The sequence below is a fragment of the Delphinapterus leucas genome, chromosome 7, assembly GCF_059928025.1.
Source record: "Delphinapterus leucas isolate spDelLeu-1000000601 "Yukka" chromosome 7, BTC_Dleu_Yukka2, whole genome shotgun sequence".
Lineage (NCBI taxonomy): Eukaryota > Metazoa > Chordata > Mammalia > Artiodactyla > Monodontidae > Delphinapterus > Delphinapterus leucas.
The window spans coordinates 59743748-60022724 of NC_143135.1; the positions used below are offsets into that span (position 1 = coordinate 59743748).

General features: G+C 40.0%; 3 protein-coding genes across 7 annotated transcripts; 1 reads left to right on the forward strand and 2 right to left on the reverse strand.

Moving 5' to 3' along the window:
• Positions 1-27829: 27829 nt before the first annotated feature.
• Positions 27830-100375, reverse strand: PRCP (prolylcarboxypeptidase). 2 transcript variants are annotated; one of them, XM_030761246.2, is made up of 11 exons: positions 100305-100375; positions 98627-98815; positions 61486-61626; positions 58294-58395; positions 55038-55219; positions 54644-54801; positions 53776-53948; positions 38303-38467; positions 37177-37364; positions 28362-28578; positions 27830-28260 (listed from the first exon to the last, which is right to left on the reverse strand). In XM_030761246.2, exons 2-10 carry the CDS (start codon positions 98798-98800, stop codon positions 28362-28364), a joined length of 1500 nt encoding a protein of 499 aa, XP_030617106.1. In that variant the 5' UTR covers positions 98801-98815; positions 100305-100375; the 3' UTR covers positions 27830-28260. The 2 variants fall into 2 exon arrangements, with proteins under 2 accessions (XP_030617106.1, XP_089771484.1); XM_089915358.1 differs by having other exon boundaries at positions 27830-28578.
• A 127-nt stretch (positions 100376-100502) lies between these two features.
• On the forward strand, positions 100503-130811 carry DDIAS (DNA damage induced apoptosis suppressor). Of its 2 annotated transcripts, XM_089915357.1 has the most exons (7): positions 100503-106628; positions 107514-107560; positions 107896-108024; positions 114737-114898; positions 116379-116496; positions 117623-120258; positions 123548-130811. In XM_089915357.1, exons 3-6 carry the CDS (start codon positions 107912-107914, stop codon positions 120221-120223), a joined length of 2994 nt encoding a protein of 997 aa, XP_089771483.1. In that variant the 5' UTR covers positions 100503-106628; positions 107514-107560; positions 107896-107911; the 3' UTR covers positions 120224-120258; positions 123548-130811. The 2 variants fall into 2 exon arrangements, with proteins under 2 accessions (XP_089771483.1, XP_089771482.1); XM_089915356.1 differs by lacking the exon at positions 123548-130811 and having other exon boundaries at positions 117623-123541.
• A 6135-nt stretch (positions 130812-136946) lies between these two features.
• RAB30 (RAB30, member RAS oncogene family) lies at positions 136947-221209 on the reverse strand. Of its 3 annotated transcripts, XM_022593947.2 has the most exons (5): positions 220876-221209; positions 162709-162809; positions 159267-159350; positions 152938-153121; positions 136949-148166 (listed from the first exon to the last, which is right to left on the reverse strand). In XM_022593947.2, the coding sequence occupies exons 2-5, from the start codon at positions 162799-162801 to the stop codon at positions 147916-147918; spliced, it is 612 nt and encodes a 203-aa protein (XP_022449655.1). In that variant the 5' UTR covers positions 162802-162809; positions 220876-221209; the 3' UTR covers positions 136949-147915. The 3 variants fall into 3 exon arrangements, with proteins under 3 accessions (XP_089771497.1, XP_022449655.1, XP_089771496.1); XM_089915370.1 differs by lacking the exon at positions 220876-221209 and having other exon boundaries at positions 162709-163443; XM_089915371.1 differs by lacking the exons at positions 159267-159350; positions 220876-221209 and having other exon boundaries at positions 136947-148166; positions 162709-163457.
• Positions 221210-278977: the final 57768 nt, after the last annotated feature.

Here is a 278977-nt window from a genome sequence, read left to right on the forward strand (position 1 = left end):
CCCTTCTGTGGCAACCATCCCAGTGAGGAGAGAAGGGAAAACACACAATTAAAGGAAACAGAGCCAGCTTGGGCCAGACCCTCAGGGCTTCTGCTCCAGCAGTTGGGATTAGATCACACCCCCAATGGAGTGGTGATAGCCAGAGTAGAGGGGATGTCTCACCTTACAAAGGGCTCCAGCTCTAGCACTTCCATCTCTAGCCCCACCCCCTACCAAGGTGATAGCTGCCAGCACAACTTGAGGAAAGACGTGACTTGGGCCCACATCAAATCCAGCTCTCTCACCAAAGGCATTGGGCATATGCAGTCTGTATATGAATGCTCCCACGTAAGAACACCCCTTCAAGACCACAATAGGTAATTGTTTCACCTAAATTCATAGAAGCAGAGAAAGTTAGGCAAAATGAAAAGGCAGAGTAACTGCTGCTTTCAATTGAAAGAGCAAGAGGAGACCTTCAAGATGGTGGAGGAGTAAGACATGGAGATCACCTTCCTCCCCACAAATACATCAGAAATACATCTACGTGTGGAACAACTCCTACAGAACACCTACTTAACGCTGGCAGAAGACCTCAGACTTCCCAAAAGGCAAGAATATCCCCACGTGGTAGGGCAAAAGAAAAAAAGGAAAAACAGAGACAAAAGAATAGGGAAAGGACCCGCACCAGTGGGAGGGAGCTGTGAAGGAGGAAAGGTTTCCATACACTAGGAAGCCCCTTCACTGGCGGAGATGGGGGTTGGCAGGGGGAATCTTCAGAGCCATGGAGGAGAGCTCAGCAACAGGGGTACAGAGCGCCAAGCAGAGAGATTCCCGCACAGAGGATCGGTGCCAACCAGCACTCACAAGCCTGAAATGCTTGTCTGCTCACCCTCCAGGACAGGTGGTGGCTGGGAGCTGAGGCTCTAGCTTCGGAGGTCAGATCCCAGGGAGAGGACTGGAGTTGGCTGCGTGAACACAGCTTGAAGGGGGCTAGTGCTCCACAGCTAGCCAGGAGGGAGTCCAGGTAAAAGTCTGGAACTGCCTAAGAGGCAAGAGACCATTGTTTCGGGGTACGCGAGGAGAGGGGATTCAGAGCACCGCCTAAACGAGCTCCAGAGACGTGAGGGAGCTGCTGTTATCAGCACGGACACCAGAGACCGTCATGAGACGTTAAGGCTGCTGCTGCAGACACCAAGAAGCCTGTGTGCAAGCACAGGTCACTATCCACATCTCTCTCCCGGGAGCCTCTGCAGCCCACCACTGCCAAGGTCCCGTGATCCAGGGACAACACACAGCGCACCTCAGGTTATTGCAATTTCACGCTGGCCTCTGCAGTCACAGGCCCAACCCACATTCCATATCCCTCCCTCCCCCAGCTTGAGTGAGCCAGAGCCCCCTCATCAGCTGCTACTTTAACCCCCTCCTGTCTGGGCCGGAACAGACGCCCTCAGGCGACCTACACACAGAGGAGGGGCCAAATCCAAAGCTGAGCCTCAGAAGCTGTGCACACAAAGAAGAGAAAGGAAATTTTCTCCCAGCAGACTCAGGAGCAGCGGATTAAATCTCCACAATCAACTTGATGTACCCTGCCTCTCTGGAATACCTGAATAGACAATGAATTATCCCAAAATTGAGGTGGTGGAATTTGGAAGCAACTGTAGACTTGGGTTTTACTTTCTGCATCTAATTTGTTCTGGTTTTATGTGTATCTTACTTTAGTGTTTAGAGCTTATTATCATTGGCAGATTTATTTATTGATTGGGTTGCTCTCTTCCTTTATATATATATATATATATATATATATATATATATATATATATTTCTTTCCTTTTTCTATTTTGTGACTGTGTATGTGTATGCTTCTTTGTGTGACATTGTCTGTATAGCTTTGCTTTTACCATTTGTCCTAGGGTTCTGTCTGTATTTTTTTTGTATTTTAGTATAGTTTTTAGCACTTTTATCATTGGTGGATTTCTGTTTTTAGGTGAGGTTGCCCTCTTCTTTCTTTCTTTTTATTACTTTTTAATTTTTTTTATTTTTAATAACATTAATTTATTATTTTTTCTTTCTTTCTTTCTTTTCTTTCCTCCTTTCTCTTCTGAGCCGTGTGGCTGACAGGGTCTTGGTGCTCCGTCCGGGTGTCAGACCTGAGCCTCTGAGGTAGGAGAGCTGAGTTCAGGATACTGGTACACCAGAGACCTCCCGGCCTCACATAATATCAAACAGCAAAAGCTCTCCCAGAGATCTCCATCCCAATGCTAAGACCCAGACCCACTCAACGACCAGCAAGCTACAGTGATGGACCCCTATGCCAAACAACTAGCAAGTGAGGAACACTGCCCCACCCATTAGCAGAGAGGCTGCCTAAAATCATAAGGTCACAGACACTCCAAAACACACCACGGGACATGGTCCTGCCCACCAGAAAGACAAGATCCAGCCTCATCTACCAGAACACAGGCACCAATCTCCTCCACCAGGAAGCCCACACAACCCACTGAATCAACCTTACCCGCTGGGGGCAGACACCAAAAACAACGAGAACTACAAACCTGCAGCCTGCGAAAGGAGACCCCAAACACAGTAAGTTAAGCAAAATGAGAAGACAGAGAAATACACAGCAGATGAAGGAGCAAGGTAAAAACCCACCAGACCAAACAAATGAACAGGGAATATGCAGTCTACCTGAAAAAGAATTCAGAGAAATGATAGTAAAGAGGATCCAAATCTTGGAAATAGAATGGAGAGAATACAAGAAGCATTTAACAAGGAACTAGAAGAACTAAAGAGCAAACAAATAATGATGAACAACACAATAAATGAAACTAAAAATTCTCTAGAAGGAATCAATAGCAGAATAACTGAGGCAGAAGAACGGATAAGTGACTTGGAAGATAAAATAGTGGAAATAACTACCACAGAGAAGAATAAAGAAAAGAAGAATAAAAACAATTGAGGACAGTCTCAGAGACATCTGGGACAACATTAAACTCACCAACATTCAAATTATAGGGATCCCAGAAGAAGAAGAGGGGATATTCAAAAAATATTTGAAGAGATTACAGTAGAAAACTTCCCGAATATGGGAGAGGAAATAGTCAATCAAGTCCACGAAGAGCAGAGAGTCCCATACAGGATAAATCCAAGGAGAAAAACGCCAAGAGACATATTAATCAAACTATCAAAAATTAAATACAAAGTAAAAATATTAAAAGCAGCAAAGGAAAAGCAAGAAATAACATACAAGGGAATCCCCATAAGATTAACAGCTGATCTTTCAGCAACTCTGCAAGCCAGAGGAGAGTGGAAGGACATATTTAAAGTGATGAAGGAGAAAAACCTACAACTAAGATTACTCTGCCCAGCAAGGATCTCATTCAGATTCAATGGAGAAATGAAAACCTTTACAGACAAGCAAAAGCTAAGAGAATTCAACATCACAAAACCAGTTTTACAACAAATGCTAAAAGAACTTCTCTAGGCAGGAAACACAAGAGAAGGAAAAGACCTACAATAACAAACCCAAAACAATTAAGAAAACGATAATAGGAACATACATATCTATAACTACCTTAAAAGTAAATGGAATAAATGCTCCAACCAAAAGACACAGACTGGCTGAATGGATACAAAAACAAGACCTGTATATATGCTGCCTACAAGAGATCCACTTCAGACCTAGGGACACATACAGACAGAAAGTGAGAGGATAGGAAAAGATATTCCATGTAAATGGAAGTCAAAAGAAAGCTGGAGTAGCAATTCTCATATCAGACAAAATAGACTTTAAAATAAAGACTATTACAAGAAACAAAGAAGGACACTACATAATGATAAAGGGATCAATCCAAGAAGAAGATATAACAATTGTAAATATTTACGCACCCAAAATAGGAGCACCTCAATACATAAGGCAAATGCGAACAACCATAAAAGGGGAAACCAACAGTAACACAATAATACTAGGAGACTTTAACACCCCACTTTCACCAATGGACACATCATCCAAAATGAAAATGAATAAGGAAACACAAGCTTTAAATGATACATTAAACAAGATGGACTTAATTGATATTTATAGGACATTCCAACCAAAAACAACAAAATACACTTTTTTCTCAAGTGCTCATGGAACGTTCTCCAGGATACCTCATATCTTGGGTCACAAATCAAGCCTTGGTAAATTTAAGAAAACTGAAATCATATCAAGTACCTTTTCTGACCACAATGCTATGAGATTAGTCATCAATTACTGGGGAAAAAACTATAAAAAATACAAACACATGGAGGCTAAACAATACACTACTAAATAACCAAGAGATCACTGAAGAAATCAAAGAGGATATCAAAAAATACCTGCAAACAAATGACAATTAAAACACAACAACCGAAAACTTATGGGATGCAGCAAAAACAGTTCTAAGAGGGAAGTTTATAGCAATACAATCCTACCTCAAGAAACAATAAAAATCTCAAATAAACAACCTAACCTTACACTTAAAGCAATTAGAGAAAGAAGAAAAAAAAAAAACCACAGTTAGCAGAAGGAAAGAAATCATAAAGATTACATCAGAAATAAATGAAAAAGAAATGAAGGAAACAATAGCAAAGATCAATAAAAGTAAAAGCTGGTTCTTTGAGAAGATAAACAAAATAGATAAACCAATAGCCAGACTCATCAAGAAAAAAAGGGAGAAGACTGAAATCAATAAAATTAGAAATGAAAAAGGAGAATTAACAACTGACACTGCAGAAATACAAAGGATCATGAGAGATTACTACAAGCAACTATATGCCAATAAAATGGACAACCTGGAAGAAATGGACAAATTCTTAGAAAAGCACAACCTTCCAACACTGAACCAGGAAGATATAGAAAATATGAACAGACCAATCACAAGCACTGAATTGAAACTGTGATTAAAAATCTTCCAACAAACAAAAGCCCAGGACCAGATGGCTTCACAGGTGAATACCATCAAACATTTAGAGAAGAGCTAACACCGATCCTTCTAAAACTCTTCCAAAAAATTGCGGAGGAAGGAACACTCCCAAACTCATTGTATGAGGCCATCATCACCCTGATACCAAAACCAGACAAAGATACCACAAAAAAAGAAAATTACAGACCAATATCACTTATGAATATAGATGCAAATATCCTCAACAAAATACTAGCAAACAGAATCCAACAACACATTGAAAGGATCATACACCATGATCAAATGGGATTTATCCCAGGGAAGCAAGGATTCTTCAATATACACAAATCAATCAATGTGATACACCATATTAACAAATTGAAGAATAAAAACCATATGATCATCTCAATAGATGCAGAAAAAGCTTTTGACAAAATTCAACACCAATTTACGATAAAAACTCTCCAGAAAGTGAGCATAGAGGGAACCTACCTCAACATAATAAAGGCCATATATGACAAACCCACAGGTAACATCATACTCAACAGTGAAAAGCTGAAAGCATTTCTGCTAAGATCAAGAACAAGACAAGGATGTCCACTCTTGCCACTTTTATTCAAAATAATTTTGGAAGTCCTAGTCACAGCAGTCAGAGAAGAAAAAGAAATAAAAGGAATACAAATTGGAAAAGAAGAAGTAAAACTGTCACTGTTTGCAGACGACATGATACTTTACATAGAACATCCTAAAGACACCACCAGAAAACTACTAGAGCTCATCAATGAATTTGGTAAAGTTGCAGGATACAAAATTAGTGTACAGAAATCTGTTGTATTTCTATACACTAGCAATGAAAGATCAGAAAGAGGAATTAAGGAAACAACCCCATTGCAACAAAAAGAATAAAATACCTAGGAATAAACCTATCTAAGGAGGCAAAAGACCTGTACACCAAAAATTATAAGACACTGATGAAAGAAATTGAAGATGACACAAACAAATGGAAAGATATACCATGTTCTTGGATTGGAAGAGTCAATATTGTCAAAATGACTATACTATCCAAGGCAATTCTGTTTCAATGCAATCCCTATCAAATTATCAATGGCTTTTCACTGAACTAGAACAAATTTTTTTTTTTAATTTGTATGGAAAGACACTAAATAGCCAAAGCAACCTTGAGAAAGAAAAATGGAGCTGGAGGAATCAGGCTCCCTGACTTTAGACTATACTACAAAGCTACAGTCATCAAGACAGTATGGTACTGGCACAAAAACAGAAATATAGATCAATGGAACAGGATAGAAAGCCCAAAAATAAACCCACACACCTATGGTCAATTAATCTACAACAAAGGAGGCAAGAATACACAATGGAGAAAAGACAGTCTCTTCAATAAGTGGTGATGTGAAAACTGAACAGCTACATGTAAAAGAATGAAATTAGAAACTTCTCTAACACCATACACAAAAATAAACTCAAACTGGTTTAAAGACCTAAATGTAAGACCAGATACAATAATTCTCCTAAAGGAAAACATTGGCAGGACAGACTTTGACATAAATCACAGCAATATCTTTTTGGATTCGTCTTTCATCTCCTAGAGTAATGGAAATAAGAAAAAAATAAACAAATGGGACCTAATTAAACGTAAAAGCTTTTGCACAGCAAAGGAAACCATAAACAAAACAAAAAGACATGGGCTTCCCTGGTGGCGCAGTGGTTGAGAGTCCGCCTGCCAATGCAGGGGACACGGGTTTGTGCCCTGGTCCGGGAAGATCCCACATGCCGCGGAGCGGCTAGGCCCGTGAGCCATGGCCGCTGAGCCTGTGTGTCTGGAGCCTGTGCTCTGCAACGGGAGAGGCCACAACAGTGAGAGGCCCGCGTACCGCAAAAAAAAAAAGACAACCTAAAGAGTGGTAGAAAATATTTGCAAATGATGTGACCAACAAGGGGTTAATTTCCAAAATATACAAACAGCTCATACAGCTAAATAACAAAAAAACAAACAATCTAATCAAAAATTGGGCAGAAGATCTAAACAGACACTTCTTCAAAGAAGACATACAGATGGCCAAAAGGCACATGAAAAGATCCTCAACATTGCTAATTATTATAGAGAAATGCAAATCAAAACTACAATGAGGTATCACCTCACACCAGTCAGAATGGCTATCATCAAAAAGTCTACAATTAATAAATGCTGGAGAGGGTGTGGAGAAAAGGGAACCCTCCTACACTGTTGGTGGGAATGTAAATTGGCACAGCTACTATGGCGAACAGTATAGAGGTTCCTTAAAAAACTAGAAATAGAACTAACATATGACTCAGCAATCTCACTACTGCACATATACCCTGAGAAAACTATAATTCAAAAAGCCACATGCACCCCAATGTTCTTTGCAGCTCTATTTATGTAGCCAGGACATGGAAGCAAACTAAATGTCCATCAACAGAGGAATGGATAAAGAAGATGTGATATATATATATCAGATATATATCACAACAGTAATGGAATGTTTTCAGCCATAAAAAAGAATGAAATTCTGCCATTTATGGCAGCATGGATAGACCTAGTGAATATTATACTTGGTGAAATAATTCAGACAGAGAAAGATAAGTACTATATGATATCGCTTGTATGTGGAATCTAAAAAATAAAACAAAGGAATGCATACAGCAAAATAGAAACAGACTCACAGGTTTGAAAAACAAAGTAGTGGTTACTAGTGGGGAGAGGGGAGGAGGAAGGGGCAAGGTAGGGGTATGGGATCAAAAGATTCAAACTATAAGGTATAAAATAGATAAGGAACAAAGATATATTGTATAGCTCAGGGAATTATAGCTATTATCTTATAACAACTTTTAATGCAGTATAATCTGTAAAAATACTGAATCAATCTGCTGTACACCTGAATCTAATATAATATTATAAATCAGATATAATTCAATTTTTTTAAAAAGGAGAGAAATTGGGAAATTGGCTTAGAGTAGATCAACCTGCTGACATCTCACAGCCAGTGAATCCTTAGGCCCAGGGTAATTTGCATGCATCTTGGAATCCTTTGGGGAATGCTGATAAAAGGGGCTTCATTTATCCAGATATTTTAATAGGAATCTGGAGGCAACTGGAACTGCTGTCTTTTAGAGAATGTGCTCTTGTAGGCTGCTCTTGCTCTGGCCTTTTCCCCCTCCACCCCCTCCCCAACCCACTACCATTAGTACATTTTATAAGAAAAAGAATTGAGAGATTTCATTTCCATAGGACATAGAATTTGGAGAAATAACTTGAATCTCAATCAAGAACCACCTTCCACTTGCCCATCAAGATTGGGAAATCACGGCTCCAAACAGGAAGTGACTCTATACATCTTCTTTCCATAGTGAGCAGACCTCAAAACTTTTACCTTGGTTCCCACTTCAGTACTTTTTATACTGTTGGGGAAATATAACTAAAAGCAAAATCTCTTCCCAGTCCAGAAACCTTCACAAAGGCCAAAGAGAAAGAAAACAATTTCATTAAATTGTTTATTGAACAATTTAAAAGTTGAATAAGTATTAAACCAGAATATGATGCAAGAACAGGCAATCCACTGAGAGATTACAAAGACAGAAAGAAATCTCACCCTTTTATACAGCTGCTACAAGCTGAATCATTTCCTCTTCAAAATTTATATGTTGAAGTCCTAACTCCCAGAACCTTGGAATATGACTGTATTTGGAGATAGGACCTTTAAGGAGGTGATTAAAAGGAGGACCCTAATCCAATCTGACTAATGTCCTTATAAGAAGAGGAAATTTGGACACACAAAAAGCCACCAAGGGGACTTTCCTGGTATCACAGTGGTTGAGAATCCACCTGCCAATGCAGGGGACACAGGTTCAAGCCCTGGGTTGGGAAGATCCAACATGCCGCGGAGAAACTAAGTCCGTGCCCCACAACTACTGAGCCCACGCGCCACAACTACTGAAGCCCACACGCCTAGAGCCTGTGCTCCACAACAAGAGAAGCCACCGCAATGAGAAGCCTGCACACTGCAACAAAGAGTAGCCCCCGCTTTCCACAAATAGAGAAAAGCCCGGGCTTCCCTGGTGGCGTAGTGGTTGAGAGTCGCCTGCCGATGCAGGCGACACGGGTTCGTGCCCCGGTCCGGGAAGGTCCCACATGCCGCGGAGCAGCTGGGCCCGTGAGCCATGGCCGCTGAGCCTGCGCGTCCGCAACGGCAGAGGCCACAACAGTGAGAGGCCCGCGTGCCAAAAAAAAAAAAAAGAAAGAAAGAAAAGCCCGCAGGTGGCAATGAAGACTCAACACAGCCAAAAATAAAATAAAATTTTTAAAAATAAATAAATAAAATAAAAGCCACCGGGGTGTGTGTGCATAACAGAAAAACCATGTGAGGACACAGCAAGAAGGCAGCCATCTGCAAGCCAAGGAGAGGCCTCAGAAGAAACAAAACCTGCTGACACTTTGATCTTGGACTTTTAGCCTCCAGAACTGTGAGAAAATTAATTTCTGTCATTTAAGGTACCCAGTCTGTGGTATTTTGTTATGGCAGCCCTAACAAACCAAAGCAGATGCAATCCATTTCAAACATGTTCTCAAGCAAAACAAGAGCTAGTCCTCAGGTAAGAGGACTTGTCACATATAGTTTATCCTATATTCACCTGGTAACTGATGGGGCCATCTATGTCTGCTAATTGGTTTCATCCAAAAGAAAAATAAACTTCTCATATCTCTATGAAAGGATGAAGTTTTACAACTTGGAGCAGGTCACCCACTGAGGTTAGGCTCCTACCTTCTCCCAGAAACTGGGATATAGGTGTTCTGTCCCTCTTAATGGTTACCTTTCAAAGAGAAGTCTCCCAGGATGGATGGTGATGCAATTGTACAACAATGAGAATGTATCTAATGCCACTGAACCATTCACTTTAAAATGGCTAACATGTGGGCTTCCCTGGTGGTGCAGTGGTTGAGAGTCCGCCTGCCGATGCAGGGCACACGGGTTCGTGCCCCGGTCTGGTAAGATCCCACATGCCGCAGAGCGGCTGCGCCCGTGAGCCACGGCCGCTGAGCCTGCGCATCCAGAGCCTGTGCTCCGCAACGGGAGAGGCCACAACAGGCCCGTGTACCGCAAAAAAAAAAAAAAAGGCTAACGTGAAAATAATAATAAAAAAATAAAATAAAATGGCTAACATGGTAAATTTTATGTTATATATATTTCGCCACAATTTTAAAAAGAGAGATGGTTCCCAAGTCCTTGAAAGGCATTCCTGGGTTGTAAAACTGGCAAGATGCTTTTTAAAAGATTTATATACATCTCAAAGGGGTAGAGAAAGAATTTGTAAGTTTTCTTTTTAAAATGCTCTAAGGAAAAGGAGGGGAGAAGTCTCTTTTCTTATTCTCAACAGTGCCCTTACAACTTAAATTCTATTCCTTAATTTCATACTTAAGGAAACTGAGGTCCAGAATGATAAAAGAACTTGCCTGAGGTCACACTTGGTGAATTGCAAAGCCTGAACTTGAATTCAGATGTCCTGATACCTGGGCTAGTTCTCACTTCTGAGATACCTCCAGAGAGAGTAAAGCCCCTATACCTATACCTGGACAAGCAGCATCTTATCCTGAAGCTCACTGCCTGGCTGCTGTGCATATTAAGGATTCAATGTCCTTTGGCAATGTCTGTGTGGCTAGAGACAACACAACAACTCATCTCAGTTTAGGCCAAATACAAACCACCAAGAAGCCTCTCCGGGCCCTCACTCCCTGCTGCAAGGGAGTACCTGCTCACAGTGCTTAGGGAAGTGTCCCTGCCTTCCTTTCTAATCTGTCTTGACTTGGATAGATGGTATAAATTCTATACTCCCCCTCTGCTTCTAGGCCAAGGAGAACCCCTTTGAAGGCAGGGCTTTGAAGAAGCAAAGCTTTGAAGGGGTTAGGAGAGAAAATCCTGGTGCTTGGCCCAATGTGGTGCCATCTCCAAGAGGCTGGCTTATATTGTTCCAGGCACTAACAATAATAGCGACTACATTTCTACAGCACTTAACAGTTTCTAAAATCCTGTAAAACCTCCTTTATCATCACAATAACCTTCTGAGTAAAAATGGAAGGCTTTACACACATCCACTACCTACCTTCCCTTTCCCCTAATACACACACACACACACACACACACACACACACACCCCACCACCACCACCACCACCACCACACATACCACTTCACCCTCCTGTCAAAATATACACATACATCTTTTCCCTCCACACCCAACCTATTATTTTTTAGTTAAAAACCTTAAGGACATTCAGGAGTTTGACCAAGTTGCTGACACAGGAGGCTGCTGAACTCCCGTGCTCCCATGCACACTCCAAATATACAGCTATAGACAGAGCAGTTCCCTCTGAAATAAATACAGAAACTAGCTGAGAAACTCTTACACATCAGGCAAATGAGAAAACACCCATATCAAAACAGGTAGGAAGAACTGAGACACACTCACCATAGACTCTACTAGCAGCACAGCACCATGTAGTTGGGAAGGAATTCCCAACATCCAGCTTCTCCCTGAAATGCAACGGGTTTGGACCCACATTTTGTGATCTAACTTTTAACCTGAGGGATAGGCCCCCAGAACACCAGGCTCTGAAGGCCAGCAGGGCTTGCATCCACAAGTCCCATAGGACTGTAGCAAACAAAGACACAGTTCTTAATGGTTTCAGGAATACACCGCCCTGGTTACACACCTCAGGCCAAGCACAGAGGGAGCAGGTAAAAATGCTCATCTACCAGTTTCTTCCTGAAAGGGACTTAAATACATACTTTCCCAGAGGCTGCCTGAGGCGCCAGCTTCCAATCAGCCTGCATGTAGGTACTGAATGCATTCCTCCCCTTTGGCACACTGACAGGTCTTGACACGCCTACTACTAAATAGTCATTAAGAACAAAGAAGGCACTTTGGACAATCACAAAGGTTTGTGAGACAATTAAGAGCTAGGGCTGGGCTGAGCAATAAGGTTCATCTCCTACATGAGGCCACTCCATCAAGACTGGGAGAGTTGGCTCTTTTATCTAATTTACATAAACCAACACAAAGAGTCAAAGAAAATGAAGAAACAGAGATATATGTTCCAAACAAAGTTAAAAGATAAAACTCTAGAAACAGACCTTAATGAAACAGAGATAAGGGATTTACCTGATAAAGCATTTAAAATAATGGTCATAGTCTCTTCAGCAAGTGGTGTTGGGAAAGTTGGATGCTGCATGTAAATCAATGAAGTTAGAACATTCCCTCATACCCTACACAAAAATAAACTCAAAATGGCTTAAAGACTTAAATATAAGACATGACACAATAAAACTCCCAGAAGAGAACATAGGCAAAACACTCTCTGACACAAATCAAAGCAATGTTTTCTTAGGTCAGTCTCCCAAGGCAATAGAAATAAAAACAAAAATAAATAAATGGGACCTAATCAAACTTATAAACTTTTGCATAGCAAAGAAAACCATTAAAAAAAAACACACAACCTATGGACTGGGAGAAAATATTTGCAAATGATGTAACTAACAAGGGCTTAATTTTCAAAATATACAAACAGCTCATACAACTCAATAACAAACAAACAAAAAAAAAAACAATCAAAAAATGGGCAGAAGACCTTATTAGACATTTCTCCAAAGAAGACATACAGGGCTTCCCTGGTGGCGCAGTGGTTGAGAGTCCGCCTGCCGATGCAGGGGACACGGGTTCATGCCCCGGTCCGGGAGGATCCCACATGCCGCGGAGTGGCTGGGCCCGTGAGCCATGGTCGCTGAGCCTGCACGTCCGGAGCCTGTGCTCCGCAACGGGAGAGGTCACAATAGTGAGAGGCCCCGTACCGCAAAAAAAAAAAACTTGACTTAAAAGAAGACATACAGATGGCCAATAGGCACATGAAAAGATGCTCAACATTGCTAATTATTAGAGAAATGCAAATCAAAACTACAATGAGGTATCACTTCACACCAGTCAGAATGGCCATCATCAAAAAGTCTACAAACAATAAATGCTGGAGAGGGTGTGGAGAAAAGGGAACCCTCTTGCACTGTTGGTGGGAATGTAAACTGATACAGCCACTATGAAGAACAGTATGGAGGTTCCTTAAAAAAATAAAAATAGAGCTACCATATAACCCAGCAATCCCACTACTGGGCATATACCCTGAGAAAACCATAATTCATAAAGAGTCATGTACCACAATGTTCATTGCAGCTCTATTTACAATTGCCAGGACATCGAAGCAACCTAAGTGTCCATCGACAGATGAATGGATAGAGAAGATGTGGCACATATATAAAATGGAATATTAGCCATAAAAAGACACGAAATTGAGTTATTTGTAGTGAGGTGAATGGACCTAGAGACTGTCACACAGAGTGAAGTAAGTCAGAAAGAGAAAAACAAATACTGTATGCTAACACATATATATGGAATCTAAAAAAAAAAATGGTACGGATGAACCTAGGGGCAGGACAGGAATAAAGACGCAGACATAGAGAATGGACTTGAGAGGGCTTCCCTGGTGGCGCAGTGGTTGAGAGTCTGCCTGCCAATGCAGGGGACACGGGTTTGTGCCCTGGTCCGGGAAGATCCCACATGCCGCAGAGCGGCTAGGCCTGTGAGCCATGGCTGCTGAGCCTGTGCGTCCGGAGCCTGTTCTCCACAGTGGGAGAGGCCACAACAGTGAGAGGTCCGCGTACCGCAAAAAAAAAAAAAAAAAAAAGAAACAAATCAACAAAATGAAAAAGCAACCTATGAAATGGGAGAAAACATTTACAAACCATACATCTGATAAGCGGTTAATATTCAAAATATGCAAGAAACTTTTACAAATCAATAGCAAAAATACAAATAACCTGACTTTAAGACGAACAAAAGACCTGGATAGACATTTCTCCAAAGAAAAAAATATTTGAAGATCATAATAATGAGTTCAACTAAAACACAAGCCATAGGGACGTGATGCATGGCAACCTTTTTCGACAACAGTACCCCGCTAAAATTAAATCTTACAGAAAATATTTTGAATGACTTTTTGTTTTAATTCTCTTAAGGATGGTGCCATTTCTAGATGCAATGGAGAAAAGTTAATTCATTACACACAATAGATACTTTAAGCATTGGGGCATAATTCCTTCATTGAATACACAAAAAAGACTTGAATTGAGAGTCTGAGAAAGAGAGAAGGGTCAAGAAGGAAGCCTGGGCTTCAGGCGTGGCACCTGAGAAGCTGGGAGTTCTATTTACTGAACCTAGAAACACAGCACTCCACCCCCACCACTCTGGTTGTAGAGAGTTCTGCTGCAACTACGGTGATATTTCTTGTCCTTTCTGTGCAATCTTCTTGGATGTCCCACAAGCAGAATCACTCCTCATGTCCTGAAACCAACTTCTCATTTTTCATTCCCCTACATTCCCTCTCTACCCTCAGTTGGTTGGACTTTACCCTGGAGATGACAGAAAGTCAGTGTTTTGCAATCATCAGTTCAAGGGCAGGCCCTACGCAGATGTATCTGTGCAATCTCACAGTGCCTGCCACAGGGCAGGTGCTCCCTATATATTGAGTGAATAACTAGTTATGCATTTATGATGACTAAACCCTTTGGAACTTCCTAAGCAAGAAAGTGACTTAAGATTTGTCTTTAATTGGATTACTCTGGCTGCAGTGTGCAGAATCTCCTAGAGCAGGTCTTCTCAACCTCGGCACTACTGATATTTGAACTGATTAATTCTCTGCTGTGAGGGGCTGTCCTGTGCATGGTAGGATGTTTAGCATCCTACATCCCTGGCCTCTACCCACTAATTACCATTAACTCTCCTGTCCCCAGTTATGAAAGCAAAAATGTCTCTTCAGACATTGGCAATGTTCTCTAGGAAGCAAAATTGTCCCGGAATGAGAACCACTGCCCTGAAGGGAAAAGAAAATGAAAGATCAGTCAGGAGGCCATTCACCACATAATGTCATAGGAGGAAGAAGAGGGAGTACAGTCACATTGATTGAAAATGTCTACTATGTGCTGGGCACTTTGCATATATTATCATATTTTAAAGAGGGATATGGGATAAGAGAGCTCTACTCCCATACCAACTGCCCCCTAAAATCCCTGAGGTCAAGCTCCCAAATGATTAAACCCTAAAACAGACACCATCACTTTCCCTGGCCCCATATAAACGCGGTGGAGTCTAATTCCCACGCCATGTCAAAGAGAAGTTTTTGACATTACTCCATGGATATTAATTTAAGTTATTCTGGGGAGGCCTAAGAGTCACTTTCCAGTCAGATCCAAGGGGGGACAGGACAGAGGTTCTTTGCACAAGGTGTTCAGACTCCAGACCTTGAGTATCTTATTCCTTTGTCCAAGCCCTCAGCCACCCTTGGGGAGCCTCTCCCTGGGGACCACACAGCAGCTGGGCAAAGAGCTGAATGTTGGAGCCGACCAGTTTTCCTGGTGAGGTCCAGCTCAGAGGGCCCTGGAAGGTGCCTGTGCATTCACTCAGCAGCCTGGGGACTCGGTTTGCTCCCACCAACGCCCGCTGATTGCTGCTGGTATTAATAACATAAGCAGCAGGAGGCTTTGCACCAGAATCAGGGCTGTCTGGATAATTATCTAGTGGCCTAGGACCAGTCAGTAAATTACTCTGTGACCTGAGAATTCAGCAGGTTACCACCATCACTCAGGCCTGCTCACTTTATTGCTCTCCCCTCCTGCTGCACTGACATTTATTTGTCTCGTTTACATTCAGAGCATTGATTTCATGCCTTTTGTTTTCTGTCTTAGAGGTGAGAAGTAGTTTCTTTAGGAAGGCTGGTTCTCAGGTCAGTGGGATAGCTGTAGTGACACAGGGAGGGGGGAATACTGGAGTTTTTGTTTTCTGCAATCATTTAGTGTGCTCCCAGCACGTCAACACCTGCTCTCTGTGGTACTCCCAAACACATTTCTATCTTTTTTGTCAGAGTTGTGACACTCTCTAGTAAACTGCCTGTATATGTAAACTTGCATATTGGGGAAGGGGAGGTCAGAGAAGAAAACTCATATCACTCCCTCCTCACACACTACACTTCAGCTATACCAAATGGGAATGGTACATTCAAGTTAACTTTCCCAAATTACTTGGGGTATTTGCCTAAACTGTTCCCTTTATCTAGAGCACTCTTTGCCCTCTCCTGCATTGCACTCTTACTCATCTTTCAGGTCTTACCTTAGATGTCACTACCTGCACCCCCCCCACCCCGACCCAAGGAAGCTTTTCCTTGCCCATCCAGAACACAGTTACTCATGCCCCTTCTGGGCTGCCGTAGCATCCTATACCTTATTTTTATTACTAAATTCAGTTGGTTGCAATTACCTGTTTTCTTGTCTGTCCCATCTTTCAGACTGTGAGCTCAATGAGAACAAGAACCAGCTCGCATCTGTTCCAGGTCCCCATTTAAAGCGGCCAAAAAAATGTAATAAGTAGACGTAGGAAGATATACCTTAACTCTGTTTTCCAGGCAAACTCGTTTCCCAGCTTCAGCTCAGCCAAGACACTCACTTACATATCCAACACCACTCTTCAAAGAGAGCTGTCGTGAAGTTTGCCAGTGGGGAACCTACAGCTTCAGCTAAGGACTTTATTCCCATTCCCTGCAATTATCTACTTTATTTATCCCTCTTTTCAATTCACCAATTTCTATAAATGCACCTGAAGATAATCCTGTAACTATCATTTATTGTTCACTTTAACTCCATAATCCATCTGAAAAACACAGATATTCCTGGCTCAGCTGATTAAACTGCTCTGTAAACTTGATTAAGACATTTACACGCATTCAACCTTGATTTCCTCTTGCATAGAATGAGTCCACGATCTCTTAAGTGCCTTCCATCATGAAAGTTTTCTGATTCTAAAATTTGAAGTATATTTTGTGATTCTGCACCATAAAAGTGGCTACCGTTCCCACTTTCTGCAAAACTCTTCTTAAAAACTATTTATTATTATTTTTTTTTTTGGCTGCATTGCATGTGGGATCTTTCGTTGCGGCATGTGGGCTCAGTAGTTGCAGCATGAAGCCTCTCTAGTTGTGGCACTCAGGCTCCAGAGCATATGGGCTCTATAGTTGTGGCACACAGGCTCCCCAGATGTGGCACGCAGGGTCAGTAGTTGCAGCACACAGGCTTATTTGCCCTGCGGCATGTGGGATATTAGCTTCCTGACCAGGGATCGAACCAGCGTCCCCTGCATTGCAAGACGGATTCTTAACCACTGGACCACCAGGGAAGTCCTGTAAAACCCTTTTTAATAAACAAAATATGAATCAAGTAATTAATTAAAGTAAATAATTTACATACTTTTTCCACAAAGGTGCAGTGTGAAAGATCATAATCTGGCCCCAACTTACTCATCCAAACTGCCCACTCCATTATCATCACAAACTGCTTCTAACTCCTCTCTGCACAAATGCTTTTCTAGCCAATGTGCTCTCTTACCTATGCTATTCCATCTGCCTTTCTCCTCTATACACCTGGAAAACTTCTAATTCTGTTTTGAAACCCAGCCGTGGTTAACTCCTCAGGGAAGTCTTCCTTGATTTGAGATGCAGCATGGCACAATGAATAAGGGTTTAAACTGTAAAGTCAGACAGATTTGGCACTCTAATTGGGCCCACCACCTATGGTGGTGGAAAAGTGACTTAATTGAGCTGACCAAGCCTCAGCCTCCTCATCTGTGCAATGGGCATAATAGTTCCTACCTCATAGGGCTACAAGGATTGAATGAGGTAACCTAAGGAAGACATTTGACTCAGCTCCTGGCAAATAATAAGTATTGTATAACATTTAGCTATTATTATTGACTCCAGGTTAAAATTAATCACTTCTGATGCATACTTATCAAGCTGAATTTTACAGGCCTGTCTTCCCTACAAGATTATGACTTCCTTAAAGTTCAGAGACTTATTCATATCTGTATTCCCAGAACTGTGCCCAGCACATAGTAAGTAACGAATAAATGTTTTAAGTTAAATTGAATTATACATTTAGAAAAGAAAGGTATTCTTAAAAGAACAAGAATTTAAAATAATACTTTAAATAAAGTAAGGTAAAATAAAAAATAAAAGTGTACAACATGTTATCTGATCATGCTCTAGACTGGCTGTGACACTTTCACATTCATGTTCAGGTTTTCACTTTGGTTTTCACAGTGAATTTATGTGGCAGGTATTATTATCCTGAGTTCACAAATGAAAGAAAGGACTTTGATTTTGCTTCAAATTCACAGAGCAATTTGCAGAACCCAAACCTGTATCATTTTTCTCCCCTCTTATGCTTCTCTTGCCCACCCCCACCCCCCAAAAAGGAGCAGCTCAACCACTCTTAAAACTCAGGTGTAAGATTTTAAGCTTCCACAAGTGATCCCTCACCCAGCACCCAATGAAAGCAGGCACAAAGACAGGGCCCTTCTCCGAGATGCCATTCCCGCTGGTTACTGCGGCCCCTACTTCTTCGCACGCTGGAGGAGAAAACATGCATGGGCTGTACATTTTGCCCTCAGCATTCAGGAGACACTTGGTTTCTGCCAGTGCTTTGAGCTCCTCCAGGCTTTTCCTGTACTTTTGTGCAGCTGAGAAGGTGAAGCATAAGGGTATCAAAAGCTGCAAACAGTCCCTACCTCTGGAGACAGGCATTTACTAGAAGAAAGAACGGACCAATGGCTCCCCAGAGCATTGTTCAGCCACATTAGAGAAAGGATTAAGCAGATACATTCAGCTATTCTAACAGATTTTCTTTAAGCTTTGAATACGCCTCTCACCCTCACTCAGATAATCACATTAGTTTTGTCATTAAAAGCTCCCTTTTGTAGAAAGTACCTAAACCGCTTAAGCCACCCAGAGAGGTCGCATACATTATCAAACACCAAGACAAACAAAAGGGATTTTCTGTTCCACATCTCAGTTTTCCTTATTCCTCAAAAAATCTGGGAAATCAAGGTAGAAATTATTTTGCAAATGGATAGTGGCAGGACAGCAATTCTCACTCCTTCCTTCCCTGGGAAGTCCCTTAGCAATCAGAACTGGGAAGACTGAAAAACTTCTTTTGCGCTGGGGCCAGAAGAAAACAAAAGTTTAGCCAGGGATGAAGACAGCAGAGAAAGGAGGGGGGTAGAAAGAGTGTGCTTGCCTCTCTGCCACAGGAAATTGCATTTGGAACCAAGGAATGGTAGAAAAGCACAGGATTTGGGATCAGAACATGCCATTTACTAGATCTGTGGTTAGTGGTTGGGGGTGGAAGAGTTTCTTCATTTTTCTTGGCCTTATGGTCCTCCTTTATAAAATGGAGGTAGGTAATATCTGCCTTGCTTCCTGCACAGGGATGTTAAGGGGCTCAAAATGAGAAAAAGCAGGCAGCAGAGTTCATGTAAGCTATGATACAAGCATTACAGGGGAAGTTTCTTTTGGCTTTCTTTTTATAACCCCCAGGATGATAGGAGCTATGTCTATCTTTTTCACAATAACATGATGGGTGCCTAACCCTTGGTACATGATGAGTGCTTAAGATTTTTTTTTAAATAGTGCTTTTATTGCCTTTCTCATCAAGCTCCATCCTCCCTGCAAACTTCCATCCTTCAAGTCTCAGTTCAAATGTTACTTCTCCTTTACAGCCTTCCTCAAACTTTCAGGATGAATTCATCACTTCAGCTTTCATGCTCCCACAGCATTCTGAATGCAACCCAAATTCTTAGCCCAAAGTATTTAATCATCTGACATTGTGACCGTCTCTCCCCTTTAATAGTGAGCTTCTTGAAAACAATAGGGCTTTGCCTTTGAATTCTTACTACCTAACACTGTACGGCATAGAGTAGCCATTCAATAAACGTTTGAATGAACAAATGATAAATGAACAAACAATCCAACGAATTGCAGTTATTTGGCCCAGTGAAGAGAAATTCAAGGAGTAACTTAAGAATCAGACTTCAAAATAAAGGTTATTAAATTTTAGAGAAGATAATGTGTCTGTACTATACACTGTGCTATTGTTATTTTTAGAGTGTAAGACTATTGGATGAGCTGAATAAACCATCAGTTTTTCATCTCCTTTGCTGGGTAAAACTTGAGGAAAGGGCCTTAAATTATAATGGAGAAGATTTAGGTTAGACTAGAGTTTCTCAACACCAACATTATTGCCATTTGGGGCCAGACAATTCTTTGTTGTGAGAGGCTGTCCTTTGCACTGCAGGATGTCCACTAAATTAGATGCCAGTACAACCCACTCCCCCCCCCCACACACATACACATCGACTTGTGATGACCAATAACATCTCCAGACATTGCCAAATGTCCCTGGGTGGTAAAATTGACACCAGTTGAAAACCACTGGCTTAGACCTAAAGAATAAACTCCTGCAGGTGAGGGTTTTGTGGCATCAGAAAAGGAGACAAAACAGGTAGTGTAACTGACCATGAGTTCCTTAGAGATAAAGCAGATGATTTACTTTACTGCTTTATATTGTACCTTCCATTCTGAAGGTAGATGAATGAACTGACATCATGATAACATATGAAATGTCCCCTGTCGACCGTGAGATTTCTGAAACAAGAATAATCTGATAGCCTGTGTCAATGAAAAAGGAGGCCATTTATCAAATCATCTGGCTATTTCCACTGTACTGCACTAATTCAAGGGCATTTACTATACATCCTCAGTGTCACAGCACCTTACATATCACCTGAGCAAAAAGTTTCACTTGGAGTTTAATATCTTGGAGTTATTGATGGATGGTTTTCTGCACGCCTTTCTTTGGCTCTTTGCATCTAGATTTCAGGGGCTACAAAACAAAGAAAAGCAGTTAAAACCACTCTCCCAAAGCTAAGGAGGAAGTTTGTTAACAGATGCAAACATCACTGCATAGAAGCACCTGATTCCCTATCTCTGCTCTGTCTCCACATGGCTGGTGAGCTGCCACTGGTCCCATAGTTCATCTGTGAGCCAAGTAGTAGGGTAATAGTAGATACAAATGTCTGAGTAGATTCAGAAGCAGTTTTTCAAACTACTTCATTTGTGTTACAAAACATCATTCTTCCCCTTATTCAACTATCTACAATGACATTTAAACTGGCCAACGAACATCTATTCAGAAAAATTTTGACTGAGAGTGTTCCTCCAGACACTATAAAATCCATATATTTCTAGATTAAGTCAGATCAGCAAATACACACACACCCCAAATATATATACATACCAGTAGTATATTTCATTAGCTCATTACAGTTTAATCATTATACTTTGGTGTTATGACTTTCCTTTATACTGAAAGGTCATATAAGAATGAATACAGTGAAATTTAGCAATATGTATAGAGAAATTGAAAATCTTATTCATTACATTACATTTTTCCACTTTCTGAGGCTCTTTCAGGAAGTTCCTGCCTGGGACTCTCCAGGCTGACTGATCTTAAGTACAGTGTGAACTGTTTGACTTTGTTTTCCTCTTTGTAGATGGCTGATAAAAAGCTTAGAGCCAAATTTTCTTGGCCTCTATCATCAGAAAATGTCTAGAATTCCACGGCAGCATTTCCCAGTGTGTGCTTGGCAGAGCATTAGTTCTTAAATGTTGTTGAAAAAGGGGTTCGAGATCAAATAAGTTTGGGAAATGTCACATTCTTGTTGATTTCACAATGAACGTGGCATATCAAAGTTTTGAGAGATTCTGTAGTAAAGATAATCTGTTTAAATTTATTTTAACCATATTCAAACAGTTTGATCATGTACCTCTTTTTTATGTAACACCCACTTACATCTGGCCTTACTAGCATTCTGTGGAAACTGTTTGATAAATGCTGCTTTATGATTTGCATTCCTAGATAAATTTTACATCGCTATCCCTTTTAAATCTCTTCTGTCCCACTTATGCTGTGCTTACTGTATATCTTTAGATCACCTGAAATCCTTTCAGAACCAGGTGTGACAAAAATCTTAAAATAAATAATAAATAAACACGTGAGCTGTATGACCTTGGGCAAGTAACTTTCACATTCCAGGCCTGCGTTTCTTTTTAAGATGTTGGGGATAGGAATTTATTAATTTTATTTATTTATTTTTGCTGTTTTGGGTCTTCATTTCTGTGCGAGGGCTTTCTCTAGTTGTGGCAGGCGGGGGCCACTCTTCATCGCGGTGCGCGGGCCTCTCACTATCGCGGCCTCTCTTGTTGCAGAGCACAGGCTCCAGACGCGCAGGCTCAGTAGTTGTGGCTCACGGGCCCAGCCGCTCCGCGGCATGTGGGATCCCCCCAGACCAGGACTCGAACCCGTGTCCCCTGCATTAGCAGGCAGATTCTCAACCACTGCGCCACCAGGGAAGCCCGTGGGTTTCTTATTAAAGACATTAGCCATGTTAAACACACATGTAGCTAAATGATCCCAAGACTGCTTTTCAGCTCTGCAATTGTATGTGTCTCCACTATTAGGCAGCAAAATCTGTTAGAACCAGCCCTTTCCTTCACCCCCTTGCATTGAAAAGTGGCTCCAGAGAAATCTATCCACTTGAATGGCTATTTCTAGTCAGTGTTCTATTCCCACCTAACATCAAGGCAGAGTTATATTCAGCTCCCTTGATAAAAAGTGCCAGGCTGATGGAGTAGGAGAGGGAGGCTGGGGCATGAGTAGTTGAAGTGAGGGAAAATCAGTGGGTCCAAGTTTTAGAGGTTTTGAGTACTTGGAGACCCAGGGAAGCCCAGGGCAGGAAGTACTTTCCAAATTCCAGGGGAGCCCAGGGCAGGAGGTCATGTGAGCACATCAGAGCTGTGAAAGATCCTTGGCTATAGAGATGGACAGAAATCTTGGCCTTTCCACCCTGGAAAGTATCCATTAGTATAAATTTACCGAGGGCCTACTGAGACCAGCTGCCCAGCGCCATGCCATTACTAGATGCTGATTACTAGAAGAAGTAAGGCATAGTCCCTGCTCTCAGATAGGTAATCAAGTTGATCTGGGCTTTGAAGGATGCAAAGAAGTTTGCCAGTGAAAACACATTGGAGGGTAGTGATAAGAAGGGAATCACACAGAGAAGCAGTATTTTATTTTATTTATTTTTTAAAATAAATAAATTAATTTTTTATTTTATTTATTTTTGGCTGTGTTGGGTCTTCAGTGCTGTGCACGGGCTTTCTCTAGTTGTGGCGAGCGGGGGCTACTCTTCGTTGCAGTGCGTGGGTTTCTCATTGCAGTGGCTTCTCTTGTTGTGGAGCACAGGCTCTAGGCCTGCGGGCTTCAGCAGCTGTGGCACGCGGGCTTCAGTAGTTGTGGATTGCAGGCTCCAGGGCGCAAGCTCAGTAGTTGTGGCGCACAGGCTTGGTTGCTCCGCAGCATGTGGGATCTTCCCAGACCAGGGCTTGAACCTGTGTCCTCTGCATTGGCAGGCGGATTCTTAACCACTGCGCCACCAGGGAAGCCCAGGAACAGTATTTTAGAATAACAGAAATTTTTGTGTTTGAAGTGCAGGTTATTAGGAAAGTCAAAGGCAGCAGTAAGAACAGGAAATGAGTGCAGAGAGGTAGATCCCAATTTTAGCAAAGGCTGTACCAGGGATCAAGTGATGGGTTGGCTCAGTGGAGTCAAATGTACTACAGTTGTAGGAGAATTAGGATGTTTGGGGTCTTCTTAAGAATGTATTGTGGTAAGTACAGTATAGTAGCAGCTCCTGAAGTATATTTCCTGAACCCTAGTTCCTTGAGCTCACATCCCATGCTTTGATTACCATCTATTGACCATGGCTCTCCAGCCCAGAACGGGTTACAGATCTTTACATCCAACAGTCCTACTTGACAGCTAGCTCCACTTGGTTATTTCAAAAGTATACAAAACTCAGCATGACAAAACTGAACTCATAATCTTCCTGCCAAACCTGGTCACCCAGTGGGGCTTTCTTTCCAGTTTATGGCACCACCATCTACCCAAGCACACAAGTCAGAAATCATCAACCTTGACACCTCCTGCCCAACTCATATCTCATATAAAACTCATCACCAAATCCCACTGGCATTCCTTACCAAATCTCTCTCAAATTCATCCACTTCTCATTTCCACCTCTACCACCCTAGTCAAAGCTCTCTTTCTCTTACTTGGACAACTGCAACTGTGGCCTCCTATATTACATGCTTACCCCCTCCAATACACTCTCCAATTTATAGCCAGAGTGATCTTTTTAATGAAAATCTGTTCATGTCACTCCCCTGAATAAGGACAGTCGACGGTTTCTCATTCCTTATAAAGACTCCTTATCGTGGTCTACTTGAATGAGCTTCCTCCCTGCCCAGGTCTCCAGATTCATCTTATGTCACTTTCTCTGTGGTCATGTGGTCATCTGCTGTCCCACACAGAGGCCTTCTTTCAGTTCCTTGAGTATACTACACTCAGGGCTTTTGCGCATGCCGTTTTCTCCACTCCTCTTCTAGCATAGCCCCTATTTACCGTTTAGATAACCTAAAACATCACCTCTCAGAACAGCATTCTCTTGCTCCCACAGACCAGCTCAGACTATTCCCTGCTAAATTTCCTAATAACACCACTCTTCATAACACTTATAATTGCACCCTCTGTCTGTATAATTTGACATTTTGTGCCTTCCTCCCACTGGAATGTAAACCTTATTAGTAGAGACACTGTGTTTGCTTTTTCACCATTGTATCTTCCAGGTTCCAGAACAACATCTTATGCCTTGTAAATGCTCTGTAAGTAAGAGCATTTCTGTAAGCAAAAGTTGTATTCTTTTTTTTTTTTTTTTTTTTTTTGCGGTACGCAGGCCTCTCACTGTTGTGGCCTCTCCCGTTGCAGAGCACAGGCTCCGGACGCGCAGGCTCAGCGGCCATGGCTCATGGGCCCAGCCGCTCCGCGGCATGAGGGATCTTCCTGGACCGGGTCACGAACCCGTATCCCCTGCATCAGCAGGCGGACTGCCAACCACTGCGCGACCAGGGAAACCCAAAAGTTGTATTCTTGATCACCATTTCGGAAAGTCACACTGCATATTTACAGATTAAAAAAAAAAACTACTTAACTTTAACCCATCATTTTCCAACCTTGCTTAACTATGGATCTTTCTATTACATAAGTCACTGGCATTTTGTTGGACACCTATGTTCCAAGAAACACTGTTTGATAGATATACACTGAATTGCTTGAGATGCTCTTCCTCCACCCTCATCCTAAATAGTGTGTCTCTGAAGCCATGCGTTTATGATTTTATCCCTCCCTAACCATCTGAGAGTTGTGGGCTTGCGAGATGGTGCAGCCTCAGGGGCCTGAGGACACCATTCTGGGAAGTCGTCACAGGCCTTTTGTGAGCAGAGAAGAGGAAACTGATCTGCAGAGATGAAGCAGCCATGGGAAAGGAAGCGTTCGGCAGGGCTCCTCTACTCAAATGGGATCAGGTAGGACAACAGGAGTGAGGAGAACTGAAGGCACATGCCTTGTCTGAGGAAATTCAAATTCAGAATTCTCTTAACTAGTGGTGCTCAAGGTGTGATTCCCCAGCGTCATCTGTAAACTTGTTAAAAATGCAACTTCTCAGGATCCACCCCAAGACATATTATTACAAACTCTGGGATGGGGCTCAACAATCAATGTTTTAACAAGCCCCTCGGGTAATTCTGATGCACATGCACACTTTAGACTGCTAACCAAACTACAAATAAGAGAAGCAAATCGTATGCACTGGTTGACAACTGGTGACCTCTGCTGTAAGCGAGAGAAAGTAGCAGTCTTGACTTTTAATGACTTTCTAGACCCTAATTCCATTCTTTCACAATTCCTCGTTACCCAAGTCCCGTAGCTATTACTACATAGCTTCAATAAATTCCCTCTTTTGCTTAAGCTGGTTTAATGAGGTTTTGTTGCTTGAATTCAAACAAAGATTTAAGCTACACCAATAAAGTGAAAGCAACAAAACAACAACAACAAACAAACCTGGATGCAAAGCTGGGTTCTGCTAAAAATGAGCTGTGAGGCCTTAGACAAGTCCCTTCTCTGTGGGCCACAATGCCATCACCTATGAATGATGTGGTTGGACTGGATGACATCAGAGTTGCCTTCAGAACTCTCTAATACACTAGACTAGGCATTGGCTCCTCTGGATAATCTCTTGACTCTACAGATCCCTTAAGAAAGATCTCTAAATTTCTTTAGTTCTGCCCATTGACTCTAGGTAGTTAGAGTAACAAAGACACAGAATAAAAAACACTCCAACTCTCTGTGTCTCTCTTTCCTGGTCTTCAAAAGCATCATCTAATAATTAGAGGGATGCTTTAAATAAGGCTTATTTGATGCTTCAATTATTTTTCAATTTAAAATTAAATTTTAGCATATTATAATTAGGCCAACTTTAGTTAAGGTTGCTATCTGTCATGAAATGTACATAGAAAAAACATGTACATAAAAAAGTCATTTTTTGACAACTTTTCTCTTCACAAAAATGCAACTCATCCAAACAATCAATATTAAGTGAAGTGGCAAAGTATTTTAAAGATTTTAAGTAAAAAAGGTTTAGGGCTTCCCTGGTGGCGCAGTGGTTGAGAATCCGCCTGCTGATGCAGGGGACACGGGTTCGTGCCCGGTCCGGGAAGATACCACATGCCGTGGAGCGGCTAGGCCCGTGAGCCATGGCCGTTGAGCCTGCGCTGCGGAGCCTGTGCTCCGCAACAGGAGAGTCCACAACAGTGAGAGGCCCACATACCGAAAAAAAAAAAAAAAAAAAAAAAAAAAACAAGCAAGCAAAAAAAAGGTTTCAATGAAAATATCCTAAAATCAATATAGCCTAAAATAAATAGTAAGAATATTCTCCATTAAGCCCATAAACCCTGCATTATATAACTTCTTAGTTGACAAAGAATAAAAACTAGTATTGTCTTGACCCTTAAATTCCCACCCCAGCAGACTTTTCTCTGATGCTGAAATGAAAATAGTGACCAAATGCTTTGATGGACAACTTATCACAATGAGAAGTGAAGGCTTCCGAAACCAGACAAAGATTTTTCTGTATCTCCCAGGTGCCAGGGAAAGTAAGGGGAATATTTCAGTCTCCCACCCAAGAATGAACATTATATCTGCATTTTATAAAAAAAAAATAAGTGCTTTAGAAATACTCAAGCTCAAGATACAGTTTTTAAAAAGCAGAAAATGTTCCCAAGGCAGAGTGAAAAAAAAAAAACTGAGAGAAAATAAAAGGAAACAAGGGAAAAGAAATCTTTCAACAGAGTAGAAACTGTTAGTCTCTCTGTCCCTGAAAGGTTTTGATCCAACCCTATTTGTTATCCTAGAAAAGCTCTTCTGAAGAAAGGTCTCAGTGTAAGAACTGCTTGAAAGAAGCCAACCCCTTGGAAATAGGAACGGCTCAGCCATTTATTAATGTCAAATATGCTGCCTGCATGAATTAGTCAGCTTGTCTTTTGGAAGCCATACAGAAAAGTTCTTGTGCACCTGCCTCTTAGTGTCCTGACACTTCTGGCTTTAATGACAGCATAACAATCACCAGAAAATAAAATTAAAAAACCAAAATGCTGAACATAATTATATTTTACCTTCTGAATAGCTGATTCATCAGTTTTTAAAGGCTTCTTACTGAAGTATCATCAGTAACCACAGAATATAACCTGCTCAGATGTAAAAAGAAAAGGAAAACAGAGTCATTTTCCTAAACTGGCAAAACCTGACCAAACTACCACAAAACTGACCTCAGAAACAAAGAGAAATGGAGCAGAAAAAGGCCAGATTTCTTACTGGCAGTACCATGGTGGCAAATATCCCAGAACTAAGAAAAGCTGCCAAATAGAAGAGAGAAAATTAAAGGACTTTATAAAAACAGCCAAGCCCAGTGCACACAGCATTCCCAACAGCTGGAGTGAGCTTCAGAAGCAACACACAGGTATAAGGTCCAGCCCTATTCTTTATTTACAGCACAGTTCAAAGTCATTAAATCAAGCACAAAAGAAATGGTTCCCATTTCCTGGTTTGGCACTGGATATCCTTCCTACCAGCTGCAATTACATCATTTTTATCCATCTTCTGCTTTTCCTTTTGGGAAAGTAGAGGAGGGGCTAGTGACAAATGGGCCAAAGAGACTTCAACTTCGAAACCAATAAATCCCTGCTTTCAGAGAAACCAAGGAAGTGACTCGCCCCTCTTGTGAAAGGCAGTCAATACTCTGCTCTAGTTATCAAGGCCACTGATGGTGTGGGAAAGCTGTCATGAAGAGATTCTTCCTGGAGGTGGCACAAAGATGGCAAGGACTCAGGTCATTGGATGGCTGCTATCACCACCATCACGTTCTCTTCTATATCAACCTTCACCACACCGAATCTAATAAACAAGGGAAAGTAATTATGTACAGAAAACCAAAGTGAATGGAAGTGTGGGTGGAATTAACTTAAAAGAAGAAACTGAAAATGATCGAACGTTACTCAGTGCATCTTTCTCAGACTTGCATAGAAATCTTTGATCCACTGCTTCATGTGTCTCACTTCCAAGGAGCGGGCTAATAGCACAGTGACGGGATCAAAGGCATTGTTGGCTCGAAGATCTAGATGATGCGCTCCCTCTGGGATGACGATCGCAAGTAAGGTGTCTGTAATATCCTTAGTTACTCCACCTCCTGACCACGGGTCTATTTCACCATTGCTAAGTGAGGGAAAGAAAAAAAAAAAACAGATTATTAGTTTTTTATATCTACACAAATATAAGATAGGAGAAACCTACTATATGCATAACACCTAAAATTATAAGCTTATAACCTGGGGGATTTGATCTGAGGATTTAATCTGTCATATAGAAAGGTGCTTTATCCTGGAGTTTGACAATATTTCTGCAAGCAGGTACAGAAATAGGGCCAGAGAAGACTGAAGGTGATGCCCCATGAATCAACCTAGATTGTACTGGGACTTGGAATTTAGAAGACTGAATTCCAATCCTGGCTTCATCACTCAAAAGCTGTATGACCTTACACAAGTTACCTGACTCAGTCTCCTTATCTGTAAAGTAGAGTTAACAAGGCCTACCTCATAAGGTTGCTTCAAGGGTTAAATCAGATGCTACATGTGGATATGTTTAATAAGTGTCAGGCACATAGGAATCCTTCAATTAAAGCCAGTCTCCTTCTTTCCTAAGACCCAAATACCAAAGTGATAAAGAAAAATTTTCATATTTAAAAATGTTAATTATCTCTTGGCTCTTTAAAAAAACAAACCATTTTTTTAAAAAAATGTCCCTCTTAGTATAGTACTTTGGGAAATAGGGCAGTAGGACTGGAAAAATTGCTCTGAATCTAGAATCAGAACTTTTGGGCATTACTCAAGATACTCATTTTACATTAGCTTTAAAATTAAGGAAATGCTATTAGGTTATTAGTCCTGGCTGGTTCACACAACACATTTCAGAATGATATAAACAGGATCAGTTATTGAAACAGGATATTTAGTTTAGCTGAAAAAAAAGCCCATACAAACACAGACAGCATCCCTAATAATATTTGTTAACAGCTTTGTTGAGCTATAATTCATCTCCCACAAAAGGGACACTTATATCGTACAAATTCAATGGTTTTTAGTGTATTCAGAGATGTGTAACCATCATCACGATCAATTTTAGAACATTTTCATCACCCCCAAGAGAAACCTATACTCACTGGCAGTCAAATCCCCATTCCCCTCTACTACTTCCCCTCACTCTCAGCCCCAGGCAACCACTAATCTACTTTCTATCTCTATAGATTTGCCTATTTTGGACATCTCATATAAATGGAATTATATAATGGGTGTTTTCTGTGATTGGCTTCTTTCACTTTGACATATTTTCGTTTCATCCATGTTGTAGCACGTATCAGTACATTTTTCCTTTTTATTGCCAAAAATATTCTATTGTATATGGATATGCCACATTTATTTATCCATTCATCAGATGCACATTTGTGTTGTTTCCACTTTTTGGCTATTATGAATATTACTCCAATGAACATTTGTGTACAAGTTTTTACATGGATGAATATTTTCATTTCTTTTGGGTATATAACTAGGAACGGAATTTCTGGGATATATAATGACTTAACCTTTTGATGAACTGCCAAACTGTTTCCCAAAGTGACTGCTCTATTTTATACTCCCACAAACTACATCTGAGGGTTCTAAATTCTCTGTATCCTCACCAACATTTATTAAGTGTCTTTTTGATTATAGTCATCCTATGTGGGTGTGAAATGGAATCCCATTGTGGTCTTGATTTGCATTTCCCAAATGACTGATGGTATTGAGAATTTTTTTCATGTGCTGATTGGCCTTTTGTATATCTTTTTTGAAAAAAATGTCTACTCAGATCCTTGCTCAATTTTAAATTGAATTATCAATTAAATCATTTGATCCATTTTGAGTTAATTTTTTTGTATAGTATGAAATAGGGATCCAGCTTTATTCTTTTGCCTATGAATATCCAGTTTTCCCAGCATCATTTCTTAAAAAAACCTATTCTTTCCTCAATGAATTGTCTTAGCATTCTTGTCAAAAATCAATTAACCACACAGATAAGGGCTGACTTCTAGACTGTCAATTCTCTTCCACTGATCTATATGTCTATGCTTATGCCAGTATCACACTGTATTGATTCCGGTAGCTTTATACAAAGTTTGAAATCCGGAAGTATGAGTTCTTCAAATTTGTTCTTCCTTTTCAAGATTGATTTAGCTATTCTGGGTCCCTTGCATTTTTAGATGAATTTTAAGATCAGTTTGTCAATTTCTGACTGGTTTAAAGTTTACAAAGCCTTTCATATTTGACCTCACATTATATCAACCATGTGAGATAGGTTTAATTACAACTCTTAGAGATGAGAAAACTAATGCCTAGTGAAGTTAGAAGGCTTACTCAAATCAAGCCTCTGAGATACAAACTCAGATCTTGTAAGCCTATTCCAACGCTCATTTTATACTACACATTGCATTTCATGGACACATGATTGCTGTTGGAAATCAACAGCACATACCATCTTGGCTTGTGTGGTGCAGAGTAAGAAGAGCACAAACTTCGGGATCAGACACGCCTGGGTTCCAGTCCCAGGTCTGCCTCTCATCTTCCTAATCTCATGGAAGCTTAGATTCCTCAGGATATAACAGGGGCTGAAACAGCTGGATTTAAGTACCTGGCCCATGGTAGGTATTAGGTCACTTTTCCCTGTACAGCACCTCTTGGTATGTCTATCTATAAATCACTTGAAATCACTTACAGAACAGTTTAATGTGTGTTCTGACATTTGTTTAATGCACATTCTATTTTGCTGATATTGTTACAAAGCCTGAAATAACAAATCTTCAAGGTCATATTATCAGACATATGAAATTATTTCCATAATTTGCATAATCATTTAAGAAAAACCCTATCATCTATAAGTACGATCTATACACAAATGACTATCACATAGTATCTTTAGCCAGGACCTTTCCCCTAAACTTCAGGACCAATATTCAATTATATACTTGACATTTTTACATGGCAGTCTAACGAGACATCTCAAGCTTTCAAAACAGAGCTCTTTATACTCTCCAACTCCCAACCAGCCCTGCCACTATCTTCCCAACCTCTGTCAATGGCAACCTTATCTTTCCAGTTGCTGGGCCAAAAACTTGTTACTTTTTAATCTGTCTTTCATATCTAATCTGTCGACAAATCCTGTCAGCTATAAATTCAAATATACCCAGAATTTGAACTCTTCTCACCACCCCACTGCCACTGCTCTGGTCTAAGTCACCGTTATCTCTAGCCTGAAGAGCCTTTTTTTTTTTTTTTTTTTTTGCAGTACGTGGGCCTCTCACTGTTGTGGCCTCTCCCTTTGCGGAGCACAGGCTCCGGATGCGCAGGCTCAGCGGCCATGGCTCATGGGCCTAGTCGCCCCGCGGCATGTGGGATCTTCCCAGACCGGGGCACAAACCCGTGTCCCCTGCATCGGCAGGCGGACTCTCAACCACTGCGCCACCAGGGAAACCCAGCTGAAGAGCCTTTTAACTGATCTTCCTGCTTCTACTCTTGTCTCCCTGCAATCTAGTATCAAGACAGCAGCCAATTTGATGCTGTTAAAATCTGAATCAGATTCTGTCACTCCTCTGCTTAAAACACTCCAAGTTTTCCCATTTCCTTCAGAGTAAAAACCAAACATGCAGGACCTACAAGTCTCTAAATGATCTGGGCCCTTGCTGCCTCTCTGATTTCATCTCCTGCTACTCTCTCCCTCCTTAACTCCACTCCAGCCACACTGACTTTCTCACTGTACCTGGAGGAGAACATGCTGGGACATTTACCTCTCAAGGCCTTTGCCTCTGCTTACCTCTCTGCTTGAGTATTCTTAGCCCACCGAACTCGTGGCTAGCTAGCTCCTTCCTCCACATCACTATTCAAAAGTCACCCCTGGGCTTCCCTGGTGGCACAGTGGTTGGGAGTCCGCCTGCCGATGCAGGGGACATGGGTTCATGCCCCGGTCCGGGAGGATCCCACATGCCACGGAGCTGCTGGGCCCATGAGCCATGGCCACTGGGCCTGCGCGTCCGGAGCCTGTGCTCTGCCACGGTAGAGGCCACCGCAGTGAGAGGCCCGCATACCGCAAATAAAACCCAAAAAAACAAAAACACAAAAACAAAAGTCACCCCTTGGTGAGGTCTTCCTTAGTCACCTCATCTAAAACTTCAAACTTCTCCCCACCCCCACCAAGATTTCATAACCCTCTTCCCCTTATTTATTTTTTTTCCCTTAGCACTTATCTCCTTCTAACATGGTTATAAGTGCTATCTTGTTCATTATCCATCCCTCAAACTAGAACTCCCCAAGGGCAGGGCTTTTTGTCTGTTTTATTACTGTATCTTCAGCACCTGGCACACAGTAGGAGCCATACAAATATTTATCGAATGAATGAAAAAAGAATGTATGTAGTTATTTGTGGCCTTACATCAGATGCCCTACACAAAAGAGATCTATAAATACACACATGCAAGTTTAGGAACATGTAAATCACTTCAGTACTTTTCACATGGGAAAGCAGAGTTCACCTAAGTGATTCATATAAATATAGAGAGACTGACCTTCAGCTATGTGTAATACTGGCAAGAAACAATGAACTAAGTCAGCAGACCTAAGTTTTATACCCTAGTAAGCCACATGACTTTGGGTAAGTCACCTGACCCCTCTGAACCTCAATTCTCATGTGTATTACCAAAAATAATTTTTTTAAAGATAATGCCCCTCACTCACAGAGATATTGTGAGGCCCAAGTTGAATAATATATGTGGAAATAAGGTATAAACTATAAAACACATGAATGTGCAGCATTATTATAGTTATTATCATATTCTGTAAGCATAAGAAGTGTTAATACTTCTGAGAGGTAAATGAATAATGAAAAGGGATGCAATAGCATTTCTCACAGAAATTTGGTCAGAAAACGAATGCAATCAATTTTCTAGGTAAATGTACAAATTAAAAAAGAAATAAGCATTTAGGTATGTTAAATACATGTGTATCTGAAATACAAGTTTAAAACCCCTGTTCTACCCTCACCACACTTTTAACCACATTTTTCTTCTTAAAAAAATTAATTCAATTGCAACTTAACAACATCATTCTTGGGGAAAAAAAATCACTCCAAAAATGTACTTTTTTTGGCGGGTTTTGTTAAAAACAAGAGGAAAAACTCACATGCAAAATAGGAGCCTTAGTTTTCAACTATGAGATAAATTTTTAAAGTAAACTACACAAGGAGTTGGATTCTCTTAAGTGAACAAATGGCCTTTATCATTATTGCAATTTGACAGGACCAACCCAGATAGGAAACTCTCCATTATTTGCAAAACAAAAAAGCTATCCCAACAGCCACATAATAAGCAAACTGCATTTGATTTAAAAGGTCATCTGAATCAGCCTAGTGGCTTAGCAACAGTGTTTGGAGTTGCTGAGAGACCTAAGATGCACATGGACTTGAATTTCTTGGTTCTAGACATGTGAAAGCTAAACCAGTCACTGGGAAATTTACAGGAAAAAAAAATACTGGCTTTCATGAGAGAATCTAGATGCCTGGATAAAATTCCCAAGAGTGAGCCTCACTTAATTGCTGGCAACAATTAATTTGCCTGAGAAATGATGTTAAAGTAACCAGCTTCTCAGAGACTCCTTTTTGAATTTATATTTAAATAACTGAAAATGACCATTTGTAAGATAATTTCTTACCAACTGGAGTTGGGGAAAAAATAAATCCTTCTAACAAAACCACTGTGGAATAAGAAAATTGCTGAAATGGAACTATTAATAGCTACTATTAAATCCTCATTCATTCAACACATTTACTGAGTGCCTACTATGTGTCAGGTACTGACTGGGTACAGGTGACTTAACCATGAACAGACAAAACCTCTGCCCTCACAGTGCTCACTTCTATGATAATCTATCTCCTCCTCAAAGTAACTCTGGCAGGTAGTCATTATTTCTAACTCATAAAAATTGGCAATTTGCCTGAGGCCACGCAGCTAATTCAGGGTAGAAGCAGAATGGCACCCAGGTCTCCCTGACTTCAAAGCCCAAGCTCTTAACTGGCAAATCTCTAATCCAACCATTAAAAACAGACTGAATTTTCTAACTAGAAAAGCAGTCACAGTTGGATTTGTGTGAGGTGACTTGAGAGAAGCATGAACATAAAATACACTTTCCACATGGTTCCTTGGACATTTTCTTACTCATCAACCAGTAATGTTTTCTAGCTGATGGCCACTAAGTAGACAGAACAGACACACCTAAAGCTGCTCTTTTACTTTCAGAATATGCTTTCTTCAGAAAAGCAGTAGAATTTTGAATTTTTAAATAACTTAAGTTTTACATTGAATTCTTCACACCTAGCAGCATATGGGAAAAGATTTCTTTTTAAAAGTAGTCTTGCCACTGCACAAAGATAAACCAGCATTTTCATATAGTTCTGCCTTTAAACTTTCACATGCCTCTGAAGCCTTTCTGAGCTTTATATCATTCCTCATCCTTATCAAACATATTAGGCATTTACTCTGTGCCAGTCACTGTAGCAGGTGCTAAAGGCACAGAGATGATTAAGACAAAGTCTCTGTCTTTGAGAAGTTTACAGTCTCATGGGGCAGATAGAAACACAAACAGATAATTTCCACACAGGGCGCTAAGGGATAGTCACAGGCCTTAGTGGAGCTAAGTGTGTGGGGGAAACCTAACCTCCCTGGAGGTGTCAGGGAAGGTTTCTTGGAGGATGCCCAAGCCTTAGGAAAAAGAAAAAAGGGGAAGGAAAGGACATTCAGGGACAGATAAGTCCCCTGTTGGCTAGAAGGTAAAGTACAGGCTGAGAGTATACTTCCATTTATTCATTCAACGTACATTTTTTGAGCATATATATTTGCTAGGTCTGGGCCAAGTACTTCACTAGGTTAAATTTTTTAAGCATCACAACAACTCTGTGGGTGATTTTACAGAAGAGGAAACTGAGGGTCAAAGAGCTTAAGTAATTTAAGACAGCTCATTCTGCCTTTGCACAACTCTGTTAGGAAGTCCTTTCTTACACTGAGCTAGAAGTTTTTAACACTGAGCCATAATTTCCACCTACTGGCTTCAGTTCTACTCCTCAACCTTTTTTCACAAAATCCATCCTCTCCACCGATGATGACAATCATGATGATGATGATGATGACAACTGCTATTTTGATACCCTGAGGAAAACAGTATAAAGGGACAAATGGATCACTAAAATACTCATCTGTAATGGTTGAATCCAATAAAAAAGGATAATGTATTTGACGAAAACTCAGATATTAAAACCTTTATACAAGGATTTAAAGACTCCACTTTACAATTCAACTTGAACTTCAGCTTTGAGCTTACAGCATCAGCATGCTAGAGAAATCCATACAAATACTACTTGGAGGTAAGGTCCTAAAGAAAAACAAGAACATGACAAAGTACTTCCTCCTCTGAGGCAACAAGATGACCTTGGACACCCAAGGCTTATATGTAAGCCTTTTTCAGTCCTCTCAGTCCTTTCATGTTTTCCTGATTTCAAACATCCTAACTTGGCAGTTTCCTTAAATACCTTAAATATACTTATTTGCTCAACTGTCACTTCATAAGGTTAAGATGAAAAGTATAGTTTTGCAGACTCCTATTGAGGACAAGGAAAACAATTTCAGGAAATTAAAAAGAATCTTTAAGTTTTCCATATAGTGGGGGCAGGTACCCTACTGAGTGAGAAAATAGCATGAACCCAATAAGACAGAGGCTCTTTTGCAAAATGGGCAGTGCCACTGGCCTAAACCCAGAGAGTGATCCTTCAGTCAAAACAGCATTCCTCACTCCTAAAAGCTATTGGCCATGTCTAGAAGGTCAAATGTAACTCTGTTTAGAAGAGTTTGTAAAAGAATGACATTTACAATTTAAACAATAGGTCCAGTTTAAGGGATATGTACAGGTATCTCTCTACTATCTCCATATAGATTTGGGGAAATTTTTAATTAAATGGTTGCTATTTTAATAACTAACAACCTAATATTCAAGCCAAAACATGGAAATTTTGAAGTTGCAATCAGACACATAGAGTCTACTCAATTAACTCCAACGTGAACCAATACCAAATATGACACTACTAGTGCAGCAGTGTAACAGAAGAACAAACACGGGTTTTGTAGTCAGACACACCAAGGTTGCAAACTGACTTTATCACTTGGTAACTAAAACAAAGCTGGATGAGTTTTGGCAAGTGACTGCTCACAGTGACCTTCACTTTTCTCCTCAGTAAAAAAGGGACTATAAAAACTGCTTCCAAGGGTTGTTGTGAGAATTGAATTAAGTAATTTATTTAAAGTGCCTCATACAGTGCCTGGGACAGAACAGAGTGGGCACTTCAAAAGTGTTTGTTAAATATATATTAAACTTTTTTATTATCATTGATAACAATAGTAACACAAATTGAGAACAACAGATGATGCTTCACTTTGTGTTGGAGAGTATTTTTTTAATATTTTAACTTTGTTGCTGTTGTTTTTAAGCCTTTAAGCATACTGGTAATAGAGCAAAAATTCATATCACCTCTCAGCATCCTCTGTCTTTCAAGAAGTAGAAAAACATAATGGATAACACTGCTGTATTCTATATTGTTGTAACTGTGCAGCATTTTCCTGGTTCTCTTTTCTCAGCTATTCTAAAAATGTCTCCGTCAACCAAAGTTTTCTTTGGATCAGCAAAAATTCACCTGAAAATGATGTTCGTGTGCGAACTGATGTTTTTGCCTCCATACATAGTAGGGATCCAAGAGGGCCTTGGTTTCACACCCCACTGTTTAAAACAGTCATCAGAAAATTCCTTAAAGTTCCACGAGTGAGGTTCGAACATGTCATCAATACCATTAGAACAGAAGGGCATGACCATTTCTGTGCAGGTCTGAAAAAGCAAACCAGGAGAGATTCCAGTGAGAAGATGAGGCATAAAATGTTAAAGAAATTGACCAATGTCATACAGCTTGTAAGCAGTAAAGCCAGGGTTTGAACTCAAGGAGTCTGGCTTCAGAGCCCCTGTTCTTTATGCCATACCACCTCTCATTATTCCTGGAAAGGCTCAGCTGAGAAGTCACAGAAGTTGGGGCTATACATTCCTTCTTTGCAAACTGCTTCATTTCACATCTATTATCATATTTAATCCTCAAAACAACTCTGGAGGAAAGTATTACTATTATTATTACTAGTCTCATTGTACAGATGAAGGAATGAATGGAGGCTCAGACAGAATCACGTTAGACTCCCCCTTCTTTTCTGTGTCCATAAAATGCTACCTTTATAGGACTTACCAAGATCTATTGTAACATTAGTTTAGTTACCTATCATTTCCACCAAGCTATATTTGATGATTAGATCGTATCTCATTTACCTTTGTGTCTCTGGAGCCTAGAAAAGTGCCTGACTTGTGGTAAGTACTCAGAATATATTCTGTGATGATTAAATACCAAACTGAACTAGTATACATAGTATATATAAGACAGGTAAACAACGAGGTCCTACTCTATAGCACAGGGAACTATATTCAATATCCTGTGACAAACCATAATGGGAAAGAATATGAAAAAGAATATACATATGTATAACTGAGTCAATTTGCTGTACAGCAGAAATTAACACAACATTGTAAATCAACTTTACTTCAGTAAAATAAAAAAAAATTGGTATTTAATGAATGTATGAGTGAGGAAACTTATCCATAGTCTCAAAGTATAAGGTAACAGAACTCAGATTTGGATCCAGGTGATAAAATCTTGCAAATTCTCTGTTATAGCACAACCATATCAGTGAAAAGTAAGTTCCACTTGGGGAAATATACACACTTACCTGATAGCTCCAACCCAGGGCTCCCAGACTGCTGGTTGCTGTCTCTGATATATTCAGGCATCTCGCCTGGCCCGAATAATTGTAATATACATTCAGAGCTTGGAAAATATTCTGCAGCAGCCATGTATCAGATACATTGGGATTTTTCAAATACTGGCACACTACCTGTCATTTTAGAGAGATAAAAGGGAGAAGAGTCGAATATAAATATAAAATTACAGTTTAATAAAACAAAGAAGAAATATGAGTTTGATTTGATCATAAAACAATCTTAAGCATCTAACGGCATTGCCTGACAATTTCTATCTATTGCATATAACCACCTTCATAAATGAATAAACCTTTCAAATTACTCTCCAAACTACAGAAATAAACCAAAGTCATTTGCATGGTATGCAAAGTCCTCCCCACTTACCACTCTAGGTTTATCTTCTGCAGCCTTTGCTCCAGCCTAGCAAAACCATTCCCACCACACCAACTTCTTTCCCTCCTCACTGCCTTCGCTCACACTGAAATGCCCTTTTCCCACTCCACTATTGCCTGGCAAACACCAACTCATCTTCTTCAACGCAGCTCAAGTGTCACCTCCTCTATGAGGCCATTGTTGCCTATGCCCTCAAGTCAGGGAGAACTAAATCACTCCCTTCTTTGTGCCTCCTCATCCTGTGCTTATTTCTATCAGAGCTGATACCACACTCATTTGATTCCAGAATGTCTCCCTTGGTACTTAGCAAGGCATCTGGCAGCTAAATGTTTGCTGAATGAATGACTATATTTTTATGAAAATGCAAAATTTATGAAATTTCTTTTGGAAAAACTACACCAAGCTCCTACATCTGTAACATTATAAGAAGCATATCAGGCAGCTCCCCAGTTCAAAATACTCCTAACACTCGACTATAATCAGAGCTAAAAGTCACAGGTAATACTTGGGGTTGGGAGCGAAGGCAGGACTGACTAGTCAGGGACATGGGGAAATTTCAAGGTTATGAAAATATTTCTTATCTTCATTGGGATCTGGACTATACAACAAACAACACACAATTTGTATGTAAATTTTACCTCAAAAAATTTATAAACAAATATTGAACTCTAGATAGTGATGTTAAAGCTGAAGTATACAGTCTATATTTCATTTATTTCTGCTCTAATCTTTATTTCTTTCCTTCTACTGACTTGGAGCTTCACTTGTTCTTTTTCTAGTTCCTTGAGGTGTAAATTTAGATTGTTTATTAGAGACTTTTCTTGAGGTAGGCATTTATCACTATGAACTTCCCTCCCAGAAGTGCTTTTGCTGCATCCCATAAATTCTGGTATGTTACATTTCCATTTTCATTTGTCTCAAGGTAGTTTTTAAATTTCTCTTTTAATTTCTTCTTTGACCCACTGGTTGTTCAATAGCATGTTGCTTTGTCTCGAAATATTTGTGAATTTTCCAGTTTTCTTTGTGTAATTTATTTCTAGATTCATACCACTGTGGTTGGAAATGATGCTTCATATGATTTCAATCCTCTTAAATTTTCTAAGACTTGTTTGTGGCCTAACATTTGATCTATCTTAGAAAATGTTCTATGTGTACTTGAGAAGAATGTATATTCTGTTGCTCTGAGATAGAATGTTCTATAAATATCTGTTAAGTCCATCTAGTCTAACGTGCTGTTTAAAATCAATGTTTCCTTATTGATTTTCTGCCTGGATAATCTATCTATTGATGTTAGTGGGGTATTAAAGTCCCCTACTGTTCATGTACTGCTGTCTATTTCTCCCTTTAGGTCTGTTAATATCTGCTTTACATATTTAGGTTCTCCTATGTTGGGCACAAAGATATTTACAAATGTTATATATTCTTGTTGAATTGACTCCCTTATCATTATGTAACACACTTTTTTGTATATCATTATAGTCTTTATTTTAAAGTCTATTTTATCTAATATAAGTATAGCTACCCCAGCTTTCTTTTGGTTTCCATTTGCATGGAATATCATTTTCCATCCCTTCACTTTCAGTCTGTTTGTGTCCTTACATCTAAAGTGAGTCTCTTATAGGCAACATATTGATGGTCTTGGTTTTTTATTCATTCAACCACTCTATGTCTGTTGATTAGAGAATTCGGTCCATTTACATTTAAAGTAATTATTAATATATATGTGCTTATTGCCATTTTGTTCATTGTTTTCTGGCTGTTTATGTAGCTCCTCTAGCTCCTTTCTTTCTTTGTCTCTTGCTCTCTTCCTCTGTGGCTTGATGACTTTCTTTAGTGGTATGTTTATATTCCTCTCTCTTTATCTTTTGTATATTTACTATAAGTTTTTATTTTGTGGTTACCATGAGGCTTACATATAACAATTTCTATCGATAAAAGTCTATTTTAAGTTGATAACAACTTAAGTTTGATCCCACTGAAAAGCTCAACATTATTACTCCCCCATTTTATAATTCTGAAGTCACATTCTACATCTTTTTCTCTTGTATATCCTTAACAAGTTACTGTAATCATAGTTATTTTTACTACCTTTGATTTTTTTGGCCTTCACACTAGTTTTGTAAGTAATTAATCCACTACCTTTACTATATATTTGCCTTTCCAGTGAGATTTATTCTTTCATATGAGTTCTTGTTACTACTTAGTGCCCTTTCTTTTCAGTTTAAAGAAGTACCTTTTAACATTTCTTATAAGGCTGGTTTAATGGTGATGAACTCCTTTAGCTTTTGCTTGTCTGATAAACTCTATCTCTCCTTCACTTCTGAATGATAACTGCCAGGTAGAGTATTTTTAGTTGAAAGGCTTTTTCTTTCAGCACCTTACATACTGTGTCCTTCCCTTCTGGCCTGCAAAGTTTCTGCTAAAAAATCTGCTCATAGTCATGGGAGCTCCCTTGCCTGTAACAAATTGCTTTTTCTTGTTGCTTTTTAATATTTTCTCCTTGTATTTAACTTTTGACATTTTAATTATAATGTGTCTTGGTATGGGTCTGTTTGGATTCCTCTTATTTGGAACTCTCTGGGATTCCTGGATCTGGAAGATTAGGGAAGCTTTCACCTATTATTTCTTCAAATAAGATTTCTGCCCCTTTCTCTCTCTCTTCTCCTTCTGGGAACCCTATGATGTGAACGTTAGACCACCTGATGTAAATGTTAGTCTATAAGTCCCTTAAGCTATTTTCACTTTTTTTCATTCTGCTGCTCTGACTGGGTAAGTCCTACTGCCCTGTCTTTGTGTTGACTGATCCTGTCTTCTGTTTCATCTAATCTGCTGTTGAACCCCTCCAGTGTAATTTTTTTCAGTTATTGTATTCTTCAGCTTTGTGACTTCTATGTGGTACTTTTTTAATATTTTCCATCTCTTTGCTGAAATTCTGTGTTCATCCATTCTTGCTCCCCAGTTCGGTAAGCATCTTTATGACCACTACTTTGAACTCTTTATCAGGTAAATTAATATCTCTCTCATTAAGATTTTTTTCTGAGGTTTTATCTTGTTCTTTCATTTGGAACATATTCCTCTATTTCTTCATTTTGTTTGACTCTCTGTGTTAGTTTCTATATAATAGAAAAAACCACCTCTCCCAGTCACGAAGGAGTGGCCTCGTGTAGGAGATGAACCTTGTTGTTCAACCCTGCCTTAGCTCTTGGGTGTCTTTCAAACCTTTGTGCTTATCCAAACAGCCTATTACATTTTTAATAACTCCAAGTAGTTGAGGACATGCCAAAACCTGTCAGCATCCCAAAACGGAGGATCTTAGCCCTTTCATTCAGGATGACTAGAAGCCAGACCCTCAAGCACTAGCTTTTAAAAGTATGCAAATATATACAGTGCTGTGGGACTGCAAGCATAAGCCCTGTTGGCCACCAGAGTCAGGTGATCTGGAAGTGTCCACTGGGCAGTCACAAAAAACAGGGCTCCAGATGAGTGTATAAGCTCTTTTCTAGGTGATATCAGCAAGCTGAAGCAAGGCAGAGGGAAAGCACCAAGATGGCATCCATGGCCTACATCCCTTAAGAGCAGCTTTGCAGGCCACTAAATACGTGTTAAACCTGAAGCCTGCCCCTCAGGCAGAAGCTCCAAACAAGCAAAGAAGTCTCCTTCACAAAATGACTAGGGGGTGTACCTCAGTCTGCTGTCTATGCAGTGCCCTGAGGGTGGCAGCCTGACAAGAACCAGAGCTCCAATAGCACAGTCCCATGGGACTCAGGAATGTAAGACCCACCCACCCCAGCCACCAGAGCCAGGTGATCAAGGGGTGTCCCCTGGGTGGGAGCCACAAAAACTGGGGTGCCAGACATAAAAGCCAGGGCACCAGACACATGTAAAGCTCCCCTCCAGGAAACACTGCAGTCTGGAGCATGGCAATAGAAAAAAAATTAATAAAACTAAGACCTGGATTTTGAAAAATAAAATTAGCAAATCTTTAGCCAGAGTGACCAAGAAAAAAAGAGAGAGAACTCAAATAAATAAAATCAGAAATGAAAGAGGAGATACTACAGATACTACAGATCCTGTGTATTTCTGATACTGCAGAAATACAAAGGATCATAACAGAGTACTATAAACAATTATATGTCATCAAATTCAACAACCTAGAAGAAATGCATAAATTCCTAGAAACATGCAGCCTATCATGACTGAATCATGGGGGACTTCCCTGACAGTCCAGGGGTTAAGACTCCACACTTCCACTGCAGAGGATACAGGTTCAATCCCTGGTTGGGGAATTAGGATCTCACATGCTGTGCAGTACAGCCAAAAAAAAAAGACTGAATCCTGATGAAACAGAAAATCCAAACAGGCTGAATACTAGTAAGGAGATTGAATCAGGAAACAAAAACCTTCAAAAAAACAAGAGTCTAGGACCAGATGGTTTCACAGGTGAATTCTACCAACATTCAAGGAAGAATTAATATCAATCCTTCCTAAACTCTTCCAAAAAAATAGAAGAGGGAACACTTCCAAGTTCATTTTACAAGGCCAGAATTACCCTGATACCAAAACTACATAAGAATGCCACAAGAAAAGAAAATTACAGGCCAATATCCCTGATGACCATAGATGCAAAAATCCTCAACAAAATATTAGCAAACCGAATTCAATGATACACTAAAAGGATCATACACCGTGATCAAGTAGGATTTATCCAGGGAAGCAAGGATGGTTCAACATCAATAAATCAGTCAATGTGAACCACCATATTAACAAAATAAAGGATAAAAATTAAATGATCATCTTTTTTTTTAAATTTATTTATTCATTTATTTATCTTTGGCTGTGTTGGGTCTTCGTTTCTGTGCGAGGGCTTTCTCTAGTTGCGGCGAGCGGGGGCCACTCTTCATTGCGGTGCGCGGGCCTCTCACTATCGCGGCCTCTCGTTGCGGAGCACAGGCTCCAGACGCGCAGGCTCAGCGGCCATGGCTCACGGGCCTAGTTGCTCCGTGGCATGTGGGATCCTCCCAGACCAGGCCTCGAACCCGTGTCCCCTGCATTGGCAGGTGGATTCTCAACCACTGCGCCACCAGGGAAGCCCCAAATGATCATCTTAATAGATGCAAAAGAAGTATTTGACAAAATTCAACATCTATTTATGATTAAAAATAAAAACTCTCAACAAACTGGGTATAGAGGGGACATACTTCAACATAATAAAGGTTGTATATGACAAGCCCAGAGCAAACATCATACTCACAGTGAAAAGCTGAAAGCTTTTACTCTAAGATCAGGAACAAGACAAGGATGCCCACTCTTACCACTTTTATTCAACATACTATTGGAAGTCCTAGCCAGAGCAATTAGGTAAGAAAAAGAAATAAAAGGCATCTAAATCTGAAAGGAATAAGTAAAACTACCTCTATGTGCAGACGACATGATATTATATATAAAAAACCATAGAGGCTCCATCAAAAAACTGTTAGAGGAAATTCCCTGGCAGTCCAGTGGTTAGGACTCCACACTTGCACTGCAGGAGGCATGGGTTCGATCCCTGGTCAGGGAAATAAGATCCCACAAGCCGTGTGGTGTGGCCAAAAAAAAAACTGTTAGAAAATTAATGAATTTATTAAGAAAAATCAATGAATTCAGTAAACTTGCAAGAAACAAAACCAACATACAAAAATCTTCTGTGTTTCTATATACTAATAATGAACTATCAGAAAGAGAAATTAAGAAAACAATCCCATTTACAATTACATCAAAAAGAATAAAATAGGGCTTCCCTGGTGGTGCAGTGGTTGGGAGTCCGCCTGCCGATGCAGGGGACATGGGTTCGTGCCCCGGTCCAGGAGGATCCCACATGCCGCGAAGCGGCTGGGCCTGTGAGCCATGGCCGCTGAGCCTGCGCATCCAGAGCACTCCGCAGCGGAAGAGGCCACAGCAGTGAGAGGCCCGCGTACCACCAAAAAAACAAACAAACAAAAAAGAATAAAATACCTGGGAGGAGGTATTTTAGACATGAAAGACCTACATATTAAAAAATACAAGACATTGGGCTTTCCTGGTGGCGCAGTGGTTGAGAGTACACCTGCCGATTCAGGGGACACGGGTTCGTGCCCCGGTCCAGGAAGATCCCACATGCTGCGGAGTGGCTGGGCCCATGAGCCATGGCTGCTGAGCCTGCGCGTCCGGAGCCTGTGCTCCGCAACGGGAGAGGCCACAACAGTGAGAGGCCCATGTACCGCAAAAAAGAAAAAAAATACAAGACATTAATGAAAAAACTGAAGAAGACACAAATAAATGAAAATATATTTCATGCTCATGGATTGGAAGAATTAATATTGTTAAAATATCCATACACAAAGCAATATACAGATTCAATGCTATCCTTATCAAAATTCCAATGACATTTTTCACAGAAATAAAATTAAAAATTCTATAATTTGTGTGGAACCATAAAAGACCCCAAATGGCCAAAGCAATCTTGAGAAAGAACAATGGTAAAGGCATCACACTCTCTGATTTCAAACTATATTACAAACCTCTATTAATTAAAACAATATGGGGCTTCCCTGGTGGTGCAGTGGTTGAGAGTCCGCCTGCTGATGCAGGGGACACAGGTTCGTGCCCCGGTCTGGGAAGATCCCACATGCCACGGAGCGGCTGGGCCCGTGAGCCATGGCCACGGGGCCTGCACGTCCGGAGCCTGTGCTCCGCTACGGGAGGGGCCACAACAGTAAGAGCCCAGCGTACCGCAAACAAACAAACAAACAAACAAACAAACAAATAAACAATATGGTACTGGCATAAAAACAGACACGTAGATCAATGAAACAGAATAGAGAGACCAGAAATAAACCCATGCATATATGGTCAATTAACTTATGACAAACAAATCAAGAATATACAATGGGGGGCTTCCCTGGTGGCACAGTGGTTAAGAATCCGCCTGCCAATGCAGGGGACACAGGTTCGCGCCCTGGTCCGGGAAGACCCCACATGCCGCGGACCAACTAAGCCTGTGTGCCACAACTACTGAGCCTGCGCTCCAGAGCCTGTGAGTCACAACTCCTGAAGCAACAAAAGCCAAAATAAACAAGTGGGATTTCATCAAACTAAAAGCCTCCTGCATAGCAAAGGAAACCATCAACAAATGAAAAGGCCACCCACTGAATGGGAGAAAATATCTGCAAATCATATATCTGATAAAGGGCTAACATCCGAAATATATAAAGAACTCATACAACTCAACAACAACAACAAAAAATCCTATTAAAAATGGGCAGAAGATCTGAATAGACAGTTTTCCAAAGAAGACATACAGATGGCCAACAGGTATATGAAAAGATGCTCTACATCCTTAATCAAAAGGAAAATGCAAATCAAGAGTACAATGAGATATCACCTCACATCTATTAGAATGGCTATTATAAAAATGACAAGTGTTGGCAAGGATGTGAAGAAAAGGGAACCCTATGCACTGTTGGTAGGAATGTAAATTGGTACACCACTTTGAAAACAGTATGGAGGCTTCCTTAAAAACTTAAAACTAGAAATGCCATAAAATCTGGCAATTCCAATTCTGGGTATTTACCCAAGGAAAACAAAAACACTAATCCGAAAAGATATATGCATCTCCATGTTCATTGCAGCATTATTTACAATGGCCAAGATATGGAAACAACCTAAATGTTCATCAACGGATGAATGGATAAAGGAGATATGGTACATGTATACGATGGAATATTATTAAGCCATAAAAAAAGAGTGAAATCTTGCCATTTGTGACAACATGGGTAGACTTTAAGGGCATTATGCTAAGTGAAATCAGTCAGACAGAGAAAGGCAAATACTATATGATCTATCTCTCTTATATGTAGAATCCAAAAAAAAAAATTTTTTTTTTTTAATTTAAAAAACCATGCTGGGACTTCCCTCGTGGTGCAGTGCTTAAGAATCTGCCTGCCAATGCAGGGGGCATGGGTTTGATCCCTGGTCTGGGAAGATCCCACATGCCGCAGAGCAACTAAGCCTGTGCGTGAAAACTACTGAAGCCCATGCACCTAGAGCCCGTGCTCCGCAGCAAGAGATGCCACCGCAATGAGAAACTCGCGCACCACAACAAAGAGTAGCCCCCGCTCGCCGCAACCAGAGAAAGCCCCCGTGCAACAACGAAGACCCAACACAGCTAAAAATTAATTAATTAATTTATATGTAAAAAAAAGAAAGAAACAGAACTGAACTAAACTGAAAGCTGCAAAAACCTATCAAGCCTAAAGCAATAAGGAAATGCATGTTGAAGAGAAAAGGCAAAAGATTGTTTTGCTATTCTGACAACTCTCAATTATTCATGGTAAGTCAAAAATACCTAATTGCATAGCCCTTTTCTCAGAAAGTGTTCCTGAGAAATATGCCAATTAGAAATACTCAAGAATATATGGAAATCAAGAACCAATCATAGAATTTATTAAACTATCTAATGCCAACAGTTGATCAGCATTCTTTCCTGCATGTGGACACCCCCACTAGACTTAGCTCTTTCAAAATGCAGCACAAAACTACGGAGTAGATCCATGCAATGCAAAGAATAGCATTATGTTCAAGCACAGCATGGTAGGTGAGGCCGGGTGACAGTGCAAGCTGGGTAGGGGGAGAAGGGAGTGCTGATATGCAGCAGCAAGTGGCCTAATACTCTCGAAGAGAACAGTAACAAGTGAGTGTGACTCACATGCTGGCATCAGATCCCCTCTCAGAGCTAGAACACTGGGCCTCTGTCAGGCAAAGAAAAGGAGTCCCTATGAATAGCCATCTCTGCAAACAGCAGTTACTGTCACTCCCTAAGAGACACAAGCATGGCTGGGGACTGGCACCAGCTGACAATACTTGGGTTTTGGCAGCCCCACTTACACAGAGAGAACATCCTGGTCAGAAACTTGGCCTCTGCTGATAGAAATTCCATGTCCAGATTAAGGGCAATCCTGGGTCCACTGTCCTCTGTGAGGTCAGAGCACCCTTGGAGTACTGTGTCCAATTCTGAGCACCACACTCTAATAAGGACACTGACCAACATGAGGAAATTCAGAGGGGAACAATCAGGATGGGGAGTTGAGGAATAGTTGAAGAAACTCTATAATTGGTCATTTGAATCATCCCCAATCTTTTACTATTGCAAGTAAGGCTACAATAAATATCCTTGGGGCTAAATCTATCTATCTATCTATCTACCTACCTACCCTTGTTTTCCTGAGATAAATTCTTAGAGGAATTACTGGTTTGAAGGAAATAAACATTTTTAAGGCCTTTGTTACATCATGTCAAACTGCCTTATAGGAAGGAAGCACCAGTTGATAATTCTACCAGTATGATAGAGAGTAGGCCTGAAAAATATCACTTAAAATTTGTTTACAAATATTTGAAATAAGAGAATTTTGTTATTTTAGGTGTTTCTAAATTTCCTCTCTAACTCAAAGATTCTGTGAGTCTAAGCATCATCCTCTAGATAAAAGACACACTCTCTACATTTCTCTATGTACAGTTGACCCTTGAAAATCACAGGTTTGAACTGGGTGGGTCCATTTATACACGGATTTTTTTCAATAAATATATAGTCAGCCCTCCATATCCACAAGTTTGGCATCCATGGATGGACATTTCCACCTGAGGTTGATTAAATTCACGGATGGGAAACCCATGGATACAGAGGCCCACTGACTATACTACACCGTTATACATAAGGGACTTGAGCTTCCATGGATTCTGGTATACACAGGGGCTCCTGGAACCAATCCCCTGAGGATACCATGGATACTGAGGGAAGACTGTATTCCATTAAGAATTTTAGTAGCCAAGAGTAAATAAAGTTTTCCCCAAAATACTTAAATTATACTAGCAAAACCTCAGCACTATTCCCATGCTTATTTAAAGACTAGTAATTCAACAGGATATATTCATATACTTTTATTAAAGATCTATAAGATACACAAAATACGTAAATGTTAAGCCGAACCATGTGAAATTGCCATGTTTATAAGTCAAACACAAATATTGGCATTTTTGGTTCAACCTCATATAATACTTCAGCTTATGCCTGATAATTTGCAGGTATTACCCATCTGATGAGGGCAAGCACTTGGTCTGTTGATTATTTACTTAGGGACTGTGATCTAATCAGACAAGGAAAGATTCTCTGCCAACCACTTCCATCCGAAATACTCAGCACTGAGGTAGCCCCTGTACTGCACTTTCCATTTACTTTGTAGACACTAGCAAACAGTGTCTTCTAAACAATTTCTACAAAAGGCACAGCATTCTTACTTAGACTATAAATCTACTGATAAGGGGGCAGCTGGGGCTGGGTCTGCTAGTAAAACTATTGACTATTCCTTGAGGTCAGGTGCTTTCCCTACAATGACCTGGGGAGAAACATATAATAACCATCTGCATTTCACAGGGAAGGAAATAAGCTCAGAGAGATCTGCTACAGATACACAAATTTAAAACTGTGAATATAAGTTCTGAACCCAAACTTTGGCTACAAATTCCTGGTATACGAATGTCTCTTTGACATCATATAATAACAATTATATGCATATAACTAGCATCAACTTAGTGCTTACTATACACCAGGTCCTATTAAATCCTCATAATGACCCTAAGAAGCATTATAATTACTATTATCCCCATTTTGCAGTTGAGGAAGTTAAAGCACAGAGAGGTTAAGAAACTTCTCCAAAGTCAAACAGCCAGGAAGTAGCAGAACGGGGATTCAAATGCAGACCCACTCTGAAGCCTCCATTTGTAACCAGTACACTACACACACTCAACCTAGAAGTTATATAAGAGACAAATAACAACACGAACAGTACCTAAACATACCTGTAGCCTCATGCTTAATTTTTTAAACAAATTTTTTTTATTCTTAGATTCTATTTTTCTAAGTTTATTTGTTTTAGGTAGAAACTTAAGATAGAAGGGATTCTGTGGCAATATAAAATTATAAAACTTCTTATTATGCAATAGTGAAAAGGAAACTGTAAAAGAGTAGAGCAAAATGAGGTTCAGGAAATGGACAGACTTAATTCACTTTCTACTTCCTAGAACAAATGTGAACATTCAGGAAAAATGTAAAAAGAGCATAAGAGGTCCATTTTAATAATTCTGTGTTAAAGAGTGTAGAAATTATGGAGATAGTAGAACATTGTAATCTTAGTACCAAACTAATCAACTCTGTACCCAAATATTTAGGTTCTGCTCTTTGACCCATGTACACCAGAGAAAGTGAAGATAATGAATTGTTTAAAAGCTTTAAGTGTCCCTGTACCTATGAGGATAAGCATTTGAATAAGAGAGAAAAAGAAGGCAAAGAAAATGTTTTTAAAGAAGGAAAGAAGATAGGTTTAAAAAAAAAAAGACCCATCTCTTCTCAGAGAGTATGGTCCATCCACATTAGAGAAAGGATTAAGCAGATACATTCAGCTTTTCTAACAGATTTTCTTTCTCTAAGGCTTCAATACGCCTCTCACCCTCACTCAGATAATCACATTAGTTTTGTCATTAAAAGCTCCCTTTTCATAGAATGCACCTAAACCGCTTAAACCACCCAGAGAGGTCGCATACATTATCAAACACCAAGACAAACGGAAGAGATTTTCCATCTTATATCTTATTATTTCACTGTATCTATCTGCATGCTCAGGAGGCTAAGCCAAAAGATTTGGTGAGTTATCAGCTGAAAAATGATTCCAAAATAGACAAACTCTACAGTATCCTTTAGAACCGGTCATTAAGCTGAGAACTGAGAACTAGCAGTTTTTACGCTGACAGAGCAGTCAAATGACAGAGGGGTTTTCTATTTCCCTTTTCTCTTCTTCCTTGTGTTCTATCAGCCAAGTCCATGATTATTTCTGCATGAATGTTGCAGCTTCTGTTAACAGTAAACAAAAGCAAATGGACTCTGAGTGAGCATGGCTCAAAGATAAATTAGAAAGAATGATATTTGAGTTGACATGGAAAATGGCATTCAGTTGCTGCATGTGGATACTTCAGAACTGTACAAGGCCCAGGCAGAATTGGAAATCACCTGCTTTTTTTCATAACCCAACTATTACATATTATCTCACCATCCTAAGCCTGAGTTACAGGCTCAGAAAAGGATGACTGTTTGTCAGCCCTTTAAAAAGGAGGAAGTGTATCAGAGGGAGGAGGAGTCCTGGTTAAATGGAACTATCCAAGTGAAAGAGCAGTCCCCAACTGGGTAGTGTTCCAGGGATTAGGGGGTTGGGAGAACAGAGAGGGGGTCAAGAAAGGAGAAACAGAATGAACAGTGAAAGAAAGTGATCTGAAGCTAAGAGTTGGGAAGAGAGGCATGTAGTGGAAAAATTCTGAAATCAGATAGGATAAAATTAGAGATAGATGTAGGCAATGGAAGTTTCTCAAGCAAAAGTCAAAGAGAGATTACTTTCGGTGGGGTGCAGGCAGGAAACAGAATTATAAATATATCATAAGCAATCAAGAATTCCTTAGTATGTCAAAAGAAAGGATAAAGTTGGTAAAAAAAATATTAACTGGAGGAAATGACAAGAACAAGTCCTAGATAAAAGAAGTGAAAGGTGGGCTTCCCTGGTAGCGCAGTGGTTGAGAGTCCGCCTGCCGATGCAGGGTACATGGGTTCGTGCCCCAGTCCGGGAAGATCCCACATGCCGCGGAGTGGCTGGGCCCATGAGCCATGGCCGCTGAGTCTGCGTGTCCAGAGCCTGTGCTCCGCAATGCGAGAGGCCACAACAGTGAGAGGCCCACATACCACAAAAAAAAAAAAAAAAAAGTGAAAGGTGATTTTGAGGCAAAGACACACAAAGTTATCTTGCCTTAGAAATAAACTTTTAAAATATATATGTACACAAAAGATAAAAGAAAGATTGTGCTAAATCAAAAACAGATGACAAAATATTTGAGATATACTTCACTAATTTTGAGTGATTATTTAGGAGAGAGATAGGATAGAATATATATTTACGTTTAAGACTCAACAGCAAAATATCTCAAAAGGAACATTAAAGAAGCAGAGATAAAACCAGTTAGACTGTTCACTGTTCCAAATCATAAACAAATGAATATTAAAAAGCTGTATTCCTCTGGCATTTTTTCTAAGTCAGCGTGGCAAACTACAGGCCCCAGGCCAAAGACAGCCCACTGCCTGTTTTATAAATAAAGTATTGTTGGAACATAGTGTTCCTCATTCATTTAAATATTGTCTATGGTTACTTTCTGCTAGAACTACAGAGTTGAGTACCTGTGACAGAAACTACATGGCCCACAAAGCCTAAAATACTTACTATATAGTCCTTTACACATAAAGTTTGCCAACCCCTATTCTAAGTAATGAGGGAATTGCCCATATGTTTTTATCATCTGACAACTCAGTTCTCCAAGTGGGCATAAAGATGCAAATGTAATTCTCACGTTGTACACAGAGTTCAAAGTTAAATCTGATAGTTGTCACACTGTGGCCAGCAATCTACCCAAATCTTCAGTCAAGTCTTCTAGTTCAGTGCAATGTGGGAGAAGATCATAGCCTCTGAACAATGGTAGACTCGAGTTCAAATCCCACTTCCACTACCTCTTAGTTGAGCTTAAATATCCTCTACCACTACCTCTTAGTTGAGCTTAAATATCCTCTCCATAAAACTGGAATTATAACTCTTTTTTCCCCACAGTATTTTTGTGGGGATTAAATGAGATAGTATATATGAAAGTGCTTTGTAAATAGTAAAATAATACAGAAAGATAAGACATTATTAGCACATAGACATTTATGGAGACTAATCGGTTCGGATTTAGTTTTTTCTCATTATTTTGATCTAGGTTTTCTTACCATGAGAGAGATCTGCTCTTTAAAATAACTTTGTATTGTCAAAATTCAATTTAAGTCAATATGCATTTACCTCTGGCTTGCTGTGTGCAATATACTCACTGGTCATTCTACTTTTTAGATGAAGAAAAATATCTCTAATAGCAAATGATCTTGTTCCATTTAGGTTACAAAGTTTTAAACAAGGTGTGCATTTAATCATTCAAAGGGACAGTTAAATTAAAAGTGCTTTTGAAACCTGGTTCTTGTATTACCAATTCTATCTACATTCACAGCATTCATTCTAGCTGTAGAGTCTGCTGTATTCTCTAAATTTAATAACCGTCAAGTTGGCCAGCTTTTGTTTTTAAAACTAAGAGGAATGCTCTTTACAAAGGAATGCTTAAAAAGAACACATACAACAAAGAATTCTGGCATGAAAAGAACCTTAAAATTTATTGTGTCAAATGTCTTTAAATTTTCCAGAGTGTTTTCACATCCAATATTTTATTTGATCCTCAGCACATCCCTATTGAGAACATAGGTATTGTTATCCCATTGTGCAGAGGAAGACACGGAGGCCCAAGAAGAGAACAGACTTGCCCAAGATCACACAGCTGGTAAATGGTAGCTCTGAACAAGGAACCAGAGTCAGTGCTCTTTCCACTCTACCTTGCTGTGTGGGGATCATGCCTTTATGATATATGTAGCACTTAGAATGTGTTAGCAGTTGACTGAATCATAGCACTTTGACAGCAGCTGTGATTTATTAAGCACAGACCACGTATTATATAGCTCTATGTGTCTCACATATATAAACTGTGTATATGAAGTGCAGAGCACAGAATTTGGTACATAGTAATTATTCCATTAACAGCAACTATTGGTCTTATTTCTAAGAGTTGGTTCTTAGTTCTAAGAGTTGTAATTCATACAACTCTGTAATCTCTGTATTTTATCTCCATTATTCAAATGGGAAAACTGAGGTTCAGAAGAGCTAGGTAACATGTCCAAGTTTGAGGAACCAGAAAGTGACAAAAGCCAGGATTTGCCTAGGTTTGAAGTTTGACTAACTTCAGAGCCCCTTTGTCACTGGGACTTCCTCTGATGTTGAAAGTCAGAGAATGCACCAAAAAAAAAAAAAAAAAAAAAAGGAGAAAGAGAGAGAAGTATGTGATTAAAAGTGATGAAAGGACATTTTCCTATTACCTTGATAGGCCAAGCAGGCAAAGGCTGTAAAAAGTTGGACTCATAAGGATAGTCCACCATTGCCAGATTCACCCAGGTTTCAGAAATCCAGTCTTTCAAACGCTGAACATCCTGAGATTCTGTTAATGGAGTGCATAAGTGAAGGGCTTCAGAAAGCCAGTGCAAGCCAGTACCTGAGAATAGAATCAAATTGTTGGAATCTAATAAGCACTGCTCAACAGAAGGGCTTTACAGATCATTCATTCTTCACTTGGTATTTTAGAAAACTCAGTCTTCTATACAGTTTCTCCAAGAATGCTTTTTCAACATTGAACAAAATATTTTTAGAACTGGTTAATCTCATGATAGATAAGTTGCCTATCTTCATGAAGCTTACCAGAATTGGTATTCTGAATCATTCCCTTTTGTAAATAAACAAATGGAACATATAGAGCAATGAGAATGCATAAACTACAACTAAATAATACAAATGGATTTATCTGACAGTGCCGAGCAAAAGACAGCAGAGACAAAAAATATATACTATGTAATTCTGATTACTAAAAAATTCAAGAGCAAGCAAAATTAATCTATGGTTCTAGAATGCAGGATAGTGATTAGCCTGATAAATGCAGAGGTAGTATCTGAAAAGGGCTTGAGGAGATTTCTGACGGGATTTCTTGATCTGCATGCTCATTACACTATATATTCACCTTGCAAAAATTCACCAAGCTGTGTATTTTGATTTGTGTACTTTTCTATATGTTATACTTAAATACATATGTTATAATTAAATATATAAAAAGTTTACTTACAAAGTGGGAAGTGTTAAATTTTATACTTAAAAGGTAAAAAATCCCAAGATTCCTTTCTCTTAATTAAAGCTTACCCTTTTCTGTGAGTCGACTAATGGCATCCCAGGACCTGCGGATACTCTCTGAACAATTTGGGCCACTTTTCCTAAAATCTGTAGTTACAATCTTCATAAATACACCACAAGGTACCATATTCTCAAACTGCCAGATGGGGGCAGAGGATGCAAGAGCTCTAAATGGTAAGAAGTCCAAGGAAGGGGAAAAGAAAAAAATGTAACTCATCGAATTCAAGTTTTAAAATTGAAACTTATATTGAACAAAAATGGTGAGAAAAATAACAGCTGTTAATGAAATAGAAATTAGAAATCTCAGTACAACAGAATAGAACATGTTTTACCCAAAACAAATCCCTACGGTTGCCTTGACAATTATTAAGAAAGTGCTCACATCCAACGTAAGTGCATTTACCCAACCACCAAATGAGGATACTTCATCCTGAACCAGGCTGCAAGCATGCCACCGTAAGAGCCCCCTAGGGCAATGACAGGTTGATTTCTAGCTCCTGGGATTGTTCTTTTCAAGTATTTGATTAACGTTGCAAAATCAGCCAGAGCTTGTTCTGTTGTCAGAAAATTCAAGTGTCTGGAATCCTAAAGAAAAATAACAAAGAACATGGGTATAAATGTGCACATAATAGCAGCTTAGGCATAGCATAGATCCAGAAAAAAGCCAGATAAGCTTTTCTCCAAATAGAATTTCTAGGCAACTGAGTTAAAACGCCCAGTCAAAGCAATAGCAATGCTGATTTAAACTCATGAAAAAGTGACTTTAAGTTTGTGGGAAGAAGATTATGTATTTTGCATTCAAATGTAATTTCTATTAAATGCTATTTACCAAAGACCTTGTTGAGGTAGTAGAAACAGCAGAGACAAACTGTAAGTAACAGTTAACAACAAATGTGATAGAATACAATACTAATCTTAACAGACAACTACTCTATTCTAATTTTATTTCAAATCTTGAAACATTTACAATGGCTACCATATAGGCAAAGGTAAACTAAACCCTGTGGAAAACTGAAGTAAGAATCATCAGTAAAAATAAAACTCATCCTTCCTCATCAGAAAGATGATTATTATGTCTGATATACCAACAACTGGAACAAATCAGCCTGCCTGATGTGCAAGTATAAAATTGGAGTTAAAAAAAAAAAAAGAAAAACAGCAACCTATGGAACAACTATTTTCAGACATTGGAAAACAAGCAACACAAGACTTTGAGCCCTGAGAGAAGGATACTCCGCAAGTAAGTTCCACGATCATCTAGTTCTCTACCTAGGGAGAATTTCCTCATTGCAGTATAGGAAGGTGGAACTGAGAGTCCTGCTTAGCTGAGAAGGCTAATGAAGTGTCTCCTTTGAAAAGGTGAAAACTAATTCTTCTCCTTTTGAACTTGGGCTGGACTTAGTGACTTGGCTCTAACACGAATAGAATGTGGCAGAAGTGATATGTGACTTCCAATGTCAGGTCATAAAAAGCACTGCAGTTTCTACCTTGCTCTCTTGGATTGTCAACTTTGAGAAAAGGTAGCTGCCATGTCAAAAGGTCACTCAAGCAGGCCTTTGGAAAAACCCAAGAGGGGATACCCTGAAGCCTCTTACTAATACCCAGCATCAGTTTGTCACTCATGTGGATCTTCCATATGAGCAGAGAGGGTCCTCCAGCCTCACTCAAGTCTTCAGATGACTGAAGCACTAACTGACATCTTAAGCTCATGAGATCCCCTGAAACAGAACCACCTAGCTGAGCCACTCCTAATTCCTTACCCACAGGAACTGTAAGAAAATAAATGTTTTAAGCCACTAAGGTTTAAGGTAAACTGTTATGTAGCAATAGATGACTAACACACCTACATACCCATATCAGACTATCCTATTTGACCTTCATACTTTAGTCTCACCACTATGACTACTCCCATCACCTGGTATATTTTGGAACCAGCATTCCATCTTTCCTCTTTCCTACTCCTTTAACCTTCCCTCTTATCCAAGATGTATGCTTTCTGGCTTCTTACCTTCTCTCTCATTGTCTGTCACTATTCTTTACTTCCAGTTTTCATGGCACTATGTATAGCTGAGTGCAGTTTTTTTCCAATTCTCACAGTATATCTGTAATACTCCCCTATGCTACTGACAAATTCTGTGAGCACATGAAGGGAAGGAAGCATATCAAAGACAGCCCTTACCGCCATTTTGCTAGCAACGTATGAACCACAGGGACCTAGGAGAGGAGGTTATGTTTCTATCTGCAACAAGCTGACTACCTCCCAATGGTTTCAGGACCTGTCAACTCCCCTAATCAGATAATTATGCAAAATAATAAGCTAAAGGATAGAGTTTCCCATGTAGCCTAACAAATATCAGCAAATTGCTCTGCTTTTCATTTATAAAACAAGGACTATTTATTATTTATTTATTTATAACATGAGATAATAAAACCTCTGAAAATAAAAGTAAAAAGTCCTTTCAAAACAGGAAGCCTAGAAAATGATTAACCCCAATCATTTCTAACTCAGATTTCTCCAAAAGCATGGTATGTGTATAACGGTGGTATGCATGATGATCTTAGGTAGTGAGCAAACATTTTTAATGTAATACTTGTTTTATTTCAATGTAATTTAGAGAAAAATAGTACATAAAGCCTTACTAAGATAACACTAAGTTTGAAAAGTGAGTTGTGGGACTTTCCTGGCAGTCCAGTGGTTAAGACTTCTCCTTCCAATGCAGGGGGGGCAGGTTTGATCCCTGGTGGGGAGCTAAGATCCCACGTGCCTCGGGGCCACAAAACAAAAACATAAAACAGAAGCAATATTGTAACAAGTTCAATAAAGAATTTAAAAATGGTCCACATCAAAAAAAAAAAAAAAAAAAGGGGCTTTCCTGGTGGCGCAGTGGTTGAGAGTCTGCCTGCCGATGCAGGGGACACGGGTTCGTGCCCCGGTCCGGGAAGATCCCACATGCCGCAGAGCGGCTGGGCCCGTGAGCCATGGCAGCTGAGCCTGCGCGTCCGGGAGCCTGTGCTCCGCAACGGGAGAGGCCACAGGAGTGAGAGGCCCGCGTACCGCAAAAAAAAAAAAAAAAAAAAGTGAGTTATTTAAAGAAAAATAGTCAGTGAATAATAATACAGATGGCAAATTCATACAGCCAGAATCACAAGGGTAGTACATGAGTGACTCAGTTGAGGAAAAGGTGTCCTGGCTTATTAAGTGTAGATTTGTAGCTTTGGCTGAGGCCAAAGCTCCTTGTGAGAACAGAAAGGCCAGAAGGGAATCCAAGTGGCCAGTTGGCCTCACTGAATCACAGTGATGATTTGTCCTTATTTTATTGAAAAACACCTTACTAAGCAAACATTTGCACACTCATTACATTTTTTTCCAGTGGCAGACCCAATAATTTAAGTGTACAATTTATAAAGCGGATTATTTACCGACATTTTTTAAACACTGAAAAGTTCCCTCCAATCTCTGCAGCCATAGATTAAGATTTGCCTGGTGAAGGCTAGCCTCATCACACTGAATTAAAGGCTGATCATTATACATAAAAAGTAAAGATTAAATACAAATTACTGAAATTTCAGGCAGTTCAACTTAAAGCTATCATTTCTTTCTTACAGTGGGACATGTAATTAGAAAATGTTCTAAACTTAAAAGTAGAAAATACACTTACCTTGAAGGAGTTGGCACCAAAGGGTAGGGACTCTCCATAATATCGATGTTCAGCAAACACCAACATAGCTTTCAGTTCCTCAGCCACGTCCCACATGAACCCCTAGGAGGGATTTACAAATTCACAGGATAAAATCAGGTCGTGAAAAAAAGTCTGAATCTCTTTGCAACTCATGAAATGGACCAAAAAGAGTTCTCTGAGAAGCTGCACAATTCATATTTGTTCCACAGGTAAACAATATAATTGCTGTTTCACTGTTGCACATCAATCTCACACTGTATTAGAGTTAAACAATTAAAAATAAGCCCAAGTTGCTCAACTACCAGCCATTCCAACTCTCCTTATTCTGACACTCTAGCCTCAGAATCAATATTATGTCTAAAATAGCCTTCAAATTGCACTGTGTGCCAAAAAATCTAGGAAAGAGCTGCGGATAACTAAGTTATCTGTCTGCTCACAGATAACTTTTATTTATAACATGAAAGAGAACAGTACAAATAAACATATTGGACTCCCTTGGGTTTTAGGTTAATCTTATCTACATGAAGATAAATAGTAGCTAACCATAGCTAATATTAATTGAGTGCTTACAACTTGTCAGATACCCTTCTAAAAACTTTATATGTATTCACTTAATTATCACAACAATCTAAGAGATAGGCATTTTGATTATACCCATTTTACAGACAAGGACACTGAAGCACAAGAGTTTAAATAACCTGTGACAGTCACACAGCTAGAAAGTGGCAGAGCTAAGATTCAAGCACAGGCCATCTGGCTCCAGAACACAACCATCAAGTGCAGTAAGACCTCCTTATTTCCACACATAATGCTGGTCATTAATCAACCATTGCATTTTTTCCCTTACCTCAAATTGTGCCCTCAGAATCCTTCTTAACAAAGCATTCTAGGTGCCCAACCTCAATCGACTAGATTTAGCACAGATTAAAACTACCTGTCATTCCCTGTGCACATTTTTGCTTTTTAATGAGCTGTTGCTCCCAAACAAAGACTAAGAACCTCTAAGTTTTTTTTGTTTGTCTTGACCAATAAACGAACAATTAAAAGAGCTGTATGCACGTGAGGACAGAGAATTTAACCTGATATCTGTGATGGTTTCAATAACCCCCATTTTCTCTCTTAACACCTTGCTCATTCCCTGCCATGAATCTACAGATTCTGTAACACCAGCTCAAGATGCCCTCCTCTGCCTGCCCCCACTATGGCTTACTGATCACACCCTCCTCTCAACACCACTGTGCTAGGTATAGATCTCTATTACTTTGCTGCAATATTTGCTTACATGTGTGTCTGACCCTACCAGACTATGAGCTTCTTAAGGGTAAGGATCATCCATCAAAATAGCCAGAGGAGTTGACCTCAGGGTTTGAGAGGAAGCAACTGTATTGATTATTTACCTGCACCTATTTCAGGGTGTTTTATTTTTCAAAAGAGGTCCATGTAACATATTAATATTAAATAACATTATGTGTCAGCATTGTTCTAAGTTCCTAATTCTTATTTGCCCTCATAACAACTCAATTAACTAGACATTATTATAACCGTTTAATATATAAAAACTAAGGCACAGAATAAGAAACTTACTCAAAGTCACAAAGCATAGTGGCAAAACCAGAATTCACATCTTATCACTGGCTGACATCTTCACTCTTGACCACTATGCTATACTGCCTCTCAATAAATAAATGTCCAGAATATGTAAATATGCAACCCAAACATTTTAGTATGTAAAGGAAGGTGTGTCTAGGGCTGGGAAAGGGTCAAGATCTGTCCTTCTAGGATCTGTCTCTATCAGGTACCTGGAACTCTTCCTACCCTGAGTAGCTCTTCCTTTCTACCACTTCAGAGGTCAGAGATTCCCAGCAAGTCTTATTAAATTATGCTGCAGTGCCTGTCAGAGCAGTGGGGTCTGTGGAGGCAGGAACAGTTGCCTACCTATGATAAAGAACAGGAGCTGGGAAAATAACTGGATAGGAGAAGCTGCCCCGTGGCCTTGGCATAAAAGAGAAATCACATTAGAAAGAGAAAGGGACACAAGGCAGCCTCAGTTGTTTCACAGAATAACAGAGCAGGAATCTGATGGAAAGTAAGTCCTGATTTCATCTGTCACTCATCTAAGAGAGACAGATATCTAGGATCTCAGCTCTTAGGGAATTATTTTATTTTCAACTAACATATTTAGACTATTAGCATTCCTAAGGAAATAATCAGAAATGTGGAATGTGATAACACAGTATAATTGGGTTCATATCTTTGCTTTCAGTGCAGTTCAGTTCAACATTTACTAAGACCTCCTGAATACCAGGCACCATGCCAGACATTGGCAGTGGAGAAAATACGATTCAGTCCTCACTTTAAGGAAATTCACAGACTATCTTTTCGGTAGAAAGTTGCCATTTTCTAGTCTTAGCTCTGGAACATTAAAAAGGAAAATTTCTTCCTTCCATGTGTCCTCCTAAATTAAGTTTTGTTAACAGATTCAAGCATTACTATAAAAGATGACAGAATATATAGTCAGGGAAGCAAGATAACAGCTACACTTTTTTACCCTCACAAATATAAGAAAAATGGTAGAACAGGAAAGCTAAAATATAGCTACAGTTTTACCTTTGTCCATTCCTATTTGACAATCAAACTTGTATTATTTTTTCTTATTTGCACTGGCTTTGTTTAGATTTTATTAATTCATTCATTTAACAAATATTTATTGAGTACCTACTATATGCCTAGCACAGTCCTGGATCTGAGCATACAACACTGAATAAACAAAAATTCCTGCCCTTGTGTTCACGTTCTAGAGACCATAATAATAATAATAAACTATATGCCATAACATTCCCACTCCCATTTCCCTCATATCCTTGTTCAATCGTTAAATAAGCTGGGATTTTTTTTTTAATCTTTTAAAATTCAATTGTCCAAAAACAGTATTTCATTCTTTTCATGTGTAATTCTTTATGGCTGAACAGGCTTGTTGGATATCTGTATTTATTCTTTTGTGAACTGCCTATTCATGTACTTTTTCTGTTTTTCTATTATCTGTGAGTTTATCTTTTTGTTATTTTTTAAAGAACTTCACAATACAGAAATAGTCATATATACTGCAAAAGATTTTTTCCAGTTGATCATAAGAAGGAAATTGAGCCCAGAGTTTCACAAATCTGCACATACCGTATTATTGCAAAACCAGATAATGTCCCCTTCATTACCAGTGTAGAAAAGTATAGATCCACCATCTTCCTTCCAATGTTTATCAGCTATTAGGTACCGTTGTTTAAAAGTTTTATCAGTATGAAATCCAAAATGATCAACCTATGACAAAAAAGAAACAGACAAGACATATTTCAAAGGAAAGTAATTAAATATCAAACAAGTATTTATATTTATTCTTCCATTAAAATCAATCTATGCTACAAAAATCACAAAAAAATTTAAACTTCACTTGGTTTCATTAGTAGTAGTAATATTGATATTGTTATTTTGAAATTATTTTCTTTATATTTTAAGATAAAGCAATGTTATTGGTGGTCAAGATTTTCAGTGTAAGACAAAAGATACAATTATAAAATCAAGTAGCTACTTAAAAACAATAACGTTAAAATTGAATGAAACAGTAGAACCTATTAATTGGAACCTATTCATTTTTAAAATACAGACATTCCTTACTACCTGAATTTTCATTATTGAAACTTTTAATATCAAAATTCAAGGACTAAACAGACCACTGAAAAGGTCTATAAACATTGTCACCCCAATAACAATTAACATTCCAAGGGCCAGGATTTTGGTATCTAATACTATTTCCCACTAAAACGAATAGGGCTTGTTAGTGAAATGGCTGCCTGACATTTGGGACAAGAAAGCTACGAGATAAACCAATGCATCTTCCTATGCAAGGAAGCACTCAAAAATTAATGGAGTTATATCTAACAAATATAGGAGACAACTACAAAGGACTATCATTGGCTAAAGTTTTAATAAATTGAACCTAAAACAAATTGAACATAAGAATAATGATTGTAGTTGATTGAAACGTTCAATTCATGAAAATCCATTACTCCATAAGGATATCAAAAAAGAAAAAGCAAGAAAAATATTCATTCGCCACCATTTAAGTTATTTATTAAACCAACTCCTCACTTAGAAGTTGTAAATAAAAAAGTAAAGAACTCAACATTTAACCTGCCTTTCCAATAGAATTATATTTCAGGGTACCAAATAGTCCCAGTTGATGAAAAACAGCTCTGTTTTACCAAATGTCAGCTAATGCAGAAGGAATGACAGAATTAGAAAAATGATATTTGGCAAACCCTAGTGAAGTTACTGATTCAGGCAAGAATTACCAAATAGTGTTAAAAGCATTAGGAGAATGGATGACAAGAAAATGAACATTCATATTACTTCCAAAGTAATACCATAGAGAATACTGTCACAAGATCAGGCTGTCATCACCTTAACCTAGTAATCAAAGTCAGCATCACTAATAGTGGTGTGAACAGGAATTATGTATCTCCTCACATGGTACAACACAAAGCACATTTCACCTATGATGAATTCTTGCCAAAAATGTTCGACTTCTAGCTTAGTCCAGTCTTTAGATCTAATTTCCAGTTTCTGGGAAATACAAAGGGCAGGAAAACAAACTGAAGATACTCTGAAGAGGCAATCAGACAAATCCAAAGGTAAGACATTTTACAAGAAAAAGGCAAGGCAATATCCTGATAAAAGGACTGTTTTAGATTAAATAAATTTTAAGGAACATAATAATCAGATGCAATGCATGATTCCAGATGGTATCTTGGTTTGAACAAACAAGATATAAATGACAATTTAGGGACAACTGGGTTAATTTAAATATGGACTAGGTATTAGGTGAGACTAAGGACTTGTTAATTTTGTTAAGAGTGATCATATTGTTTTGGCTACATAAAAGAATGTTTTTCTTTTTCTACAGCTGTACATTGAAGGATTTAGAGAGAAAACGTCATGCAGTTTATAATTTACTTGAAAATACTTCAGCATAAAAAAGTAAAATGAATTTAAAGGAAAAAATATAATCTACACTGAGAGAAAAAAACACACTGGATACTGAGACTTTGTGAGATACAATATAAAACATGTCAGAATGACACAATTTTAAGCTTACATTGCACTTTAAATATATTTTTTGAGCTTTTTCACCCTTCTCTTAATAAACTCACCATTTAAAAAATACAATTATTAAACCCTATAATATGGTAAAGTTCATATACAACTATCTGAATTTAAAGAGTTACCCAACAGTACAGAGCCCACTGAGCCTTTAGGGTCATAGTGTTTGAATTCTTCAGTGCTTTGGAGGGACAGGAGTGAGAATGCAGGGTGCTCTGGGGCACACATAGGCTGATCCAGTACTGCTCCAGCCTTCCTGGGGCAGGAGCTGGTTCTGACCTAATCCAGATCTTGTAAGATTTCCCTTGGCCGTTCTAAAACAGATGGAACTTCCTGCACCCACTCCATCCACACACACACACACACACACACATACATGCATACTTCACATTCATACCAGAGGTCCCAAAATGCAAGTTTCTCAAAACTGCACCTAATGCACACTTCCCAATGTCCACGATCATCACCATATATAGTCCTAAAATACAAGCTGTTCTAATATAAAGACTATCTACCTTTCAGTAAAATAAGCAGTCTGTATGGAACAGGTATATAATAATGATGTCCATGTGCTAAAAAACCCCTCCCATGACATATGTTAACTCTCTCAATCACTTATTCAACAAGCATCTATTGAATGGGCCAAGTACTTGTTCTAGGCCAAGTAGTAAACTAAGCAACAGGATAAAGAGTTAGCTGAGCCACAGCTCCTTGATTTAACTTAAACTAATTCAATTATACCCACTAAGCCTAAAAGTAAAAAAGAGCAAGAGAAACAGGCAAACAGTGAAGGGAAGATAGACAAGTGATTCCACTTGCTTCCATTCAAATTAGTAGTGTTTCTCCACATGAGGTCCCTAGATATCAGTATCAGCTTCATCTGGGACTTGTTAAAAATGCAAATTCTCTGGCTGAATCCCAGGCCTACTGAATTAGAAACTGTGGGGAGTAGAACTCAGTAACTTGTGTTTTAACAAGCCCTCCAAGTAATTCTGATGTACAGCTAACATTCTGAGAACAATGAGTTAGCATAAGCCCCCAAATAAGACAAGAATCTGCTATTCCTTCTCTTGATCTAGGTTTCAGAATACTTCTAATATGTAAGCATCTCAGTATGCTGAATGAAACTCTGATGTTTAAAGATGTGAATTACCACCCAACATGGCCCCTAAATACAAGCCAACTGCATCATTTGAAGCTCAACAGGAAAAACCATCATCTGTTTCAACAAAGGAGGAAGGACTAGCTGTGTTGGACTTAAAGGAAGGAAGTACACAGCTCTCTAACAAGATGCCTTCTCCTGGTATTCTCAAAGATAATTCTGCCATAGTGATTTTCAACTTACCCACTGACTTTAGAGCCTAGCCTTGTAAAATGAGATATCACCGTTCCCTTTAAAAGCAGCCCACAAAGAAACCTATTTCAATAATACAGTCTAAAGGTTTCAAATTTGAAAACATGGGTATGTGTTTGTATATATCATGTTAAATGTATATGGTAAAAAAATTCTCGCCAGAGGAAGAGCCTGTATCTAGAATTACAAGAGCCACAAGAACTTTAGACAGAGAAAGCCAAACCTCCTTCTGTGGCTGCTCTCAGGGCACTCCTGCTCCTAGCAATCCCTAACTGTTTAGCTTGGCGAAAAGCGGGTGGAACTCTGGTATGACAGAAAGAAAGCAGGTTAGAAGTCAACAGATCTAAACTTGAATTCCTACTGTGGGGCCTCAGGCAAGTCACTTAACCTCTGTGAGCCCCGCTGTTGTCCTATATAAAATAAGGATAATAACACATAACTCAAAGGATTGCTGTGAAGATTAGAGAAAACATATCCAAAGTATTAGGTATAGTCCCTGGTATATAATACATGCTCAGTGAATGTTAGCTCTCCACTCCATCCCATCTGCACACCAGTCCTAAGCATGGAGTACTTAGATGGGGTAAATAAGGCAGACAGTGATGAAGCTCTTCACAGAATTATAGGACATACCCTTAGAATGTCAAAATCTCCTATCTCGAGTGCTTCACCTAAATATTAAACAGCTAGAAAGAGGTAGTGAAATATCATTTACAAAACATTAATTTGCAGAATTTTCTTGACTCTTCCTAATTATCAACGATATCAACTTCGGGCTACACAACTATAGATATTTTCCAATACCTAAGGACCCAGCATACTAGGTGCAGCATGCCCTCTGCTGTTGAGAACTGAGGCCTGCACGCCACTTACAGTCCTGTGCTCCTGAACAGAGATTTTATAAATCACAACATAGAAGGAGACAGGGACGTAGAAGCCATTTGATCTGCGTTGTTCAACTGAAGAAACCAGACTCAAAGAGGTCAAGTGCCTTGGTCAAGGTTACAAGTCAGAGGCAAACCTGGAATTTTTAATTGTTTTTTCAATTTGGTGTATTGAGATAACTAAAATAATTAATAGCACTGTAAAAGCCACACAGGCATGACCTCAAAAAGTAAAAACACCTCTAGTCACACACAGCAGTCCTTTCTAGAATGTGGTCCCAGAAATTCCAAGAGATGCTTCCCTTCTTCACCTTGTACAGGATAAAGAGATCCATGAGAATGGGTAGGCAAGAAGGAATAAAGAGAACAACATCCTTTAAATAGTTTATTGTGGCAAAAATAACTATTTGGACTTTAAAACTGCTCAAAAATAAAATTTACACCCAGAAAAACCTGTAAGAACATCACATCTATTAGAAACAGTTTTGGTGGCAACTTGGAGTGAGGGTTAACACAGAGCACCTGCTCGGTGTCTGGTACTGTGCTGGTGCTTTACACAAATCACCTCACCATCCTCCCCATTACCCTCTGGGGGCACGTTCATTATACCAGTCTTATATAATAAGGACACTGAAGCTCAGAGAGGTCAGATAACTTGTCCAAGGTAATATAACTAATAAATAAAAGTCAAATATAATTGTTTTTCATGTGCTTTATCCACTACCCAATCCTACCTCTGACAAAATCCAGCCTGCTTTTTTTCACTGTAACACACTATGGCAGATAGGGCTGGCTACAAACTTCAACCTTCAGCAGGGGACACTAGAGTATGTTCATTTGCAAAATGAAGTACATATCCCCAAATACATACTAATAGTTATACTGAAGCATATGGTCTTTTCACTGACCTGACTCCAGAATTGTTACTATATTGTTTTTAACTCATTTAATCAGGCTGCTGATAAAAAAAAAAAAAATCACATTGACTCTTAGTAGCTTTTAGTTTTAAGAAACTCAGTATACAGTTGGTTTCATTTACATACCCAGATATATGATAATAGTTAACTGAAATTTTACTAAACATATGAAAAGTATACTCAGAGATATACAAGACAAAAAAATAGACTCACACCTCCAATACATTAAAGCACCTTGAAAGAGGGCTCTCTGGTCTCCAATTCTAATCCAGAGATGTTAAAATGAAATAAGATGTTCTTTCTTCCATTTGATGTATGTACCCTGTATTAATTATGGAATTATGGCATTACATTCTATTAGAGTTCCTAAATGGAGACCGACATTGTTTCTGGGCAAGCTTGATCTCCCCTGAAGGGCTAGACACCTTCATGTTAGAAGGACACAATTTCTCAAAGAAGGAACCAAAACCTGAAAGGAAGGTGGGGTTTAGGCAGGATCTAGGTCTATAGTTGGAGAAAAGTCCTATGAGTGGAGTCCTACTAAGTTGTCCCTCACCCAGAAGTAGCCACAGAACTGGGTCAAGACGGGAGAGCAAGCCATATCTTATGAGTCAGATCATGGGTGACTAGGTTTATTTCTACTTTATTATGTCAGAACCTTTCAAGAATCTTTTGAACGTTCTACCTTTGTTCATCTGTACTACAAAGATACCAGGAAAGATTGGAGAGTAAATCTGACTTAAAAGAATTAAAAGGGAAACAGTATCCCTTGATGAGAGTGGTGGTGGTGATAAGGAAACGAATCACAAGTCTCTCCAAGAGGAAGGTGAGTCCAAGAAAAAGGAATGTCATTCCCTTCCCACAGGAATGCTCCCTTTATTGCCAAACTTAGCAGGTCTAGTTTCCATTTTAACAAGGAAGGTGGAAGTTTCCTCAGAGATAACCTTCAAGTGAAATCATCCTTCTATGTAATAAGATGCTGCATATCTTCACACATCTTTCTGTCCATATTAATAGAGAAAACTGTATTCCTTCCTTCTGTATATTATTTGTAACCTGCTCCTAGTCTCAAAAAAGAAACTCTTAGATATAAATTATTTACTTAAAGATAAAACAAACTGGGAAGGGAATAAAAAGATATGAGAGAGTCCACTGTGGAAAAAGTTTGGCTATCCAGCTTCCTACACCTACAAATGAATTGTTAGAAAGGCAAGAACACAATAGCTACCACAGTGCCCCTGTACAAGACAGACACTTTATAAATAATTATTAAATGAATGCAGTCCAAATCTTCCTAATGTGGTCCCCCACATTTCTGTGTAAAAGGTCCTCTTGTTAATGTTAAAGTTCTCAGACACTTTATATCATGTTATATCAAGCCAGTGCTTGAGAAAATATAAGAGAAGCTATTATAAATTCAATAGTGGTATAAATAAATATCACAACAGCATCTAAAAACAGTATATACTATTTTCAATAGTATATACTTGGTAGGAAAATGGATTCAACACAATTCTACAGTGTTCAGGAAGCCTCCTTTCCCCTGACCAAAGACTTTGGACCCCAAAACGAGAATCCCATTCTAAATTACTAAAATTCTATGACATCAAAATATTCTCTGCTCTACTAAAACAAAGGTGAAGATATCCTGCCCTTAAGAACACCTAAAACATTCCAGTAAATCAAGAAATAACATGTTTTGTCCAACAATAGTCAGGTGTTTCAGCAGAGGAAGATTCTGGCATCATCTGCTGGCTAAACAGCTCTGTGAGAGCACCACACGATCAATAACTTCCTGTGGCTTCAGGAAGCTCTGTACCACTAGAATTACCTGACCACATTTTAAGCTCTCAAATTAGAGATAAAGTGTCACTGCAATTATTAAATATCCAAATGTTAGTAAATGTTACATAGTCAGAGGGCGCTGTTGTATAAATATTGGATTGGCCAAAAAGTCCGTTCGGGTTTTTCCGTGTTATGGGAAAAACCCAAACGACTTTTTGGCCAATCCAATAGTAAAGCAGGAGAACCGTTAGGTTTTAAATATTAGATTCATATAATTTTAGGACAGTAAAGGAACTTAAATCTCAAGTCCAAACTCTTAAATGAAAAAACCTGAGATACAAAAATGTCAATTATTTTACATCTTTCTTTTTAAATAAAGATATATTCACATAGTTTAAAGTCAGGGTTCAAAATGCATGCTGTTAGAAGTCAGACTAGTGGTTACCCTTGCGGGGGAAAGTCACTCTAAAAGAGAATGAGAGGATTCTGGATTTAGGATGGTGCATTTTTCTATACCTATAAGATAATTAGCAAATAGATTTGTAAACACTTAAGATTTCCTTTAAGATACACGTATTATGTACATATGATGTTTATATTTCTATTTCACTATAGTCATATGTAAATTATATTATACTAAATCACATTTATATTAAATTTTTCTCCAGACTATTCTACAAAGCTACAGTAATCAAGACAGTATGGTACTGGCACAAAAACAGAAATATAGACCAATGGAACAGCATAGAAAGTGCAGAGATAAACCCAGACACATATGGTCACCTTATTTTTGATAAAGGAGGCAAGAATATATAACGGGGAAAAGACAGCCTCTTCAATAAGTGGTGCTGAGAAAAATGGACAGCTACATGTAAAAGAATGAAATTAGAACACTCCCTAACACCATACACAAAAATAAACTCAAAGTGGATTAAAGACCTAAATGTAAGGCCAGACACTATCAAACTCTTAGAGGAAAACATAGGCAGAACACTCTGTGACATAAATCACAGCAAGATCCTTTTTGACCCACCTCCTAGAGAAATGGAAATAAAAACAAAACTAAACAAATGGGACCTAATGAAACTTCAAAGCTTTTGCGCAGCAAAGAAAAACATAAGCAAGATGAAAAGACAACCCTCAGAATGGGAGAAAATATTTGCAAATGAAGCAACGGACAAAGGATTAATCTCCAAAATGTACAAGCAGCTCAATATCAAAAAAACAACCCAATCCCAAAATGGGCAGAAGACCTAAATAGACATTTCTCCAAAGAAGATTTACAGATTGCCAACAAACACATGAAAGGATGCTCAACATCACTAATCATTAGAGAAATGCAAAACAAAACTACAATGAGGTATCACCTCACACCAGTCAGAATGGCCATCATCAAAAAATCTACAAACAATAAATGCTGGAGAGGGTGTGGAGAAAAGGGAACCCTCTTGCACTGTTGGTGGGAATGTAAATTGATACAGCCACTATGGAGAACAGTATGGAGGTTCCTTAAAAAGCTAAAAATAGAGCTACCATATGACCCAGCAATCCCACTACTGGCCATATACCCTGAGAAACCATAATTCAAAAAGAGTCATATACCACAATGTTCATTGCAGCTCTATTTACAATAGCTAGGACATGGAAGCAACCTAAGTGTCCATTGACAGATGAATGGATAAAGAAGATGTGGCACATATATGCAATGGAATATTACTCAGAAACGAAATTGAGTTATTTGTAGTGAGATGGATGGACCTAAGAGTCTGTCATACAGAGTGAAGTAAATCAGAAAGAGAAAAATAAATACTGTATGCTAACACATATATGGAATCTAAAAAAAAAATGGTTCTGAAGAACATAGGGGCAGGACAGGAATAAAGACACAGACATAGAGAGTGGACTTGAGGATACAGGGAAGGGGAAGGGGAAGCTGAGACAAAGTGAGAAAGTGGCATGGATATATATACACTACCAAATGTAAAACAGATAGCTAGTGGGAAGCAGCCACATAGCACAGGGAGATCAGCTCGGCGCTTTGTGACCACCTAGAGGGGTGGGATAGGGAGGGTGGGAGGAAGACCCAAGAGGAAGGAGATATGGGGGTGTATGTATATGTATAGCTGATTCACTTTGTTATAAAGCAGAAACTAACACACCACTGTAAAGCAATTACACTCCAATAAAGATGTTTAAAAAAAATTTTTTTTCTTTCACTTAAAAATGTGTATTGAGTATTCATTAGTGACAGGCATTAGGAAAGAGAACGGAGTAAGATACAATTCAATCTCTCAAGTTTTGAATGTAAAAAAAGTGATGAGCATACTAATAAACAATCACAAGATGGTATGGTTTAAGTTCTATATACAAAGTGCTGTGGGAGCTTAGAAGTTAAGTTCCGACCTGAAGGAATCATGCAAGGCTTCACCAAAGAAGTGATATCTGAGGTGAACTCAGAAGAGTAACAAGAATTTTTCCAAGTACAGAAAAGAATGTCAAGCAAAGGGAGCATGAGGAACACTGCAGAACAAGCATATTCAGGAACTGTTGTTGTTTGTGGCAGAAGATATATAATTCATGAGGAGAAGGGATGGGAGATGAGATTAGATTCACCAGGCTGCCACCTGATGTACATAGGAAAATCTCCCTATAAAGAGAAACCTAACTGAAATCTGAGATTGCCTCTCTAAACCAACAGTGAATGAAATAGGTACGCTAGAAATAGAGCCTTAATGAGGCAGAGACTTTCATCTGTTGTGTCCACTGCTAAGTCCCCAGTGACTAGAATAATGTCTGGCACATGGTAGAAGATCAATGACCATACACAGAATAAATGCACGCATGCATACATCCTAGCTCTGCAGATGGTATTAAAACAAACCCAACACAGCTTCAGAGAACAGCATGACTCAAAGCAATGAGAATGGAAATCAAAGTTCCCACGATCAAGTTTGTGAGGATTCATTTATTGCATGGGTCTGTTACTGGCTTTGGAAGAGTTGCAGAATGCTGTAGTCAGATGTGCCTTTTGCCCAGTGACAAATCACGTGCCTGAGGAAGAACCCAAGCATAAAACCTAAACCCGACTCATAAGAGTTTAGCGTTATCCAGGCTGCTGAGGAACCAGGAACTGCATGCCCTCTGCTGGGAGGAGAAACAGGAAGATAAATACCTACAAATTAATATAGACAAAAGGCCAGCATCTAGGTGGAGGGGCAAGGGAAGGACTAATCAGCATTTTACTGAAGTATATAACCTAAAAGGTCAGGTATGACCTTGTGACAGGGTTATAGTCACAGTTTTTAGGGCTGTAAAGGACTTAAACCTGTGGCTCTCTGGCAGTGCACAGTTATTTAACCTGAATGACAGCTTCTTGTAAAATGTATATTATACTGGATCATTCAGCAGCATACTAGTGTTCAGTATGCCCAAATGTGCTGCAAAATGTCGATTTGAGCAATGTGTAAGATATGTTTTTCCACAAAGAGTTTTATGAAGAAGAAAGAAACATGGTAAAGGTATAATGCCCAAAGGCAAAAAGTGATTAGAGGGAATAGTTGAGACTATAGGTGAGAGGGGGATTAGTGATGCTGGGAGATTCTGAGGAGACAGGAGAAAATGGGGTCAAGACACAGATGGAGGGATTTGATTTGGACAGGAGGAACCCCTCCTCCTTTGGGAAACAGATGGGTACAGAAGGAACTACATCTCTAGGTGGAAAAGGAGAACACTGACGGGGTTCTGGCTAAAACGCCTCTCGTACAACAACTAAGTTTTTTAATCGTTGAAGTAGGGGGCAAGGCTATCTACTAAAAGAGAGTAAAAGGGCATAGTGTGGCAATGATTTGAAGATAGAGGTGAAAGTGCAGCATGGAAGAAGGAACTGATGCTCAGGCCTTCATAGGATCCCTGAGTTTAGAGACTAAATTTGCAGGTACAACAATCTACCTAGTTGTGGGTTTGCTTCAACAGACATCCACCACCCAGGATAGGAGTAGAGAAGTTTAATGGCTGGATAAAACTAGGATAGGAATTTCATAAAGAGGCTGTGACAGAGAACAGGAGGCAAGGGAGCTGAGGTCATCCCTGATGTCCATGTATCCCCAAAGCCATGAATACCCAAAGCCATGAATACCCAAAGCCATGAGGTCCTCTCCATCACAGGCAAATGCTGCTGAAATCTGCTTGCTGAATTGCAAGGGAATCTAAACTATGTTATATTTATTCCATTTTAAAAAGTGAAAAATCTTGCCAGAACTCATATACAGTAATCCCCCCCACATCCATGGTGGGTACATTCCAAGACCCCCAGCAGATGCCAGAAACTGTAGGTAGTGCTGAACCCTATACGGTCAGCAAACCCAATATAGTCAGCCCTCCATATTCTTACCCATATATTTGGCTGCAGAGCCTACAGATACAGAGAGTCAACTGTATTATGCCATTGTATGGTACGATATATAAGGGCCTTAAGCATCCGTGGATTTTGGTATCCGCGGAGGGGTCCTGGAACCAATTCCCTGTGGGTACAAAGGGAACATATTCTATGTTTTTTCCCATACTAACAGATGGGTAGCATATACAGCGTGGATACGCTAGACATAGGGATGATTCAGGTCCTGGCAGGACAGAGCAGAAGGCGTGAGATTTCATCACACTACTCAGAACAGCATACAATTTAAAACTTATGAATTGTTTATTTCTGGAATTTTCCATTTAATATATTTGGACCAAGGTTGACTGCAGGTAGCTGAAACTGTGGAAAGGAAAACCACAGATGAGGGGGACAAACTAATGTTTTTCTTCCTTTACGATGGAAGAGATGGAGGCTGGTATCTGGTAAAAGGTAAAATGATAAAGACCCCCACCCCCACCCCCAAAAAGGCAAAACCATACTTCTCAAGTACAGGATACAGACCTGTGTATGTATGTAATTTACAGTCCAATCGTCCGTATTCCCCCTCCTCTGAAGGGATGGTCCTCCTGCAGAGGGCTGTGATGACTTCCCAAATCTACTCTTCTCCAGCTGAGCAAAACCCCAGTTCTTACCCATATAACATGATTTCTAAAATCTTCACAACCCCATTCACAACCTAGTTCAATTATCTTCCCTTTCATGGACGGTGTGCCCAGAATTGAGCACAATGCATGAAATGTGGTCTAATGAAGTGCCTTGCTCACCAATGGCTAGAAATAAATAACTTGTGAGTATGTTTATAGATATAGATCCACTAATGCAGCCTACTTTAAATTGAGAGTCAGGGAAGGTGTACTGCGTTGAATAATGTCTCCCCCAACATTCATGTTCTTCCCGGAACCTCAGCAAGTGACTTTATCTGGAAATAAGGTCATTACAAATATGATTAATTAAGATGAGGTCATGTTGGAATAGGGTTAGCCCTTAGTCCAATATAACCGGTGTCCTTATAAGAAGAGAAGAAACACAGAGACAGATACAAAGAGAAGGCCATGTGAAGACACAGATATACAAAAGAAAGACAGCCACGTGATGACAGAAGACAACACTGGAATTATGCAACTGCAAGCCACTAAGGATTGCCAGCAACTACCAGAAGCTAGGAGAGAGATGGAACAGATTCTCCCTAGGAGGAACCAATCACACCGACACCTTGATTTTGAACTTCTGGCCTCCAAAACTGTTCGAAAATAAATTTCTGTTGTTTTAAGCCTCCGAGTTTGTGGTACTTTGTTACAACAGCCCTAAGAAACTAACATAGATGGCCTCTCTGTGGAGGTGGCACTGGGGGTAAAGCCTGAAGAAGCCAGCCAGGGGAAGAACTCTAGAAAGAAGGAACAGAAAATACAAAGGCTCAGAGACTTGGCATGTTGTAAAAACAGAAAGGAGACCACAGTGTCTGGAACATGGTGAACAAGGGGAAGCATTGTGGTATGGGATGAGGCTCAGGGCCAGGTAGGCCACAGTAGGGAGTTTAACACAAAGAGCAGTGAGAAAGCCTTAAAGAGCTGTAGGAGTTATTCTGATCCATGTTTTAAAGAGATCGCTCTGGCTGCTCTGTGGAGACTGGCCTGGAGAATGAGATGATAAAGAAAGGGAGAAGAGTAAACAAAAGGCTACTGAAAGGTCCAGGTAAGATATCATGGTAAGACTGAAAAATAAGCCAGGTTTCTTCAGTCACTATATATATAATATATATAACATACACCACTTTCTAAAATCATAATACACCCAGGAAAGATCACAATGAAAAAAGACCCAATGTATGACATCAGTAGTATTTGCATAACAGCAATCAACAAAAGGTAGTCTTTTGAATAGCTATAACCACCACTATTGTCCTTTAATAACTGATTCTGCACTGACCCTGACTCTGGGCATTCTAAATAGCAAGAGCCCCGCTAAAATGGTGAAAGAGTTCCAAGGCCATCAGGCTCCCAGTAGCATTTAATGGATGTGAACAAAGCAGATTTTACTTCTACCCTTTTCATCCAGAAACTATTTAAAGAAATTATACAACGTGAGAATGTAATTGTTCTCAAAGCTGATGGTCTCTGTTCCTCTCTGGTGTGACAAAAGACATCAGGGACCACAATCTTTACCTGGTTACCTCTTGACAGAGGTAACTGTCAAGTTACAAAAATGTCAATAAACTACATTTTTAAAAAGTAGTGTATACAAAGAAGATACTACTACACAATGCTAAAATGCATCTCTTCCTCCCCCACAAAGGACCTTCTGTGAATCATACTGTGAGAACTGCTGAAACAGAAAACTTACAGCATTCTCTCTTTAGAGATTGCTTTAAAGAAATAATTTTTATTACACTAATACATGACTTTAAAGGCTTTTAGCATTCCAAAAAATTAAACTTTACAAAATGCCCACATGAAGATCATACACAAAAGGAAGCATTGAAGAAAGTAGCAGCCTGAGCTTTTTCCTTCTGGGGAACTCCAACATCCAATTTTCAGTCCTGGTTTCACTATAAAATGGCCTCTAGAGACTCTTAATCATCATCTTAAAAATACACTCTATAGACTACTCATTGTTTTCAGCATTCATCCGGTCTGAATGATAAGGGCGCTGTAAGAAAGATAAAGGAAGGGAAAAGGATATCCTCAGCTGAAACCAAAAAGCTCAGAACAATGGCAGCAAGTTCAAACAGGACCAAGTTGCTCCTTGATTACTTTCAGGTGCTTTTGTCATTAGGCCACAGTCCTGCATAGCAACTGCCCAGAGCTAATACGATATATAGATAAATGACAGTCATTGTTTACAGTCATTCATTCATTTAACAAGTATTTCTTGAGTGCCTACCAGGGGTTAGTGCTAGAGATACAACAGTGAACAAGGTAGATATGGTCACTGCCCTCACACTGCTTATAGTCTAATGAAAGAAGCAGATAATAAACAAGCAAATACACAAATAAAGAAACACTTAGAGGGACTTCCCTGGTGGCTCAGTGGTTAAGAATCCACCTGCCAATGCAAGGGACTCGGGTTCAATCCCTGGTCCAGGAAGGTCCCACATGCCACAGAGCAACTAAGCCCAGGCGCCACAACTACTGAGCCTGCGCTCCAGAGCCCACGAGCCACAACTAGTGAGCCTGCAAGCCACAACTACTGAAGCCCACGTGCCACAACTACTGAAGCCTGTGCGTTCTAGGGCCTGCGTGCCGCAACCACTGAAGCCCGCACGCCTAGAGCCCGTGCTCTGCAACAAGAGAAGCCACTGCAATGAGAAACCCGTGCACCGCAACGAAGAGTAGCCCCTGCTTACCACAACTAGAGACAGCCTGTGTGCAGCAATGAAGACCCAACGCAGACAAAATAAGTAAACAAAATAAAATATAAAATAAAATAAATTTCAAAAAGAAGAAACACTTAGAAACTGTAATTGTGCAGGTTTGACTCTGACAGAGAATAACAGAGATAGACCTAATTTTAATAGGGTGATCAGAGAAGGGGTCTCAGAACAGACAATAGTTAATTAAGCCTTTAATCTCCACAGCCTTCTAGTTAGGTATGTCAACTGTGTGAAAAGGGGATTCTATTCAATGCCACTTCTTCCACAAAGCATTCCTTGGTCTTCCTGCCTTCTTTGTGCTTCCATGGTAATTTCAGCTCTATTATAGTGCTTTTCAAATGTAGCCTTTGCACTGTATTTACCTATTTACACATGTCGTACACCTGCTATACTATTATAAACCCTAGACTAAAGTAACCCTATATAATAAGATGCTAGAATCTATTGATCAAAACCATGTGTATTATTCCCACCTGCCCTGTGAATAATGTAAGGCCTGCACTAAGGGCTAAATGTACATTCTCTCATTTGTTCGTCACAGGAACCCTATGAAGTGAAGAAGCTGCATTTTTTCCACCGTGCCATACTGCCTCCCCTTTCTTGTTCATGTCTGAATCCCCACAGCACAAAGTACAATGGGCACAGGACTTGCTCCATCAATGACTGCTGAGTTGAACTGAGCAGAAAAAGTGAGAAGTGTGATGTGACACCAGGAGACCAAGTAACCCAGGCTGGACTTGGGCTATACCAGTTAACTCTACTCCGGGCCCTTGGGGCCACCAGTGAGGCTCTGTTAGCTTTCTTGGCTCACGAGCCCAGCCGCTCCACGGCACGCAGGATCCTCCCGGACCGGGGCACGAGCCCGCGTCCCCTGTACTGGCAGGCGGACTCTCAAACACTGCGCCACCAGGGAAAGCCCCCTCTGTTAGCTTTCTATCAGGTGTGTTAGCCTCAGGAAATGTGAAGAGATCCTAAAATTACCAAGTTAAAATCCTACTCAACTGTGAAAGAGTCGAAGAGTGGCAAACAGAGGTGACCATGATTAATATTGATTCTCCTTAGCAAGGACAAGGCCCTTTCATACCCCATCACTTCCTGAGTGCCTACTGCATGTGTCTGGCTATACTGGATACGATAAAAAGCACAGTCTTTGCTCTCAAAGAGGACACAGACTAGTGGAAACAAGTGAGTAAAGAAACTATTTCTACACAAGGGATGCACATTATGCACAGGATGCTTGTTATGGCAGCCAAGAGGAGACACAACCCAACTAACTGCTGGTAGAGGAGGCTAGAGAAGAGGCAAACTCAGAGAAGCTGACAATGCCTGTGCTGGGACCCTGACCACCTCTTTTCCAACCTCATCTTCTGCCACTTGCCCCTCTCATAATTCAGAAATCATTTGGATATAATATGCTTTCTCAAGTCTTCAAAATTCAGAAATCATCTGGATATAACATGCTTTTTCATATCATCTGGATATAATACGCTGCAAACAGATTTACCCCTGCCTGGAATGTCCTCCTCCCTCACGTCATTACAGAAAACTCCTACTTCACCCTCCATCCATCCAGGTGTTCACTCAAGCACTGTCCCCTCTGTAAAGCCTTCCAAGACAACCCTAGGCCCAGAGGAAAATGCTCCTTATCCAGTGGAAAAAGCCCTGCTTTGTAGTCTGGCAATCCTGAGTTGAAATGCTGATTGTACCACTTTCCAGTGAGGTAGATTCCAGCAAACAGTTTCACATCTATGAACCTCAGTTGCCTCATTTCTAAAAGGGGCTACTAATATCTTCCTGACAAGGTTGCCAGGATTCAAGTATGTATACGAATCCCTGACCACAGTAAAGGCTCAAAATTTATTGAATTATAGCAAATAACCCCTGAGGATTGATGGCCATCAATAATTTTATTTTTTGTATTTAAAAAAACACACAAAAGTACATTACAACCACATGGATAATTTTACAACATTTAACATGTGACCCTGGGGAACCTAAAAAGCAATTTGACAATGCATTTTCCCCAGGTATAATTCTGTCTTTACTAAGGCAGTAAAAATCATGTAAGATAGGGGCTTCCCTGGTGGCGCAGCGGTTGAGAGTCCGCTTGCCGATGCAAGGGACACAGGTTCATGCCCCAGTCTGGGAAGATTCCACATGCCGTGGAGCGGCTTGGCCCGTGAGCCATGGCCGCTGGAGCCTGTGCTCCGCAACGGGAGAGGCCACAACAGTGAGAGGCCCGTGAATCGCAAAAAAAAAAAAAAAAAAAAAAAAAGAAAAAGAAAAAATCATGCAAGATAGCCTTTCCATAAAGGATCTTCTACGAGAGAAAAGAGCTGCCAGAAAGTATATAACCAAGAAAAGCTTCGCCTCAAAGGCTCATTTCATTTAAAAAAGAAAGGAAGGAAGGGAGGAAAGAAAGGAAGGGAAGGAAAATATCAGTGGAAAAGAAACAGCACATTCTTAGGAAAATTATTCAGGGGTAAGAATTACAGTCTGTCAACGCTACTTACTATAGGATATCCCCTCCCTTGGGACTTCCCTGGAGGTCGAGTGGTTAAGACTCCACACTCCCAATGCAGGGGGCCCAGGTTTGATCCCTGGTCAGGGAACTAGATCCCACATGCTGCAACTAAGACCTGGCGCAGCCAAATACATAAATAAATAAATGTTAAAAAAAAAAAAAAAGAAAAAGAAAAAAAGAATATCCCCTTCCTTTAAAACTATAATTCAAGGGCTTCCCTGGTGGCACAGTGGTTGCGAGTCTGCCTGCCGATGTAGGGGACACGGGTTCGTGCCCCGGTCCGGGAAGATCTCACATTGCTGCAGAGCTGCTAGGCCCGTGAGCCGTGGCCGCTGAGCCTGCGCATCCGGAGCCTGTGCTCCGCAAAAAAAAAAAAAAAAAAACTATAATTCAAGAAGCCTACAATGAAAAGGTAATTACCACCACTTGTAAGTGATGGTGTTTTCATCTCATAGCATAGTACCTCTTAGAGTTCCCCATTTTAAAAAGTCTTTTTTGTTCATTCCCAAAATGGATGAGTATTAAACAAGAAATAAATCTTCTCCCTTACAGTATCCTGCTTTTGCTCCTTAGTATTTAGAAATACAACCCAAGTCAGGAAATCTCAATTACAAGCCCTGCTATTATGCAAGCACATAAACACTAAGGAAGAAAACAAGTAAAGAGGAAATGAATGTGTGTTATTCCCACCTGCCCCTGTGAAAGGAAAAACCCCTGAAAGGAATGATTTAACTACCAACGGAAAAATCTGTAAGACTACTGAGGGATACCCAAGTCCCCAAGTCCCTTCTTCCCCAAACAGAATCATCTCCCTACAGTAGGAATAGTTTTCACCATGCAGGTCTCTCTCCTCTGAACTCTCATCCTATATACCTCTCCTGCAATACTTTACACTCACCCTTAGTAAAGATTTTTGCTTCCAGGACTTAACCTCTCCATTACAGGAGAAAGATTCATCTTTGTAAGGTCCATCTAGTCTAGATTAGTGTTTTATAAAATGGAGGTTGTGATCCATTAGTGGGTTATAAACTCCATTTAGTGGGTCACAGTCAGCATTTCTCTTTAACAAAATTGCACATTATTCAGCAAGCTAGCTACAGAATCTATGTCTACCAAGAAATTTTAAAAATCTAATAGCCTGAATCATTATGCTCCTATGGGTGTATTCTAAGGCTTTCTACTTGAGGGATAGCTACCTATTAAATCACATTCCAAGATGTAATTATAATTCGGGCAACAAGAGCCATTTCACAAAGTAGAGCACAGTTAACAGTCAAATGAATGCTACAGACATTAAGTACCAGGGAAGCCCAGGGAAGGATAGCTCATGCTAGGCTAGGTCAGTTGGGGAACTGACCTGAGAAGTGAGGCTTAAGCAGGGCCCAGTAAGGTGTGGATTGGAAAAGAGGAGAAGAGAAAAAAACACAGTGCCAGCTGGCCTGGACGGAGGCCTAAAGAACAGAGGAACTCAAGAGGCTACTGTAGTAGTTTACTTTGGGCCTACACAAGGTAATAATTCTGGGAATGTAAAGGAAGGGGCAAAAACTAGGAAGGAATCATGGACAGTCTTCATGACTGATTGGATTTTTGGCATGAAGGTGAAGGTGAGGGAATCAAATGATTCTAAAGTTTCCTATTCTGGGTGACCGAGAGTAGTGCCATTAACAGTAATGTGAAAAAAATCAAAGGCGTTTTAGAAGGGAGTCTCATGCAAAATGTAATAAAACATTAATATTTGTTATAAAAGTTTATCTTATTCTGAACGCTTATACCTCTGAGTTGTACCTAGGTAGCCATATGAGGGATACTAAGCAATGTAAGTAGCATCCTATTCTTAAGGCACTCATTACCTGGAAGAACCAAGGCCTGACACTCAGCCAGTTCTTAAAATATTAAAACATTTCCATACCTGTTGGCAAATAATTACCTTAGCACCTTAAGTGACACCATCCCCTTCTCTGTGCCTAACTTCCCAGCTGCCCCAGTCCCTTCTCCACACCTACAGACCTAAAGAACTAACCTACAGCACTGCAAGAGGCCTCAGCTCTATGACCAGTTTCTGCTTTGATTGGGCAGTGTCTATGCCAAGTGCTGGTAGCACTAGGCAAAATACAATAAAAGCAAGTGTTAACAGCGTTCAGAAGATGGGAGTAACCACTTCAGCTTGGGCCAGTTATTCATTCAAACAGCTGTTGAGCGCATACACTGAAGATACACTGATGGATGTGGTCCCAGCACTCAGGCTGCTCACAGGCTAATGGGAACACAAATATATAAACAAATCATTGCAATCCAGAGTAGTAGCACAGAAGTATCTGTAGAGTGCAATGGGAGACACAAAGGGGATGAAGTCAATTACCCAGCCCATCGAAAAGAAGAAAAGCAGTCCCATAAAGTTTCACAGAGAAGGTGGTGCAAAACATGAGCAGCAAAGGATGAACAGGAGCGTGCCAAGCAGAGAAAGGAGAAAGACAAACCATTCCAAGCAGAGAGATATCAGCACTGTATAAACCACATCCCAGCATAGTGTGTACAAAACAATGAGGTGACCAATGTGTAATGCATGGCACAAAGTGTCAATAATAAATAACAAGTATTAGAGATTTTTTTCCTAGCACATTTATGTTTGTAAAGGTTGATCCTAAAATGTATTTCCATTGCCTAAGCCTACACTAGCTAAGCCAGGGATGGGGCAGTCAAGATATCCTGAGAGGCATGGATTCAGTCAGTTTGGAATTAAATGAAGTACATGGAATCTGCACGTCAACTAAAGTTGCCTGCACTTGTTAGATATGTGTAATCAAAGGTGAAGGAGGGACAGTAAATGAATTGGAGTATAAATTAGGAGCAAAAGACCAACAGAAGACCTCACTACTTTTCCAATTAACAAAAAAGGGCTTCCTAGAGGGAGACATTTTTTAACAGAAGGGAACATGCGAGTGTTAAAACAAGCCAGACACCTCGAAAATTGAAGTATTTAAAGAATAAAGCTTTGCAGGAAGACCAACAGGAAAAAGTGTACATATATATTTGCCTTGAGTGTGGAGTAGAGAAAGGTCACATGAAGAATAGACACTACAGACAAATGACTATAAATTCAAATTAATAAAAGGATTTGGCAATGTTATAGAATTTGACTGCAAAAAGCCTTTCTGGAAATCTTTAAAAACCATGATCCATATTTTTTGGAAAGTAACTCCCCTAGCATCTCAGCCAACATCCATTTCACCATGGTAACACTCACATTCTTCAGAGATGGACAAAGGACTGGAGGTATATAAGTAACAGCAATAGGCTCTTCTATACCTTGCCTAAGGTCAGATATTTGCATTTAATGTCTGCAATAAAACAGGACATAATACGCAGTGTCATTCCATCAGCTCAGTTCCACATATACAGAGCTTGGTGCTGTGGCCTCCCAGAACCACAGATGAGTGAAACCCAAGATTGTTGCCTTTGAGATCATGGAGAGATGCTCGGTAAATATGAATTCCCTTCTCTTTTAAAGTGTAGTCATTTTCTAGATATTTATATAGTCGAGACTATATAAAAAGGCAAACAAAAAGCCTGTTTTGGTCTGCACTGGCTGCACCAGTCATGGTCATTTAAAGCCAATTGTTCAAGAGAAAGGAAGCATCCGACGCCAAGGAGAAGGGAGTCATCACCACTGCTTTCCAAAATTGTTGTATGAGCGGCTCCCTCAAAGGAAGAGGCCATCAGTGCTCAGGAAGTGACAGAGGTTTCCGACAGTTTTAAAGCACAGTGTCTGCAGTGTGACCCATGGTTCAAACTGCATAAAAATAAAAATTAACTGACAAATGATAACAAGTACTTCCTCACTTTCCTATCTGATGAATCAGCCATTGTTTGGGTTGCAGTTCCTTGTTTAAATTAGGTTATTAAATCACAATGATGCTGGCCAAACATGCTAGTCATATGCTATCAGCAAAACTTATCAAAAATGCCAAAGTGTGTCAAGGCTTAAATACACACACACACAAAACACACACGTGCTTTTACACTAATAAAATCTAACCAGTACCAAGGGCATCTTTCAAACACTTTGTTTTTTGTTTTCCTCCTGAAAACCACACATGTTCTGTGATGTAGTGGAAAGAGATGGGAATTTGAAGACAGGTTTGAGTTTGAGTGCCAAATCTGCTATCTATTAGAGCTATCTGAACTTGAACAAGGTACTTCATGTCTTTGGGCTTGTTTTCTTATCTGTAAAATAAAAAAAAAAAAATAATGATACCTATCCCAGATGTGTCTTGTGATGATTAACTTGGATAATACATTCATGCAAGTGCCCAGCAAGGGCTGGCAGGAAGTGAGAGCTTGGTGTATTAATATATTTTGCAGTGTATTATTAGCATGCACCTCCCAAGTCTGAAACCACTTCCAAAAACACACACGAACATACACAATTTATATTATGTGTTTAATATTGCCACTTAGAAGGAAGAAATTAACATATGAAACCTTAGCAATTTGTTCTGAGTGTTCACTTAAAAAGCCATAACCTTGCAAAGTAAAATTTTAAATAAAATTTTTTTCATCTCTCTTAGGTAATGACTTGGTGACAGTGAGAGCATCTCACACACCAAATATGTTGTGGTCTAGTATGGGATATGCTTTTGCTTTTGACTTTCTGCCCAGTTACCAGTAACCAGTGCTAGGACAGTGCAATATATTTTTGGTACACATTCATTGCTGTATAAATTATGTAGCTCTGAGGAAAGGTACATACTGCAGCAATGAAACACGGTGGCTTTGGATATCTTATTTATAAAGAAATTTAAAATAATCTGTGATATCCCCTTCATCACTTCATATGCTGAAGATTATAAATCCACATCTCAAGGAACTACTTATTTCCTCTTAGGCGGCAAAACAATGGTTCAAATAGCCGGCCTTCTCATAAAACTGGTTAAAGAGATTAGCTTAAATTTTCAGTCTAATATCCTTTAAAACAATAACACTTTATTAAATAAACAGGAGCCTAGTAATATTATTCTAAACAGCGTGTTTAAAGATGAGACCAATATCCAGACTTCTAAAGAAAACAAAATACATGGGTAGAGTTAACTAGACTTGACTCCCTAACCCAGGGACTGGGAGACTTGCAAAAACAGAGTGCCAAACAGTGACCGCTGTCCTTTGGAATTACTGGGTAGGAGGGGGAACATGCAAGGCCCTCTGCAAGTGGAGTGGAAGATGAAGATATGGCAGGGACTAGTCCATGCAGCATAGATTAGGGACTTTTATATGAATTCTTATTAACTTATTCCAAGCCAAATTTTGTACATGGACTGCTGGGAAAGCTTAAAATGGAGGATTCGCTAATGTATTTATGGTAAACTGTATTAAGCACCAAGCTTAAGGGGACAAAGTTCCACAGTAGTGACCTCATTACTTTATTCCCCATGGAGAGTGCCTTTTTGTGATCATCAATGGAGGTCTCTTAACATCCTTTACTCTAGAATGTACAGAGCCACCCAAAAATATTTCATAGTACATTTTGTCTCAGGTGTCATAGTCCCCTTCTGCTACTAACGTAGTTCCCATTCATTTTTTTAAATTAACTTTTATTGGCGTAGAGTTGACTTACAACGTTGTGTTAGTTTCTGCTGTACAGCAAAGTAAATCAGTTATACATACACATATATCCACTCTTTTTAAAATTCTTTTCCCATGTAGGTCATTACAGAGTATTGAGAAGAGTTCCCTGTGCTATACAGTAGGTCCTTATTAGTTATCTATTTTATATATAGTAGTTATATATGTCGATCCCAATCTTCCAATTTATCCCCCCTCTTCCCCCCCAGTAACCATAAGTTTTTTTTCTACATCTGTGACTCTATTTCTGTTTTGTAAATAGGTTCATTTGTAACATTTTTTTTAGATTCCACATATAAGCAATATCATACGGTATTTGTTTTTCTCTCTCTGACTTACTTCACTCAGTATGACAATCTCTAGGTCCATCCATCTTGCTGCAAATGACATTATTTCATTCTTTTTTATGGTTGAGTAATATTCCATTGTATATATATATACCACATATTTAACCATTCCTCTGTCGATGGACATTTAGGGTGCTTCCATATCTGGCCATTGTAAATAGTGCTGCAATGAACACTGGGGTGCATGTATCTTTTTGAATTATGATTTTCTTTGTGTATACGCCTAGGAATGGGAATGCAGGATCATATGGTAGTTAGAGCTACCATATAATCCTATAATCCCATTCATTTAAATTCTTCTTTCCATAACAGAAAACCAAAGCCAGAAGAAAGCTCTGTATTGTTAAAAACTCTGTTATGTTTCTTTTTACTCTCCGAAATCACCCAACTTGCTGTTAAAAAGAGAATTGAAACTCCTCTTATTCCTCAACTTTATTAATGTGTAATCTGGATTTCCTTAATATAATATGACTTCCACAACTATCTCTAAATCAGACCATAAATTATGAAATCTTCTATCTATTCCAGAAATACAGCTATTACAGAGGCAACATGGAGTATGGGTTCTGATGACACCAAAGCTCAGTTTAAATCCTGGTGTTATCATTTATCAGCTATGTGATCATGAATAAAATTACTTCATCTCTGAGCCCTCTATTCCTCTGTCAAAGAGATGTAGTACTTTCATGCAGGGTTTAAGATAATTATATGAAGAGCACATATGCAGTACCTGTCACAAGGTGAACATGTCATACTATGGTGAACAGAGCAGTGCTCTGCCCCAGCACCAACTCAACACCAAGTTATGTTCTTAAAGTCAATGAAAGCTTCAAAGAAGGAATACCCACACCATGAGTGTGTAAGTGGAAATAGTGACAACACTGACTTCACAGTGTTGATCGCCCACCTCCTGCCTCATCATCTGTGCCCCCTGTCCCAGTCTTACTGACCTCCTTTCAATTCCTCCTACTCTTTCCTAAATTAGTATCTTGTACATGATACATCCTCTACCTGGACAGAAATCTCCATCACCTCCCTTCTCCTTGCCAACTCCTACTCAGCTTCTTGTCTCTGCTTTAACACCATTACTGACCAGAGGAAGCCCTAATACGCAAGGCTTAGGACTGTACCGTAGATTCCGCAGCAAACTACTTCCTTAAAACACACATCACACTTGTAATTACTTGTCACTATCTTCTTTCCCACTAAACTGTAAGCTTCATGATGTACGTTTTTGTTTTTCCCTTATCCCTAGCTATTGACACAGTATATGGCACATAGGGAGAGTTCAATAAATATTTGTTGAATGAATATATAACTGTGCTGCTTTACTCTATAAATGTTAGCTATCATAACTTCTGTAATAGTTATACTTTCATACATATAAATTGTATCATATAACCAAACTGCAGGGCTGCTCTGGGAAAAGTTCCTAAAGAAATCTGACTTTAATAAATCTGCCTTATCCTAACCCCACGTGGGCAGTCCTCATAATACAAGCAGCAAGAAAGAGATCATGAGCCTGACAGAGACAGGGCAGCTGCTTCTCTCCAGTCACAGCACCGAAGGGCAACTTGGAACTAACTGACTCATACACAATAGACAGCAAGGATTTACAAATACGCATAGTTAATTAGCCTCTGTTTACAAATGAAAAGCCAAAACCATAAAAAGTACTCCCTTTACTTTAGCGCTCTAATAAACAAAGGCAGTACACAGCCACCACAGAAGCAGCTTTTAAGGAGATATTGTTCCTGATACATTCATTCTTCACCCTTCCCCTAGCCCACATCCTCACACAAAGCAGAAAAAACAGGGGCTGCGGCACTCCCTCCCACGACTCCTTCTATGTAGATACTTTGGGAGAAGGGTCAGTACAGACAACCAGCTTCCAGATCATCCAAATAAGAGGATGAGAACAAGTAAGACTGTTTTTATTTGCCTGGCTTCCTACCTTCTTCCCCCAAAGCCTTTTAGACAGTTGAGAATCAAGTTTCCACACTCTTTCCTACCCTATACATACACACCCCTTCCTTACCGCAATGTGCAGAGAAGCAGAAAAAGGGAAGGGGGAAGATATAGATTCAAAAAACATTTGTGCAGATGACACTAAGTAAAAGAGTGTGCTGTATGCTGTGGAGGGGTATGGATCCTTCAAGACAGGCTTCCTGCTTTAAAAGGGGAACAAAAGGTTTTAACACAAGGCTAGAGTAAGACACATGCCATGAGAGAAGTACAAAGAAAGATCTGACCAATCACACACTTTCTGGGCGATTAAGAAATGGCTCCTGGAGGAGGCAGTGTCTGAGATGGGGCTTAAAAAATGCAAGGGGTTGATAAAGGAGGGAAGGGCCAGAGGAGAGGCATTCCAGGCAAAGGGACAATGTGGGTTAAAACATAGAAACAGGAAAGAAATGGGCATGTGTGGAGAACAGATTAGCAAACTGGAAAGGTGGGTTGGAGCCAAAGGGTGGAAGGCCTCAAACATACAGGATTTTGTTCTTAATAAAGCAAACAATCAGGAATCATTGCAGGTCCTGAGCAGAAGAGTGGTTTGATTGGAGGGGAGGTGATTAATGTGGCCCATGGGAACTGCAGTGGAGGGGGAACTGTAGGTTGCAAGGAAGGCCAGTTAAGAGACTCTTCCAGTCCAAGAAGGCAGTAATAGAAGCTGCAACAAAGCATGACGGCCATACAAGTGAAAATAACAGATATACTCTGAGAATGGAATCAACCTAACTTGTTGTTACAAAGAATATGGGAGAAAGAAGAGCCAAAAATACCTGACGTTTCAAGCTTTAGGGACTTTATACTTTCTGCTCCCTCTCTGATCCAGTGTCCCTTCCTCAGGGAAACCTTCCTGAGATAAGCCTTTCCCATTCGCTGTACCCCATATTTACACATACATATCACCTTGCTTATTTCCTTCAAGGCAATCATCACAATCTATAATTATCTTATTTATTTAATGTTTATTTGCTTACTATCTACTTCCTAACCAGAAAATAAGCTCCACACGAGCAGTCCAACTATTGTCTCAAGAACCATGCCTGGCATATATGTAGTCCTCAGTAATTTTTTTTAAATGATAATAGTGCCACCAGGAGAAAGTCATCACTTAACCAGATAAGTCTGGTTTTGAGTTAGAACTACAGATCCAAGTAGAAATATAAGGAGGCGATGAGGTAGTAATTAAAACGCAGTTGGTGCCTCAGTTTCTCCATCTATAAATTGGGGATAGCAGTACCGAGACCTCGTGAGGTCACTGTGAGAATTAATTAGCTAATATATGTAAAGTGTTTAGAACACTGCCTTGTACATATTAAGAGCCCAATAAATATTTTCTATTATTACTATTATGATTATTCTTAGAGAAATATGTCAAAAGTGAGACAGAGACAGATCGATCTACAATTATGGATTTGGGAATGATCTGCAAAGCAGCCACGAGAGGAACCATGGGCTCCTATCTGTGAAAAGTACAGATAGGAGGGGTTGGAGACTTAGGGAAAATATATGCCTTGGTTCTACTTAGGTGGCCTGAATTCCTCCCCGTCTCTTTGAAACATGTACAATTCCTCTGGAAACCTTTCTTCTTTCCTGTCACCCTCTTCTCCCCTTCCTTTCAGTAAAACCTTAGGTTGAAATGGGGTTATAAAGGGCCATTGTTCTTTTTTTCCTCTATCTCCACTCAAATGAGTTCTTCATCCTTGTTTCAGCTGTGTATGGAAGATAAGGATGTAAAATATTCAAGGAAAAAATGGCAAAGCAGCCATAGCCAGGCAACGAAAGAGAAACAAGAGTAGTCTGAGCGTTTACCCAGAGATGTGGTGCTGGGTAGTGCAGTCTGGAGTCCTGAGGCCCAGGTTCTGACACTGCCACATACTGCCTGTGTGAGCCAGGACAGGGCGACTGCTTTTTTTTTTTTTTAATAATACTCTTTTTAAATGGATTATAAAACAATGCAGATTCATCACAGATAATGTGAAAAAAACAGAAAAGTATAAAGAATAAAATGAAACATCACACATCTTTCCACCATTGTTACTATTTTAGTATATTTTCTTCTACTCTTTCTCTGTGCAGCTATAAACATATTGTTAAACATATCTGACCCTCTCAATTGGTAGTTGATTTTTCTCTCAAACCTCTCCCACCACTGGGTCTGGAGGTGGGATAGGTATTTCCATTGTTCCTAATTCTTCCTCCATCTTCCCCAATTCACTACCTTTAAATATTATGTCATCAAACTATAACACCCCACTACCCTTCTCACTACAATCATCTACTGACCCCTGGTTCACTTCCCTTCATGCCTTGAAGATTTTAGCTCCTTGTTCACTGTCGCTCCAACATAACTCCATTGAAAACTCTTAGTGATGGGCTTCCCTGGTGGTGCAGTGGTTGAGAATCTGCCTGCCAATGCAGGAGACACGGGTTCGAGCCCTGGTCTGGGAAGATCCCACATGCCGCGGAGCAACTGGGCCCGTGAGCCACAACTACCGAGCCTGCATGTCTGGAGCCTGTGCTCCGCAATTAGAGAGGCCGCGATAGTGGGAGGCCCACGCACTGCGATGAAGAGTAGCCCCTGCTTGCCACAACTAGAGAAGGCCCTCGCACAGAAATGAAGACCCAACACAGCCAAAAATAAATAAATAAATACTTACTAAAAAAAAAAAAAAAAAACTCTTAGTGACTTCAGTATCTTGGCCCTTTAGTTCCTTTTGCTCCTCTCCTCCAAGGACCTTGTCCTTCACCTACCTTGGTCACTAACCCATGGTCAAACCCTAGACCTTGTCACTCCCAGTAACTGTAATCCTGCCACACCCTCAATTTTAAGCATTCTACTTCCTCTATCTTTCCAGCTCATTCCCTCTTCTACTATGATTCTCCAAATCCTTCAACCTCACATTATCCACCTTTTCACTGTCCCTCACCCCATCCTCACTCACCTCCCTACTTGGCTTAAATTCTGTGGTCCATAACTCCTTTGCATACACCCCTCAGCTTCCATGTCTCTCTCTCATTTTGTTTTACTCATTTGGCAAAAGGGCAAAATCCTAGTTGAAAAGAATTCTCCACCAACCCCACACCCATACCCAAGAAACTGAATGTAGCTATAGAAACATACAGCCATGTCATGTGGTCTTACTAACTTGCATGAGACTTCACAACTGCCCTGCAGTCAAACTCTATTTCCCTAGTTCATTTGCCTTCCTTCTCTACTAGAAGAGTATGTACATTCTCTCTCCTCCTCACTGTCCTCATCCCCTACTACCCTCTCCCTTAGGCACATCCCTCCAGCCATACTGGCCTCCTTGCAGTTTTTCCCATCAGGCACACACCTACCTCATGATTTTTGTACTTGCTCTTCCCAATGCTTTTAATGCTCTTTCCCCACTGCCTAGAATAGTGCCTAGCACATAGTAGGCACTTAAAAAAAAACTGAGTAAATGAATCTGGAAATACATTGTACATTCAGTTTTCCATTTTGTTTTTTTCACATCATTAATTCATGACTATTTCTCCACATCATCAGATATACTTCAAGACCATCATTTTTAACAGGTAATAATATTCCATTTAATGGATACACCACAAATCACTTACAATGATATATTTACAGTGAAAAACCAGTAGATTTACAAGTAGGATATTTTGGATGTTTCCTTCTTTGATCTTTTTGAACCTTGGTAGTTTCACATCTAAAAATGAGGATGATATCTACCTCACAGGATTGTTGTAAAGACTGAATGTGGAATATAAATAGATACAGAGATGTCAGTTTTGTTACTACTGCTTACAACATAGAGGCATCATGGTGTCAACTGAATGAAAGGTCATAGATCTTGGAAGCAACAGATTAAAATATAACTCACAATATTGTCCCTTAATAGCTTGATCGAGACATTTAGCCTATATGAACCTCAATGAAGCCATCTATTTTTAAAAGTGATTGTAATAATTAACCGGTATGTAAAAGATTTTAGCATAATATCTGGCCCAGATTAGATAATCAATAAATTTCATTGTTCACTGCTCATAAACAATAACTAGGACTTTTCTTAAATTGTGAACTAGAAGAAAAAAGATTTTTATATATTCCCCAATAAAATATATATTATCAATGCAGAATTTTCCTGTTTTGATGGACAATTATCTAATACCTATAAAGCACAAGATTTTTGGATAAATCTATATATTGTTTCTTTTATTAAAAAAAAAAAGCAAAACAATTTTTTTTTTTTTTTTTGCAGTACGCAGGCCTCTCACTGCTGTGGCCTCTCCCGTTGCGGAGCACAGGCTCCGGACGCACAGGCTCAGCTACCATGGCTCACGGGCCCAGCTGCTCCATGGCATGTGGGATCTTCCCGGACCGGGGCACGAACCCGTGTCCCCTGACTCTCAACTACTGCACCACCAGGGAAGCCCCAAAACAATTATTTTTAATTACTGAATGACAATATGAATAAATTAATTCCCTTTTTTATTATGTGCTTCAATGTGTACATATATGTGTATATGTACATATATATGATGATGGTAAGCTGAGCAAGAAAATACTAAGTAGACCAGCCTCACTTTAGGGTTATTTTTTGAAGCAATCTGTGAGCTGCAGCCATATATTGGGTTGGCCAAAATGTTCGTTCGGGTTTTTCCGTAACATCAAATAAATGCCAAGACATTACAAATTTATTAGTGCTTTTTCATATTTTTCAGATACAACTTAAGTATGTGCTATTGGAATGGTCAAAAAATGTAATGTGAAGTCCTCCAGGATGTAATCATCTCTGCCTCCCCAGGACCTAGCCTGGTGCTTGGAATATAAAAGGAATTAGATAAACATTGAGTAGGTGGATGGGTAGGTGAGTAAGTGACTGATTAAGTATGGCAGTCTTTAGTGCCTTCTCTCCTTCTAGGCACTCCAGAGTCAATACTTTTTGTCTCCCCACCCTGTGGTTAGAGAAAGCAATGTAACCTGTTCTGGCCAATGACTTATGAAAGGAAGTGACCTATCATTTCCAGGCTGGAGCATTGACATGCTAGCAGAATCCTTCTATGTTCTTTCTCCATGGCTACATTGATCATGAAGGCATAAATTGAGAGGAAGCCTCTATCAGACCCTCAGTCTCTAAGTGAATGTAATGAGCAGAACCCTCTGCTCACCTGAATGGAAATACACTGTGAGCCACAAATTTCTGTTGGGTTAAATCACTGAAATTTTGGAGTTTTGTTACTGCAGCACAACCTAGCCTATCCTGCTTAGTACAACAAGCAGGGTAATAACATTCATTTTAGAACTCATGAGTTTATTTTTAGAAAAACAAAATGGTACAGATAAGTGGTTTACCTTGAACATGTAACTTAACCTCTCTGTATGACAGTTCTCTCACCTATAAAGCTGGACAATAATAGCATCTACCTTGTAGGATGGCTATAGGGATTAAATAAGTGAATGTCTATTAAGTATTTAGCACAGTATCTAGGGCATATAAATATTTCAATAAATGGTAGCAAATTATTATTATTATTAATGCATTAGACACTTATGCACTGCATATTTCAATTTACTCTCCCCCCCTTACTCCATATTCATTTTAATTTATAGTCAACTTTTTCTATTCAAAAAATCTTTATTAAGAAATACTATGTAGAGGGTACCATGCAAGGCACTGGGAAGGAAAACAAATAACACATATCATCAGTTATTCTTCTTACCTCTGATTCTTCTTTCTTCTCCAATCCACCTTCAACCAAGCAAACTTTAAAATCATAAACATAAATACAATGTTCTATGTTATAAATATGGTGTCAGTGGGAGAGCTAATTTTTAATTTAAAAAACATTTCACATGATTTGAGTCTGTATCTTATTCAAAGTTGACATGGAAAAATTGTTTAGGTCTGATTTACCAAAGGCAATTAATGGGTAGGGCAAAAAATAGAACTTGTGCTCACATCTCCACAGCTCCTGATATAATGCCCTATAGACAGGAGGCAGTTGTGAACAGAATTACAGATGCATCAGAGATCAGCAGATCTAATCTTCTTATCTTACATATTAGTACACTGAGATCTAGAGCAAAGCAATTTGCCCAAGGTATCAATATTAACACAAGTTAGTGGCAGGGCTGACACTAGCACTCAAATTTTGAAAATGTGTTTTATGTGGCTAAAGCACAAAGTCCCTGTATGCTGATGGATACAAACATGACAGTACAAAATCTAAAATTTTTGCTGAAATTACATTTTAGCATTAACTGATAAAATATTCAAAACTCTTCTATCAGAAAGACAAGTTAGATTTAGTATTATTATCAAGAAGAGAAGGTATTTGCAAAAACCTAAAAGGATACATTTATTATCATATATTTTCCCCTCCACAATTTACCAAAACTCAAAATAGCATAGAAAAAAAATAGAAATAGCTTCAGATGACTTTCTTTATATATCAGTCTTATGTGAAAGAAAATGATTTCAAGTGAGGAAAAAAATTAATTTCTATGCCTTATTTACAAGTGTACTATATTATATCCCACTGGTAAAAAGACACATATGTACTACTTATGTAACAGAAAAGAATTCACAAAGATTTTCATATTTTCAAGAATAATTATTTTAGGTATGACAAGGAATGACTTAAACATTTTATTCTGAGTGGAGAGGAGGTAAGTTAAAAGCCATATTAAGAAACTGCAAGATAAAATAAAAATAACATTTACCATTTATTGAGTGTTTACCAAGTGATCTAAACTGTGCCTGATAAGCACTTTACACATATCAGCTCATTTCACAAGAAGTCTGTGAGATGAGTAGTATAATTATCCCTATTTGGCTGATTATAAGAATGGAGGCTCAGAGTAACTTGTCTGAAGTTACTCAGGTAGTGTTAGAAACAGAATTCATTCTCAAACCTGTATGGTATTCAAGCTCTATCAGGTTCTTAACCCTCCATAATTTTGATCACAGTCAATTCATCATATCTAAGCGGTGGACTACAATGACCCCTTCTGACAATGATTCTGTGAGCAAAAACAGAAATCAGTTCAGAATTCACATAATATTTGTGACGGTATGTTCCAGGCCTCAGGGGAAGGCCATCAACAGATGAACCAGTAAGAAAAAGAGAAGAAGGGAAAAATGAAAAGAGGAAGAGGAGGAGAAAAAGCAATAGGCCCTTCCAAGAGGCCTGACACAGCTCCGTTTTACTAGACATCAGGGCCACCATGACAAGAAAGGGAAACCCAGAAAAGGAATTGAAAGTAGAACTGTAAGGGACATACATAAATCAAAATAGCTTAGTCCACTGTGATGGTCTCACAGTAGATAAGGAAGGAGCTGTGGGAAGGCCCTGCAGGAGTCAGCAGCCATGAGTTCAATGCTGGGCCAAGATGCAGAGCTCTCACATAAACACTGTTCAGTAGTTAAATAAGAATAGTTGAGTGTAGATGACTGACCACCAGGTTTCTAGAAGAGACATTACCACAACTGTCAGCATCTGGATCAACCTGAAAGGTATAGCACTACGGAAAGTGTGGTTTTAAGAGAGAGCAGGGGAGGAACCAGCATTTACTCTATTAAGTTCCTTAATTTCCTAATGTTCCAGGCACTATGCCTGAACTACCATATTTAACCCTCACAACAACCTTGGTAGATGTAATGGTGAATTTTACATGTCAACTCAGCTGAGCCATGGTGCCCAGAATAGTCAAACATTCTAGATGTTTCTGTGAAGATGTTTTTTGGATGGGATTAACATTTAAATCAGTGGACTTCGAGTATAGCAGCTTCACCCTTCATAACGTGGGTGGGTCTCATCCAGTCAGGTGAAGGCCCAAATAGTAAAAAAGACTGGGGCTTCCCTGGTGGCACAGTGGTTGAGAGTCTGCCTGCCGATGCAGGGGACACGGGTTTGTGCCCCGGTCCGGGAAGATCCCACATGCCACAGAGCGGCTGGGCCTGTGAGCCATGGCCGCTGAGCCTGTGTGTCCAGAGCCTGCGCGTCCAGAGCCTGTGCTCTGCAACGGGAGAGGCCACAAAAGTGAGAGGCCCGCGTATGGCCAAAAAAAAAAGACTGACCTCTCCTGAGCAAGGACTTATGCAAGTTGACTGCCTTTGGATTCAAACTGCAACTCTTCCCTGGGTCTCCAGCCCATTGGCCAACCCTGCAGATTTTGGACTTACAAGGCTCCACAATCATATGAACCAAGTTCTTAAAATTAATCAATCTCTCCCTGCGGAGAAAGATATACATAAACACACACACACACACACACACACACACACACACACACACACGGACACATCCTATTGATTCTGTTTCTCTAGAGAACCCTGACTAATTCAGTAAACACTGATTTCTATTTTCACCAGTGAGGAAAATGACAGCCTGAAAGGACCCATTCTCCTTCCTCACTACATCACATAGTAAAATGCCCTCAGGATTCACATTCCAGTCAGAGGGGCTCGGGTGGGAGTAGGAGGGTAATGAAGAGCAGGGAAACCTCATAACCACAAGCCATGCATCCCAAGGAGCCTTTTACAACACTGGCATCACACATGTACCCAGAGCCTTGATGTGCCCGAGTGATGTGCTATCCTTTGTCTGGTCTCCTGATTCAGTTATTTTGGATAAAAGAAATCAAATATTCCTACTAAATCAACAACATTTGAAGACGCTGAAAGAAAAGGAAATATAATTGGTAAAGAACAGAATTAAAAGATAAAAAGAAAAATAAATAAAAAATGATTTGTGTCAATTAAATAATGGTAGACTTTGCTTTGTTTGGGTTTTCATTGGATAGTCATCCATTCACTCCCTCAACAAATATTTATTTTGTACTTTATATTTGTATGGGCTCTTCTGGGTACTGGACAGTGCTATCTAGCTGAGGAGACACATACAAAATAGTACATGTGAAAAAAGACCAACTGAAGTCAAGAAAGTTGACATTTCAGCTGGGATAGAGGTATGAGTTTAACTAGCGGAGAAGAGGGATGGTATTCCAGACACAATTTCTGACACAGTCAACTTCAATTCTATGTTCTATGTTGCTAAAATATACATGTACAGGGAAGGCGCGGGGAGGCGGGGGCCTATGGCAGGATATGAAGCTGAAAGACCAGCTGGGGTTATGAAATGAGGAACAATACCAAGGACTTGGCCCTTCATTCTGCAAGTAATCAGAGTTATGAAGGAGGGCTCAGCTTTTTTACCAAGACCATTCATGGAGCTTATGTGCATATAAGGACAGCTGGGAATCGCTTGGTCAGCTGGACAGATATAACCACAGATAAATAAAATTATTATAATGTTTGATGAAAATTAAACCTTGAATAAAAACTAAACCTTAGGGGCTTCCCTGGTGGCGCAGGGGTTGAGAGTCCGCCTGCCAATGCAGGGGACACGGGTTCATGCCCCGGGCCGGGAAGTTCCCACATGCCGCGGAGCGGCTGGGCCCGTGAGCCATGGCCGTTGAGCCTGCGCGTCCGGAGCCTGTGCTCCACAACGGGAGAGGCCACAACAGTGAGAGGCCTGCATACCACAAAAAAAAATAAAAATAAAAATAAAAAAACTAAACCTTAGTTACAATAATAATTGTTTATTATTAAAAGGCATAAAAGTATTTCATGTGCTCTAACTAAAAAAATTAAAGTTGAGTTTACACATACTTTTCAGTCCCAACTAAAAACCTATGGTCCAGAAAAGTTGGCAATTACTATAAAACCATTATTATAAACAAATACATATGTGAAAGTTTTTCTTAAAAAAATGAAATAAAACTCAATTGGAGTTGATGTAAAGAAAATTATCATGGTAATAAAACATTTGTAGAATCTGTGTCCTAAAATATGAACTAAATATAAGCCAGAGGGCAAAACATGGCTAAGGCCAGATCTTATAAATCACCAAAAATGGAAAAAGAACTGGCCTCAACTTATATATCTAAAGAGTGAAGTGGTCAAGAAAGGAATCCACAATGAAGGAATATAAATTAGGACCTAAGAGATCATTCAGTCTCTTCTACCCTTTCATTCCCTACCCCACTTTTCTGCTGATAGTTCTCTCTCATCATTCCTGAAAGGATTGTAGAGATCTTCATTCCAATAGTTCCCCTTCAGTTTCACTTTAATTATGGAACTCTGCAATATCCCAGTATATAAAACAGATAAAAACATAAAGTTCAGGCTGAAAGAGGTCAGGGAGAGAGGGAGTTCTGGGGTACCCTAACTTGGATTCCACTTGGGCCTTCCCCATCCGTTTGAGACAGCTCCATAAAGAGCCCTTAATTTTCCTCAGTAAAATGTGAAACACACTGGTCCTTGTCCAGATCTCTCAATTTACAAATGAGGAAACTGTAGCCTAGAGAGTTGCCTAAGAAAAAGACCCCTGTTTCCTAGTACTCCTGCTAAAACTAGAATGCTTTCTCTTCCTCATAATCTCTAAATTTCTGGGTTAAAAACAATTTCTTACAAATTATTCTATAAGTTCACACCATCCCTCTATCTCAAACTCCTATTCAGAATTCATAGGTCAGTAACCATGAGTTTACTAAGTGCCTACTTGAGGCCAGATACTCTGCTAGGGACATGTGATCTGCTCTCATTTAACCATCACCAAATCCTCTGGAGATCTAGAAATTGGGCACAGAGAAGTACTTGAAACTTCCCAAGGTCACAGAGGTAGTAGATTGGAATCCTGGTCTATTTGACTCCTAAAGCCAAACCTCAGACTCTTGCAGTTCTAATCCCAACCTTTCCCAAATCTTTGCCTATCTTTTCACAGGCTCCCAGAAATACAGAACTGTAAGGGATCCTGTCATTTCACACAGGATGTACTTCTTCATCCAGGCTTCTCAGGGAATACCTACCTCATGCTTCAGCCAAGCACAAAGGCATTATGCCTACCTTAAACCCCTAAACTCAGGCTTCAGAACTATAGAGATGCTCACCCCCACCCCCCCTCCCCAAATCTTGAGAAAATCCTACAACTTCTTTTACAAGCGTGAGCTACATATATGTTCAGTTTCACGGAAAATAGGGAAGGTTAAAAACTCTTAATAAAAGGGCTACACGGGGCTTCCCTGGTGGCGCAGTGGTTGAGAATCCGCCTGCCAACGCAGGGGAGACGGGTTCGAGCCCTGGTCCGGGAAGATCCCACATGCCGCAAAGCAACTAAGCCCGTGTGCCACAACTACTGAGCCTGCGCTCTAGAGCCCGCAAGCCACAACTACTGAGCCCGCGAGCCACAACTACTGAGCCCACGTGCCACACCTACTGAAGCCCGCGCACCTAGAGCCCATGCTCCACAACAAGAGAAGCCACCGAAATGAGACGCCCGCGCACCACAACAAAGAGTAGCCCCTGCTCGTCATCACTAGAGAGAGCCCGCATGCAGCAACGAAGACTCAGTGCAGCCAAAAATAAAATAATTAAGTATTTTTAAAAAATAAAAAAATTTAAAAAGGTCTACAAAATCAACTCTGAGCTGAACATGAGACAACAGGCTGGTAATTTAGGTTGAATAAATATTTGATATTATCTAATAAGATATTGGAAGTTTGAATTTAGGGGCTGCTTTGGGACAAAGGATGACTGTCACCTTGAAGTAGGTGCCAGAGTTGGGATTAAATAATTTGAATTTGGCGGGAGGCCAATGGAGTTTTCATTAGGGCAGGCTCTGGGAGCAGAAGGCGTTAAAGTCACTGCTGTGGCCAATCACAGAAGAGAGTGTAGAGCCAGGACTGATAATAAATCATTGGTAATGGGAGGACAGAATTTAAACAGACTGGGGACCTGGGGGCACCATCTGTAAAGTGTAAGCCAAAGTTCGGACAAGTCCTAGGCATTAGGGGTCCGAAATTTCGGGTGAGCTCTGGTGCCTGGGAACCACGAAGCCAGTCCTCGCCACCCGCTCCGCCACCCCAAACCCCTTCCCCCTTACCTTCTGTTGGATGTAGTGAATCGAGTACTTCATGGCAACAGCGGGACGGGATCTGAAGCTGGTTGACAAGTGCAGGCTGCTGAGGGCCCTCAGGGCCGGCGGTACGGGTGTAGCGGCCCCAGGAGTCAGGAAAGCCAGGAGCAGGAGCAGGAGCAGGAGGGAGCGACGCCCCATGGCTCAGGCTGGCTGCTGCAGGGAGGGTAAAAAGGAGACTGGCAGATGCGCGCAGCCCGAGCCGGGCCCGCCGGCAGCTCCGCCCGCGGCAGACAAGCTCCTCCTCCCCGGGGGAAACCCAAAGCCACACCCCGCCCCTCAGCAACTCCGCGCAAACCCGGGTCGCCCAAGCCATACCGACCCCGTCCCCGTCCCAGAAGGTGCCGCCAGATTTTACTTCTCTCTTGTACCATCCCCTTTAGAGTCCACCTTTATTCCGGTCGCACTCTAATTCCATCGCCACAGCCTTGTCCTCCACAAAGTCCATATAATAGTAATAATATCGATAATAGTATAGCCAACTAAAAATTGGTACTTGCCATCAGCCTCTACAAGGATTAAGTCACTAGCCACTGCAGCCTTGACCTTCAACACACCCTAAAGGGAGTTCAGAGTGATCAGGAATGAGGCACTCTGTGCTCTGGGAAAAACTGGCAGGACAGGCCTTTCAGATATAGTTTCAGGAGGTTTTATGAGCCCAAATTCTTGCATCTTCTCATATCTAGAAAAGCACTAAGATCATCAATGGTGACATCTGCTCCTTGTGACTAGCAGGAGCCTCTGCCAAAATGTGTGCTTGACTGTGCATACCCCCTTTCACTAAAATCATATGTAACACTGACCTTCCCCCCTACCTCTTTGGAGCAGCTCCGCAGAGCTATCTGAGATGCTGTCTCTCGGGCTCTAGTCCTCATTTTGTCCCCAATAAAAGTTAACTCACAACTCTCACTGTGTGCTTTTTCTTTTTTTCCCAGTGGGCAGTACCATGACAATTTATTGATGGTTCACTACAGCACTAGGCTTAGTGGCACACCATCTCATCTAACTCAACCATCCCACCTATTTTGTGGGTCCTGTATGATTGCTATTCCCATTTATAGCTGAGGAAACTGAGGCTCGAGAGGTGCTGGGACTTGCACTAGGTCACTCAGGAGGCGGTGGAGAACTGGCTTCGCAGACCGCTGGGTGTGGCTCCTTTGCACCCCACCTCCATGATGTCAGCCTAACCACCTCCTATGGTACTCTGTCGGTGGGTCACCCCAAACCTCCGTGTAGCCCACACAGGCCATCCCTCACCGACAACAGAGGTCGCCCGGGAATCCCACTAGATCCCGGGCCCTTCTTCCACGTTACGCCTCCTTTCTTCTTCCCGCAACCCGCAACCGCTTCAAGCCCCGCCTTCCCCTCCCCCCGCCCCCCGGCAGTGCCATCCCCAGCCGGCAGAGGCCCCTTTTGTCTTCGCGGCTCCCCCAGCACCCACGTCCGCTTCTCCTTCCAGTCAGCCCGCTGAACCCCGGTCCAAGGGGTGCTCCCGCCCACCCCCACCCCTTCCTGGGGTCCCTACGCCCAGCTGGCTCAACACTACCCGAAAACCAACTTTACAGACTGTACTACTGCTCCCCCAGTCGGTAAAGAACCTTCGTCAAACCCTGTCTGACAAAAACGGTCATCCGCAAAGGCTCACAGGCTGTTGTGCTAAATCTCCACCATCGGCGGCTCCTTCTTCTGATTGGCTGTGAGGAAGGACGGCCAAAGCGTCACTTCCGGCGGAAGGAAGCGCGGGAGATTCGATTGGAGGGCGCTCGTTTACCGCTGAGTCTTGCGGGTCTGCGTCACTGTGCTTCGCCCGGGCAAGGATCCCCGTCCTGTGCCTCAGGTGAGGAGCTGGGAGAGGAGGTTCTCGGGGAGCAAGGGCCGGAGACTCCTAACGAGACCCTTAACGTCGTTCTGAGTGGGACTCAGTGCATTCTATGTTGTTTTTTCAGGAGTCAGTCTCTTCTAGAAAAGGGCGGTTATGAGCGTAAAAGAGTAAGAAGGTCAATTATTTTAATTTGAGACAGTGCTGTCGCAGTCTCAGCTAGCTTTTGTATGTGCCATCAGGTGGACACGGGTGAGCGTCTGGAACCGGACATACAGGGAGGAAAAGGTGCTACTTGCGACTTTTGAGGTGCTCGGAGATAAGTAGGCAGTTGGCTTTTCCAAACTGCTTTGACGACCCAGAGGGAAAGTGCTTAACTGAGCAGTGTGCTCAAACCACAAACTTGAAAGTTTACTTTTGTTTTTTAAATTTTATTCAAGTATAGTTGATTTACAATGTTGTGTTGATTTCTTCTGTACAGCACAGTGACTCAGTTATACGCATATATTCTTTTTCATGTTCTTTTCCATTATGGATTATCACAAGATATTGAATATCGTTCCCTGTGCTGTACAGTAGGACCTTGTTGTTTATCCATTCTATATATAATAGTTTGCCTCTGCTAATCCCAAACTCGCAATCCTTTTCTCCCCTATTCCCCCTCCCCCTTGGGAAACTTGAAAGTTTTCTAGGTGCCTTTCTTATCTCTCACACCCAGCCAGTCATATTAGCCTCTTGAATATCTCAGATCCATACACTTCTCGCCACTTTTACTGTCATTACTTTGGTTCAGCACGACTACTACATAACTATGCCAGTAGCCTCCCAGCTGGTTCCCCTTCTTTCAATCTTGTTACATTTCAATCCAGACACCACCTTGGAGGCTGATAAAGCACAAATCTGATCTGGGCATGCCCCATTAAAAACCTTTCCTTCAGCCCCTCCTATTTGCCCTCAGGTTTAAGTCTAAACTTAACATGGTTCACAGGGCCCTTGTTGTCTTTCTGAGTTCCTCAAATGCACCATTATCCCTCACCTCCAGACCTCTTCTAAATCCCATCACCAACACAGCTAATTCTTACTCATTCCTTAGGTCTCAGTTTATGAAGGCTTCTAAGTTAAGAAGCCTTTCCTAACCCTGCAAGATTGGGTCACAAAGCACCCAGTAGTTAGTTGCTCATTCTACAGATAGTTTTTAAATGCCTCCCTTCTCTGTTCCAAGAACTGCTAGGTACTAGGATTACAATGGTGACCAAGATGTGAGATTCCTGTTCTTTCTTTTTATTTTATTTTATTTTTATTTATTTATTTTTGGTTGCATTGGGCCTTCGTTGCTGCGCGCAGGCTTTCTCCAGTTGTGGGGAGTGGGGGCTACTCTTCGTTGCAGTGCACGGCCTTACTGCGGTGGCTTCTCTTGTTGTGGAGCACAGGCTCTAGGTGCGCGGGCTCAGTAGTTGTGGCGCACGGGCTTAGTTGCTCCGCAGCATGTGGAATCTTCCCGGACCAGGGATCGAACCCATGTCGCCTGCATTGGGAGGCGGATTTTTAACCACTATGCCACCAGGGAAGTCCGAGATTCCTGTTCTAATGGAACTGAAACCTTTTATGGGTGGACTTAAGAAGAGTAAAGTGGAATTTGTTTGATTTAGGTTGGTCTGAGAAGGCCTCTCTGAGGAGTTGACAGTTAAATTGAGGCCTAAAAGACAGCCATGCAACAGAAGAAAGGAAGAACATCCCAGAGTGAATAGGTTATGCCAAGACCTTAAAGCAGGAAAGAGCTTGGCATCTTAGTGTTCAAGAACCTAAAAAAAGACCAGTGTGGCTGGATCATGTTCAGAAAGAACAGTTTTATGAGATGAGTCTGGAGAAATCGTCAGGGACCAGTTCACACAGTTAGGATTCTAATACAGCAGCATAAGCAGGAGATGATGGTGGTTTGGATTAAGCTGGTGGTAGAATATATTAGGGGAAGAGTGAATGACGGTTCTTATTTATTTATTTATTTATTTATTTATTTTGCTGCGTTGGGTCTTCGTTGCTTCGCGTGGGCTTTCTCTAGTTGCGGCGAGCAGGGGCTACTCTTTGTTGCGGTGCGCGGGCTTCTCATTGCAGTGGCTTCTCTTGTTGAGGAGCATGGACCCAAGAACATGCGGGCCTCAGTAGTTGTGGCACGTGGGCTCAGCAGTTGCGGCACACGGGCTCTAGAGTGCAGGCTCAGTAGTTGTGGCGCACGGGCTTAGTTGCTCTGCGGCATGTGGGATCTTCCCGGGCCAGGGCTCAAACCCGTGTCCCCTGCATTGGCAGGCGGATTCCTAACCACTGTGCCACCAGGGAAGTCCCAGAATGATGGTTTTTAGATGCGGAAATAGACTCAAGGGTATTAAAAAAGACTGATGAATGTGATGTGGGACTTGAGGGAAAGAAAGGAATGAAAGATGACTTGACTTCTGGGTATCTGGCTTGAATTACTGGTTGGAGAGTACTGCCATTTACTGAGATGGAGAAAATTACTATTAAAGAGGTTTGAAAGGAAACTAAGAATTCAGATTTTTTTTTTTTAGCCTATTAAGCCCTGAGATGACTATGAGATATCCAAATACATTTGGCTGTCAGATAAGCAGTTGAGATATGGAAGTCTGGAACTTACACATAATTGTGTACCTTTGTGTCACTTCGTTGGTAGTTCTACATTGTCTGTCTTAGCCAATAGATTATAAATTCTTTGAACACTGAGCCTGTTTTTTCTATCTGTAACCCTGTTCCCTTCCCCATCCCTAGAATAGTACTTTACCTATCATAAATGCAGTGGACAAACTGTGCATTATACTCACTAAGATTTTCCTGGCTAATGTTTTTAAAATATTTTTCACCAGTATTTCTCCAAATAAAAGAGGTTTTGTCTGGTTTTTGCTTATTTAATTTTCTTATCTCCTGCCTGCCTCTCCCCTTTCCAGATTTTTCATGTTAACGTCAGAAAATCATTTCTCAGGGACTTGTTATGACTGCCTTTAGAAAATTAGACAAAGTATGTACCCTTCGAGGAGACCATTAGTTAGTTTTAATAAAGCAACTGAGAATACCCACCCTTTCCATAGCTGAGGACTCTGTCCTGTAAAATGTGAAACGGGAAATCTGAGAGCAACAAAGTGACAAAGATTTTCTTGCAAAGCAAGAACAGTTTGGGAAGGAATGAAGAAAGGGAGAAGAGTTAGTCATATCTCCTTTTCTGTATGCCATTAGAAGGGGGAGTAGTTTTTTAAAGGAGTGATTTCATCCTTTGGTCACAGTCTTGAAACAAATACAAATAGTTTGTGTGAAGCTTGAGCAAACAATGTAATGGACTAGAAAGACTGGTGAGCTACTCATCAGAAGGCATGAATTCCAGACCTGACGCTACCTGCTTCTTGACCTTTAAGTAGTTATTTAATTTCTCTGAATGGATCAGATAATCGTATAAGAGAGAGAACTGTAAAGCATTCAGAAGAATTTATGAGCCCAACCAGGTTATAAACTTCATTAAAATAGAATCCACATCTTACACTTCTCTTCACCACCCTCCCCATAGGCTAATTCACATTAAATACTTAATTAAATTTTTTCTCCATGATCTAACACTTAAGAAGAATTATTCTAGATTCTCTGGTCTAGCCCAATTATTTTGGATTTTCTAATCTAGTCCAAAGGAGGAAAAAACTGTATCAGTGTGTGTGCATATATGAGCGTGATTTTTTATAGGCTATTAAGGTACCTTCTAAAAACTTGGTAATGAGGGAATTAAGCTGAAAAGCCTTAATAGTAGTTTTCACGTGTAGGCAACATAAGCCTTATTTGGAAACTTGTGAGACGTGCAAATTCTCAGGCCCTCATTCCAGACTTAATGAAATCAGACTCTGACATTGGGGCCCATAAATCTGTGGTTTATCAGTCCCTCCAGGTCATTTTGATGCACACTAAAGTTTGAGAACCCAAAGCATCTCTAGTGTGAAAAGCGTGCATCACCTGTGTTAGCATGATTCCATTAAATATTTGCTTCACCTAATGCCCCTTCTTCAAGTAACTTTGTTTATAATTTAGCTTAATATGTTTTTTTTTTAACATCTAGTTTTATCCAAAAGAAGATATGGGCTTAAGATGAGTTCTTTCCTTGTGACAGTAATTTTTTGTGATAAATTAGTAAAGCATCTTGGATTATAGTTCATCTCCCATGGCTAGAAACAGAGAAAGCAAGTAGTCCAGAGTGTTCCATGTTAAATTAAAAATGCACTATAATATGGCCATCTGGACCCAGCATATTTTCATAAGCATAAGTCTATCAGAGTCTTCAGTCCTGGACATTGACTTGAGCAATCTCTGGCCGTCAAAACAAAAGCCAACTGAGGTCCTAATTAATTCCCTAACATTTATACTTTTCTCCCTCTCTCTCCATCTCATTCTCCTGTTTCTACTTCTATATGTGAGAGATTAAGAGGACCCAAGGTTTTTATTATATTTATTGATTTTTCTAATTTAAAAAGTAATACATTTATAAAATATTTAAATAAGAAATATTTAGAAAATATTTAAAATGGAAATAAAAATCACCTTTAATCTGACAACTCTGAGAGAAAGTACTTTTTAAAAGAAGGTTATCTGTGTGCCTAACTATTCCCTTTCTCCCCATCCCCGCCAAGCTAAGACTAGATCAGTCCCCTTGTTGTATTTTCTCATGGTATTCTGTACTTTTTCTTTATAGAATTTTCCACTATTTCAGTTTTTTGGTGTGATTATTGGTCACTATAAGTCTAGTGACCAGGTAGGGACCTTGTATATTTTGTCCATCTCTTATATTATTCCCATCACCTGGTATTTATCAGCTGCACTATAAATGATTGATAAATAAGTAAATATATTGGACTTATTAAATTGGAATATGGTTTGTTGACTGTGATGGAACTGAAAGCAATGTAATGCAATATCACCATCCTTCCCAATAAAATCAAGAAGAAAGATAAATTGCAATAGATACCACATATGGAATTGTTCCTAAGTCTGTGATCATGTTTTCCTAACTTTAGTATTTGCTCATTCCTGATGCTTCATTCAGTTATCCATCAAACATTAATTCAACATACTTTAAGTCAGGCAGTAGAGAGAGAGGCAAAACTAGATGACAAGAATCATAAGGAAATACTATGAAAATAACAAAAGGAATAACTAATAGTGACTGTCTAAAAGGATCTTACTGCATTTTTTTCACCAGCCAATGAATGGAAAGTCTTTTTGCCATTTGCTGGAATTTACCAAGTGAAACGCAAATAGTAAAAATACTTCAATGACCTTTTTCATTTCAGTTCTCAAATTTATTTATTTCTCCACTAGAGGGCAATAAACTCTTAAATAATGACAATTTAACCTTCCTTCCTTTAAAAATAACAGCAGTTAGTGCTTGCACAATTAATTTAGAAATTAATTCGCAAATATTTCTGCTTATATATGTTTTTCATTTATTGGTGACATGATAGACCAGGTCTCCATGAAACTTTAAGATTAATGGGGGTAGAACCAACAAAAACAAGTAAGCATGTATCATCTGATATATAATTTTCGTGATTGCATATATCACGAGCACGATTAGTACCATGAAGGAGTAAAATGGGTGATATCATAGAAACTAAGAGGAAGGAAGTATTTACCTGAGATGAAATGGGGCTCTCTAAGGGGTAACATTAAAGATTGAAGGATGAGAATGAGCCAGCTATTTGAAGTACTGAGGGAAGAGCATTTTAGACAAAGAGAAAGGTAAGCACAGAAGCCTAAGAAAGATTATTTGGTGTGTTTGAGGAGCAGAAAGAAGGCTAGCATGGCTTGAAGTGCAGTGATTAAGGGGGCGAGTGGTACAAGGTGAGGTCAAGGAGGTGGGGCTAGATGAGCTAGGGCCTGACAGGCATTGTGAGGAATTGAGGCTTCATTCTAAACTGCAAGATTTTAATCAGGTAAAAGACGACATTTTCAGGAGGGAGTTTTGCCCTGTTTTATCTCTCCTAGCTCATAGGCAGGTGTACCACCTTGTTACATCCTACCCCAAACTGGATTTTAGAGGAAGTGTAGAGGGAGGATGCCTTTGCTGACATACATTCCATCATTTGTTGCATTGGCAAGAAGGAACTTGAGGTAAGTAGCACTAAAAATAGCAGTGTTCTCTGGCCTTTTCTTTCTGCCTTTTCCTTGTATCCTGTATCACCTCCTCTACCTTGTCCTTAGAGATTGCCATGTAGCCTAACGTGACAGCCAAATCTAGGAAGACATATCTGCTTTTGGTAGAACCTTATTAGTCATGTATACCTAAGGGTTCAAAAACAAGGATAACAACAAGAATTAAGCAGAGTTAGATTTTTTTTCTATGCCCACTTTAATAACATAGATTGGTGATTTATGTAAATCCATTTATCTATAATCTTTGTACGTTTCCATCTTACTGCCTTAGGTGGCAAGATTTTATTTTCACAGGAATATTTTGATTGGTAGACAGGATTAGTAACATTTTAAGATACCCATTCCATAATCACATTTCTAAATTTGTGATCATCCTCAGGAGGAGCTATACCTAAAAGATTCTTTTATGATTTTGAAACTGATGACTTACACTTTGTCAAAATTTGCTGATGCCAGCCTCAGAAACAGTTTCACCCATTTGCAGAAATTGAAAGTTTTTGTCGTGTGTTTACAAATTTATTGGTATAGCTTTATCTTGAACAAGTACAGAGATTTTTATTTCAGAGCATTTATATTATGCTATAAATAAGCTAATCAATTTAAAAATTTTTGATAAACCAACATTTGAGTTTTTAAAAGGAAAGCATAAAAGAGGCAAACTGCTATTTTATTGTTTTACTTCTCTGACGTGTTTTATACAAGGCTCATAAAGCACTTTGAACTCTCATTTGACCATGCAACATTTTAATTTTTCTATCTGTACACTCTAACTTGTCTTTTTTTCCTCTTCAAGCTGTGTAGAAATGTACATACTGAAATCTAATGAAGTGATTTTTTTTCCAGCTGAAAAGAACTATTTCCCACCAGTTTCGTTTCTTTTAAACATTCCTGTAAGTTCATTTAAGTTCCTTTCTATTAATAGTGGAAACAAGTTCTATATAGCTCTTCTTATAAAGATGTTGAAAGAAATTAAATGATACCTTTCTTGAATTACTGGGGTGGAGCATTTATTCAAAAACAGAATATTTGCTTGAACTACTCTGTTTTAAATCTTATTTTCTTAATTAAACAGAAAAAGAAAATTAGTTTTCCAATACACTAACATTTACTACAAAAAAAAAATCTATTGACTTTGCAGTGAAGTTTAAGTGATTTTCCTAAGAAATGAATTACACACATGCAATTAAAGATTTGCCATTCATCCCATGGTTATTTTGTTTTGTAGACCACAGTGAGGACACATGAATAGAAGAAGAAAATTTCTTCTTGCCTCAGTTCTTGCTCTCCAGAATTCTAGTTTTATATATCCTTCATGTCAAAAGTGCTTCTCTCGGATACTCCTGGTCTCCAAAAGGTAAAAATAAAGCCTGAAAGTGTGAGAAAGAAAATGCAAGTGTACACTGTAGATTTCCTATGGCTCAAAGGCAAGTAAGGATTATATTTGTATCAGGACTTAAGATTCTCTTAGATTGGTTCTTCTGTAAATCCTGGAATAGAATTGGCTGGTAATCCTCTATTACTAGAGGGATGTTTCAGATTATCTCCAAGTCTTTACTAAGTACCTGCTTCAGAGAAGAAAACTAATTTCTCAGAGAGGAAGTCACGAGCCTGATGCAAAAACTTAGTACACTTCTGGGATATCCCTGGAAATAGTGTAGGGGTTTTTTGTTTGTTCATTGTTTGCTTATTTTTGCATAATCTCCAGATTATTTTTTAATAAATGAATAAACTCCCTGAGAACAGGGACTTTGTTATTGTAATCTCTGTATCCTTCAGCACCTGTGCTTGCCACATAATACTTTATTATGGTGCCCAGATTCAGGCCAACTAGACCTGAGAGCCTAGGATTCTTCTCTGATCTTTATAGAGTACAGGTGAGAGGTTAGGGTTGGAGTTCCTTAAGAATACATTCTCTCTTCCTAGGGGTGAGAATAAGAATATCTAGTAAGTACCTAGTAGTAGGTAAGTAGAGTAGTAGGCCAGCAATATGCTTAACTAGTCTTTTTTGTCTAGTTAGCATTGTATGGGGAGGAATTGACAGTTCCAACCCACACCTGGACTCTAAGTCATCCTTCCAGTAGTTTTCACTATTTATTAAGCTATTCTTTCAAGTACTCATTTGTAAACTGAGAGAAAGAACCTATTTGTGTTATTCATCATTAAATCCTCAGCATTCAGCCTATGGTTTAGTTCATAGAAAATACACAATAAATGTTAAATGAATGAATAAATGACAATGTGATAGTGTCAGGTTGTCTTCGATCTAGACTTAGCTTCACTCATTTTCAGGTTCCTACCTATTTTCTGAAAAAACTAAAACCCAGGGACTGTTTTCCTTTAGGACCTATTCTTAGAAGCAGTGTGGTAAAATGGAACGATTTCAAGCTTCGGAAAACACAACAGCGTTGTAGATAGGCTCTGACACTTGATAGTTGTATGATCTTGGGCAAGTATACTTTACCTATTGCATTATATCCTGGTGATTAAAAAGCACAGTTCTCTGGAGCCAGACTGCCTGGGTTCAACTCTCAACCCTGCCACTTAAAGCTGTGTAGCCTTGGGCAAGTCACTTAAATTATCTGGATCTCAAAATGGGGAAACTAATAATATCTGCTTCATAGGATTGTTGTGAATTAATGCTTCAAACATTGTGTGATACATAATTAGTAATATATAAATGTGAAACATTTTTAAAACTGAGTTTTTTTCCCCCAAGTCATTTCTTTTAAAGATAATCTATAACAACCATTTAGGTTGAACAATACTGCCATTTTTACCTCTTTAGACTGGTAATAACAATAGATAACATTAATGAATGTTTACTATATGCTACACATGGTACTAGGAACTTTGTAAGCATTATATCTTTTAATACAACAGCCCTGTGAGGCGATGCTACTGTTAATGCCAACTTTCAAAGGAGAAAATTAAAGCTTAGAAAAGTAAAATAACTTGCCCCAAATCACAAAGCCAGATAGTTAGTGGCAGAAACATATTCAAGCCTAAACAGTCTGACTGCTATCTAGATCCATAATTACTATATTACCTCTAAATTAGCAGTGAAATTTGTATCCAGAATGATACCTCCCCCTCTCTTTCCCAGAGTTTAAGATGACCCCAGAAAACTGAGCTCTAATTGGACCATTTAGTCACATAAAATCCGCAGCACTTTGTCCTTGCCTGTGGAAATGTAGTACACAAAAATATAGCCTCTCCTCTACAGATATTACATTAACAGTGCTACACAAAGTCTATTCCCATAATTTCCAGTGCTTATCTTTTCTACTGTTATCTCTGCTTTCCTTTTTTCTTACCTGGAGTCAGTTGTAAGCCAGCACAGGAAACAGAAATTCCTCACTGCTGCAGCACAGCAAGTTTATGACAGAGGAATTCCACACTGTAGCCTTTACAGAAGATTTTAGAGACAGTGAAGAGCAAAAAGCCTGCTCCCTAAAAGTTTTTCATTGAACCCCAAATCCTTAGTGACAACCACCATAATACGTTTTGTGTTTATGGGATTAACTTTTTTCTCTTATTAACCTCCAAGATTAGAGCAGTGGTGGTTTTCAAATTACTGTTCTGCAGAGCCTTAGGGTTCTATGCTTCTAGAAGGAGATAGGATTAGAGAAGTAATAGTGGATTGTGCTGACTAGTAGGTAGGGCTTTAGGGCCCCACTTTAGTTTCAACAACAGCTCCATTCTCAGCCTTGAATTAGGGTTCCAAATTAGATTTCTTTTCAAAAAAGATTCCATGACATAGATAAAGATACAGATAAAGAAATAAAAATGTAAAAACTATATGTACAGTTGACCCTTGAACAACACGGGGCGCCAACCCTCTACACAGTATAACTTATAGTTGGCCCTCCATATGTGCAGTTCCTCCATTTATGCAGGTCCTCCATACCTGTGGTTCCTCCATATGCACAGTTCCACATCCAAGAATTCAACCAACCACAGAATATATAGTACTATATAGTATTTACTCTTGAAAAGATCCATGTATAAGTGAACCTGTTGCAGTTCAGACCTGTGTTGTTCAAGGGTCAGCTGTATAAAAGTTATATCATATTCATATATATGTGAATATGTATATATACATATGTACACATTTGTATATGTGAATATGGTAATCTCATATGAAGGAACAAACATATATATATATATATATATATATGATTTTATATATATATGGGGGAGGTGTATGTACTCCCAAAAATTATGAGCAAGAAAGGGGACTCATTTGTCCATATAAGCAATCCGGCCAGCCCAAACATGTAAATTGCCCTTCTGATTCACTTAACGGGACCCATTATCCCTTTGGTCTAGAAATCTGTCTCTGCACTAAGAACTTTCTTTTCCTATGTTATTTTTTAATATTTTTCATTACCTTTACCTGTGAAATATGTAAAATATTGTGTGTTATGGTTATGTGTGCAGTTTTCTGGGAGAGAAGAGAGTCCATTGCTTTCATCAGATTTTCAAAGGGTTACTAATCTCATCAATTTTTCTACTTTGGGGCTAAATATAAGTACACTAACCTAGAAAAATGAATGAAAGAATGTTTTAACTGGTATCAAACAAAAAAGGTAGCAAATACAAGTATTATTTTAGATAGATCCTTTCAGAGGCTTCTTGGGGTCAAAACTTTTCATAATAATTCTAAGGCATAATTTGCCTTTTCACTCTTATTCTCGTAAAAGTGCATAGTGGAATTTTCCAGAGGCTCCATGACATGTGATATCACAGCAGAGTGAGCAGAGAAGGAGGTATGAGAATCCAGCTGTCTATTAAGACAGACATTAAACAGGTTTGCAAAATATAAAGCAATGCTACTCTCTTCTCACTGATTTATTTTGGAACACATAGTTATTTTTTGTAAAAATATGTTCTTTTTGTTTATGCAATGGATCTATTTTTTAAGGTATTAATAAATATTTTTTAGAATTCTCACTTTCATTTAACTTCTCATTTTCAATTGGAAATATAGATAGATATTACCCACATAAGCAAAAGCTCTTTGGTATTCTCAATAATTTTTAGGAGTATAAAGGGTCCCTGAGACCAAATATGTTTGAAAACTGCTATTCCATAACAAATGACATTTTGGAAATAGGGGTGCCTCTAGAAGTTAAATCAGAGGACTGTGATTTCAATGTGTTGTCTCTACCCTTGCTTCTCAAAATGTGGTCTGAGGAACGGCTGCATCAGCATCACCTGGGAGCTTGTTAGAAATGCAGAATCTTGGGCCTTGTCCCAGACTTCGTGAATCAGGATCTTCATTTTAAGAAGATCCCTAGGTGATTGGTATGCATACTGAAGTTTGAAAAGCTGTGATCTGTATTACTCCATACTAACATTTATTTCAATTCAGACTTATTCCCAAAAGGATTAAAGGAAACTACATAAATATCTTCATTTTATATATAACATAAAAGTATAAATAATTTAGTGTATATATGCATTAATGCTAATAATGCATTAATACTAGTCTTTCTTAGGCTATCACTGATACTCTGTATTTGTAAGATAGTTCATTATTAACCATACTGTTCTTATAGTTATACAAGAAAGAACTCCAGGCAAGGAATCCAAAGCCTTGGATTTGGTCATAAAAATCACTAACTTTGTCACATTGGGCAAAAATTCACCCCAATTTCCCAGTTTGTGAATGGGAATAAATGCCTTGTTTATGTATCAGAAGGAAATAATGTATGTTGAAAACATTTGTAAACTGTAAAACACTGATGCACATTAATTGTAAGATTTGCTAAGAATTTTACATTAGATCTGAATGCGTTATTAGTACATAATTTTTAAAGAAGTTCTAATATATATTTAAAACACTTAATTCATTTCACTAGAGCTTGGTGCTAATGAGGTTTTATGCCCCGGTAAGTCGATTACCTTCACTTCCTCCTATGGCCAGACTACAACACAAACTCCAGCCAATTTGGTTAAGATTATATGAATGGATTGGCACAGAGCCATCATCAGTGTGGAAAAACAAATTAATAATTAGCACAGATGTAATGATGATGAATCAGTAACTTCTTTTTTTAATTTATTTATTGTTTTTATTTATTTATTTATTTGGCTGCGTTGGGTCTTCATTGCTGCGCACGGGCTTTCTCTAGTTGCAGCAAGCAGGGGCTACACGGGCTTCTCATTGTGGTGGCTTCTCGTTGCGGAGCACAGACTCTAGGCACACAGGCTTCAGTAGTTGTGGCATGCGGGCTCAGTGGTTGTGGTTTGCAGGCTCTAGAGCACAGGCTAAGCAGTCGTGGCTCACGGGCTTAGTTGCTCCGCGGCATGTGGGATCTTCCCGGACCAGGGCTCGAACCCGTGTCCCTGCATTGGCAGGCGGATTCTTAACCACTGCACCACCAGGGGAGCCCCAGTAACTTCTTATATGAAGGATTAACCTTTGTTCAAAAGAGTCACCTTGTGAGCCATGGAATTCAGGCTCCCCCTAGTGGCTGTATGGCAGCAATCAAATTTATACAACTGTCTCTAACATTTTCTATTCACATTTTTAAGCCAGATCATTAGCGACATGAAGAAAAAACAGTTCTAGGATTAACCAGTACCATAAGATGTTTTAAGGGGTCAACTTGTTAAATTAAGAATGTGAAAAATGGATAGCAGAGTTCTAAGATATTGCAAACAACTAGAAAAGAGGGGAAGCATAAGTAGAAGTGACGGTAACCATCACAATATTTAATATAATTATGAGGAAGAAGCAGACTAAACACATTAATTTGACAAGATCTGTACTAGATTCTTTCTTTACTTTCTTTTCTTATACTTTGTCTCATTTTATCCTTCTTCAACCCTGGATTTCACAGATGAGGAAATCTAAATTTAAGGGATTTAGTATTTATCCCAAGACCAGACAGCTAGTACATAACAGTAGTGTTATACTCGACACACAGCAGTTTTGTTTTGTTTTTTCATAAATTTATTTATTTATTTATTTTTTTGGCTGTGTTGGGTCTTCATTGCTGTGCGTGGGCTTTTCTCTAGTTGTGGCGAGCGGGGGCTACTCTTCGTTGCAGTGCACGGGCTTCTCACTGCGGTGGCTTCTCTTGTTGCAGAGCACAGCCTCTAGGCCTGCGGGCTTCAGTAGCTGTGGCTCGCGGGCTCTAGAGCACAGGCTCAGTAGTTGTGGCACATGGGCTTAGTTGCTCCGCGGTAGAGGGATCTTCCCAGACCAGGTGTCGAACCCGTGTCCCCTGCATTGGCAGGCGGATTCTTAACCACCGTGCCACCAGGGAAGCCCATACACAGTAATTTTTGATAAGAAAGTCTTTGGCAAAAAAAAAAAAAAAGTGTTTGATAGAATTCAAACTTGAAAAAAGAAAATCAACTAATGTCTAAACATGACCTAGGCCATCTTCACTATTAAATATGAACCACCACCCCACCCCCAAAAAAAAGAATGCCTTTGGCCATAATTGCATAATTGCCTTACAAACAAGTTAAACAAGATGTTTTGTACCTAGTTTTTGTAATCTAATAAATTCTCAGCATATTTCAATGAACTAAATTAAAGAAAGTAAAGTTATTCTTATAATAGTGAGAAAAATATGACTAGGTACTTTGTGTATAAATATTTATTAAATGTTTCGAGATTATTCATTGTCCTTTTAACAGAAGATAGACTCAGGTCTTCTGTTGGTGTGGTGCTCGCTTCATTATATCTAGTTTGCCCCCACCCCCAACCTCAGACTATAATATGCCTCATTTGTTAATGATGATTTAGCTACCCAGTAACAACCCACGAGCCACCCTCCCTCCCCACACCCCTCTCTCTCCCCACACACGCACACACAGTTTTCCTTCAATTTCTATCAATTTGGTGCTACTTAATTTAAATCAGTAAAGTAACTGTTATGAATAGAGAAAATTCAAAAGAGGTTGATCTGAAATCGTTTAACAAGGATGTAACTTGTACATTTTGTACATAAAATATTATTTTTAATCTTTACTTTTCCAGATTTGTTTTACAGCATATTAAAAAAATTAAGTGAACGTCTCTATGCTTTTTTCCTCCACTTTTCCAGGTCTAATTGTCCAAAATGTGGCTCTACTGGTGAAGCTGAAAATGCCAGTTACAGATATAAGCTTGCCTTAAAAGTTGCAGAATCAAACAAATTATTTGGTATTACTGTATTTGGAAGCTGCTTAGATGCATTTTTTGGTCTTACAGCCACTGGTTTGCACAGGTAAGAATATTTAAAGCATTCTTTTTCCTAGCTACTACTTTAGTACATCAATAGAATTTGAAGACATGTGGGGTTTTGTTGGTTTTTTTGTTTTATTTATTTTTGGCTGTGCAGGGTCTTTGTTGCTGCTCGGACTTTCTCTAGTTGTGGTGAGCGGGGGCTACTCTTCGTGGCAGCATGCGGGCTTCTCACTGTGGTGGCTTCTCTCTTGTTACAGAGCACAGGCTCTAGGCGCACGGGATTCAGTAGTTGTGGCGCGCGGGCTTCAGTGGCTCGCGGGCTCTAGAGCGCAGGCTCAATGGTTGTGGCGCACGGGCTTAGTTGCTCCGCGGTAGAGGGATCTTCCCGGACCAGGTCTCGAACCCGTGTCCCCTGCATTGGCAGGCGGATTCTTAACCACTGCGCCACCAGGGAAGCCCCTGAAGATATGTGTTTTTAGGGTAATATGCATTTAGTAAAAACAGATGATCACTCGACCTCAGATCATCAGTTCATTTAAAAGATAATCAAGTGAGAATTAGAAAGATGTTTATTTACTTAATACCTATTGTGATGATGTTAAACCATGCTCCAACCAAACTGTAATTAGACTGTTAAATTACAAAACTCTAATCGAAGTTAGAGAAATATATAATAAGAAAGTAGGGCTTCCCTGGTGGCGCAGTGGTTGGGAGTCCGCCTGCTGATGCAGGGGGCGCGGGTTCGTGCCCCGGTCTGGGAGGATCCCACGTGCCGCGGAGCGGCTGGGCCTGTGCGTCCGGAGCCTGTGCTCCGCGATGGGAGAAGCCACAGTGGTGAGAGGCCCGCGTACTGCAAAAAAGAAAAAAGAAAAAAAGAAAGTAAAATTGTTTCAAACTGAAGGATTTTTCAAATCAAGTGGCTAAGGTCTCTTGAGGTGGAAGAAGCTATTTGAAGGAATATTTGCATATCAGAAATTGAATTTTGTCATTTATTTCATTTGCATTGCAAGTTCATCTATATAGCTTGACCTGTTAAGATGTTCTGAGAATGTAAGGATATATGTAAGCAACTGAAGCTTTTTCTCCCCTTCAGTCTTCTGCCCTCCTCGCCTAATACTTAACAGAGGAAATCTCTGTTCATCTCCTTATAGTTGAGAGCAAAGTGATTTGAAGAAAGGGAAGGCCAAGTGACCACAGCCAGGATTGCCAGCGACGAGGAAAGACTTCCCCCTCTGCTTTGAGAGAAGGGTTAAAGATCCCAGTGACACTTTTAGAATAATTGCTGGGCCTGATTACTAGGCAGGCATCTACTTTATTCACACTTGATCAGTTGTTTTTGTCTTTCTAGGCTATAAGAACCTAGAGGGAACAAAATGCGTAGCTCTTAAAGTCCCTTTTTCCCCCCCTATATGTAACTCAAAAGCTTCATGCTGTATTTTCAAACTAATTGTGTCTTCTTTGTGGAGAGTTAAAATTTCAAAGCTTATCTCTTCCCATTTTTTATTTTCTTTCCAATCAAGGTACATTCAAGATCGTAATGAAATTCCAGAAACACTGGACAGTGATGCAACTCAGACCCTATTAACTAAAGCAGTTGAAACTTGCTTTGTTGGACAAAGCTTTATTTTTGGAGTGACGGTAATTGAGACTAGCTTTCTTTTTATTATTATGCTAACATTTCCATTGTAATGAAATGATTTTAATTTTCTAAATAGTTTTTAGGAGTCGTAAGTGTGAGAGCCTGTGGAAGCACTTTAAGCTTTGTAAAAATAGGCTATAGGTGATCTGTTAAAATACCATGTATGACAACTTCCTCTTTCAAAAGTTAGAAGAGCCCCATTCAAATGCATTCAGAACTTAAAAAATCTAAATTTATTATAAATTCACAAGTGTTAGATATTTTGTTTTGATATTTGGTATTTACTGTACCCTCTAAATTCAGTTCAGGTTCTGTAGTAAAACTTTCGTCAACTCTAGCTTTTTAATCTTATCTATAAAAGGAGAAAGAGGGAACTAGCCTTGAAGGCAAAGTAACTGAGTGTTGATAACTGTAAGAATAGGTTAGGAAGGATCATCTTAAATAATTATAAAAGTGACTATAGAAAAAGTCCAGAGAATGTGCTGACTGAAGGAGTAATCGTTTTCTGTCTCTTGTATGCTAAAGGGAACAAATCAGTATTTTGCCTACACTGCAGTCAGGGTTTTAAAAAGCGGAATACAGCACTTCACAGCTGAACAGTGAGAAAACCCAAAGGGAAGATGAAACCAGAAGCTACAGAGGTTTTCTTTCTTAAAATCTCAGATGGCTCTTTTTCTTCTTCTTTTTTTTTTTAAAGTGAGAACATTCCTTTAAACACTGAAAGCTTATGGAAGCTAATGAGAAATATAATAGTAGTTACCATTTATTGAGCAACTACTATTTGCTAAGCACTATACTTTTTTGTGTGTTATTGCTAATACAGTAATCCTGCATTTTTATCCTTATTTTATAAATGAGAAAACTAAGGCTCCTAATAACTTATCCAAAGTCCCAACACTAGGAAATTTTAGAACCAAAATTTAAAGACAAGTCTCTTTACTCCAAGGTTTACTTCCCCATAATTGCAATTCCTCTAGCGTTAAACCCTATAACGCTAGAGGAATTGAAATTACAGGGGTGGGGGTTATAGTTGCATCTGTTTTTAACCTTTTAAATCCCTGTTTCACATTTGAGTCAAAGGAAGAAAATATTATTCTGATTTAAATTCATTTACTTCTTTCACAGAATTTTGAAAGCCAATATCGACAAGGTTCAGGTTCCAGTAACCTCTTAGAGCAGTGCTCAGACCACAAGAGAGAAGTTAAAGCGCTAGTAGCTTGCCAGATTGTTCTACCAGACCCAGGTGTCGTAGGCTTCACTGTCATTGACTATTTCCATCGGCTTTTGCAGCTTTCTGATATCAGGAAACTTCACTGTGGCTCCCAGGCACCTAATAGCCACCTACTTGCTTTAGAAAATTCAAATAGCGATGTCAGCAGCATATGTGGCCCTGACAGCAGTTCTTGTCGTTTTGAGTCCCATGGCGGCGATGATTTTTCAGGATTCTGGCAGCTATCACTTGAACTCACTTCCGTTGTTTCACAACTAACAGATGATGATGATTTTTCAGCTTCAGAACAAAGCGAGGCCATTGATACTCTTCACCAGAACAGAATGTGCATCTCCTCTGCAGAGGCCACTGGTTCCAATAGCTGCCACGATACCATTCAGGGTTTATGGAGCCCTGTTTCTTATATGGATCAAAAGAGTGCAGCACAAAAGCTGGGTGAAGAACTTGGCTTACAAGCTAATCAGCCAAGTGCGGTTCATAGCAATCATCATGAAATTGGAGTTCCTGGTTCTAATTTATTCCCTTTGAAAGTGCAAGAGCCCCTTGAGCCAAGTAATACAAAATCCTTCCACAGTGCAGTGGAAGTTAAAAATATATATTCCCAGCATGAGCTAACATGTCACCAGTATCATGATGTAGATACCCCCGCTAGCTTTCAGGAGAGATCTGTGTGTTGTCCACCTTCATCACTCAGACTTGAAGAGATAGCTGGGGGTTCTCAGGACTGTGACCCTGAGATCTGGGCTGACCTTCCACTCTCTGAAAGCCTAAACAAATTTCTGGCAGCTATCGAAAGTGAGATTGCTATAACCCAGACAGATGGCAGTAGCAGGAAATGTCATCTAGATAGTGACGTCAGTAAATTACATGCAGACCACAGCAGGTTATCCGTGACTCCACAGAGAACTACTAGATGCTTGCATGCACCACCTATAGGCTTAAGATCACCACAAGCAACAGTCAAAGCAAACTCCAGCAAAAATAACTTCCTTTCCAACTGTGAAGCAAATCCAAGTCCTAGCGTTCATAAGGAGTCACAACCAGAGAACACAGCAGAGACTATCTCTATAAGTAGTAGTGAAAGAGGCATTTCTGAAAATCTTCTACCAAATGTTTATCTGTCAGTTCTGTTTCCATCTTCAAAAGGCTCAGGCACAACAGTTACTCTTAAGTCTACCAGAATTCCACCACATGAGGCTGAAATTTCACTTAAGCACGATACTTCAGAGACTGACCATTCTTGTCTCAATAGCAAATATTTTAATGGGTGTGGAGAAAAATCACTATCCGAAATGAGTGAAAAGTTGACAACTTTGAGTTCTAGGAGGTATAATGATGTTTCCAACCTTCACAACTTAGAAAATAAACAATACTGTAGGCGGCCAAAGAACCAGGGTGACAGTTTGACAATTTGCAGGAAACTCACATATCCTTTAGAAGCTCTTTGCAGTATGCCAAATAGAAGTACGAACGCATTGAAAGAAATGTCTTATGAGCACACTGGTAATAACCTAACAGCAAACTGTTCTGCTGGTCATGAAGGTGGCTACAATGCTTCTGCTGATCTCTTTGATGATAGTCCTAAAGAAATGGACATGGCAACAGAAGTGACCAAAAAGTCACAGGATATTTTGTTACAGTGGGGAAAGTCTTTGGCAGAAAGTCATCACGCAGAATCTGATTTTTCATTGAGATCATTCTCTGAAAACTCCAGCCAGTCTTCACAAAAATTATCCTTGCAAAACACATCTGCCTCTCTGTATCTAAAAACATGTCCCTCTCCACCTCATTTTCAGTCAGATTCAGAATATGATTTTGAAGATAGCCAAGACTTTGTTCCATGTTCACAGTCAACTCCAGTTATAGGATTCCACCAAACTAGAATTCATGGAATGACAGGAGCTTTCAAAAAATTACCTGCCTTTTATTTGGACCTTGATGCTAACTATAAAAAGACAAGGATTTCCACTGTAAATGATGCACAGCAAACCACCCCAAGCTGTCCAAAAAATATAAAGACAACCAGCCAGAAATCCAGAAGCCCTACTATATCTAGTATTACACAACCAGAGATCTCCAACAACTGTCCTGTTGCTAAGTACCTTGAAACTGATGTTGATGAATGGGTCCCTCCTACCACACAAAAAGTATTTCCTTCAGAAATGCTTGGATTCCAGGCCATGGGTCTAAGGAAATGCCCAGCTGCTTATAATTCTCCTGATCAAAAAGAGTTACCAAGAAAAAAACTGAAATATGTCAAACAAAGAACTGATAAATGCTTAATTAAGAAAAAGTTAAATTTGAAGAATATGCTTACAGCAGCAGAACAGAAATCTCCTGACTATAACAGTACAGGGTTAGGCTGGGTTTTCAAGGAGTCGGTTTTGGGACTTGCTTCCCATTCAGAAGTCAAATGTTGCCTTCCATTTTCAGAAGGTTGGTCACCTTCAGTGCCTGAAACTAAAAGTGCTTGGTCTCCTGAATTGTTCTCATAAAATGTCACCTGAACCCAATTTCTGAGCTTTTAAAGGTAAGTCTGTTTGGAAACTCTTGCCTCCAGTGTCATGGAAAACATTCTTACCATTTTGAACACTTGAAGAGAAGCAAATAGAAAAGAGGTGCTGTTGTGCCTTTTTATATGGGGGGAAGCCATTGTTCTTCCCAGTGTTTTATCCAGAATACTCTGATTTCAGATAATTTGGCACTTTATCTTATATTATTGATTGTACTTATGTAATATTGTCAGTTTTGCTTATTGAAAGTATTTGTTAAAATCACACATACATGCAGAAATAAAGCCTTTGCAAACCAAAACTTAAAGTCTTTCTTAATTGTTCAGCTTAGATCAGAAAATGTCTACCATGTATTAAGCCAACTACTGTTCTGAGTTTGTGATACAAAGCTACAACGCCACTGATCTTAAAAGACTTTAGTCTACTGGGTAAGACAGAAATACAACGGACAATTTCAATACAATGCAGTAAATGCGATGATAGAAGTTTTTAACGGATATTAAATTTATGTTGCTCTGGGAGCATGGCAGAGAATCAGTTAACCCAGCAGCATCTATGGGCTGGGGATAAGAAGAAAGGTCAATAAAAACTTACAATTTAGAGGTAAATGTGAAACTGTCACTATTTTATCCAGTAATTATTTGTTGAATGCTTACTACATGCCAGGCACTATGCTAGGTGCTGGGAATTCAAAAATGAAAGTCAAGCTCTTACCTCAGAAACTCATGGTCTAGAAGAGTAAACAGGTCTCTGATAGGGAGATAAGCTCGAAGGGCTAATAAGAAGCAAAAATGAAGAATAGTTTCTAGACATTCACGTCCTTAGCAGCACCTCAGCTGCACCCTGTAAAATCTTTGTGCATCTCTGGTCAGCTCCCTTTGCCATTCCCCACAGCAACTATTCCAGATCTTCACCATTCTTCGTGCCACCCACCTACCTACTCTTGCCTCGTACTTCATGGAGATCACCTGTATTCCCTTACCTTCCCACACCCATACTTACCCACTTGTCTCTATCGACTCACCCACAACTCTTCTAACCTCAGAAATAATGCACACCTCCTATTTAGTGCTAATCTTTCTTTTTGGGCTGTTGATCCATTATAGCCATCTTTATCGTCTTGCTCTACTGGCTCTCTCCCCTTCCCCCACTTTTAATTTTGAAAACTTGCAAAAAAAAGAAGTTGAAAGAATGATACAATGATACAGCATCTATACATACGACCTAGATTCAGTCATTTAACATTTTGCCTTTTGTGTATGGGTGTATTTTTTCCATTGTGTCTATAGATATATCTAGTTGTTTCTGCTGAACCTTTTTTTTTTAAATTAGCTTATTTATTTTTGGCTGCATTCAGTCTTCATTGCTGTACACGAGCTTTCTCTAGTTGGGGCGAGCGGGGGCTTCTCTCCATTGCAGTGCACGGGCTTCTCATTGTGGTGGCTTCTCTTGTTGCAGAGCACAGGCTCTAGGCATGTGGGCTTCAGTAGTTGTGGCACACGGGCTCAGTAGTTGTGGCTCACGGGCTCTAGAGCTCAGGCTCAGTTGTGGCTTAGTTGCTCCGTGGCATGTGGGATCTTCCCGGACCAGGGCTCGAACCTGTGACTCCTGCATTGGCAGGAAGATTCTTAACCACTGCGCCACCAGGGAAGTCCCTTTGCTGAACCTTTTTAAGGTAAGCTGCAGATATGACATTTTACCTTGAAATACTTCAACATGAGTTTTCTTAAAATAAGGACTTTCTTCTACATAATTATTGATACAATATCATTATCACACTAAAAACTATAACAGTAGCTCTACAACATTGTCTAATGTTTAGCCCGTATTTAAGTTTTTCTACTTGTCCCTAAGTTGTAATTGTTGTCAATGTTGTTTAACCAGGATTTCATTGAGGTGACCCCATGGTGTTTGGTTATATCTCCTGTGTCTTTTTCTAGAAGTTCACCTCTTTTTTTCCACAACATTGGGTTTATGAAAATATCAGACTATTGTTTTGTAGAATGTCCCACATACAGATTTTTGTATTTGCTTCTTTGTAGTATCACACCTTGTCTCTCTGTCTCCAGTATTTCCTGTAAATAAGGTCTAAAGACTTGATTAGATTTAGGGTTTGGGCAGAGATATTTCATGGATTTATGTTGTGCACTTCATATTGTATCAATGGAGACACAGTATCAAGTTATCCCACTATTAATGATGCTAAGTGAGATCGCTTGCTTAAGATGTTGCCCACCAGATCTCTCTAGTCTACAGGTACTTTTTTTCTTTTTTTTCCTTTTTTTAAGAGTAAAGAGTTAGTATTATAGTTGCCTACCAGTGGTGTTAATGAGTTTCCATTTCCTGCTCTCTATCACTATGTACTCAAGAATTTTTACTTACTCAGTGATGTACAGTCGGTTTCACTCATTCTTTTTGATACTCCATGTAATACTTGCTCCCTCACTTCTAGCTACTGTTGTTTATAGCCAGTTTCCATCAAAAAATAGTCACTGTCAGCTTTCACATCACTCACTATTCAACCTGCTGCAATGTATTCTCTCTCCCCCACCTCCAGTGGCTATGGTGTTGGTAGTTTTCTAACCCTCAAATCCAATGGATTTGTCATTCCTTATTTTATTTGATCTCTTTGCACTCTATATACAGGTAACATTTTCATGGTTTCTGGTTTCTCCTAGTCTCTGATCAGGTATGCCTGCAGGGCAATTTTTTTTTTTTTTTTTTTTTTTTTGCTGGGCCCTATATAAACAATTTGATTTTAAGATGTATTACAAAATTCATGGTCCCATGTAAGGTAGAGTTCATCAATGAAGATTTAGAATAATGGATAAGAAAAAGATGTGCATTTATTGACCAGTCAGTGCATGTGAAGATTCTTTATAGTATACAGGCAGCACCCCTTTCTCAGGCCAAGGATATAGTCTTTTCATGTTCTTTATTGTCAAATGTGCCATTCCTGGCTAATTTCATATCTCCCACTGTGATTAAAGGGTAGTAATGTAGTTACTATTGTATTGAACTATGTAGATCTTACCTCTACAGCTCCCTAATGTCATTTATTTAATGCTGGTTACATCTTTACTCATAATGCTGCATCCATTGTGCCACTGTGAGTACTGGCTTCCAGTAACTCTCTCAAATGTTGTTACTCTGCTTCACTGATGATTACCAAAAATGCAGATCTTACACAGAGTATGCAGGAAAATGTGAATAATAATTCATTTTCTGGTTATATTTAGCATTTGGACTTTTCTAGCATAAACGTAGAGCACATATTCTAACTGTGTCTTCTCTTGAACTTTTTAGGCTGTAATTACTGCATTCCCAAACTGTGATCTCTTAGCCACACCCAGGAAGAATAGTCAAGAGGCCCACGGATGGAGCAAGAAGAATAGTTTCATTTGTGCAAGGAATGCCCATTCCTTCGTCAGCATGGCTTAAGCCCATACCTAGAGAGCACAAGGTCGCTGTCAATTGGAAATGAGAGGACATTGATTGGAAGAGCCAGTTGGCATAGCAGAGCAGCAGTCTTAAAAGGCCTCAGATTAGATGGGCCTGTCCTGACACACAGTGCAGAACCTGCAGAGAGGGTAAGGGGACCTCCCTGGTGCCAGTGGTGGGAGGTGGACAGAATTTAAGAACAATGTCACCATCCTCACAAACTTGGTGGTCTACAGACCAAAGACAGTCCCATAGTTGGAACACAGACCAGTGGGAGCCAATGCACAGACCCACACATACAACTCAATCTCAAGGGTCAATAGTTTGGTAACCCAAAACCCTGAATTCATTCTGTGTCCAATATGAGAAGTCACCTAAAAGCACCATTCTGGCAGCTCAGTTTCATACTATTGTGTGAAGGAAATATTGCTTCGGCCAGTAGAAATGGTCCACTCTTCAGACCCAGGGAAATTCCATAGGCACAAGACCCAGAGCTCCTTAGAGCATTTGTTCCGCATGAAGAGTAGGTGAGTGGGTTAGAGGGTCAGAGAGTACCTCAGATGGGAGAAATGACACGTGTCCCAACACCAAAGTGGGACTTGAAAATCTCAAGAGAGGCATTCTGGCGACCAAGTCTACGTGGGGACCAGATCCAGGCTCAGGGTGCCTTCCTTAGTCCCAGGACCTGGAGGTGAATTTAAAAAATCTTGAGGAAGACACTCCAAAGCATCAGTCTCCCTGAAGCATGGGGCTGGGCAGGGTCCTTTCTTACTCAGCTCTTAGAGGTACTGTCTGATCATCCCCTCTTATTATCCTTGACTGCTTCATTTGCCTGCCTTTTAAAAGATGGTGCCTCTTAGTGTTCTGTTATTGGCCCTTCTGTTGAAAACCCGAATGAACTTTTTGGCCAACCCAATACAGGTACTCTTTGGTTGAATTTATCCACTCATCTGTAGTTACCACCCATAAGCTGTTTAATTCAAAGTCAGTCTTTTATCTAGACTCTCCTGAGACCAAACTTTTGTGTTAGTGTTTTATTATTCAGCTCAAAATGTTTTATAATTTCCATGTGGGTTCTTTGACCCCTGAATTTTTTACAAATGTATTTCTTCATTTCCAAACAGAAAGGATTCTTTCCCTAGCTATCTCTTTATGAATGATTTCTACCTGAATTACACTGTGGTCAGAAAAATTATTCTATATTATTTCAGTCCTTTGAAATTTGTTGAGACATTTTCTGGCCCAATCTATAGCCAGATTGTAAATGTTCTAGGTGTGCTTGAAAAGAACATATATTCTGCAATTACTGGACACAGAATTTTATATGTGTATATTAAATATGTTAATCATGTTCAAATTATCTATATCTGTACTGACTTTTCCCTTGTTTTATTAATTATTGAAAAAGGGATTTTTAAATCTCCCTCTATGATTATGAATATGTATATTTCTCCTTTTAGTTCTGTCAATTTTTATTTCATTTTGAGGCTATGTTATTAGATATAAATTCAATCTTGTGTCTTCCTGATGGACATGGGGAAAGTCCCGTTTCATTGCTATTAATGCTTTTTGTCCTAAAATCTAATTGTTATTACTGTACTACATTAGTTTTGTCTTGGTTAGTGGGTTTTGTTTTTGTTTTTCATTTCTCTTTTATTTGTTTATTTATTATTTATTGGCTGCATTGGGTCTTAGTTGCGCACGGCTTTTCTCTAGTTGTGGCAAGCAGGGCTACTCTTCATTGTGGTGTGCGGGCTTCTCATTGCAGTGGCTTCTCTTGTTGCGGAGCATGGCCTCTAGGGCGTGCAGGTTTCAGTAGTTGTGGCTCGTGGGCTCTAGAGAGCAGGCTCAGTAGTTGTGGCCCACAGGCTTAGTTGCTCCGTGGCATGTGGGATCTTCCTGGACAAGGGATCGAACCCGTGTCCCCTGCATTGGCAGGCGGATTCTTAACCACTGTGCTACCAGGGAAGTCCCTCATTTCTCTTTTAAATCTTTCTATATCTTTACATCTTAGAAATGTTTCCTATAAACCTCATATAGTTTGGTTTTGTTTTATTGTCCAGTTTGACAATCTTTGTCCTCTAGCTGGAATATTTCATCCATTAACAATTAATGTAATAATTTAAATATATTTGAGTTTATCATATTTCATGCTTCCTATTTATCCTGTCTATTCAATGTTTTGTGACTTCTCCTTTCTTTTTCTTATAATCCTTTCCCAAAGACCTTAAATCTTTTTAATGCATTTACTATTTCTTTTAATTATGTTTGTTATAAGTTTTAATTCTATATTTTTAACTCCACAAGGTATAGTTTCTATAGTCAGTTTTTTATATTTGTTTTTTTGTTTTTGTTTTAGATTTACCCACATATTTACCATTCTCTTTGCTCTTCAATTTATGTTTTATCCTAGATCTTATATCACTTTCCTTTGGTCTGAAATAAACCCTTCAGAATTTTTTTTTTTAACTTTTATCTATGTAGTTTTTTCTTTTAATCCAGAGTTGTTTTTTGAGTTTTGAGTGTCCCAGTTTTGGCAGTTTACTGTTTATTTATTTATTTGGTTGCACCAGGTCTTTAGTTGGGGCAGGCGGGCTCCTTAGTTGTGTGCGGTATGCATGTGGGATCACCAGCAATCAAACCCAGGCCCCCTGCATCAGGAGCATAGAGTCTTAATGACTGTGCCACCAGGGAAGTCCCCAGAATTATTTCTTCTGTTGAGATTTTCTTGATGGAAAACTCAGGTTTTTTGAATTTGCATATTTATTTTTTTGTTTGAAGATGTCTTTATTTTCACTCTCAATCTTTTTTTTTTTTTGGCCACTCCACACAGCTTGCAGGATCTTAGTTCCCCAACCAGGGACTGAACCTAGGCCACAGCAGTGAAAGCACCAAGTCCTCACCACTGGATCACCAGGGAATTCCCAATTTTTCACTTTCAATCTTGAAAGATATTTTCTCTGAGTGTAGAATTCTAGGGTAGGAGTTATTCTCTTTCCACTCACAATGCCATTCAACTGTCCCTGGCTCTCATTGCTGTTGAGAAATCAGCTAACTGCCTTTTTTTTTTTTTTTTTTTTTTTTAAGTAATCTGATATTTTTCTTTCTGGATATTTTTATTCTGCCTTTAGTGTTCCTCAGTTCTATTAATGATGTGTTGAGATATGGATTTCTTTTTTTAATTCTTCTTGGGATTCATTAAGTTTACTGAATCTGTGCATTAGTGCCTTTCAACAGTTCTAAAGATTTCTCAGCCATAATCTTAAAATATTGCCTCTACTCCATTCACTCTCATTTGAGAATTCCAATTAAACGTGTTAATGCATTCTCACTCTATCTTTCATTTCTCTTAACCTTTCCTTGATTGTTTTCCTCTTTATATCTGTTTGTGCTGCATTCTATACAATTTCTTCTGACCTCTTCATCTGTGTCTAATATACTTTTCTACTTACCCATTGAGTTTTTCTTTCAAAAATTATTTATTTTCTGAAAGCTGGATTTTTTTTTTTCGAATTTGCTAGATCACATTTTAAAGTCTTTTTCCTCTAGACATTTTCAGGTTTGTCTGTTACTACTTTAGACACACAGTAAGCATAGTTGTTTTATATTCTGTGTTTGACAGTTTCAGTAACTAAAGTCTTGATAGGTCCCTATTGTCATATTTTTTTTCTGCTGGTTCTCACTCATAGTGCCATGTTTCCTTGAGGCCTAGTTTAGCTGGAGCTACTTGTTTTCTTTGGAAAATTATTTATAAGAATTCTGAGGCCTAAGAAAATGTTTTCTGGGGAAGGATTTCCATTTGCTTCTGCCAAGTGCCTGGAATCACTACCAGTATAAAACAACTTAAACTAAATTCATATTTGAGGGCTTTTTATTTTTTTAATTTATTTTATGAAGTATAATTGATTTATAATGTTGTGTTAATTTCTACTGTGAGAGTTTTTTAGATCTGCCAAATGAGCTGAATTTGGGTTGCTAAATCATACAGGGGTCAGATTATGACTATAACTTCTTAGGGACTGTTTCCTTCCTCCACCTGAGAGTTTATATCTGATTCCCCCTACACTAAAGACCTTCTGAGGTCCTGCCTTAATGGGCAATTCCTAATCCTATTAGATTCCTTACCATGAGCAAGTTATCTTCTGTCCCCCATACCTCACACAACAATGAAAACTGAGTTAAGATTGTCCCTTAAGCATTTTGTCCATCTTTTATGGCTGAATTATTTGTGACTATATTAGAGTATTTGACCTGCCATGAATTATCATTTAATAATAAATGTCCCAGGATTTTTACTCCTTTTAGATGATAAAAAAAAACTACCCTCAAAGTTGCAGCTACCTTATTAGACTGTTAAACAGTTATTAAATTTCTAAATATTGGATCTCATCAGTTCTTAGCATTTTAGACCTGGAGGGGACCTTGGAAAACATCTGAATCAGTGGTTCTCATCCATAGGCTGCTCATTTAAATCACTTGGGACCTTTTAAAACCATATTGATGCCTAGATCTCATCCCAGACCAGATTTATCAGAATTTGTGAGGGTAAATCTCACATATCAGTAGTTTTTTTAAACTCTCCAGGTGATTCTAATGTGAATCCAGGGTTAAAAAGCACTGGTCTAAACCTCATAGATGAGGAAACTGAGACCCAAAGATGCTAAAAGTCTTCCCAGAATTCACATTTACATAAGGTAGAGGTTAGAACGTGAAGTACCCTAACTCTTACTCCAGGACTCTATTGCCCCATTCTGCCTCCTTTATTATTGAATACTAAATAAAGATTGGCAACAACATTTCTTTTAATTCAAGAATTCATACAACAAACATCATGTGTTTTCTGGGTACTTGGCACTAATGATAGGATTATTAAATAGAAAAACACTCTGGAAACTTAAGGTTAGAGAAAAGCTGATGGAAAACTAGAAGGATTATCTAGTTAGCATTTGTTCTTTAAAGTCACTGCCTAGTCTGGATCTTCTACCTAAGGTGCAACGAAGTGTTTTGGTTATAATTTAATACCAGGGGCAAAAGAACCTGTCTTCCCATTAAAACTGATATGTTTAATTATTTTCTAATAATGGGAACTGCATCCTTGACTGTTTTTCCTTTTTCTTGTAAAGAATTCCAAACCAAACATGATGCTCAGTTACAGCCACTGTACTGGGTCTTATGGTTTGCTCCCTCCTTTTAAGTGATCTGAATTTTATTTCCATTTTTATTAACATTATGGCATAAGTGCCCTTTATTATAAAAATGCCTTTATTAGTTTTGAAAGGAAGTGGTGAAGTAAATTTTTGTATTTAAATTTAAAAACCAACCTCAATTCATTAATAGATTGTTACCAATTAATGAGTAAAGTATATGTAAACTGCTGTTTTTTATTTCCCTAGAGTGTTTACCAAGGAAAACATAAAATATAGACTCCTAAATTTATCTAAGAGAGAAATTTTAGATACATGGTTTTCTCAATCAGCATTATTCATTTTATAGATTTCTTTGATAATTATCAGTTGTGAAAGTCATACCTATACCTATTAGATGACTGATTATGTATGCATACGTATCAGAATCTAATGTGATACCACGGCCAGCCAGACTTTTCTTTTAGCTGCTGGTCTTTAAAGAGTCGATAACCATTTCTTGATAGCCATAACTTATGTGGCAGACCTTTGTTAGGTTCTATCATTCATTAAAAGTATTGAGCAAATTGTTTGTTGCGTTCCAGAATGTACCTGGCACTGTGCTAGGTTTAAGATAACTGCTATCAAGAAGCTCACACTCTAATACATGATGTCACATACATTATATCATTTAGCTTTCATTCAATCCTGTAAAATATTGTTATCCCCATAGCCTCTACTATCTTATCTGTAAAACAGAAATAATACCTCTTAAAGCTACTGTGAGAGTTAAATAAGACAATAAGTGTGGAACATGTTCCTGCCATCAAATTCAGTGTTCTTTCTACACCACCACACCTTCCAATACCAGAATTTTCTGTTTGCTTTCACCTACCCCTTTATTCTTCAGACACCATTTTGAATTAGCATCTGCTCTATGGTTGTAATACCTTTAACCAATTCCAATTCCTCACCTCCACCATGGCTTCTTCCCATCTTTCTCCCTCTATTAAAATCCAATCCTTTTCTGACCCCTTGCTTCCCCCTTGCAACTCAGAGTATTTTTGGAAATGATCCCTTATCACTGATTCATCGTTGATGGCAATGTAATTGGTATGAATTCTGTGTAAGATAATTTGGCATTATCTATGAAAATTATAAAAGCATTTCCACTTGTAGGAAGTTATCCCACAATTATATTCATATATAAAGAAGTATTAAAGAAAGATATTCCATATCACATTGTTTTTAATAGCAAAATAGTGAAACAAATAATCATCAACATTTATAAATGGTTTTATATGTGTAGAATATTACTGGAAGGATACAAAAAAACCAGTGAAAATTTTTTTAAAAAGTGAAAATCAAAGTATATGGCATTATATGTATACACGTACACATATATACACATATAGACATATATGTATATATCTTTCATGAGTATAATGATACTTTAAACACTAGGTGCCTTCAAATGATGATAGAGAGCCAGTTCATTGTCTTGAAAACTTATAAAAACAAAGGGAAAAAATTAAACATTTATCTTAATTTTCTTATATAAACTGTACCATTGGATAACCAAATAGCTGTAGGGAAATTCTCCTTATAAAGACTCCAACTAATACATTTCATAAATGATAGAAATGGAATATCACCATTTTGCAATCCCCAATGAATAATGGATGTGCTCATTGAGCATCAATGGCTGCTAATATTCCAAAAAGAGACAAGGAGCACCTGTCTATTTACTAGATGACTTGCTGCCTGATTCATGAATCATTCAATAAAGTCAATTAGATCTTCAAAAAAACCAAAAAGACAATATATTATATGCTTCCAGATGAAAGAATATATCACTTCCTTTAATCTTGCCAAAAGTATTGAACCTGAGTCTAATCTCACCTCTGTACCTAGCTGTCAATTTGCAAAATACACAACTGACAAAAGAACATGCAGACCTACACCAATAAAAATGAAATCAGCAAAATCCAGACTAGGAAACTGCATATCAGACAATGCATGTTCTTCAACAGATGATTTTAAGGAAAAGAAAAAGATGGTGGAGGAGCCTGTAAATCATTTAAAAGGCGCCTGAAATTTTTTTTAATGGGCAAGACTAAACTCCAGTGCCTTGAGATGCACACTTGTGTATGTCAATTCCTTGATCACTATGAAGTCAAGATAGTTTCTTTGAGAAGGAGTGGAGATTCAGGAATGGTTGGCAAAGTTCTATTTCTTGACTCAAATACAAGTGTGTTTACCTTATAATAGTTTACTAAATGATACACTTGTTTTCCTGCATTTATGTTTTAGTTTATATTTTTTAATGTTTTAAAAATAATTGAAAAGAATGTAAGTAGGTGCGTTGTAACGAGGGAAACAAAAGGCACAGACAGGTGGAGCATCTCTCTTTGGGCCAGTCCTCATAGTTATTTTACATACTTTGTCATTTACAGAAGTCAAGTAACTCACTCAAGGCCAAGGCCACATCACTAAGTGGCAGAGCCAAAGCTCTGATTTTTCCAGTGCACTGCACCGCCTCTCAGGCCTTAGGGGGAATGCTGCAAGAACCCTCACCTCTTAGGCCAGTCATTTCTCTGTGAGACAACTTCTGCCTTCTTGTTGACCAGTGGCTGCAGCCACTTGAATAATTTAAGGCTGAAGGCAGGTGAAGTATTCTGCACTGTTTTTATCTGATCCATCACTTGTACTTTCAGCCTAAATTAATTTGTGATGTGATAAGAGAAAATTATCTCCATGGGAGAGAAATGAACTCACCTATAAAAATATTGCCTTTTCCCTAATAGGATTCAATCTGTTTCCTGCAGTTCCCTTTAGGTGCCAAGCTGAAGTGTGTGACCGCTTGGCCTCCTAATAGGATTCAATCTGTTTCCTGCAGTTCCCTTTAGGTGCCAAGCTGAAGTGTGTGACCGCTTGGCCTATCTCCCTTCATCACAATTCCTTCACCGGCTGAAGAATTTTCTGCTAACTAGAGCTACCAGCTCTGCCAAGAGCCAAGTGTTTGTCCATCCCTTGCCTGCCTTGGGTGGGAAATGATAACTCATGACATTGCAAAACCCAGGGCTGACCAGCAGCTTTCTCATTTTGTATACAGCAAATACAGGGGCTCAGGGCCTGGGTTGATAGACACAATAGCACCTGTAATTAGATCCAGGTGCTGTATACACTGGCCATTGACTATGACTCCAATAATTACAAAGTCAACCAACCAAAATAGATGTTATCAAAGATGGCTAAAACAGAGACCTAAAAATCAGCAGGAGCTGGAGAAGCATTTTCCCACTCCTTGAAGATCTAAGCTTAAGATACATGTGTTTGGTAAAACAGGCATTTTTTCAGCAGGCCTTAACCAAATTACTTGTCTCAGGGCTTGCAGCTTGGCTAGTATGAGATAAAGGGATTCATTGAAAGCATAAGCTTAAGGGACATGATTAAGTTAACTGGAGTCAATAAATGCCATTGACAGGATGTTACAACTCTCCTAGATCTTGGGGTATTTCTTATGTAACAGAGGGGAAGTGGATATGGTAACTCTCACATTGAACCTGTAACTAAGCAGCCAATCAGCCCAATTAACGAATACAATCTGCTGTAGATTGAATGTTTGTGTCCCCCCCATCCCCGAAATTCCGACGTTGAAACCTAATCCCCAAAGTGATGATGTTTGGAGGTAGAGTCTTTGGGAGGTGATTAGGTCATGAGGGAAAAGCCCTTATTAAAGAGGTCACAGAGAGCTCCCTCACCCCTTGTACCATGTGAGAACACAGTGAAAAGATGGCCATCTATGAACCAGGAAACATACCCTCACCAGATACCAAATCTGCAGGCACCTTGATCTTGGACTTCCCAGCTTCCAGAACTGTGAGAAGTAAATTTCTGATGTTTATAAGCCATCCAATCTATGGAATTTTGGTATAGCAGCCTGAAGAGACTAAGACACCATCTCTCAATGGCCTGCTAGATGACTAATTTTTATTTCATATATGTAGTGTTATTTATTATGTGCCTATTATATGCCAGACACAATGGCACTTTACTTGTATTATTTCATTTAATCCTCAGAGTAGCACTAGTATTCTGAGCACTAGTATTAGCTCAATTTTAAAGAAGAGAAAATTGAGGCACAGAGATAAAATAACTTGTTCAAGGCCACAACCAGTATATGGTAGAGCTAGGGTTCAAACATAGGCCTTTTGTCCATGCTCTTCCCACAAATACTAAGGCAAAGATTGCTAATAGCCTACCCTAATATCCATTCTCTGCTTCTTCCTTTGTAATAAAACCCCTATTTTATTCAGGAGAGAAATATGCCCTATTGAAAGACTGTATTTCCCCGCCTCCCTGGCAGGTCAAGTTCTGGCCAGAAAGATATAAATGGAAACGTTGCGTGGAACTTCCAAGAAGTTTCCTTAGAATGAAGGGATCAAGCCCTTCTTCCTCCTTCCTTTCTCTTTCTTCCTTCCTGCTGTGGAGACTGGGACGTGATGGCTAGGCCTCTAGCAGCTATCTTGGACAGAAAGGTGATCTTGAAAATAGAGGCCAGAATGAGAGAGCGCCCAAGTCACTGAAAACACCATGAAACCACAGTACTACCCGTTCCAGGCTTCCAACCTCTAGACTTCTTTCACATGAGAAAAAGAAACCCTGCCTTGTTTTCTCGGGTTTATTATTATATGTAACCAAATATGCCACATATATCTGTATTTCACCCACATTTTGCCTTGCACAATTATCTAAAGCTAAATAATTCTGCTCTCGATGCCCACTAATTAGTAAAATAGCTGTCTGTGGCTCCAGGTTTAACTCTTTATTAAAAAGGCCCAAAGAGAAAAGAACTACCATTTGTATGCCTTCTATGTGTTAGGTACCCATATATATTATTTAACATTCTCACTGTCTCATTCCATGATCATTCCCATCAGTGCTAATATATCCTGCTTTAAAAACAAAACTTTTTTTTTTTGCGGTACGCGGGCCTCTCACTGTTGTGGCCTCTCCCGTTGCGGAGCACAGGCTCCGGACGCGCAGGCTCAGTGGCCATGGCTCACGGGCCCAGCCGCTTTGCGGCATGTGGAGTCTTCCTGGACCAGGGCACGAACCCGTGTCCCCTGCATCGGCAGATGGACTCTCAACCACTGTGCCACCAGGGAAGCCCCCAAAACTCTTTTTTGACTTCATATTCCTCTCAACACCCCTTATCAGCAAAAACTCCTTAAAAGATATATATTATAGCCACTGTTCATCTCTCTTCTGATTCTCCTGAACCCAAGCAAGGCATTTTCTCATCCCCGTCACTCTGATAAAATAACTCTTTCAGCATCATCCATGACCTTCACCCTTGCTAACTCCATGGTCATCTCTTACTCCTTGCCTCTCTTAATATATTAGCAGCATTTGACACAGGTGATCGCATCCTCCTTGAAATACTTTCTTCACTAGGCTTTCAGAATACCACTCTGTTTTCTTCCTGTTTCACTGGTCATGTGTTCTGTCCCTTGCTGGTTCTTTCTTATCCCTGACTAAGTGTTGGGAGTGCTCCAGAGTTCAGTCCTCAGTCCTCTTTTCCACTTACATTCACTTCTTTGGTGACATCAAACAGTTTTATGACTTTCAGTACCATCATTGTGGTATCAGCTCCCAAATTTCTACCTCCAGCCTGATCTTCCCAAATTTCAGAAACATACATGTAGCTGCCAACTCAATATCTCTATTTGGATATCGAATAGACATCTCAAACTGGGCAGGTCCTAAACCAAACTCCTGGTTCACCCTGCCAGCCATAACTACTCCTCCAACAGTGTTTTCCTTATAAATGTCAGTAAAACACTACCAGTTGCTCAAGCCAAAAACTTCAGTGTCATCCTTGGCTCCTCTTTCTCTACATCTAAACCATGAGCAATGGGAATTCCCTGGTGGTCCAGCAGTTAGGACTCAGTGTTTTCACTGCCAAGGGCCCGGGTTCAACCCCTGGTCAGGGAACTAAGATCCCACAAACTGCTGTGCAGGGCAGCCAAAAAAATAAAACAAATAAACCATGAGCAAGACCTGTAGGCTCTATCTTTAAAATATATACAGAATCCATGTTTGAGGGCATTAAAAATTATTTAAAACTTTTTAGATATGATTATAATATTGTTGTCTTTTAAATTCTTTTAGTGATACATTCTGAAGTATTTTTAGATGAAATTACATGATATGTGGGCCTTGCTGCAAAACTACAGAATGGAGAAAATGGGAATATAGAAGAAACAAGATTGATCATGAGTTGGTAATTGTTGAAGGTGAGTGATGTGTGCATGGAGGTTCATTATATCAATACTAGTCTACTATGTTTTACCTATGTTTGACATTTTCTATAATAAAAAGTTAAATAGTTCTCATCACACACAAAAAATTGTTTCTGTGTGTGGTGATGGATGTTAACTAGCATTATCGTGGCAATCATTTTGCAATATATACATATGTCAAATCATTATGTTGCACACCTGAAACTAATACAATGTTATATGTCAGTTATAGCTCAATTTTTTAAAAATATGAGTAGCTCTATTTTTTAGTATTTTATTTTTAATTTTTTTAAAAAATTTATTTTTTTTAATTTATTTTATTTTTGGCTGTGTTGGGTCTTCAGTGCTGCGCACAGGCGTTGCAGTAAGCGGGGGATGCTCTTCGTTGAGTGCACGGGGCTTCTCATTGCAGTGGCTTCTCTTGTTGCGGAGCACGGGCTCTAGGCGTACAGGCTTCAGCAGTTGTGGCATGTGGGCTCGGTAGTTGTGGCTTGCAGGCTCTAGAGCACAGGCTCAGTAGTTGTGGTGCACTGGCTTAGTTGCTCCGCGGCGTGTGGGATCTTCCCGGACCAGGGCTCGAACCCATGTCCCCTGCATTGGCAGGTGGATTCTTAACCACTGTGCCACCAGGGAAGCCCCAGCTCAATTTAAAAAAATTTTAAAAATTTAAAAAGGTAAATAAAATAGAGCCAGAATAGGAGCACTTCCCACAATCTCCACACCTACTCCCATGTCCCAAGTCACTTTCTTTCACCTGGATTATAGCAGTGTCTCCTTAAATAGTCCCCCTGGTACTGTCTTTGCCTGTTTATAATCTACCCTCAACAGGGCATCAGGGTGATCTTGTTAAAATGTAAGTAAAGTCACTCATCTACTCAAAACCCTCCAAAGGCTCCAGCTCACTCTAAGTCTAAAAACCAAAGTCTTTGCAGTGGACTGCAAGGTGCAATGATCCATGCCACCACTCCCCTCCAACCTTTGCCCCTCACTTTTTCATTTTGTTTTAGCCTTGTTGGCATCCCTTTGCCTTGAGGCCTTTGTACATTCTGTTCCCTCTGCCTAGAACACTTTTCACCAAAATGCATACACCATTCACTCTGTCACTTCTTTCAGGTCTACTATTAAATGACATATTATCAATGAGGGCCTCCCTTAACCACCTTATATGCCATATCAATACTCTACCATCACTGCTTCTCTCCTTGCCCAGGTTCATATTTTCTACCCCTCCCATGCTAAATCAATTCCATGAAATTAAGTTGTGTTTGTTTTGTTTTTTTAAACTTTGTTCACTGCTATAGTTTCTGTGACTAGAATACTACTTGGGACACACTAGGTGCTTGATAAATAAATGAATACCAGTGTTGAGACCCTCATTTTATAATGAGGAAACGGAGGTAAGAAGAGGTTAAATAACTTGCCTAGAATGCTTTCCATGTTCAAAGCAGGGTCTTAATCTTTGTCTTCTATACCAGTGCGCTTTTTTTTTTTTTGGCCACACAGCATTCAGGGTCTTAGTTCCCTGACGAGGGATCGAACCCGTGCCCCCTGCAGTGGAAGCACAGAGTCTTAACCACTGGACCACCAGGGAAGTCCCTACCTGTGCACTTTCTACTCCAAAAGTGCTGAAAGTATTTCACAGTAAACTTTATAGAATTTTAGGCCACATGCAAGTTGTTAGTTCTTGTGGTTTCATCTTTAAGATCAAAGTCAGAAAGACTAGCCTGTTTCCTCAAGCTTATTTTTATCTAGATGTGAAAATACAACTATTCTCTGGGAAGCCTGAATAAATTCCAAGTATTAAAATTTAGATAGTCTGTCTTATGTTACTAATATGTGGTTTCCTGCAAGTAATGGAAATAAGATATTTTGATTCTTGAAATCTTCAGAGGTGAGCACCAGGCCAAAAGCACAGCCACATGATTGTGGTTTAAAAATAGCTCCAGGTTTCATCTCTCAGCTGCAGATGTGTTTGGGAGTATATAGATAGCATATAGCCGGTATATTCTGCCAGTCAGAAGATGTGAAATAATTGAGTAAATTAATGACAGTGATCCTCAAGTTTTTTCGAAACACTGATTTCCAATTTGCCAAAGAATTATGTATCTGAATCATTACATTGCCCAAATGAGAAACACAGTGACCTAAACATTTAGATATTTGGGGAATAAACCACATTTATAATTTTCTTCCAGTGATCTGTACTGATTTGTATGTGAATAAGCATTTAAAAACTCTATTCAAGTTTGCAATTTGTTCCATTTAACTAATGGAAAAAACCAATGCACAAGTTGAAATAAACTTGTCAAAATTCCCTTAATGGCAAAAAACCCCCCACAACAACAGAATGAAAACACTTAAAAGAGTCAAAGTTTCTCCTCCAACTGGTGGTATTTGCCTCCCAGTCTTTGCTGCTTACGACTAACTAGGTCATATTAGAATCATATGAAATTGCCAATATCTGACTGATTTTGACCTAAAAAACACAATTTCACATGGTTCAAATTAATATTAATAACAGAACACTTAAAAGCACAGGATATATAAATTCAGAAGAGAAATTCCTGCAAATACATCTTTTTAATAAACGTGTTAAAAGAGCAAAATTGAGTCTCATACCAACTGCTGAGAAGCTATCATTGGACAAAAACAAAATTATAGTAAGTGATTTTGCAAAGCCCAATATTTATGAATGTTAAAATGTTAATGTCAAATAAGGTTACAGATTGCCTATGCTCAGTTAACTGAAGAACACCATGCCAGGGAGCCCAAAGTCATAGTGCAATTCCTTTTTATCCTGTTAACTCTACCATGCTCCATGACCCACTGTACTCAGTCTTAATCCAGGACATTTGTCTCTCAAATGCATATCGCAAGGCAGAGTGAGAGGCAAGAGGTGAAGTGGGGATGAGTTTCAAGAAAAGGTGCAAATCCGTGACTCCTGCAGTGGAGGTGAGAGACATCTAAAAGCAGATTCCTGCACCTACCCTATAGTATATGGTCAATAAATGGTGAATGAATGAATGGGTGAATGAGTGCCTTATTAGTAATGCATAAGTAGTCTCATTCCTAATTATGAAGGATAATATTTTAAATGATATCTCTAAAAAAAATAGAACCATATAATGTGTTTTGGCTGGAAGGTATCTTAAAGATATCTAATCTAGTGCCCATATTTTACAGTTGGGAAAATTAAGGCTTGAAATTAAATGATTACCCCGAAGTCACACAGCTTCTCAGTATCAGCTGGGACTAGAATTTGACTCATGCTTCTCAGTGTAATACTCCTTCCAATATATGATAGGATAAAACATTTTTCTCACCATTAGAAATAATTAGCATATAATTTTCACATCCTGAATATAGCAGAGGAATCTTATTTACTGTTATAATTGGAGGAGGCCTTACTCAATGTAGCCCCATATTTTATAGGGAAGAAATCCATGGTGCAAAATGTTAAACAATTTGTCTAAGGTTAGCCAGTTAGAGAATCGACATTCAAACTCAAGCCTCCAGATCCCCAAATCCAGAGCACATTTCATGCTGAAGGACATTAGTGTACTTAAAGCTTGTATGCTTTTTACATAGTTTGATGGCATATGATTGTCCAAATGTGGGCAACAGGAAATGTTTATTTATTTACAAGTACATGGGAAAGCAATTTCTATTCACCTTTTTAAAAAATTCTGTTACAAATAAAAAGTTGTTAATACATTCATCCTTTGCACACAAAATACATTCTTTTTACTTTTACTCTCAGTATGAATTATTTCTTAATAACAACCGAAGCTACAATGGACAGTCAAGTGGTTTGGCAATTTGACAATGTTTTTTCAAGAAGGAAAACCCAAACTTTAAAAGACAGTCGATATATGTAAAGGAAATTGTATATTAAAAGTGCTCCTAGGGCTTCCCTGGTGGCGCAGTGGTTGAGAGTCCACCTGCCGATGCAGGGGACACGGGTTCGTGCCCCGGTCCAGGAAGATCCCACATGCCACGGAGCGGCTGGGCCCGTGAGCCATGGCCGCTGAGCTTGCGCGTCCAGAGCCTGTGCTCTGCAACGGGAGAGGCCACGGCAGTGAGAGGCCCGCGTACCAAAAAAAAAAAAAAAGTGCTCCTTCATTGAATCCTAGAAGATTGAGTGCTGCTCTCCAGCATGATTTGTAGCCGCCCTTTCAAAAAATGTGGAGGACTTGGAAATTCTCTATGTGATAACAATTCAATTTCTACAAGACTGAAGCAGTCTTCATGAAATTGACTATCTAAATGATAGGCTCATAGCAAAATTCTTATAGCCATATTAGGGTGTTAGCCATTATTCAAGAATCTCCTAATTGACCAGTTGATCTAAGATTATAAGTTGCATTCTCTAAGTAGGATTTTAAGAGGCCCTGCTTAAATGAACCCAAGTGACTTTGATTTGCTAGACTAATTAAGAGATGTGAAAATATATGCCCACATAGAAAACTTGTACACAGATATTTATAGCAGCATTATTTATAATAGCCAAAAAGTGAAAATAACCCAAATGTCCATCAACTGATGAATGGACAGGTAACATCTGGTACATATATACATACAATGGAATATTATTTAGCCAATATTATTTAGCCATAAAAAGAATGTATTGATTCATGCTGTAACATGAAACATGGTATAACATGAAACTTGAAAACATTATGCAAAGTGAAAGAAGCCAGACACAAAAGAGCACATATTATATGATTCTTTTTATATGAAATGTCCAGGATAGGCAAATCTATAATGAGAAAATAGATTAGTGGTTGCTAGATGATGGTGGGGAAGCAGGAGAGTGATTGCCAATGGGTACAGAATTTCATTGGGAGATGATGAAAATGTTCTGGAGTTAGATAATGGTGATGGTTGCACAACTTTGTAAAAATACTAAAAAAAACACTGAATTGTACACTTTAAAGGGGTGAATTGAATGGTATATGAATTATATCTTAATTTTAAAAAGAGAAATGCAACTTCATTTTAAAATATTTTGCTCAGATTCCTGCTCCCTCATCCCCCTTTTTAATGTTGAGTGAAGTTTTCACACAATCACCTTTCTATACAACGTTTTCAGCTAATTGCACTCAGGTCATCATCAGCTTATATTTCTAACAGGCATTTTATTAAAAAAATACACGAACACATAAGACATGATACAGCATCCTGTTAATATCTGCATATTAACATTTAAAATCAAGTATTTTGCTTGTGTTGAAATAGATTTTATATTCAGATGTATTCAGATATTACTGAGAGCCTATGCTTGAAACCAACAACCAATTAAGAGTTGAGTTCATATGATTCCATGATGAACATGTTTATGAAAGCTATGTTTACATTTTGATCGAAAGAGATAGGAAAAGGGAAATCAGGGATTCTCTAAGTCTTCATAAAACAGCTTCTCTAAATATTTTAACTAGCTGCTGAGAAGACCTCCAGAATTATATATTTTGTATTTTATTTCATCCCTATACTAAAAGTCATGCATTAAAATGTATGCAACAATATATATGGGCACACTTTTTCCCTTTAGATGATCTAAAAAAAATCTCAACCCTTTATTATCTGAAATTTTTTTTATCTGAAATTTTAAGCAAAGGTTTTTGTTTTTTTTTTGCTGAAAATAGCAATTTTACTCACACACTTACATTTATATAAGTGTATTTAAGTAGCTCCCTTACATATCAACAAAGAAGCCCCAACCTTCTGGTATGTCTAGAGGACACTTCAGTGAGCAGAAATTAGGAGTCAGCATTCCAGTCATTTGAAATTTTCTACAACAGGAACATGAAAGCCCCAACATACCTTAAAGGGATAAAAGGGTTCACACACAAAAAATTTTTTTAATAAATCAATTGACATTCATTGTCAGGGAGCCTACAAGAAAGTTCTACTAACATTCTGCAACTGTATAGGACAAGAGAATATATATTCTTAATGATTACTTTCCAGAAAGCAGTATGTTTAGCAGCTGTTTTTCAGAGGGCTTATCAAGTTTTGCTGTTGTTATTTAATCCAGGCATAACTGTGTAACCTTAAACAAAAGCTCTGTACCAATTCAACCAACTAGTGACAAATTATCCTAGCAGACCAGATTCGTATCTTTTGATATTCTGTGCAGGAATTTTTGCTTTATTAGGCATTTGGTATTCCAATTTTTATTTCAGAACTTAGTGCACATGTAGAAAGGGAAAGAAACCCTGCTAAATTTAGGTGTTGGTAATTACGTCCATCAAATAATGTCATGTATGAAATTACATCCTAAAAGCAGTTGACAAAACTGGGATTCATGACTCCCATTTTTACCAAGAGGAGAAAACAAGAGCCACATAACCAGAATAATTCTTCAGAAGCATACTTGGTTATCAATTATATGTTAACTAAAGAAGAAAATACATGGATAACTGAAGAGTTAATCAACAGTAAGATTGTGATCTAAATCTGATATCAATAAGAAGCTAAGAATTTATAAATACCTATCCTGACATTCCCCAAGGGAATAATAATTATCACCTTAATGAGCTTTTTCTGTCAATTAAAAAAAAATTGAGGCAGAAGGGCTATAATAAATGGCAAACATGGCCCTTTAAAAAAACAGGATCAACGCATTTATCTTCTAATGGAGAATGGGATCAAGAAGAGAGAGGTTCAAATTGCACTGTGAGGTATCTCGGTAATAAGGTTAAGTTTCCTGATAATGAGTTTACGACCCTGGAATTGCCCACTGGGTAGAGAGAGAGAATACCTTTCTTGAAGTAGGTAAAGAAGTGGAGTCTCTTGGGTAACAGTTATGCCCTAAGGCAGAAGAATGGACCAAATGAGTGATTTTCTTTTAAGGCCCTTTCAGAAATGGAGTTTTTTTTTTTAAGTCAGGAGGATTCCTTGTTTTGTTCTAAGGATCTATAGTTGTATCAGACCATCCAAAGTCTGCTCTTAATCAAGGAGAAAACTAATATTTGAGTGTTTACTGTTTACCAAGCATTTTCAATTTATCTAATTTTTACAATAATTCTGACAGGTATTATTACTATTAGTCTATCTTGTGGAGGAGGAAACTGCAAGAGATTGTGCTTTGCATAATGTTATAGCTGATTCATGGGAATATTAGGACCCCTCACACCTAGCCTAGTGTTCCCCCCTTCTAAATACCTCCCTACATCACTCCCTGAAGTGTCAAAGTCACAACCCGCCAAGGGAACTAGAACACAATACCTCTGAAAATTCTGCTTTAACTCAGTGGGAAAGTAAAATTTTGACTCTTGCATGTCACAAAGTCAGTTAAAGAAGAGGGTAGCTTTTGTGCTCTGACTTCTTATCCAAAGGAGTCAAAGAAATTCTTACCCAAACTGAAGTGTTTCTCACCATACTGATGCAAGACCAATGACTTTTTTAGAAAGACCAATGAAGAGCCATCTACCAGCCAGAGTTCTAAGGATGCAAGTTACCTTGCAGCTGGAGGAATCACTTGGGTAATGGGCTTTATTAGCAAATGTTGCTTATAGTTATCTCTGATTTTCAAATCAAAGACCTATATTTTGTTACTTTCTACATAGAGCAATTTGGCCTCCATTCTTTTAAAATTATTTTCAGATCATGCTTTTTCAAGAGAATCAAACCGACTAACCAAATGTCATTTGAGACTTTTCCAAAATAGATTTGGGGGCCTGCTTTTTGCCAGTGACCATCAGCCCATCTGTGACAGGAGCTGCAAAACTTTACGTTGGTAATTTACGGGATTTTAACTGAAGATTCCGCTCTGCTAAAGAGGCCTATCCTGAAATCCTGAAGAAATACCAACTACTCACTAACACTGAGCTTGGCCTATGTTTGGCAAGTGACAAATACATAATTTCCGTGATTTCATGTAGATTTCAACTTCTACTAAAACAATACCTTTTTAATCTTTAACTCAAGAATCAGTTTGTGATTTCAACAGGACATCAATGAATGGACTTGGAAAACAATCCCAGCCTAGGGCATAACAGCAAGCCAGTCTCAACCTAATGACATGTAACCACCCTCCTTCCTGGAGAGTAGGATGCACTTTGGGCAGAAGCGCAAAGCCTTAAAAAAAAAAAAGCTGTGGGTCAACAGATATTTAACTGAACGTGTTACGAGAAGCGAAGTACTACAACATAGAATTTTAATAGGTCATCTGGGCCACCCCAACAAATGCTGGGATCTTCTCCACATCATCTTTGCCAAGTTCTTATCTAGCCTTTGCTTGACAGAGGCAGCCCCTTCCATGGTGAACCAACTTTTTGAGAAAGTTCTCCCTGACGTGAAGTTCAAATCTGTGGCCCTATGACCTCTATTCAGTGGGCCTCGTTCCACCCCTTTGAACAACAGAGTCTTGCTCTAATGTACTGTGTTCCTCTCTCTTTCCCAAGCTATATTTCCCTAAATCCTTCAAATATTCTTCAGATGTCTTAAATTTTAAACTCCTTCACCATCTTTGTTATGCCTCAATTTGTTTTTAAACTATGGCTCCCCAAAATGATTGCAATGTTCCCATGGGTTTAGGAAAGGAGATGAAGTATCATCTCCCTTGCTCTAACATTATTAATGAGCTGTTGGAAGGGATGATAATTTCTTAATTCAGTATGCTTTCTCCGCAGTGTGAGAATGTAAGGGAAGCCAGTTTTCCCTCCAAACACAAGTAGGCTCATGTCACAGATATGAAATCCAAAAAGAAGAAAAACAAAAAACAAAAAAACACATCCCTCTCTTATCCCCAAATTAGTGTTCAGCCACACACTGCTTACATGGAGTACATTTTGTCAGAAGGATGAGATAACACATGTTTTTTCACTGCTTTTCATTTTCAAGTTAAGTCTCAAGAGGATTATAGTTGCACTGAAACACATCTGTCAGGGCCATGGTTGAGGAGAATAAGTAACCAGTTGAAGTTAAAAAAAAAAACTCTAGAAAAAAAGGGTAAACCCTAGAAGAGCTCTTCTACAGGCTAATAGGGCAGTAGTCCCTAAAGTACTTATGATTATGAAATACAGAGTTCTGCAGGATTAAGAAATAGAAAATGTCTATCTTTAAAGCTATTGGTTTGATACATGGGGCAAAAAATTAAATAGTTTTTTCCTTATTATAATATGATCTCATTCACGTAGCTTAGTTTATTATAAAAAAAAGAAGCTTCCATTTTAGTCAGAGGACCAATTCAAAATCACTTGCAACTGGTATTTTTTCAGAAAGATTCATTAACTGAAACTTGATGCTGGATCTGGAAGAATTATGGGATAGCTTAAAGGGCAACTGAGGCAAATCATGATCTAACACTGGACATCACCAGTGTCCTCCGAAGACATAAATTCATAAACAGAAGAAGAAAGAAGAATCCAGCCTTTGGTTAAATTCTGCCTCCCCTCTCCAGCAAGTCTAAATTGTTTACAGGAAATAGCCCTAATCCAAGTGTCTTATTTTGGCCAGTGGTTTTTACCTTTCTTACCAAACTCTAACTCAGAAATTGACACATTGTCAAATCAATCCATTTCACTTTCATTTTTAGTTATTTTCTTTCCTCTTTACTCAGGTAGAGGTGCTAACATGAAATGACTAAAAAAAAAACAGAAGGAAAAAATGGCCAGGAAAAACTAATGGCCTACTCTAAGTAATCCACAGAAAGGATAACTGGCCCCATATAATCAAATTTAAATGTTAATATAATTCAATAGATCTAACACAAGCACATAAAGGACTAAAAAGCCTTGCATAGGTAAAGGACAAAGCATAAAATCCTTTGAGGATACAGTCTAGACAAAGCCATAATATCATTAATATAAGCAAACTACATGATTTCACAGATTCCCCAAATCTGACTATATAACATGAATACAATGTGTTGTAAATTGAAGAAAAGTTCGCCATATATTTAGTAACATTATTAAACAAAAGAAAAAGATCACACCAAAATGGAGGCAGACATGGACTCTGGTAGTCTTATGAGTCAGATCAAGCCATACTGAATTATGAGAAAGCAACCCTCTTTTTCATCCACCATTAAATGAGAATTCATTTTTATCTAAGAAGGTTCATCTTAGCAAATATTGCCAAGACAATAAGGACTAGTAGGCAAACCAGTAAGTTTAGGTCCTGGCCTGTGTTAAGATGGCCACATTTAATTAGTGTCCTTTCTCAAGTTCTATTTGATAAATTTCTGTTTAACTGAAAAAGCTCCTCTTGGCACTAAGTCGTTTATTCAACTAATATTTATTGAGCACCTACAACATTGTCAGGGCTTGTTCTCAAACTTGAGATACATCAGTGAACAAGTGTCCATAAGGCCTAATCTAGAATTCATACAACTAAGAGAAAAAAAGAAACAAAGCCCTACATTCTCATGTGTCCCTGCTGATGTGCCATAGATGGGTGACTGTAAGTACAGAAAGGCTGGGAAGGGTAACAGGGAAGAAAGGGGCCAAGAGCAGAGCTTTCTAATACCCTTCTGAGTTTGGCCAAGAGTAGATAAAGGAGACTGAGCCCTAGGAAAGAATCTCAGAATGCAAGAGTGGCCCTACAACCTATTTTACAACTAAATTTGTCCAGTCTAACAATGTTCTATTCTCTGAGTTCATAAAGCAACTTTATTTTCAACACACTTGCTGCTGTGAGACAAAGTTGAGTCATGATATGCTGGGGACTTTGGATTTTTGCCCTAAATGACAGATAGTAAACCTAAACTTAGGGACATTTCCTCAACATTTAAAAAGAGTTCTTCTGCCCACTTTGATGAACTTTTCTGAACACCTTTACTTGCTGGCTTGGTGGGGAAAATGGGGAGGGAAAGGCAACCATGATAAATTATTTTGTTTGGTGTTTATTAAAATGATTTTTCTTTCCTATAGAGATAGGTTCTAAAATAAAAGCATTTCAAACTTCTGGGATCTCTTTCTCTTACCCATAGGATCAGGACAAGCATGGTGAGGCCAACCATAAGTATCAGTCCCTTAAACAATATGTACAGTCCCCATGTGCAGATAGGTCGCTCTGAAACCTACTAAAGAAATGCTAGAAAGGCTTCACCAATATTGCGTCTCCACATGACTCATTGCTTTAAAACTCAGTAGCTTTCACACATCAATATATCAGGACCAAGACTGCCACCATCTACAGCAACAGTGGAATTACGTATCATATCCTTATCCCATTACTCATCCCTCAGTTATACTAAGCAGCAAGCTACAGAAACATCTGACAGCATCAACAGCAAATACGTTTAATTATTTTCCCGATTTGCATTTATATCAGTGAACAAATTGGAAGGTATCAAAGTATGGCACTGAAGAAACAGTAACACATATTCAGCAGCATGGCTTCCATTTTGAGTTCTGTTTTTAAATTGGCTAAGTAAAGGCATATATACCTCCATTTGAATTGGAGATTTGCAGTAACACATGTATATAAGGAAGGGAGGGAAGGAGGGGGATAAGGAGGAGAGGAGGTAAAAAGGGAAGACCAGGAAAGAAAGAGAAGAAAAGAAAAAGAAACAGGAAAGAATGAATGGTCATGAGTCAGAGAGTAATATTACTACAAGGAGATGACAAATGACTACTCAATCTGCTTCTAGAAGCAGAAGTTTTCTAAGGTTATCAATGCAGATACAAAAATTGTGAGACTTTTCATCTGTTGCTATTCTCACTTACCGTACTAAAAACGTCTACAAAATCCTAAGCCTTGGTCTGTCCAAGATGGATAGTACCAGGAAGTAAAAGATGTGACCTGCTATCAAGGACTGTGCTCTGCTTGGAACTCTTCACGGCAGTCCATTAATCCACAGTATTTTGGTCGGATTGGGTCTGTTTTCTCACACTACTCATAATGTTTTAGAGCTAATCTTTTATATTAGGGTATCTACCATTCTCTCTTTTTTTTTTTTCCATTTTTCAAACTTTTTCATTTACTTAAAGGGCAGGAAAGATGGGAGAATTGAAGAAGAAAGTGGTAGAGATTTAGAGGGGAATAGGAAAGGAAAAGTATTCTCTTTCCCAACAAATCTACCCTAGAAAAGGTGATAATGAGACTTTGAGAAAGACAGCTGATTAATGGACTTCCCTTTTTTCTTTTTTTTTGTTTTGTTTTGTTTTTATTTCTATGAAATGTATTTAAGGACATCAATGTACTAAAATGTTTGGTCTGTGAAAGAGTGGAATCATTAGCACCAAAAGGAGTCATGGAGCTTGTATACATTAATGAAACAATGATTGCTACTGTTGTCACGGGTAAAGGTTTCATTTCATTTTTACATCCCAAAGTTCTTGAAAGTGCCCATGGAAAAGAGAAATAACACTTTTCAAAATCTCCATGGAGCTATCAACACGCACCAGAGACAGGACTTGGCGTTCCCAGTTTTGGTTTACCTGGTAGACAAGAAAACCAGGGCCCCCAGAAGCCCTAAAGAGCAGCCCCCACATGCACCCACTGACGTGCAGGAGGGATCCCTACAGTACGTCTCCCCCTGGACTGTGTTCAGGAATGCGTTTTACTTGCTTTTTAAAAAAAAACAAAAGCAACATGCTCTGCAGATCATGGAGCGCCTAGTGCAATTTTCTCCTTGATCCGACTCCAGACTGCAAAAGGGTGAAACCATTATATGTTCTGCTAATGCTGGCCTGTGGACGAGGCCCTTGGCCTGCCATGCTTTGTAAGCTCAGGAGCCCACAGGAGTCAGAAGGTCCTAGAGCGGGACCCATAGTCATCGCCAGATCTCCCCAGCAATTGGTGGCCCATCAGGGCAACTGCTGATTCCTCTTGCTTCTCCTTGCCTCAGCCTTTAGTTGAAATTACAACAAGTCAAATAGCTGATACTTTTCCCTTCTCCAGGTAAGGGTGAGGATACATTGTTCACAAGTGTGTTCTGCCTGGCTTCACTGATGAGGCGGCACGCCAAGTCAAGGAAGAGTTTCTCCACGTTATCGGATTCCTTGGCTGAGGTCTCCAGATAATACATGTCCTGAGCTTCTGAGAATTCTTCAGCTCTCTGCTGGGAGACCTCTCTCCTTTCAGCCAGATCAATCTTGTTGCCTAAAATAGTGGTAAAATCAAAGAAGGAATCGTCATTTGACTTTTTTGCAAGTTTGGAAACATCAAAATTCAACTCCGTATCTGAAGTCAAACCAGAGAGATGGGCAAGTAAAGCAAAACAAATGTGACTGTTATTCCTGGATTGTTTATTTTAAAATACCAGTGCCATTTGTAATGGCAAAGAACTGGAAACAACCCAAAAGCCCATCAGTTGGGCACTGGCTGAATAAACTATGTCACATCCATAGTTATTTGGAGCTACTTAGCACCATAAAAAGCAATGAGGAATATCTCTGTAGGCTGCCATGGAATGAGACATTAGGATATATTGTTAAGCAAATAAAGCAAAGTTGAAAGAAGTGTATATAATATACAATTCTCTAAGAAAAATGGATGAAAAAATATACTTTATTCTTATTTTTTTAATGGGAGACTAAAACAAAATTTTAATTTTAAAGATAATGGTTACCTATGAAAGGAACAAGCTTGAGGGATGAAAACCAGCCCTTTCTAAATATACTTCATTTTATAGATTTGACTTCAGAATCTTATCAATGTTTTACACGATTACACAATTAATATGAAATTAAATTTAAAAAGCAATTCCTAAAGTTGAAAGCAAAATTAAACAAATGAACCTGTTTATCATGAAGTGGCATAACCACACAAAGAGGAACTATTTCAGGTGAGTTGAAGATAATTTAACCAGTAATTTAACCATGTATCCCCAGTGGCACATACCCTAAGGACAAAAAGAATTGAAGGAAAAAATCTTGAACTGTCCAGTAATTGTCTTGTCGGTGGTAGTGTTGGCATCATTTATCTGGGGCTACTATACATGTTTTAAGGGATAAAGCAAATGAGTAATTATGCCAGTGGCATTAGGACAGGGATTTTTAGCATGGGAGAAAGGAAATACGGATATAAGATTAATGAGGTTAAGTAAAATTTCTGTAGTCCTGAATTACAAATGGAAGTATCAGTGTGAATAATTCATGGTGTTATTTTATCTTTAAAAAATTTTCAACTTCTGTTTTGGAAATCTGACAAAGGTGATATGCCAACTGTGTTACTTCCCAACATTGCTCATGGTAAAAGTGACCCTTGATTGATAAATTCCATCTGGCCTGGGAATTCTATGTATGAATTATAAATACCTAATGGAAAGCCTTAACTTTAGGCTTCCCTGAGTGTGATGATTCTTCATCTGAAGAGACCCTGAAAGTTAGGCCTGTCGGGTTGTTACAAGAGAGATGGGCTCCTATGGGGCATTGAGGCTTCTAGCCAGGGCAGATCCTGCACTTGCCTGAAGTGAGCCTTTTCCCTTCACATCTGAACTGTCCCGGGAGGTCCTGGACAGCTCTGTGGACTGCTATGAAGGCTGCTTCCACTGAAGAGGAATGCTTGATGCTGGCTTACTACTAAGCTGTGTTTCCTGTCCTGTATCCTTCTAAGTGACTGTGATACCATGTGGTCTATGGTAGTCTTGTCAGTCAAAACGTTTCACAGAGCCTAATGAGACAACCCCCTGTGGATGCCACAGAATTCACCACATATGCACACACACACCAGCTCTGTCCACTGAAAAGCCTAAAAGCCATCACCTAGTAAAGATGATTACTATCACCTTGGTTGTAGCCTCTAAATACAACTTCCCATTGAAAAGAAACAGTGCTTCCTGAAGAAATGCCTAATTCCAGGTCTGGGGCAGGAAATGCACTGGATGTGCCTCGAACACTTGTCATCCCAGATATAAAGAAAATTATCAAAGATTCCTGGGTCATGGCAAAAGGACTCAGGAGCCCACTTGAAGAAGCTCCCACTGTCAAAGTTGGAACAACTGAAGCATCAATAATAATAATTGCAAGGGGCTAGAATACATCAGATATATTTAAATCTATAGCAATATTCAAAATATAAACAAACTTCAACAGTTGCCTTTGGAAGACTAGGGAACCAACTCATTACTTTGGAAAGTAATAAATGGAAAAGAAAGAATCAAGCATTTTTCTTGACTGTCCTATGAGAACAGTACCTTGGAATACCAACTATAAAGTATATCTGCTAAAACGAAAAACAAAACCTAAATCTGACCAGGCTCTAGATTTACCTACAAATCTGCCACAAATTTAGGTGATAGAGGAACATATCAAATGACACCACCAGGGTGAAATAACAAAATTCAGACTTGAAAACTCCACAGGACAAACAAATGCTTTAACAAATAAATTCCCAGGGAGCAAAAATGGAGGGATAAGCTATAGCTAAAAGGAGAATCAAAAGACATAAAAATTAATTACAACATACAGACCTTATTTGGATCTTGATTTGAATAAATTTCTGATGGATGAGTCAATCAAGGACTCATTAATATTTTTTAGGTGTGAAAATGGCATTGTGGTTAGGTTCTCTTTTTTAAAAAATTTTATATCTTTTATAGAGATACACACTGAAATAATATAAATTGAATTAATATGACATCTGGGATTTGCTTCAAAATAATCTGAAGGGGAAGGCAGATAGAAGAGATGGGGAAAAGATAAAATAAGATGGGCTATGAGTTGTTAATTGTCAAATCTGAGAAATGGGTATATGGGTGTTCATTATACTGTTTTCTCTATTTTGCTTATATTTAAAATTTTCCATAATAAAAAAATTTTTTAAAGCCAGTGCTGGAGCCGCATAGCACAGGGAGATCACGCCTCTTTGTGACCACCTAGAGGGGTGGGATAGGGAGGGTGGGAGGGAGACACAAGAGCGAGGAGATATGGGGATATATGTATATGTATAGCTGATTCACTTTGTTATAAAGCAGAAACTAACACACCATTGTAAACCAATTGTACTCCAATAAAGATGTTAAAAAAAAAAAAAAGGCCAGTGCTGGGACTTTCCTGGTGGTCCGGTGGTTAAGAATCTGCCTTCCAATGCAGGGGAAGCAGGTTCAATCCCTGGTTGGGGAACTAAGATCCCACATGCCATGGGGCAACTTAAGCCCTTGTGTTGCAACTACTGAGCCCATGTACCATAACTACAGAGCCCACGTGCTCTGGAGCCCACACACAACTAGAGAGAAGCCCATGCACCGAAACGAAAGATCCTGCATGCTAAGATCTGATGCAGCCATAAATAAATAAATAAACTTTTTTTAAAATAAAAAATAAATAAAAAGGTAGTGCCGGGCGTCCCTGGTGGTGCAGTGCTTGAGAGTCCGCCTGCCGATGCGGGGGACACGGGTTCGTGTCCTGGTCCGGGAAGATCCCACATGCCGCGGAGCGTCTGGGCCCGTGAGCCATGGCCGCTGAGCCTGCGCGTCTGGAGCCTGTGCTCCGCAACAGGACAGGCCACAGCAGTGAGAAGCCCGTGTACCGCGGGAAAAAAAAAAAAAAAAAAAAGGTAGTGCCTCTTTCATACTGAGCTGACTGATCATGTCCCCTCATATATTCATTTAACTTCCTTTATATAGAATCCCAAGTAGTAATGCTTTGACTCATGTTCTCAAGGACTTTATGTCCAAAGTGGAGGTCTTTCAAGCTCTTCACAGCAAAGGTTCTTCAGTGTGTAGGAGGGTTTTCAGGACCGAGCATGGAGCATTAGCTCATAGAGAGGCAGATACTTAACCCAGCAGCCTGAAGGAAAAGTCCAGCAATCTGTTACAAGGCAGCACGTTACAGCTGGATAAACACAGGCTTTGAAGTCAGTCTTACATGCTGAGTGACCTTGGGGAAAGAACTTCACCTGTCTGAGCCTTGCTTTCCTCATCTGTAAATTTGGGATCATGACACATAATATTCCTAATATGATTCCTGGCACATATACACTAGCTATAACACTTTCTATAAAGTGTTTAACTTACTGTTAACCATGATTTTTAACTTAATGTTTCTGAGGTTCTCTATTGGATTTCCAAAATTCAGGTCTTTCTAGAATATACAACAATGTTCCTTCTTAGGAAGAAAACTTTGTTTTTCTTTTTTTTTTTTTTTGGCCACACAGCACAGCATGCAGGATCTTAGTTCCCTGACCAGGGATCAAAACTGTGCCCCCTGCAGTGGAAGCTTGGAGTCCCAACCACTGGACTGACAGGGAATTCTCGGGAAGAAAACATTTTAACAACCAAATATTATTAACATTTTTCCATCACCAGTAGAGGATTTTTAACAATCTAATCTGTTTCGCCGCAATTTCATTTTTAATGGGTGCATTTGTCACCACAAAAAAAAAACATGGGTTATTTTCTGCTTTCCCCCCATACTAAATAGAGGTTCTACCCTCCTACAAGAGGAAACAAACTGCAGAATATCCCTTATTCTTTCTGAAAATTAGAATTTTTCAAATCAGTATAAATGTAAGAAGGGAAAAAATTAACCAAAGTCCATTTTTTTAGGCAAAAAATAATTGCTTCAATAATGAATTCCTTATCAACGTAGATATATTTTACTTCTAGACCAGCAGTTTCCATGGCCTAGATTTTTTTGTAATGTTTAGCAGCCCACATAACTTTCATGGCAATCCACTTTCTTCCCTAGAGCCTGCACTGATAGGAAAATCAATCAGCAACATTTTCTACTTTACTTTTCTAAACCATCACCATGGGATAGGATCTATTTCATTTTCTCTTCAATTTCATTCAGAAGAACTGAATGTTTACCACATGAATTATACAGCTGTAGACTATACTCTCGGAAGGTACCAAGGCATGTGGCCTTATGTGATTCTAAATTCTCTGATGCTCACAAATCAATGTCCCTCCTCATTAGTCCTTACTTACCCACTAGCACAGTGATGACCTTGTTGCTAGCATATTGTTCTATCTCCCGCAGCCACTCAGGAAGGCAACGGAAGGATTCCTCACAGGTTATGTCATAGGTGAGGATCAAGGCATTGGCGCTTCGGTAATAACTCTGGGTGATGGACCGAAATCTCTCTTGACCTGCTGTGTCCCAGATCTGGAGCTGTAAAGGCATAAGAGAAGGATCAGGTTGGTGAAGCAAGAAAGACAGCACTGCCTTGCTTTAGTTTAGAGACAGAAGCACCTTCACCCAAATAATTTCATGGTTATTTTTTGCCCTAAGAAAAAGGCACCTACAATTTTTTTAAAGATTTGTTGGGTGAGCCTGGTTAAAGATAGGGATTCACTTTCATTTTTGTTTTTTTCTTTGTTAAATTATTTTGAGTTTCCCCTTTATTCTTTTTTTTTTAAAGGCATTTAGATTATTTTTGTATAACTTCATTTAAAAGGTAAAATTAGCGTATTTATAATCTACTTAATTTTTATTATAAGCCTATTTCCCATAAGCATTGCTTTTTTTATCTGTAGACCCTTCATTGCTCATATCTTTAATTTTCCATTTTGTTTATTTTCTAAATCAGAAAGTATATTCCTATGTCTTATTAAAGCTTTGTATTCATATAACATATTTCAAACGTTCTCCTTTTGGTCATAAACAATCCCTTCTATTCTTTATAAAAAAATCTTAAAAAAGACAACCAAACTATTGAGCACTTACTTGCCAAGCTCTATTCTAAACACTTTACATAGAATAACTCACTTAACCCTCACAACAACTCTATGAGGTAAGTACTATTCCTATATCCATTTCTTACATGAGGAAACTGAGGCACAGAGAGATTAATTAACTTGCTCAATGTCTCACAGCCAATATGTCCTAGAGCTGATTCAACCAGGCAGTGTGGTCCCAGAGTCCCTGCTCTTAATCATAATGCATGCCCAATTACAAAAGTCGGGATCCAGGGCAAGCTGTCACTGTGACTGTTGGCATTTCAGTCAGCAACTGGAGAGGGAAAAAAAAAATCCATTCAAATGAATATATTAAGGTATTATCTTTGTTAATGAAAACAGGAACAATGCCATGGCAGGCAAAGAAAATAATTTCTCTCCACCACTTGTAAGCTCTGTGACCTTGGGCAAGTCATTTAATCTCTTTGGGCTTCTGGTGGCTTCTTTATAAAAAGAGGTTAATAATATGCACACCTGCTGAAGTCGTTTACCTGATGGTTCTAATAACAAAGAAGGCAGAACACTTCTCACTGCAACCTGAATTTCCCTGCACAGAGCAGACCTCTGAAAGAGAACTCTTCCCCAGAGCGACTGCTGAGTGCAGAACAAATCCGAGACCTTGAAAAATCACACCAACAACGATCTTCCCTTCTAACTGCATCAATTTCACATGTCACAAAATGCCTTCACCCCCGTTAACAGAACATCATTTCCTCAGGGGAGACCTTCTGGAACCTTCAGATTAGGCCAGATTCCCCATCCCCACCCCCAAATAATCTCTCCTGCAACCTACCCTGCAATTCTCCCTCACAGCACCTGACACACTTGAATCACTTAGTTACTTGTAATAACTTGTTTCAGAACCATCTTCCTCACTAGACTGAAATCTTCATGAGGGGGAAGCTGGGGTCCATTTTAGCACTCCCCCTTATCCCCTATACCAAATCCAGTGTCTGGCAAAGAGTAAATGTTCAAATATTTATTCACGGTCTCATGTCATCCTTACAACCACCCAGTGAGGTAGGCAAGTTTATGCCTCTCTTTCATTAACAGGTTACTCGCGAGGCTGGGACGCAGACTCCAGGCCTTCTGACTCCCGGGAGGGGACTCAGTCCATACACCGTGCTGCTTTGCTGCCAGAGACTGATTTAAATGTACATCTGCATCCAAAGAGGATGAGGCAGTTGGTATCACCCTCGGCTCAGACCAGTTTAGCTGAGGAGACTGATGAGTGACCGGTGGTCCCTGCCACCAATCACTGGCACACAGGCTCTCCTTTGATTTGGAGTCACAGCTGCCCTTTGATGATGTACATGAAAGCCTGTGTATGCTGAAGGCGACCATACAGATGTTACAGCTTTTGCCAGGACAAAAGCTACTTCTCTTCTCTGCCTCAAACCTAGGGACATGGTTCCCCTCTGCCAGGCTGTGTCTTAGAACAAGAGACTATTATTTTAATGCCACATGGAGCCTCGAGAAACACTTGTGATTGGATTTAGTACTGCCAATCATTAGAAATCAGTATGTTCTCATGACTGGCACATCTTGAGAACAGCTCTGAGAATGAAACCCACTGAGATATTTTCTAGAATAGTGATTGTATGTCTTGGCTGAGATGTAGGCTGTTCTGCCAAAGAGGCTGCCTGTTTCTAGCCTTATGGTTAATTCCTGAGGAGATCCATATTCCACTGCCTTTATTATTCAACTTGGTTTCACGATTCTCTCTGCAATTCATTTGCTCTTTTTCAGCATTTATAGATCATTAACAGATGCAGAACACTGTGCTAAGCACAGATAGGATGCAAAGATAAATAAAACACAATCCCTGATCTCAAAAAGCTCCGAGTACAGGGAGGATGAATACATAGTTGACTAACCATGGTAAGATACGAGATGTTTTATTAAAGAGGGGCCAGCAGGAGAGTGTCTCCTGGTGTTAGTCTTATGTCCATGAATATGTTCTCAATACCACTGCCCTGGGCTTCCTAACCACTCTCACCTCCAGTATGGGGCTGCACCGTTGTCTACTCTCTTCTTTGTACCACCACTTACACCTCTATTGCCTCACTGCTACAAGAACATACTGCAATCATTGGTTTGCTACTATGTCCCCTTGTTAGACTAGGTTCTCTAAGGGTAAGGGCTGCCTTTTATTTAACCTTATACCCCTACTGCCTTCCTAAAACAGGCCGTGGTATGTGGTGGACACATTGGAATGATGGCTAACTGAATGAACAAAGGATGGTGGAATCACAAAGGAAGGATGGATTCATTCTGCTTAAACGATTAGCAGAGTATTAAAGAAGATTTCACAGATGAAACGTTTCAGCAAGATGACAGTAAGTTACTAGTTACAAAGATGCTTTACCTAACACAGGATGGCTGGATAAATGAAAGGATGGACAGATGGCTGAGAGAGGAAATACATATGCATACTTTCAAGACTTTCCTATCTATGCAGTATATACCTAATGAGAGAGAAATCCAGCAAATTTTCTATTATAATTAATCTCCTAAGGTTAAAATGTCATAGACTGAGCTTAGAGTTTTGCTTATTACTCATTAATTTATGATAGGCTAAAAAAATAAGTGGTTAGGAGAAAATTCTATATAAGTTTTAATTATATTTTCTACCCAAGGTCACCTTCATAATACAGACCACTTTAAGAGAAGGGCCTCTTCCTCAACTTTGCCTCTACTGATTGGGCACTAAGACTTAATAGCTATGAGAATCTTTCTAACACCTTTGCTTAGCTGCCTGTGATGTTGGGAGTCATCCTAGAAAGAATGGGACTTGTAGGAGAGGCTGATGGTGGATGATGAGCAGTCAGGAGAGAAACCGGGGTTCTGGTCCTGCCCTGCCACTCGCCAGGTGGGTGATCCTGTACAAACCACGGGTGGATTCTCTTTCCATTGGCTCTATGGGGCCCTGAGAAAGCCTGCAAACGACTAGCAAAAAGACACTTAACTCTCACCAAGAAGAGGTATTCAGTAAATGTTAAAGGACACCAACAATAATAAGACAACAACTGCTTCCTTAGTGAAGCCTGGGCTGCTCTCCTCACGTGTCCAAGTGTTAATGAGACCCTTGGACTAATGTGGTTGAAGAGGGTCATCTTCTATCTTGATTCTACATATACGGCTAGAAAAAATCCCAGGCAAATTAATTAGGACTGGATTTCGGAGTTGAACCAACTCTCACTTTTCATAGACGAAGGTCCAGAGGCCTAAAGTGATGATGGGAACGGGCAGTGCTGTGATACAAAGATGAGTAAGATATAAACCTTGTTCTTGGGGAGCCTGTGGTCTCGTGGTAGAGTTAGATGCTATAAAAAGATGGATTTTAGCTGAGTATAATAAGTACTTCAAAATGAGGTTATGGTTCACGGAAAGTGGCATAAATGTAATACCTAAATCTGGGGATTCAGGAAGGAAAAATCAGCCTGTTCTTTAACAATGGGGACCATTTCTTATTCACTGCTATCTATTCCCAGGGCCTGGCATATGGCAGGCATGAACCTTTCTGGTCAAAGGAATGAACTCATACATATATATGTATATAAATGGGAAACCCAAACATCTGGAAATACAATGCCTAAAACAGAAGTTATCTTAGCCCAGCTCCTTGGGATGGCACCACCTGCCTCTGCTGGAACAGGAGAGAACTACAAGTGGCTCTTCCTGCCGCCGCCTCTTGAGTGCACACGCCTGGCTCCCTCCTCTCCCCACCCAGCTCCTTCTCACCACCCCAATGCACAGTTTTTCTGACCTTTCCAGTTGGCATTTATGTGGATTCCACACCCTGCTTTTATTTTCCAGAGCCCCCAGCTCTCCATCACTATTGTATTTGGTGTAGATGTCTTTGCAGTAAAAAAAAAAAAACAAACCCTTTGAAGAGTCAGGGCTGGAAGAGGCACTAGGAAAGATACTGTCCCCCACTCAGGAGCCTCATCCTAAACACAGCTCTGTATGTCTGTGACATGCTGTGAGAGCACCCCGGAGCTTCTCTGCCCCTCCTGAGGCATCTGAAGGTGGGAGTGCAGGTACCTATGGGAGAAGGATGCAAGTGACATGGACTCAAACTTGGGATGCTGAGGTTGGGATCTGGCTGGAACTCTGATGCCATGGTTCTCACTGTGCTGCTGATGCCAGGGTCACCCCTTCTTTCCATGGGACTCAGCTCTGAAAGATCTGACCGTGGGATTTCACTAACTCTGAGGGGCACAGTGCCAAAGATCAGTATCTCTACCCTCCTTCCAAGTAATTTAGTCTTTTTTTTCTTCTTCTTTTTTGGCCACACCACGTGGCGTGTGAGATCTTAGTTCCCTGACCAGGGATCGAACCCATGCCCCCTGCTGTGGAAGCATAGAGACTTAACCACTGGACCGCCAGGGAAGTCCCCCAAGTAATTACTGCACACTTCTCTCCATCACCTCCCGCTTTCCTTGCTCCGAGATAATGGGCTTACTATGCCTTCATTCTCCCCTGCTCTCAGAGCAGTAGAGACCCCTGCCAGGGAGGCAGTGGGGTGCACTGGCCCACACAAAACCGGTTCAGATCCTGCCTACCTCCCTTGCTAAACTGTGTAGCCGTGGATAAATAAGTCACTCAACCTCTCTGAAAACTATAAAATGAAGACAATTTACCACTTACCTCACAGAGTTTACAATAAGGATTAAGTTAAATGTAAAAACAGGTAGCAGGGGGATTGATGCATATTAGGCGCTAGAAAAATACTACCTCCCTTCTCCTGTTACTGAACTCAGACACCATAGCTCATACAGGTACCAAACCATCCAGAGGCCACAAAGGGGACGGGGAAGATCATGGACCCTTCCTGGACCCCTCATTTAGTATTTCTCCCTTACTAGGGACAGGGGTAGGGTGGTAGAGAGAATAATTCTAATACATGATTCATACAACAGAATGACCCATAATGAATGTAGGAATCGGGAGGCTCTTTCATGAAGCTGCTATTAAGAAGAAACAGGGAGCTCAGGTCCGTGCTCTGTGATGACCTAGATGGGTGGGATGGGGGTCCAAGAAGGAAAGGATATATGTATACACATAGCTGATTCACTTTATTGTACAGCAGAAACTAACAACATTGTAAAGCAATCATACTCCAATTTAAAAAAAAAAGAAGAAGAAGAAATAGCTCTGCATAATGGCCCAACTCAAGAGATCCCCAAAAGAAATTTCTTCCTTGTTTTTTTTTTTGGCCATGCCACACAGCATGCAGGATCTTAGTCCCCTGACCAGGGATCGAACCCATGCCCCCTGCAGTGGAACCACGGAGTCTTAACCACTGGACCACCAGGGAAGTCTGACATGACAAGAGACAGGACAAACTTGCCTTAGCTCTTCTCTCTCTGTCTTCCCATTTGTAAACACATCACCCATAACCCCTTCCTGCCCCTATAAACGGAAGAGAGGAACTCTGTTTGGAAATAAGCTGCCATGGCTGAGTATGTTATTTTCAGTGCGGGTTTCCATTAGGTGATTTAATAAGTGTTATGAAAATTCTATTTCCTCTCACACAACACAATGAAACCCTTATTGAACACTTAGTATCTTACCTTTACTTTTTCACCATTAATCTCCACTGTCTTAATCATAAAATCAACTCCAATTGTGGCTCCTTGTCCTGGGGGGAAAAGACCCTAAAGCAGAAATGATAGAAAATAACAATAAGCAAATCTTTCAATTAAATGAGATTCTCCCCCCACCCCACCCCATTACTACCCATCACCAGCTCCTTCCTTTGGCTGAGTTAACTGGTAGAAGAGAGAACTCTGGTTAGTGTCATGGGAACCCTGTTTAATTTAACTTTGTGTGTATGTTTTGAGGGGAGGAGAAAGGGTGAATGGGGGAGAGAGAATGCTGAAAGAAGAAGGAAGGGGAAAGGGGGACAAAGAAAGGAGGAAGCAGACAGAGAGGGTAAAAGAAGAGAACTGGGAAAGGATGGGGGACCTGACTTCAAAGAACGAAACAGAAAAATCAGACACAAGGATAAGACACGGAGCTGCAGGGATGAGATCAGGATGGTCTGGGTGGGGGCAAAATGGACAGGTGCTCTAAAAGGTAAGATCAAGGAAGATTAAAACTGGCTATTAGTCTAGGGCATGGACAGCCATGGGGATGAACAACCAAGATGAAAAAACAAACAAGAACTCAACACAAGAAACATGAATGAGACAGTGATCCTTTGAATTTCCGTCTGCCCTGAGAGTGATAACTATTTCTGTACCATACAGATATGACTATGTGAGATCAGGGCCAATGACCCTGGGAAGATAACTGAAGAAAAGCAGTCATCCAGGGAGACAGTATAGTAGAAATAGCACCAAACCAGGAGGCAGCAGCCTAAGGATCTCTGAGTGACCTTAGGCAAACCAGTCCTTCTCTCTGGTCTGATGTAAGTATTTCAAAACAAAGCTTTACATCAAATTGGAAGCTGAACTAGAAAGGTATGATTTTAGTAAAATTACACGTATAATGTAATTTACTGTCACATAATATTTCTCGTAAGCTTAGGGAGGGAGTTGAAGTGGGAAGGAATTCTATCAAGAAAGAACCCTTCACCTAGTTTCTCTTCCCTCTTCACATTCATACTCCAGAATTTCCAGAAATTAAAGTAAAATGGACTGTATTAGCTCTGGGAGCTAAGACTGGGGCATCTTTAATTAAGTCCATTCCCTAACAAGAGGGTTCTTTAATTAAAGTATGAACTTAAAAGACTGAGCATCAGACCAACAGAAACTGTTCCACTGCACGTCTGCAAAAGATGTAAATATAAACATTCATAACTTTGCTTACAAATATTGAATCAATTTTCTTCTATTTTGATTTGGCTCAAACACAAGGCTGCCAAGCTTCAAGTTTACAGCTCCAGCTGTTTTGCAGTATAACAAATGCCAAAAAATAAAACAAATCCTTCCCAGTGTCTCCCTCATCATTTTGTTCCCCAATTCCTCATGCCTCAAAAACAGCTGAATCCAATTCATTTTAACTGTCTACTAAATAACAAAACTAAACATAATCCTGTCTATGAAATATGAACTTTGGGGGGAGTTGAGGGACTGGGAGGGGTAAAAAGTAAACAGAAAAGAAAAATAAGGGGTGGTGTGCTTATTGGTAAAAATTACTGTTTAAAAATCAAAGTATTTTTACCCCTAATGACAAGAATTATGCTTTTAAAAACAAAAGCCAGACTCCTATGGTCTCAGGAGTTAGAACATGCAAAAGATAAAAAATATCACGCTGTGAACCGGAAGATCTGGATTCTAATCCTAGCCTTGCCACTAACATGATATGAGGTGCTAATAAGTCATTTCATCCCTCTAAGACCTGAGTTTTTTACCTATAAAATGAGAAGAGCGGGCTGAAAAGTCTCTAAGGGAACTTTCAGTCATTAGACAAGGTCAAGGGAACTTCTGACAAAGGGACTGAAAACTTTACATCTCTGCAGTCTTGTCCTCCTGCCAAAAGCAGAAAGGTTACTAATGGTAGGGGGAAGTAAAACCAGTTGGAGTTTCCAATATTACGCCATGGCGGTTGACTGAGCCCAGATGCCTGTCAGCTTGTTACTTTTGATTTCACCAGGCCATGGCTTAGTAAAAAGTCCTATTCTGCCCTTCATTATCATGGGAAAAACCTTGACATTTCCAAAGGTGACTCTCTGCCCTCAAGCTATTTGTGTTAACCAATCTGTCTCTCCAGTTTTCCAGAGAACCACAGACTGTCAGAGCTAGAAGGGGCCTTGGAGATCACAGGGAGGCAGGAAGGCTCGGCGAGGGGGCGGAATTTCCCCAGGCTCAGGGGGCAAGAGCTGCGATGAGGGCCCGTGTCTCCACTCTCGAGCCAGTGTTCTCTCCTGGGCACCAGGTTGCCCTGTGCCTTAGACAGAAGAGCTATTCTCAACCTTCCCCATTAGCACTTTATGAAAATGCAAGATGCATGCATGATAAATCCTGAAAAGGATGCCATTCATAATTTTCCAGGAAAACACAGAAGAAGGTCAACCTCAGAATGATTCCCACCCATTTCTGTGTGAAATCAGGTATATAATCTCTGGCAGTAATTCTCAAAAGGGCAGCCCCAAAGGGAACTTGTACTTAGAACAAACGATAAGGACTCAACCCAGAGGGAACATTTAATTTAGTTCAAATAGTCCTTCACTGTTCTCATTTCATTCCCGTGGAATAGATTAGAAAAATCAGCGTATTTGGTTCTAAACCAAAACGATTTGATCAGTTTTCTGGGAGGAACTGACAGGGCATCAGCAGGGAGCTTGAGGGGTTTAATTTGAATTTGAGTTTTTTACAAGTTAACATTTAGGTTTAACTTGACATCCAGATTCATTTGTTTCCACCTTTGGATTATTATTAACGAGTAATCTTTTTCTTTTTTAATCTGATAAGCTATTTTTGATTCTGCGGACTGAAAGCAAAACCACTCACCCCTTTTACTAAAAGAAGCCATGAGAGGCGTGGGAGGGCTGGTGGAGACCCACTGAGCCGTGCTCCCTGGAAATGGTTCAGAAACTCTAGTCTATACGAACTCTTACGTATAAAATAAATAAGCTGTGAGGATATATTATACAACACTGGGAATCCAGCCAACATCTTATAATAACTATAAATGGAGTCTAACCTTTAAAAATGGTGAATCACTATGTTGTACACCTATAATATAATACTGTACATCAACTATACTTCAATTTTTTTAAAAAGTCAAAAGAAAAGAGAGAGCAAAGGATATTTCACAGAGAAAATAGTGGTCATGTTCACCATTGCTGAGACTTCAAATAAGATGAAAATTTTTAAATTTTTAATTTTAAATTTTAAATTTTTAAAAAAAACCCTCCAGACTAGGCTATGGAGCTGGTACACTTGCAAAGGGCTCGTTAAGCATTGGCAGCCAAGAGGCTGGCATAGGTACCACTCACCCATCCTGTCAGGATCCCCTAACCCCGAAGGCCAGATGGAAAAACCCGACCCCAGACTTCAGACTTCTTACCTGAGTGAACCGTCGGACTAGGCACGTCTTCCCCACACCAGCATTGCCGATTAAAACAATTTTAAACAGGAAATCATAATCTTCCATACTCATTTACACAGCTGCAAGGCAAACACAGGCACGAGTGAGATGGGCCTGGTCAGACTTGCCCACAGAGCTCAAGCTGCGCCAGCCCGTCTCCTCGGGAACAGCAGGGCTGACTCATTTGAGTAGCAATTTAACACTCCCCTCTGGTGACCCTGCCAGCGAGAGAGGAACACAGGTGTTTGGTCACAGACGGACTTTATTCCTTCCCAGTCACCTCACGCCACAAAGAGCAAATGACACAGAGGCCATTTCACCTGGTAAACTTTATTCTTCCAAGCAGTCAGGTCGCAGGTCTCTCATGTGATAAGGTGTTTTCTTTTAGCATCAAAAGGAGATTGCAAATCTCTGTGCAGACAAGCTGGGGGTGCAAGGAAGCAGAGCAAAGGGGAGCCCATCCAAAGCTGAAAGGTGGTTTATGTACATGCTGTGAGTGCCTTTGGGAGGAAGGGCTAGAAACTGGGAGACTGCACAAAGGGAGGAAGCTTCCAGTCTCCTGCAAGCCCTGGGGGTCTTGGGGTCTTACCAGTGGGAGTTACCGCCATCTTCCCGTCTATCACCACCCCGTTGCTATACACCTCCTGCCAGCCTTGCTGATGCTGCAGTATCTCCCAAGGTGCTGGTCTTTTCATTCCCATAGGCTGTGTACATGGTATTTCCTCCAGCTGGGATGCCCTCCCGCCCACCCTTTCTGTGTTGTGAAGTCAACCCTTTAAGGACCAGTGCAAGCACCTCTTTCTCTCAATTTTTCGCTGATCTTCCCCCAATAAACACGTTGATTGTTCCTCTGTCCTGAAACTTCAACAATTATTTGTTCAAACGTCTGCCTCATCCTTGAGGGAAGGGATGATGTCTTTCAGCTCTATTTTCCTAGCCCATGGGACAGAGTTACACTCAGTAAATATCTTCTCTGTAGAATTAAATAATTAGTCAATGGACCTATGGCTAAAGTGTAGGCCTTAGTTTCTTAATTGTGCTAAAAAGAATACTACCTGCTCTGTCTACTTCAGAGGACTGTGGTGCAGATTTGAAAGAAAAAAAAAAAAAAACTATACAAAAGAGCCTTGGTTAACCATAAAGCCCTATCCGGGTAAAAACAATTATTGTCTGTTGAGTACCTACTATAGCACTGTGCTAGTCACCATAGGAAATACAGAGATGAGACAGTCTCTGCCCTTGAAACCAACATGAGAAAAGTTAGAAAACAATAACAGGGCTTCCCTGGTGGCGCAGTGGTTAAGAATCCACCTGCCAATGCAGGGGACATGGGTTCCAGCCCTGGTTCGGGAAGATCCCACATGCCGTGAAGCAACTAAGCCGGTGCACCACAACTACTGAGCCTGCGCTCTAAAGCCTGCAAGCCACAACTACTGAGCCCATGTGCCACAACTACTGAAGCCCGGACGCCTGGAGCCCATGCTCTGCAACAAGAGAAGCCACTGCAATGAGAAGCCTACGCACCACAACGAAGAGTAGCCCCCACTCGCCGCAACTAGAGAGAAAGCCCGCGGGCAGCAACGAAGACTCAACATAGCCAAAAATAAATAAATTAAATAAATAAATTTAAAAAAACAATAACAAAGTTAAATAAAATTGAGAAAACCAGAAAAAAACTCATTTCATAAGGTGAAGGCAGAACAAGCCCGAGGGACTCTGGAGGAAGAGGAAAAGGATGATCGGCGAGCCCAAGATGGTAAGGGTGCCTGGGAGGCTAGAGCAGCCCGGGGTCACTTCTACCAGCCAGCTGAAGCTCAAAGGGCTGAGGGTTGCAGGGTGGAAGGACGGAAGGGGAGTCCACTGCACTGAGACTTGTGAAGGAGCCAGGGGAGTAGATTCCCTGTGTGCAAAGGTGGTTTCTATGCAGATTCCAATGATCCTTGGAAAGATGACTGACGGCCAAGCCAACGTGCAGGTGGCAGCCCAGGGGGTTCTGTCTCTGTTCACCGGGACTGTGAAGGAAAAATATCTCTCTGTCAAGAATCTGGGTCCAGGGCTTCCCTGGTGATGCAATGGTTGAGAATCTGCCTGCCGATGCAGGGGACACGGGTTCGAGCCCTGGTCTGGGAGGATCCCACATGCCGCGAAGCAACTAGGCCCGTGAGCCACAACTACTGAGCCTGCGCGTCTGGAGCCTGTGCTCTGCAATGGGAGAGGCCACAACAGTGAGAGGCCCGTGTACCGCAAAAAAAAAAAAAAAAAAGTGAAGGCCCTTCTCCTTTCTATAAGAAATTATTTTAATGCTCCGTTAAATGTTTTTTTAAATAAACTTCTGGGAGAAAAAGTGTCTGGTCTCTTTAGAAATGCAGGCTGCCTGTGGCTAAGGCTGGACTGTAAACTCCAGGTTACTGGCTGTGGTTACTGTTCTGTTTCTAACAGAAAACACATTGCTGGATAAAAAGCTCAAAAGAATCTCTGGAAACTATGCTCTGAGGAAGCCTTTCTGTTTGAGAAGTAATGTAACAGCTCAGGCATCACCAATCACCAAGTGATGAGACAGCATCCAAGGAGGGGGATCCCACTCAGTAGCAGTTAGTTACACGCAGCCCTAAAACTGACAACAAACGTTGCACCTTGTCTGGGGAGCGAACATGTCACAAGATATGCTACTGGCCAAGCACAGTTCTAAGAACCGTATATTCTATTATTGTTAATAATAGCTGACACTTAATTCAATGTTTATTATGTGCCAGGTGTTCTTCTACATGTATTCACTCATTTAATCGTATAAGGCAGGGTACTATGATTACCATCCCTAATCATAGCAGAGGAAACAGGCACAAAGAGTTTATCCTGAAGTCATGCAGCTAGTTAGTCTTAGGACCAGGACCCAAAGGCAGATCCATCTGACCCCAGAGTCCTGCTCCTGCTGAAACAGGATGCTGCGGCCCCCTGCCTCGCGGCTGACAGCGTTGCTGTACTGTCATGAGGGCTGCAGGGTCAGTTGAATGTGCCCTGAGGTGCCTTGGAGCTGCAGTGTTCTGGAACCTCCCTGGTCTAGGAGCAATGCACCCACATTGAAAGGACCACACACTGATTCTAGGTCATTCAAGCACAGCTCCTCATGATGCCCTCCAAGCCCAGGTCTCTTTTAGGAGCTGGACCCAGACTTTTCCTTGAAAACCACATCCACAATTCAGTCACCATTCGTCCCTGTAACCAAGTTATATTCCCAACAGGGAATATAAACAGGAACACTACTCAGATAAACAAGCGAAACCTCAAATATCATCATCACCACAACAGCTCTAAATAAATGGATATGTACAGAAGATTCAAGAAAGGAAAAATAGACGAAGAAAAGAAAAAAATGAGTTTAAAAAAGATAAGGAAGCAAGATGTACTATGAAAAGCTTAAAAGAAAAAAAATTCTAAGCAATGTGATTTTGGCAACATAAACCATTTATCAAAGTGACCTTTTTAAAAAACAAAACAAACTGTATTCACTGCTGTACATCAGAACATTTTTTCCCCTTGCCCTTTTGGGCTCAGGGTAACAGATAAAGTCAAGGCTTCTGGTGAACACAGGGCCAGATCCCTGCCCCGGCTTCTGACCCCCAGCCCCTGCCCAAGAAAATGATACTCGGGGGACTTGTCCTTGTTCAAAAACCGTGTCTCACGCAGGTCCTTTTCTCTTTCAAGGTCTCAACCTTGGTCTATAAATGGAAGGGGTGGGTGAACAGGCGCCAGGGCCCCTCCTAGGACAGCCCTGCCCCAGGACAGCCCCTCCCCCAGGACAGCGTGTGCTGCCCCTTCTCTAACCCAAAGAGGCAGTATGAGAACTGGGTCTGCCAGAGAGCCGTGTAAAGTTTCCTCATCCCTAAAATCGGGATAGTATTAGAACCTACACCATTGAGTTGCTTGAGAGGCAAATCAGGTAATATATGGAAAAGTGATTCATAATCAAATGTATAATAATCAAATGTTTAAAAAAATATAATAATCAAAAAGAATTTTTTCCCTCAACCCTCTGACAAGAGTCACATATACTGATTGCAGAGCACATAGCCAAACAAAAAGGAAAGAAAATCACCTGGGGGAAATCTTTTTCCCTACCCACACCCCACCTGGGGGTAAGTACAGTTAATATTTTGGTATACATTCTTCTAACTTTTTTAATATATATATTCTCACATCTATGCGTTTTTTCATTTATGGATTTTTTGAACAAAAACAATCATAATATTACAAGAAGTTTTTTTGTTTTCTACAGAGTGCTATTTTCCCAAAACCCAGAATCAGAACTCATGGTCTACAAAAAGAATGGACACCCAGAATGCCCATCAGCCTTCACTCAACACTTGCTCCTATGACCCTAAAAACTCAGGAAGGGGGAGGGGGAAGATAGTGACATAACTGAGAAATACTAAATACTATAACCCAATGTTGGAGATTTAAAAGGTTTTAAAAATTTCCACAATGAAGAAAACTGGCTAACTGTTTAATCCAGGATTTACCAAACATGACTTTAACTGAAAAATCTTTTCTTATATTAATACCTTTTAACATCCCTTGCTACTAAGCCTCCACGAAACATTAGTGTCAAATGCTATTTTATAGCATTTGAAATCAGGGCTACCAAGGTAGGGTTGCTAGAGGGAGGGAGGGAAGAAGGAAGGCAGAGGAGACCTAGCTAAATTTCAATTTCAGATAGCAAACAAATAAATTTTAATATGTTTGCTCCAAATATTACATGGGACCTATGAATAATTTTTTAGTATATAAGTATGACCCAAATACTTCCTATGACATACTTTTTTTAGGCTGAGCTGGGTCTTCGTTGCGGCACACGGGCTTCTCTAGTTGCGGCGCGCGGGCTCCTCTAGTTGCGGCACGCGGGCTCAGTAGTTGTCGCTTGTGGGCTTAGTTGCAGTATGTGGGATCTTAGTTCCCCAACCAGGGATCGACCCTGGGTCCCCTGCATTGGGAGCGTGGAGTCTTAACCACTGGACTGCCAGGGAAGTCTCTGGGCATTCTATATTTTATCTAGTAACTCCTACCCAGGGAAAATTTGACTCATCAGGTAGAAACAGAGGCCCTAAGCACAACCCCAGCTGTGGAGGAAGATGGGCAGGACATTAGAAACATCAAAAACAACCAAACAAGGAATAAAAAAGGGCAGCAAGTAACATTTGAAGAAAGCATTACTGAGCTGGGGTTCTTCAGAATCTGGGCCAGACTCCAGGGACTGGGTTCAGACTGGCACACAGGGCTGAGCAAGTGAGTCTCTCTCCCTCCTGGACAATCCCAGGGCACTGTGGACCTTCCTCCAAGTACATATCCACACGTGCTCTGTCTGGTGGAGGGGGCCGTGCCTAACACATCTATTGCTCCTACTGTCTGTCCTTAAAGACAAGTACCATGCTTCAACAAGATACTCGTGTCTGCATACTCCACTGGCTGTGTTCAAGAGGTATAGGATGAATTGGAACTGTTTGATCTGTCTTTTGCTCTAACAAGGTTCTGTCTCAGGAAGCTCATTATTGCTTAATTACTAGAAGGCAATTACTAAACATTACTTTAATCAACTGCCGCAGCTCACTTGCTTTACATCAGCTGCTAATTTCAAGTTACTGTAAGTTAATTATTCTTCTTGGCCAGGGATGGCAAACACCCACCCACCTGTGCCGTGGCTGCTCCTCATTCATCAGGCCATAATCCCCAGCATTTTCATAGGGCCCTTTACAGTTTACCGAATGCTTTCACAGACATGATCTAATCTGGACCTGCCAACAAGAACTGGTTCTTATCATTCATTAGGCAGGTGAGGAAACCAAGGGTTTAGGTGATGATGTGATTCATCCTAAGTCACACACTGGTGAGTTGCAAGGTGACCTCTGTATCCTACGCACCTAGAACTTCTCCCCGTTGCGTGAACACACTGTTTTCCCAGGTTCCTGGGTATTTGGAACATGATTTGAACACTTACTATGTGCCATGAACTGTGCTGTTTCCATATATAATCTTATTTAACTTTTTCAACAACCTCATTAGGTAGGCTAATTTTTAACATCTTTATTGGAGTATAATTGCTTTACAATGGTGTGTTAGTTTCTGCTTTATAACAAAGTGAATCAGCTCTACATATACATATATCCCCATATCTCCTCCTTCTAGGTAGGCTTATTATTCTTATATATAGATAAGGAAACTGAGGTTCAGAGAAGTTAACCTATTTGTTCAAAATTACACAGCTAACGAGTAAAAGTATCAGGATTCAAAATCCAAGTTTTTCTGTGACAAAATTAAGTTGGAACTCTGTGAGAGTTATACTAAAATAAATTCCATGTGGATTAAAGATTTGGATTTTTAAAAATGAAAACATGAAAGTGCTAGAAGAAAGCAGGATATACATAAATATATAAATCTTAAAGTGGGGCAGGCTTTCTAAGAATTGCTCAAAATCAAAGCCATAAAATAAAGATAGTGACCCATTTGACTAATTTTTTTAAAATTCTGCATTGCAAAAGGGTAAAAGATAAACTGACTAAAATACTTGAAATGCATATAACTAAGGGCTAATTTCCTTAAATGCATAAAGAGTTCCTACAAATCAATAAGAAAAAATGAATAACCGAATAGAAAAATAGGGCAAAGGACATGAGCAGATAGTTTACAAGAAGGAAATTAAAATGGTACTTACATTTAAAAAAAAGAAAAGATCAGCCTCACTCATATAGTTTGAGTAAATTCAAACTAAATGATTTATAATTATAAATAATAATTTATAATGAAAACTGTTATCAATTTGTAATCAGAGGCCATTTTTCATATCAGATTGGCAACGTTCACTCTGTATTGGACAGAGTGTAGAGAAATGGGGCATTGAATACTGCTGGTGGGAGGCAAATCAATGCAACTTCTATGGAGGGCAATACTGAGTTAAAACTAAAAGGGCTATTATAACCCCCCCAACCCAGATATTTCACTCCTAGGAATCAGTCCTACACTTATACTGATACACATGTGCGAAAACACATGGAGTAGGATATTCATTACAACAATGTTTGTAATAGCAAATAAGAAATCAGCCTAAATCCATCAGCAGGAAAATAGTTGTACAGATGGTGAAAACCACACAGCCCACTATGGATATCTGTAAGATACATTAAGTGAAAGAAGCAAGGTGGAGAATGGTGTGTATAGTATGAAAAGAGGGGCATATAATTATTTATCTGCATATGCATAAAATATCTCCAAAAAATACAAAAGAAAACTAGCAACAGTGTTTGCTTCTGGAGAGGCTGTAGTATGTAGCTCTTTCTGGGAAAGAAGACGACCTCTAACTCTTAATAGACTCTGCCCTTTCATTCAGTCTACAATAGTGCTTAAAAGGCAAGGTAGGGCTTCCCTGGTGGCGCAGTGGTTGAGAGTCCGCCTGCCAATGCAGGGGACATGGGTTCGTGCCCCAGTCCAGGAAGATCCCACATGCTGCGGAGCAGCTGGGCCCGTGAGCCACGGCCGCTGAGCCTGCACATCCGGAGTCTGTGCTCCGCAACGGGAGAGGCCATAACAGTGAGAGGCCCGCATACCGAAAAAAAAATAATAATAATAAAAATAAATAAATAAATAAAAAGGCAAGGTAGTTGTCCTAATACAGAGAAAGGGGCCCTTTTAAAAATATGTTTGGGGTGCTCCGTCTCTATTTGTTTTTCTCTTTGTCTGCCCTGCTGCACCCTTTCCTGTGACAGAGATTCAGGAAGGAATGTTCCACCCAAGTTCTGCAGTTGCTTTTTCTAGTTCATGGTATATATTAACACATGTCTCAGAGCAGCAAGACTCGACATGGTAGGCTCATTCTTTCACATCAACTTCCCTTAAAACCAAGTACCCATCGTATGACAGCCAAATCCAATGGACAGAAAAATAGTCTATTTGTGTCACTAATAAAAACAAAACTCTCGCCCATGTAAATCATGTATTACCACTCAGAAATTACTCTCACTGTACCCTGACACAGAATCTTCCTGAGGAAGCAGGAGAAGCCTGTCCTTTTCTCCCCATTTCACAGAAATGGCATTTGAAAGTAGGAGAGTGACTCGCCTCAGGCCACTCAGCATGCAAGCAACAGAGTCAGAAGAGACACGTGGGTCCCCTGACTCTAAATCAGAGCTGCCGCCAGGACAAATAAAGTCTGCAAATATAAATCCCTACTGGGCGAGGCCATGGGCCTAACCACCAATGGAAGCTGGCATGGACCCATGGATGGGAGGCAGGTCAAAAGCAGCCCTTGGCTTGCTTGCATTGGGAGGGATATTACATCCAATAAAAGGAATCTCGAAGAGAGGAAAAAGAAAAAAAAAAGCAGCCCTTGGAAATAGTTTTTAAGACATGCAAAAAAAATAAATAAAGTAGGCCTGAGATCTCCACAACATTATTTTCAAAACCAAGACAATAAAATATTTTACCTTCTTCTTTGTACATATTGTCTTTTATATTTTCCTATTTCCTCGAAATACAAAATGGATTTGGGATACCCGACAAAGAAGAAAAATGCAAAGTAATCCAAGAAACAGCATTTCATCAGAACTTTAACCAAAGCACACGCCCAAATGATCTTGTTTAAGTAAACAATGCTCTTTCACCTTCCACAGTGAGAAGGTGTCACTGCCCTGAGACCAAATGTGTTTTCCCACATATAAGTGAGAGGAGGAGGGAGGGCCACTGCTGAGGACCCACTTGGGCCCCCATTCAGTTCATTCCCCAGGCAGAGCTAATTTGTTTTGTACCACAGCACCTGAGGGCAGGTGCTTGACCAAGAGCCTTGGATGCACTTGGTAGTATTGGAACCTTGATCTCCAGGGGAAAAGGAAGATACCCTTCCCACTCATTAATCCCTTTCCAAGATTGGGAGCCTCAGTCTGCAAAACACGTTTGTTGCACTGATCTAAAAAAGGCCTTCCCCAGACCCAACTTGCTGTTTCCAGCTTCTGCACAAGCCCAGGCCAGGCTCCCTCTATTGTTCTCCTCCAACAATAAACAATACCACCCACAAAGAGCTCCGGGGAGGGGCGGGGGAGGTTTGTCCGTCAGTCCCCCACCCCCCACCATCGTGTTCTCTAAATCGGGGATTGTGTCTAATCTTTCCTCTGCAGAAACTTTCCTGCGCCTGTTTGGCTGCACCGGAAGGGCCTCATTATCAGCATCTTTAGGCTCCTCCCCCAGGGTGAGCGCACAATGTGGCCCAGCCAGGAGACTAGAGGTCACGCCTGCAGCCCCAAGCACTTCCCTCTGCCTTGGGGACCCAAGGCAGACCAAGCATGGAGGTATCTCCTTCCCTGTCACTCCAGGCGTCCTGGACCCTACCCTCAGCCGTTTAAGCTGATTCCCTCCTCACTGGAAGCAGGAGACAAAGGAAAAGGAAAGCAAGTGTCCACGTGCTCTATGACTCAAACGGATGAGGATAAAATGTAGCAATTCTCCCAAGTTTATCTCCCAAGATTGTGCCAGGTCACAGGAGAATGACTATTTGCCTAGAGCTTAGAGGCTTCATACACACCAGCCCATTTCATCCTTGAAACAGCCTTTTGGGTGGGATTTCGTAGTTACTATCAATAAGCTTTTACATCTATAGAGCACCTCAAGTTTGCTAGGTGCTGTCCTGTAAATTATCTTATCTGCATCCTGGCAAATCCTATCTGGAAGGTGGGGTAGAAATTCTTCCCCAGCCTGGTCCCCCAACACACACATACACGCGCAAGCACACAGCCTGCCATAAGCCATTTGTTGCCAAGGCCTGCAGATGTGCTGTCAGAAATGTATTTTGAATACCCCTCTCTGCACTACCTTTGTCTCTACCGCACCAACCTGGCTCAGGCCCGTGCCACCTCTCACCCAGCCAGTGATGTCTAAGCAGGTGAAGTATAAAGTGGCACAACTTTCCTCACTAGCAAGTTTTCAATATTTATCAAAAGCCTTAACAACATCCACACTCTTTGACCTAGCAATTTTGCTTCGGGGAATTTTCCTAAGGAATGATTCCAAGATGTGCACAAAGGTTTATTCACAGTAGCACACATAGAAAGTTCATTCCAGTATTACTTAGAATAGACCCCCAAAATGGATCGGGGAAAGCCTGTATCCAACAATGGAGAAATGGTTACACTTTTACTGAGCAACATGATATAACACTATGAAATATATACTTGGTAGAAAATACAGTTTTTAATAGATCTTTATTGGAGTATAATTGCTTCACAATACTGTGTTAGGTTCTGTTGTACAACAAAGTGAACCAGCCATATGCATACATATACCCCCATATCCCCTCCCTCTTGAGCCTCCCTCCCACCCTCCCTATCCCACCCCTCTAGGTGGTCACAAAGCACCGAGATGATTTCCCTGTGCTATGTGGCTACTTCCCACTAGCTATCGGTTTTACATTTGGTAGTGTATATATGTACATACCACTCTCTCACTTCTTCCCAGCTTACCCTTCCCCTCCCCGTGTCCTCAAGTCCATTCTCTAGTAGGTCTGCATCTTTATTCCCCTCCTGCCCCTAGGTTCTTCATGACCTTTTTTTTTTTTTCAGATTCCATATATATGTGTTAGCATACAGTATTTGTTTTTCTCTTTCTGACTTACTTCACTCTGTATGACAGACTCTAGGTCCATCCACCTCACTACAAATCACTCAATTTCGTTTCTTTTTATGGCTGAGTAATATTCCATTGTATATATGTGCCACATCTTCTTTATCCATTCATCTGATGATGGACACTTAGGTTGCTTCCATGTCCTGGCTATTGTAAATAGAGCTGCAATGAACATTTTAGTACATGACTCTTTTTGAATTATGGTTTTCTCAGGGTATATGCCCAGTAGTGGGATTACTGGGTCACATGGTAGTTCTATTTTTAGTTTTTTAAGGAACCTCCATACTGTTCTCCATAGTAGCTGTATCAATTTACATTCCCACCAACAGTGCAAGAGGGTTCCCTTTTCTCCACACCCTCTCTAGCATTTATTGTTTGTAGATTTTTTGATGATGGCCATTCTGACTGGTGTGAGGTGATACCTCATTGTAGTTTTGATTTGCATTTCTCTAATGATTAATGATGTTGAGCATTCTTTCATGTGTTTGTTGGCAATCTGTATATCTTCTTTGGAGAAATGTCTATTTAGGTCTTCTGCCCATTTTTGGATTGGGTTGTTTGTTTTTTTGATATTGAGCTGCATGAGCTACTTGTAAATTTTGGAAATTAATTCTTTGTCAGTTGCTTCCTTTGCAAATATTTTCTTCCATTCTGAGGGTTGCCTTTTCATCTTGTTTATGGTTTCCTTTGCTGTGCAAAAACTTTTAAGTTTAATTAGGTCCCATTTGTTTATTTTTGTTTTTATTTTCATTACTCTAGGAGGTGGGTCAAAAAAGATCTTGCTGTGGTTTACGTCAAAGAGTGTTTTTCCTATGTTTTCCTCTAAGAGTTTTATACTGTCTGGCCTTACACTTAGGTCTTTAATCCATTTTGAGTTTATTTTTGTGTATGGTGTTAGGGAGTGTTCTAATTTCATTCTTTTACATGTAGCTGTCCAGTTTTCCCAGTACCACTTATTGAAGAGGCTGTCTTTTCTCCATTGTATGTTCTTACCTCCTTTGTCATAAATTAGGTGACTATATATGCATGGTTTATCTCTGGGTTTTCTATCCTGTACCATTAATGTATATTTCTGTTTTTGTGCCAGTACCATACTGTCTTGATTACTGTAGCTTTGTAGTATAGTTTGAAGTTGGGGAGCCTGATTCCTCCAGCTCCATTTTACTTTCTCAAGATTTCTTTGGCTATTTGGGGTCTTTTGTGTTTCCATACAAATTGTAAAATTTTTTGTTTTAATTCTGTGAAGAATGCCATTGGTAGTTTGATAGGGATTGCATTGAATCTATAGATTGCTTTGGGTAGTACAGTCATTTTCAATATTGATTCTTCCAATCCAAGAACATGGTATATTTCTCCATCTGTTTATGTCATCTGTAATTTCTTTAATCAGTGTTTTATAGTCTTCTGAGTACAAGTCTTTCACCTCCTTAGGCAGGTTTATTCCTAGGTATTTTATTCTTTTTGTTGCGATGGTAAATGGGATTGTTTCCTTAATTTCTCTTTTTGTTGTTAGTGTATAGGAATGCCAGAGATTTGTACATTTTGTATCCTGCAACCTTACCAAATTCATTGATTAGTTCTAGTAGTTTTCTGATGGCATCTTTGGGATTTTCTATGTACAGTATCATATCATCTGCAAACAGTGACAGTTTTATTTCTTCTTTTCCAATTTGTATTCTTTTTATTTGTTTTTCTTCTCTGATTGCCATGGCTAGGACTTCCAAAACAATGTTGAATAACAGTGGCGAGAGTGGACATCCTTGTCTTGTTCCTGATCTTAGTGGAAATGCTTTCAGTTAGAAAATACATTTTAAAAATGCTTAGTCTAGGTGGTGGGATTATAGATTTTCTTCTTTATATATTTATATCTTTTCTAAATTTTCATCAATAAACATGACTCCTTTAGAAACAATACACTTTATTAAAATACACGGACTCAATACTGGTGAGTGAAACAGGAGACAGGTACACACAAACCCAGCTAGTGTCCATCCACATTTTCAACTGGCTCTTCTAGAAAGCAGCATCTTCCTTGGTACAGACCAAAATCCATAACAGAGTTCAAACCTTCCATGCCCAGAGCTCACTACTGGGAATTCGCTTTAAGAAAAGAACTGAACAAACTCAAAAAGCAACATGATCAAAAATTCTCATTACGTCTTATCTAAAAGAACTGGAAACAATCCAAATGTCCAACTTGGGATAGTTCTCTATGGAACATCAACACTATGGAATGCAGGGCAACCATAATCATGCCAGTTATGAAAACTATGTAGAAATATGAAATAATGTTGAAAATAGGCTGTAAAATTAAAAGAAGACACAAAGCTGCATTTGTCAGAACTGCAGCTATAAAAAATAAGCATGTATGTGAACAAGGGCATTTCAAAAGCAAGAACATATACTGTGTTTGGATTATGAGATCACAGGGAGCTTTTTGTTTTTTAAGTTTCATTCCCCCCCACACCAGCTTTTTAAACAAGCTTTTAACATTTTGCATGTACCACAGACACATTTTTTTAAAACGTAGAGAACGTAGAAAAAGGGAAAATGAATTACCAAAAGGAACACAATCACTGCCAGCATTTTGATGTGTTCTTCCCTGTCTCTTTTTCCTGTGCACTAGATGGTTTGGTTTGGTTTTGATCACTGGAATCATGACAACATTTTCTTTAAGGTAGTCACAAAATCATTTCAATTTTTAAAAACTGGAGAACGTAACATAAGACCTGTAGGAACATACAGCGACGGGTTTTTTGAAATACTATCAAGAGAAATGACCTCATACAATGTCTGACTGTAAGCAAAGAACAGCAATATCGCACCATTGTGACAGAACAGATGGAATGATCAAAGTTCCTAACACCTGCGGAAGACTCGCAGGCCAGTATCAGTAACCATAAGTGGGGAGCATGGAGAGTGCTGTGCTACTAAAGCTGACATCATTGGAAATTAGAAGGAATTTTCTCAGACTTGGAAAAGATAATAGATATGACAATGGACTAAGTTTTCAGATCAGAAAAAGCTTGAAGGAATCAAATCCAATTGGTCAGCTGACCCAGAACAGTTAACCTCCTTGATATCTACTGATATCCAAGCCAGCATGGACCCCTCCAGCGAGAGAAACAGCAACAGGGAAAATCACTATGTAAGCAATGCCTGGGCTCTGCTGCCCATTGAATGTGGTCCCTGGAGAGAGTGAGGGGAGGCTGAGTATGCTGTCGTCACGGAGGGGCTCGGTTTCTGCAGGAGTGTGACACTTTGGGGTTTTTCAAACAACTGACAAAGGATTAATCTCCAAAATATACAAGCCGCTCATGCAGCTCCATATCAATAAAACAAACAACCCAATCCCAAAATGGGTGGAAGACCTAAATAGACATTTCTCCAAAGAAGAGATACAGATTGCCAACAAACACATGAAAGGATGCTCAGCATCACTAATCATTAACAGAAATGCAAATCAAAACCACAATGAGATATCACCTCACACCGGTCAGAATGGCCATCATCAAAAAAACTACAAACAATAAATGCTGGAGAGGGTGTGGAGAAAAGGGAACCTCTTGCACTGTTGCTGGGAATGTAAATTGATATAGCCACTATGGAGAACAGTATGGAGGTTCCTTAAAAAACTAAAAATAGAACTACCATATGACCCAGCAATCCCACTACTGGCATATACCCTGAGAAAACCATAAGTCAAAAAGATACATGCACCCCAATGTTCATTGTAGCACTATTTACAATAGCCAGGTCATAGAAGCAACCTAAATGCCCATCAACAGACAAATGTATAAAGAAGATGTGGTACCTATACACAATGGAATATTACTCAGCCATAAAAAGGAACAAAATTGGGTCATTTGTAGAGATGTGGATGGACCTAGAGACTGTTATACAGAGTGAAGTAAGTCAGAAAGAGAAAAACAAATATCGTATATTAACACATATATATGGAATCTACAAAAATGGTATAGAGGAACTGGTTTGCAAGGCAGAAAAAAGAGACACAGATGTAGAGAACAAATGTATGGACACCAAGGGGGGAAAGCGGGGATGCAGTGGGGGGGGGTGGTATGAATTGGGAGATTGGTATTGATGTATATACACTACTATATATAAAATAGATAAGTAATAAGAACATGCTGTATAAAATAAATAAATAAAATTCAAAAAAAATTCTAGAAATGGCTCAATCTATACATTCTCAGTAAAATTTGATCCATAGTTCAACCAAATTCATGGTAAAATAGTTTTTAATTGTAAGATTTTTAAAAAAGACATGTACCACAATGTTCATTGCAGCACTATTTACAATAGCCAGGACATGGAAGCAACCTAAGTGTCCACCGACAGATGAATGGATAAAGAAGATGTGGCACATACATACAATGGAATATTACTCAGCCATAAAAAGAAACAAAATTGAGCTATTTGTAGTGAGGTGGATGGACCTAGAGTCTGTCATACAGAGTGAAGTAAGTCAGAAAGAGAAAAACAAATACTGTATGCTAACACATATATATGGAATCTAAAAAAAAAAAAATGGTTCTGATGAACCTAGGGGCAGGACAGGAATAAAGACGCAGACATAGAGAATGGACTTGAGGATATGGGGAGGGGGAAAGGTAAGCTGGGACGAAGTGAGAGAGTGGCATGGACATATATACACTACCAAATGTAAAACCGATAGCTAGTGGGAAGCAGCTGCATAGCACAGGGAGTTCAGCTCGGTGCTTTGTGACCACCTAGAGGGGTGGGATAGGGAGGGTGCGAGGGAGGCTCAAGAGGGAGGGGATATGGGGATATATGTATGGCTGATTCACTTTGTTTTAAAGCATAAACTAACACACCATTGTAAAGCAATTATACTCCAATAAAGATGTTAAAAAAAAACAAAACAAAACAGGGCCCCTCAATACAAACTGACTATTCATCTCTTACATGCATATCTAGCAAAGCCTCTGCCTTCTGTTGCAAGGTTGGGGGAAAGCTGCTGGGCTGATTGAGACAATGAGATGCCACCACTAACATAACAAACCTTACTCAGATACTCCCCACTTCAAGGAAAAATGTCACGCTGCATTCTTTGCTTTAGAGGCTTTTAGACACTAACCCCTGGACAAGGTGCAGTGTGACTCCACTACATTTCCAAAGAACTAATCTGACCATGTCACTCCCACACTTCAGTCTCCTCAGGGCTCCCAGCTGCCTACACAAGCCCTCTGTGAGAGGAAGGACAGGACCCTGGTGAAGAGGGCAAACGTAGGAGCCAAACTGCCTGAGTCTGAGTCCTGCCTCTGCCCTTCATGAGTTGGTTGACGTTGGGCAAGTTCCCTATCCTCTTGGTGCCTACATTTCTTTATTTGTAAATAGGGATAATAACTGTACCTACCTCATAGGGTTACTGTATGGCTGAAAAGAATTAATACAACAAAGCACAAAGAAGAGAGCCTGGCATACAGGAAGGACCCAATAAATCTTAGGTGTTGCTCTTATTATTGTCACTGTTGGAGAAAGTTCAAATTCCCTAGCAGGGCATACAGAGCCACCCATGACCCAGCCCCTGCTCATATCTCTGGCTTCATTTCTCGCGACCTTTGAGTTACCATCACCACGATGATCACATAGCCATGCCCAGCTCCCAGAGTGTGGCCCCCAAGGCAGGTTCATGCACAACTTTACTCACATGGGGCCATTCTCTCCTTGTTGCTGGCAAGGAACCACATAGCTCTGGAACTTTCCTCCCCTCCCCCCATGTGAATTAGCCGCTCTCTCCTTTACGCCTCCACTGTGTTCTGTGGAGACTCTCTTCATAGATACTTCACTATCCTCATTGGTTTAGGTATCCTGCTTCCCCCACTAGACCTTAAGGACAGAGGCCCTTATGAATTCCTATCTCTATCCCCATTGCCTGGCACTCAGTAGATCCTGAATAAATATAAATGCAAAAGAAATATTGATCAGAACATGCAAAAGCTAGGAATACTTTTCAGAGAACCTAAACACAGGATGAAGAAAGCAAACCCCAAAACACTTTGATCCTAAGGAGAGTTAATTGGCAAAGATCATATAACCAAAGAAAAGAAAATGATAATTTCCCAGGGGAAAGCCAAACCTTGTTATAATGAAGTGTCTCTGTGTGTACTGGAAGAGGGGGAGGGAGAAGTGACATTAATAATGGTTCTAAACTTACTGATGTTGACTAGTCATTGAACAGCACTTTTTAAACCTTTTCTTTAGGGGAAAAAAAAAAGCTGATTGGGAAGTATTTTTTAACCTTGTTCAGAGTGCAGGTTATTTCAATATAAAATATTGCAGGGGACCCAGACTGCAAGAAAAAGAGAGAATTAATCTTTGCTCAATGTCTATAATGAGCTAGATACTTTAAAAATAATATAGTTTCTATTTATTAAGCGGAAGGTGCCAGACACAGAACCGTTCACTTTAGACGCATTATCAAATTTGATAACGCAAGTCCTCAACAACTCTGAGACATAAGTATTAGCCTCTGCATTCTACAGATGAGATAAACATATTCACTCATTCCATACACTTGTAGTGAGCGCGTACTATGTGCAAGTCACTGACCCACGAGCAGAGGATACAGTGATGAACAGGCAGACAAGTTCCCCCGCCACACACCTTCATAGAGTATACATTCTAGCTAGGCAGAAGAGAGAGCAATGAATGAATGAGGAAATGAGCACATACATAAATAAACAAGGAAAATACCTGATAGTAGCAAGCGCTAATGGGAACATATGTATATATATAACTGATTCATTTTGTTGTAAAGCAGAAACTAACACATTGTAAAGCAATTATACTCCAATAAAGATGTTAAAAAAAAAAAAAAAAAAGTAAAGGAAGGGACAGAGTGTACCCAGACAGCAATTTTAGAGCGAGTTGTCACAGAAAGCCTCTCTGAGGCAACTCTATTTAAGATGAGATTTGAAAAAGAAAAGGACAAGCACATGAAGACTGGAAGAGCATTTTAGGCTGAAGGAATAACTATGCAAAGTCCGCTAAAACAAGAATGGACTTGGCATGTGCAAGGAGCCAAAAATAGAACAATGAGGCTGGGTGCATGGTCAAGGAGAAGAGGGCTGAGACTGACATGGGGCAGGTCACATAGAGCTTGGTCAGCCAGGACAAGGAGTTTAGACTTCATTCTGAGTGCAACAGGAGGCCACCTGGAGGGAGAGGGGTGGTTAGGAATGTGACATAAACCAATTAACATTTTTCAAAGATTTCTCTGGTCCCTGCAATGGAGGGTATTTCGGTATAGATACCGGTTGAAGCAGGGCAACTAGTTAGGAGGTTACTGCAAGTAGTCTAGGTGAGAGATGATATGGCTTGGACTAGGGTGCTGGTAATGAAGATGGAGGGAAGGAGATAAATTTGGGAATGTTTCTGAAGACAGAGAAGACAGAACTTGCTGAAGGATTGGATGATGATGGTGAAGAAAGAAAGAAATCAAAAGTAATGCCAAGACATTTTGGCTTGAGCACTTGAGGGGAATACTAGCACCACTTACTGAGGTGGGGAAGATTGAAAGAAGAACAAGTTTAGGGTAGAGACTAAATCAAGAGTTCTCTTCCGGCCACGTTAAATTTGCAATGTCTCTTAGAGATCTACCTGGACATGAATCTGGAGTTCCAGAAAAAGTTTGAGGATGAAGCTACAGATTTGAGGGTCATTAGCAAATGGATGTTAGGGAAAGCCATTGGATTAGAAGAGGACATCTGTGGAGGGTGAATAAATAGAGAAGAGAAGGGGGCCATTTCAGAACATGGGGCACATCTCCATTTAGAGGCTGAGGAGAGAAGGAGACTTAAGGAGAGACCAGAGTGGTAGGAAGAGACCCAGGAAAGTAGAGTGTCAGAGAAAACAGAGATCTACTTTGTCACATGCTGCTGAGAGAATAAGTAAGACTAAAACAAAGCAGTGGCCTTCGACTTGGCAACATCAAGGTCACTGGCAGACACAGACAGGAATAGTCCCTGTGGAACGATGAGAAGAGATTAGAGTCAGGGGAAGCAGTCAACGCCAAAACAATGGACAACTTTTAGGTTTTACTGAGAAAGGGAACAAAGAAACTAGAAGATAGCTAGAGGGGGGGGTATAAGGTCAACAGAGTTTTAAATTAAATAACAATTTATTTTATAATATTTGAGAGACAAAATTAGAAAACATTTTGGATTGTTTTGGGGGGGGATTGTTTTCAGGTAAGAAATACTAGAGAATGCTTATTTGCTATTGAGAATTATCCTGTGATGAGGGTAAATTTCATGATGGCAGAGAGAGGGGGCATAACTAGAAGATCAAGGATCTACAAGACTTGGTCTTAACACAGTTAATAATGTGCCCAAGGCAAAAGAAATGGTAGGCAGGGAGATGGGATACTAATCCAGGTCTGTTTTGACTCATACATGCATCCTTTTTCCACCACACCAATGACTGTAATCTAATAGAGTAGCATTTGCAAAAGATCACAACTCCAGGCTGTGAAGATAATCAGAACAGAGTTAGAAGGGATCTTAAGAGAACCTGGGAGAGCTAACACACAAACACACCACTTCTTGTATGTAACCAAGCTCTGTTCATCATACAGAATTCTATTACTGCACCTTCACTCAAATGTCATTCATGAGTGCACATCTAGCTGTAGTCCTACTAGCGGCAGAACCCTCCAACACTGCCCTTTAATGTAAAGAGTGGGTTTGAGGAGGGGAAGGGGACACTGAGATAAATCACAGAGCAGAGTAAGGGGGAACACTGCAGGGAATAAACTCTCTAGTGACTGTAATAAGGTAGTTAAAAATACTTTTAGAAGGTTAGTTGTGTATTTATATTCAGCAAAGTGAAGACGGAAATTATTATATGATCGTTTTGTTTCTTTCCTATTTACATAGCGACCTCAGGAAGCAAGTGACTATGGCTGTGCCAGGATGTGGCCTCTTGTCATCTGTTTCCCATGCCCACTCCTGCTCTACCACATGGGTACAGCATCACCCCTTCAGCCTCATCTTTCTCTCACCTGGTTTCTCACTATCTGTTCTAGTTTACTTCTTCCTTCAGGGCAACATACATGCCATCTCCCCCATGACGTCCTCCCTGGTTTCTCCCTCTCTGAAACTTTATAGCACTAAGTACTAGTACCATGTAAATTTAGCTCTTGCTCACATTAAGCCTTTTTTTTTGTTTTTTTGTGGGGAGGGGAACAGAGAAAGGTTTACTGCAAGGTCCAAGCAAGGAGAACGGGTAGCTCATGCTCAAAAGACTCGAACTCCTTGATCACGTTAAGTCTTAAAACTATTCTCTGAGTCAAATATCAGAATGAGAGTACTTTTCAGTAGGAAATTCCATGCAATTGATGGCCACTGTTACTTTGAGAGGAAAGATCCAGATTGAGTTGAAATTGTGGCTCTGTTCCATGTCTGATACACTGAGTGATCTTGGGCAAGTCACTTTCTGAGCCTCAGTTCCCCCACCTAGAAAACAGGAATACTACTACCTACCACCCACCACCTGGGTAGGTATCCAAAATGTGCTGGACAGACCACTCTTCTGCTAAAAACCCTATGATGGCTTCCCATGGTTTTCAAAATCAAGTCCCAAACTCTTCAACCTGTTTATTACATCCTATCAACTTCTCCAGCCTTATTTCTCACCTACCTCACATCCCATACTCTAGTAACAATGAATTCCTCATGATATTTCTCACCCCCATGCTTTTGTTTTTTTGGTCCCTGCTGTCCCTGCACTCTTAACTCACCTTGCTCAGGCATCGCTCTCCTCCTGGGAGCCTTCCTGGATTTGTCAGCTTCCACCCTTTCCCCACATACACAGGTTAGGTTCTCCCATTTGGTTCTCCCCTATGACCCTGACCACAGCTTAATCTCTGTAGTTACCCCACTGTTTATAATTATTTATTTACAGGCCCACCTACTCCATAAAACAAGGGTTCCTTGGGGAAAAGGACTGGGCTTTATTCATCTTTGTATCCCCAGCACAGGCACTGACTTCTGCTTCACCTTTTTGATGCTCCATTTCTGCATCTAGGAAACAGAAAGAATTTCACCTACTTGAAAGGTCAGGATTAAGTTTAAATATTCAAAGTTTACTGCAGGGTGTCAGGCACACAACTGGCCTTCAGTACATTTGATTTATATTCTCAGCATCTCCAGATTTTTCTCTTTTTCTGTCCTTCATGCCCAGGCTCTTACACTGGCCCTGTGCCTTCGCTGTGAGCCCTCTCCTTGGTCCATAGTCCTGGTTCCTACCCCTGACAGTGCCCTTTGAACTCTGAGGATGACTCAGTTAAGGCACTAAAGCAGTACTGCAACCACCTCTTGAGTACCTCTGTGCAAGACAATGTCCCAGATGCAGTGAAATTGTTACAACATGTACAAGGAATTTATGACCTACTAGGGGGTAGAGAAGAGGTAGGGAGACAATTAGACAAATGAAGCCCGGGCAATTCAAAGAAGAAAAAGTTTAGATATCTCTAGGGCAAGATGGGAAGGCTTTAGAGGAAGTGGCATTTCAAGTGGACCTCAAAGGATAAACTTAAGTTGAGGGGCTGTTTCTAGAGTTATATGTGTTCCACAAAACATGTTACTAAAATGCTCTTGGCCCCTCAGATGAAAAGTAAACTAAACTTAGGAAATGCTGCCTACTGCATACCCCTCTAGGAGATTCACAATACACAGCAGCAAGGCTCTGGGAGGTCTGGAAGGGACCCTATTTAACTTTGCTTAACGTAGCATCCCATATTTTTTTGGCCACTAGTTCTCCATTTCTTTCCCCCCTGGAAGGTATCTATAGCATCTTGAGGATCATACGTTAAGAAACAAGTTAAATGGTACCCTTTCAAAGTTATATATTTGCATTTTAACAGGACCTCTCCAAAATAATATCTTAACACCATATTTCTTTAACAGCATCATCATCAATTTAAAAAATTCTCCTGGCATCATGTCCAAAAGGAAGAAGACCCTGCAGGGCTGAGTGAGTAGCTGAGACAGAATGAATTCCCTCCCTTCTCTAGTGAGAGGCAGAGTGTAGACTACAAGCCTTTCAATCAAGGGAGGGAAAACGAGCCCTCTTCTGAGTGAGTCCATTCCTTCTTTGGTAGGATGTTTACACCCTTACAGCCGCCCTCCCACCCTTTCCAACCTGCTGACTGGGTAAAAAAACACCAGACTTGAAAGCGAAGGGCACAATGTTGCATAACAACAAGCCGACAAGGTATGTTTTGCTCCTTAATATTTATCACAGTCATGACCTGTGAGAGGCAAGAAGAAAAGGGGCATTGTCTGCTTGCCTGTCCCCACCCTGGAAGCATGGTGCTCAACTACCCAGTCTGGGGGTTAACAAATGTTTACTGGGAGCAAGGTACAGTACAAGCTTTACTGTGCTCATGGTACAGAGAAAAACAAGATATAGTCCTAGGCACAAGTCCTGCTTCCCAGACCAACAGGGAAGACAGGTAAAAACCAACTGCAATGCAGCACACGGAGCTCAGGCAAACAGTGCTAGAATCAGAGGTAAGGACAAAATGCCAGCAAGGCATAAATGCAGGGACTCCTTAACTTTGCCTGGGCATAAGGTCAGAAGAGAGGCGTGTTAAAACAAGGACATTCCTCTTACTCCTCAGAAGATCGGAAAGGAGTTTTCCAGGCAAATAAATCAATCATCTGTAAATAAAAAAAGAGGGTTCTAGGTTTGATTAGAATAGGGATGGACATAGCAAAACTGAAAAAAAAAAAAAAGGCAGCCAATCTTCCTGAGAAGGGGGCACACTGAACAGATGCATCTAATTTCACCGACCCCTGCTTTTTTTCTTAATAACAAAACCGTTCAGGCCAGGGAGACAGGAGAGATGATGGTGTCAAATTTGGGAAGCCTGGGAAACAGATGAATAAGTAGTTAACAGACTTAGCAGACTCAAGAAATCTGAATCCTAAACCAGATGCAAGGAAAGCTGAGAATTTGGCTGATTTAAACCACAGAATCTTTACCAGGCCCAGGACTGGCGGTACCAGGTATCCCTAGAGCAGGCGTATAGGATGCTTATATAGAGACCACAGTGAAAGCTGTCTGAAAAGAAGTTAGAGCCCCAGACACCACCTCCACCTCCCACCCCCGCCGACTGACGAAATTCTGGAGGCTCAGTCTCTAGAAAGCATAAAACAGAAATGTCTAGTATGTGCTTTAAAATAATCTGAGGAAGGGGATGGGGGATACAGATGAAAGGAAAATGTTCATGAAGCGATCATTTGTGAATCTGGGTAATAGGAACGTAGGGGATTATTGCACTATCCTCTCAACTTTTTGTAAATCTTTGAAATTTCCCATAATAAAAAGTAAGAGTGTCTCTGGGCCAGGAATGCCCAGCACAGTTGAAGGTGAACAGAAAAAGACAGGGCGCTGTGTCTACTGAAGGTGAAATGTAACAGGTTTTCATATGTCCTCTCCTCTTGACTGCCAGAACGTTGTCAAGTGGACCACACTCTGCTAGGAGGATGGAAGAGTACTCCCGGGTGAACAGAACCAAGGGAAAACCTGAAGATGCTGTCCCAGGGGCTCCCAGCAAACAGCCCACCCAGATCAAGCTACAGGGAGGCCCAGAGATAATGATCTCCATCCTATATTCGGTTTCTTGAAAGCTTTTATTTTTAATACAGCAGATTCTTATTAGTTATCCGTTTTATACATATTAGTGTATAAATGTCAATCCCAATCTCCCAATTCATCACACCACCGAAAGCTTTTGTTTTTTTTTTTGAGAGTTTTATTAAGGTATAACTCACAACTCATTTCACCCTTTTAAAAAGTGTACAATTTAATGGTGCTTAGTATATTCACAGTTGTATAACCATCACCACTGGGGTGGTTTATTAAGCTATAATATTAAAGCTTTATTAACATGTAACTTACACACTCGATTCAGTTTTTTAAAGTGTACAATTCAGCGGTGTTTAGTATATTCAGAGTTGTACAACCACAGTCGATTTTAGAACATTTTCATCACCGCAAAGAAAACCCTATAACGTTAGCAGTCACCCTACTCTCCAGCCTCAGGCAACTACTAATCTATTTTCTGTCTCTATGGATTTGCCTATTCTGGACATTTCGTATAAATGAAATCATACACTACGTGGTATTTTGTGAGTGGCTTCTTTCACTTGCCAAAATGTCAAGGTCTCAACAGCTTTTTTTTTTTAGTATATGTGCTGCCAAAGTGAGCATTCAACAGCTTTTTTTATCCAACCGCCCTGCCCTTAATTAGAAGCAACACAACCAAGGATCACATTCAGAGTGACATATTGGGGAAGTCTCTAATGAAGATACAGACCACAGCAAACACATAAAAGCAACCGGAAGGAAACAGCTACTATGTGGAGAGGAGTGGGGTTTGGGGCAGGGAATACCATTAATATTCTCACAAAAATGAAATAAAACTGTACCCATGAAACAAAAATAGGACACTATAAAAAAAGACACACTAAGAGAACAAAAACAACAACAAAAAACTTTTAGAAATTGACAACTTAATAGCAGAAATTTTAAAAATTCAACAAAAAGATTGAAAGGCAAAACTGAGGAAATCTCCTTGAGAGTAAAATCAAAAGATAAAGACATGAAAAAAAAAAAAAGATAAAGACATGGAAAACAGGAAAGAAAAGTTAGGCATATTCTAGAGGACCAGTACAGGGGGCCCAATATCTGAATAGGAGAACTTTCTAAGAAAGAGAAAACAGAAAAAAGAAAAATTATAACAAGATAGTAATTCTCAACAGCACCAATAAAAACAAGACGACGATGAGCAATGCCTTTAAAATTCTGAAGAAAAATGATTTGCAACTTAGAATGAAATCTAAGAACCCAGTCAAACTATCGATCAAGTATGAGAATAGAACAAAGACATTTTCAGGTATATAAGATCTCAGAAATTCACATTCCATGAACCTTTTCTTAAGAAGCTTGTGTAGGAGGTCCTTCACCAAACTGTATAAAAGAAGCAGTGGATCTAGTAGAGACAGGCAACAGAGGACCCCAAGAGGACCACATAAAGAAGTCAACCAGACTGGAGAAGTACAACTCAAAGGGCATGGTGAAGACGGTCATCACCAACAACCCCACTGCCATTAAACCCTCTTTGCTATTGTTGACCTAAATATTTAAAATATATGAGTATAAAATTTTCAAACATACTCAAAAGTAAGCCCCTGATACCCATCACCCAGATTCAACAATTATGAACGTTTTGGCCTATTAATTAATCTATCCCCTTTTTTTCTATTTTTTTTCTTTGTTTAAATATTTTAAAACAAATTCCACATCATAGCATTTCACCTCTGCATACTTCAGGATCCATCTCTACATTACTATTTTCTAACACCACATTACTATTATCGTGCCTAGAAAAATTAATGATAATTCCTTTTTATCAGTCCATAACAAAATTTCCCCACCATCTCAAAAATGCCTTTTTATACTTAGGCTGTTGTGGGCTGAACTGTATCCGCCCTCCCCCCCAAAAAATTTATATGTTGAATCCCTATGTGCTGGTATACTTCAGAATGTGACTATAATTGGAGATAGGGGTTTGAAAAAGGTAACTAAGCTAAAATAAGGCCTTTAGGGTGGGCCCTAATCTAAACTGACTGATGTCCTTACAAGAAGAAAGGAGATCAATGGAAAAGAATATGAAAAAGTACATATATACGTATAACTGACTCACTTAGCTATATAGCAGAAATTAACAGCATTGTAAAACAACTATACCTCAATAAAATAAATTTTTAAAAAAGAAGAAGAAAAAAGGAGATTAGAAAATACAGAGAGACACCAGGGCCACCTGTGTGCAGAGGGATGACCATGTGAAGAGGCAGGAAGAGGGTGGCCATCTGCCAGCCAAGGAGAGAGGGCTCAGAGGAAACTAACCCTGCCAGCATCTTGATCTTGGGCATCTAGCTGCCAGAACACTGAGAAAATAAATTTCTGTTATTTAAGCTACCCAGTCTGTGATATTTTGTTATGACAGTTGTAGCAAACTAATACACAGACTATCTGAATCAAGATAAGGTTCATGCGTTACATATGGCTACGATTCTTAAGTCACATTATTATTTTTTTCAGATTCTTAAGTCACATTACTATTTTTTTCATGCTGTTGACTTGTTGCAGAAGCCAAGTCAGTTGTCCAACACTCTGAATTCATCTGTTTGCTTCCTTAGAGTGTAATTTAATTTGTCACCCTCTCCCCTCTCTAATAAATCAAAGTTGGCACCATAAAAGAGTAAACCCTAAGAGCTCTCATCACAAGAAAAAAAAATTCTTTTTTTTTTTTGGCCACGCCATACAGCATGCAGGATCTCAGTTCCCTGACCAGGGATCAAACCCGCATCCCCTGCAGGGAAAGCACAGAGTCTTAACCACTGGACTGCCAAGGAAGTCCAAAAAATTATTTTTCTATTTCTTTAGTGTTGTATCTATACGAGATGATGGATGTTACAAAACTTATTATGATAATCACTTCATGGGATGTGTAAATCAAATCAGTATGCTGTATACATTAAACTTATAGAGTGCTGTATGTCAGTTACATCTCAATAAAACTGGAAGAAAAAAAGAAATTTGCAGAAATGTAAACAAGGCATTCTTGCTAATTTCTTTTTGTTTTGGCAAACAGAGTTTTTATTTATGTTACCATACGATTCAATTTGTTATTGTTATTTTAAAATAAAGTAGTAAATTTGAAAAAAGTTAGCTCTAGAGGCTTGATTGATTTAGGGGTCAACTTTTAGGTAAGAATATTCCATAGGTGGTACTGCATACTCTCTTTTTAATCTGACAAGAATGACGGGTAAACTTGGTCCAGACTCTTTCTGGCACTATTGACCTTGACCATATGCTAATGAAGCCTCTGCTCATCCCCTCCATGCTGTCCATCTGGATTAGCTGAGGGCATTCACTTCATCCCACAGAAGAGATGGCCTGCTTTGGCCTACTTGCTGAGAGCTGGAGGTGGGCCACAAAGAAAGCAGAAGTAGAAAAGACATAGCAGTCCATTCTCCGTGCCCATATCCTACCAGATGTCCAGTGTCTGGCCCACACTGAGCCCCGCCAGATGCCCCAGGAGTTGTGAGCCTTGTATTTCCAAGGATTCACTCACAGCCTTGCCCTCTGACTTCCCCATCAGGATCCTCTGCAACCCCCAGGGAAGCTACTGCCAGACTATGAACCTGAGTCCGTTCGGTTTATTTTTAGATCTAATAGTGGCAATGTTGCCCTTTTTCAACGAGTTTGTTAGATTTGCACTTGATCCTTTGTTTTAAAAAAACTAAACAATGTATAGTTTAGTAATACAAACATGGGTGGTTAAACCATAAAGAAAAGTAAGGGGATGCTCAACACAAGAGTCAGGATAACCATTGCCTTGATGAGAAGAAGAAAAAATAAAAATTTTAAAAAAAGCGGGGGGAGATGTGATTTTGGGATAGAGGGTACACAAGCAGTTTCTAAGGAATCAGTAATGTTCAATTTGATAAATTAGATGGTGGATATACAATTTTCACCATATTGTTCTTTACTTGTAAATATATATTTAAAGCATTCTTTGGTATGTATGATAGTTTTCATTTGAATTACTTTTTTGTGAGCAGTCCACTGTGGCTAGAACATAGGATTTGAAGAGTGACAGGAGAAAAGACTGGAAATGGAGTTAACTCTGAAGGCAAATGGGAGCCTCCGTGATGCTCTCTTGGGAGGATCATCAAGGACATGTATACCCGAGATCAATTAAAATGGCTTTCTCACAACCTATCCATCGAGAAGGATAGGAAAAATTCTTTTTTTTTTCTACTAAGTTACCTGAAGATGAAATATCCAACACTGTAAGCCTCTAATGGGGAAACATCATATGGTTTTGATGTATTTTTCCAGTGAAAGGAGATTCAGCTTGCCCTAGGGAACACATTTGCCTCAAATTCTTAAAAGACACAAAGCTGAGACGGACATGGAACAAATGTTTTAGATGACAGAATTGGCATATGTCTTGGTGAGCTGGAGTGACAGGTCAAATCTAGCCCAATTTATCTCAACATCTACCATCTACTGTGAACATATGATATGCCAAGGGTTTATCTCATTTAATCCTTACAACCCCACTGGGAAGCTGAGACCCAGGGAAGTCACTTGCCCAGGGTCACAGAGCAAGTCAACAGCAAAGTCATGATTTTGAACCTAGATTTTCAGATTCAAGTTCCAATCTCAAGTGAGATTTCTTCAGCTACCACAAATTAACATTTAAAAACAGAATCTTCTTTACTCTAATACCATCTGTCACCCTCAGAGAAGTGACATCCAACCCCAAACCCTTGGGCATATGAGAGTATCAGCACCTTAGAAAAATGATTCGACCAGACTGATTTCATTCATTAAACATTTGGGGATCCTCTGACAGCTGCCAAGAAACCTTTATCTGCTCTCAAGAGCAAGTCTGTCATTAGGAGTAAGCTCTAAGAGGATTCTCTCTGCTACCAATTCCCAGCTCAGCTTTGTCTATCTCCACATCGGTACTTAAGAATCTGCGAAACTCAAGCTCTGCAGTTGTAGATGGGGGTCCCTTATCACAAAGACTGCTGAGCAAGACCCCTTAGCCAGCCTGTTCCCCACCTTCAATTTTCTCTCATACTCAGGGCCACTGTGATTTGATGGGCCTGTGTAGCTGAGAGAACTGGCTCTGTTGCAGAGTCATAGCCAATGACTATGGAGCAATCCCAAAAGACAGCCAGAGAATTTTAATGAAAACCAGAAAACTCCTGGCCACTAAGTCCAACTGCAGTCCAGGCCCACCAGCCCCTCCCCCTGCTGCTAGGAATCCCTGAGCCAGCTTCACCCCAAAGAGCAGGGAGGAAGATCCATTTTGTATTCAGCAATGCTTTCCATAGCAGCCACCTTCCAGGGTCATTTAGGTGAGAGGCAAGGCACACGCTAATTGCAGCAGGACCAAGGGACCCTGAGAAGCACAGGGTGTGGCAGCAGCAGGTCTGAGCCAACAGATTATGAAACAGTCATTAAAAAAAAAAAAAAAAAAAGGGCCTCTTTCCTTCTGCCAAAGCTGTCTGAACACAGCTGCATACGAGGCTAGTGAGGAATCTTAACAAGCTTAAAGGGACCGTATTTCAGATACTCAAGAACCAAAAGAGAGGAAATGAATATTTTGATCACTTACTACGTGTCAGGCACTCTGGTCTCATTCCACCTTGACTATGAGGTGGGAATTATAAACTGCATTGAACAGATAAAGACCCTAACTCAGAGAAGTTAGATAGCTTGTCCAAGGCACACAGCTGGCAAGTGGGGAACCAAGACTCAAAGTTCAATATGGGTGAGGCTCATCATAAATAAACTCAAAATCCTGACCTGTCCTGTTTAATTAAAAAAAATTATGTGCCTGGAAGTAAGCTAAGATTTCTGTACACACTATATCATCGACTCCTCACAGCAACCAGACAAGACAGGGGTCATTATTATCCCCATTTTCGATGAGGAAACTAAGGCTAGATGCTAAGTAACTTGGCCAAGGTCATGACGCCACCAGGATTTGAACCCAGGTCTATCTAATTCTAGAGCCCACCCCCATGTGAAACCATTCACCCTACAGCCTACAGATGGGAATCACAGAGGCCAGTCATGCCAAGCGAGCAAGTTGCATAGAGACTTCTGCCAGCTTCTCAGCAGGTAATTCACATTATGGGGTTACCTTTCAATTCCTCCAAGCAATCCACAGAATCATGGCTCTGGGAAGGCTGACAGGGTTGTTTCCCATGGGCTCTGTTGACACTGCAAGTATGAAGGAGAAGGCCACCACCGTGACGGTGTAGCCTGTGATACCTGTGCATGTAGAAGCCGACAGCTCCTTTCTGCAGGCTCTGCTCCATAAGCCCACACACCTCACAGCAACCCCCCTCCCTCTCCCATCAATAGCTCACAGGCCTATTTCGTATTCCTAACAGGAGACCATGTGCCTTCTCTTAGAGCGACTGTGATTTCCCAAGGGAGACTACTGTCTAGACAGAGCATCCCAATCCATCCTGGCAAGAGATGAGCCACACAATGTCATGTTTGCTCATTGAGTTTTTTGGGAGTCTGTGTTCAGCAGCCCAGTGAAGGCCCTGGGCTTGGCACCTCTGAGTTATCTGACTGAGCAACACTCTGTACCACAGCCAATATGCAGGGTTGGAACTGTCTTCCCAGGCAGGCAAGTGTTACCTGAGGGGAGTCACAGGCATCTTACACCCAGGCTACGGGGTCACGCACACACAGGCACACCATACAAACAGTTCCATTAATCAGGCTGAAACTTGATAGAACTCTTCTCCACATGTTTAGAATTAAGCACCAGGCTTGGAGGAGGACTGAACCCTTAATACTGCCAGGTGCTGTGGCAGGTACCTTCACAGCCGCTATCTTAATTAATCTTCATAACATGCTGTGAGGTAGATAAGATGGCTATTGTACAGATGAGGCACCTGAAGCCCAGAGAGGTAACATAATTTGGCAAAAGTCACACAGAGAGTGGCAAAGCTCAGATTCAAATGCGTTTTTAATAGGACTCCAACATTCAGTCATGAGGCCATGCATTTATTCCTCAGATATCTATTGAGCACCTTCTCTGGGAAGCTATTGTGCCACTTGTAGAAGATCCGACTGCTAACGTGTAATGTAGGTCCAGTTACCCAAGAACTTAACATTCTCATGAGGAGATAAGGCGATCTGAAAGAGAGGCGCAGGTGATGAGATTAGGACCTCAACTGGGTGATCAGGGCAGGCCGCTCTGAAGAAGTGGCATTTTAGCTGAGATCTGAAGGAAGAGAAGGAACCAGGCATTTGCAAAACTAGAAGAAGAGTGCGGGCAGAAGGAATATGTTAGAAGGGCAAGTACCACCTGCAGAAGAAGGCTTGGGACGTCTGAAGAACATAAAGGACACCAGGGACCAAGGCTGAGTGAGCAACAGGGAAGAAAGAACATTTGAGATAAGGCAGGGCCTTGCTGACCACAGAAGAGTGTTTGGATTTTGTCAAGAGGTCCATGGGAAATCAAAGAAGAGTTTTAATTAAAGCAGTGACACGATCTGATCTGTGCTTTAAGGGGATGATTCTGGCTGCTGTGTGGAGGACAGAGAGCAGGGAGGGGGCAAGAGTTAGGAATCAGGGGAGAGATGATGGTGGCCTGGCCCAGGATGATGGCAGTAGAGGTGGGTTTTACATTTGGAGATAGGTCTGAACAGACTCGATGATGAACTGTATGTGAATGGGGAAGGAAGCAAACTCCTGGGTTTCTAGGTTGAACAAATGGGTAGATGGAAGTACCATGTATTATGAGAAAGACTAGAGAAAAAGCAAAATGCTCATGAGATAGCATGCTTCTTATTCTTATCACATCAAGAAGAAAAAAAAAAGTAGACCCAGTTGTTTGTTCAGGGAAAGCTGTGAATTAAAGGCTTGAAGCTACTTAACGGTGAAGAAAAGGTGTTGGGGGTGAAAATGGAGAATAAATGCCTTAGGAAACAGGGGTTCCACTTACTTCATGGGCCATCCATCACTGCCACACCGGGACCAACGGATGGAAGGTAGATTTAAGAACAGAATTCAGTTATATACAAGAAAGGGCTGTCTCGTGGTCAGAGCTGTGGGAAGTGGAATGAGGTGCCCTGGGGTGATGACGACTTCCCTGTCACTGGAAGAGTTAAAGAATAAACCAGATGACCCCTTGGCTAGATGGTTAGAGAATTCAATAATTGGGTGGGCAAATCCTTTGAAACCTAAAATCCTTCTAAACCCTAGAATTCTATGGTTTTATGATAAAATGTTATTAACCTGACCTTCAGGACTGGAGTTTGCCCAACAGGGCAGAGCTCTCCTACCCTCTAGAAGGTAAATGAGAACAATATTAGCTTATTTCATTCACTGTAAAGTGACTCCTAGTTTACTTCTAAGTGTCATATAAGATGATGAAAGGCTTTTTGTATAAGCAAAAGGTACAAGCTATGGAATCAGATATCCTAGATCTGCAATTTATTAATTCTGTGACATCTGGCCAACATATTTAAATCCTCTAAGTTTCAGTTTCTCTCTCTGAACAATGAGAAAAACAATACCTAATTTAGGATGTTTGTTGTGTGGACCCAAGTCCAGCATCTGACACATTATAGTGAGAATAATAATGATAACCAATATTTATTGAGCTATTACTACATGCTAGGCATATGCTGTGTGTTCTCAGTGCATTTTTTCCATCTAATCCTTACAACAACCCAGAAGGTAGGCACTTATTATCCCTGTATTAAAAATTAGAAAACAGACTCTAGAGCTTAAATAACTTATCCAAGAGTCATATAGCTAGTAATTATTCAAATTAGGAAAAAAAACAAGCAAATAAACAAACTTCAATAAAGGTTGAAAGAAAAAGACAAAGAAGCCATATTTCAATAATTTGAAAAAAAGTAACTTACTGTTAAATTTCACAAATAATTCAATCCATTTAGTAAATATTTTTGAACATATAAATGAATAATTGAATGAATAAATGATTCCAACAAACATTTATTGATTTCCTACCAGGCACAGCATCAAGAAACTAAGGTTATAGAGAATTTACATCGATTTAATTGAGAATTTGCTTTTAGAACCACAATCTTCAAACTGCAGATAACTATGACCCACAGTCCGTGAAAAAAGGTACTAAGAAATGTCATTCTCATACAGACCAAAAGAAACTGGAATTACTGTTGTTCTTAAGTCAAAACTGTTAGAGGGACACTCTGAGCAGTAGGCAGATGACCAAGAGCACACGATAAATGGAAGCTGAGGGAAGAGAGAGTCTCAAAGAAAAGATGAGTAAGACTTCCAAAGGAAGCAGAAATCTAAGAGAACAAAGGCTAACTTAGTAACTCGGAGTTTGCTGATGAACTTCACTAGAATGGCGAGGAAAGAAACCAAGTCGCATAAGGCGTTTGGATGAATGGGTTAAAGAGGAAGAGAAGGCAGTCTGTTAAGAAGTTTGGGGGGCTTCCCTGGTGGCGCAGTGGTTGAGAGTCCGCCTGCCAATGCAGAGAACACGGGTTCGTGCCCGGGTCCGGGAAGATCCCACATGCCGCGGAGCGGCTGGGCCCGTGGAGCCATGGCCGCTGAGCCTGCGCGTCCGGAGCCTGTGCTCCGCAACGGGAGAGGCCACAACAGTGAGAGGCCCGCGTACCGCAAAAAAAAAAAAAAAAAATTGTGGCAAGTTGGCTAAAGCATGAAAAGAAAAAAAGCTTTGGCAAAAACCATGGGCAGGTCTTTGAATTATTTTGTGTTAGAAACAAATATCAAATGTTTCTCTATTTTAAGGGATTTCTCAAATGCCTACAAATGAGAAAAGTATCTTGTATTACATCTCTTCCCCCTGAAAATCCCTCAAGATTCTTATCAATATAATGGAAATGTGTTTTTTCACAACCAGATGAAAGCCTCCTTTATTTAATTTGAATTTTCCCCCAAGTGATATGCAGCAATTATTAATGCTGTGTATTGACTTATATGAACCAACCCAGGGGCCTAGGTTCAAAGGATATGGTTTTCTGAGATGAAGTCCAAGGACCTCGGCTTTCCTGTGCCATATAGAGGACGTCTGCCTACAATGAACAGCAAACAAAGCCCACACTGTTCTTTACATAAAAACAGTAATCTAGGTAGAGTGATTAATTTTTTAGAACAATCTCTACAAATCTATTAAAATGTCTTCGACTTCAGAAAACTCCATTCAAGCACTCCCATGTGTTACCATTGTCAGGTAAGAAAAACATTCAATTTATATAAGAAAGGAAAGAAAATGTCTCAAGGTACTGTAACTTTAATGAGTTGTTGTTCTCATCCATCAAAACTGAAAGTTTAATGCAGCAAAAATATTTGTTTTAGGCATTATTTGACTCAAAGCCAAATCCATGCCCACTTTTTCTTACAGAATCCCTCAGTTCTCTAACCCACAAACCCCAGGATGTCTCAGACTATAGTTTGAAACTAGAACTTTAAATTAAAATGGTTGTGCAAAAGGAAGAAGGTACCACATACAGACAGCATCTTCCAGTGGCTCTACAAACTTCATCCGAATTAGAGAAAACAACCAGGCTGTCATGTCTTCAAGGGACCTTTGATGTTCAAAGAGAATTCTGTGCACATTAATTCTCAAAATTGTTCACTGACACTGTAAAGACAGCTGCAGAATGATGAGCTTTCCTGGCCCACATTTGCATATTAGCATATGTGTCTGGTAGAAGGACTAGACATCAGCAGACCTGGGCATGGGTCTGGCTCAGCCAGAGTCCCCATTTACTTGTTACTGGAAGTGTTAACTGCTTAAAGCATGTGTTGATTGATAGACTCATTGATTCATTCATTGAGAAAACATCTGTTGAGGAAATTTTACATGCCAAACCCAGAATGGGGAAACAGAGATGAAGGGGACATGGCCCCTGCCCACAAGGAGCTCATAAGCTAATGGAGAAGCAGTCCAAACACTTAGACAAGCTGGAGTAAAGGGCTCTGAGCAGGTTAAGCACTTGAGCCTGGACTTGAATCCTGGCTCTACAACTTGGCTGGGTGAATGTGGGCAAATTTATTTAATCTCTTCAAGCTTAGTTCCCTGAGCTGTAAAGTGGGGACAGTAATCATATCTCTTACATTGAGTTACTGTCAGAATTAAGTGAGATAATATATATTCCTATACATGTCAGTAAACTTTCAGTAAATGTTGGCTATGATTATTATTATTTATTATTATCTGGGTGGTTATACTAGATATCTTTTTAGGTCCTTTATAACCCTGAGATTCTATTAATTAGCTGTGACCCAGAGTAAGAAATTTAACATCTCTGGGCCTCACACTCTTTATCTGTTAAATGAAAGGGTATAGCTAAGGGACCTCTAAAATTGCTTCCAGCACTAGAATATTAAAAGGCTCTATGACTGTTCTTATATGATTTCATATGTGTCTCAGTAACACTGCTTAGATAAACTGGTACAACAAATAAACCATCTTTCTCTGAGTCGTTTTTCACTTTTGTTCCTTTAATCTCATAACCTACCTCTGCATATATAGGATGTGCACAAGGTATCAGTCCCCAGAGAGAAAAATAGGCAAGTGCAGGGGAAGCCAGGTCCCTGTCCCCTTCCTTTAGGTTGGGTAGTGGTTTCCAAAATACAAGTGTGGGAGAAGCAATGAATGGATTCATTCATTCATCCACACAAGCATCCCACATACTGAGGGAAGAGAGCCTTCCTGTGCTCCCGTGGCACCCACAACTTGTCCCCATATGCTACTCTCCACACTGCCATCTTATCTGCCTGCAACAGCAACTAAATTGATTGAGGGCTGGGACTTTGTCATGCTAACTTCGCATCCTCAGTCCCAAACACAGTGCCTAGAATGTGGCAGACACCTAATGACTTAATTAACTAAAATTCAAACTTCCCTCAAAACCAAAACTATACATTTGCAAAGTTACTAGGCATTTTGAGATGTGGGCCTGAACCTCTGGGGATTCTTTACAAAGGGTCACCAATCTAGTAGTGTCAAGAAATAGCTGTGTGACCCTGGGTGGGAGGGGGAGGGGGGAGGCACGCAGTGGGAGGATCATTTCAGTTTCCTCTTTGATAAAATGAGGGAAATGGATTAGATCAGAGGTTGGCAAACTATGACTCCTGGGCCAAATCCAGCCTATGGTCCCCCCCAGTTTAGAGTGATTTTTACATTTGTAAAGGGTTATGAAGCAAATAAAGAATAATATGCATCAGAGACCCCCCTAAGCCAATGCGGTTCTCTAAACAAAACATATTTACTTTCTGGCCCTTTAAAGCTTGCTGACCCTGGATTAGATGAGCTCTAAAGTCCCTTTAAACCCAGAAATGTTAGCATTCTAATTCTGCTCAATCAATCCCATTCTGGCTCTGCACACAGAGCATTCCCAAGTCTGAATCAGTACGCACAGCAGGAGCTCAATTGTTATTTGTCTAATTGAATGAATGGATTCTGCAGCAGTAACCCTAAGAACTAAATCCCCCACCAAGAGGGTACACTGGGTCAATGTGTATCAAATGATACAACACGGGGACCATGCAGCAGTTCTACTGGCCCTTTGGATGACAGCGGCACCAAAAATGGCCCAGAGCTCAGAAAACCAGGATTAAGATTCACCTTGCTCCACCAAATCAAAAATACACTTAGCCGTCCCCTGAACAGACGCCTTGGGCAAATTGTAAAGCTGTCTAGAAGTAACTATCAGAAACACAGATCATCTAAACAGATAATCTTTTTTTTTTTTTTTTTGCAGTACGCGCGGGCCTCTCACTGTTGTGGCCTCTCTCGTTGTGGAGCACAGGCTCCGGACGGATGCGCAGGCTCAGCGGCCACGGCTTACGGGCCTAGCCGCTCTGCAGCATGTGGGATCTTCCCGGACCGGGGCACGAACCCGTGTCCCCTGCATCGGCAGGCGGACTCTCAACCACTGCGCCACCAGGGAAGCCCCTAAACAGATAATCTTAATAGCCATGGGCCCAAGAGAATAAATCCCATCCAAAATAAGGCATATAGGATAATTTAGCTCCCAATATTCTGTTTCTCTTTTCCTCTCTTGTTAAGAATACACAATACCGGGACTTCCTTGGTGGTCCAGTGGGTAAGACTCCACGCTCCCACTGCAGGGGGCCGGGGTTCGATCCCTCGTCGGGGAACTAGATCCCACATGCCGCAACTAAGAGTTTGCATGCCACAACTAAGAAGTCTGCATGCTGCAACTAAGACCCGGCGCAGCCAAAAATAAATAAATAAGAATACACAATACCAAAACAAGGAATTCAAACATTTATGTCAGGGCAGCCAGCCAAGGAGAGTCTAGAATATATGATCCTATTATCACTAATGGAAGTTGGAGCAAGGTAACGAGACAATAAGGCCTACCTCCACTCTCACTACACATACTTTTCCAAAATAAACAGCTAGCAGTTATTCTTTTAATGTTCCTTCTCTGTACACCCATAAATCACTCCTGGGCGTATACCTTTTGCTGGTTTCAAAGAGGGAGTTTCTGGTTTTTCTTTTTTTTTTTTTCTTCCTTACCTTCACTCTTCCTCTTTCTGGATGCTACCAAGGAGTCCTGAATGGACCTGGCGGTGCTTGTCTACAATCCCTCAGTTGAGCATCTCCAGTCTGCGTGCAACACACACAAACCCAACCTCCCTTGTCAGACTGTCCCTTAGGAAAACCAAGTTGATCTGGAGATTCTGCCCTCTACATTCTCTGCTAAAGAAGCTACTTGGAGCTCTCTCTTCTCCCAGATGACCAGAGAAGTCTGAAGGCGCCCACACCCAATGACGAGGTGGATTCATACATCTCACTCCTTTTCCCACCCCCAGGCACCATGCTCCAAATATACTGGCCCGGAAGGTTAAAACAACAACAACCTGTATATCTCAATCCTTAATTCCAGGCTTTTCAGAAACCTGAGGAGAGAAGAATAGTTTATTTGGATTCTCGTCCTGACACATTAGGTAAGCTTTTTCCAATAGCCAGAACAGACAGACAGACACTGACCCTCTGCTGACCTCTGCATGAGCTTCAAAAAAAAAAAAAAAATTAAAAAAAAATCCCATTCCGGGCTTCCCTGGTGGCGCAGTGGTTAAGCATCCACCTGCCAATACAGGGAACATGGTTTGATCCCTGGTCCAGGAAGATCCCACATGCCACGGAGCAACTAAGCCCATGCGCCACAACTACTGAGCCTGCGCTCTAGAGCCCGCGAGCCACAACTACTGAGCCCGCACACCACAACTACTGAAGCCCACTCGCCTAGAGCCCGTGCTCCGCAACAGGAGAAGACACCAAAATGAGAAGCCCATGCACTGCAACAAAGAGTAGCCCCCACTCACCACAACAAGAGAAAGCCTGTGCACAGCAATGAAGACCCAACGCAGACAAAATAAATAAATAAAATAAATTTATTTTAAAAAAAAAGAATCCAACATTTGGATTATATTATCGGAGCTCTAAGATCCTCCGCCCCCCGCAATGATCCCAGGGCCAAATAGCCTCACCCACATTTTCTCCAAATTCCATCACTGTAACCCCTGCTGCAGGACCCAGCACAGCCCTGAGCACCTGTTCCTGGCTCTTCTCCCTGCTGGAGCATGTGATTCAGAACCGCTAGGGCCAAAAAAAAAAAAAAAAAAATCATCACGTGGTTTTTAAAAAAACCCTGGAAGGAGTCTAGGTAATTAACGTACAGAAATGCAGACTGACTGCCTCCACCATAAGATAAATCTGATATCTACTCACTCTGTCTCTATAAAAGGTTTCGCAGACTATTCATTATCATTTGAACAAAGAAAAGAGACCCACACATGCCTTTTGAATGTAAAGTTTCATAGGAAGCTTGAGGTGATTCAAATAGGTGTTGGAAGATACATTGGACTACAGATATTATCATCAAGTATATATGAGAAAACTACATATTAATACTCAAAATACACTACCGCTTATTCTTTTAACAGTGCACAATCATCTTAGTAAACATGGTACAACCATTCTCACTCCTCAAAGCAGAAATGACCATTTCCTCTACTTTGTGGGCCCACTGGACCCTGTAAGGATGTTAATAACAGGAACTGTGACCCTTTATTTACTCGTTTGTTTGTATGATCATCTCCCCACACCCCACTGCTTCCACTACCCCAGGCTGTAAGTCCCTTGAGGACAAGGACCCCAACATATTCTTTTTGTTTTAATATTTATTTATTTATTTGGCTGCATCAGCTCTTAGTTGCGGCACGGGGTACCTTTCATTGTGGTGCACGGGCTTCTCTCTAATTGTGGCGCATGGGCTATAGAGTGTGTGGGCTTAGAGCATGTGGGCTCTTAGTTCCCCAACCAGGGATCGAACCCGTGTCCCCTGCACTGGAAGGCGGATTCTTAACCACTGGACCACCAGAGAAGTCCCCCATATTCTTTCTTGAGTCCTCAGTGCCCAATAGACTGCCTAGCACCCAGCAGGTACTTCATAACACCAGGATGAAAAGCAGGAGATGCAGTAGGTACTAAGAGAGCAGAAACTGAATCTGTCTTATTCGTTGTTACCTGGCCTATACATATTTTTTGAATGAATGGATGTACCGAAGAAATAAAAGACCAGTGGTACTAGGGCATGAAAGTATAGAGCTTGGTTGTGGAGTAATAAATATCATCTTTCCTCAATTCTAAAAACATGTTTTCTTACATTTTGACAGCTTAGAAATTAGGATACATTTTACAATGGATGGCATCTTGGCATTGTGTCATAGTTTATTTGGAACCTTCTCTTTCTTTCTCAGTGGTACATAGAACAGTCTTACACGTTCAAAAATAAGTGTCATAGATTCAGTGAAATACAATCATTTGATGTGGCTGCAGTAAGAAGGGTTGGAAAGATGAGTGTAAAGTTGCACTGAATTTTCCACAAGAGTAGAAACAAAAAGAGAGCTTGGGACTTTTTAGTGGCTGGCAAGTGGAGTGGCTATTTCTTTCAGAATGACTGCCCCTTCTCTAAAAGCAGCCCAATGGCCAGTCTATGCTAAATAACCCTGTCCTTCTGCCTATCACTGATTGGTCCAGGGGTGGTCACATGATCCAAAGTGAGCCAATCATTATTACTCTGAGAGTTTTTTACTTGAAGCCAATGAGAGTATAGGTCAGTTTGTCTCTGATGTTAGCAACAGTGAGATTTAGTGTTCAGGAGCAATCCCTGGCCATGCTCCCTGCCATGTAGGAGAGAAGCAAAGGCAAGAGACAGAGTCTTGATATAATTTGAGTGCCTGTGTGGCTCAAACTAGCTACATGCTCACCAAACCCATTTCTTTTTCTTCTTAGGCCATATTTCTCAGCCTCCTTCACCATTAGGTGGGGTCATGTACTGAGTAATAACTGATGGAATGAGGACAGAACTAATAGAAGCCACTTTCAGACCTGGCCCATGAAAACCTCACACGTGAGATCCTTCCATCTTCTTCTCCATCTTCAGGTTAAAAGGAGAGAACTCTGAGATACCTAAAAGAGATGGGAGCCACAAGATGGCAGGAGCCTGGGTCCCTGAAATATAGAAGGTAGCCTAACCAGAAGAAAACTATGTTGAACTGTTGTATGAATGAGAAATAAACTTCATTTGTGTTAAGCACTGAAATTTGGGGGGGATTGTTAAGGCAATTACCTGCTCTAATATTTCCTGGTTCCAGCTGCACCCAACGTTCATATGGTTACATGAAACATGCCAGGATTCTTCCCATAAATTCGCTCTTTGCCCAAGCTAGTTTGAGTTGGGTGTCTTTCATTTACAACTCGAAGAATTCTGAATAACACAGCCAAGAAAAATGAACTGCAGTCATTTGAAGTGGCAAGAAGATAAAAGTAAGCAACAATCCCTAAGTGTCAAGGGAACACCTAGAAAATTTCTCAGAACAGAGTAATAATTCCAACAAACTGATGACAAATCATAAAAGATTCTTTTCAGTTTCTAAGGGCTTCTAGCTCTGAACTCATAAGCCACTTACAGTAAGATACTCTCTCCATTCTCATTTTATTAACAGAAGCATGTATGAAGTTGTAATACCCCTGCCTTAAGGTATACCCTCATGAGTTCTCACCCATCTAGAATCCTAACAAGATAAACGTCACTTACCATACATAGTCAGCCCTGCTGTCCCAGGATTTATTGGGAAATGGATCCACATGTAACTCCAGAAAGTCAGATAATTACTCTGGGGCACAGAGCTCTGGGTATGAGTATACAAGCCTGACCAGAATTTTCAAAAATAAATACTCAGGAAACACCAAAGCTTAAGGGAGCATTTATAAGACTATAAATGAAAAGATTACAAAAATAAACAGAAGAGTGACGCCATGAATGCCTACGTGAGCAATGAAAAGTTTTGCCTGAACTGGGAGCCAGAGATGACAGAGCATGTATCCTGCTCAGTTTCCAGAAATGTCTCTCAATGAGCCCAAGTTTGTTTTAAAGCAAGCACCGACATCTATAATACTTTCTAGGGGCTCGTTACAGAGCACTTCTACACTATACATTGAGGAATCTGACTCTCACAATGACAGTAGGAAGCTGGGATTGTCGTCAGTTCCCCATTTACAGCTAAAAACACAGGCTCAGACAGGTCAAGTGCTCACAGCCCCAGGATTTGTGGTTTGAGCCAAGACTTGAGCTCCAATTTCCTGACCCCATATCCTCTGTCCATTTCGTTGTCACCCAAACTATGGAATGCCAGGGCCGAGAAAGCTGGAGAAGACTTTTCCCCACTGCCATAATTCATCAACCCAGTTGGAGAGTGGTTTTCTATGTTTCATGCAGTCATATGTGGGAACTTTCCCGGGGGGTTGCGGGGGAGCGTTAAAGGGCCTGGGATAAATGCCTGGTCTGCCTGCAAACCCAGCTGGGAAAACACTCCCTGACAAGACACCACAGCTTGTGCCCACAGGGAGGCCTTGACAGAGGAGAAAGGAGCCTGAAGCAGGGGGTTAGGAGTGCTGAGACCCTCATGTAATCCTGGCAGAACCTCATGGTTGGAAGCCTCTGAGAATCAGGCAGCAAGGTCTCTCAGGACCCCAAAAATAGAATCTGGAGCAAATGAACTGAAGTTACTCTTTGCTGGGGAGGGAGAGGGGATCAAATGCATAAACTTAGCTGGCCTCAAAAAGCATTCTCCGGGCTTCCCTGGTGGCGCAGTGGTTGAGAGTCTGCCTGCCGAGGCAGGGGACACGGGTTCATGTCCCGGTCCGGGAAGATCCCACATGCCGCGGAGCGGCTAGGCCCATGAGCCATGGCCGCTGAGCCTGTGCTCTGCAACGGGAGAGGCCACAACAGTGAGAGGCCCGCGTACCGCCAAAAAAAAAAGCATTCTCCCAGATGATTTTCATGAGCCGCTTCTGAGAGACAAATTGCTGATATCAAACACACACATATTACCTGGGAAAGACGAAAAAGGAAAAAAAAGAAAAAGTGCTTTAGTAAAAGCCATTTATCCCTGGCAGCTGGTGATCCACCACCTCGGAAAGAAGACATAGGAAATTGGGGGAGCTGCCCTTTGGGGTGCTGGGAAAACTGAGGAGTGGGCCTCTCCTGAATATCACTATTTCCCAGGCTCCAAGGATGAGAGGGAGGTCCTGTACCCTGGTACAGTTCCCCCAGAAACAGAAAAATCCAGGATCCTGAAGAAACACGGGATAGTGGAAGGAGCAAAGGCCTTGATTTGAACAACTTGGGCTTGAGCCACTGCTCAGTCTCTTGGTAGCTGGGACTTTAAGCAAGTCACAACCTCTTTGAGCCCCAGCTTCAATATCTGTAAAGGATACAACACTGACCTTACAGGATTGTGGGGAGGATAAAGCAAACTCATTAATGTAAAGGGCATAGCACAGTGTCTGATATATAAGAGCTGCTCAATAAATATTAGTTCTTTTCCCCCTCAATCCTCACTTCAATTCCTTAGTATTAGAATTCTAATTCTTGGTCATTCTAATTCTTAGTAATTCACCAGTCCTTAGTAGTCTTGAGAGGATCATGTATATTATCCAATATCTTGGCCATTTCACTTGCCTCTTTGAAATATAAGCATCTGTGACTTTAGCTGTGAACATCTCAAATAACTCCAGGCCCTTGGGCCTCTTATTAGTCTACTTCATGCTTACTAAATTCCCTTAGACAAACAAACAAACAACTGCAACCTTATAATCTTTCTCCAGTCTGAAAGAGAATCCAAACCTTATGGATATTTGGCACATAGCTGCACTTAACAACTGGCAAATTCGACTAAACTTTCCACAAGGCTTAAAATAAAAGAGTTTTGAGTTCACCAAAGCTTTACTGAATTTAATCAATATGTAGTGTGCCTATGAACACAGGGACAACAGGAATGATGAGGATCTTGTGGTCTTCTTCATTACCTTCCTGGTCTTTGGGACCATTTCCTCTTGACATCCACCTATCCAAGACAGGGCCATGCCCCTCCTCTAGGTCTTCTGTATATACCACTACCAGTGCTTTGACTGTACTACACAATAGTCATCTATTTTATGCCTCCTTCACTAGTCTACAATCTCCTTTCAGGCAAGAACAGTGTTCTACCAAATCTCAATTACCAGAGCCTACCAACACAGTACCTGGTGCGTAACAGATACTGAATTAACATTGGCTCGATGGATGGATGGATGGATGAATAAACAAATAGGGTTTTTAGATCTGGGAGAAACCTTAGAAATAATCTAGTCTAATACAAGGACTTCATTTCACAGATAAGGAAGCTGAGGCTCAGAGCCGTAAGATGACTCAGCCAAGGTAGCCTCAAAGGCAGCAAGAAGATGACAAGTGGTGGCAGTCACATGCCATTTTGACTGTGAGTTCAAAGGCAGACATCACTTCACACTCACCCCCAAGGGGAGGCCATGTAGCTTGGTGGACACAGCATGGGCTCCCCGGTGACGTCTTCTGCAACCTATCAGTCATGTGATTTTTGATAAATTGCTACATCTCTCTGAGTCACAGTGGCTGCATCTGTTAATTGGGGCTATTAATAACCCCAGGGTTGTTGGGGGTATGAAATCTGCCAACATACATAAAGTGCCTCGCATAGCATCAGCACTATGTGCTAAACAAATGTTTACTGAATGAATCATGAATGAGTCCCTGTCTAGCATACCACGACTTCATGATCCTGGCTTAGACTATATACTTAAATCTCTGCCCACGTGGAAGGTGGCTGGGACACCCATAATTATAGAGCCATGTACTTGGAGTTTGTTTCTTGCTGGAATTGGATTTTAAAGCCAAGTACCCTCTGTAATGTTGTTCACTGTTCCTTTCACCTGGGTTGCCCTTCCTACCTTCCTCATTGCCACACAATTGTTACCCATCTTCCATTACCCAGCTATATATGCCCTGTCTAGAAAGCCCTCTCTCGTTCCTATGACGTCTTCAGTCCTTCCTGTCTCACTAATTACTTTCCAGTCTAGAGTAGAGGGGTGTATCTGTTTTGTTTTTTAAATTGTGGCAAAATACATATAATGTAAAATTTACCATCTTAACCATTTTTAAGTGTACAGTTCAGTACTGTTAAGTATATTCACATTGCTGTGCAGCCAATCTCCAGAACTTTTTCATTTTGCAAAACCAAAACTCTATACCCATTAAACAACGACTCCCCTATTGCTTCCTCCTCCCATACCCTGGCAACCACCATTCTACTTTCTGTCTCTAGGAGTTTAATGCCTCTAGGTACTTCATATAAGTAGAATCATACAATATTTGTCCACTTGTGTCTGGTTTATATCACATAGCGTAATGTCCTCAAGGTTCATCCATGTTGTAGCATGTGTCATAATTTCCTTCCTTTTCGAGGCTATTCAGCTTTGAACTACATTCAAGGCTGAATACATTGAATGATTATTCAATATTCCATTGCATGTACACTCTACATTTTGCTTATCCATATATCTGTCGATGGACACTTGGGTTTGCTTCCACTTTTTGGCTATTGTGAATAATGCTACTATGAACATGGGTGTATAGAGGTATATCTGTTTTATCTCCTCTACTTAAGTGTGAATTTTTCAGTGACAAAGAGTGGGTCTCAGTCACCTCTATAGTTCTCAAGGTATCTGACACATGATGAGCACTCAATAAATACCTATCAAATAAATAAGACAGTAATCTGCTCCAAAGATGAAGTAAAAAAGTAATGATCTTCCACAGACAAATTTTCAAATGGCAGAATTACACAGCAGAAAAGCACAGTCTTTGCAGTAAGACAGTCTTGATTTCTGGTCTTGGATCTGCTTCTTCTTAGTCATGTGATCTTAGACACGTTGCTTAAGCTCTTCAGTTTCTTTATGTGGTTTTTGCCACAATTAAATACTATAACTTATGTAAAGCAGTTAGCACAGCACTTGGCACACCATAAACTCAAAAAATGTTTGCCAATATTACTATTATAAAATTATATAATAAAAGTAACTTATTGCACATACAAACATGCCATTTAGCTTCCTGGCCAAGATGACTTTAAAAGCAAAGAACGTACAGAATTCTGAAACCAAACAATTATGACAGGTCATAGTCAAAACGGAAAGAAACTATACAGCAGTTACAATGAATCCAGATTGGTATCACTAAACATGGAATCTTGAGCTATACAGTTGCAGTTCTGGGAGCTGGAAACTTTGTCACATCAAAGGGACAGACTTAAATGTTGTACTAAGAATCATCTCACTCAGCAAAGCAGCCTAAGATCTCATAAACGTTTTTTGTGTTTGTTTTTAATTTTCTTTTTTTAAAAATAAATGTATTTATTTATTTATTTTTGGCTGTGTTGGGTCTTCGTTGCTGCGCGTGGGTTTTCTCTAGTTGCAGAGAGTGGGGGCTACTCTTTGTTGCAGTGCGTGGGCTTCTCATTGCAGTGGCTTCTCTTGTTGCGGAGCACGAGCTCTAGGTACGTGGGCTTCAGTAGCTGTGGCACGCGGGCTCAGTAGTTATGGCTCACAGGCTCTAGAGCGCAGGCTCAGTAGTTGTGGCGCACGGGCTTTGTTGCTCTGTAGCATGTGGGGTCTTCCCAGACCAGGGCTCGAACCCGTGTCCCCTGCATTGGCAGGCGGATTCTTTACCACTGTGCCACCAGGGAAGTCCCTCATAAACGTTTATTTAATCAGGATGACTTGAGGGTTTTTTTGGTGCCTGGGCTAAATCTATTTTGAATTTGATCATTCATGTTTTGAACATTTTAACAAAACAATGAAAGAAATAAATAGATCTTTATTACTATTTCAGACAGAAGTATTTATTTCGATCTGTCTCAAAGGAAATTGAGTGTCCCCACCCCACTCCCAGATCTTCTTGGACATTAATTCCTTTTGAGGTTGCTATCCAAATTTTCCAGACCAGAAACATTCCTTCCAAAGTTAGCTCTTAGAAAGTAGAGCTCTTAAATCTTAGAAGGAAAAGCTTATTCGAGTTTCTTTTTGTCTGCCAAAACAATTAACATTGCCATGGCTAATTTAAATGGCTGTCTGAGACAAAATCAGAAACTCAGTTGTGTGGTGGAGGAGAGGGAAGGGAAGAAAAAGAGAAGGTAAGACAGAGTTGCCTGAATGCTAATATTGGCCCAAATGTGACCCTAAGGGACCATAACTCCTAACTTTCCTAGGACAATCATGACTTCATGTAAATTTAACTCTATACTGAGATGATCTGTTAAATGGATGACTAAATGTGATGATATACATATATTTTATAAGACCTTGCAATTAATTTATAAATAAGGGTAAAAATTCTTTGTCAGACCATACGTTCCAATTTTGAATTCAGAACAATACTTTCCCCATATGCTACGTGTCAATTTTAATTTGGCTCCCAAACAACCGCTAAGGGCTACTGCTGCCTTACCCACCCAGGATACCCAAATGACGTCGAGGCCTATTAGGTGAAGGGCACCAGGGTGAGACTTGAAAGGCAGGGCCCTGTTTAATCTTCACAACAACACTATACTCTAAGTATCGATTTTGGTGATGACTGCACAACTCTGTGAATATACTAAAAAACTACTGAGTTGTATGTACAGTTTAAATGGGTGAATTGTGTGATGTGTGAATTATATCTCAATAAAGCTATTTTAAAAGTCAGCATGATAGGGCTTCCCTGGTGGCGCAGTGGTTAAGAATCCACCTGTCAATGCAGGGGACAGGGGTTCCAGCCCCGGTCTGAGAAGATCCCACATGCGGTGGAGCAACTAAGCCCGTGCATCACAACTACTGAGCCTGCGCTCTAGAGCCTGCGAGCCACAACCACTGAAGCCCGTGCGCTTAGAGCCCGTGCTCCGCAACGAGAGAAGCCTCTGCAATGAGAAGCCCAATGAAGAGTAGCCCCAGCTCACCACAACTAAAGAAAGCCCGCGTGCAGCAACAAAGACCCAACACAGCCAAAAATAAAATAAATAATTTTTTAAAAAAATTTAAAAGGCAGCGTTATATAAAATAGTAAATCTTAAGAAAGCTCACTATGTACACACACACCCCACTCATTCCTACTGCCCTGTACCTGTAATCATTCTGTTATTTTATATCCTTCCAATTTCAAATGTATTTTCTTTTTTTTTTTGGTACGCGGGCCTCTCACTGCTGTGGCCCCTCCCGTTGCAGAACACAGGCTCCGGACACGCAGGCTCAGCGGCCATGGCTCATGTGCCCAGCCGCACCGCAGCATGTGGGATCTTCCCGGACCGGGGCACGAACCTGTGTCCCCTGCATCGGCAGGCGGACTCTCAACCAGTGCGCCACCAGGGAAGCCCTAAAATGTATTTTCTTATCCCCACTTCTCTCACAAAGTATGCACTCTTCTACATCAGCGTTCTTCTTTTCTTCTTCTTTTTGGATCATCCTTCTTTCATTTAAAATATGCTTGGAGATCTTCGCATATCAGTACTTAGAGAAACACTCATTTTTGTTTGTAATTTAATAGCTTTCCCTTTTGTGAACATACCCATTTAATTAACCAGTTTCCCACTGATGCACACTTAAGGTTGTTTCCAATCATTTGCTATTAGCAACAATGATACAATGCTTGTGGTTTTTTTTTTTTTAAATTTTTGCTGTGTTGGGTCTTCGTTTCTGTGCGAGGGCTTTCTCTAGTTGTGGCAAGCGGGGGCCACTCTTCATCGCAGTGCGCGGGCCTCTCACTATCACGGCCTCTCTTGTTGCAGAGCACAGGCTCCAGACGCGCAGGCTCAGTAGTTGTGGCTCACGGGCCTATTGCTCTGCGGCATGTGGGATCCTCCCAGACCAGGGCTCGAACCTGTGTCCCCTGCATTAGCAGGCAGATTCTCAACCAGGGCGCCACCAGGGTGTGCCTTCTTTTTAACTTGGTTTTATCAGGTAACATTCTGCTCCTGGACTGTCAGGAGACAGCACCAATAGCAGGAACCACTTTAGAGTTAGTTGGAACCAGGTCTGCATCTAACCTCCTCTGCTAACTAGCTACTAGCTACATGCCTCTAGGAAAGTTGCTTGTATTTTCCGAGCCTTAATTTCCTCACTTCATAAAGTGGGCAAAATTCCACCTACTTTATCAGTTTGCTTTTAGGGCTCAATGAGATAAGACTGGCTCCCACTGGCCAAACTTGGGACAATTTTTGTATCAAAAAGCATAAATATTGGGGGAGGGGAGGCAGAAGATTGGTAATGGACTATAACACATTGGAGGGAAAAGAATCCAGGAATCCAAGTGATACTAAAAAATAAAATAAAAATACAAAAATAAAAGAGGAGGGGAGCTGAAAGCTAATCTATCAGAAAAATGCCAGGAAACAAATACAGAAAAAATTCACTGCCTAAATTTTTTTTAATAAAATAAATAAAATTTATTTATTTTATTTAAAAAAAAAAGAAAAATGTCAGACTCTGACAAGTACAGGCTTCTGGTAACTGACTATACTGCTGAACTGAATGAATAAGCATTTCCAGAACTCTAATGGAAAACTGATGAATTCATAAAAGTGCTAACAAAAGATCAAGATGAAAAAAATTAATTACATGGGACTGAGTGAACTGATGAGGATGATTATAATTTTTGTGACTTTCTGTTTGAATAATAATAATAAAAAATCCCACAAGGACTCAGAGGCAAAAAAAAAACAAATCAATTTTCACTGCAAAGTAAAGGAGCTGTTACGGTGGAGGATTACTGGACTGAATGTCAATATTATGACATAGTATGAGTGTGTTTCGTGTTTGGTAATTGCAATCATTGTTGCTTTTGTTGTGGTCATCCATTTACAATGCTTGGTGTCAGTTTATTTATCTCTTGTAAAAATAAAATACAGTGTGTGTGTACGAAAAAAGAAAAAAGAAAAATGTCAGGAAACAAATACAGAACGGAAGAGCAAATTAGAAAATCGTCCTTTAATAGATGTTAATTAACCTAGGCCAGGATTATCAATAGATGTTTAAACCACTGAATGAAAGTTTTTGAGAAACAGGATATCCAAACAATCTCAAAGTATCACCCCACAATTTTATTAATTACAAAGAGAAAAGGGTTCCTTTACAATGCAGATATCAGGCAATGTCACCTCATCCAAAATACAAACCTCACATCACCAGTGACATGACAAACTGACAGAATGTGTCACCTAATGTGATGCAAGGGGAGGGATGCAGCATCGCCTCCAGGGAATTCTTAACCACGAATGTTTAATCTAAGTCTAAGAATGAGAAAACAATTAGACAAATCCAATCTACAGTCTACAAAGCAGCTGAGATCAAAATGTCAATATTATGAAAGACAAAAAAGGCAGGGAAACTTTGCTACATTAAAAGAAACTAAAGAGACACGACTACATTGTGTAAGTAATCCTTATTAGATCCTGGGTCCCCCTCCCCCCAAAACGTTATAAACGACATTGGAACAACTGGGGAAATCTGAAGAATATTATTGTTTCAATATAATGATATTGTGGTTACAGGGGAGAATGTCCTTGTTCTTTAGACATACATGCTCCCGTGCTTAGAGGTAAAGTGTTGTGGTGTCTGCAACTCACTTTCAAATGGTTTAGAAAAAAAAAGTGTGTGTGTGAGTATGTGTGCGTGTGTGTGTGCGTAGAATGATAAAGCAAACAAATCTAGATGAAGGGTGTAAGAGTGTTCACTGTAATACTTTTACAATTTTTCTATATGTTTGAAAATTTTCAAAATAAGTTGGGGGAAAAAAATCAAACCAAACATGTAAATCACTTGACATCCAGTAGGTGCTATGATTGTTCCCATCATGGCTTCAACTAACTCAATACATCTACAAAAAGCTCCTCCCCTGTGCCCATGGGTAAAATAAACCAAATCAAAGTAAACACCACCAGCCAGCCAGTCCTGCCTTCAGAATGCTTACACTTTTGATCAGATGGCAAGGCAAAAACAGGAAGCAGCTGGAGATGAAGTAAGGTTTCGGTTCCAGAAAATCTACCTGGGGCCTACAACTGCAAATTTTTTTTAAATTAGGTAGCTTTAAAAAACAGAACAGAACCAGTTACTTAACGTCACTAAGAATTGTTTCCTCATTTACATGGAAAAGCGGAGCTAAAATCTACCACCCAGGTTGACAGAATAAGACAGCATACATAATACACCTTTGTAAAGCATATATTATTGAAGACTCTCATTAAAAGATATTAGTCTCCTAGAATAAAAGCAGAGAAGGAAAGCTCCTGGATGGTTCCACCTTTGTTCTCCTATCAGAACACCCAGCAGAAGAATTTGCATTTAGCTTATGCTCACAAATATTGGATGAAGACGTAATAATAAGACATTATGAGACAGAATGCCTAAAGAAAGTCTTTTGGGTAACAGATGCCACTGGAATTAGAGGAAAGATTAATATGAGCTGGCCCAGCCAGAGACAGCAACACCTTAACAAAAGCACATATTTATGTGCACATAAATTTGCCAAAGCCCTATTACACACATTATCTCATCTGAGCCTCACAATAATCCCCATTTTGGAGATGAATAAACTGAGGCTTGAAAAGACAAATTACCCACCTAGCACACAACTCAAATTTGTGTTTGGTCAACCCAGCCACAGAAGAACAAAAATAACTGGCTAAAAGAATGGAAATAATTCACAGCTCAGCGATCCCAGGGTCTCTGCTGGGACAGTGAGTCACTGATGGCCACTCCTAAACTCAGACCTTTTCTACAAAAAAAATGCCAAAAATCTGCTTTGGGATTGCTTCTATGGATATTCAGAAAGATGAAAAATCAGGCCTTTTTACCATGTGCTTCAGATATTAAAACAGTGGAGCTTAAATTCCCCTTTCTTGTGTGGTTATGTGACGGAGATGGAGAGGAAGTGAGCAGAAGAGGTTATTTTCACTTCAAGGTTGATGGCGTCCGCATTTTAGTGAAGTTAACCTTAACTCAAAGATAAAATTTTTCTGCAGAATTTTCTGGGGGAAAACTCTTGGCTGCTTTACTATTTCAGATCACTTTTTAAACATCCTGCTGTGTTGCAGACTGGGAAATATATTTTATGTCTCTCTTCCAGAGGTTTCCATGTTATTTACATATCAACTTTTACTACAGCCATCACAAAAACCAGCAGGAACTCTTAATTCCATTTTTCCCCACTTTCTGTCCACCCATCACAAATTCCTTCCCTTAGTAAGAGAGGGTAGCCCAAGTGGCTAATGGACTTGACAAATGGCAGTGTCAAAGACTGCGATAAGAATTTTTTTTAATACTTATTTTATTTATTTTGGCTGCACCAGTCTTCGTTACGGCATGCGGCATCTAGTTCCCTGACCAGGGATTGAACCTGGGCCCCCTGCATTGGGATCTCGGAGTCCTACCCACTGGACCACCAAGGAAGTCCCTGCGATAAGAATTTAAATCAGGGGGCAATTAAAGGGAAACTGTCCGTGCCCTTTGACCCAGCATTTCTACCCCAGAAATGAATCCTACAGAAATATTCCCACAAGTTCATTACAAGAGGATGCATGCTCAAATGCTCACTGCAGCAGTGTCCAACAGCCACTGAAAAGGGCAAGTTAGAGGGACATGCAAATACATGGGGCAAATGCCTGAAATATATTAAGTAAAAGAGCAAGCAGAATACGTATTATAATAATATCATTAGCATACGTGTGGGACAAAATGACAGCCATACACATCAAAATCGCAACAGTTGACTATGGGGGGGTGGAATCAAGGGAATTTTCCCTTTGTACAGTAGTTCGTTGTATATTTCTGTAATGAATTTTGCTTAATCTTACGTTGTGTCTAGAATCAAAAAACTAATTTAAGATATATATTTATGTGCTCTTTCATGGCCTTTCCTCTTTGCAGTCAAATGCTCTACTCCTGAGTTATAGCCCCGCTTATCTTCGCTCTTCACTTTGGAAACAGCTAGCGTCCTACCTGCATTACTACCTCTAGAAATAAAGAGTGCTGGCTGTAGAAGTTTGCACTCTTAGGGAATGACAGAATCATGGTTAGAAAGGACAGAAAAGGTCACCTACAATATCTGCCAACAAATGGTATTCCAGCCCATAGGCTATTTAAATACGTGCTGTTATCAAGAAAATCACTATTTTCTGAAGCAGGCCTTGATGTCTTCTAGCTTTGCTGTGACATTCCTAAACATGACATTCAGGAACGGGCAACTGACCTGGACACCAGTATCCACAATGTGGCAGGCTAAGCAGACAGAATCATTATCACATCCAAGAAAACTAACATTGTTACACTGTCATCTCCTATGCAGCTCCCATTCAAATTTCCCCAACTGTCCCCACAATGTCCTTTATAGCTTTTTTTTTCTAAGTCCAGGATCCAATCAAGGGTTGCATGTGGCATTTGGTTGTCACAGCACTTTAGTCTCTTTTAATCTAGATTAGTCCCCCATTCATTTTGTTTTGTTTTGTTTCTCTTTCATGACATTGACATTTTCGAAGATCGCAGGCCAGCTGTTTTGCAGTATGTCCCACAATCTGGACTTGCCTGATTATTTCCTCATGATTAGATTTAGGTTAAACATTTCTGGCAAGAATTCTACCTTGGTGATGTTGTGTACTTCCCATTGCATCAAGTTGTCTAGTTACACTGAGTTATCTTTTTCTTCATTGTGTCACTGTGGGTACCAAGAAAGCATCAGCCAATAAATAAATTATGTAAAATAATAAATAATGTCAAAAACAGCTTCAATGAGCACCAGCTATTCCAGGCACAGTGCCAGACATTTCAAAATGTATTATCTCATTTAAACATCACGACAATCATGCAAAGAAAGAGGTTCAAAGAGGTTAAGTCACTTGCCCAAGGACACACACGTAGTGATAGAAAAATACACAATGCACATGTGAACTCACACACACACACACACACACACACACACAAATGATCTCTGGGGTTCATGGTCTCCCTGAGGATCTTCCAGGGACAAGTTAAGAAGCCCTACCTTAGGGCTTCCCTGGTGGCGCAGTGGTTGAGAGTCCGCCTGCCAATGCAGGGGACACGCATCCATGCCCCAGTCCGGGAAGATCCCACATGCCGCGGAGCAGCTGGGCCCGTGAGCCATGGCTGCTGAGCCTGCGCGTCCGGAGCCTCTGCTCGGCAACAGGAGAGGCCACAACAGTGAGAGGCCCGTGTACCGCAAAAAAAGCCCTACCTTAAACTAATCTTGAAGAGTCCTACCTAGCTTTCAAGGGTTGAATTCCTGTGAAGAATAAACTGAAAATAAATGATCTGTGGTCCATACAAAATTCTTCCACACTTGGAAATGTTTGGAGATGGGCCACCTTTCCACCATAGCCAAGAAAATAGGGCAATGGTTCCATAAATTATTTTAACATTCTGGTATTTGTTTGTCTTGTTTTTTACTATTCTGCAATAAAATGAAAAAAATAGAGAATTTTTCACAAAGCTAAATATATTTTTAATTTTAAAATTATGCTCTTTCTACAACTTTTGATATAAAATGTCCTTTATTTCATGAGATAAAGTGAAGGAGGACATATTTTTTAAATATCTTTACTACAGAAAAATAACCATTGGCAACAACTCACCCAATTTTATCTTATTTTTTGTATTTTTACTTATCTATAAAATTCAAAAGTCTGAAACCCATTGATCTAGGGAATTCTATACAATCAAAATTATTTTTGAGAAACTAACTGGAATAAATGAAGTTCAGCCCAAAAAGAAACCAGACCTGAAATATTTCTGAAATTTCCCTTTAAGTCAACCAAAAAACATTTCAGAAGCTTGGGTGTCCTCATTTTAATGCATTTGTTAAAACCATTTTACATTTTATATTTGCATTACTCATTGCCATCTTCCGATATGTTGATATTTCCTGCTTTTGAATGGGCCCTTATGACTTAGTTTATTCAGTCTACAAACATTCACAGTCCCCAGTTTGTGCAAGGCACTCTATTAGGTGCCTGGGAACCCAGACTGGTGAGTTTTTTCTTGCCTCCATGTCTCAGGTCAAAGGTCACCAACAACTTTGTGAACACTGCTCCTCCCCCGCCAAGGAAGCACGAAAGTCCCCCTTGGGGCTGTGCTCTCCTAGCACTGCCTACAGACCTCTCTGTGTGTGATTATATGTTTATGTTCCGCTCCCTCACCTGAGCAATTTTTCCAAAGCAAATACTATCTTATTCAATGCTGTATTCCTAGCACAGTGCATGTATACCTGGTGATCAGTATAAATTAGTGGAATAAATATATCTTATGATGAGGAAACTAAAGCTCACCAAAAAAATATGACGTGTCTAAAATCATACAGCTAAGAAATAAGAAATAAGTAGTACTCAGTCTTAGAAAGCCTCACCAGAGCTCTCTTCCATTCCACCATGCTGCATCCTACACACAGACAGGGTGAGTGAAAGGTCTTAGATGTCTTCCTAGAACCTGAAACTCAATATGACCAAAAGTCCCTCCTCCTTGAAAAAACAAACAAAAATGTGGTCCCCAGCTAATGTTACCTTTCTCTTGTAAGCGGCATCTCCAGTGGCTCAAGGAAAAACTCAAGTCATCTCGACTCCCTCTTTTCCCTATACCCACATCCAATCAGTCTACAGTCTTAGCACTTATAATCTTCAAACTCAGTGTCTCTCCAATCTCTTCCCTTCTGTCCTAGCCCCTGCCACCACCCTAGATCCAAGCCACCACCATCCCACACGTAGACTACAAAAATGACGTGCTACCTCATCTCACGTTCACTTTGGCTAATTCTTTCCAGTCTCTTTCCCACTTAACAGCCACCATGATGGTTTTAACATCATTCTACCTGCATATGTAATTCATCTAGCTAAGTAAAGCCATTCACTTAAGATAAAGACCAAATTCACCTGTGGCTCAGAAAACTGCCCACTCTTTAGACTCTGTCCACCTCTCCAGCCTCATCCGTCTTCATTCTGGTCTCTCTCCCTTGCTCTGCCCCCATATACTAACCTTTTAAATCCTCGCTTTCCTTTGTACTTTGAACATGCAGTTGCCCTTTGTCCCCATTCTCAGCACCTCCCATTGCCATCCTAAATTACTTACACTCACTCTCCAAGTCTCTTGAAATGTCACTTCCTACAGGAAGCCTTCCCTGATTCTCCCAGACAAGGGAAGCACACCACATTAGGCACTTCTATCCCACCTTGTAGTACATCCCCCTTTGGCAGGAGCATTCATCACACCTGCAATTACTTCTCCAATGATTATCTCCCCTATTAGAACATAAGCTCCATGATGGCAGTGGAAGCGTCTCTTTTCACTGAGGTATCCAGTCCTTAGAATATAGTAGCTGCTCACCATATCTGTTGACAGAAGGACAGGCTGAGGCCATAACATCAGGCCAAGTAAACCAAGGGGAAAGGATTCTTATCCCTTTGCAAAGGATTTAAACTAAGGGAGAGGACTTCCCTGGTGGAGCAGTGGTTGAGAATCCGCCTGCCAATGCAGGGGACACAGGTTCAAGCCCTAGTCCGGGAAGATCCCACATACCGCAGAGCAACTAAGCCCATGCGCCACAACTACTGAGCCTGCACTCTAGAGCCTGCGTGCCACAACTACTGAAGCCTGCGTGCCTAGAGCCAGTGCTCCACAACAAGAGAAGCCACTGCAATGAGAATACGTGCACTGCCACAAAGAGTAGCCCCCGCTCACCACAACTAGAGAAAGCCCGCGTGCAGCAACGAAGACCCAATGCAGCCAAAAATAAATAAATAAATAAATGTTTAAATAAAATAAAATAAGCGAGAAAGGAATGCACAGTTTTTCAAGGTCACAGGGATAGCAGTGATAGGGCCAAAACTAACCTTCCATTCTGCTCATTTCTCCTCCCTAAAACACTAAAAAGCCTGGGTAGGAGAGGGCACAGCTTAGAAGAAGGGATAAAAAGATGGTGAGTGAGAGGTCCAAGATGACAGCTTCTGAATCTGCCTGTCACACTAATTGCCTCCAGATGGGCAGCAGTTAGACTTTTCATGCCTAGAGAAGCACTGTCTTACACAAACATAACCACTACCACATCCTTCTCCTTAATAGGAAGTTTATAAAATAACAAACTTCTTTCATCCACAGAGGAGAAGAAATAACAGGAGGAAAAGCTGTTGCTGCCCCAAGCACCTTAAGAAAAAAAAAAAAACCCAAATGGCTAGTTTGGCCACCTGGACCTGCTCCTCAGCAATCAACAGGGAAGGGAGGGGAAAAGACAGCCTTCCTACCACATACTAAAGCAGGGAAAGGAAAAAAAAAAAAGTATTAAATGAGGCAGAAGCCATTCGAAGTCTACTTATTCTTTGGGAATTATGAGAACATTTTGTGTAGAGCATTTAAAAACCTTGCTAATGCATTGGCAGCTCTGAATACAGGTACCAAGGAAAGGAAAAGTGGCATGAGCTCAACTGCAACAGTTAACTGTCCACGTGCTGCTGAGGCCAAACTATGTCTGTCACAGAAGCCACAAACCAGGCCAAGGGGTCAGATTCGTTGCTGTTCATCCCGCCAAGCACCAACTGCAAGAAAAAGAAAAGGCAAGGCCTCTTCAATGAGGACTCTGTAGAATAACTATTAGCACAGTCTCATTCACCCTGGAGTTTCTGGGTGAAGAAGAGAAGGGATGAGAGGGTATTCAGAGACTGGAAAGTGACTCAGAGAAAGAGATGTCATCTACTGGTGATAAGAGGGAGATTTTGAAACACAGAGGAAAAATGAGAATTGCAAATGGAGAGGCAGGGAAAGAAACTGGAAGAACTTCAAGAGACACAGAGGGGTGGGGAAAGGAAGGTACAGCGGGAGGGATGCTCAGCAAAGCAGACAGTAAGCAACAGAAAAACAGAGAGAGAAGCAAAGCCAAGCAGTCCATCTTTTCCCAAATCCCAAAGCTGCTCATTGCATCCCAATAAATCACTCTACCACAAAGCCCATACAATGAATTGTCCTTTGCATCCAGTAACAAGCAGCATTTAACGAAGCTTCGCCCAGCTGCAACCTTAGACACCTAAGGGTCTGGATTAAAAATGTACAAAATTGGTTCAGCAACAGAAGACAACCAGTAATGACTTTCCCCCAATGCCTGCCTTGGCTATGAAAGGTTTAGCATTTTGAAGTTAAGCATAAAACACTCTGGCATTTCTCCTTTTGACATTCCAAGAGGGGGTGTGGTTGACCCCAGGTCCATTCATTTCCAAGGTTGTAGATCTCTCAGCTAAGACTGGCCCCATCTGTTCTGGAGTCAGCCAGCTGTTTATTTCAAAATAACATATTTATTGTACTAATCATCCTACTAACTCTTACAAGAAGAGAGCCAATATCATACGGGTCGAAGTGCTCTCTGTCTTGTTAAACGTGTCAGTTTGTTTAAAATCCAAAACCAAAAAGCAAAAAAAATTCTACTATCCTCCTCGGTTTCCACCTCCAGGATCACTCTTCCATGCGTACCTTTCGGTAACGGCAAATGAAGGTTAATGGCGCTTCTAACTTTTCCTTTCCCTAATGCTTTAAAATGAACCGGAGTGTACCTAATGATCCCTTCTCCAAACCGTTATTTGTGACTGGTGACTGTGCCTCAGGAAACGGCAGCTCATTATGGTACCATTGTCAGTGGTAAGGAGCCTATTGCAATGTAATTTAAAACACTCACACAAGCACAAATCTGTCGGCTCCACTTCCAAACAATCCTGAAATCCTGCAGTTGGGAGAAGAAAAACACTTAACAAAAATGCTGCATCTAGAAGCCCAAGAGAACCATCACCAGACACGTGAAATGTTTCTGACAGGCACGGAGTGCACCATTAAAGGACACTGTCACCTCAAATCAGCAGAAAAGGCGAGACAAACGACGTAGACACACATACACATAAAATAAAGCCCCACAAAACTTAACCTACTCAGAAGCACGCTCATCTTAAAAATGAATAGCGTGTGCTCGCCCAAGTGACATGAAATGTTCCAAAGTAGTGCGACCACATTAAATCACTGTCTCCATTTCTCCCCACGCATCACCCCTTCCTACTCAAATCTCAGCATTCGGGCCGTGTGTGACAGGACTGCAGTCCCCCAACCTCTGCCTTCCTCTGATTTTCCAAGAGCACTTCCCAACGTCCTCCGCAGCCCAGCCCCCTCTCCCAGACTCCAAAAAGGTTGAGGGGAGTTGCGACTAGGGAACTGGCAGGCATAGGTCCTCCGGCGGGGGAAGGTTGCTGGAGTTGTTCTTTGCAGTGACCCAAATTGCACAGAGCTTTCCGCTTAGCAGCGTTTGCGAGCACCTCCCCAGTCCTCCCGCCCCCATCTTCCCAAAAGAAAGCCTTGAGAACTAAGCGGGAGGAATAACTTGGTAAGAATCATTTGAATAAATCACTTCAACTCACCTGGTTTGGGATTTTTCTCCCCACCCCAGGCATAAACAGAAAGGATGTGCGAATGAGTCACGCACGCAAGGGAAGGTGTTGCGATGTCCTAAGTCCAAGGGCTGAAGTCAGTCCCTGCCCTGGTGCTGCTGCTACTCTTAGCTCAGCTGGAGCGAGCGGCAATCGCAAGCCTAGCAGCAGCAGGGGGGTGGATAGACCTTAGCACAATGAATGCAGTGGGGTTTTTGCAATGACATCATCCCTCTGTCCAAAAGGCCCCAATAGCCATGCTCAGGTGCGGTGCATTCTGGGAATTGTAGTCTTCTCAAGGGATGGCGGGGACACCGAGGCTGTTGCCGGAACTACAATGCCCAAAATGCGCCAAGGTCGGACGCGCCCAGAGCGGGCAAAGGGAGCGAAGGGGACTCGGCCGCCATGTTAGGAGTGGTAGGACGTTTCTGCGGAGCTGGCCGAGGTTTTAGGGAACTCGGGAGCCGAGTGGTGGTGCAGAGGGGACGGTGAGGAGGAGGACAACCCGGTCGGAGAGCCTGGGTTCCAAACCTGAGCACCGGGGGATGGAGGCGGCATCTGGGGACTGAGTAGGACGCGTCTGGCTGGTGGCGGCATGAGAGACCGAGTGGGCCTTGACCTCACGGTCTTGCAGGGGTTGCGGAGGCCCTCTACTCCTCTTGCTCCATTTTATAACTAAGGAATTGAGGGAGTCAGTTTACTCCTGGTCTCAGAGCATCACTGAGACTCGCTAACAGGATAGTCGGAGGGGTTGTGAATTTTGGGGAGTGCGGAGACCCCGGGTGGCGATTCTGTCGCCTTTGGTCGGAGAAGCTTTCACCTAACGGAGTTGGGCTCTCCCTCCCAAATTTATTTTTATCTTCTTGTCATTCATTTTTCAACCATCCTTACCTTTTCGCAGGGTGTCGTACCCTCATTGGTTTTTCATACAGCAATGATTTGCAAAAGGTTCCAAAGAAATCGATGCTGGAAGGGAGCTAAGGTGGAAGGGAACGGTGCTTTGGCCCCGAAATAAAGAAAAGACAGGAAGAGTCCTACAGGAGTAACACACCCGGTTTAAAACGACATCTTCATACCTGCCAACGAAAGCAGGGAGATGTTGAAAGGGAATATTGATGATAGACAGATTGGCGGCTGGCTATTGGTTCCGGAGTAACTGGGATTCTTGAATAAACCTAGAGCGTTATGCTAAAAATACTGCGGAGACGGGATCTTCAGTAGCATGGATCACGGACTTATTTAAAAAATACATTTAGTGTTTAATTTGTGGAACTCCATATATACGACCACTTTAGGAACTAATTTTCTCTTAAACTAGGTAGCTGAAACCGAAGTCATTGGTCTTTAAGTTGTTTTGCCCAGTATTTCAAATGGACTGTGTTTTTTTCCCGATTGTGTTACTAAAACAATGCTGTGTGTTTGTTCTTTTTCAGAGTCTGTCTACACTATGAAAAGATGGGAAATTTCTTTCTTCCTGAGGGTGTCCGAAGGGCTAAAAATGCCGATATATTTATGCTGTTTTTCTCCTTTCCTTTTGTGTATTATCCTGAAAAACAAAATTAACTGACACTTTGGGTCATTAGGGGTATGCACTTCACTTGTTAGGAGTTAAAATTATAGCTGATAAATGGATTATCGTATCAAGGAAAGACTAGGCAGAGTGATTATAAACGACAAAAGTGTGGTCCAAAAACATGTCTCAAATGTATGCAGATGAAAACTACAAAAACAGTTTTATAAAGAATGATCTTATATATGTCATGTTTCTGGGAACAAGGCAGATGAGTGGCTTTGTTTCATTTTTAAACAAAGGTAGTATGTATTGGCCTCGCTTATCCATGGATACAACAGTGGGAAGAGCTTATGAAATTATTTGTTATTCAGAAATACCTTCTTTGCAAATAATGTTGGTAAGTATAGGAAAAGGTACAGAATGTTTACTGTTTTCTTTCTGATCATCAGTATAACTATAGATGTGTTTTAAGCATAATAGAGATGAAATAGACTGAACAGGTTTACATTTAGGCTTAGTTTCAAACTCTTACAAATTATTCTTATGGCTTGGTGATTCAGGGGTGGTATTGTGTCTTATATGAACTTATGTTCATTTTATAATACTTCTTTATGTAAGCAATAACCTCAATTTGAGTTACTATGGAAGACAAATGGCGGGGGGTTGGGGGGGGAGGGACCCAGCAGATTTCACAGAAATACTGTATGTGAGAAATGAGACCTGTATAATGTAGTGATTTCTATAATTTGTCATGTGATTGGGTAGTTAGAAATTTTTCCGGCCTTTTATCCAATGGACATCTAACCATAAAGAAATGAAACAAGTCTAGTTACTATCTCAAAAAACAACTCCATGACCCTTAACTTTTAGAAAAAAAAATTATGTACTCTGTGTAGAAATTTCATTTAAAAAATTAGTATTAGAGGAATTGATGATGCCATCTTCTGAAAGAATAACCTCAGTGTCCCAGAGGAAAAACTGGGTTAGAAAGCTGAAAAGTGGAATTAGGAATGCCTTAAGTAAATAAAGAAATTACCTTCTTTTTCTGTCAAAAGGGAATTAGGACATTGATTTGTATTATAATTATAGGTAGTTCATTAAAGAGTATTGAGTTAGTTGCTATTATATCAAGGGTTTTTTCAACAGGGTCAAGTGTCTGGATCACCTGTAGAACTCTAGAAATGTGTAGCTTTTGCCCACCATTCATCCAGCTGAATTATTGTCCAGGGTTGTAACCAGCTGTTGTGTATTTTTAAAACACTAGAGGTGAGTGCACAGGGGTGGGGTAGAGCAGCCTTCCACATCCCATATTTGTGGTTTTTTGTGGTGTGTCACACAAGTAATAAAGTTTTGGCAAGGATTTTAGGTTTATTACTAAATATATTCATAAATGAATTTTGAAGATGTGTAGATGACCTAGGGATCAATTTATGCACGGTGTGGAGGAGGGGACATCAATTTTAGCTTTAAGAATACCACAATATCCTGACTTCCTGGATATTTCTTTCTTCTTTTTTTTTTTTTTTTTTTGCTGTACGCGGGCCTCTCACTGTTGTGGTCTCTCCCGTTGCGGAGCACAGGCTCCGGACGCACAGGCTCAGCGGCCATGGCTCACAGGCCCAGCCGCTCCGCAGCATGTGGGATCTTCCTGGACCGGGGCACGAACCTGCATCCCCTGCATCGGCAGGCGGACTCTCAACCACTGCGCCACCAGGGAAGCCCTGGATATTTCTTAGAGTGAGGGTTTAGTCTAATACGAAGAAAGTCTGATCATAAGAGATACTTAACCAGTAAGAGCTCAAAGCTATGACAGAATTATGGTAAAGTTACTCAGATATTTAAAAGAAACTGAAGTATCTAGACAGAGGCAAAAAGAGAATTTTCTGAAAATAATTTTTCTTTAACTCCTTGCCCTAAATCCTAATTTTTTTAAATTATTGATGTTATTGTAGTATTCTTAGTATTTGGGTACATGATATGTAACTATCTTTTTTTTTAGCTCAGAATTCTTTGACTCATTACTACATTTGTGATCTTTTCATTCAAAGTCATGTAACATTCTTTCATTCGTATCTGCTAAAGGATAAAGACAAGACAGAGAACAAGCATATGAAAATTTTAAAGCAGCCCCAAGAGTCAAACTCAATAAGTCTTCTTTCAGAGGAGGGAGGTCCTCTTGGAGATGGTATATGAAGACTGACTTTAGTGTGTTGGACGGTAATATTAGTGGCCTTTCTGGACCCCTGTTGCTTCAGTTTTAAATCTATCTTAAATAGCTTGCTAATTTTTTACAGAAATTCGTAACATTCTAAGCCTCAGTGGTAATAGCAGCCTCATGGGGGTGATGGTTAGGATTAAACAAAGTTATGTAAAGCATTTAGCAGAGGACTTTGGAACATGTAAGTTTCATGTGGATTTTTTAAATTTTTAAAAAGTAGTCTCAAAGTACTTAGGACCCAAGGACAGGGATTACCTCAGCTGAACTCTTAGCAGTTTGTTGATAAGTCAAACTTGTATGACCAAATTGTTAGGAAAATACAGTTCCGGTTTTTCCTTTGATAAAAAGTGATGATACAGGGCAACAGTTTTTTTCAGCCCATACCACGTAAGGAATGTAAAATTCTTGTTATTGAGATCGTGTTAGTGCCTGGGGTGGCTGAAGTCAAAAAAATTACAATAAAATTTTGTTTGTGTTCTTGTATAGTTTGAAAAATCCCAACAGTTGATTATGAAAATTAGACCCTGTCTTTACTGAGGATCAGTGTAGTTAATTAATTCTGTAAAAGATGATGTCCTAAATTATGAAAAATGTTAGAATTGTTTCATGCCTTCAAAGTTCTAAAATGCTTTTATATTTTAAGCTATGAAATTTGAGAGAACAGCCGTCAGTTATGTTGTCCACCTGTCTGTGTCTCTTCCAAAATAGAATCAATTTTCTTAGCATTCTCAGAAATGAAATGCCGGCAACCCAAAGGTGATATAAACCCAGCAGTTACAGTAAGAATTATTTTAAGCTGATCACAGAATTGAGACAAGCAAACTTAAGGGGGAAAATGAAAAACATTTTACCAAAAACTATCTTTATATTATAATTATTATAATTATAGCTTTATATTGAGTTAAATGTTTTCAACAGCATGTATTTTTAAAGTAGACACAGATGAGCCTGTCATACAGGGTTCAGCAGTTGTAGTTTCTCCAGGGAAGATCTTTAACTCATTCAGCAAACTTCAGTGTTTCATATTTTAAGCATTTTACTTTAACAACATTCAGAAAACTAAAACGTATGTTTTCTAGTCTTGTTTAGTTGACCCACTGTTGTGTTTGTAACAAGTTGGCATAATTTTACCTGCTGGGTTTAATACACCACAAAAGGTATGTGTAGTAAATATAAATATCCCAATGTCAGGATGCAAAATCAAGATGCTCATAGCTAATGATTAACCAGAAAAGTGAGCCCTCTATCCTATGATTTTTTATTTCTCAGTTTTTAATAGGTTTGGATAATTAAAGTGGCACTAGAAAAACATTTCTTTGCAAGAATATGAAGATGAACTTAATCCAATATAAATATGTTCATGAATATAGCCACTTAAGGAAAGTGCAGAGATATACAATTGTAAGCAATTAATGTACAGTAAGTTGGTACATATTCATAATTCTTAATTTGATATGTACTATTTGATGGTGATGTATGTTATTGAACTTGCTGTAAAAATTAGTCCTCAGTGAGTTCTGTCTTAAAACATTTTAGGAAATGTTCGTCAGAGTCACCCTCTTTACACCTAAGTCATGATTTGATGAATTTGGCACATAGGTGCTTGTAAATGGAACAGCTTGGAGACTTTTGAGCTACTCTGCCACCATAAGATAAAGTTCAGTAACCATAACCCTTAGCATAACCTAAATGATAATATTTTTTCACCTTTGAGCCAAAATAAAACTCAGCTTTCCTCCTTCCTTACCCTGCACCACCAGACTTTTAGTCCATTAATGTAGTATTAAGTGGGATCTTTCATAGTTTCTTGGCAGTTGTCCCCATTGAACTGGACAGCATTTATGCTGTTGGCTCGGTGTTAGCATATGTAGAGCCATTTTCTTGTGAATGTTTCATAATATATACAAGACAGAAAAATTATAGAAAAACTTATTTTTTAAACATGCTGAAATAAAGCAGTTGCCTAAGTGGTGATGTACAAAAGTATACAATTGCAAATAACATTAACATAGTAGAGTACTTCATTACAATTGCTAAGCTGCAACTAAACGTCTTACATAAGTGTGATATAAATGACCTTTACCAGTCCTATACTATTTCAGTGAAATACTTTCCTAATAATAGGATGGTACAGCGTTTACTCTGTCCCAAAAATTGAGAATGCAGTGAAAATTAAGTGCTTTTTTGTTTGTTTTTTGTATTTCAAATCGGCAGATATTTATTGAGCATCTGCTATGTACAAGAAAGCTACTTTTCTAATACTGCAATGGATTAAAACAAACAAATCTGAAATACAGTTCCTTCCACCAAAAACTCCATCAAAAAACAAAAGATACCTCTGAAGTAATCAACACAGTTCTATATGTGTTTGTAATACCCTTTGGGGAATTAAGCAACATTTACTAAACACCTAAGCATATCAGAGTGATCTGTTAGCAAGCATTCTAAACAGAACGATCTGAAATATTAAAGTAACAACGCAGAACTGACAAATATTAGTCTATTAACAAAGATTTGATGAATGAATAAAGAAATCCATACGAACTACTAAAAGGAAGGCTTCAAAGGTGCTTCAGAGGACATGGATTTTCTTCTTGGCTAAATAAAACATGATAGAAATGCTGGTCCTTTTCTGGGGTTCGGCTTACTAAAAAGCCTATACTTGGAGTTAATGACGTTTTTCTTTGAGCTCGGGATATTAAAGTTGCAAAGGTTGGAGAGTTCTGACGTAAAGCCTGAGGACAGCTAGGTGGATTGGTTGAAATCTGGTCCCTGAGATGAAGGGACAGAAATGTCCTGTTCTGGGCCCAGCATGGGTAACACATCTGTAGGAAGAAAGTTGGCCTGGAAGGCAAGAAACCTTGGTTGAAAAGTTGATTTTGATACTAACCTGCAGTCTCAGTTTTTTAAAGTTCATTTGAAATCTAAGTACATGAAGTACTGTTTTTGATGATGAACTTTACGTTTATTTATTTTACATTTGGCAGGCTCAATGGAAGAACCTCCATTTCAACTCTGTTTACTCTTTGTATCTTTAATATTGGGTATTATGCCTCTTGAGTTTCAGTCCCATGACTATTCTGTTTTCAGTATTCATGTTTTTGTCTTTCTAAAATTGTTTGCTTCTTTGTTTCTTACTAGTCCTGAGATAATTTATGAGCAATTATTGTAGCATTTCATCTGGCAGTGTATTTGCCTAAGATGGGTTGCTGGATTTTCTTGTTTTCCGGATAAACTCTGCACTCTCGTCTTTCTCATTCTTGGAATCCGTTTTGCATTTGTTGCAGTTCTGGGTTCTTGTATGGAAATTCTAATATTTATGGAGTACTGAGAGCAAGCCAGATTTCAGGAGTTTATGGAGTGACTGAAAGGAATGGGGAAAGAAGTAGGCACTGCATGTAGATAATTTTTAAGAAGTTTGGCTCCAGGGCTTCCCTGGTGGCGCAGTGGTTGAGAGTCCGCCTGCCGATGCAGGGAACACGGGTTTGTGCCCAGGTCCGGGAGGATCGCACATGCCGCGGAGCGGCTGGGCCCGTGAGCCACGGCCGCTGAGCCTGCGCGTCCGGAGCCTGTGCTCTGCAACAGGAGAGGCCACAACGGTGAGAGGCCCGCGTATCGGGAAAAAAAAAAAGAAGTTTGGCTCCAAAAGAGGTAAGAAATAAGAGTTTACAGAGGGCATGTGGGATTGAAAGAGGGTTTATATTTAAATCTTCCTACTTCGGGGTCAAAATCATATTCTACTTCACGCGGTCTGATCATTTCCCAAAGGAATCAGGACTTAAAATTCTACCTTGCCCTGAAATCAGGCCAGGGGGGAGAGGAGGAAGAGCTCTGAAGTATTTTTGTGATTTTTTTTTTTTTGTACATAATACTCAGTGCTTTTCATTTGATTTGATTATTTTTCCTTCCCAGTTTTCAGGTCTTTTCATTTAACCTAACTTGTACTCCAAGAATAGTGGTTTTTATCACAGTTCCAAAAAAAGCATAGCAATGACCATGAGCCTCAGCTTCTTTTGAAAAATGCCTTGTTCTAAAAGGTGGTGTCTGCCCTTTATACCTATATCATTAATTCTTCCTAGCCAGACTGACTGGGATGATCTTCACAACCACTTTTAGAAAAAATGGTGCTCAGTTGAACCAGGAGGTTAGACTTGAACAAGACATGTCTGTTTCTTGTCCAGCTAAGATTTTATCAATGTACATTTACCTAAAGGAGGAGAAATCTGAGATAGTCAAATTCTTTAGATTACTTAAATGAGGAGGGTATAATTGTCACAAGGAGAGAAAAGCAACTAACACCTTAGGGCAACCAGGCCCTCCACAAAACTGGAAAATACAATTCTGACTGATATGAACTAAATTTTCCATAACCTGTACTCACTCTTATCCCATTACCCAGTAACGTAAATGAGCTGCTGTTTCTCTGGGAGTTTAACTGGCAGAATAAATGGAAAGATGTCAGCAAAAGAAGGAAGCAGGTAAGACAGATAAGATTTTGTATAATCAAAAAATATATCAAAGGTGTTGGTTATTACTAGATCTTGGCACAGTAACCCAGGTTTCATTGCTTTCCATGAGATGTACCAGAAGAAATAACCTGAGGTATTTCCATGAAAAGAGAAACTTAGGGCTACCCGTGAATTGCTCTGCTATAAGTTACATTTTGGATTGCAGTGCATAGTGCAAGCCTCCATACATCCAGCAAGATGCCCCATTTTAGGCTAAAACTTGACTGTCCAGACTAATAACCTATTTCTAACAAATGTAAGACTATCTCATAGTCTCCCACCTCTTCAACCATCTGGAGAGAGGAAAAGATAAAACAGCGTTACTTGAGTAATTGTCATGGGCCCAAAGTTATACCCAGATTCAGAAAGTTATTGGACACCCCTGTTTACTGCTGAGTTGTTTATTTAGGGTGTTACTTATTTAATTGTTAATTATTAATACCTGCTCAGTGGTCTGATGAAGATAAACTTCATATAGGCTGTTAATTTACATACCTGAACCCATTCTGCCTTTCAGTAATCTGAGTAGAAACTTAAAAGTTATGTGTAACACATCGTAGCTTGAGAGAACCCTAAATTTCCAGAATATATCTTGATACTGTGTAAAGTTCACTTAAAATGCACTTAACAGTTCAAATAACTGGGAAGTAATTCCTCTGATAACACTGGCAAGGACATGCTATTAAAATATTTTTGTGCTAGTTGAAGTCAAAATAGACCTACAGCCTATCTGTCACATTGTATTTGTTTATATTATGCATTATGATGGTTAAATCCACTTAAGATCATTACCATAGGATCATGAGAAGTTGATTTAGTAGTTGAGAGTATGAGCGTTAGCAGTGGGAAGACCTGGGTTTGAATCTCAGTACTTATGTGATTTGGGGTATATTCATCAGTCTGAGACTTTGAATCCTATAAAAATAGTATTTGTCAGCTTCATTGAGTTTTCCGAAGAATTAAGAAAATAATATGAAATTTAATAAGCTCTCAAAAGGCAGTATAGTGTAGTGGCTTAGAGCATAGTCTCAGAGCCAGTCAGCCTGGGTTGAAGTCACACTTCTGCACATTGTGTTGACTTTGAGCAAGTTATTTAACTCTGCCTCACCTTCCATCTGTGCAGTGGGAATAGTACCTCCCTCATTGGCTTGCTGTGAGAATTGAATGCATATATAAAGCAGTGTCGCCTGTGAGATCACTTTTGAGGCAAAAACTAGTTTTTTGCAAATCTAATCACCATGTATTAGGATTCACTGAAAGTACATATATCCTTCAAAGTTAAACCATTTTTAATCATGAAGAGTATGATTCTCTCTGCTTTAGATGTTATAAGTTAATGCCCCATCAGTTTTAACAGTTTACCAAATACCTAGCTTAGTAAATGATACTTCATACGCTATATATTTTATGCATAACATATATGATATTCATACCATAATTCATAATTAACAGGGATTCTATCACAGTTTAAAGATTGAGAAGATAAGGAAAGTATTGTCTAAAATAAAACCATTTTCAGGGTTTGGTCTGCGATACCTGAAATGAGTTCAATCTTTATGGTTCACTTTAAGAATGTTAGGTCTGTAAGACCTTCCAAAGGCATAGCTTGAAAGAACTGCCTTTGAGTCAGGCCTGGGTTCTGGATTTCTGGTCTAATAAGCTAGGAAGTAAGGTATCAGCTTAGGCAAATTAACTTTTGAATCTGTTTCCTTATCTTTAAAAATACAGTAACATTTAACATAGAACACCAGATACATAGGGTTTTTTTGTTTTTTTGCCCACGTACCACATGGCATGTAGGATCTTAGTTCCCTGACCAGGGATCAGACCCACACCCCCTGCAGTGGAAGCACAGAGTCTTAATCACTACACCACTAGGAAGTCCCTGGGGACCTGTATTTTTAAGGCACTCAACATGTGATTTCCTCTTCACCTGGTTTTACTTGAAAGCACCGTGGTAAATTAACTTGCCAAAGTCAGGCCTCAAAACATAGGCCCCCTCTCATTTTTGTGTTCCTAACTACTTTCCATTGTGCTCACTATTTCTTATTGCTGCAATTCCAAGACACAGTTGCCAAAACTTTTTAAATGTTTCTTTGTAGGTATGTTCAATGAAGAATGTAATCCAGCCACATCAAGTATTGCTTAATTCAGGTGTATAAAGCTTATTTTAGGGAAATGAACAAATTATATGACCCATGTCTTCATCTAAAGCATTTGATTTAAAAATTTTGAATAAGAAGCAGCCCTACCGTATCCTATTATAGACATCCAGGGTGTCAGTATTTGGGGATAGGGGGTACTGGTTCAACCAGTTCTAAATCCATTTATTTCATTCTGTACATATGTATTGATTAGTTACCAAGTGAGAGGCTGTGGAGGTACAAAGATTACTATGACCCTTTAGACCATTAGACTCAACCTTTTACTGTCATGTACCCCTTGGTCAATCTAGTGAAGTCTATGGATCACTTTTCAGAAAAGTTTTTAAAAAGCATAAAATACAGGGCTTCCCTGGTGGCGCAGTGGTTGAGAGTCCGCCTGCCGTTGCAGGGGACACGGGTTCGTGCCCCGGTCCGGGAAGATCCCACATGCCGCGGAGCGGCTAGGCCCATGAGCCATGGCCGCTGAGCCTGCGCGTCCGGAGCCTGTGCACCACAACGGGAGAGGCCACAACAGTGAGAGGCCCGCGTACCGCAAAAAAAAAAAAAAGCATAAAATACAGTATATTGGATAATAAAGGGAGACAATGATATTGAAATAATTATCAAAAATTTAATTTTGGACGTAGAAATATATATGCTTTATAATTCATTAACAAACAAGTTGTCTGCAGCAATCGTGATAGGAAAACATCAGAGTTCAGCTGTGACACGTTTACGCCTAACACTACTGTGATCTGTTGCCTGCATTCAAATTTTATTGGAAGTTATTGAAAATAGAGATGTAATTTTTCCCCATCCAATTTCATGGACCCCTGAATTCTGACTATGAACCCCTGATTGAGAACCCTGGCTAAATTTTTTAATAATAGGAACTTTCTCTTTTTCACTGTTGTACCCAAGACCCAATTAAGAGACCCAAGCACTGAAAAACTTGTGACGCTCTACCTCATATATTCAAAATCAAAATAGTTGCACCATAAAATGGACTTAAGGAAGTTCTCAAATTTCTCATGTTGAGGACATAGATACTTTTAGAAGGTACTAAATTATCTCCATTTGTTTCGTGGGGGCAGGCAGGGAAAGAGGCTGCTTTGCTGTTTTCTGGAAGTATCCAAGCTTGTCTATATCTGCTATACTTGGTATGTGGTTAAGAGCTCGATAACAGAATAAATGAATGAACCTTTACCATAAGGGGTTCACGATTTTAGAGAATATTAAATTCATCAAGGTATAACATGAAAAAATGGAATACCATGCTAGGGAGTACATGCTCTGCTCCATAAATGGACAGATTAGAGGTGTTTGTAACTAGTATCTCTTATAGATAGAATGAAAGAATAGGGCTGGTATCTTCAAGTGGTCACACTGGAGTGTAAGCTCCCTGAGGGAAGGATTTTTGTCTTTTTCACTGTATCTGATATATTCCAAAAACCTAGGAAAGTTCCTGGCACGCTCAACTAGTTTATCCTTACCTAATCAGCCTCAAATCTGTGGTACCTCTATTTCTCTAGACACTGCTCAAACATTTCAACATTAACCTACCTGCAACTATGGAAATTTTTTAAAAATACCTCTTCTTCCTTAGACATTCAATAAGTGAATCGAGGGATATTGTTTTTCTCAGTAGCAAGCTAGTAAGTACTGCCATAAATATATGTTTAGCTACCATTTTCATTCAACAGTACTTCAGGGTAGAAATCACCTGCATTTTAAAATTAAGGGACAAATCAGCTGAGGGTCACCTGTTAACAAGTAGAGAGGAATTGAAAATAGAACCCAGGTTTGTTTGACATTTTTTAAGTCTACACAAGAACTACTGCTAGTATCTTTTGCTTTTAGGTGAAACAAAAAAGGAAAAAGTAAATGTCCCAGACCTAAGTAGCTTCCATTTGGCCAAGACTACAAATGTAGTGTTTTCCCTTCATTTCCCAAAGAGGTGCAACAACCATGTGACACCAAGGCCTTTTGATGACAAAACAGAAGTTCCATAACTATTTAAATCACATTTTTTAAAGTCTCATTTGAAAATACACATTTTTTAAACTTTAAATATAGATAAGCTGTAGTTTATGCTGCAGTAATCTCTGCTTTATTTTCACAATGTATTAGTACTTGATATTCTTTTCATATTTTCTATTCTGCCCTCCAAGAAAAACATTTCAAGGTTTCTGGGGTTTGTGTTGGTAATTTACAGCTAAAAGGATTTTTTAATGCCCATTCTCCTACCTATACCCCCCAATATCAATGGGTACATTTTCATATACCTTGTTTAGAAGGCAGTAAAGCAGCTTAGACAAAACATCATTGTTTAGACTAAGGAAATGTTTATGAAAGTGGAGTGATTTTCAAGCCCTTTTGATCCACATGGGGAGCACTAGACCAATATCTAAATTAATGCATGATACAGATACATATTTCAGTTCTGACTGAGCATTCATGTTGGTCAATCCATAACTTGGAGAAGTTCAATAGAACTTCATTTTACATATGAAGAAATTGGGTACCTGGGAAGTAAAACCTGGCTTGGCCTGTGCTTACGTGAAACCATTTATAGGCTTTATCCATGCTGCTTAGTGTGAGCATTCATTCACTTCACTGCAGAAATACTGTTTGATCACAGCGTGCTGCCCCAGTCCCTGCTGGAGACATTCCATAATATGTGGTATATGGACCTATTGCCATTGTAAACTATAAGGAGTTCTGAATTCTGAATCACACCTGGTCCCAAGGGTTTACAATAAGGGATTGTTGACCTGTAGTTATTTTCTTTCCAAAATAGTCATCTAGGTGATTTGGTACTTAGAAGCATAAATACAGTGACAATATTCTACCTTCTAACCTCTCCCCTTTCAGTGCAAAGCTGCAACATGACTGGGTCATAAACCAGTAAACTGGCCTTTGGCCGCCAGATGTTATTGTTAACAGTAGGTAATACGCTCTTTTCTTCTGCCAGGCACATATGCAGTTAGGCATGCAGCAATTGTTTAATGGATAAATAAGTTGTTAAATTATAACATTTTGATGGATTGCTCAATCCTTTAAGTAATAATTGACTTACATCACCTCTTATAACCTGATTCTTTTGTGACAGATGTTAGCTAGTGAAGTGGACTGTTACAGACAATGAAGGAAATAGAACATTGTTTATGAAACCCTAGATGGCCTGGACAGGAGACTAAATTGGAATCCTTAATTCCCAGTGCAGAGAGGGCCTTGATATTTAAGAATAAAAATATTAATAGCTGAGCTTTATGTCATGTGTTTAATGTCATGACCATAAAGCCATTACTGTAACACTTAAGTTTATCTTCTAAAGGAAGCCTGTGAAATGTTTCCAGAATGACTTGGTTTTTAGTGATATTAGTTATTGTTTTCCTTCGGGACCTGATTCTTTGTAGATTCCAAGATGATGCAGTTTCGTCAAAGGCTGTGCCATCCTCAATTTCTTTAAAAATAAAAAAATACTCTGCAATTAGGTAAAACATTTTTAGGTGGACTGCCGCCATCTGGTCTCTTTTCCTGTCACCCAGGTTTTTCATGAACCACAGCTCTATGAAAGGACATTGAAGGGTCTCCTGTTACATACAATATACTAATGCTCATTATAGAACATTGAAATAAGATGACAGCTTCCATTATCAGCCTACACAATAATCTTTCCCTACCTTCTGTCCTCTTATTTCCCACTTAGTTTGTGTACTACTAACTATATTGAGGTAACATGACCACTAAGTTTGAAGATTCTTTGAGACCAGGAGCTATACCGTATTTATTTTCACATTTCCTTCTGTGCTTAAAACAGGACTTCTGTTTCTTCAGTAAATATTCATTGAGTATCCACTAGGTGTCAGATATTATACTAGGTAGATTCTGGGGACACCAAGGTAACTAAACAGGGAACATGCTATTCGGAGTCTAACAGTCTTGTGGAGGAGAAGTGGAAAAATAGATCTGTAAGTCAAAAAAGCTGCAGTGTAATATTATAGTGGAATAGATGATTTCCTGGTTTAAGAGTTCTAAAAAAATCATTTCCAAAAACATCTCCCCAGTAAGTCTGACTCAGTGACTAAATTTCCACCACTAGAATGTCATTATAAGACATTACACTGTGGTTGCTTCTGGGCAGGAAAACTAAAGGATATTAATGGGCTGTGAAATCACTTTTTTATTCCTTTTTAAAATTTTTAGATTTACATAGTACAATTCACTCTTTTTGATGTATAATTCTACAGGTTTTGGCAAATGCACAGTCATGTAATCACCACAATCAAGATGTAGAACAGTTGGATCACCCCCCAAAATTCTCTCTTTTTATAATTTGTGATAAAAATTAATTTTATTTTTCAAAAATTAATGCTGGAATGTTCTATGTATATCTACTCTTAATTCAAAAAAGTATGTCTTTTGGGACAGCAGCTTTTATCTTAAGCCTCTTTAGAAATACAGATATCCAAGGAGGGGCTGAATCATTATACCATTATTAGTCGTCCACACCTTGGTTTGTAGATGAAGCTGTTGAAAGGAATTAGGACTCAGAAAAGGTAAAGGGTGCATGGTGTATGTAGTGTGTGTGTCTTAGGTTAGAAAGAGGGTAGGGGTCAGTGGGCAGAATTGGAGATTAGGGCCTGACAGTGGAACAGTGTACATGGAAGTGTAGATATGGGTAGTGTGTTTTGTGTTTAGTATAAGGGCCCTGGGTTCTCAGAGATAAACACCAAATAAAGAGATGAGCCCTGAAGAGGAGGTCTTCATGTGAAGATGAATTTTTATCTGGAGCTACAGAACTGGGATTCTAGCACTGATTCTGCCAGTAACCTGTTCTCAAAAAATCATATCCCCTTTCTGGGCCTCAGTTTCATCATCTATAAAAAAGTTTGCATTAAGTATATTCTAAAGCCCATTTCAGTTTTCTTCAACTAGAAACAAACCTTTGTGTGTGTGTTTCTGAATTTCTGTCCTCCAGTTTCAATTAAAGAGACCCATCTGTAGATAACAATAACCAAACTCTACCAAGCATTATGATCCCCTAAAATTTCATGTAGTTTGATGTCAGAAGCTGCAGAGCACAGTTAAGGCTGATCTAAATTGGGCTTCAGTGACACAGCTCTCTGACCCTCAGTCTTCTCATTTATAGAATGACTGTATATACCCTATGGTTCCCTGTAGTTCTCACATTTTATGACTATGAAACCTATTAAAACTACCAGTGTTGGGCTTCCCTGGTGGTGCAGTGGTTGAGAGTCCGCCTGCCGATGCAGGGGACACGGGTTCGTGCCCCGGTCTGGGAAGATCCCACATGCCGTGGAGTGGCTAGGCCCGTGAGCCACGGCCGCTGAGCCTGCGCATCCGGAGCCTGTGCTCCGCAACGGGAGAGGCCACAACAGTGAGAGGCCCGCGTACCACAAAAAAAAAGAATTCATTTAATCTTCCTGATTTACGAGTGAGGTAGAGACTAGTTGTTCATCAAAACATGGGCAAGTAAAAGGACTACATTTCCTGGCCTCCTTTGCAACCACATTACTGTGTTCTGGCCAATGAAATATGGGCAGAAGTGATCAACACCACCTCCAAACCTGAGCCATGAAGCTTTCCCATGCAATTCTCCATGCTCTCTTCCCTCATCTATCAGAGGATCCAGCAGAATCGTTATGCAAGGGGCTCTCTCTTTCTCCCCCTACCACCTGCAACCTCCATTGGATTGTGATTTGAGTCAGAAATAAACTCGTTGTGTTAAGTCACTGAGATGTGACCGTTACAGCAGTTAGTGTACCCTGACTAAAACAAAGTTTGACAAGAACCCAGAGAAGGAAGAGAGAAATTGTTCACAGTGTCTGGCTCATTATGTACAATAAAAAGGGTGATTAACCTCATTAACTTAAAAGATGACGATTACTTTTATGGGAGATATTATGAGCAAATAGCTGTTAAATTACTTCAGGTAAAGTGTGAAAAATGTAAGGATTTACACTCTGGTTTCCAAAGATTTTCATAGACACCCTGGGGACACTTCAAGGAATGAAGATACCATCCCTACAGTGTCTCGTACGCTGTGCTGCTAAATCAAGTGAACACATTTCTTTAAGTTTTATAAAGATATAATAACATGTATGAATACATTTTTTATGCTGCATTGGGAATCCTTCCTCCATTTTCTTTTTGCTGCACGCGGGCCTCTCACTGCTGTGGCCTCCCCCGCCGCGGAGCACAGGCTCTGGACGCCCAGGCTCAGCGGCCACAGCTCACGGGTCCCCCGCTCCGCGGCATGTGGGATCCTCCCAGACTCGGGCATGAGCCCACGTCCCCCACATCGGCAGGCGGACTCCCAACCACTGCGCCAGCAGGGAAGCCCCTTCCTCCATCTTGATGTTTTTCTCTTGTTTATTCAAATCCAAGAGCTGAAATGTGGGTTTTCAATTTCTCCCTCGAGTTAGCCTATATATAATCAATAGCTTCCTTCACTCTAACACATTTTCTGAACATTGCAATATTTAGCTGGAGCCATATTTTTATCTTGAGGAATTAAATTTCTATAATTTGGTTTACCCTTGGCTTTTGAATGATCTAATGTCATATATATATATAATTTTTATTTATTTATTTATTTTGCTGTACGCGGGCCTCTCACTGTTGTGGCCTCTCCCGTTGTGGAGCACAGGCTCCGGACGCGCAGGCTCAGCGGCCGTGGCTCACGGGCCCAGCCGCTCTGCGGCATGTGGGATCTTCCTGGGCCGGGGCACGAACCCGTGTCCCCTGCATCGGCAGGCGGACTCTCAACCACTGTGCCACCAGGGAAGCCCCTAATGTCATATATTTATTTATTTATTTATTTATTTTTGGCTGAGTTGGGTCTTTGTTGCTGCGCGGGGGCTTTCTCTACTTGCGGAGAGCGGGGGCTACTCTTCGTTGTGGTGTGTGGGCTTCTCATTGTGGTGGCTTCTCTTGTGGCGGAGCATGGGCTCTAGGCATGGGGGCTTCAGTAGTTGTGGCTCGCGGGCTCTAGAGCGCAGGCCCAGTAGTTGTGGCACACGGGCTTAGTTGCTCCGCGGCATGTGGGATCTTCCCAGACCAGGGCTCGAACCCCTGTCCCCTGCATTGGCAGGTGGATTCTTAACCACTGCGCCACCAGGGAAGCCCTCGTGTCATATTTTTGATCTAGCAACTTTTTGCTGTGTTTTCTCTTTTTTATGCTTATTTGCAAAGTTGATTCCTATGGAATTGCACGGATAGCTACTTAGGCTTTTAGCTTCACATTTTCTCCTCAAATGCAGATGAATTATTTCTTCTTGACTTTGGTGAATCAGAATATTAGCACAGCCTCCCAAGACTATTTGCTGCTATTACCCTTATCATGCTCCTTCTCTGAATCTTATGTTTTCACAACATTTAGGAGCTGGGCAATTGGTTTTGAAGCCTTGATAAGTGTTCACAGAAGCTATGTGGCTTAGAGGATACAAACAGACTTTGTATTCAGACAGACCTGATTTCCAGTACTGGCATAGCCACCAACTATCTATATATGACACTGGTCAATTATTCACTTCTTAGGAGTCACAACTAAAATTAAGATGGTAAAGCTCACTTTGCAAAGATAAATGGGATATATAGGACAATTTCTTTTTTTTCTTTCTTTTTTTTTTTGGCTATGCGGCATGGCATGCTGAATCTTAGTTTCCCCATCAGGTATTGAACCCACACCCCCTGTGGTGGAAGGGCAGATTCTTAACCACTGGACCACCAGGGAAGTCCCTGATTTCATTTTTTTTAATATGGATACAATAATCTTAAAATACTAGCAAACTAAACCCAGAATGTACATTATAACCATGTATTTATATCAGGAATATGTTTGGTTTAATATTTTAAAAAATCAAAATATAATTTATACCTTAACTGATTGATGGGATAAACACATTTCGTCATTTCAATAGAAGCAGAAAATTTTTAATAAAATTCAACATCCATTCATAAAACCGAAAACCTTACCAAACTGGGACTAGAATTTATTTTTTTCTGTTTTTTGGCTGCATCAGGTCTTCGTTCTCTCCAGTTGTGGCATGCAGGCTTCTCTCCAGTTGTGGCATGCAGATTTTCTCTAATTGTAGCACGCAGGCTTCAGAGCGCGTGGGCTCTGTAGTTTGCAGCACATGGACTCTCTTGTTGAGGCGTGCGAGCTCAGTAGTTGTGGCTCACAAGCTTAGTTGCCCCTCATCATTGGGATCTTAGTTCCCTGACCAGGGATTGAATCCACACACCCTGCATTGGAAGGCGGATTCTTAACCACTGGACCAGCAGGGAAGTCCCTAGAAGAGAAGCTCTTAAGCTGATAAAGGATATCTATTTTTTAAAAACTTATGCTTTAGGAAGCTAAAGCTGTATTAAATTGATAAAGGATAACTTTTAAAGTATATAACACTTAATGTTTAAAAGATGAAAAATTTTCCTTTGAGATCAAGAATAAAAGACTTATTTTATTCCGCATTGTCCTGGAAGTCCTAGCCAGCACAGTAAAGCAAGAAAGAAATATAAATAAAGGTGTTAAGGATTGGAAAGGAAGAAAGGAAAAACAACTACATTTAAATTATTAGACTTAATAAGAGCTTAGAAAGTTTACTGCATACAAGACTAATTATAAAAACCAATTGCATTTTTATATACCAGCCACAAATAGTTGTATTTTTTGTTTGTTTGTTTTTTGTTTTTTCGCGGTACGCGGGTCTCTCACTGTTGTGGCCTCTCCTGCTGCGGAGCACAGGCTCTGGACGTGCAGGCTCAGCGGCCATGGCTCACGGGCCTAGCCGCTCCGCGGCATGTGGGATCTTCCTGGACCGGGGCACGAACCCGTGGCCCCTGCATCAGCAGGCGGACTCTCAACCACTGCGCCACCAGGGAAGCCCCACAAATAGTTTTTAAAAGTATCTGAAATGGACAACTTATAATAGCATTAAACATAACAAGTACCTAGGATTAATCTAACAAAAGATGTGTCTTGTCTCTAGAGAGAAGACCAAAACTTTATTCAGAGACATTAAAGAAGACATAATAGAGAAATATTCCATGTTCAGACTAACTATCTTTCACCCCACTTCTTAATGCTCTGAATATAATACCCTTTCTGAAGCCCAATTCCTGGTGCTTCAGAAACCTTCTTGTCTCCAGCTCTTTGTTGCTGTAAACAAATGTCTGGATAAGAAGGAAGAACTAAAACTCTGCACAGAAATAGCTCCTAATAGTCTCAGCACTGTTGTGTCCGATCCTGGACACAAACTTAACTGTCACCAGCTCTGATGACAAGGGACACTCTACTGGGACTACATGGTACACCCTGACCTTTGAGAGTTCTGGGGAAGCCCAGCACATCTCCAAACAAAAGAAAAGTCAGCATTTATAGATGGGTTCACTCTATCCAAATCACATTCCTTCTTTTGATCCTCAGTACAAGCCTATGGGGAACAGTTTTGTATTACCCCCATTTCATATGTGAGAAAGCTGAGGTTCCTCAAGGTTAATGACAACCAAAAATAGTCAACTATAAAGCTGGGACTCAAATCCAGGGCTTTTGACATCAAATTTGGTGCATTCAAACACAGCATTTTTTTTTTTTTTTTTTTTTTTTTTTGCGGTACGCGGGCCTCTCACTGTGTGGCCTCTCCCGTTGCGGAGCACAGGCTCCGGACGCTGAGGCTCAGCGGCCATGGCTCACGGGCCCAGCCGCTCCGCGGGATGTGGGATCTTCCCGGACCGGGGCACGAACCCGTGTCCCCTGCATCGGCAGGCGGACTCTCAACCACTGCACCACCAGGGAAGCCCCCAAACACAGCATATTTTTGAAAGCAGCCCTGTCCTACCAGTTTTTCAGGGCAAATACAATGTCTTACAGATTCTTGACTCTTTTGACTGGGCAAATCTTTTCCTGATGCCTCTCTTCTCAAACAATTGAGTTTCTAAAGGCATTATATTTTTACATCTTAGAAGGAAAGCAAAGGAGAGAAAGGAGAGAGAAAAGTAGGGACTTTAAAATACTTGCTTCACAAATTGGCCGTTGATTTCTTTTTTAATTGAAGTATAGTTGATTCACAATGCTGTGTTAGTTCCCCGACCAGGGCTCGAACCCGTGATATATATATATTCTTTTCCCTTATAGGTTATTATAAAATATTGAATATAGTTCCTTGTGCTGTACAATGGTTATATATTTTATTTATAGTAGTGCGTATCTGTTATTCCCAACCTCCTAATTTATCCCTCCCTCTCCGGCAGTTAAATTTTATAGTCAAGCCAAAACTTTCTTTCCCTTACCTGTGACATGAGATAATAGATTTACGTCTCTTTCTCAGACTTTTTAGGATTAAATAAAGTAAAAAATGGAAAGGGCTTAGCACAGTGCCTAGCACATAATATGTGCTTAGTAAATGTTGTTGGCATTTATTGTTATTGGCAGCTACTATACCACCAGAAGATAATCCCACAGGCTTTACAACCAGAGTATTGCCCAGATCAAGGCAGAGGAAGCACAACCCCAGACTAACTGCAGCCTTTTTTTGCCAGGTCTTTTGTGCTATTCTTAAAGAGACATCCTTTCCCTAGAGAGCTGCAGAGGGGAGGAAGACCCCTGGAAACTAAGTGTTTTTGGTTCTCAACATGTGATTCACAGGGAAGCTATATTGTTTAAGACATCTCCTTTGTTCATTCTTTTATTTTTTTACTCAATGGACCTTTATTGAAGAGCCAGCTATGTAACAGGCGCTATGCTAGTCACTGAGAATGGAGAGAAATACATCATAAAATAGCGTTGTAGAGGGAATTCTGGGGCGATCATCTCAGGTGCAAAGCTCTGGGGGTCCAGGACTGTTCCTTTGGAGGGAGAGGGGGCAGACTACCAGTTATGGTGGGAAATGTATGAGCTTGACATCAGAGGGATCAAGGTTTGAATCAAGGTGCTGCTTACTTTCTGTGTGAACTAGAACAAATTCTTCATATCTCTAACCCCCCATTTCTTCATCTGTTAAATGGGAACTAAATACTTACCATGAAAGGGCATTATAGAGATTCAGTGGTGTCATGTAAATGATATGCTTGGCCTTTAGTGGCTCCCACTCCTCATGAAATTGATCCGCCCTCTTCCCCACCAACCTCTCCCCTCCAAATTGCATTTTTCTTTGTTGTGGTTTCTTTTTCCCTTTAAACCTGACTTTAATTTGCTGTAAAACTGCTCTCCAACAAATAATAATAATAAAATAAATGGAGAAGTGAGTGGGACACACAGTGTACTTTGCCCCCAACCAGGAAGCCACCCTCCCACTTCTCTTCCCACACAACCATCATGTTTCAAGAACAAACTACTGGGTCTCAAAGGCCAGTCATCCTTAATTGCCCGTAACCAAGCATTTCAGACCATCTCTGATTAGTACATCAAAAGGAGCCCATTGCGTGTAGGTGGACTATTTCCACATTTGCTCTTTATCCCTCAGTAACTGGTCAGACTATTCGGAAGGGAAAAGGATCTTGAAAGGTTGTTGACTCTAGAAGAATGCTGAATATGTCATCCTGGGCTCTTGATGCATCAGGACAAATATCCTTTGTTCTCTCCTGGATAGTGATGCCATAACTTCTTGGTTTCTATTTGAACCCTGCTCTAAACACTGAAAAGTTGTTTTTTTCATTTATTTACTTCACCATTTATTCATTCATTCACTCACTAGACATTTATTGACCACCAACTATGTACCAGGCCTGTGCTAGATCTTGGGGATATATCAATGAAAAAGACAGACAGACTAGACCAGGGTAGACAGACCAAAAAACCAAAAATCATGTCATCAAATAAATTAACAAGAAAATTGTGATAGATAATTACTGCGAAAGAACTAAACGGGTAATGTATAAAAGAGTAAGTAAGTAGAGAGGGGAAACAGAGTGGTCAGAATGGGCCTATTTAAATTGAGCCCTGGGACTTCCCTGGTGGTCCAGTGGTTAAGAATCTGCCTTCCAATTCACGGGACGCGGGTTCGATCCCTAGTTGGGCAACTAAGATCTCACATGTCACGGGGCAACTAAGCCCATGTGCTCTAGAGCTCACATGCCATGACTAGAGAGAAGCCCACAAGCTGCAACAAAGAGCCCGCGCACCAAAATGGAAGATCCTGCGTGCTGCAATTAAGACCCGATGCAGCCAAATAAATAAATATTTTAAAATAAAAATGAATAAATTGAGCCCTGAGGTGCCAATATGAGAAAAGCCAGGAAGAAGCTTTCTTAGCAGAGGGAACAGTAAGTGGAAAGGTCTCTGAGAGGGGGGAGAGCTTGGTATGTTTAGAGAAATTAAAGGAGTATGAAATGAAGACTAAATAGGGTTTTATAAGCTAGGACTATGGATTTTACTTTAAGTGTAATTTACTAACTATTCAACAAACACTGAGTGCCTAACCTGTGCCAGGCATTGTTCTAGGCTCTGGACATGCAACATTGAAAGTAACTCTTGAAAGTTACATTCTAGTGCGGGAGACAGGGAGTAAACAAAATAAGTAAAATAGATAGCATTTTTAGATAGTGCTAAGGAGAATATTTTAATAAACTAAGAAAAGGAGTTACGTGTAGGGTTGCAATTTTAGATAAGGGTGGCCAGATAAGACCACACTGAAAAAATTACATTTATGTAAAGATTTGAAGTGTCCATGTGCTGTCCAGGGGCAGAGCCCAATATTTAGAGGTCAAGGAAGATGAAGAGCACCAGGAAAGGGGAATGACAAAAGTATCTGGAATAGTAAGAGAAAAATCAGGCAATTGTCCTGGAAGCTAGAAAATGTTTCAGGGAGGAGAGAGATCAACAGTGTAAAATGCTGCAGTTAGTAAATAAAGATAAAAACTGAGACACAATCATTGGATTTAGCAATGTGGAGGTGGAGGTCATTGGTGACCTTGAAAGATCAGTTTCACTGCTATAGTGGAAGCAAAACCCCAGTAGGAGTATGTTCAGAGAGCATTGGAGTAAGGGAACTGGAGACCTTGAAATGAGTTTTGCCATAAGGAAAGGGATGAAATTAGGTAGTAGCCACAGGAGAAGTTAGGTCAAAATAGAGTTTTTCCTCCAACTTTTAAAAATGTTCATTTACATTTTTGTAAATGTAAAAAGTTGAAAGAATAGCACCGTACCAATATATTCTTCACCTAGTTGTAGCAGTTGTTGACATTTTGCCATATTTGCTTTCTCTCTAGAGAGAAGGGTTTCTTTAAAGATTTTTTCAAACTGTGAAATATAATGCACATACAGAAAAGTCCACAAAACAAAATGTATAACTCAATGAATGACCACAAAGCTAACACCCATGTAACCAACATCAGTATCAAGAACTAGTACACTGCCTGCATCCCTACAGCCCCCTTGTGCCCACTCCCTCCCATTAAAAAGTAACCACCATCCTGAATTTTCATAGTAATAACTTCTTGCTTTTCCTTCTAGTTTTACTGCATAATAGTGAATTTCTAAACAGTATAGTTTCATATTTTGCTTGTTTTTGAGCTTTAAGAATGGAATAATACATACAGCGATATTTTGTATATCTAACTTCTTTAGCTCATATGTTGTGGGTTTATTTCTCCATTGTATAGTGTTCTGTTATAAAAATATGCCACCATTTATTATTCATTGTACTGTTTATGGTCATGTTGATTGTCTCCAGTTTTTCACTCATACGAATAATGCTGAATGCTGCTGTGAATGTGCCTGTATATGTATCTTGGTGCACATGTAAATGCATTTCTATTGGGTATATTCCTAGGAGAAGAATTGCTGGGTCATAGGTATGTATAAATGCAACTTCCACAGCGAATACCAAAGAGTTTCCCCATTGGTTGTGCCAATTTACATTCTCATCAGCAATGTTTGAGAAGATGTTGCTCCACATCCTTTTCCTTCTTTTTCTTTTAAATGCTTGCCATCTTAGTGAATATGTTGTGGTATATCTTTGTGTAATTAACATTCCCCTGAGTACTGATGTTCTTTGACCATTTGGATATCATCTTTTGTGACACGCCTTTGAAGATTTTTGCCCATCTATAAATTTGAGTTGTTTAACTTCTATTGATTTGTAGGTGTTTTTTCTATATACTAGATATAAGTCCTTGTAGATTATATGTGTTGCACATCTTCTCTCAGCCTGTGCTTTGCCTTTTCATTTTCTTAATGCTGTCTCTATATGAATAGAAGTTCTTCATTTAATGTAGTTAACTGATCAGTCTTTCTGTATTGTGCTTTTTTGGGTTCTGTTTAGGAACTTTTCCTCTATCTCAAGGTAGATATTCCCTGATGTAATCTCCTAGAAGTTGTATTGTTCCACTTTCCACATTTAGGGCTATAATCTACCTGGTGTTGAGTTTTGTATATTGTCTTTCCTCTTTTTACTATATGGATATCTAATGACCCAGTACCATTTATTGAAAGACCATCCTTTCCTCACTGTTCCACCTCTATGATAAATCAGATGTTAATGCAGCAGTTCATTCCTAAGCTTCGTGTTTTACTCCATTGGTCTATTTTCTTGCCTTGCCGTTACCATACTGACTTAATTACTATAGCTTTAAAATAAATCTTGATATCTGATGAAGCAGTTAGTCCTACCTTGTTCTTTTTCAAAAGTGTCTTAGCTGCTATTGGACCTTCCATGTCCCTACAAATTTTAGAATCACCTTATGGAGTTTCATAAACAAAACAAAAGTCTTCTTGGGATCTGGATTGGAATTGCAATGCATCTATAGATAATAGAATTGATATCTATAAAATAATCGAGTCTTCCAACCCATGAATATAGTATATCCTTCCTTTCTTTAATTTTTCTCAATAAAGTTCATAGTTTTCTATGCAAAGATCTTGCACATTTTTTTGGTGTGAATTTATTTCTAAGTATTATTTGAAACTTTAAAGATTTTAATTCCTGTTTGTTGTTGGTGCATAGAAATACAATTGATTTGTATTTTCACCTTTATACTGCAACCTTCTTAAACTCGCTTTTTAATTCTAGTAATTTATCTGTAGGTTCCTTTGGATTTTCTATGTATATAACCATGTCATGTGTGAATAATGACAGTTTGTTTATTCCTTTTCTTCACTCTGAAATTACAAAATACCTCCTTATTTCTGTTAGTAATTTTAAAATGATAATGAAATCTTTGATTTGGAATTTATTTTTGGTATACGGTATGAGGTATGGCTACAAGCTAATTTTTTTTTCCCAGATGAATATCCTGATTTTTTATTTAACAGTTATTGAATAAGCCATCTTTCCGCAATAATTTGAAATGAGACCTTTATAATATATTAAATTCCTATGTGTATTTGACTGTATTTTTTATGGTTTTTTCTCTGTTCACTGATCTCTTTCTGTCTTAGTTATTGTAACTTTAAAATGTTTTAATATATGGTGGGACTTTTTTATAGAGTATTTATTGCTATTCTTTTAAATTTTATTTATATGAATTTGAGAATCAGCTTATCTACTTCCAAAAGAAAATTCTGTTAGGATTTTTATTAGGAGAGCTTGAAATTATACATTCTGTTTCTGATGTTGAGTCTTCCTACCCATGAAGAGGAGCTGCCTTTCTAATTGTTCTGTGTTCCTTAGTATTATAATATAGACCTTGTGCATTTCTCATAATTTATTCCTAGACATTTGTCTTTTTTGTTGATATTGTTAATGAAGATATTTACTGCATTATATTTTCAAACTGGTCATTGTTTGCTTGAAGTTTGCATAGTAGTTTTTCTGTGAGTTAATTTTGTAATCCAACCACTGAACTAAATTCTCTTCTTGTCTGTAATAGTTATTCATCTGATTCTCTTGTTTTTCCCCAGGTAAGCAATTATGTCATCTCTAAACAATATACAATTTATTTCCTTCTTTCTACTGTTTATTTCTCTTCTTTTTTTTCCATTAAGGGGTTATAAGCAGGAGGGCTATCTAATCTGATTACAATATTAAAGAATACATTGGCTGCAAAAGCAGAACCAAGGAAACTTTTTTGGAGTCCAGTACAGTAATTCAGGTACGAAAAGATTGTGGTTTGGGCTAAGAGACTGACAGCAGAGACGGACGGAAGTCAATAGGCTGGAAATATATTTCAAAGGTAAAATATGTGGCAGAGAACAGGCTGATCGTATTATGTTAAAGATTTGCAAACATCTTGGAAATCTTCAGAATATAAGAATCATAGTTAGTTAGAAAGGACCATAAATATAAACAAGTGTGTACTCTAATCCTATCTTTTCTTGGATTCACTCCAACTTCCCAGCCACCTCCAGTGATAGCTCCCTACCTCCCATGTAGTCTATTCCATTTACTCAATTTACTCCGCAAACCCTTCTCTTCGTCAGGTACTGGGTGGGGCCCTAAGAAACGTGGGTAATCAAGATTCACTCCCCTCTCTGGGGGAACTCAGAGAAAAGGACAACTCTCTTAGAAAGTTTCTTTCCTGGCAGATTCTGCCTTCTAGTTTCCTGTCTAAATTCTGTTATAGAACAAGGCTGATCTCTCTTCCTATGCTGCTCATACCCCAGATGTTTGCAAAGCTAATCATAGCCTTTTGGGGTTTCTTATCCCCTTTTTCTTTTTTTAACCTGATCTCTCTCCAAGTTCCCTCTTTATCCTGGTCCAAATTTAAGAAACTTGAAACTTGTACTTTTGTGTTATTTTTCTGAAGAGTTATTATGTCATATCTTTACCTTTACTCCATAATTCAATACCTGGGGAATTGGTGTTCATTATATATAGTTAGATATTCTTGTTCATATTTTTTTGTTTTGACTTAGTGTTTCCTTTTTTTAAACTGTCTTCATTAAGGAGTTAGTATGTGAAGTGTATAATTAGCTTTGGAAACAATAGACTAAAGAGCCATGTAATCAATTACCTTGCCAGGCTCAGCAAACACTAGCTGGTTACAACGATAAAAGCATTTATCCAATGAAAAGACAGAATAAAATAATAATGCATATGGAAGGAAGCTCGCAAGTTGATTTGTGCTAAGTGAAATATAAATATATGATTTCTCCAAGATAAGCAATGGTATAGAATCTGCTTTTATGGATACTATATAACATCCACTCCAAATAATAATAATTTTTTTCCCCAGTAGCCCATTACTCTTCCAAAGTAGTTACATTAATTATGTGTTCACAATCCCCATCCAATTTTAACAGTCAATATATTTAATGAACATGTTATCTTCTTGGCCAGGCATTTTTGTGTAACATTTGAATATGACTGTATTTACAGTATCAAAGTCTTAATGCAATTTGACATGTTTTCCCAAGTGGGTTGCAGAGAAGTGACAGGGGGGAAGGCAAGAGGTTGTTTTCTGTGAAGAGGGGGACTAACCTTGGTCAATTCAGAATGGAGACAGCTGTGAATTATAATGGGTTCCTCTGATAATTGTCATATTTAAACTAAACTGATGATATGATAGCTCAGGGAATAATTCCTGGTGCTTTGCAAGTGTTGTGGGCAGTTTGCTTCCCTGCATGATGTAAGATAAATTTTTCTCCTTAAATCTTTTCTTTAAGCATGGGTAACTTGAAATAGTGTAAATGGTTTTGCAGTCAGATATGTCTGACTTTGAAATCTGATATGAATCTGGACAATTCAATAGTTTTTTATTTTGCACGTTACTTAACTTTTCTAATTTGGTTTTTAAAAATTTAAATGGATTATAATATTTCCCTAGTAAGGTTATTGTGAATTGAATTAATACAATGTGTGTGTATTATTGTCATTGTTCAACGTTTATATATATATATATATATATATATATATATATAACCAACTAACAAAAACCCTTACTTAGTAAGTACTTAGTAATGTTAGAGGCCAAATTCCCCATCATGTGTTCCCTTTCTTTGCAATCCATTCATTTGCCTAAATTACTTCTCTCTTCTTTCATATCTGACATTTATTGGGTTAAGTTTTTTTGATTCTGCTTCTGAAATGCTTTTCAAATTAGTTTCACCACCTCCATTCTTTTTGGCAATGCCTTAGTTCAGGATACTATTGTCTTTAGCCTAGATTATTGCATCAAGTTTTTAACCAAGGTTTTTCCCTCCCTCCAGTTCCCTTGGCACTTCCAGTACATCATCCACACTGTCCAAAGATTCTCAAAACACAATTTTTTTTTTTCCCCCTGAGGTACGCGGGCCTCTCACTGTTGTGGCTTCTCCTGTTGCAGAGCACAGGCTCCGGACGCGCAGGCTCAGCGGCCATGGCTCACGGGCCCAACTGCTCCGTGGCATGTGGGATCTTCCCAGACCGGGGCATCAACCCGCGTGCCCTGCATCCGCAGGCGGACTCTCAACCACTGCACCACCAGGGAAGCCCCTCAAAACACAATTTTGACTATGGCAACTTCTCTTGCCTAAGTACTATTAATAGCCAGTCTTCACTGCACAAATCTTGTCTTCTTCATCTTTCATCTCCGATATCAAACAGGGTGTTCTATGTTATCCACCCTCTTCCATTAGCTTCTTTAACTTTCTGTTATTGCATTAGGTTATAGCAAACTTTCTGAACAAAAAATGGCTTTTGAACATATTTTATTTTTTTAATATTTATTTATTATTTATTTATTTATTTTTGGCCGCACCGGGTCTTAGTTGCGGCATGGGTGCGGGATCTTAGTTCCCCGACCAGGGATTGAACCTGGGCCCCCTGCATTGGGAGCATGGAGTCTTACCCACTGGACCACCGGGGAAGTCCCTGAACATCTAATAAAGATGTTCAGCTTCACTTAGAATGAGAGATCTGAAAATTAAAACTACGTAAGATATTATTTTTCATCAGTTTGGCAAAGATAAAAAAGTTTGACAATACATTATTTTGGCTAGGGTATGGGGAACTATTCTCATACATTGTTGATGGGAGCGTAAATTAGTACAATCTTTTTGGAGAATAATTTGACAATATGTATCAAAAATGACCATAATTTTGACCCAGCATCCTATTTATCCTACAGAAATATACATACAAGATATATATGGAGAATATTCACTGCAGCATTGGAACAGCAACAGGTGGAGAATAACCAAAATGTCTATCAACAGGGTGATGGTTATGTATATTGCAGTATATCCACAAAATGTAATTCTAAAGAGTCAAAAAGAATGATGCAATCTCTGTGCAATGATTTTTTTTTTTTTTCTTTCTTGCAGTACGCGGGCCTCTCACTGTTGTGGCCTCTCCCGTTGCGGAGCAAAGCTCCGGACGCGCAGGCTCAGCAGTCATGGCTCACGGACCCAGCCGCTCCACGGCATGTGGGATCTTCCCAGACCAGGGCACGAACTCGTGTCCCCTGCATCGGCAGGCGGACTCTCAACCACTGGGCCACCAGGGAAGCCCGTGTGCAATGATATATTTTAAATCTCTAAAATAAAATAAAAAGCAAAATGCAGAGCAGTATATGTAGGATGCTATCATTTGTATAAAAATTTTAAAAGATACATATGCATGTATATTAAGTATTAAAACATCTCTGGAGTAACATACAAAGGATTGAAAAGAGTGATAGCCTCCAAGGAGGTAAACTAGGAGAGACTTACGCTTTATGTTCTTCACTACTGTTTGAATTTTTTTTTTCACCAGGCACACATATTATTTTTCAAAAAAACCCCAGAGCAATGGCTAAACAAATTATGGCAGATCACCTTGATGATATATGAGTCTGGTACTGTGCTGAATTCAAAACAGTCCTATGAGATGGCATTGTTCATCTCTAACAAAAAGCTAAACTGATGATGGATGAGATGGAATGTCTGGACAAGGTCCCCATGTCATTCAGAAGCAGAAGGGATATGAGCCTGGCCCTACGTGGCACCAACTCCCTGCAGCCTGCCTCGGAAGTACCTAAATTGTGAAAAATACCCCATTTTATTCTAAGTATGACTCTGCATGTCTGTGCTGTTTTTTCACTAGATTGGAAGCTTCTTGAAAGCAAGAGCCATTCATCAGTTTATCATCAACTACTATCACAATGGCTGGGGTGTGGTAAGTGCTCAGTAAAAGTTTGTTGATATCAACAGATGATTTTCTTTTAGCAACCAGATATTTATGAGATGTAAATGCTAGAACCTGTCATCTTTTGTAAAAGGTAGAATATTTTGTTTTAATTTTTTTTGGCTACACAGCATGACTTGAGGGATCTTGGATCCCCGACCAGTTATTGAATCCGGGCCACGGCACTGAAAGCACCAAGTCCTAACCACTGGACCACCAGGGAACTCCCAAGGTAGACTATTTTAATTTCTGTCTTCATTGTACCAAGCAATTTAAAATGGAAAAAACTGAGCTTGCCTGGTGGCACAGTGGTTAAGAATCCACCTGCCAATGCAGGGGACACGGGTTCAAGCCCTGGTCCGGTAAGATCCCACATGCCGTGGAGCAACTAAGCCCGTGCGCCATAACTACTGAGCCTGCGCTCTAGAGCCTGCGAGCCACAACTACTGAGCCCACGTGCCACAACTACTGAGGCCCACGTGCCTAGAGCCCATGCTCCACAACAAGAGAATCCACCACAATGAGAAGCCCATGCACTGCAAGGAAGAATAACCCCCGCTCGCCACAACCAGAGGAAGCCGCGCACAGCAACGAAGAACAAAAGCAGCCAAAAATAAATAAATAAAACAAATAAATTCATTAAAAAAATAAAAAGGAAAAAGTGGAATCTTGATGGTAAACACTGTAGTCACAGAATTCAGGAGCAAGCTATTCTCTTTGATGTTTGGTTTTCTAATGCATAAGAGAATAGTACGAAACATTCTAAAAACACGTGCCTCTCCACATAGCTGACAGAGGCAAGTGTGAGACTGACCTTGTGGATTATCCTGTGAAAAATTTCACTCGATGCCTTTTGTTTCTAGCTCCGTTTGGACTGCTCAGAGCAGGAGTTTTTGGCCCCAAGCCTGTTTATGCCTGGAGGAGCTCTGCCTCATGTCAGAGGATTTCTGGCCCTATCAGCTCTAGTGACCTGCTTCTGAGATGTACAAACACTACACTCATTGCAGAGCTTCTAGACTTTGGAAAACTGTGGTATTTAGACTCTCCAGAGCAATCAGCAACTCCTAAAAGGCATTTGTTCAAAGCCAAACTGAAAGTTACTAGACATTTTCCAAAATAGTTTAAAGCAATACTTAGTTCACTGAATCTGAATTTATTGGTCTCCTCTAATTTCCCATCTTTTCTGGAGGTGTGAGTCAACCAATGGTGAACAAGGGTGAGGGGCTAGGATGTGGTTTGGGTCTATCAACTGGGACTTAAAACTTGGGTTTATCAACTTAGAATCTCAGAGAATTCCTTTTCCAGCATCACCTGGGCAAAGCAGAAAGGTAATAAAAATAGCACAGACTGAAAGCAGGCTGACCAGAGTTTGAAACTTGGTTCTGTCAACAACCGGTCATGTGACCTTGGGCAAATTACTTAACTTCTTTGAGGTTTTGTGTCCTCATTTTGCAATGTTGTGGTAAGAATTTGATAGATCATCATCAGCACACTTCCAGGTGTGTTTTAGGTGCTCAGTAAGTCTTGATGAGCAACATGAGTTGAATAACATACTTAAGATGACTGGCATATAGAGGAGTTTAATAAATATTAATTCCCTCCCTACTCTCTACCCTCTCACTTTCAGTTCAGGCTATATGTTGCCCTTTGGTGAATTTTTCCCCTTCAAGATTGCTCCCAAAGGTCATCAAAGACTATTTTTAACCAGAGAAAAAAAATTAAGGCAAAAAGGGAGCATGCAGTGGAAATGTATTCACTTTAGCTTCCAAGCCCCAAAGGGATGACCTTGTTTTTCTATTTGGTCAAGAATAAACCTGTGCAATGCTGTTGAGCAGAGAAAATTTTTTATTTTAGTTTTTAAAACTGTTTATAGTGTTGCAAAATAGATTAGAAACTACAAATGGAGAGCGGCCATCGCCAAACCATGCATTAGAATCTTCTTACACTTTTATTACAAAGGCACCATGGATCAGTAGCTGAGCACATAGCTTTAATCTCTGACCAACCTAGATTAGAGTCCAAACTCTGTCCCTTATTTTCCTTGTGAGCTTGGGCAATTTACTTAACCAGTCTGAGCCTCAATGTGCTTATCCGTAAAATGAGGCTAATAAGAGTATCCACCTCATAACAGCACTATTTACAATAGCCAAGACATGGAAGCAACCAAAATGTCCATCGACAGATGAGTGGATAAAGAGAATGTGGTATGTATATATATATATATATATATATACATACATACATATACACACAATGGAATATTATGGAATATTACTCAGCCATAAAAAAGAATGAAATAATGCCATTTGCAGCAACATGGATGGACCTAGAGATTATCATACTAAGTGAAGTAAATCAGACAAAGACAAATACCATATGATATCACTCATATGTGGAATCTAAAAAAATATAAATGAACTTATTTACAAAACAGAAATAGACTCACAGACATAGAAAACAAATTTATGGTTACCAAAGGGGAAAGTAGGGGGCTGGGGGAGAAAGGGATAAATTAGGAATTTGAGATTAACATATACACACTACTTTATATAAAATATATGAACAACAAGGACCTACTGTATAGCATAGGGACCTACTGTATAGTTATTCAATATCTTGTAATAACCTAAAACGAAAAAGAATCTGAAAAAGAATATATATATGTATTATATATGTATATACATATAACTGAATCATTTTGCTGTACACCTGAAACTAACACAACATCATAAATCAACTATACTTCAGTTTAAAAAAGAAAAGGGTATCCACCTCATGAGTTTTGTAAGGATTTAATTAAATAATTACTATGCTTACAATGGTGCCTGGCATAAGGCTCACTCTCAACAAATTGTAGCTGTTATTTTCATCATCTCATTTAATATAATCCCACAAGCCAGCTACCATTATTGCCTCTATTTTACGAATAAGGAAACCAGAGTCTGAGATGATGAATATAAAAGTATTTAGCATATCACCAGGCAAATAGTAAAAGCTCAAAATATGTGAGCTTAAAAAAAAAGTATAAGAGCAATGTTCCCCAACCTGCAGATCAATATCTGTGATTAGAACTTAAAGTCGAGTACTGATCCTTTATGCTCTGCAGGCATTTTGAGTAGAAAGAGGAAACTAAAATGACCTATTAACTTGTCTATCTACTCCCATGTGCTAGGAGGATATGGCCAGAGTCCCCATACAGCTAGCATGTAGGTGCTGCATGTGCTCAGTAAATATTTGCTAATCAACTAAGTGAAGCAGTGAGCACACAGCAGCCCTGTTCTGAATCTTTCCCATCAGGAGATGTTGTGCAGTTCCCGTTCCTGACCTACCCGCTCTCTTCATTGTGACTTCCTTCCTCATCTTAAACCTTCAGGAAAATTAACACAGGACCCTCCTCGCTGAAAGATAAGAGGATGTGTGCCTTCAACAAAACACTTGAGCATTCCTGGAGATGTCAACCCTGCAAATTTCACCCAAAGTCCAAAAACTGGGCTGACCACATCTAGTTGAGAAACCGTAGTAGAGTCTTTATTAAAAGTAGGCACCTGATGGATTTCCCTGGTGGTCCAGTGGCTAAGACGCCATGCTCCCAATGCAGGGGGCCTGGGTTCGATCCCCGGTCAGGGAAATAGATCCCGCATCTGCAACTAAGACCCAGCATAGCCAGATAAATAAATATTTAAAAAAATAAAAGTAGGCACTTGAAAGATTGTAACATTTTGAGGGGATGAGCAGGACTCACGTTGTTTTGGAAAGGAGCATGTTTAAAGCCTGAATAATCAATAGTTAAGCTTTGAAAAACTTACTTGCTTCAGTGATGCATAGTACAGGGAATGTGCCCAGCAAATGGTAGTTTTTATTATCAGAAAGAAGGGCGAGAGTTGAGGCCAAATCCCTTAATAATAAGTTCTCATATCCAAAAGCTCAAGTCCTCAGAACATGGTCCTCAGAAACAGGATTTTATTGGTATGTTTACAAATTGCCTAGAAGACAGGCAGCTGTGATGGGAGTAATTGTGAGATTTAAGGTTAGAAGAATTTAGGTCCCAAATCCCAACACTAACATTTTTAGGCAGTGTGAATTGGATTAATCACCTGTCATCTCTGAGATTTGGGTTCCCCATATGAAAGTAATTCCCAGGATTTTTCTGAGAAACAAGAGAAACGTGGATTATAGCCCTTTATAAATTGTGAAGTACTCTTAAAAACACTAGCAAGTCCTTTTGTCTCTGGCCCTGTACCAGCGATGCCCTAAGAAAGGAAATACGGTGCTGTGCCTGAGGCGCCAGTTTTCCCATCAGATGGGCAGCAGAGATCTCATGAACTCACAGCCACTCTTGTATCAGATGCTGAGTTACTGACAGGGTAGAAGGGGACATGAAGGGGATCTGGGACACAGGAAATTCCACATCAGCTTTCTCAGATCTATCTAGCAAGGAACTCTTCGCCATCGTTCACCCTCATCAGGAAAACTCATCTGCACTCTCAACTTTCTCACAGAAGAAATGCCTCTTACAAAGGATCCAGGAAGTTGGAGGAAAAAGGGAAGCTGGAGGAAGAATGTTATTGCTCAGCACTTTGTTTTCAGAATATTCCTGCAGTGACTTTTCATCTTCAGACTTTTTCATCTTCATGTCAGTGTGAACAGCTGGCATGTTTCATGAGCTCTTTCTTACAGCAGCAGTGTGGTGTCACACACAGAGCTTTAGAGTGACTCAAGACTTGGCTCCAAGGCCCTATCCTTTCACTAATGTGTGACCTTCAGCTGATTTCTACTTCCTTTGAACTACGGCTGCTTCTGAAAACTAAGCAAAGCCATGGAGATAGAAGAAACATCACTTCTTAGCTCAAATTTTTGCTCTCAGAAGCCACACTTTTAGTTCACAATTAGATTTCCTCTTGAATTGGTCTCCAAATGATATTTCCTGGGTTATTCTAGTCTCCTCTACGGTTGTGACCTCCAACACGATCTTCTTAATCTGAGTACTTAGTGCCCAGGCCTGAACCCAGCACACAATATGTTCTCAGTACATGATTGTTAAATAACCGATTATAGGTATTAACTTAAAACTCATTGTAATCTCTTTGAGTGAAGCCCCCAAATTACCCCCCACACAGTGCAAAGCAGGTGCTCAAGAAACACAAATTGATTAATTCATCCGTTCTGCATTTATCATCTCTTCCTCCTGCTTCATTTGCATCTTCTCATCTTTGGGAAGTTGAGATTTCCTGCTGTGTTTTCTGTTTCCCAGCTGTCACCAACCACTAGTACAAACTGCCGTCTTCTTGGAAAATCTCCCCTTAAAGGTAGGGTTTCCAGGTTTAGCAAATAAAAATACATGACACCAAGTTAAATGTGAATTTCAGATGAACAGTGAATAATTTTTTTAGTATAAAGGTGTCCCATACAACATTTGGGTCATACTAATACTAAAATTTTTAACTGTTTATCTTAAATTCAAATGTAACTGAAATCTATATTTTATCTGGCAACCCTACTTACAGGGTCTTACCCCAAGCATAGACACCAATATGAAAGCTGTCATTTCTCGAAATTACACCTTTTAGGCTCCATGCTCATTAACTACTCAGTCCCCAAACATGCCTAAGGAGACAGCAAGCTGTTTTATTTTCCTTCAAGCACAGGCCCTGCTCAGAGTGATATGTTGGAGAAGAGAGAATCAAGTCTCTTAGTTTCCTTGCTGATCTCAAGTTTCCTTCCTTCCACCAATGAGCTCTCTCTCTCCCCTCACCCATGGGATAGGTGCTTATAGAAATATTCCATCAGCACCCAGAAATCAGAGTATCCAAACACTAAACTTTGCCGCTCCCAAAACCAGTTTATCTTTCCAAATCTCCCTGCTGCTGTCATTGAAACAGAAACCTCACCTCCTTCTCCAAACACAGGAGATGTTTTAACTTCTTTTAATGTCTTTTTGTTTAATGTCTTTTGTATGTCTCCTCCTTTTGTATGTACTAAGTCACAAAGTCCTGGGTTTGTCCTTTTTTTAAAAAAATTCATTTATTTTATTTTATTTATTTTTGGCTGCATTGGGTTTTGTTGCTGTGCATGGGTTTCCTCTAGTTGCAGCGAGCCAGGGCTACTCTTTGTTGTGGTGTGCGGGCCTCTCATTGTGGTGGCTTCTCTTGTTGCAGAGCATGGGCTCTAGGCACAAGGGCTTCAGTAGTTGTTGCACGCAGTCTCAGTAGTTGTGGTGTGCAGGCTCAGTAGTTGTGGCGCATGGGCTTAGTTGCTCCACGGCATGTGGTATCTTCCGGGACCAGGGCTCGAACCTGTGTGCCCTGCATTGGCAGGCAGATTCTTAACCATTGCACCACTAGGGAAGCCCCTGGGTTTGTTCTTGCTGCTGTTTTTTATTTTTTGTTTACCCTGCAGAAACATCTCTTGGACCTGCCTCTTCCATACCACTTCTCCAGCCAGCCCTGCTGATTTAGTGTCATCACCTGGGGCCTGGATTGCAGCAACAGCATCCCAGCTTTTCTGGCTCCCTGCATCTGTGCAACTTCTAGTAAATTCATTGTTATATAGTGCCCTTTTCCCATCTGTGATCCCCTTTTGGGAGAGGCTGTCATGAGTCTCTATTTCCTGTTTAACAAATAAATACCAGGCTTCACAGCCCATTCTTCAAGGCCCCAAACCTATATAGCTTCTTCTCCATGTCTGCTTTCCATAGACTGATGAAATCCAATTTCTATTTGCCAGTCCCTGCTTCTGGCAACACCAACCCCATCACTGCATTAGCTTTGAGTCCCTAAATCCCTTCCTTCTCCTCTGGGTCAATCCCCATCCCTTGCCTCCTTCAAAACCCAGCCCATTAGAAGATAACAAAGCCAATCTTGGGGTGAAGCAGGTCTTTCCAAACGAAAGAAAGCAAAAGATGAAAACATAAAGGGATTGTACAATAAATTTGATTACACAAGAATGAAAATTTTCTTTATGTCAAAACGTCCTATAATCAAAACAAGAGAAACTAGGGAAAATGTTTACCATGTATAACAAAGTTAATACTCTTGAAATAATTTTACAAACCAATTAGAAACAGACATTCCAAAAGAAAATGAAGAAAAGATACTAGTGTGTAACACACACACAACGTAGAAGAGGCCAAGACCGAAAACATGAAAAACCATAATACTTCAGTAGTAATAGAGAAATGCAATTAGGATAAAGATGAGCTTCCCTTTTCCTTTATCAAATGGGCGTTTTAAGAAAGGATGATGGGACTTCCCTGGTGGTCTGGTGGTTAAGAATCCGCCTGCCAACGCAGGGGACACGGGTTTGAGCCCTGGTCCGGGAAGATCTCACATGCCGCAGAGCAACTAGCCCGTGTGCCACAGCTACTGAAGCCCACGCGCCTAGAGCCTGTGCTCGACAACAAGAGAAGCCACCACAATGAGAAGCCTGCGTACCGCACGAAGAGTAGCCCCCGCTCACCACGACTAGACAAAGCCAGCACGCAGCAATGAAGACCCAACACAGCCAAAAATAAATAAATAAATAATAAAAATTAATTAATTATTTAAAAAAAATTTTTAAAAGGATGATGGTGTCGATATGAGTGCCAGAACAGGACTTTTCACACATGTTTTAGCAATCAATTTCAGGCTGTTTCTTGTACTTCTTTAAAATTGCATAGGTTTGAAATAATATTACTTTTTTACCTTATTAACAGTGTTTCCCAATTTTTCTACAGTAAATATGTATCCTTTTTATGGTTAACAATATACACAAATGCATTTTTTAAAATCCTATAAAAATTAAAATGAAGATGAGGAGAGAGAAGAAGGAAAGTACATTATCTTAACTCTGAAAGACATGGTTTGGGAATCCCTGATGGCCAGTAACTAGCTGTGATTAACCTCTCAAGTCTAGAATCCTCACCTCAGAGAGCTGTTTTTAAGATGAAACCAAAAAATGGTGTGTAACCTGTTGCCACAGTACCTGGCATTTTGTAAACATTCAAAAAATGGTGGCATCTATTATTATTCTGTTGTATCCTCAGCATCGAGTTTCAGTGTTCTGTGTATAGTAGGTGCTAAATTAAAATATCTGACTGATGATGTGATTTTATCTGGACCTTTAATATTTTTCTCTACTGACCCCAGACTCTCTTTCCCCTTTTCCTTTCCTCCTGCCTCCTCCACATCTGTCTAGCCATCCCCTTTCTCTTTCTCATTACACTCCATGTCTTATGGAACAATATTTCCCAAGTACTCTGAACAGCATTTTTCAAAATGCAACTCCCAAAGCCATTGACTTGTCAGCCTTACCTGAAGGTCAACAGCAATGACAAAGGTTGCCAGTCTTCTCTTCACTCTTTTACTAATACCTGACCTGAAACTCACCTGTCCTCGGGATGCTTCCTTTGCTTGACTGTACCTGAGTCTGCTCACATGAGTGCTTCCTGGTGGCTTGTGAAATGTCTGTCTGCTGGCCTTTTCTTTCCTCCAGGCTGAAGCTAATTCTATGTTTCGTATGATGCTTCCTGTATGTTCGTGTTCATCAGTCTTGTAAATTGTTTACAGCATTTACTAGTCAGCAAAATATCCCCCTTCCCTTTCTTGTCTTCCCCCCTTCATCCCTTCCACTCCTTCACCCTCTCCTCCTGAAAATATAATTATTAATTTCTTTTTCTCTGACATAAATTTGTATTTGCTTTGGGAAAGTAGGATGAATGCTTTTGTGCCTATGACCCATAGGCACAATATTGACTATATGTCCTTGTGTTATATTGATATTTCAGAAACATACACTAAATACTTTAGGGCAACTGTTAAGAGATAATAACAACAGCAGGATGTGATGCTGCAACAAGCTCTGGATTCTCTCCCTCATAACCTCATGGCTGTTAAAGTATGTGATTATGGGATGTATCATTAGACCAGATTTGAATTCTGTCTCCAATACTGTACAACCACAGGCAATTCACCCATCCTCTCTGAGCTTTAGCTTCTTCATCTATAAAAAGAAAATGATAACATCTATCTCAAAAGGTGAGAATTAGGGCTTCCCTGGTGGCGCAGTGGTTGAGAGTCCGCCTGCCAATGCAGGCGACACGGGTTCGTGCCCCGGTCTGGGAAGATCCCACATGCCGCGGAGCCGCTAGGCCCGTGAGCCATGGCCGCTGAGCCTGCGCGTCTGGAGCCTGTGCTCCGCAACGGGAGAGGCCACAACAGTGAGAGGCCCGCATACCGCAAAAAAAAAAAAAAAAAAAAAAAGAAAAGGTGAGAATTAAATGTATGTAAAGCATGTAAGAGACAATCTAACACAGAGTAGGAGTAGGGACACTCTAACATAAAGAGAAATGTGAATTTCCCCCTCCCTTTCCAAATTCATTCATTCCATGGGGATTTATAATCCAATAGAAAAAACCAAGACCTGCATAGATGAAGTAAACACTAAACACAGTCAAAATGAATTTATCAGACACATAGCATATACCATCTGCCAAGCACTCTACTAAAAGCACTTTGCAAACATGACCCAATTTAATCTTCACAACGGTTACTATTATATCTCTGTTTTAAGATGAGGAAACCAACATCCCACAGGTCCCACAGTTAGTAAGAGGTGGAGCCCAAGCAATCTGGTACCAGTGTTCATGTTCATAACCACTGTGTCATACTTTTCTCACTCATGCCTTGCACATAGTAGGAACTGAAGAATTATCTTCAAGTCTCTCCTAGCCTTTTTGACCAAATCAAAGAGTAATGACCACACATTCCTGGAAGAGCACGCCTTACCTAGTCTTTGATCAAAACAATTGACTACTTTGCAGACAGGCTAAAACTCCAACCCAGTCTGGTGCAAAGGAACCAAACTGGGGTATTTTTTTTTTACTGTCAATAGGCTAGTTCCCCTAGGGCCAGTGACTCTGTAATAATAAATACCCTAGGTTGTGAAGAGGTTGACATTTTTTAAAGGTCCCTTTGGACTCCACAGATTTTTTCAGAGAGATATCATTTGGTAAGCCCCTTTAATATTTGTTTTCTCATTTAATTCTCACAGCTACCTTATAACGTATCATTTATAGACCTAATTTATACTGACAGAGAAACTGGGGCTCATAAATGTTCAGTTCCCCAAGTTCACCCTAGCCAAGAAGTGTTTAGGATTTGAACTTTGGACTGTCCAAAGCCACTGAAGTTTCCATTATCCTACTCTTAGAAATGGTAATATCTATAAGGCTGTCCTTATCAGCACTGGGTCCAGATGCCTCACCTGTGGACTCAGAGTTCTGACTACTTGTGTGAACCCAGTGTGCACATTTGGAAGCACTCTCTGTTCTCAATCAACAATGAAGGAGTAACTCTGGCAATAACATTTTCTCTTAAAACAGAGCATTTAGAGTAAGTCTTCAGGACACCAAAGTAGTAGCTGCAATTTAAAGCCATGATAAGGGGCAGAGAACATTTTGTTCTAGCCAGTCTGTGACTCTATCCGTCAAATTAATGATTCCAAAAGACTTTGAAGGTTCAGACTGCTACAGAAAGACTAATTGGAAAAGCCCTGGACCTTGATTGTATTTAACCCTGATTCATTAATATTAACTGCTTGCCTTGCTGGGTAAGTTTCGTTGTGAGTGCCTCTTTAAGACATTTGAAGATGTGGCTAGGAATATGGTTGACACCTCCGGTGTTGATATTTCCTATTGAAATCTTTATGGACACCGACTTAAAACTTTTTTTATTGAAGTATAGTTTATGCAGAATATTATATGAGTTTCAGGTATACAACATAGTGACTCACAATTTTTAAGATATACTCCGTTTATAGTTAGTATAAAATATTGGCTATATTCCCTGTATTGTACAGTATATCCTCGTAGCTTATTTGTTTTTGTTTTTGTTTTTGCGGTACGCGGGACTCTCACTGCTGTGGCCTCTCCCGCCGCGGAGCACAGGCTCCGGACGCGCAGGCCCAGCGGCCATGGCCCACGGGCCCAGCCGCTCCGCGGCATGTCGGATCCTCCCGGACCGGGGCACGAACCCGTGTCGCCTGCATTGGCAGGCGGACCCCCAACCACTGCACCACCAGGGAAGCCCGCTTATTTGTTTTATGCATAGTAGTTTGTACCTCCTAAAACCGTATCCCTAACTTGCCCCTCCTCCATCCCTCTCCCCACTGGTAACCACTAGCTTGTTCTCTATATCTGTGAATCTGTTTCTTTTTTGTTATAGTCACTAGTTTATTTATTTATTTATTTATTTATTGGCTGCATTGGGTCTTCATTGCTGCACGTGGGCTTTCTCTAGTTGCAGCGAGCAGGGGCCACTCTTCGTTGAGGTGTGTGGGCTTCTCATTGCAGTGGCTTCCCTTGTTGCAGAGCATGGGATCTAGGCGTGCAGGCTTCAGTAGTTGTGGTGCACGGGCTCAGTAGTTGTGGCTTGTGGGCTTAGTTGTTCCGCAGCATGTGGGATCTTCCTGGACCAAGGATCGAACCCGTGTCTCCTGCATTGGCAGGCGGATTCTTAACCACTCCACCACCAGGGAAGTCCCTACTTTATTTTTTACGTTCCACATATAAGTGATATCATACAGCATTTGTCCTTCTCTGACTGACTTATCTCACTTAGCATAATGCCCTCCAAGTCCATCCATGTTGCTGCAAGTGGCATTATTTCATTCTTTTTTATGGCTGAGTAGTATTCCATTGTATATGTTTACCACATCTTCTTTATCCATTCATCTGTTGACACTGACTTTTCTTGAAGTAAACAATGCAACCACTAGAAGTTCCACAAATTTATGTTTTTAAGCAGAACCTCAGCTCTATTCAAAAAGAAATTCCGAAATTATTCCATCTCAAGGCATGTTTTTGTTTTTGTTTTTGTTTTTCCTGTACGCGGGCCTCTCACTGTTGTGGCCTCTCCCGCTGCGGAGCACAGACTCCAGACGCACAGGCTCAGCGGCCATGGCCCATGGGCCCAGCCGCTCCGCGGCATGTGGGATCTTTCCGGACTGGGGCACGAACCCGTGTCCCCTGCATCGGCAGGCCGACTCTCAACCACTGTGCCACCAGGGAAGCCCCAAGGCATGTTTTTTTAAGTTAACTGTATTGAAGTATAGTTGATTTATAATATATTAATTTCTACTGTACAGCAAAGTGATTCAGTTATACATATATATACATTCTTTTTCGTATTCTTTTCCATTATGATTTATCACAGGATATTTTATATAGTTCCCTGTGCTATACAGAGGACCTTGTTGTTTATCCATTCTATATATATTCAATAATAATTTGCATCTGCTAATCCCAAACTCCCAATCCATCCCTCTCCCACCCCCCTTCCCCTTGGCAACCACAAGTCTGTTCTCTATGTCTGTTTCTGTTTCGTAGATAAGTTCATTTGTGTCATATTTTAGATTCCACATATAAGTGATATCATATGGTATTTGTCTTCTCTGTCTGACTTACTTCACTTAGTATGATAATCTCTAGGTCCAACCGTGTTGCTGCAAATGGCACTATTTCATTCTTTTTTATGGCTGAGTGGTATTCCATTATATATATGTACCACATCTTTATCCATTCATCTGTTGATGGACATTTAGGTTGTTTCCATGTCTTTGCTATTGTGCCACAGTGAACACTGGGGTGCATGTATCTTTTCTAATTATTGTTTTCTCCAGATATATATCAAGACATGTTTGGTTTTTTTGCGGTATGTGGGCCTCTCACCGTTGTGGCCTCTCCCGCTGCGGAGCACAGGCTCTGGACATGCAGGCCGAGCGGCCATGGCTCACAGGCCCAGCCGCTCCACGGCATGTGGGATCTTCCCGGACCGGGACACAAACCCGTGTCCCCTGCATCGGCAGGCGGACCCTCAACCACTGTGCTACCAGGGAAGCCCCCAATACATGTTTTTAATGCGAAAATTATCTAGTTCTAAGGTGAAGATCAAGCTAAGCATAAGAACAAATGGATTCTGAACCCTCATTAACCTAGATATCACCTATTTAGACTTGGTGATAATTTTGACTGCATTTAGGGTAAATTAATCTTAGCTTAGCAAACCCTTTCTTCTTAAGACTAACTCACAACGTGGGGTTCCTGGATACTTAATGAATCTGTGAAAGTGGTTATGGAGGTTTCAGAACAATTTCCAACCTCAAGTGGGACCTATCAGCCTACTTCACATGTTAACTTTGGTGTTGTAATGATCTATTCAGTGTGACAGATCAGCTCCAATGGGCAGTCACAGATGATCTTAACTATTTAAATAAATAATGAAACAAATAATTATCATGAATTATTGTAGTTTGGTTAACAACATTTTTCAAAATTTGGGATACATGATGTTAGGGGGTGGGGTCTATGTGTACAAAAAAGAAGTCCTTGATGGTGAAAAGTTTGGGAATTACTGTCCTTGAGTATAAATTAACAAAATCAGCAAGACCACAGAGGGATGTGTAAAATGTAGTATACTTTTATGTATATTACCCAAAAACTCGAATGGCAATAACTGAAATGTAACAGTGGTTGTTTTTGGTTTATAGTCTGTAGGCAATTAATCATTTTCTTGTTTTCTGTATTTTTTGGATTGTATTTAATGAGTGTGCATTAATTTTTAATTGTAACTACATATAGGTTTTGTAATTTAAAAATCAGATCATGATTTCTAAGCAAGTATTTTAGAGAACACTAACCTATACACATTTATGTATTATTCTTTTAAAAAGTTTTATTTTGTATTGGAATATAGTTGATTTACAATGTTGTGTTAGTTTCAGGTGTACAGCAAAATAATTCAGTTATACATCTATAACATCTATACAGAATATATCTATTCTTTTTCAGATACATTTCCCATATAGGTTTTACAGAATATTGAGTAGAGTTCCCTGTGCTATACAGTAGGTCCTTGCTGGTTTTCTGTTTTATACATAGTAGTGAGTATCTGTTAATCCCATACTCCTAATTTATCCTTCCCTTTCCCCTTTAGTAACCATAAGTTTGTTTTCTATGTCTGTGAGTCTGTTTCTGTTTTGTAAAAAAGTTCATTTGTATCATTTTTTTTTAGATTCCACATATAAGTGATATCATGTTATTTGTCTTTCTGTATTATTAACATGTTTCATTTAATCAGGTCCTTAACACCACTACATTTTCCCCTATTTTATCCAACTCAGACCCAAAACATATACCTAAAAGTATTTAATACTTTTAGATTGATGGTGAATGACCTCTTGGGGGTCTGAATTTTGATATTGGCTTGCAACATCCAGAAAATAACATCAAACCTCTCAATTGATTGGTAATAATCTAAAAGCGGGTAGGCTGGGGACTTCCCTGGTGGCACAGTTCTTAAGAATCGCCTGCCAATGCAGGGGACACGCGTTCAATCGCTGGTCCAGGAAGATCCCACATGACGTGTAGCCACAAGTACTGAGGCTGTGTGCTGCAACTACTGAAGCCCGCATGCTCTAGGGCCCATGTACCGCAACTACTGAGCTCGCATGCTGCAACTACTGAAGCCTGGCGCGCCTAGAGCCCCTGCTCCGCAACAAGAGACCTTGAGGGTAAAGTCTGTGACTGTTTATCTCTGTATTCCCAGCATTTAGCCTAATTCCTGGTTCATGGCCAGGCTCAGTACATGTTTGCTGAGTTATTAGCAAGATGACAGGTCTGATGCTGTGATTTGCTTCCACTGGTAGCAATAAAAACCATAAAGATACTCTGGATTACTTGTTTTATGGGAAAAAAAATAGTGTATTGGACCAGGTGAAGGACAACTGGATGCTAGTCCCAATCCCAGAACTTCCTACCCAATGAAGTATATTCTTTGAATATTTTTCAGCTCTTTGAACATCTATACCTTCATCTATAAACTGGGATATGATGATCTCACAGGGCTGTAATGAGTATCAAGTCAGCGATTGTGGGTAAAAGCTTTTTGTAAATGAACTAGTAAGCTTCAGGCAAGAACAAATTTAAAACTGCTCAAGTTCTGAGTTTGTCCTTTTTAAGGCAGCAATAATCCCCAGAAAATTCTCTTCCCAATCCTCTGGGCACAAAGATAACTATGCTATAGTTCAGGTCTCTTCTTCTTCCTAGAGCCTCCGTGAGCTGAGGCAGCTTTCAAATTTTGAGGCCCCTCATCTTGAATCAGTCTTCTCCCTCTGATGTAGCTAGTATTAGGGATATCTAAATTTCATTTAGGATTAACATTTGTGAGAAGGCCTTTCCTTGCTCCTTGCAGATTCAATACTAAAGAGGGGCCAAAAGCTGAGGCCTCCTTGTGCTTGAAACCTGGGCTAAATGGCTCCAGCACATGGAATACCCCTCCCCTCAGCCTCTGAAAACTGGGCCTCTTAGTACCGTGAGAAAGAATGTAACACTCGTGTCGTTTTTCTCCTGTTGTTTGAGTCTCACCTTGATTTGCTCTAGCAGGCTAAAGAGTTTAGCCACTAAGTCAATGAGAGGGAGTCCTTAGGATTTAAAGACTTTTGGGAAGGGTAGAAGAGGGGGCACCGGGGAAGATTACAAATGAAAGAAGTGCCTTCTAATTGGTTACCCTTAGGGATGTTTTCATGGGCCTCACCTAGGGCTATACTTAGGATCAAATGGAAAGATGGGATCATTAACTCTGCCCTGGAATGCAGTCTAGCAGCACTGATGAGATGATTGCTACCGTCTGATTCCTCCGGGCTGGCTGCTCACAGAGGCTCTGGTTGTTGTTGGGAGCTGTGAGCATTTTGCAAATTTCTCCAGTGTTCCTACTGCTTCTGTTTTCATGACAGTTGTAACTACATTTTCCCCTTTATGTTGCCTCTAATCTCAGATTAGGTTTTTGGACTTTAAAGATTTCCTTTCCAGGCCATATGTTTCCCCACAAACACAGGAACAACTATAACATTCAGTTATTCAAACCTGCTCCATTCAGACGATTTCTACCACATTGGCCATATTCAATCTTATGTATTAATTCCTCACCTTTGCCCCCATTATTGCCCCCACCCAGAATGCTCCTCCCTTGTTAATCTTAAATCATCCTAGGAACTTCTCTGGCCATCCAGGGGTTAAGACTCTGTGCTCCCACTGCAGGGGGCACGGGTTCAATCCCTGGTCAGAGAACCAAGATCCTGTATGCCGTGATGCCAAAAAAAAAAAAAAAAAAAAAATCCTTCTATAACCAGTTCTCAAAAGCCATCTCAATTTAATCCAGATTTACTCAAGCTACTATGTATTGTGTAGTAAGCAGTGTATTATATTGTGGAGACAGAAAGTTTAAGGAAATGAGAATGTGGTTCCTGACTTCATGGCACTCACATTCTTGGAGGGAAGGAAAGCAGGAAAACTCATTGAATAAAATGTGATCAGAGATATCGCTTTTAGCCACATGGGAAATACACATGCCTGAAAGGGTTTGGGGCAACTCATATATCTTCTATGAAACTGTTTTGAACCATTCAAACTCACACTTACGTATATTTACTGGAAACTCATTATACTCAGAGTCAGTTTAGTTGATGTTATTTTTGTGTTACAATCAGATTTAAGCCCCTTGAGTTTAAGAACCATATTTTTTTGTATCCCACCAATGGCACATAACACTCAATAATATTTATTTGGCTTAACAGTTGGTTGCTTGATTTGGAGAAGAATGGAGTTGAAGAAAGAGCTTGGATTGGGGAATCCGGCAGCGCTGAGTTCTAATTTTAGCAGTAGCATTTGTTAGTGGTGGACTTTGGCAAGGCATTTAGCCTCTCTGAGTCTCAGCTCTTCTTCTTAAAATGGAGATGAGAACACCTTCCTCTCAAGTTGTTATGATTTTATTAGATAAGTGAAATGTTTGGATTTAAAGTAAAATTCTTTCTTCTTCCTCCTCCTCTTTCTGATAGGACTATCGGAAAAGGGATGATCCTTTGCACCTACCTCTTCACAGCCAATGTAACCATATTTTAAAAAATGAAAAATACGGACATAGGCTTTAAAAACTTTTTTCCAACTTATGAAAAGTCTTGCAAAAGCATAAAAATTAAACCATATCTAGTGACTCATGTAATTACAAGATGTAAGCTTCACAACGGCAAGGATCATGTCTGTCTTGTTCAATATTGTGACTTGCTTATCTCATACTAGGTATTCAATAAAAATCAAAGGAAGGGATGAATAAATTGATAATAATAAATTTATATAAAAGAAATATAGCAATTCACAAAAATTAGTTTAGAATATCTGGAATATTTGAAATTTGGGCTGTCTCAGAAAATCCAGATCAAATCTTTATACTTCTGACCCCAATATGACTGCCTGTGGCACAAACCCATGGGTCTAATAGAGTTTGATTCAGGACAATTGGCAATAGGATTTCATAGTGAAGAAGTTGTTCCTGACAGCTCTGTAGCTGCAGGCAGAATAGGCACAGAAGGGCAGTTCCTCACACAGTACAGTCTGAAAGTGCCTCAAATTATCAATTTTGAAATGAACAGGAAGAATATCATCTAGCCAACTATCTGGAAAAAAGTGAAGCTTTCGACCAGTTAAGGGGATAGCACCAGGTTTCTATGATATTTTCTAGTTTCTAAAACTATTTTCTAGTTTTCTGGTTTTCAGAACACTTTTATACACATACTGTCATTTGATCTCTACAACAACTGTGTGAATTAGGCAATTCAATAAACATTTGAGCATTTTCTAGGTCCCAGGTACCGTGCTTATTACCATAAGACATAAATTTGGATAAGTCATTGTTTTTTCTTTCCAGTAATAATAATAATTATCATTTTTTGGGTTCTTACTACTTGCCACGCACTATCCTAAGTTATTTTTTGAAATGTATCATTTAATCCTCAAATAACCTGTGAAATTGGTATTATTATTTGTTTTAGACATACAGAAAATGATGCTTATAGATGTTAATAACTTGTCACGGTCACACAGTTAACAAGTAAGACTGACAAGTAAATTAATAAGTAAGATATGGCATTCTAACCTGAGCTTACCTGACTCCAGAGATCCTGTTCTCTGAACAAGCTACCAAAAAATCCTAGTAAATAATTTGACTAACAGTTGCTCACTGCTAGAAATGGGTCTCAAGTCCTATGTGAAATAAAATAGGATATAGTAATTTAAAAATTTAAAATGTTAAATGGTTCTTGTTAAACAGGCATTCCTTATGCCAACTTTATTTTTTTCAATTTAGTTTTTGTTGCGTTGGGTCTTAGTTGCTGCACACAGGCTTTCTCTAGTTGCTTCGAGCAGGGGCTACTCTTCATTGCGGTGCACAGGCCTCGCATTGCAGCAGCCTCTCTCGTTGTGGAGCACAGGCTTTTAGGCACGCGGGCTTCAGTAGTTGTGGCACACAGGCTCAGTAGTTGTGGCTTGCGGGCTCTAGAGCACAGGCTCAGTAGCTGTGGCACACGGGCCTAGCTGCTCCGCGGCATGTGGGATCTTCCCAGACCAGGGCTCGAACCTGTGTCCCCTGAATTGGCAGGCAGATTCTTAACCACCGTGCCACCAGGGAAGTCCCCTCTCAGGTTTCTTGACTGAGGTTACACAGCTAGTAAGAGCAAAGCTGAGATTTCATTCATTTTTTTCATTCGTTTATTCATCACTTCCAGGGAAGTCCCTATGCCAACTTTTTTGGAGGTTATTGATCAAAATTTGAAATGCTTAACACTTGTGCCAGGAATTCTGCTTTAGTAATTATCAAATGAATCCAAGTAAGCAAATATATGATAACATTTTAGGCTGAGCTCTTCCTGAAACAGTCCTTGAGACAAGGATTTGAGTGTAAGTGATTTATTTCGATAGTGACCCCAGAATCACTTGTGAGGGAGTGGGGAAATGAGAGAGGGGAGGGTAGGTGCAAGATTAATTAACAGATCACTACTGTGGGCAACAGGGGTTCATTCCTACTCAGGGGAACTATACAGAATTTGCCTCAGAGATGTCTTACCCAAGAAAGTTGAGGTAGTTATCCACAAATTCCCATCCATCATTGGATGGTGAGCCGCTGGTTGTTAATGCCCGACCCGTGCATGATGCAGGCTCTCTCCTCCCACTCAGAAAGTCTAAGGCCAAGTCACAGGTGCCTGAAGCAGAAAGAGATCCCCTAGTGTAAAAAAAGCATTGAGGGCCTAGGGAATATCTGTGGGGCACTGACAGCTCTGTTGCAGTATATTAATACTCTACAATGGTGTAGTATATTTAGTGTACAACTATTTTTAGTGTAGTATATTTAGTGTATATTTCATATACAACCTAAATATACTATTTTTTAAAATAAATTTATTTATTTATTTTTGACTGGGTTGGGTCTTCGTTGCTGCATGCGGACTTTCTGTAGCTGTGGCTAGTGGGGGTTACTCTTTGCTGTGGTGCACGGGCTTCTCATTGTGGCGAGCACAGGCTCTGGGCATGCGGGCTTCAGTGGTTGTGGCACACGGGCTCAGTAGTTGTGGCTCACGGGTTCCAGAGCACAGGCTCAGTAGTTGTGGCACACGGGCTTGGTTGCTCCACCGCATGTGGGATTTTCCCGGACCAGGTCTCGAACCTGTGTCCCCTGCATTGGTAGGCGGATTCTTAACCACTGTGCCACCAGGGAAGCCCCCTAAATATACTTTAGAGGGAATTGGCTAAAGTTTTCTGAATAACCTTATGACAAAGAGATATAGTTTCTGTTAAGCTTTTTCCAAGACTTAAAACTGGGAGTCCTTAACCTAGTCTGGAGGGTCAGAGAAGGCCTCTTTAGGAAAGTGACAGTAACCAAGTGTATGTTGTAGGGAGGGAACGCTGAGGGAAACAATTCAAGCAGAGGAAATGACTTTTTTTATTTTAATATTTATTTATTTATTTTTGGCTGCACTGGGTCTTTGTTGCTGCGCACAGGCTTTCTCTAGTTGTGGGAATAGGGGGCTACTCTTCACTGTGGTGCGCGGGCCTCTCATTGCGGTGGCCTCTCCTGTTGCGGAGCACGGGCTCCAGGCGCGTGGGTCTGAGCAGTTGTGGCACTCAGGCTCGGTATTTGTGGCTCACAGGCTCTAGAGCGCAGGCTCAGCAGTCGTGGCGCATGGGCTTAGCCGCTCCGCGGCACGTGGGATCCTCCCGGACCAGGGCTCGAACCCGTGTCCCCTGCATTGGCAGGCAGATTCCCAACCACTGTGCCACCAGAGAAGCCCAATGACATTGTTAAAGCCCTGAGAAAAGAAGATCCTTGGAGCTCTGCTTAAGTGGGGGGCAAATTAGAGAACCAAGGCCGACTGGCTTTCTGCGGCTCAGGGGGAGGCAAGGGCCAGAGTCGGTGGGACCTTGTAGGATTAGGGACTTGATGGGGCACTGGGAAGCCATGGAAGGGTTTGAGTTTTTGCAGCAGATGTTTAGCATGATGGCTCCGCCGCAGAATAGAGAAAGTGGGGAACTACACTACACTGCTTGGCCTCTAAGTTCTTTGGCTAAATGAAGAATGTGAGGCTGTCAAGAGTATATTCCAAGGTCTCTAACAGGCTGATTATTGTTGTATTTAAACAAAAGAATGATATATTCATTTCAGGTAATCAGAGATACTTTCCATTTTTACTACCTAACTTGATTTAACAAAGGACCTTGTTAATGTAAATTTTTAACTGTCCAAGAGCTTTGCACATAGAAAAGACTTCATAGGTATTGGAGTTATTAAAAATTAATATTCAATATATTAAGATGACAATTGAAAAAACTTAGTTTTCATTGTCTTTGAACTTAATATATTCAATTATTTTATTTATATACCTAGAAAATGTCAAAAATTGCCTGATGAATGTTCAAACAACTTCACTTGAGTAAACAAACCTTCATCAAACAATTATACTTAATCACGTTTCTTTAAACATTTAAACTGAGTTTATAAATTTAGTACATTCTATTTCTTTTAAACACTTTAAATGCTTGCCCTCATAAGCAAAACTTTCCAAGTTCTTAGTTCTCTTAAATATTGCAATAATATTTATGAACAGTAAGATTATTTTATGTCAAAAATCAGTTACTCAATTACACATTTTTGTTTGAAAATTGTAAGGTTATGTATCAGATTCTCTAAAATGTTAAATTCTCTAAAATTGCAAATACTCCTTTTTATTTTTTATTTATTTTTGCAGTACGCCGGCCTCTCACTGTTGTGGCCTCTCCCGTTGCGGAGCACAGGCTCCAGACGCGCAGGCTCAGCGGCCATGACTCACGGGCCTAGCCGCTCTGCGGCATGTGGGATCTTCCCAGACCGGGGCACGAACCCGTGTCCCCTGCATCGGCAGGCGGACTCTCAACCACTGCACCACCAGGGAAGCCCAATACTCCTTTTCAAAAGTGAATTACCTAAACTGATATAATAGTCAATTTATTTAAATAAAACCACTCATTTCAAAACAATGAGAGTTCTTTGAGCATATCATAAAAGGTGTAAAGTCTATTATCTGAGGCATAGTGTTACAATTCTTGTTCAGAGGCAGAGGTTTTTAGAGAAGGCTGAGGTTGTTAAGTCCTTTGATTTGTATCAGGGAGAGTAAGACATTTCAAGGATGGTAAGAATAAGACCGTGTAAAATGTCTTACAATCCGAATTTTTCTTTGATTTAAAATGAAATGAATAAATAGAAGCATATGAAAACCCTGGCTCCTCCAAGATCATAGGGCAGTTGGTTTTTCTGGATTAATCTGTCAATGTCAAAACAATTTAAAAAATAAACACAGTTATTTGTTTATTCGTAATAGAACTTTCTCTGAAATGTTCTAGATGATGAAGGTATATAGGAGGTCATGAGTCCAAAATAGAATGCATTCACAGACTTTTTGCAAAAGGTTAATATTCTTCAACAGAAAGAAAATGAAACAAATCCTCTGAGGAAATGATTTAGAGCTAGAATGTTAATATGTTGCTGATGAGATCAAGGTGTTTCACAAGTCTCTTATCAGCTATATCAAAATATTTCACATATCGAATCAAGGTGATTGGGAAATAATGGCCATATATTTACTGAGCTACATTTATAACTTCATGTTTTCTTTTATTTCTGTAATTTCCATTTGGTTATTTCTTTTTAGAGATTCATTTCTTTGTTTAAATTATATTTCATTCATTTTGTTCATCTTTTCCTCAAATTCTTTTAATATATTTATAGTAATTATATTAAAGTTCTTCCATCTTAATTCAACATCTGGGTCATCTGTAGATCTGCTTCTATTTTCTATTGACTTCTTTCCTCTTGATTTTGGGTCACATTGCCTAGTTTCTTTTCAAGTCTTTTAATTTTTAATTGATGTCAGCCAGACACTGTTTTAAAAGACCATAGATACTAGAGTACATATTACCTCCTCTCCCCTCAGAGGACATGCCCTTTCTTCTGTTAGGCATCTAGGATAAGGAGCTGTTCACTTTGGTCCAATCAATAGTTGAGGTGGTTGAGGATGGGTTGCATCTTTAATTAGTTTTGTTTCATTTCTGTTTTCAAATGTCTTGAGGGAAAGATAGATTCTATGTATATTAGATGCCTCTTTTCTAGTAGTATGTTTTGACCTATGTACCATAAGACCCTGTCTTTGTCATCTAGTGCAGTCTTCAGTTTCATACTTTGCCACACACTCAGCAAAAGTCCTGCTGCTGGGTCTCCCTGTCTTTCATGATCCAGTGTGTGGTAGCAAAGGCGCCTTGAGCTGCTGTACTCAGCAAGGTTGAAAGCCGAGGAGGCAGCCTGGGGCCAGAGGAAGGTGGTGGCTCATACTGGCTGTAAACTCATACTACTGCTGCTATCTTGCTCCCTTCTCTCTCAAATAAATACCAAATATATACAGATTATTCCAATATTGGTTTGATTTACTTCATTGTCTGTATGTTTACCAACCGAAGGAAACTGGGGTTACCAGTTCAGCAGGATGAGGTTGTTTATGAAGCAGAGATTTTGTATCTTGGGCTGCATATACCCAGAGTCATTATTCTTAAGCCATTAAGGAGCACACTGAGCTCTTTTAAAATGATATGATAGATTGAATCATTGTTCCCAGTGCTTCATGAACTTCCTGTATGCAATTCTACATCCACATACTTATTATATAATTTTTTAGTGTCTTCTACTAGAGGAGGCAGAGGACATCTCCCCTCACCCCAACCGATGATGTACTTGGCCTTGTAACTTGTTTTGGTCAATGAAATGTGGGCCAAAATGACAAGTGTGCTAGTTCCAGGCCAAGACCTCAAGACGCATCTTATGTTTCTGCTTCCTCTCTTGGACTCCAGTGACCCTCCATGAGAAGAACATGTCCCAGGTAGCCACTGGTCCAAGGAGAATGAGGAAATATGTGGCACAGGCTTGAATCCAACCAGCAGCCTGGAGTCAAGCCTAACTGATTCCAGTCAAGCCTGGCAGAGCCACATCCAACCTACAGACCTGTGAGAGAGGAAATAAATATTTGCAGCTAAAAGCCCCTGAAAGTTTAAAGTTGACTGATATGCAGCAAAAACTATTTCAAACCAATTGTTAGTATTAAACATTTTTTTTTAAAGTTTATGCTGTTTTGGTTCTGTGAAATTTTCTAATTTGTCTTAGGGTTCTTTCTTTATTTTTTTAAAATTAATTTTGGCTGCATTGGGTCTTTGTTGCTGTGCACGGGCTTTCTCTAGTTGTGGTGAGTGGGGGCTACTCTTTGTTGCGGTGCGCGGGCTTCTCATTGCTGTGGCTTCTCTTGTTGCGGAGCATGGGCTCTAGGCGGGTGGGCTTCAGTAGTTGTGGTGCACAGGCTCAGTAGTTGTGGTGCATGGGCTTAGTTGCTCCACGGCATGTGGGATCTTCTTGGACCAGGGATCGAACCCATGTCCCCTGCATTGGTAGTCAGATTCTTAACCACTGCGCCACCAGGGAAGTCCAGATTTCCTCATTTGATTAGCCAGGTAGCTCATTTATTTGCTACCTGATTGAATTGATGTTATTTTCAGATTTTTGCTTGTCTATCTCCATGATTGTTATGATCATTCTAATAATAGAGGTAAAGTAACTGCAATTATCAGGATGTTTAGATTTTGTGTATTTAATTGTGAGGCAGTTTAATAAGAGTGTGTGCATTTGAATAAAAGGTTTTTAATTGCTTTACATTTTTCCTAGTGTTAAAAAAAACATTTAGGGGCTTCCCTGGTGGTCCAGTGGTTAAGGCTCCACGCTTCTACTGCAGGGGGTGCAGGTTCGATCCCTGGTTGGGGAACTAACATCCCACATGACGCAGCCAAAAATAAAAAAAATTGCAGAAGAAAAAAAAGCTTTTAAAATAATGGCTTTATCTCAGGATAAAAAGGCACTATATATAATTCATTGAGCATCTGCCAGGCACTGTGGAAAGTATGTATACCATCTTTTTCCTTAAAAACAAATTTAATTTTTTTCATTAGTTAATACTTTCCTAAGGTAGAAAGTTCAAAAGGCAAAAAAGAGAATGAAGGGAAAAGATTTCTTCTTACCCTGCTTCCCAGGCTGCCCTGTCCAAGGGCAATTAATGTTACCAGGTTTTTTTGTATATTCTTCCAGTGATATTACCTGCACATACAAACATATACATAATTATATGTGTATATTGTGTTACCCTGATTTTTTAAAATCAATGTAGTGTTAACGTACTATTACAGCGTTCTGTATCTTGCTTTTATTTATTTATTTTTTCACTTAACAATGTATCTTAGAGAATATTCTGTAGCAACACTTGAAGAGCTTTCTCATTCTTTTAAAAAAGCCACGTAGTATTCCAATGCACTGGTTCTCAAACTGACAGGAGTCTTGTGGTCAAAATTATTTTCATAACACTAAGATGTTATTTTCCTTTTTCAGTATCTTTCACTAGAGTACAGTGGAGTCTTCCAGTGTCTACATGTCCTGTGCTATTGTAACAGAATGAATGCAGAAGCAAACCTAAAAATCCAGCTGTCTTGTATTAAGCCAGACATTAAAGAGATTTGCAAAAATATAAACCATGCTACCTTTCTTTCTGATTTCGTGTGTGTGTTTGGAAAATGTAATATTTTTTTAAAGAAAATATGTTTTTAGCAGTCTCACAGACTTAGAGAATGAACTTATGGTTACCGGCGCAGGGGGTGGGGGGAAGGGATAGTTAGGGTGTTTGGGACTGCCGTGTACACACTGCTATATTTAAAATGGATAACCAACAAGGACCTACTGTATAGCACAGGAAACTTTGCTCAATATTATGTGACAACCTAAACGGGAAAAGAATTTGAAAAGGAGTGGATATACGTATATGTATAACTGAATCACTTTGCTGTCACCTGAAACTAACACATCATTGTAAATCAACTGTACTTCAATATAAATATATATATATATATTTTTTGCCGCACGCGGGCCTCTCACCACCGCGGCCTCTCCCGTTGCAGAGCACAGGCTCCGGACGCGCAGGCTTCAGCGGCCATGGCCCACAGGCCTAGCCGCTCCGCGCACGTGGGATCCCCCCGGACCGGGGCACGAACCCGCGTCCCCCACACCGGCAGGCGGACCCTCAACCACTGCGCCACCAGGGAAGCCCTAAAAATAAATTAAAAAAAAAAGAAAAAAATATGTTTCTAGGGAATTCCCTGGTAGTCCAGTGCTTGAAACTCCGCGCTTCCACTGCGGGGGGAACCCCTGGGTTTGATCCCTGGTGGGGGAACTGAGATCCTGCAAGCCATGCGGTGCGGCCAAAAAATAATGTTTTTATATTAACATGTAAAGCGTTTATTATTATTTTAAATGAATAAATATTTTTATGTCTAAGTTCTAAGTTTTAAAATGATAAACATTAATAGATGTAATCCATATAAACTGAAGCTATTGGGGGTCCTCAATAATTTTTAAGAGTGTAACATAGTCTTGAGACTAAAAAGTTTGAGAACTGATCTATTGCATAGGTGTACCATAATTTAGTCTGTCCCCTGCCAATGGACATTTCAATTGTTTTCAGTGTGTTGCTACTTCAAGCCATGCTAAGATGAGTAACCTTCTACACACTTTATTTCCCACACGTGAGTAAATCTGTCTTCTGTTCTTAGAAGTAGAATTGCTGGGTCAATGTACCAGGACAAAGCCCACAATAATATCTATCATCTCATTCCATCCTTGTAATTACCTTATGAGGTGAGACGTCATTAATTCCTTTTTACATGTGAGAAACCAGAAGCTTAAAGACGGAGATAACTTTCTTAGAGACATTGGGCTAAGAAGCTGCTACAGGGAAAGGAGTGAAACTATTTTATCATCCTCCATGCTTTGAACCACTATTCTGACTTATGGTTTCTCCATGCAGTATATGTGTACACTCCTTCAGTTTAATTCACTTACCTGGTAACAGGCTCTATTCTTGCCTTGGCCCAGTTTATTTCCTGGCACAGAACAGTCCTGGAATTAGATGAACTGGGCCTCTCAGAGCAAAAGTCAGTACCAGAAAATGACTTAAGTGATAAGAAGAACAGGGCTTTTTATTTTGAATCACAAGAATTTCAACCACCAAATAATCTGGGAAATGAATTTTAGAATGTGATGCAGTTAAAACTGATCCACATAATTCTCAGAGTAAATTTTATAACCAAACCTATACATCAAAATAACATTATGTATAACCACTTTCCCCCCATGAAACTTACACTGTAGTTCCCTTTGTTTAAGCAACATCAGTTTTTTACTTAAATACAAAAAAAGACAACCCTAAGTGTTTAAAAGAAATGTAATAATTTTTTAACCAAACCTGGCACTGCCAGAATTATCATTTTCATACAAAAATCTAGCCCAATCCCTCATAAAAATCCTTCAGTGGACTCCCATTTCTTGTACTACAAAGCTCATAAGAGATCATTTGTGATTGGCTCTTATCTCATAAATTCTCCTACACACATATTTTTGATCTGTTTTGAAATACTTGCACATCTCAGAGATATATTTCCTTCTTTGAACAGGTCTCTTCAAATAGGTGGACATAGAGTGAAACCGGCAAAAACTCACTTAACATGGGCCATAAAATTTTATATATGTAATATTGTGTTCTTTTTCTCCAAGAAAGTCTTCCAAGTTGTGTGTGCTTTGGGACCCACAAAACCTGGATCTACCTGTCTTTTTTACCAGGAATGCTCTTTTCTCCCTTAATCTAGTTATTCCAACTCACTCCTTTGAAACCTGACAACTGTTAACAATTCAGGGAGGGCTTACCTGACCACTCCAGTCTGATTTAGATGCTTCTTTCATACTTATGGTCTATCCTGCTACCTTGTCACACTGTATGGTAATTGTTGGTTTAATTGCTTATCTCACCCAGCAGACTATGACTCTCTCTCTCTCTCTCTCTCTCCATACATATATAGAATAAAGACTACATATATACAGTGTAACTATCTCCACAAAAGCAGGGGCCGTGTTGAATAGGCTAATGAAAAACTGAACAACTTTTTAGCAAGGAAATCTATCTACATATGATTTGTTATGAAATAATATTTCAGAGTTTTTCTATTAGTATACATTTGCTGCATATTCTTTTGCTTTTTTCATGCACAATTGGAAGGAAATGCCGAATGCTTAAGATAAATATATGGGAGCAAAACAAATTGAGAAATTGTATCAAGTCATATTTTTCTGCAAATGAGTGATAAGATTGCTAAAAGTAGGGTTGCTGGCAAAATTTCTAAGGCCCGAAAAACTATG

What these genes read in the sequence shown, in the direction of transcription:
- PRCP (XM_030761246.2), bottom strand. Translation starts at nt 98,800, where the DNA reads ATGGGGCGTCGCTCCCTCCTGCTCCTGCTCCTGCTCCTGGCTTTCCTG. An exon ending in TTCACTACATCCAACAGAAG is followed by an intron (nt 61,627 to 98,626) that starts GTAAGGGGGAAG and finishes TTTTTGTCATAG; the next exon opens with GTTGATCATTTTGGATTTCA. An exon ending in CACACGAACATCATTTTCAG is followed by an intron (nt 28,579 to 37,176) that starts GTGAATTTTTGC and finishes TCCCTCACTTAG; the next exon opens with CAATGGTGAAATAGACCCGT.
- DDIAS (XM_089915357.1), top strand. Translation starts at nt 107,912, where the DNA reads ATGAATAGAAGAAGAAAATTTCTTCTTGCCTCAGTTCTTGCTCTCCAG. An exon ending in ATACTCCTGGTCTCCAAAAG is followed by an intron (nt 108,025 to 114,736) that starts GTAAAAATAAAG and finishes CCACTTTTCCAG; the next exon opens with GTCTAATTGTCCAAAATGTG. An exon ending in ACAGCCACTGGTTTGCACAG is followed by an intron (nt 114,899 to 116,378) that starts GTAAGAATATTT and finishes TTTCCAATCAAG; the next exon opens with GTACATTCAAGATCGTAATG.
- RAB30 (XM_022593947.2), bottom strand. Translation starts at nt 162,801, where the DNA reads ATGAGTATGGAAGATTATGATTTCCTGTTTAAAATTGTTTTAATCGGC. An exon ending in TAGTCCGACGGTTCACTCAG is followed by an intron (nt 159,351 to 162,708) that starts GTAAGAAGTCTG and finishes TTTCTGCTTTAG; the next exon opens with GGTCTTTTCCCCCCAGGACA. An exon ending in GGTCATCACTGTGCTAGTGG is followed by an intron (nt 148,167 to 152,937) that starts GTAAGTAAGGAC and finishes CCACTATTTTAG; the next exon opens with GCAACAAGATTGATCTGGCT.